The 266,890-nt window shown below is 42.7% G+C and overlaps 3 protein-coding genes across 5 annotated transcripts; 1 reads left to right on the top strand and 2 right to left on the bottom strand.

The window, feature by feature from the left end:
* Window positions 1-48,147: 48,147 nt before the first annotated feature.
* Window positions 48,148-80,192, bottom strand: TFAP2E (transcription factor AP-2 epsilon). Its single transcript, XM_044287630.1, has 7 exons — window positions 79,988-80,192; window positions 78,103-78,546; window positions 75,721-75,772; window positions 58,588-58,810; window positions 57,755-57,873; window positions 56,329-56,470; window positions 48,148-49,168 (listed from the first exon to the last, which is right to left on the bottom strand). Exons 1-7 carry the CDS (start codon window positions 80,012-80,014, stop codon window positions 48,880-48,882), a joined length of 1,296 nt encoding a protein of 431 aa, XP_044143565.1. The 5' UTR covers window positions 80,015-80,192; the 3' UTR covers window positions 48,148-48,879.
* Window positions 80,193-112,233: 32,041 nt separating this feature from the next.
* NCDN (neurochondrin) lies at window positions 112,234-127,719 on the bottom strand. 2 transcript variants are annotated; one of them, XM_044285306.1, is made up of 7 exons: window positions 127,584-127,719; window positions 123,923-124,054; window positions 121,563-122,540; window positions 118,874-119,115; window positions 117,417-117,644; window positions 116,255-116,397; window positions 112,234-112,843 (listed from the first exon to the last, which is right to left on the bottom strand). In XM_044285306.1, the coding sequence occupies exons 2-7, from the start codon at window positions 124,040-124,042 to the stop codon at window positions 112,407-112,409; spliced, it is 2,148 nt and encodes a 715-aa protein (XP_044141241.1). In that variant the 5' UTR covers window positions 124,043-124,054; window positions 127,584-127,719; the 3' UTR covers window positions 112,234-112,406. The 2 variants fall into 2 exon arrangements, with proteins under 2 accessions (XP_044141241.1, XP_044141242.1); XM_044285307.1 differs by having other exon boundaries at window positions 118,874-119,112.
* A 46-nt stretch (window positions 127,720-127,765) lies between these two features.
* Window positions 127,766-221,846, top strand: KIAA0319L (KIAA0319 like). 2 transcript variants are annotated; one of them, XM_044287628.1, is made up of 22 exons: window positions 127,766-127,883; window positions 128,429-128,562; window positions 146,748-146,908; window positions 150,838-151,346; window positions 155,617-155,833; window positions 163,867-163,968; window positions 168,913-169,010; window positions 170,966-171,053; window positions 171,145-171,237; window positions 173,444-173,576; window positions 176,421-176,649; window positions 181,113-181,236; window positions 181,327-181,459; window positions 191,631-191,779; window positions 192,025-192,176; window positions 193,337-193,475; window positions 199,846-200,005; window positions 202,475-202,617; window positions 209,883-210,005; window positions 216,070-216,160; window positions 219,447-219,541; window positions 221,053-221,846. In XM_044287628.1, the coding sequence occupies exons 3-22, from the start codon at window positions 146,767-146,769 to the stop codon at window positions 221,238-221,240; spliced, it is 3,108 nt and encodes a 1,035-aa protein (XP_044143563.1). In that variant the 5' UTR covers window positions 127,766-127,883; window positions 128,429-128,562; window positions 146,748-146,766; the 3' UTR covers window positions 221,241-221,846. The 2 variants fall into 2 exon arrangements, with proteins under 2 accessions (XP_044143563.1, XP_044143562.1); XM_044287627.1 differs by having other exon boundaries at window positions 146,742-146,908.
* Window positions 221,847-266,890: the final 45,044 nt, after the last annotated feature.

Below are 266,890 nucleotides of genomic sequence, written 5' to 3'. Positions count from 1 at the left end.
CTGGTTTCTGCCATGGCTTTGCAGTTTGCAATCAGGGATCTGCCTGTGGCTTGAGCTATTAGTAGGGTTAATTCAGCAGACACCAGCTATGGTTCCCAGTGGTGTGTGCGCCTTACTGACGTTAGGGTGGCTTTCCATTGAGAACAATGAAAGCAGTTTCCATACAGATTTTGCTACAAAATCTAATGTGAGAATAACCCCCACTTGTGTGTTTAGCACCCATTTTGAATGATTAAGTATTGTAGTGTTCTCTGTAGTACTTTGTGCTGTGAGTGGAGAAGAGAAGGAAGGACAAACATCACACTGGGTAGAACCTATCCAATCAAGATTTTTTTTCATGACATATTGTACTTCATGTTGGTGGTAAATTTGGGCTCACATGTTTTACCTAGATTTATAAAATAATCCAGAATTTTCAGAAAACTTGGAAAAATTTGCAATTTTCTAAATTGAAATTTCTCTGTTTTTAAAGGGAACCTGTCACCGGGATTTTGTGCATAGAGCTGAGGACATGGGTTGCTAGATGGCCGCTAGCACATCTGCAATATCCAGTCCCCATAGCTCTGTGTGCTTTATTGTGTCAAAAACCCCATTTGATACATATGCAAATTAACCTGAGATGAGTCCTGTCCCTGACTCATCTCACGTACAGGACTCATCTCAGGTTAATTTGCATATGTATTAAATAGTTTTTTTGACACAATAAAAGCACACAGAGCTATAGGGACTGGGTATTGTGGATGTGCTAGCGGCCATCTAGCAACCCATGTCCTCAGCTCTATACCCAAAATCCCGGTGACAGGTTCCCTTTAAGATACCATACAAAATAGTTATTAATTAACATTCACCATATGTCTACTTTATGTTGGCATCACTTTGTGAATGTAATTTACATTTTCTTTTTTAAGACCTTAAAAGGCTTAGAAATTTTAGCAGCAATTTTTTAAGTTAAGAATTTCCAAAACAAACTTTTATAAGGACTAATTCAGTTTGAAGTGACTGAGGGGCTTACGTAATGGAAACCACCCATAAATGACCCGATTTTATAAACTGCACCTCTCAAATTTTTCAAAACAAATTTTAGAAACTTTTTAACACTTTATGAATTAAAGCAGAATGGAGGTGAAGTTTAAAAAATTTATTTTTTTGGTGTGCAGATTTTCCTATAATTTTTCCTATAACAGTAGGGGTTAACAGCAAAACAAACCTCAGTATTTGTTACTGATTCTGCAGTTTCAGAAACTCCCCATATGTGGTCCTAAACTGCTGTATGGGTACTCAGCAGAGCTCATAAGGGAAGGAGCGCCATATGGTTTTTTGAGGTTCGATTTTTGCTAGCATAGGTTTTTAGGTATCATGTCACATTTGCAAAGTCCCTGAGGTACCTCTACAGTTGAAACACCCTAAGGCCTCTTTCACACGGGCGTCCCAGGTTTGCTCCGGATGCGTCGTGGGTGCAATGCGTTTTGCACGCGCGTGATATAAAAAAACTGAATGTGGTACCCGAACCTGGACTTCTTCACTGAAGGTTAGGTTGGGTTAGGAGTTCTGTAGATTTAATTATTTTCCCTTTATAACATGGTTATAAGGGAAAATAATAGCATTCTTAATACAGAAGGGGTTTAAAAAATAAATAAATTCACTTGCCTCATCCACTTGTTTGCGCAGTAGGCATAGTCTTCTTACTTCTTTCAGGACCTGCAAAAGGACTTTTGACGTAATCGCGCTCACCACGTGCTGAGCGTGGTGAAGTCAGCGCAGGTCCTGCTGAATGAAGATAGAAGATCCTGGGGTTGTAAGACGCAACTTCTGGTACTTGGAACGCACGAGCAGGGCTAACCCTAAGGCCATTATTCTAGTGTTCGTCTGGTATTCACCTTATAACCCCTGAATAGGGATCTGGACTTCGCTGTAGGGATGCAACCAGATCACTACATCCTGGGGTAGTTGGCAGCTGACCCACTGAAGTCAGGGACTCCGGTGCAGGCATCAAGAGCTCAGGATACAGAAAACGCACCAAAGTCACAGGAGTCTGAACAGTCCCTAAGGCTTAAATGCAGGTTACTAAATCCGGCCTGCACACATGTAGCTACCAGCAGGTAGTGAAGACACAGGGAGGCAATCCACAAGTGAATGCAACACACTGGGAGGCAGTAAGACTCATTGTGCACAACCTTTTTTGGCATATATTAATACATTTATATACCTGCATGACATAACAGAAATCAGGACGTGCATATAAATGATCAAAACAAATACTACAGTTCTGAGATATATGGCACACTGGCTGTAGACCTGTGATGGGCAGTAATTAAGGAAGAATGCAACTGGCTTACAGTAATTGCAAGTTATTTACATACCATCAAAAAAGTCATCAACTGCACCTTCATAATTTTATACTCTTAGAGACATATATACTCTGCCATATGAAGTACATGGTTAATGCGGTTGAACAAAAAGGTATGTCTATCAAGTTCAACCAAGGGATATGAGGGGGTGCGAATCCCAAAAGGAATTGAGACTCAGATTTCTACACGTTTTCAGAAGCATTAATGTTTTTTACTTTTAAGAATTTGTCTAAACCCTTTGTGAAACTGTCTACTGTAATCACGTCCTGAGGAAGTCTATTCCACAGCGTCACAGTTCTTACAGTAAAGGTTTGACTCTTCCGGAGACTGAACTTTTTCCTCTCCAATTAGATGCAGTGCCCCCTTGTCTTTTGAGCGCTTTTTTTTTTTTTTTTTTTTTTTTTTTTTTTTTGGTATGGCCCTTTATATATTTGTATAGGTAAATCATGTTGTCGTTTTCCCCCCCCCCCCCCTCCCAGACATCTCTTCTCAAGACCAAATAAATTAAATTATTTTATTTTTCTTTATAACTAAGAACCTCCATTCCCCTTATCAATTTAGTCGCTTTCCTCTGTACTTTTTCTAGCTGCAGAGCATCCTTTCTATGGACTGGTGCCCAGATCTTAACTGCATATTCCAGATGAGGTCGCACCAACACTTTGTAAAGTGGTAATATTACATCCCTGCCCTGCGAGTTCAAGCCTCGTTTAATGCATGGCAATATCCTGGTGGCCTTAGAAGCAGCTGATTGACATTGTATGCTGTAATTTAATCTACCATCCACAAGCACACCCAAATCATTCTCTATGTGACTCTCCCAGTGCTACATCACCTAGGACTTATGCACAGAGATTATTACTACCAAGATGCATAACTTTTTACATTTGTCCACATTGAACCTCATTTGCTAAGTTAATGCCCAATCACTCAGAGTATTCAAGTCAGCTTGTAGTTTATGGACATCTTCCACAGACTGTACAGATCTACATAGCTTAGTGTCATCTGCAAAAATAGATATGGTGCTATTAATACCGTCCTCAATATCATTAATAAATAAATTAAATATTAAAGGGCCCAGTTATAAGTGGTGTACCTTGGGGTACACCACTTATAACCTGGGACCAATCTGAATAGGAATCATTGACCACAACTTTCTGGACACAGTCCTTCAGCCAGTTTTCAATCTAATTGCAAACTGTACTTTCCAAGCATATAGGTCTAAAATTACCTGTGGAGGACCTTGATCCTTTTTTGAATATGAGCACCACGTTTGCCTTGCGCCAATCACTTGGCACTGTACCAGTACCTAGAGAATCTTCAAAAATTATAAACAGTGGCACAGCAATGACTGAACTGAGCTCTTTAACCACCTCCCGACCGCTGTACGCATATATGCGTCCGGGAGGTGGTTGCTTTATTCCTCCTGGACGCATATACGCGTCTTCTCGCGAGACGCGAGATTTCCTGTGAACGCGCGCGCGCTCACAGGAACAGAAGGTAAGCGAGTGGATCTCCAGCCTGCCAGCGGCGATCGCTCGCTGGCAGGCTGGAGATCCGAATTTTTTAACCCCTAACGGGTATATTAGACGCTGTTTTCATAACAGCGTCTAATATACCTCCTACCTGGTCCTCTGGTGGTCCCTTTTGTTAGGATCGACCACCAGAGGACTCAGGTAGGTCAGTACAGTCCCACCAAACACCACACTACACTACACTTATTAACCCCTTATAAACCCCTGATCACCCCATATAAACTCCCTGATCACCCCCCTGTCATTGATCACCGCCCTGTCATTGATCACCCCCCTGTCAGGCTCCGTTCAGACGTCCGCATGATTTTTACGGATCCGATCCATGTATCCATGGATCCGTAAAAATCATGCGGACGTCTGAATGAAGCCTTACAGGGGGGTGATCAATGACAGGCGGGTGATCACCCATATACACTCCCTGATCACCCCCTGTCATTGATCACCGCCCTGTCAGGCTCCATTCAGACGTCCGCATGATTTTTACGGATCCGATCCATGTATCCATGGATCCGTAAAAATCATGCGGACGTCTGAATGGAGCCTTACAGGGGGGTGATCAATGACAGGCGGGTGATCACCCATATACACTCCCTGATCACCCCCTGTCATTGATCACCGCCCTGTCAGGCTCCATTCAGACGTCCGCATGATTTTTACGGATCCGATCCATGGATCCGTAAAAATCATGCGGACGTCTGAATGGAGCCTTACAGGGGGGTGATCAATGACAGGCGGGTGATCACCCATATACACTCCCTGATCACCCCCTGTCATTGATCACCCCCCTGTCATTGATCACCCCCCTGTCAGGCTCCATTCAGACGTCCGCATGATTTTTACGGATCCGATCCATGTATCCATGGATCCGTAAAAATCATGCGGACGTCTGAATGGAGACTTACAGGGGGGGTGATCAGTGACAGGGGGGTGATTACCCTGATCACCCCCTGTCATTGATAACCCCCCTGTAAGGCTCCATTCAGACGTCCGCATGCGTTTTGTGGATCCGATCCATGGATCCGTAAAAAATCATGCGGATGTCTGAATGGAGCCTTACAGGGGGGGTGATCAGTGACAGGGGGGTGATCACCCTGATTACCCTGATCACCCCCTGTCATTGATAACCCCCCTGTAAGGCTCCATTCAGACGTCCGCATGCGTTCTGTGGATCCGATCCATGTATCCATGGATCCGTAAAAATCATGCGGACGTCTGAATGGAGCCTTACAGGGGGGGTGATCACCCTGATTACCCTGATCACCCCCTGTCATTGATAACCCCCCTGTAAGGCTCCATTCAGACGTCCGCATGCGTTCTGTGGATCTGATCCATGTATCCATGTATCCGTAAAAATCATGCGGACGTCTGAATGGAGCCTTACAGGGGAGGTGATCAATGACAGGGGGGTGATCAGGGAGTCTATATGGGTGATCACCCCCCTGTCATTGATCACCCCCTGTCATTGATCACCCCCCTGTCATTGATCACTCCCCCCCTGGTAAGGCTCCATTCAGCCATTTTTTTTGGCACAAGTTAGTGGACATTTTTTGTTTGTTTTTGTTTTTTCTTACAAAGTCTCATATTCCACTAACTTGTGTCAAAAAATAAAATCTCACATGGACGCACCATACCCCTCACGGAATCCAAATGCGTAAACATTTTTAGACATTTATATTCCAGACTTCTCACTGCTTTAGGGCCCCTAAAAAGCCAGGGCAGTATAAATACCCCACATGTGACCCCATTTCGGAAAGAAGACACCCCAAGGTATTCCGTGAGGGGCATATTGAGTCCATGAAAGATTGAAATTTTTGTCCTAAGTTAGCGGAAAGTGAGACTTTGTGAGAAAAAAAAAACAAAAAAAAATCAATATCCGCTAACTTATGCAAAAAAAAAAAAAATTCTAGGAACTCGCCATGCCCCTCATTGAATACCTTGGGGTGTCTTCTTTCCAAAGTGGGGTCACATGTGGGGTATTTATACTGCCCTGGCTTTTTAGGGGCCCGAAAGTGTGAGAAGAAGTCTGGGATCCAAATGTCTAAAAATGCCCTCCTAAAAGGAATTTGGGCCCCTTTGCGCATCTAGGCTGCAAAAAAGTGTCACACATGTGGTATCGCCGTACTCAGGAGAAGTTGGGCAATGTGTTTTGGGGTGTCATTTTACATATACCCATGCTGGGTGAGAAAAATATCTTGGTCAAATGCCAACTTTGTATAAAAAAATGGGAAAAGTTGTCTTTTGCCAAGATATTTCTCTCACCCAGCATGGGTATATGTAAAATGACCCCCCAAAACACATTGCCCAACTTCTCCTGAGTACGGCGATACCAGATGTGTGACACTTTTTTGCATGCCAAGGTGGGCAAAGGGGCACATATTCCAAGTGCACCTTTCGGATTTCACCGGTCCATTTTTTACAGATTTTGATTGCAAAGTACTTCTTACACATTTGGGCCCCTAAATTGCCAGGGCAGTATAACTACGCCACAAGTGACCCCATTTTGGAAAGAAGACACCCCAAGGTATTCCGTGAGGGGCACTGGCGAGTTCCTAGAATTTTTTATTTTTTGTCGCAAGTTAGTGGAATATGAGACTTTGTAAGGAAAAAAGAGAAAAAAAAAAATCATCATTTTCCGCTAACTTGTGACAAAAAATAAAAAATTCTAGGAACTCGCAGTGCCCCTCACGGAATACCTTAGGGTGTCTTCTTTCCAAAATGGGGTCACTTGTGGCGTAGTTATACTGCCCTGGCAATTTAGGGGCCCAAATGTGTGAGAAGAACTTTGCAATCAAAATGTGTAAAAAATGCCCTGCAAAATCCGAAAGGTGCACTTTGGAATATGTGCCCCTTTGCCCACCTTGGCAGCAAAAAAGTGTGACACATCTGGTATCGCCGTACTCAGGAGAAGTTGGGGAATGTGTTTTGGGGTGTCATTTTACATATACCCATGCTGGGTGAGAAAAATATCTTGGTCAAATGCCAACTTTGTATAAAAAAATGGGAAAAGTTGTCTTTTGCCAAGATATTTCTCTCACCCTGCATGGGTATATGTAAAATGACACCCCAAAACACATTCCCCAACTTCTCCTGAGTACGGCGATACCACATGTGTGACACTTTTTTGCTGCCAAGGTGGGCAAAGGGGCGCATATTCCAAAGTGCACCTTTCGGATTTCACCGGTCATTTCTTACACATTTTGATTGCAAAGTTCTTCTCACACATTTGGGCCCCTAAATTGCCAGGGCAGTATAACTACCCCACAAGTGACCCCATTTTGGAAAGAAGACACCCCAAGGTATTCTGTGAGGGGCATGGTGAGTTCCTAGAATTTTTTATTTTTTGTCGCAAGTTAGTGGAATATGAGACTTTGTAAGAAAAAATAAAAAATAAAAAATCATCATCATTTTCCGCTAACTTGTGACAAAAAATAAAAAGTTCTATGAACTCACTATGCCCATCAGCGAATACCTTAGGGTGTCTACTTTCCGAAATGGGGTCATTTGTGGGGTTTTTCTACTGTTTGGGCATTGTAGAACCTCAGGAAACATGACAGGTGCTCAGAAAATCAGAGCCGTTTCAAAAAGCGGAAATTCACATTTTTGTACCATAGTTTGTAAATGCTATAACTTTTACCCAAACCATTTTTTTTTTGCCCAAACATTTTATTTTTATCAAAGACATGTAGAACTATAAATTTAGCGAAAAATTTATATATGGATGTCGTTTTTTTTGCAAAATTTCACAGCTGAAAGTGAAAAATGTCATTTTTTTGCAAAAAAATCGTTACATTTTGATTAATAACAAAAAAAGTAAAAATGTCAGCAGCAATAAAATACCACCAAATGAAAGCTCCATTAGTGAGAAGAAAAGGAGGTAAAATTCATTTGGGTGGTAAGTTGCATGACCGAGCGATAAACGGTGAAAGTAGTGTAGTGCCGAAGTGTAAAAAGTGGCCTGGTCATGAAGGGGGTTTCACCTAGCGGGGCTGAAGTGGTTAAGGACTCTTGGGTGTAATCCATCTGGACTCTGAGCCTTGTTTACATTTACCTTATTTAACTTCTCTTGGACCATATCTACAGTTAGTACATCCAGTGATATACTCAATTGGCTAACAGCCCCAGCACCACAGATATCAGCTCCTTTCTCTTCTTTTGTATATACAGAGCTAAAAAAAAACTATTTAGGAACGCTGCCTTTTCCTTATCTTCAGTGACTACCCACCTTTACCATTATTTAAGGGACCTACCTGCTTGCGGTTTTTTAGCATTTATATATTTAAAAAACTTTTTGGGATTTGTTTTGCTTTCTTTTGCTACCTGCTGTTTGTTTTGTATCTTTGTAAATTTTATCTCCTTTTTGCAGATTTTATTAAGCTCTTTAGAAACTTCAAACGCTACAGCTGACCCCTCAGACTTGTATTTTTTAAATGCCCTCTTTTTGTCTTTTATTGCCCTTTTTACAGTAGCTGTAAGCCATGGGGGTGGAGGGTAATTTTAGCCATTTATACTTGTTACCTAAAGGGAATTTTTTTTTAGTGTAATTACTCAATGTGGATTTCAAGCTCTCCCATTTATCCTCATTATTTTTTGACAGTAGCTGCTCCCAGTCTATGCCCTGAAATGCTGCCCTCAACCCAGGGAAATTTAGCCTTTTTGAAATTCAGTGTCTTTGCAGTGCCTGCCAGTTTGCTTTTTATAATTTAGGGGAAATATAATTTTATATTGTGGTCACTATTACCTAGTGTTTCTCAAACAGTAACATTACCAACAAGCTCTGCATCATTAGAAATTACCAGATCCAACAGAGCATTGCCCCTAGTGGGAGCTTCTACAAACTGGCCCATAAAGTGGTCCTGCAGCAAGTTGAGGAATTTTCTCCCCTTTGCGGTTGAGGCAGAACCATGACCCCAGTCAATGTCTGGGAAGTAAAAAATCCCCCATTATGACCACTGTACCAGCCTGTGCAGCCCGCTCTATTTGGTTATACAGTTGCGTTTCTATCTCCTCTGTGATGTTAGGGGGTCTATAGATTACACCAAGTATTATTTTTTCAGTGTTTATATCCCTTTAAACTTCCACCCATAAGGTTTCCACATCCTCACAATCCGCACCCACAATGGACTCTTTCACACTTGTCTTCAGATCACTCCTCATATACAGGCACACACCACAGGCTTTTCTATTGACCCTGTCTTTCCTAAATAGTGTAAAACCCACAATATTAACAGCCAAGTCATGCGAGGAGTCCAACCATGTCTTAGCCACACCAACTACATTTATGTATTCTTCTAGTACCATAGCCTTCAGCTCCCCCATTTTTCTAGCTAAACCTCTGGCATTTGTGAAAATACATTTTAAATGACTATTACCTGTTAAATGAATATTTGGGATTTTTTGGTTACCTTGGTTGATTTTTGTATGTAACAGGTTCTTGTTACTCAGCAGTTATATTTTTCATAAATGTATAGTTATGCCCAGTCTTCTCCCTACTTTCCTCGTTAACCCCAGCCCCCACTAAATCCGCACTGTCCCCTTCTATAACGCACTCTTTATCTACACTATCTTTCCCCTTAATAGTATGACCCCCCCCCCCCACCCCAAGATCCTAGTTTAAAAGCTCCTCCAGCCGTCTAACCGTTTTTCCCCAAGGGCAGTTGCACCCTCCCCATTAAGGTGCAGCCCATCCCTACCGACGAGAAGTCGGCCCAGTTCTCAATGAACCTAAACCCTTCCTTCCTGCATCAGATTCTGAACCACTTATTTAACTCCCTAAGCTCTCGTTGTCTCTCTGGTGACGCTCGTAGCACTTGTAGCATTTCTGAAAACACTACCTTGGAGTAAAGAATAAATCAAGGCAACTGGACGTACTGTAGATTTCTTGAAAACGTTTCACTCGTTCTTCCAACGAGCTTTCTCAATTCTGAGTGATTGTACAAAAAATTCTGGGAATAAATATGTAACTGAATCCACATCTGGTAATTAGACCCAGCATTGGGTCAAAGGTGTTGATGCCATTATCCTAATTGGAGTCAGTAGGTGATAAAGACTTCCCATAAAAAGGTGTCAAGACAGCATTATACGTGGCAGACAATAGATGTCTAACCCCCCCCCCCCCCCCCACCTCTATTCAAGCTTGGCTTCTCCATTTTTACGTAGATGGCCTCCTTCACGCCTCGTTTGTACCAATCGGCCTCCTTATCCAAAACACGTACTTGACTGTCTTCAAAGGTGTGACCTGTTCCTTTTAGATGTAAGTACACGGCTGAATCTTGACCAGAGGTTTTCGCTCTTCTATGCTGGGCCATACGCTGATGTAGTTGTTGTTTTGTTTCGCCGATATACAGTTTTGAGCATTCCTCATTGCACTGGACTGCGTACACAATGTTGTCCATCTTGTGTTTAGGCGTTGGGTCTTTGGGGTGAACCAGTTGTTGCCTCAGTGTGTTGCTGGGTTTAAAGCAAACAGGAATGTGATGTTTATTAAAAATCCTTTTGAGTTTCTCAGACACCCCAGCTATATATGGGATAACCATATTCTTGCGTCTGTCATGCTTCTCGCCCTTACTGGTAGTCTTGGTGGTCTTTCTTCTCCTTCCTTCTGTTTTGACAAAGGCCCAAACTGGATACCCACAAGTTTTAAGTGCCCCTCTGAGGTGTTTGAGTTCCTTCGCCTTGGCCTCTGTGCTAGTGGGGATTTTCTCTGCCCGGTGGTGTAGAGTCTGGATGACTCCCAGTTTGTGGTCTAGAGGATGGTGGGAATCAAACAACAGGTACTGGTCTGTGTGTGTTGGTTTTCGATAGACCTCTATTCCCAGCTTCCTTCTCTCTTCCACTGTTATAAGGCCATCTACGTAAAAATGGAGAAGCCAAGCTTGAATAGAGGTGGGGGGGGTTAGACATCTATTGTCTGCCACGTATAATGCTGTCTTGACACCTTTTTCTGGGAAGTCTTTATCACCTACTGACTCCAATTAGGATAATGGAATCAACACCTTTGACCCAATGCTGGGTCTAATTACCAGATGTGGATTCAGTTACATATTTATTCCCAGAATTTTTTGTACAATCACTCAGAATTGAGAAAGCTCGTTGGAAGAACGAGTGAAACGTTTTCAAGAAATCTACAGTACGTCCAGTTGCCTTGATTTATTCTTTACAGATATATACCATGACCTGGATAAATGAGAACCTTCACAGACACTACCTTGGAGGTCCTGGACTTGAGCTTCTAGTTCCCTAAAATCGTTTTTAAGGACCTTCCATCTCCCACTGACTTTGTCATTGGTGCCAATGTGTACCATGACCGCCAGATCTTCCCCCAGCCCCACCCAGCAATCTTTAAATCCGATCCACAATATGCCGAACCCGAGCACCCAGCAGACAACACACTGTTCGGCATTCACGGTCTTGGTGACAGATGACCCTGTCTGTCCGCCGAATAATAGAGTCCCCTACCTCCCAGAATCTGCCTGACCTTTGCTGCACTCCTTTTCCCATCCTTCCTGCAGGGGGTATCCTCCTGGTTGCTAGGAGAAACGCCCTGCTCCAGTGTTGCTGGCCCTGGGCTTTCATCCCTAACCCTGGGTTCACACCTAAGCGTTCCTCAAACGCGCGTTTTTTGTAATAGTAAACGCGCGTTTGACGCGCGTTTGTGTCATTGACTGCAGTGTCCTATGGCCACAAACGCGCGTCAAAACGCCCCAAAGAAGCTCAAGTACTTGTTTGAGCGTCGGGCGTTTTACAGCGCGTTCGTACGCGCTGTAAAACGCCCAGGTGTGAACCCTTCCCATAGGGAAGCATTGGTTTTCATGTCTTAAGCGTTTTACAGCGCGTTTGAACGCGCTGTAAAACGCTCAGGTGTGAACCCAGGGTAATAGCAGCCAAACAGGCATATTTACTAGGGCGTTCCAGCTCAGGACTAGCCTCCCAGGCACTTTTCCCTCTACCCCTTCTTCCTATAATTACCCAACTGCTGACCTGATAGTCCTGATCTTTCCTTTCTCCTCCCACCTCCATTTCACCAACCCCAGTCAGGGCCTGCACAGTGAGGTCTAAGCCTCTCTCCAGTTTTGCAATGCCCCTAAGTATTTCAAACTGCTTATTTAGATCCAAGATCTGGGCTTCCAAATATGCAACATGATTGCATCTATTGCAAATGTATTAACTCTCTAAAGGCTCTTCAAGGCACGCATACATTGCACAGGACACACACTTAGTGGCATTGTCCATGGAGCACATGTTTAAATGGGGAGGAACAGTATAGTAGGAAAACAGTACCATCATGCAAAATTTCTAGATTTCTGTCTTTTAACCCCTCAAATGCTGTGGTCAATAGCAATTGCAGTATCTGTGAAGTTAGGCAGAGGGAGGGGTCTCCCTCAGCCTTTCGATTGAAGCCCCGCAGTGAAATCACATGGCTCAGATTGATTACCATGACAGCTTGGGGCCTGTCATGGTAAACTGCCTGTAAAGCCATGTATGAGGCATAGCTCAGCAGGCAGAATCCCATAGACCATAATAGATAACTATTATGGTCTATGGGACAAGTGATCAGAAGATTGCAGGTTCTAGGCACCTAAGGGGGCTAAAAGTAATGTAAATGGTAAAAAAACAAAACATAAACATTAAAAATCACCCCCTGGACTATTAAAATGAATTAAAAAATTTCCTGTTCGGTGTACGCTGTAACAAAGTAACAAAAAAAAAAACTTGCTAAAAAATTTTTGGGGTCACCTAGTCACTCCCAAAAAATGTAATACCAGTAATCAAAAGTGGTACCAACTACAGTTTATCTCGCAAAAAACAAGCATGCAGCTCGGTAGATGGAAATATAAAATGTTTTGGCTGTCAAAGGTTTCTATTTTTAAAAAGTGGTAAAAAAAAGCTATACAAATTTGTTATCGCCGTAATTATACTGACCAGCAGAATAACGACGTCATGTAATTTTTAGCACACAGTAAAGGCCGTAATATAATAACCCAAAAACCTTGGCGAAATTGTGAGATTTTTCAATTTCACCCCACAAAGATATTTTTTTTCCTGTTTTCCAATACAGGACATGGTAAATTAGATGATGCCATAAAAAAAATACAACTTATGTTGCAAAAAAAAATATGTTGCAGAATACAGTGCTTTGGGGGGGGGGGGGGGGGGGGGTATGCATACAACCTATCCAGTATTCTCTCTCAGCAATGGTTTCTCGATGAAGCTTAGTTAATGTGGGCTATTGCAAGTTCTCATGGAAGAGAAATTGTTGAGAATTCATCGTATATCTGCATTTCCTCTCCAATGGCTTTCGTTGCTAGGAGAAACGCCCTGCTCCAGTGTTGCTGGCCCTGGGCTTTCATCCCTAACCCTGGGTTCACACCTAAGCGTTCCTCAAACGCGCGTTTTACGCGCGCGTTTTTATGCGCGTTTTTTGTAATAGTAAACGCGCGTTTGTGTCATTGACTGCAGTGTCCTATGGCCACAAACGCGCGTCAAAATGTGTTGTATATACACAACATGTCTCTAAATTTGATGACTATGAAATGGATGTTGATAGAGCCGATTAATATTTAACAGGAATTTCTACAATTTAAAAAAGAACGCTGGGGGTGTTGTAGTGTTTCTACATCAAGAAACCGAAGGACACATCTTGTGCTGTTTTAGTCAGTACATGTCTCTGATGTGAAGCCCTTCATATGGGGCAGATTAACACACACATCTGATCTTATGCACCTTCTGTAGAAATGTTATTCATTCCTTACGTTCCACAAGGTTTTAGCTTTGCTACGTAGCGGGAGCTTGACCTTCCTCCCTAATGGTTTGTCAGATTTCCATGCTGTAAGAGCTGTATGTTGGGTGTGCAGCTCAGTCACCTGAGATCAAGGTCTTCTGTAACAGAAATCTGATGTTTGAGATGGCCTGTTAGTCCTAGTAGTTGTCAGATTGATTCATTCACTCTCATCCACAGCAGGTGATTAATAAACATAAAACAATTACCCATTTCCCACCCCCATCCTCACGCCCTGGCAGTAGTAGAGGGTGGAGGGTGATGGTGCGAGGCAGCATATGTTGTGCCTGGGGCATGCTTAGAATCTTAAATGTCCCTTCCCCCCTAGCAAAGGGAAACTGGGGTCACACTCTTGCAACCTGTCTGGTGGGCACCAAAATAAAATGCACTGCTTCAGCACAGTGAAAATTGTATACATATTCAAAGTATCTCCTAACTACGTGATAAAGCACAGCCATCGTGTGAAATAATTTAAAAGTGTTTTTACAATTTATTGTAGGTGAAATGTCATGTAGATTGCAGAAATTGTGATTTTTATTTTCTTTAAAGTCAGGATTTAGCCTATACAGAGCCATATTATGGCTTGTTGCATACTCTGCATATAACTGATTTCTTGATCATATGTACACAAATGGATCTTGCATTGTACCATGTGCTAGTGGCATGCTTGTTGGGAAATATGGAGCATGGCATTAAACAGTTGCCAGAAACCAGGCAGGCCATCAATATCAGATCAGAGGGGCCGGCACACCAATACCCCGCCAATCTGCTGTTTCCAAGTCGATCTGGTACAGAACTCCGTCCGCTGTGTTGGCCATCAATATAAAAATCCTGGAAGACCCTCTAAATCAGGCGTGCTCAACCTGCGGCCCTCCAGCTGTTGCAAAACGACAACTCCCAGCATCCCCAGACAGTCTACAGCTATCAGCCTGCAGCAGGGCATTGTGGGAGTTGTAGTTTTACAACAGCTGGAGGGCCACAGGTTCAGCATGCCTGCTCTAAATGAAACAACAATATTTTGTTTAACACATACTCCATGATTCTTCCCTAATGTGTCAGGCACACAATATATTAGATTTTTTTTCCTTCTTTTTACAATGAAAGTCAATAAGCAACATACAGTATGCCCCTGGGTTCCTATACAGTGGCCAATATTGGAGGTAAACTCCAAATACACTCACCTAAAGAATTATTAGGAACACCATACTAATACGGTGTTGGACCCCCTTTTGCCTTCAGAACTGCCCTAATTCTACTCGGCATTGATTCAACAAGGTGCTGATAGCATTCTTTAGAAATGTTGGCCCATATTGATAGGATAGCATCTTGCAGTTGATGGAGATTTGAGGGATGCACATCCATGGCACGAAGCTCCCGTTCCACCACATCCCAAAGATGCTCTATTAGGTTGAGATCTGGTGACTGTGGGGGCCATTTTAGTACAGTGAACTCATTGTCATGTTCAAGAAACCAATTTGAAATAATTCAAGCTTTGTGACATGGTGCATTGTCCTGCTGGAAGTAGCCATCAGAGGATGGGTACATAGTGGTCATGAAGGGATGGACATGGTCAGAAACAATGCTCAGGTAGCCCGTGGCATTTAAACGATGGCCAATTGGCACTAAGGGGCCTAAAGTGTGCCCAGAAAACATCCCCCACACCATTACACCACCACCACCACCAGCCTGCACAGTGGTAACAAGGCATGATGGATACATGTTCTCATTTTGTTTACGCCAAATTCGGACTCTACCATTTAAATGTCTCAACAGAAATCGAGACTCATCAGACCAGGCAACATTTTTCCAGTCTTCAATAGTCCAATTTTGGTGAGCTCGTGCAAATTGTAGCCTCTTTTTCCTATTTGTAGTGGAGATGAGTGGTACCCGGTGGGGTCTTCTGCTGTTGTAGCTCACCTTTCTTTCTCATTCTGACATTCAGTTTGGAGTTCAGGAGATTGTCTTGACCAGGACAACAACCCTACATGCATTGAAGCAACTGCCATGTGATTGGTTGACTAGATAATCACATTAATGAGAAATAGAACAAGTGTTCCTAATAATTCTTTAGGTGAGTGTATGTCTAATGGAAGGAAAAGTTAGAACTTAACAGAAATGTATAACACGAGAATAAAAACTGCAAACGGAATTATTTGGCTGGGGGTAAAAGTTGCATGCAAGTTTTTTCCAACTGAGAACAAGACATGCTGCTCATGATTTTTGGAATGCTGTACTATTTGAGGGCAGACCCTAATGACAACACTGGGTTACTTTCTTAAATCATAAAAACTAAACCAAAAAAGTATCCAGTATCCAAATGCATGAAACAGATACCAGTTAACACTGCATAACACCTATTCATAGTATATAGGTCAAATACCAAACAATATGTACACCAAAGTAATCAGTCCGTTCTATCATCTTTATTAGTACATATTCATAGAAAAGACTATCACAGTAAAAGCATTCAAGGGTCACAAACATTTCACAAAGCGTTTGATATCTCAAAAGTTGTTGGATCCAAAACTACATGGCTTCACTGAGGGCAGATCATGTCACACTAATCGTATTGATTTTTTTTATTAGGTACCTTGACTTCAGCAAGGTACCAGAGGGTTGTTGTGTGCATTCTGAAGAGAGACAAGTTAAATATGTCTGTAGTTTCCAGTTTCTTCTCTGCTACCCCGCTTTTGGGTAGGTACAACATTGGCCATTCTCCAATCTTCAGGAGCATCCCCTGTCAGGAGTGACTGGTTACACAAATCAGTATTAAAGGTATTCAGCATATATAACAAATATATCAAAACAAAAATTAAAAGCCCAAGTGGAAATTACAATGTGTAAATACCAACCCATCGATGTGAGTTTTGTGGTCAGCATCCCAAGATGTCGGGATAGTGAGGTGGTGGTCTGGTGCAGTGTCACAGCACATTTCTTTGGGTTGGTATTTATTTACACATTGTATTTCTTACTTTCACTTTTTATTTTTGTCTTGATATCTTTATTGTATATGCTTGGTACCTTTAATACGTACTGTACATGCCTATGTTTGAGGCAATATTGCCACTTCTTTGCACATGTCTATATATTTCTTTATTCAAGCCTTTATTCGCCATTTGACCACCACTTCAAATGTGATCTTTGTAAATAGTTTTTAATGCTTTTCTGTGATGGTCTTTTGCATGGATTTATATTTACTGTGGGGCTTTGCTCTGGTAGACAGGCTTCCGGATGCAGTATAGAGGAAAAGACAACGTCTGTAAAGGGAGTCTGTCACCTAATCTGAGCCTTTTAGATTGCCCAGATCAGGTTATAGACTCCTGTGCCCCCATTACAATGGTACCTTCCAAAAAAGACTTAAAACGTATGCTAATGAGGTTCGGCAAGTGCCCAGGCCCCTCGGCAATGTGCCCAGAAAACCACACCTATTTCACCCCTCTGGCCCGTCCCCCTTTCCTATTATTACCTCCTTCTCTCCCTCACAAATCTCGCGCCTGCTAGAGGAAAGACGCTGCGCCGACCCACCCATTCTTTGGCTTCACTGCAGTCCTCTGCAGCGGCTGGTTACTTCCGCACGCTGGATTTCGAGCTATGGACCAGCACATGCGCAGTTCAACTCCCTGTTCCTCTGCCCATAATGGGCACAGCAGTGCGCAGATGCAGGACAAGTGTGGAGCGGAGCAGGAGCGAGATTTGTGAGGGAGAGGAGGAGGTAATAATAGGAAAGGAGGGCGGGCCAGAGGGCCAAATGAGGTGTGGTTTTCTGGGCACTTGCCGAACCTCATTAGCATAAGTCTTACAAGTCTTTTTTGGACGATTTCGGCAAGGGGCAGCACAAATAAAGGTACCATTGTAATGTGGGCAAAGGAGTCTATAACCTGATCTGAGCGGTCTAAAAGCCACAGATTAGGTGACAGATTCCCTTTAACTTAAACAGTTCAGTGTTTTATTCACACATAAGGAAAGTGACAACAAAAATTCAGTTTCTAAGAAAACGGTCTCCTTGAGTCTGGTGTTTGTTCACACTAGGCCGCAACACATAAGTCCTTGAGTGAAACAAAAGTCCACGTGCTTTTATCCAAACACGATAGCAGGCCTTAACAGAGACGGGCAAAGCTCCACTGTGAGATGGAGGATAATCCACCACCAGCTGAGACTGCTGGCTAGGTTTTATATACCTAACCAAAACCTGGCCTGGAACGTGGGGAACAGCCACCCACCCTGCACTTTGGCTGCTCCCAGTAAGAGCTGACCCGGATCGGCTTTACAGCCACACTAAATAACTAATAGTGTCAGTCAGCACTAGCTGCCGCTGACACTTAAAATTACCGGCTCTTACCTCACCGAGGCCAGGAACCTCAGTGACACATATCTTCCGTCAATGATGGCCCCTTGCGCTTTCCTACATTACTAATAAAGATCGGAGAATTTACTCTGATTACTTTGGTGTATATAATTTGGTATTTGAACACTATACCGTGAATAGGTGGTACACACTTGATTTGACCCAGTCCTTTTACTAAACTCTGTATTAAGCAGCTCCAGTGCAAGCCGAGCACTAGAGTTTGCTCAATACACCGAATGAGCTCTGGGCTCTCCTACCCCAATGCCACTGATTGACAGGTTTCATCATGTACTGTGTATAGGAAGATAACTACAAACTGGGCCCTGGCTGGGAACATAAAGAACAAAGACCATGTACATTTAAAACTGGCAGAGGACTTTTATCAACTAATTCATAACATGTAGGTTGGGTTTGTGCTTTATTACACCACACAATTCACTGTAAAACAGTGTTTATTGGTAACAGTGTATTTTTTACATCTCATGTCTCAGTTTGTGTATATATATTTTACACTTAATAGCTTTTATACTGTTAACTTGACAGTGTATTGTGTGGACAATCAGACGTCCATTTGTTTATAAACACGGTGTCTACTGGGGATGGAGGAGAGACTATAAGGAGCTCTAGTGCTAAATTGCTGATATTTGGTGTTTATATTGCACTTGATCTTATGATAATTGCTACACACGTGTTGTATAACTGGCCACAGACTTTAGACCATGTAGGTTAGCTTCAGTCACACTGTCTATGCCAGCCAGTATTCACAGCTCTTCTATTCAGTCTTCTCTACGCACATTGCTTGCAGTGATACAATGTGGCAGTAATTTTGTAACAAACACGGAACTGTCTCCTTATACTTATCCCCCCCCGCCCAGGTCTTATACACTGGGGATGGAGGAGAAAATATACGGAGCCCCTAGTGCTAAATTGCTGGTATTTAGCGTCTATATATATTGCGCTTGATCTAATAATAATTGCTACACACGTGCTGTATAACTGGCCAAAGACTTTAGACAATGTAGCTGAGCTTCAGCCACACCCTCTATGCCAGTATACACAACGCTTCTATTCAGTCTTCTTTGCTCACATTGCTTTTATTGATACAATGCGGCCGTGATTTAGCAACAAACACATAGCTATCCCCTTCCACTCACCCCGTCTCCCCCAGGTCTTATGCACACCGTCCCTCAATCTTTCCCTAACATGTATGATAAATTCTGCTGCTCAGCCCTGTCTAAAAACACACACCAAACACTACTCCTCCCGACATGTTTCGCCGCAGATGCGACTTTGTCAGGGGAGTACGGGGTAATAGTATTTGCCCGCTGCTGAAATACATACTTCACTCCCTCCCCGAATGTCTACACCAATGTGTACTCCTTACTCATAATCGGCAGTGAGAACCTAGCCTATTGAGGGACCGGCGCATGCGTCACCAGGTGCTGCCGTTCCCACCCTCCATCAATTCCGCCTGTTAATGCGCGCGGGTGTCCCGTCGAAAACACGGAAAAATCCATTCTCCAATCAGGAGTGATAGAAACTGCACGTCATACTTTATTAACTCTTTATTGGCTTTATAACACAGATTTCAAACTCCATAGTCTGCCACAAAAAGATGTTAGAATTGGGGCCATATATAACATAACATGATTATTGCAATCGTGATCACCAAAACTATAAATAACAATACATGATTTATCTGGTTATTATAAGTGTTGTCTACTGCTAATTAAATAGATACATTTATTATAATAATATAAAGGTACACTATTATGAACATATCTCTAGAAGGATGAGAATTTATATAATATTTAAATTATAGGTATCTAATACATGATTATTGTAAATTTTTATAACTACTTAATTTAAATATAATTTAAAATAAAAATATAAAAATATGTGATGATATGAAAAAATATAAAAAATTAATTCATAGTGAACAACATTGTATCTTATATTATAAACTTATATTTTATCATAATTTTTATTTTATCCCAATCATTACTACCAAAATAAGTGCCATATATTATAAATAACTATTTCCAATATCATGTTCTATATTAATTACTAACCCATACAATCATGATTATAGAAGCCATTCATCAATTTGTATAACTCACTGCCCAAAATATATACTGTATACTCGGTCCATATACTGTAGAAAAACAAGGGATCCTACAACGTTAACCATAAATACATTTAAGGTGGAGGATCAAGGGGTCTTCCAGGGAATTATGACAAAACAAAAATTCTGGCGTATCTAATAGTCTCTATTTTACACAATAAATCATACAGTATATCCTAAATACATATTTTTATATATTAATGGCAGTGGATTAGATGAAGGCAGTGTATAAAAAGCCTTCATTTAGGCCATTGGGACTCAATGATTGTAACCTGTGGATCCATCTCACCTCCTCCTGTAACAGTTTCTGATCCAGATTTCCACTTATTGGGCCTAGCTTAATTTTCACAAGACCTCCGAATTTTAAGATTCCCGGATCCTTATTGTGGACATATGAGATATGTCTATATAAGGAAGTGTCCTTTTTTGTGTTTATGGCACTAATATGTCCCGAGATCCTTCTTCTTTAAGTTTTCCCCACATACAGTTTAGGGCAGGTACAGGATGCGACATAAATAATGCCACTGCTGCGACTGTTAAAAAAATCTCTGATAGTGTATTCATGTCCATTCACTGGATTACTGAATTTTTTTATTCTGGGTAGAATCTTGCAAAAAGTACCCCACAGTAATTCCCACATGGGAAGGAACCCATCATTTTTTATTTTATCCATACTCCATTGCCCAATTGTACTTTTGGGAGGAAGCTGTGGACCAATTGATCTCTAAGGTTTGGTCCTTGTCTGTACGCAATACTTGGAAAAGATGGGAGAACGCCATGTAAATCAGGATCGCTCGTCAATATTCTCCAGTGTCTCCTGAGAATAAAGATGTAGTTTTATATGAGTAATTTTGTTAGGACCCCTAAAGGGATTTTTTTGGTCATCTGACCGTAGTATAAATTGTGTATAGGGAGACTGCTGTCTCAGAATCTAGGGTACAGGAAGAGCTGGAAGTCCATGAATATGAAGACTATGCTCTGTACTGAGTGGACTCCAGTGCTTGACTCATGAGAGAGCTGCTCAATGCTGATTTTAGCAAAACACCTAGGTCAATTCCGGCAAGTGAACCAACAATTTAAACCGGGTCTCATGGCAGTAAAAAAAAATTGGGAGTTCTTGGGGTTCAATATTGACAGCCTATTTTCAGGATAAGTCATCAATATCCAATCAGTGGGGGTCCAATTCCTGTCACCCCCACTAATTGGCGCTGAGGCCTCTTCCTTAGTCATATGGCCTATTTGCTGCTAAGTCACATTCAAATGAATAAAATTGAGTTTCAATACCAAGCATAGCCACACTACAATGTACAGTGCCAGGGGCATTGCCAGGTCAAAACATTCGGGGCTTCAGCCGGACCGACCAGATGTGATGCTGCTGTGATGACATTACTGGGGGCAATGGGGAACATTACTGTGGGCACTATAGGGAAATTATTGGGGGCAGTGGGGAACATTACTGTGGGCACTATCGGGAAATTACTGGGGGCAGTGGGGAACATTACTGTGGGCACTATAGGGAAATTACTGGGGACAGTGGGGGGATATTGCTGGGGGGGCCCTGTGGGGACATATTACTACCAGAGACACAATAGAGGCATTAATATTACTGAGGCGCAATAGGAGGTATGATTACTCAGGGCTCTTTGGGAGCATTATTATTACTGGAGCACCACAGGGGTTATTTTTATTATTATTACTGGGGAATATAGTGGGCACTATAGGGGACTTTTTACTGGCGGAATTATGGGGGCATTACTATTACAATGTCAGGGGCTCAGGTGCATTATTAATACCGGTAGCCCAACTGGTGCATTGCTATTGCTGGGACAACTATAAGGAGACATTTTTTTTAACAAAGATATTTATTGGTATTGTATCATGTTCTCGAGAAAACAATACAGTATCATACAGAATTCAAAAACGGTCACATTACCATAAGTTGACACATCTTATACACGAAAGATAGTAGTAACATGTCATACATAGTAGCTGACACTTCTTCGCCAAGATCTGCTAATACAATACAATACCATTTTTGTACCACTTTCTAAGGTTCTTCCATGCTATAATGGAGTCTCGTAGGATTAGCGAGCATCTAGCCAGGCGGGGTAATTGAGATAGTTTGGTATGCACTAGAGCAGGGGTGCACAACCTTTTTTGGTCTGGGGGCCGCATTGTCACATCGCTCTATTTCAAGGGGCCGCAAATAAAAAAATCGTTGATCGGCGCTCATCTGCCTATTACACAAGCAAAGTGACTGGGGAGGAGTGATCGCTGCCACAGTCATTCTGCCTTCATTTAGATTATACAGGGAGATGTGCAGCAGATAATTGTACATCTTTCATAAAATATGCAAATCAGCCGACAAATGAGCGATTCCTTGTTTATCGACTGATCAGCTGCACGATTATACCGGCCAGATATAAGATATGAGCGCTCCTATGAACACTTGTTCCCAGTAATTGTCCCAAATATCGTGCTGCAGCATAATCCCTGAAACCGAAGAGTTATACTTACCTGCTCCCCCTCTCTCTGGTTCTTCGAACTGCCTCCGCTGTTTACACCTGGCAGTGCATGGACATGGTCATACACCACTCCAGCCAATGACTGGCTTACGCAGTGATGTGGCCACAAGCAGCGTGTCACTGCTGAAACCAGTCATTGACTAGAGCCGTGCAAGTGACCATGGCCATGCACTGACAGGTGTAAACAGAGCAGGAACCGGAAGATGGAGGCAGCGGGGGCAGTGCAGAGGACCAGAGCGGAGTGGAGTAGGTAAGTATGAATTTTCTATTTCAGAGGCCATGCTCTAGGCCTCATTTTTACCAGAAAAGTGGCGACATTTCCTATTTATAAATCAGCGGTTTCCTTTACTGCAGAGGACGGAGCTCACTGGTTATCACCATCTCCTGCCAATCCAGTTATAGGTGCCCTGCAGTAACCAGTAAGCACATTACCTTGCTAGTGGGGAAGGCGCCTATTGGTTAACGCTTGAATGACCAGGCCCGAAAAGGCCTTAATGACCAGACACTTTTTTGTGATTTAGCGCGCATGGTGGTTCAAACTGTTGTAACTATCTTATTTGTTGGACTACCAAGATAATTTTTGCAACAATTTTTATTTGGGGGAAACTGTACAAAACGTTTTTAAAAAGTATATATTTTTTCAAACTATAGCTCCTTATTCTTTAACCACCTCCGGACCGCCTAACGCACATGTGCGTTCCGGAGGTGGCAGGGCTGCGCACAGTCACGCATATACGCGTCATCTCGCGAGACGCGAGATGACGCGAGTATGCGCCCGCGCGTGCGCAGTTCGCGCCGGCATTTCTTTCAGGACCATTTCGTCAGCAACCTGCCAGCCAATGATCGTGGCTGGCAGGTTGCTGATTTTTAAAAAATCCAATCAAAGTGCCAGATAGCAGATCATATTAGTAAATATGATCTGTTATATGGCTGCCTGCTCCTCTGCTGGTTCTTTTCGTCGGTTGGATCCAGCAGAGGAGCAGGCTTCACAGTGAGTACACCAACACTACACTATAGCCCCTGATCACCCCCCTGAACCCCAATTAACCCTTTGATCACCTCTTTGATCACCCCCTGTCAATCACAAGTGAAAAGAAAAAAGTGATCAGTGCAAACTGTTACTTTTTTTTTTCACTGTTATTGACCGTTAGGTTTTAGGTATAGTTTAGGTCCCTTGGTTAGGTAGTTAGCGATCAGTTAGCGCCCAGCCCACCGCACCGCAGTCCGTTATTCGCTGATTAGCGTATCGCTAATCAGCATTTGTACTTTTATAGTATCTGAAAGTGATCAAAACTGATCACGGTCAGATCTATAATAGTACTAGTGTCACTTTAGCTCGCCCTCCACCCAAAACGCAGTGTTTGCCCGATCAGGCCTGATCGGTCGCCCACACGTGCGTTCGCCCACACCCGCCCCACCGCAGTGACAAAAAAAAAATTTTTTTTTGATCACTGCACATTCACTTTACACGCACTGCGGCGATAAAAAAATCAGTTTTGATATTTTTTATCAACCGCAGCGGCCTCCGGTACTTCGCTAGCCTCCCCTTTGTAAGACAGGCTTGCTTTTTTTTCTTGGGTAGTCTCAGGGAATACCCCTAAATTTAGTTGCCCACATGTCAAACAGGGGGTATTCTTCTGAAGAGGCCTACAGGCTTCTGACCCAGTCGGATGAGGAGTGGGAACCCTCATCTGATGAATCCAGCGGGTCAGAATACGAACCTGTAGAAAGCAGTGGCTCTCTGACCCAAAGTTCGGACGAGGAGGCTGAGGTCCCTGATAGCACCAGGCGTACCCGGCCCCGTGTCGCTAGACCGCAGGTTGCGCAGGATCCGCTTCAAGAGCAGCAGAGTGGGGCTGGTGCTGTCGGATTACGTGGTGAGGCATACACCAGCAGCCCAGCCCTCCCTGGACCTAGTACCAGCACTGCCGTACAACCTGGTGAAGTAGCGAGCACCAGAAGGGCAGTTGAAGCTGGTACGGTGGCACGTGCAGTAGTGACCCCGTCGCAGCCACCGCAAAGACGTGCCCGTAGAGCCCCTAGAATCCCAGAGGTGCTGGCAAACCCTGATTGGCAGTCCCCAACTTCAGCCGCACCTGTAGTTTTCCCTTTCACTGCCCAGTCTGGAGTTCGGGTTGAGACGGCTCAGATCGGTTCGGCCCTGGGATTTTTTGAGCTGTTCTTGACTGCGGAGCTTTTAGACATAGTTGTGGCCGAAACAAACAGGTATGCCACACAATTTATCACCGCTAACCCGGGAAGCTTTTATGCCCAGCCTTTCCGGTGGAAACCAGTCCAAGTTTCCGAACTTAAAACTTTTCTGGGCCTCCTCCTCAACATGGGCCTGACAAAAAAACATGAATTGCGGTCATATTGGTCCACGAACCCGATTCATCACATGCCCATGTTCTCTGCTGCCATGAGGCCATCCTGCGGTTCCTGCACTTTAGTGACAACACCGCCTCCCGTCCCAGGGGCCACCCTGCTTTTGACCGGCTCCACAAAATTCGGCCCCTCATAGACCATTTCAACCAGAAATTTGCAGATATTTATACCCCAGAGCAAAACATCTGCATAGACGAGTCCCTGATACATTTTACCGGGCGCCTTGGCTTCAAGCAATACATCCCAAGCAAGCGCGCCCGGTATGGGGTCAAATTGTATAAGCTCTGTGAAAGGGCCACAGGCTATACCCACAAATTTCGGGTCTATGAGGGAAAAGATCAGACCCTGGAGCCGGTCGGTTGCCCTGACTACCTGGGGAGCAGTGGGAAGACAGTTTGGGACTTGGTGTCACCCTTATTCGGCAAGGGGTACCATCTTTATGTGGACAATTTTTACACAAGTGTGGCCCTCTTTAGGCATTTGTTTCTAGAACGGATTGGCGCCTGTGGTACCGCGCGAACTAGTCGCGCGGGCTTCCCCCAACGGCTCGTTACCACCCGTCTTGCAAGGGGGCAGAGGGCCGCACTGTGTAACGAAGAACTGCTCGCGGTGAAATGGAGAGACAAGCGTGATGTTTACATGCTCTCCTCCATTCACGCAGACACGACAATACAAATTGAGCGAGCAACCCGTGTCATTGAAAAGCCCCTCTCAGTCCACGACTATAACCTCCACATGGGAGGGGTCGACTTCAATGACCAGATGTTGTCTCCGTATTTAGTTTCCCGACGCACCAGACGCTGGTATAAGAAGGTGTCTGTATATTTAATTCAATTGGCTCTGTACAATAGTTTTGTTCTCTACAGTAAGGCTGGGAGAACTGGATCCTTCCTCAAATTTCAGGAAGAGATCATTGAGAACCTCCTGTATCCAGGAGGTTCCGTGGCCCCAACCACCAGTGTAGTTAGCCGTCTACACGAGCGACATTTCCCCAATGTCGTTCCTGGTACCTCAACCCAACCGTCACCCCGAAAAAGATGTCGTGTCTGTAGCAGGAGTGGAATAAGGCGTGACACCCGCTATTTCTGTCCTGACTGTCCGGACCACCCTGCCCAGGTAAGCAAACAGGTTAATGTTTAGTTCCAAAAGTTAAAGTTACATGTTCTGTTCCAAAGTTAATAAAATTATTGCGTTGTGGCCTGTTTTTTTCTTTTTTTTTTTTTTTGTCTTTTTACCTTCCAGGTGGACCAACCGATCTACTAGCTGCAGCACCGATGTGCATTCTGACAGAAGCATTGCGCTGCTGTCAGATTACACGCAAGTCGGTGTATGCGGCGCTGCAAGACGGGATTTTCTCCTCTGCAGTGACAGATACGTTTGCCGAGGCATACGAGCTGAGGAGGAGGCGGCGTTCCTATGCTTTGGCAAGCACTTTGTATGTATATATATATATATAAAAAAAAAAATCCCGGCAATGATTTATTCATCCACATCGATTGATGCGAATGGAGAAATCTGGTTTGCCAGGGCATACGAGCTAAGTGGGTATGGATGTAGGGCGGAGCTCCTATGTCCTGGCAGACGCCTTTCCCCTCCATTTTTTTTTTTTTGGCAGAGATTTTTTCATCCACATTGATCGATGCGAATGAAGAAATCTGTGCCGTTCATTTTTTTCTTTCAGCCCAGAGGCTGAACGGAAAAAAAAATCTCATTACCTGTATGCTCAATATAAGGAGAATAGCAGAAACTCCTAATGCTGGCCATACATGTAATGATTGCGGAGACCCTCAAATGCCAGGGCAGTACAAACACCCCACAACTGACCCCATTTTGGAAAGAAGACACCCCAAGGTATTTGCTGAGGGGCATATTGAGTCCATGAAAGATTGAAATTTTTGTCCTAAGTTAGCGGAAAGTGAGACTTTGTGAGAAAAAACAAAAAAAAATCAATTTCCGCTAACTTATGCGAAAAAAAAAAAATTTCTTTGAACTTGCCAGGCCCCTCATTGGATACCTTGGGGTGTCTTCTTTCCAAAGTGGGGTCACATGTGGGGTATTTATACTGCCCTGGCTTTTTAGGGGCCCTAAAGCGTGAGAAGAAGTCTGGGATCCAAATGTCTAAAAATGCCCTCCTAAAAGGAATTTGGGCCCCTTTGCGCATCTAGGCTGCAAAAAAGTGTGACACATCTGGTATCGCCGTACTCAGAAGAAGTTGGGGAATGTGTTTTGGGGTGTCATTTTACATATACCCATGCTGGGTGAGATAAATATCTTGGTCAAATGCCAACTTTGTATAAAAAAATGGGAAAAGTTGTCTTTTGCCAACATATTTCTCTCACCCAGCATGGGTATATGTAAAATGACACCCCAAAACACATTCCCCAACTTCTCCTGAGTACGGCGATACCAGATGTGTCACACTTTTTTGATGCCAAGGTGGGCAAAGGGGCGCATATTCCAAAGTGCACCTTTTGGATTTCACCGGTCATTTTTTACAGATTTTGATTGCAAAGTACTTCTCACACATATGGGCCCCTAAATTGCCAGGGCAGTATAACTACGCCACAAGTGACCCCATTTTGGAAAGAAGACACCCCAAGGTATTCCGTGAGGGGCATGGCGAGTTCCTAGAATTTTTTATTTTTTGTCGCAAGTTAGTGGAATATGAGACTTTGTAAGGAAAAAAAGAGAAAAAAAAAAAATCATCATTTTCTGCTAACTTGTGACAAAAAATAAAAAATTCTAGGAACTCGCAGTGCCCCTCACGGAATACCTTAGGGTGTCTTCTTTCCAAAATGGGGTCACTTGTGGCGTAGTTATACTGCCCTGGAAATTTAGGGGCCCAAATGTGTGAGAAGTACCTTGCAATCAAAATGTGTAAAAAATGCCCTGCAAAATCCGAAAGGTGCACTTTGGAATATGTGCCCCTTTGCCCACCTTGGCAGCAAAAAAGTGTGACACATCTGGTATCGCCGTACTCAGGAGAAGTTGGGGAATGTGTTTTGGGGTGTCATTTTACATATACCCATGCTGGGTGAGAGAAATATCTTGGCAAACGACAACTTTTCCCATTTTTTTATACAAAGTTGGCATTTGACCAAGATATTTTTCTCACCCAGCATGGGTATATGTAAAATGACACCCCAAAACACATTCCCCAACTTCTCCTGAGTACGGCGATACCAGATGTGTGACACTTTTTTGATGCCAAGGTGGGCAAAGGGGCGCATGTGCCAAAGTGCACCTTTCGGATTTCACCGGTCATTTTTTACAGATTTTGATTGCAAAGTACTTCTCACACATATGGCCCCCTAAATTGCCAGGGCAGTATAACTACGCCACAAGTGACCCCATTTTGGGAAGAAGACACCCCAAGGTATTCCGTGAGGGGCATGGCGAGTTCCTAGAATTTTTTATTTTTTGTCGCAAGTTAGTGGAATATGAGACTTTGTAAGGAAAAAAGAGAAAAAAAAAAAATCATCATTTTCTGCTAACTTGTGACAAAAAATAAAAAATTCTAGGAACTCGCAGTGCCCCTCACGGAATACCTTAGGGTGTCTTCTTTCCAAAATGGGGTCACTTGTGGCGTAGTTATACTGCCCTGGCAATTTAGGGGCCCAAATGTGTGAGAAGTACCTTGCAATCAAAATGTGTAAAAAATGCCCTGCAAAATCCGAAAGGTGCACTTTGGAATATGTGCCCCTTTGCCCACCTTGGCAGCAAAAAAGTGTCACACATCTGGTATTGTCGTACTCAGGAGAAGTTGGGGAATGTGTTTTGGGGTGTCATTTTACATATACCCATGCTGGGTGAGAAAAATATCTTGGTCAAATGCCAACTTTGTATAAAAAAATGGGAAAAGTTGTCGTTTGCCAAGATATTTCTCTCACCCAGCATGGGTATATGTAAAATGACACCCCAAAACACATTCCCCAACTTCTCCTGAGTACGGCTATACCACATGTGTGACACTTTTTTGCTGCCAAGGTGGGCAAAGGGGCGCATATTCCAAAGTGCACCTTTCGGATTTCACCGGTCATTTTTTACAGATTTTGATTGCAAAGTTCTTCTCACACATTTGGGCCCCTAAATTGCCAGGGCAGTATAACTACGCCACAAGTGACCCCATTTTGGAAAGAAGACACCCCAAGGTATTCTGTGAGGGGCATGGTGAGTTCCTAGAATTTTTTATTTTTTGTCGCAAGTTAGTGGAATATGAGACTTTGTAAGAAAAAATAAAAAATAAAAAATCATCATAATTTTCCGCTAACTTGTGACAAAAAATAAAAAGTTCTATGAACTCACTATGCCCATCAGCGAATACCTTAGGGTGTCTACTTTCCGAAATGGGGTCATTTGTGGGGTAGTTATACTGTTTGGGCATTGTAGAACCTCAGGAAACATGACAGGTGCTCAGAAAATCAGAGCCGTTTCAAAAAGCGGAAATTCACATTTTTGTACCATAGTTTGTAAATGCTATAACTTTTACCCAAACCATTTTTTTTTTGCCCAAACATTTTTTTTTTATCAAAGACATGTAGAACTATAAATTTAGCGAAAAATTTATATATGGATGTCGTTTTTTTTGCAAAATTTCACAGCTGAAAGTGAAAAATGTCATTTTTTTGCAAAAAAATCGTTACATTTTGATTAATAACAAAAAAAGTAAAAATGTCAGCAGCAATAAAATACCACCAAATGAAAGCTCCATTAGTGAGAAGAAAAGGAGGTAAAATTCATTTGGGTGGTAAGTTGCATGACCGAGCGATAAACGGTGAAAGGAGTGTAGTGCCGAAGTGTAAAAAGTGGCCTGGTCATGAAGGGGGTTTCACCTAGCGGGGCTGAAGTGGTTAAATATGCAAACTGACACCAAAATAAATTATTATAATTAGATCTCTATTTGTGTATTTTGCTATATAATATTAAAAGTTTCACGTGAATGGGGCGGTAATGGTGACGGTTTTGATTGGTGTGGGTTTCTTTTCTTTTATGTATGAACTTTTTTTTAACTTAATATATTTCTGATACATAATATGTCCCCCAAGAGGTCATAAAAAGACCTTGGGGGACACTGTCACTTTTTAAAATTTTGCACTTTTTCATAAAAAGACTGTGGTGGGACAGTGAACACTCTCTTTTATTAAGCACTTTTAACTTTTTATTTTATTTTATCTTATTTTTTTATTTATTTAGTTTTCAAATTTTTTAACATTTTTTTTAAAATATATTTTTACCACATAATTTGTCCCCAAGAGGTCACTGAAAGACCTTTGGGAGACAATAAGTGACTTTTTTTTTTGTACTATTTCCACTGTAACTGGATCATCCAAAGGAGCCCCAGTTAAAGGCAAACCAGCCTGCTGCGGAGGCTTTGTACCAGGGCAGCGCTCCTCTGCCCCCGAGACACCTAGAGATCATGTGATAGCCGGGTCCACACTGCAGAGCGCTCATTGAGGAGAAGGCAGAAGCGCTAATAAAGCTCTTCTGTCTTCTCCTCGGCTTCCCCGCTCTCACTAATAGCTGGGGACCCTTTCTGATCCTGCTACAGTGCAGGAGCAAAACCTGTGATACATCTGCTGTGCAGCACTCTGTGCAATAACACAGCTAATTGCAGGATCAGCTGTGTTTCTGCCCAGCAGGGCGGGGGCCGCAAACCATGGCTCTGGGGGCCGCATGCGGCCCGCGGGCCGCAGGTTGTGCACCCCTGCACTAGAGCCTTTAAATCCCAGGGTGCCACTAGCTGCTTCTCCAATTTCAGATTTGAATAGTGAGAAGTCTCATTAAACCAATCTAGCAGGTGCCTACTCAAACAAGCCAAATTGTAACCTCGGACGTCAGGCATATTCAGCCCTCCATTCTCCCTACGCAGTTTCAATTTCTTAAGTGAGACCCTTGATTTCTTACCATTCCAAATGAATTTAGTAAAGCATCTCTCCAAGTTCCTCACATCTACATGTCTTAGGTATGGTCTGGTGTGGATACATCAGTTTAGACATTGCTAACATTTTAATTAAATGGCACCTACCCATTAACGACAGTGGTAATGCCTGCCATCTGGCTAGATCATCTTTAATTTTACTGAGTAAAGGTGGATAGTTTAACTGATAAACAGAATTCGGAGTCCGTCCAATCCTTATACCTAGGTATTTAATTTGCAACTTTATTAAGGACCCTATAACACCCCTATTACCTGCCACCTTGAGCCCAGTCCTCTGACCTATCAGCAGAAGTTCACACTTTGACATGTTCACTTTGTAGCCGGAGTACTTCCCAAATCTCTCCAGTGCCCTAAAAATGCTATCTAACTGCTCCTGTGGTTTTGACATAAATAAGATAATATCGTCAGCGAATAATGCCACCTTCACTTGCATCCTTCCAATCTTAATCCCCTCAAATAAGTTAGACCTGCATAGTTCCCTGGCCAGTGGTTCTAGTGCTAAATTAAATAATAATGGGGATAGGGGGCATCCCTGTCGAGTCCCTTTTTGTAGGTCAAATGGCTTGGATAAATATCCCTGTGTAAAGACCCTCGCCTGTGGCCGATATATTTGTGATAAGACTCCCCTAAAGGCACCTGTGATCTCCATTTTATCCAGGACCGCCTCCAGCCATGCCCACCGAACATTGTCAAACGCTTTCTCAGCATCTAGCGTGAGCATGGCTGGTGACTCTCCCCTCTCCGGGTCATGTTGCACCCTATCCAAAACAGCAAGTACTGTTCTAATATTTGTCACCGCGGCACGACCCTGGACGAAACCCGGCAGCGAGGCAGCGAAACCCGGGTCGGGCAGGAACGAGACGTTTTAAAGTGAAATTACTATATGCCTTTGTTGAACAACTCTTTTGTGAGTAGATTAAAACCTTTTTAAACCACCTGATAAAGGGTACTTCACTATTTTTGCCTGTCCTTTTGAACCTCATAGAGGCTACTGTGTTTGGAAGATCGGACCCTGCTGGGGTGATAAAGAAAAGGCTTGTGGAGCCCAATACCATCCATCAGTGACCGGGGAATCTAGTCTAGAGCAGCGCGGCTCCAAACCTTCTTATTATTTGCATTGAGTGTGAATACCTACCACACTACTCCGGAGCCTGCAGCAGCGCAAGTATCTGCCCTTATTGGGACACAGGACTGACTTTTGCTGTATTGCTTTCCTGTCCTATCAATGATGGCATCATTTTAGCCAACCGATCTGCAATGATTTTGGATAGAATCTTAGCATCCACATTAATCAGGGAGATGGGTCTGTATGAACCCGGCAGCAATGGATCTTTCTCAGGTTTGGGTAACAGTTTAATATAGGAGAGGTTAGTTCCGTCCAGGGTCGGTCCGCCCCTAAACATGCCATTATACACCTCCACTAACACCGGCAGGATCTGTGTACATAAGGCCTTATAATACTCTCCTGTATAACCGTCCAGTCCCGGAGCTTTGGAGTTACCCAGCCCCTTTATCACTCCCTGCAACTCTGTCTCCGTGACATCTGCGTTCAAAATATGCCGCTGTTCCTCAGTCATCCTAGGCAGGCCAATTTTGTCAAGAAGGGTGTCACTTAAATCAGCATTCTCCCCTGTCTTTATATAGATTTTCATAGTATTCTCCCAAAATGGAATTATCCGTGCCGGGTCATGCGTAGTTATCCCTGCTGAACTTTTTAAGCTATTAATATACTGTGGTTGTCTCATTCCCTTAGCTAAATTAGCTAGAAGCCTCCCTGACTTGTTGCCATACTTAAATAGTCTAGCTTCAAACTCAGAACTACGTAGTAATTCTTTCTCTTTAGTACATTGTTCAAAACCCTGACGTTCTTCTAACCATTTTTTCCTATTAACCTCCGTAGGATCCTGTAGAAAATCGATATAAGTCGACCTAACTTTCTGGCTCGCCTGATCTAACTGAGACTGGGCCTTCTTTCTAAGACCTGACAAATACCCCATGATTCTGCCTCTCAGCACTGCTTTGGAAGCGTTCCAGAAAAGGTTTGGCTGTTCCAGATGATTCACATTATCTGATTTATATTCCTCCCACCAGATAATTAACTTTTCCAAGAACTCTTCCCTGGAGCAGAGCTGTGATGGGAATCGCCATATGAAATCTGGCCCCCTAGGAAAGTCATCACTAACCTCTAGTGTTACCGGCGCGTGATCTGAGATCACTAGGTCCCCTATATCTGATAATTTTACCCTATGCACTAAATTGTGGGTCACTAGTAGATAATCTATTCGAGACCAGGAGTTTTATGAGTGAGAATAAAAAGTATAGCTATTGTCGTCAGTCCCCCGCCCACCAATAACTGCTGCAATGCCTTGTCTTGGGAATCCCCCCCCCCCCCACCTTTCCGTCCACTCTCTTCCGATCAACCACCCCATGTAGAACCGCATTAAAATCACCTCCTACGATCTTATTTATGCATGAATCCCCTAGCAGCCTCAATTCCAGATCTTTTAGGAAGGAAGAATTACCTGTATTAGGACAATATACACTCACCTAAAGAATTATTAGGAACACCATACTAATACGGTGTTGGACCCCCTTTTGCCTTCAGAACTGCCTTAATTCTACGTGGCATTGATTCAACAAGGTGCTGATAGCATTCTTTAGAAATGTTGGCCCATATTGATAGGATAGCATCTTGCAGTTGATGGAGATTTGGGGGATGCACATCCAGGGCATGAAGCTCCCGTTGCACCACATCCCAAAGATGCTCTATTGGGTTGAGATCTGGTGACTGTGGGGGCCATTTTAGTACAGTGAACTCATTGTCATGTTCAAGAAACCAATTTGAAATGATTCGAGCTTTGTGACATGGTGCATTATCCTGCTGGAAGTAGCCATCAGAGGATGGGTACATGGTGGTCATGAAGGGATGGACATGGTCAGAAACAATGCTCAGGTAGCCCGTGGCATTTAAACGATGGCCAATTGGCACTAAGGGGCCTGAAGTGTGCCCAGAAAACATCCCCCACACCATTACACCACCACCACCAGCCTGCACAGTGGTAACAAGGCATGATGGATACATGTTCTCATTCTGTTTACGCCAAATTTGGACTCTACCATTTGAATGTCTCAACAGAAATCGAGACTCATCAGACCAGGCAACATTTTTCCGGTCTTCAACAGTCCAATTTTGGTGAGCTCGTGCAAATTGTAGCCTCTTTTTCCTATTTGTAGTGGAGATGAGTGGTACCCGGTGGGGTCTTCTGCTGTTGTAGCCCACCTTTCTTTCCCATTCTGACATTCAGTTTGGAGTTCAGGAGATTGTCTTGACCAGGACCACAACCCTACATGCATTGAAGCAACTGCCATGTGATTGGTTGACTAGATAATCGCATTAATGAGAAATAGAACAGGTGTTCCTAATAATTCTTTAGGTGAGTGTACATTGTATATGCTATATTGCGTATTCTGCACCTGAAGTAAAGTATGCACCCATCTTCCCTGAGAATCACTGGTCTGTAATAAAACCTGGCAGTTCAATTGCTTATTGATCAGTGTTAGCACTCCCGCCTTTCGGTTGAGTGACGGGGACCCAAAAACTCTGCCCACCCACAACTTTTTCATTCTATCAAAATCCTGCTCCTCAAGATGAGTCTCTTGCAAAAGGACCACATCTGGCTTGAGTTTTTTAAGGTGCCGTAGAACCATCCACCTGTGGTGTGGGAGGCTGTTACAACCTACAGAGTCAGGGGTCCACGTCACTCACCGAAAACGCCCAGAGAGATCCCTTACAGATAAACAAACAAATAAACAATCGTTAGATCACCAACAGTTTTTGCGTGCTTCTGTAACGCCCCTTCCTATACACTTCTTCACACTCCTCCAATCACGCCCTCCTTAACTACTATAGTAACTTCCCTTTTTTTCTGGGTTGCAGCTTCCTCCCACCATGTTAACTAGATTCCTACTAATCTCACCAGAGGACTCTCCCCTAAAAATGCTCACACTGTGCCTGTGGATATCTACAATGCCACCAGTACTATCTATCTCAAGTACAACCTTACACTGGTATTACAATGACATTAAGTCATAACAGAACTTGGTGGACCTAACCTAAGCCCCCCCCCCCTACATAGATGCAATACCAAATCAGACATCACCAACGTAACCTAGTAGATGAACCAGTCCCACAGGAACCTTGTAATATCTTATACATCCCCCGATATCGAGGCGAGGGAGCCACGTCATCTCCTAGGGTAGGAGTCCGCTCTCCCGCCCGAAAATCTTCGCCCCCTTGCTCCGGGCTCCGCATACTCCCTTTTTCTCCCTCTTCTCCGCTCCAGGTCACTTGGAGATTCCGCACCATATGGGCCTCTCCCTCTTCTCTGGTCTTCTCCCACTGGCTCCCCTGGGTTCTGTATGGAATTAATCCACTCTTCCGCTGCTGTCGGATCATGATAGATCGTGCTGGATCCATTAGAGTGTAGCACCCTCAGCTTTGCGGGATATTGTAGTTGAAACCTGCAGCCCTTTTGATGCAGTAAAGTGCAGACGCGGCTAAACTCACTCCTCTTCCTGGCCACAGCCGCAGAATAGTCCCTAAAAAGTAACACAGAGTGTCCCAGCAGCTTTAATGGGCCTTTCTTAGCCCTGTACGCTCTTAGTATGGCTTCTTTGTTGCAATAGTCCAAGAATTTCATAATAATCTGGCGCGGCCTGGGGCCCAGGTCTCTGGACGACCCTGTCTGCTCACGCTGCTCCTCCATTACCGGGCCTATTCTGTGCGCCCTTTCCACCTTACAGCGCCCTTCTAATCCCAGTGCCTTCGGCAAATCTTTTTCACAGATGTCTATCAGGGCCTGCGGCTTAAACTTCTCGGGTAGCCCCAACAATCGCAAGTTACTTCTCCTGGATCGATATACCAGGTCCTCTACCCGATCATATAAAATCGCATTCTGTTTGGAGAGCTCACTCATTTTATGACTACATGAAGCCATTTCGTTTTCAGCTCTCAATACCCTCTGCTCCAGCTCCTCCAGCCTCAAGTCATGCTGGGATACTGCTCATGCAGCTGCTGTAGCGAGGCAGACAGGGTCGTGGTGAGCATGTCCCTGATGTCTGGGGCTAAATGTCGAGCCACCCAGTGGTGTATCTTGGTTTTGTGCTGCCCTAGGCGAGACTAAACTCGGGCACCCCCCTAATATAAATTTGACCCACCCCTTCCTGTCAAGGCCAAACCCCTTTCTCTCTAAACCCCACCCCTTCCTATGTGCCATCCACAGATCCCCCCTAAAGAGTGCCATCCACGGATCCCCCTCCCCTAAACGGTGCCATCCACGGATCCCCCTCCCCTAAACGGTGCCATCCACGGATCCCCCTCCCCTAAACGGTGCCATCCACAGATCCCCCTCCTCTAAACGGTGCCATCCACGGATCCCCTAAACGGTGCCATCCACAGATCCCCCTCCCCTAAACGGTGCCATCCACGGATCCCCCTCCCCTAAACAGTGCCATCCACGGATCCCCCTCCCCTAAACAGTGCCATCCACGGATCCCCCTCCCCTAAATAGTGCCATCCACAGATCCCCCTCCCCTAATCGGTGCCATCCACAGATCCCCCTTCCCTAAATGGTGCCATCCACAGATCCCCCTCCCCTAAATGGTGCCATCCACAGATCCCCCCCCCCTCCCCTGAACGGTGCCATCCACAGATCCCCCCCCTCCCCTGAACGGTGCCATCCACAGATCCCCCCCCTCCTCCCCTAAACGGTGCCATCCACAGATCCCCCCTCCTCCCCTAAACTGTGCCATCCACAGATCCCCCCCTCCTCCCCTAAACGGTGCCATCCACAGATCCCCCCCTCCTCCCCTAAACGGTGCCATCCACAGATCCCCCCTCCTCCCCTAAACTGTGCCATCCACGGATCCCCCTCCCCTAAACAGTGCCATCCACGGATCCCCCTCCCCTAAATAGTGCCATCCACAGATCCCCCTCCCCTAATCGGTGCCATCCACAGATCCCCCTTCCCTAAATGGTGCCATCCACAGATCCCCCCCCCTCCCCTGAACGGTGCCATCCACAGATCCCCCCCCTCCCCTGAACGGTGCCATCCACAGATCCCCCCCCTCCCCTGAACGGTGCCATCCACAGATCCCCCCCCCTCCTCCCCTAAACGGTGCCATCCACAGATCCCCCCCTCCTCCCCTAAACTGTGCCATCCACAGATCCCCCCCTCCTCCCCTAAACGGTGCCATCCACAGATCCCCCCCTCCTCCCCTAAACGGTGCCATCCACAGATCCCCCCTCCTCCCCTAAACTGTGCCATCCACAGATCCCCCCCTCCTCCCCTAAACAGTACCATCCACAGATCCCCCCCCTCCTCCCCTAAACAGTACCATCCACAGATTCCCCCCCCCTCCCCTAAACAGTGCCATCCACAGATTCCCCCCTCCCCTAAACAGTGCCATCCACAGATTCCCCCCCTCCCCTAAACAGTGCCATCCACAGATTCCCCCCCTCCCCTAAACGGTGCCATCCACAGATTCCCCCCCTCCCCTAAACTGTGCCATCCACAGATTCCCCCCCTCCCCTAAACGGTGCCATCCACAGATTCCTCCTCCCCCTGACGCTCACAGGAAAACATTTAAAAACAAATCAGTAGCCTAAACTTTATTCATTAGTGATGTCTTTACTGTATACCTTACTCTGTCTTTCAGCTTCGGTAACAGCAGGCAGTGCGGGCGGGCGGCGCTCACTCACTGACGTCACACGCCTGCTCCTCCCACTAGGCGGCGCAGGCGCGTGACGTCAGTGAGTGAGCGCCGCCCGCCCGCACTGCCTGCTGTTACCGGAGCTGAAAGACAGAGTAAGGTATACAGTAAGACATCACTAATGAATAAAGTTTAGGTTACTGATTCGTTTTTAAATGTTTTCCTGTGAGCGGCGGGCCCTGTATATTCTAACCCCCAGGCAAGCGTCCCTGTCACCATGGGAACGCCTGGGGGTTAGAATATACCATCGGATTTGTGTTTTCACGCTCTCACTGAGAGCGTGAAAACTCAGATCCGATGGTATATTCTAACCCCCAGGCAAGCGTCCCTGTCACCATGGGAACGCCTGGGGGTTAGAATATACCATCGGATCTTCTGAATATACCGGAGGCAGATGAGACTGATGGGACAAGGGGCAAACAAGGCATTTTGCCGCCCCATTGGCAAGTGCCGCCCTAGGCAAATGCCTTGTTTGCCTCGTGATAGATACGCCCCTGGAGCCACCTCTATAGCCAGCCGCTTATAATTAATGTCCATTGAGGGGTTCAGCTGGTCAGTATGCCCCTCTGTCTTACCGCCTTCCAGCAGTACTTGCATCAGCGTAGAGGGGGAAGAAGGGCGCGAATCCGCCACCTTGCCGAGCGTGCTGTCTATGTCTCTGCCCGTCCTCTGGAGATCCTCCTTTTGCCGCTCCTCAATAGGTAACGGTCCATACACTTATGGACTCTGGGTGTTCAGGGAACAGGACACACCTGTCGCTGTCCCCTATCGCCGATATAACACAAGCGGGATATAGTATTCGGTGAGAGGTCACCGGAGCTCCTTCACGCTGCCTCCTGCATCCCAGCACCGGAACCGGAAGTCTCCGAGACATTTTAACTACTAGGATAGTGTAGGGGGCACTATAGGGATGTATTAGACAGTAACCACTGGCAGTTCTATAGGGGGCATTATAACTACTGGGGACATTATATAGGTGGATAAATCATACTTGTACTACAGAGGTCCTTATTAATACTATATAGAGCATTATTACTGCTGGGTGCACTATGGTGACCATTATTATTGGGCACAATTTGGATGGCACTATCACTAACAGGGGCACTCTTGGGGAGCAGTATAATTATTGGGGGGATTTTAGGGGGCACTATTACTAATAAGAGCACTCTGTGAGAGAATTATTGCTATTGGTAGGACTTTATCTTATGACTTTACTTATATTTCAATCGGGAGGCTAATCTGTATAGCAAAATAATTTCTGTGGTATAGCATTTGGGGAGCAAAGTGGGTACAGTATTGGGGGCATCATCTGTAAATATTGTTGGAGTAGCAGGGTAGAAGGATGATGATAATAGAAAAGTGAGGAACCGAAGATGTCTGTCTGGTAAACTCTGCAGATACAAGACGCTGCTGAATGTAGTAGTTTTGGGCAAAAGGGAGAAGATGAGGAAAGAAAAATGCTACATCAGAGGAGACGTCACCTATGAGACACTGGATGTAATAGGTATGTGGTGCTGTAATCTCCTGTATGTTTGATAGCGTCCATGCAGCAAGTTAAATAAATGTTTAGTGCTAGGGTAGTGATGGCGAACCTATGGCACAAGTGCCAGAGGCGGCACTCAGAGCCCTCTCTGTGGGCACCCGTACCCATGAAAAAAATCTATGGTGTACCAATATGTCTTACAGTTTTCCTGGCATTTATCAGCGCAGGGCGCACTGTATGTAGGCAGGCTATTATAGCTAAATGATAAAATACATGGAAGATACTATGTTGGTATTCAGGTTAATTTGCAGTGTTGGCATTTTGCGATAAATAAGTGGGTTGTAGGGTTGCAGTTTGGGCACTCGGTCTCTAAAAGGTTTGCCATTACTGTGCTAGGGTGTGTGTGGGGGAGGCAGGGCAGATAGTTCGAGAATATGGCACATGTGAATTGGGCTTGGGCCCTGGATCTTTTGAGACCCTAGCAACAGCCCTGTACAGTGCTGTGATTTGTATGCTGTGAGGAGGCCTCAGAACTCACTGGAGCCTCTTCAAAAAGGTGATTGGCAGGGGTACAGGGAGTCAGACCCCCACAGATTAGATATCCTGAAGATACACCATCAATATTTAACTCCAGGAAAAACCCTTTAAGTTGCTGTATAGCCGAAGCCTTAGGCTGTTTGACACGGTTATAATATGACAACACTTTAGCTTCTCTATTACAGACATAACAGATACAAGCGACCTTCTGGATTTAGGAAGACAATTCACAGTAACTGGGAAAAGAATAGAGTGTTCATATACTGCCCTCCTTTTGATCTTTTTAGCTGCAGATCCGACGATTCCCAGGCTCCTCTTCTGCCATCCAAGATGGCCGCACCACTTCTCACACTATTCCAGGCATACTGTGCATTTGGTGGCCACACCACTTTTCAGACTAGCTAATGCATACTGTGAATTTGGTAGCCCAAGACACATCCTACTGCCCTTGGTTTGGCCAGAGAATTAATGGATGTGCAACTAAAACGGTGAAAAGGAGATTAGCAGTTAATGTGATTTTAGATTATTTTTTAACCGGAGGATCACTTTAAGTGATCAAATCACTGACCTCTTAATAAAGAAGATCCTGTGTTGATTAAAGCCACACATAGGCCACTTTCACACAGAAGTATTCTAGTTGGTATTCGTAAGGCAAAGTTACAGTTAGGCATGAGAAAATCGACCTTAAAGGGGTTGTCTCACTTTAGCAAAAAGCTTTTATTATGCAGAGAAAGTTAATACAAGGCGCTTACTAATGTATTGTTATTACCCATATTGCCTCCTTTGCTCGCTGGATTCTTTTTTCCATAACATTATACACTGCTTTGTTGCCATGGTTACGACCACCCTGCAGGCCAGCAGCTGTAGTCATGCTTGTACACTACAGGAAAAAATACCAGCCTGTGCCAGAAAGGCCACCACTTTTTCCTATAGTGTGTAAGCACGACCACCACTGATGGATTGCAGGGTGGTCGTACCCATGGAAATAAGCAGTGTATAATGTGAGGAAAAAATGAATCGAGCCTGCAAAGAAAGCAATATTGGTAATAACAATACATTGGTAAGTTGCTTGTATTAACTTTCTCTACATAATAATCTAATAACCTATTTGCTGAGATGAGACAACCCCATTAAGATCATAGATCCGAAGTTTATTAGTTCAAATACTTTGCTTTTAATGCTGTTTCTGTACAGCATTAAAATGTATTGGCTTCATGGAGCCAAACTTCATCTCACCCGAAGTCACGTGACACTTTGGTGAATTACTAGTGTATTCCTATCTGCGTATTTAGAAACAATTTAAAATAGCAGTCCAAAGTGGGCTTTGATACTGGATGAAACGAAGTTTCGCTCCACAGAGCCAATACATTTTAATGATGTACGGAAACAGCATTAAAATTGAAGTATTTGAATGAATCGACTTCGGATCTATGATCCGAAGGTTGATTTGCTCAAGCCTAGTTACAGTAATAGACAAATGTGTGCCTCCTCTACGTCTCGGACCCCCTCCTGATCATCACTTACAAATACCAATGAAGAATACTGACAAATACTGATTGTGTTAAAGTACGAATACCCTTTAGGTACATGGACAATGTTATGTGATGGCTATATACTGTATGTACGTGGGTTCTTCTTTTTGCTTTTTTTTTTTTTGGTCATAGTTTTGCTGTAATTGTGGATGCAGTTCTAAATAGAAACAATTCTAGGAAAAAATTTCTATTCAAAACAGCGATGATGTTAAACAAAACTCAGGCAATACATGTGGTTTTGTGCAGTACTGGCGCTGCCTTCTTGCATTTCCGGCATAATAACATAAGTGGTTTGTTCATTCGTGTCAGTGTGAGGCCTCCAATATTCTTATGATGATGGTGTATTTTTATATCTTGCTCCTCATGCCATGCACAGTGACTGTTGTGTTGCACTCCGTCTCAGTAAACAATACTAGTGGGCTAAGAGGTATGATGCCACACTGTCTCTAACAAAGCATGGCCAAGCTTAGGTTCATTTTTGCTGCTGTCTATAGTCTGCGGCTGGTTAGACTGAATTCACACTTCTATTTTATGGCTCTTTACAACTTCTACTACTATCAAGGCATATGGCACCTACAGTAGTGTGTGGGGGCGACACTGTTCCTCTAATTTCATACAGTGGCTCTTTCTGTCCAATTCCGTATATTGCATAATTGTCATACAAAGGAACCATGCATTGGCAGGGACTACTGATGTATACAGGTACTGTGTGAATAGCTCTGCCATGTGCATTATGTCTTGGATTAATTTCTTTATAGCTGATTTTTTAAGAGTGACTGGTGGAGGATCCCAGATATTGGAGGCAACAGGATAATAGTCTATTTGCACAGAAATACTGCTTAAGGCTCTTGTATGTTTTTTTTTTCCTCACACCTCATTCCTGAATTCACAACTACACTGCTAAGTACTAAGTAAAATACTCATTGCTGCTGCTTCTTAGTGTATGCCAGAGGAACATGATTTCTTCTTTTGTATGAGCTATGCTTCCATCCACTAGCTCAGGGAAAGCTGAGAATTAAAGCGGAAACACGCAGAACATGGTGGAAAATGTAAGTTTACAAGTCATGTAATACACAGAAATAGTGTTATTCCAAATGTTCACATCCAACAGCTTATATGCGGATTGCACACAGACCCATTCATTTGTATGGGTCCACACAAAAAAAAAAAAAAAAAAAAAAAAAAGATCAACAGCACGTGTACACATCCATATGTCCATTTTGCAAATGAATTTGGTCCGAATTACAGACAAGAATAGCCATTTCTATTAATGGGAGAGAGAAAAATGCAGAAATCACACTGAAGGTATCCGTATTTTGTAGATGGGTGGCTTACAGACTGAAATACGGATACAGTTGTGTGCATAAGGCCTTAAAATAATCTGACCCTCATGACAGCCTTTACTCCCCTTTCCCACTAAAGCCAGTTGGGCAATATATGGTCATACAAAAAAGAAGGACTATAAGGTTGGCCCATCCAGTGTTTTTTTTTTTTGTTTTTTTTTTAGATAAAAGGTAAAACTGTAACCATGCTCTGAAATACAGCTGAATCTCTAAATTCTGATTAAACTATATTGAATAATCAACACTGAATGATAATTTTATTAGGCAGGGCTATGTAGTTGGTAGAAATGTACCAAGTCCAACTCCAGCTTTTTTAAAATGATGTTATTAATATTGTTTCATAAATTTATTTATATTAAGTTAATATTTTATGTTCGGTCGATCTAAGGACCTTATTTGTCAAACACAATTATAAGCAGGGTGTTCTAGTGGTGAACGAAAATCAATGTTCATCTCTCCTGTGTTTTCTCCTTTCCCTATACTATAAACAGTGGTAAGCAGGGTGTTCCAGTGGTGATAGAAAATCGGTTCTCATCTCTCCTGTGTTCTTCCCTGTCCTTATACTATAAACAGTGATAAGCAGGGTGTTCTAGTGGTGATAGATCAGTTCTTACCTCTCCTGTATTCTCTCTTGCTATAAAGAGTGATCAGCAGAGTATGCTAGTGGTGGTAGAAAATCAGTTCTCATCTCTCCTGTGTGCTCTCTTGTCCTTATACTATAAACAGTGATAAGCAGACAGTTCTAGTCGTGATACGAGAGGTGAGAACTGATTTTTTATCACCACTAGAACTGTCTGCTTATCACTGTTTATAGTATAGAGACTGGAGAGAACACAGGAGAGGGGAGAACTGATTTTCTATCACCACTAGAACAACCTGCTTATCACTGTTTATAGTATAAAGACTGGAGAGAACATAGGAGAGGTGAGAACTGATTTTCTATGTTCTCTCCAGTATTTATACTATAAACAGTGATAAGCAGGTTGTTCTAGTGGTGATAGAAAATCAGTTCTCCCCTCTCCTGTGTTCTCTCCAGTCCTCATACTTTTAACAGAGATAAGCAGAGGGTTCTAGTGGTGGTAGAAAATCAGTTCTTTCCGCTCCTATGTTCTCTCCTGTCTCTTATATCATAAACAGTGATAAGCAGTGTGTTCTAGTGGTGATAGAAAATCAGTTCTTGCCTCTCCAATGTTCTCTCCTGTCCCTTATACTAGATATATTAAGCCCAGAGTCACCAGAGGGCATGCGTACAGCCACCTTAGAACTGCTAAACAGAGCAAAAAGATAGAATTAAAGGGGTTGTTTAGGAATAAGTAACTTTTCACAGGAGCCCACAGCCTGCCTTTGTTATCTAAAGAATCATACTTCCCGCTACTCTGGTCCTGCATGCAGGCTGCCGTTCCTCTTGTCTGCAGCTTGTTTAATTTGTCCCCTGCATGGGCATAACCATCTGATCCACTGCAGCCAGTAACTGGCTTCAGCAGTGATGTGTCTTTTGTGGACAAGTCACCTGAAACCAGTCATTGGCTGTAGTGAAGCAGATAATCATGCCCATACCGGAGAGGAAGTAAACTAGCCACAGACCAGAAAATAAATACACAGGAGCCAGTGCGCAGGACCAGAGCTACAGGGAGCAGGTAAATATGAATCTTTCCATAGCAGAGGCAGGGTGCACGCACCCTGTCAAAGGTTACTTTTTCCCGTCCAACCCTTTCACGGCAAACACTGAATATAACAGCTACACTTTTGAAATGTTTCTTTTAATCCCATTTAGACTTGCACATTATTCTCTGCATTGCCAGGACATACATATCTAGCTTCTCTGACTTTTTCTGAGGACAAATTCATAGATTTCTTACTATAATTACGTGTATAACAGTGTTTTCCAGTTATTAAATGCATAGTGCATTGCATATTTACTTACAGGGATTTAGAACATTTCAGGAATTTCAGAAATTGTATTGTAATAAATATGGTTTAACCTCTATCCAAGTAGCCTTATTACTTACATGGTGGTAATAAAAAGCCCCATTTTACTACAGTTAATTTGTTATGACTAAATTGCACTCCATTTATGAAGGAGTCAGAGCTTTGGCTTACCGACTACACAGCCCTGCTATTAGGGTTGGTTCTTGCATTTCGGCTCTGGGGTGACAGTGTGGTGAGTTGCAAAATCACACGTTGTTTAGGTCCCATGTATTGTATTTTTGATCTGCATCCAATCCCCATTTTTTGCAGATCAGATGCGGACCCGTTCATTTCCATGGGGTTGCAAAAGATGCGGACCATATACATTTGTCCATTCCGCTATCCCACAAGACAGAGAGAATATGTCCTATTCTTGTCTGTTTTGTGGACAAGGATAAGACATTTCTACAGGGGTAAAAAAAAAAAAATGGCAGCATGCACATGGCTGGGAACCATGTTTTGAAGATCTGCGGTTTGTGGACCACATAACAAATATGGTCATGTGCATGAGGACTTACCGCGAATTGCCAGGGATCTGTGGTAAGTACAGGTGACGTACATGTGCTTCATCTGCAGATCTAATACAGTTCCAGACAAACCATGTGTGATCATGCTGCAGCTGTTGGCCACAAGGCACACAACCGCCCCACGGCAACATCCCAAGTCCTCAGTCTTCTGATTTAATTTGCTTTCAGTTACATATTTCAAAACTTGTGCTTAGAAATCCTTACTACTGCAAAGTCATAAGAACCATTTATAAACTGGGTTTATTTAAACAGACAGAAATTGGTCATGTATTATTTTATTTTATTTTTTCGTGTTTTTTTTATTAATCATTTCTGGGGTTTTCTCTCATTTGTGTATTATTTTATTTTAACAACAACAGACACATCTGTGATATAAGAAACCTTCAAGGATGCATGGACACCCCAGACACAAGAATAGGGAAATATCCCAAATTATAATACCCAAAAACTCACTCAGATTATAAATAGCTTGCACAGAACATCGTTACAATGTTCCCATTTAATTACACATAAATAAATATTTACAACGTCTCTGTTTAATCAGGGCAGAAAGCGACATATTCTCATCGGTGGTTCTCCCAATCTTGACCACGCTTGTGAGGAGGACTGATGTCTGCTGTCCATGCGATGTGCAGAGCACAGTAGTGAAGAATACAGCATCTTGGAGAACGGCCCAACAGATTGGTAATCCCAGCCCTTGGGGTATAAAGTTACCAGGTATCATGTATGTTCAATAGCCAGTCTCCCAGATCAGCAGGTCAACTCTGGTAGTCATATATAAATAAGAAAACCCACAGATGGCTGCTCCATGGACAGAAACAATCTTCCGGCAGTGACATATTTTGAAATGGCATACTCTATGTATTGCAAGCAGAAAGCATTCTTTTGACTAGAGATTTTAAGAGCAGTTAATAAATTGTGGCTTTACACATGCATTTCCTTTCTTGGTATTACCACTTGTGTTCATTCAGTAATCATATATTAAACTGATTAAATAAACCTATGTGGATTTCCTGGATTTCAGCCGCAGCACACATGACCCTTAGGCCTCCTGCACACAAACGTGTGCTGCCCGTTGCCGTATTGCGGACCGCATTTGCGGATCTGCAGTACACTTCAATGGGTCCGTAGGTGTGGAACGGAACCCTACGGAAGCACTACAGAGTGCTTCCGTGGGGTTTCGCCCTGTACTTCCGTTCCGCAAAAAGATGTCCTATCTTTGGGCGGAACGGGCGGATCGCGGACCCATTAAAGTGAATGGGTCCGCAATCTTCTGCAGCTGCCCCATGGTTGGTGTTCGTGCATTGCGGGACGCAGCACGGCCAGGGGGCGCACACATTCGTGTGCAGGAGGCCTTAAAGGGAAGTAATATTCAAGTAATAATTTAGTAAGGTGAACGATTGCATAAAGCTGAGCCCTTTAAAAAAAAAATATCTAGAATCAACACATTTTATGTTACATGCGTTGCTTGGCTGTTTTATAATTTTTTCTTTATAGTGCTTATTTAGTTACTTGTATACCGGATCTATAAACCTTTGTCTCAGAGCACATACTAACTATCACTTATAAAGAGAATGAGTAATATTCAGCAAAGTATCCTGTCTCATAAAATACATTAACATGATTCATTAGAGAGTTTTTCACAAGCATTTTTGTTGCACAATTTAGTAGGCAGGAGCCCCAAATATAGTAAGGCCAGTACTTAAAGGGGTTGTGCAGCTAATACATATTAAGCTATTCTCAAATTAGGTCATCAATATCTGATCAGTTGGGATCCGACTCCTGGCACCACCACCGAGTAGCTGTTTGAGGAGAAGTTGGAGTCCTAGGAACGCTACTTCCTCCTCAAGATTACACTGCGTGTCCTCTCGAAAGTCTTGGTGGCACAGTGTAATTATAAGTGCGTTGCCTGCTTGAAGCAACGGCGCAGTGTACTCATGAAGAGGAGACAGTGCTCGTATGAGCGCCACCTTCTCTTCAAACAGCTGATCATCAGGGGGGCCGGAGGATTGCTCATCAATATGTACTGGCTGCATGACCCCCCTTAACAACAGGGACTGCAGCTTACCTATGACACCATTGGATCTCCGTGCTCTTGTGGATATCTGGTAGTGTCACTATGAAATGAATGGGAAGGATGGGCTATAATATATATGTGAACTACCATCACATCCCATGTTAGCTAACAAGGAGAGGAAGATGGCTGTAAGCCTCTATTACTCTACTTAGCACTATTGTGATGCCTGCTGCTTACTCAAAATGAGCAGAATGTAAAAATGTAATTTGAGAAGGACTAAATATCTCTATTTTCATCAATGCTCTCACATATATTATGTGTGCTCAGCAAAAGAAGAACAATAGAGCACATTTACCAATGCAAATGAGCCAGACTTCTGTCTCTAACTGTGCCCTGAGGGTGTTAAACACTTTCTACTGTGCTCAACAAGGGGTTGGGGCTTAGAAGAAAGTTGGAGTAGGTTAGCGGGAAGGGGGAGTGACTTATGATTCAACAATAGGCACTATTGCCGCAAATTAAGCCAACTTACAGGTGGTATAAAGACTAGGCCAGGGGGTCATCAACCTCCAACACTCCAGCTGATGTGCAACTACAACTTCATCATTCTCCCCTTCACTTCTGTTGGAGTTGTGAGGACAGCCAGACAAGTGTGCATGGTGGGAGTCGTAGTTTCACCACAGGTAGACGACTGCAGGAGGTTGCTGATTCCTGGACTAGACTATCTAAGGCCCTTTCACACGAGCGAGTATTCCGAGCGGGTGCAATGCGTGATGCATTCATTTCAATGGGGCTGTGCACATGTGTGTTGGTTTTCACGCATCACTTGTGCGTTGCGTGAAAATGTTCTATATTCTGCGATTTTCACGTACCGCTGGCCGCATAGAAGTAAATGGAGCTGCGTTAAAAAATCTCATCCGCAAGCAAGTGCGAATGCGATGCGTTTCACGGATGGTTGTTAACAGTTGTTTGTATATATTCCGTTTTTTTTATCACGCGCGTGCAAAACGCATCGAAACGCATTGCTCCTGCACGATAAAAATTGAACGCGATCGCAGGCAAAACTGAATGACTTTGCCTGTGAAATCACTCATTTTTCACTGAACGCATTTGCAACGCATCCGGACCTAATCTGGACACGCTCGTCTGCAAGGGGTCTAAAGGTGTGCCAGATTTACTATCCAGAATCAGCCACTGTGCTCAGTCTGGTGCATCTTTACACTGTCAATCAAAACAAAGCAGTTCAATTGGTGGAATGGCATTGTGCTAGATCTCATGTTATATGCCAATGTCCCGATTGAATAAACCAAGAGCTTATGTGTCTATATAAACTGTATACTGTGGATATGGGTATATACCTATAGAGGTGGCCTGCAATTCTGTAGAAAACACATTGTTCATTATATGACTGATATGTTGCCTGTATCTTCTTGTCACATTGTAGAAAAGTTACAGAAGTCCTTCATAGTCATTATAACAGTCTGTGTGTGCATGGTATGTTACTGACAGGCGCAAGTATAAAATATATCTTCATATCTGCAATAAGTACCAGGATGCTGAGATGTCTTCCTATCATTTTTCCATCTCTTTTTTCAATGTGGATCCTCCTTATAAGGTGTAGCTTTAACTCCAGGACATGAAATCATTCTGTGTTTCCACCACTGCTATTTAATCTTGGTTTCCAAGAGATCAACCTCACTTTCAGGCCCTCTTCATTATTATCACACTGGGCTATTTCCTATGTTTAAGTTCCTTATCTGTAGGTTTGGAGTCTCCTACAGAGTGTCCATTCCCTGTGCTGCTCATGAAGATCTTATCCATGCCTTTTAGAGACTCAAGTAGGTAGTTCTGGAAGGCAGTGAGTGCTGCACATATGGCTGGTACTCCAAACCCATGAGTGATTAAGCTGAAGTGAGTCAAGCAGCTCTGTACTCCAGGCTCCAGGATGAGAGATGGACGGCTGTTTCCCAATGGAGAACGATCTTGGGCCATTAAGTCAGAAAACTCTTTGCATATCTGTCTAAAATATTACAAAAATAGCATGGTATTAGCCAACATAAGTACATACACGACAGCATATGGGGCATTAGCAATTTTATATGGGGTCATTGTGGTAATGGATCTGATAACATCTGAGAAATAATAAAACTCTCTAAAGGTTAATTACTATGCTTTTCATCAGAAAAAGATCAGCTCTCATTTAAAAAAGAAACGAAAGCTGAGCTCCTAGTGCTACCAGATGTAACGTAGCTATCCAATAAGTCAGTGTTTAACCTTTTAAACAGGCTTTCAGGCATAACTTATATAATAGCTAAGCCAGTACCTCATCTACAGACAGCTGTTTCAGGGTGATTGCCCCTCATCGGTGCATAAGAAGAAATGGTACCAGGAATCAAGCTTTGCATCTTAAAGTCACCCAAATCATGAAGAATACCTTTGTTTGGAAAGTTTTTGTCTACAAACTCCCTTTCAGCTACAGTGTTCTTGGGAAGTGATAACTTAGTCGTGCATCGTGAAAATTAGATACGACTAAGTATTCAAACCACTAATCTCCTCATAAATCACAGGTGATGCTTGTGTGCAACATTTGGTGCATATTTTTGTGACATTTGGTGAGTCTCGCTACTTCTAGAAGTAGAGTGAACCAAAGGCCCTGCATCCTAATTACACTCATTACTGTCCAGCTCCAGTATCCCTATCATCAGTGGAGAAAGCTAAAGGACCTGTGATGATGTCATCACAGGTCCTATACATCTAGTAAAGGAACTTAACAAAGAATGGTGTAGTTCCCAGGTTAGATAGGACCATCTGCCAGGACCTGTGATGACATCTTCAGCATCACAGGTCCTGTACATCTATTAAAAGAACTGCACAGAGTATCATCACAAGTCCTTCAACCCCCAACAGCATGGAGAAGAACTGCAGGATGAGTTCTCCACTGAGACTAGACTGGAGTGGTAAGAGGAGTTACTCCTCCTTTCTCTTCATTTGCACCCATTTCCTGTTTTTACTCATATCTCACTTCTATATAGTACTGCAGACAGTAACAACCACTATTACCTCATGTACCTCCTACATTAACCATAATATATAACTGACCACATATATCTGTACGCAATGCACTATTATACCTTGTACTTCTTACATCAGTGCACTACTCTATATTATATATATATATATATATATATATACACACACTGCATCTATTATACAGTATAATAGATGCAGTAGACACTGGTATGTAGTGTACCCAGCAGTGTACTGATATGTGAGGTACAAGGCATAATAGATGCAGTTTGTACAGATATGTGAGGTAAAAGGTACAATAGATGCAGTATATACAGATATATAGTATATACATCAGTGTACTGATATGTGAGGTAAAAGGTACAATAGATGCAGTATGTTAAGATATATAGTATATACAGCAGTGTACTGATATATGAGGTACGAGGTATAATAGATGCCGTGGTTACAGATATACAGTATGTTATATACAGCAGTGTGAGATACAAGGTACAATAGATGCAGTATGTTAAGATATATAGTATATACAGCAGTGTACTGATATATGAGGTACGAGGTATAATAGATGCCGTGGTTACAGATATACAGTATGTTATATACTGCAGTGTGAGGTACAAGGTATAATAGATGTAGTGTGTTAAGATACACTATTATACACTATTGTACTTCTCACATCAGTGCACTGCTCTATATTTGAGATATATATATATATATATATATATATAGTGGGGATTCGCTCTGGTAGACAGGGTGTGCGGACGCAGTACAGAGGCAAATTACCAGTTCTTAAATCAAACTTCGGTGTTTATTCACACAAGGCAAAAAGAAAACGTCCCTTTGCAGTCTTGGTGTTAGTTTACACACAATGGAAAGTACACATAGCAAAAATCACCTTGTTGGCAGTTCTACCTGCAGCAGTCCATAACAGGCTTTAAGGGGGCCTGTTTCCCCTAAACAAGTGTCTCAGCCCTCCAGCACGGCACAAGCCTTAGATCCCAGCACACATCTTGCTGCTGAGCCCAGCTGTCTTTTAAGGACAGCTAGGTGCTGCCAAAACCCGGACCGCCACTTAAAATCCAGTCCGGTGTTTGACCCCACTTGGCTGCAAATCAGCCCAGCAGCACACGCTGGGAGGAAAATACCCGTTTTCCCAGACCATACCCTTCACTGTGTCACATACACCCCCCCTCCTCTCCTTTGTTCAATGCTGAGGGGGTGAACACTCGCCAAACAATGTACTCGCGACAGGGCATCCGCGTTTCCCTGTAACAGGCCCGCCCTGTGTTCCACTGTAAATTTAAAGTTTCTGCAGGGAAAGGAACCATCGTGTGACCTGGGCATTTCTGTCTTTGGCCTGGCTCATCCATTTGAGAGGGGAGTGGTCAGTCACCTAGCAGAATTTTCTCCCCAACAGATAATAGCGGAGAGACTCGAGTGCCCACTTGATAGCCAGGCACTCTCTCTCCACTATACTGTACCTGGTCTCGGCTGGGGTGAGCTTATGGGTGAGGAATACAATAGGATGCTCCTTCCCATTGACTTCGGAGGCATCCGTCTGCACTATAAATTCTCGCTTGAAGTCTGGCGTCACCAAAACCAGGGACCCACACAGGGCCGACTTCAAACCGGAGAACGCCTCTTCCGCCTGATCATCACGGACTTATGTCCCTTCAAGAGCCCTGTCAATGGCTCGGCTATGGTAGCAAAGTGGGGGACAAACCTCATGTAATAGCCCACCATCCCCAGGAACGACTTTATTTGACTAGAGGTGACAGGTCGGTGCCAATTCCGTATCGCCTCTATTTTGTTTACTTGGGGTTTGATGACTCTGTGCCCAATGACATACCCTAGGTATTTAGTCTCCTCTAACCCTATCGCACATTTCTTTGGGTTAGCTGTTAGTCCAGCCTTCCAAAGGGAGTCCACTACGGCCTGTACTTTGGGCAGGTGAATTTCCCAGTCGGTACTGTGAATAACAATATCATCCAGGTAGTCGCTGGCGTACCGCTGGTGTGGACGAAGCACAATGTCCATTAGACGTTGAAAAGTGGTGGGGTGCCATGCAGACCAAAGGGTAACACCTTATACTGATACAGCCCCTCAGGCGTGATGAAGGCAGTTTTCTGTTTGGCAGCCTCCATTAAGCCAGTACCATTTTGTGAGGTCCAAAACAGACAAATTCAGTGCTTGTCCTATCTTCTCGATTAGCTCATCCACCCGGGGCATGGGATATGCATCGAATTTAGATATCTCGTTCAGCTTACGAAAATTGTTACAAAACCGTAACGTCCCGTCTGGCTTGGGTATTAAGACTATAGGACTGGCCCACTCACTTTTAGACTCCTTGATGACGTCTAGCTGCAGCATTAGCTGCACTTCCTCCGAGATGGCTTGTCGCCAAGCCTTAGGTACACGGTATGGCTTTAACCGGGCTTTTGCCTGAGGCTCAGTGACAATGTCATGCTGGATTGCGGATGTGCGTCCAGGGAGATCCGAGAACACATCCGTGTCCCGACTAACGAACTCCCTGGCCTCCTGAGTCTGTTTAGAGGAGAGGCTGTCAGCAATTTTTATTGTGGCAACCGCTTCCCTTGCATCAGACAGAGGGCCCAGAACCTCTTCCCCTAGAAAACCCGGCCGCGGGCTGTCTTCAGTACAGGTCTCCCTATCTTTCCAAGGTTTTAGTAAATTAACATGGTAAACCTGCTCTGGCTTCTGCCGCCCTGGCTGGTGTACCTTGTAATTTTCCTCTCCAACTTTCTCAAGTACCTCGTAGGGCCCCTGCCACCTAGCCATGAACTTATTGTCAATGGTCGGTACCAGAACCAAAACCCAATCACCAGAGATCCGGACCAGGGCCTGCCAATTATTGATCCGACTTTGTGCTTGCTGAGCTGCCTCCATATGCTCCCTAACAAGAGGTAACACTGTCTCTATCCTTTCTTGTAGCTGGGTAACATACTCAAGGACACTTTTGTGCAGAGTAGGTTGCTCTTCCCACGCCTCTTTGGCTACGTCCAACAAACCACGAGGAGGTCTGCCATATAGCAGTTCGAAGGGCGAGAACCCAGTAGAGGCTTGGGGTACCTCTCGCACAGCGAACATGAGATAGGGCAGAAGAAGGCACCAGTCCTTCCCATCTTTAGACACCACCCTTTTTAACATGTTTTTTAATGTTTTGTTAAACCTCTCTACCGGACCATCCATTTGCGGATGATAAATGGACGTCCATAGCTGTTTTATGTGCAGTAACTTAGAGTTCCCTCATAGCCTTGGACATAAAAGTGGTCCCCTGGTCGGTCAAAACCTCTTTAGGTAGTCCTACTCGGGAAAACATCTCCATTAACTCCTTAGCTAGGAGATTGGCTGATGTATATCGCAGTGGCACCGCCTCTGGGTACTGAGTGCCGTAGTCTAGGATGACCAAGATATGTTGGTGCCCTCTAGCGGACTTCGGTACTGGGCCTATGAGATCCATAGCGATTCTCTCAAACAGTACCTCGATGATCAAGAGAGGTACTAAGGGACTGCAGAAAAGGTGCTGGGGGCTAGTTGTCTGGCAGGTCGGGCAAGACTTACAAAATTCTTCCACCTCTCTAAACACACTGGGCCAGTAAAACCGCTGTAGTATACGGTCCTGTGTTTTCTGCATTCCCGGATAACCCCCGAGAACGTGTTGGTGGGCTAGATCTAACACAAGTTTGCGATAAGCCTTGGGCACCACCAACTGTTCTCACCCCGTAGTTGGTTTACCCGATACAACATATTCTGTTGAACCACAAAACAGGGAAACACCATCTCGGCCTCAAGTTGTTATGGTTCACCATCAACTATTAATACATTTTCACAGGCTCCGGATAGGGTTGGGTCCCGGTGTTGTGCGGTACCAAAATTATCCCCGGAGACATTGAGGTCTGCCAATTCAGGACCCGGCGGCAAGTCCTCCACCTCCCACCATTACACTCAGCGGGGTTGTCTCCCCCTCTTCCACCGAAGTGGCGGTCACCCCTACTGCTGGCCCTTCGACCTTCCGACCTTCCACCTAAACGAGGCCACTCTGCTGGACTTACCCCTGACTCATGGGTATCAGTAACTCTCACAGCAGGCCACAGGGCCAGGAAGCCTGGGAAGTCTCTCCCTATTATGAGGTCACAGTGTAGATTTGTGGAGACGGCCTCCTCGTGGGTCCGCCTACCGGCCACCGTGGTTAGAGACACCAGCGCGGTGGGGTAGTCTTTTAAGTCTCTGTGGATGCACATCACCCGACTTTCCGGCCAATATATTCAGTGGACCACACCAGGGTAGCCCTTACTAGGGTCACTATAGTGCCTGAGTCCAGCACAGCCTCCGCTAGAGTGTCTCCCACTTCCACCTGGCACAAGTGATCTAGAGATTCTGAAGTACCTGTTGCACACAGCTTTCTGGCATATAGCGACTGACGGTAGCCATAGTTCGTGTCCATGGGCTCAACCCGAGGGGGACAGTCAGCCCTTACATGGCCAGGCTTCTGACACAGCCAGCAGACTATTGGAGCCAGGTCCACAGCGGGTACATCCTGGGCGGGTTTTATCATCTCAAACCTCTGGGCCTGGGGTGGAGATTTCCAGGGTTTGACTGCCCCCCTCCCAGAAGAACCCCCCTTTAGATTCCTGGTAGCCTCATAGCATTCCAACAGGTCCACCATCTCAAGGGCATTGCCAGGAGACACCTGGCCGATCCAGTGCTGGAGAGGGGGTGGCAAAGCCCTCCAGAACATATCACCTAACAGACGATCCAGCATAGCAGTGGGGCTCAGCATGTCAGGCTGTAGACACTTTTGCAAGAGGTGAAGCAAGTTATAATACTGGGGTCTCACGGGCTCAGCCGGGTTGAACCCCCACTGATGCACCCGCGGGGCCCGGACCAACACATTCACCCCCAGTCTTGCCAGAATCTCACCCTTGACTTTCTGGTAGTCGGCCGCTTGATTGTCCGGCAAGTCGAAATACACCTGCTGGGAATCTGATGCCAGAAACAGAGCGACGACCTCAGCCCACTGATCTCGGGGTAGATTCTCCCTTGTGGCCACCTTGTACATCGCCAGGTAGGTTTCGATGTCATCTGAGGCTGTCATCTTGGGGACCACTTTCCGGACATCATGGACACTCTGGGACACTCCTGCCGTCTGTAAAGCCATCACGTGTTGTAACAGCAGCTGGCTTAATCCAGGACATCCAGCCATACCCGAAAACAAAAATATTTCGCCGTTTACACCAGCCTCTCTGCGCCTGCACGCATCCTCCACCAATTGTGGGGATTCGCTCTGATAGACAGGGTATGTGAACACAGTACAGAGGCAAATTACCAGTTCATAAATCAAATTTCCGTGTTCACACATAAGGCAAAAACAAAACGTCACTTTGCAGTCTTGGTGTTAGTTCACACACAATGGAAAGTCCACATAGCAAAAATCACCTTGTTGGTAGTTATACCTCCAGCAGTCCATAGCAGGCTTTTAGGGGGCCTGTTTCCCCTACACACAAGTCTCAGCGCTCCAGCACGGCACAAGCCTCAGATCCCAGCACACACCCCTTGCTGCTGAGCCCAAAACCCAGACCGGCACTTAAAATCCAGTCCGGTGAGGTAAAAGGTACAATAGATGCAGTGTATACAGAGATATAGTATATACATCAGTGTACTGATATGTGAGGTAAAAGGTACAATAGATGCAGTGTGTTAAGATATATAGTATATACAGCCGTGTACTTATATGTGCGGTACGAATTATACCTCATACCTCACATCTTAGTACACTGCCATATATAGTGGCCAGGAACGGCTACTTTAAGGGGCTATGAATAGGGTATGGGGACCCAATTTAGATTCTTGCTATGGGGCCCAGGGATTTCTATGTACGCCCCTGGGTCAGGATTTCTGATTAGATCACTTTTATGTATGATTCATGATGTGCGACTTTTTAAAAAGTTGCATCTCCACGCCAGGCAACCCCTGGTATACTTTTACAGACATAGATGTACACCACATTGCACTTCCGCCAAATATATTATTACTGTGCACTATTTAATAAATTTGGCGCAACCTCACACGGCAAAGACAGACTTAAAACTGACACCAAAACCACAGCAAATGGTCAATTTGCCCCGTCATACTTACTTGGTAGCAAGAAGCATGTTTTTCCGCGTGTGAAGCTCAGAAGGATCAGAGTGTTGTCGACACAGGTACTCTGCTGCAGCTTTTGCTGGGAACTCTGTCTCACAAACATAGCCAAAATCTCGGGCAAGATGGACAGCCTCACCTGCAGATGAGAAGGGTCCAATCAGTACCAAAATGCCATTGTTACAATGACAGTACTATCTTTTTCTATGTAATCACATTCGTTTCCAATTTTCTAGATTACCTTTATACTCAATCCCAAAGCAACTAGTAATTGATATGAATCTTGTCTGTGTAATAGCATATTCTAAGACACCACGGGTCATTTGGATTAAGAGTAAGCCAGTATTGGAACAATTCTGGGGACCATAGACTGTAAAACTCTATTCTTCAACTTCACCCAGACCTTAGTTAATTCATTATAGTTATCATAATGGGAACTTTCCAAGAAAGAATCTGCTTGCCCTTGCCTGGTGACCCTTACGTAACTTCATCATCAATGGTGAGGACACATAGATAGACAGAGGTTAAACCAATCCTTGCTCTCATCAAAGTACTAGAATATTCAGCTTTACCCTGTGTTTATCTCCCTTTATTCTGCACAAACCAAAAACAACACATGATTAAAAGTATTTCCGCATATTAGCCAAAGGCACAGCGATTTGCATAAACACCGAATGAAGGAGGACATATTCTGCCTACTGCTGTTGATTAGGAGACTTGTGTCATAAACTGAGCAGCTTTCATATTCCGCCCAGGGTGCCACAGTGATAGATTAACACTACACTGTCTATCTCCATCCATTGCTTCCTCTGTATCTTTTCACAAAGTTCGAACATGGTTTCATAGAGAAGGGAGTGATCAACACTGAATAAACTATTTCTTCGCAATGAACTACCTGGGAAATAACAAATCCGGTTCTCATACTCTCAGTTGAAGCTGTGACGCTTTGCTAAGAAACTTTAAAAAAGATGGTTAAGGATGGGTATTTCACCCCACTCTGATACCAGTCTAATATTACTATGCGACTGACTCATCACATGATAAATAATTCTGATCACAAGTTTGCCCCAAGACAATATTTTACAACAAATATTTATCTTCTTTTTATTCCCTGTAGTTTTTTTCAGATAATTTTTATTTCAATACAAATAGAACAAGAAAAAATGATTACAAAATGTATGTTATCCTACAAACCCCTGAACCCTAAACCATACCAACTACTCCAATGAGTACTGTCCACCAAATGCTACTGAGTGCCACTAACAAAGTGGTAACTGCTTTCTGCATAGGAAATTTGTCCAGTTTTCTACAGTTTTATAGATTTTTTTTGTATTTAAGCCATCAAGTCCATACTGGTCATTCCACTCTTCTAGTTTCTATGGCTGTAAGAAGTCTTAGGTACTTGACTCCATGTATGTCTTACCCTCGACCAGAGATGTTAGTAGAGTCACATTGGCAGCTTTACGTCTTCCTGCAGGCAGATTTAAACCAATTTTTTCCAACCTCTCACGTAGACAACGACCACCATTCTTTGATTTCGCCCTAAAAAGAAAAGATGGACAAACTTAAATATCAGGGGGTAAATATTTTCAATCTACAGTGAACTCATAACGTTATTAAAGGATTTGCTTAGAATCATCAAAAAGGGATCTGCTTTCTTCCAGAATACATGTACAGCTACATCTGCTCATGGGCTGTGTCTGGTATAGCAGCTCATCTCTAGTCAAGTAAATGGGGCTGAACTGCAATTCCATTAACAACTCATGAACAGACACAGCAATTTTCTGAAATAACCCCTTTAATTAAAACTACAGTAGGTCTGTCCATAGAACTTGAGAAAACCTAAACTTTGTCTCTTTTGTAGATGTACAATATAAGACAATGGTAAGCCAATATACAATATATAGCTAAATGAGTGGAAAACATATACAGCCATGCATAACCATTTAGCCATTAGACTTCTCTATGATCTTTTTTTGTGCTTTACACAAGGTTGGAAACACCAGAAAGCTGTGCTACTTTAGAAAACATCCACAAAACTATTCATCATATTGAAAAAAAATTGTAGGAACATTACTACTTTGTAAGCATCACAAATCCATCAATGATATGATATTTGAAATTCCATGCCTCATTAGTACAAGTAATGACATTGGTTACATTGTCCTGCCAAATAATATATGGTATATTAAATGAATCCATCCCATTGTGAAACATGTGACCAAAGGGTATACAGTATGAATAATTCCCACTGACCTTCTTAGTACTCCTCCAAGTAGAGATGCATTAAGACACTCAGGAGGTGACAGGCGTCTCTGGACCTCCCCTACTGTCACCTTGTATTTGGAGGTGGAACTAAGTAGAGACAGTCGGCCAGGGACAGAACAGAAAACCTCGTTTGGATTTGATACTCCTCCTATGAGGCCTTCTTTATTCACAGAGAGAGAGGACATCATGCTGCTGCTGTTCTTCATTGGAACTGTGGCGGAACAAACAAGATAGTGAGTGGGTCAGTATCTTCTTCAACAGGTCAGATGTCAAACACATTAGACCACACTGTACTGTATTAAGAGACTTTACCTGAGTAACTGTTAAACACTATAGATAGATATGCATATTTGATTACAGGGTAATGTATCCTACAACTGAGTTTACCAATATTTCATATAGATCTAAATCTCTATGACCAAGGGTGAACATACTAACATACAGAGCATATATATGGATGCTACTGGGCCTGTAGATAGAAGAGGCCAAGCCAATGTCCAATGTACTCTTCTATATGTTAGGGAGAACATGTGCAGGACTCCACTCCCTAGGGGAACTACATTGTTAGGGTGGGAAATTGGCCTAAAGTAAATAGGGAGGGGGGGGGGGGGGGACACCAGGCTCTTTGCTATGAGGCCTCCAAAATATGAAAGGAACAAATAGAAGTGTAAATTCAATGGTGCTGACTCGAAACAATAACACCAAAATCATATGAAACCATTGCCGGTATGATAAATTGGATCATCTTGGTAAATTAGTAGGTTACAGCCAAAATGCCTATTTCTCATGGCTTGAAGAGTCTTGATTTATATTTTGATCAGTTGCTGATCTTATGATCCACCAGGAGTTCTGTGAGGGTGCTAGTACACAGTTGTGATACAGTTGAAAACTGTGTGCAGTTACTGTGTCACCAAACAAGCATTCATAATTCCGTTTATAGAATTTAGCCAGTGTCACGCCTAAATAAACACTGATGTTCTGCATAGGAGAAATGATCTAAATGATTTAGGTAATTGCAGCTGGCTACAATCAAAAACTGTGCTGTGATCGCATGTTTGTTAGTGCAGTAACTGCAGCCCAACTGCCCTGTGTGCCAGCATCCTAAAGCCTCATTCACACGTCAGTGCTTTGGTCAGTGATTTCCATCAGTGATTGTGAGCCAAAACCAGGACTGGAGCCTCCACAGACATAGGCACCCTTCACACGGGCGTCGCAGGTGAGGGCCGGATGCGTTCAGGGTGCATTGCGGCAAACCCGCGCGAGTAAGCACGCAATTGCAGTCAGTTTTGTCTGCTATTGCGTTCCAATGTTCAGTTTTTTCCATGCAAGTGCAATGCGTTTTTCACTGAAGTTTTGGGTTTGGTGATTTTACTATTTTCCATTATACCCGCACGGCATCCGCTCGTGTGAAAGAACCCTAAGTCTCTCTAAGTCAGGGATCAGCAATCTTCGGCACGCCAGCTGTTGTGAAACTACAATTCCCAGCATGCTCCTTCCAGTTCTGTGGTAGTTTAGAGAACAGCCAAGCGAGTGTGCCTGATGAGAGATATAGTTTCACAACACCTGGAGGGTGCTGAGCCCTGCTCTAAATACATAGGGTGCTGTCACACCTACATTTTTTCCTGCCTTTCTTTGCCTTAGAGTCATGTGTCGTACAAGTGGTTTTATATGGCATTTTGTCGCATAACTTTTATTGCGTTTTTTCAGCTGTCATAGAGATGTCTATGGGAAAACATCTGAAAAAACTGTCACATTCAGATCATGCTGCAATGTAAAAAAAAAACATAAAGGGCAGAAGTGTAACAAGGACCTATGGGGCCCCTATAACAAAAATTGGAATGGGGCCCCATTGGACCATGACCTTTTTCACCTTCATACATTACACACAGTAATATAAGTCAGTGATGTCACAGCACAGAAATAATGCAAAACGAGATGGGCGGCATAGCAGATGCCTGTACCCTGCTAGTTACATCCATGGCTAAGGGAGCACTGTGGCTAAACCACAGCATTTTAGAAATGCCTGTATGTAACATCTGGCCACTGCATTTTTATTCTACTAAAAAATGGCGTTTTTGAAAAAAGACACAGTGTGAAAGCACCCTTCCAACAGTACCCAGCACCAGACCCTCTGCTGTTACCAACATCAGGCTTTTCTTCCTGCCTGTTCTGCAATTAAAGTATTCCCTGCTTGCCATCCTTGTACATCTGTTCACTCCCCACTGCATATGTTTTCTACATGTTTGCAATCCCTTCCCTTATTGCTCATCAATCTGGGGACATTTTAAAATAATGGTCCATACACAGAAATGTTTTTACCTATGGCTTTATATTGCCAGTTGCTTAAAGGGGTTGTCCAGGTTCAGAGCTGAACCCGGACATACCCTTATTTTCACCCCGGCAGCCCCCCTGAGCCTAGCATCGGAGCATCTCATGCTCCGATGCGCTCCTGTGCCCTGCGCTAGATCGCGCAGGGCACGGGCTCTTGTGTTTTCAATAACACACTGCCGGGCGGTAACTTCCGCCCAGCAGTGTGTTCGGTGACGTCACCGGCTCTGAGGGGCGGGCTTTAGCTCTGCCCTAGCCGTTTTACTGGCTAGGGCAGAGCCAAATCCCGCCCATCAGTGCCGGTGACGTCACCGGGGTTCCTGTCAGCCCCATAGAGAGCCCGGTACGTCACCGGAACTCAGAAAAATGCCTTTGCCCTGTGAAATTTAGCGCAGGGCAAAGGAGAGCATCGGAGCATGAACTGCTCCGATGCTCATGTCAGGGGGGCTGCCGGGGTGAAAATGGAGGGATGTCCAGGTTCAGCTCTGAACCCGGACAACCCCTTTAATATATGGGACACAGCAAAGTAAAATAAAATGAAGAGACATCCTGACATCCTATTCATAAGGTTATCCTTTCTTGTTAAATTTCCTTGTAGCTGACAACCAATATGGCTGCTAATAAAGCTTTCCCAGGCTCCTGAATGGTAAAAGAAATCTAGCTATCACTTTACAAAAACTTGGCGACAACCCCTAAACTATTTGTCAACTTATATGCATGGAAACAATATAAGGCTACATGCACATGAACGTATTTTGTTTCCGTGTCCATTCCGTTTTTTTTTTTGTGGATAGGATGCGGACCCATTAATTTTCAATAAGTCAGCAAAAAATGCGGACAGCACACCGTGTGCTGTCCACATCAGTATGTCCGTTCCGTAGCCCCGCAAAAAAAATAGAACATGTCCTATTCTTGTCCGTTTTAGGCAAACAAAACCGATGGCATACTGTATGCCATCCATTTTTAGTTTTTATTTGCGGATCCGCAATTTGCGGAACGCAAAACACATACGATCGTGTGCATGTAGCCTAAATATGATACTTGCATAGATTTCCGCCAGGTTCTCAGGTTTCTTCCCACACTCCAAAAAACACATGGATGTGGGTTCATTCATGACTCCTATGGAAATGAGGTCCAGGATGTGTTTGAGATAGCAGAGTTGGATTCTGAGCCCCTTTCAGCTGGCTATACACATAACATTGCTTGATTTTGGAGAGTCTAGCATACATCATCTATCATCTATGGGGTCCTCTGGACCTCTAAATGGAAGATCTCAGGGTAGAGCAGCAGGTTCAGACTGATCCACAAGGGAACTGGTGAATTTCCCGGTGGTCCCCTTGTCACCCACCCCCTGCACAAGTGGCATATGGCACAGTAGACTGACTGCCATACATATAGATAAGCAGCATACAGCATCTCAACCAGCCTATGTTCATGTTAAAAAGATTTTTTAGCAAACTACCCAGTTTATTATTATAGATGCATCAGGTGGCTGAGAGGACTTGTAGGTACAGAGGCAGGCCAGCCAGTATCTGCCTTCTGTAAGTCGCTGCAGGGACCCCTATAATCAGTAATCTTGTAGAGTCTAGCTGCTGCCTGCTGCTGTATGAGCAGATAATATCTACACCCCAGTCCGACACTGGAATGAAGGATTGAACAGTTGGATGTCAACATGCCCGATACTTTTGTTATCTGCGGCAGCTAGAGATGAGCGCATTTCATGTTATTAAATTCATTCACACTTCGTTTGGTGGTAAAAGCAGAATTGCGTTATGGATCCTGTCACTATGGACCATAACGCAATTATATGATGGAATGCATAACGGACTGCCTTTAGAGGCATTCCGTTATTTATGCCGTCATAATAGAAGTCTACGGGCTACAAAACGTATCCGTCACGTTTCCGTTATGCAGGGAAGTCTTCTCCTGCATAACGGAAACGGGACGGATCCGTTATGCAGGCAATAGACTTCTATTATGACGGAATGAATATTATGCATTCCGTCATAGAATTGTGTTATGGTCCGTGGTAACGGAATCCATAACGCAATTCTGCTTTTACCACCAAACGAAGCATGAAATTTGAAATTCGCTCATCTCTAGCGGCAGCTTACTCCCCTCTCCCCACTCAGAACACAGTAATGCTCAGCCAAGCTGAATGTACTTGTGAAGATAGCTGACCGCTGAACAAGCATTCATGTATGGCCCACTAAAGGGGCGGTGACCAATGTGAATGGCGATCTCTGTACAGCAATGTGGAATATGTGAGCGCTATACGACCACGGGGACATGAATAAGGGCTGAATAAAATACATATAAAGATAAAAGAAGACTCTGGATAACATATACTAGAAGACATATTCCATGCAGCTGGCACACATGCTCAGGTACTCCGAGGTAATATCAAGTTTCACTTATGTGATAAAATATGAATTCTATAGGGGTTGAGTCATCGTCCCTGGTGACGGACACTGGATCAGATTATTGGAGCCATGCTTAGGTTTACCAGCAAAAAAATTGATGCCCCTTCCTTTAAGCAATCCCCTTGCTGCCGGACAGTCCACCAACCACAAGTGATCATGTGTGAGCATGTGGATTCATCACCAATAACTAAGATCTACAGTATCATACATGAATACATTGTATGGGACATGAGCCAGCATTAATAATTAGAAATCTACTTCTAAACCCTTAGTGTGCAGTGATGGTCAGTTCGCAGTGTTCGCCAGCGAACACATGCGGGCTGCCATCTTTAGTAAGGTAGACTCACCCGTCTGGCGATGCACAGGTAAGCCCTTTCCTGTGCCGGGAGCCGGTCTGAAATCAAATGTGGTCACCGGGAGCAGGCAGTTCCGAGAACAGCCGCTGGGGGCCTTCATCGGGCTGTTCTCGGAACTGCCTGCTCCCAGTGACCGCATTTGATTTCAGACCGGCTCCCGGCACAGGCACAGGTAAGGGCTTACCTGTGCCTCGCCGGACAGGTGAGTCTACCTTACTAAAGATGGCAGCCCGCATGTGTTCGCTGGCCATCACTGACAATACAGTGAAAAAGGCAGCTACGGTTTTACATGTGGTTTTTGCTGGGGATTTCCCCCTCTCCATTAGGCCTCATTCAGACGGCCGTAGTGTTTTGTGAAAAACACGGATACCGGCCATATGCGTTTCGCAATTTGCGGACCGCACATGGCCGCAACCAAAATAGAAAATGCCTATTCTTGTCCGCGATTGTCAACAGAAATTGACATGCTGTGGATGTACATTGCGGTGCAGTCACTCTACAAAGCGCGTGCTTGAGATTTATGAAATTCTTATCCATTGTGCGGCTGCTGCGGATCTGTCCCATTTAAATCTGTAGCATTTACACTACACGGGAACGAATAAGGTTTGTGCTTAACCAGCTGACATTAATATTAGCTCCGGGGAAGAGAAAGAAGCTTCTTCTTGCATCAGAAACGGCAGGCATGAGAAGTCTGTAGTATATGGGTATATTGACTTGTGGCAGATTTGCTGCAGAAATTTTTGCCACGGTCCCCATCTAAATCCACATGTTGCCACGAAATAGAACTGATTTTCTGTTACAGAAATAACTGCAACAAATCTGCCACATGTGAACATGTCCTAAATTGGTTTACAAGTACAAGGCTGCTCACTACTCAGTAGATTACAGGATTACGTGTGCTGGCCATGCCCATTGGGAACACGTAATGGGTCCACAATATGGAAGATATGGAGCAGAGGCACAGTCCGGAAGGCCACGGGAGCACGACAGAGCACTTCAGTGGCATTTCGGTCTGTGCCTCTGCACCACAAAAAATAGAACATGCACCTAAAAGACATGGGTTTAATTGCCACAAGGAATTGCAGAATATAAGTATATTATGAATTCTGGCCTGCCATATTAGAAATATTTTCATGCAGGACACAATGGGGGTCACTTACTAAGACCGGCTTTTTACGTTGGTCTTAGATTCCCTCCTACGCTGCATTAAAATTCACCTAATATATGAGGAGGCGTGCGCCTCCACTGCAATAGTTTTTCAACCCATTAAAGTGAAAGCAGACGGAACGATGCCCATGTATTGCAGATCCGCAAATGCGGTCCGCAATACAGCAACGGGCAGCACACGTTCGCGTGCATGAGCCCTAAGGCTTATTTCACACAAGCAATATAGAATGAGTCAGAGTCTGTTCAGGCAAAAACTCATTTGCACAAAAGTTTAACCAGTTTTGTCTGCGATTGCGATCAGAATTTCAGGTTTTTGCACTTGCGTGAAGAAAAACTGAAGTATAACTATCTAAATCTCCTAGCAACCATCAGCTAAAAACGCATTGCTTCTCGATGTTGTCCCATTAATTTTTATGGAACCAGAGCAGAGCAAAAAAAGCACAATATAAAATATGCTGTGATTTTTCATGAACGCAGAGATAATCGGTGATAAACAATGTTCGCATACTCAGACCCACTGAAATGAATGGGTCAGCATTCGGTCCGGATGCTTTCCGCTCACTACACACATCGCATCCAGACAGAAAACTGGCTCCTACAATAAATGATCTCACGCAGACAGGTGAGCAGGGATGATGCAAGAACAATATGACTATGGGTAAGCCGGCAACGTAATTGTGTCTGACAATTATAGGGGCCGTCAGCTATTCACTATGGGCTCCCAAGCAGCAGCTAACGCAAATTAAAGGAACACACTTCCCTGAAATGAAGGAGGAGACAGTTTACAGATGCAATGGCTATGTGGAGCCTGCCATTGATAAATCTAGGCTGTTTCCATTCATAGGAATTTATTGGAGGTCATTGCTCCAGGACTCAACTACACTTGCTATTACTGTAGATTAATGGAAGCTAATTACGGCATAATTGATTGTTTTACGTCCTTCTGTATAAACATTATATAGTTTGAAGGGGGTAACACAATGTGATTTGATGTAAGAAAATGATGTGCCCATGGATATACTGGATGTACATAACTAACCAGTTTGGGCATACGTGGACTAAATGAATAATCGCTATTTATCACAAAGTAGGAACATGTCGATGTGTATTAGAGGCCGTTACACAGCATTTTTTACAGCATTTTTACAGCACCGGGATCCAAGCGGCAGCAGTTTTTCTTCTGCCTCCCATTTTTTACAATAGGAGGCAGCGCTGAAGATTGCTGATTGGCGCTTTTAAACAGCGGCCGCCTCCAAGAGCTTTAGGACTCATTCACGCAACCATATGTATTTTGCGGTCCGCAAAACACAGATCCGGAAAAAAAAATTGATGACTTCCCTGTGACATCAATATTTTTTTGGGTCGATCCATTGAAACGATGCCTGTCCTTATCCACAAAACGGACAAGAATAGGACATGTTCTATTTTTGTGCAGAACGGACTTGCAGACATATGGATACGGAATGCACACAGAGTCATTTCAGTTTTTTTGCAGCCCCATTGAAATGAATGGTTCCGCATACAGGCCACCTGCGGAATTTCAGTGAGGCTGTCCGTTACAAAATTTGGAGGTAAATAACACCATGTGAACGGCCCCTTAAAGTAGTTTCCAGGATTAGAAAAATGTGGCTGCTTTCTTCCAGAAACTACGCCGCACTTGTCCACAGGTTGTGCCTGTTATTGCAGCTCAGCCCCTTTCAGTTCAGTGGAGCTGCAATACCACATAAAACCTATTGACAGGTGTGGCGCTATTTCGGGAAGAAAGCTGCCATGTTTTTTTCTTTTAATCCAAGGCAACCGGTATAAATGAGTTTCGTTCTAACAGTCTAGAGACCCCCTATTTGGACAAGGCCTCCGTGACTCTGCGTTCCTAGTGATCTAACGCCATGCGGTGGCAACGTCCAGTTTTTGCAGGCCACAGTAACATTTCATCTATAGTGATCCTGCAGTAACACTATGGAGACAGGTGCTAAGGGGGACAATGGCAGGGGTATACCGTACACAGAACCAAAGCAAATCTGGGTTCCCCTCCAGTGTCATAGAAGTAACGATATACTATGTCATGATGCATTCATATATCATGTATACATATCCACCTAATAAAGAAGAAATGTATATACTATCAAATACATGTCTCATGTTCCTCTACCGTTAAAAGACAAAATGTAGGCTATTATATTCCTCAGTAGGAGGACTGAACTTACATTCATTGCTTTTGTAACCCTTGTGTATAATAAGCACAGATCCAGATTATGGAGAGCAGAGAGGGAGATTTATTAAAGTATTTTTTGCTAATTATGGCGCACACAATAATGCATAATAATTTGCACCATAATTTGAAACTTTTTGCTCTTCTTTTTGAAAAGTGGTGGGGCTTAGCAGTAAGGGCCCGCCTGGTGTAAACTACAGTTCAAGTCTAAACTTCTGGCACACAGACTTCCAGATGAGATGATGCACAACATTTACTAAGGAACCTGGGCCTAATAAAGTTAGGGAATCGTATTCCAGCAGACATTTTAAATATATGAAACACCAATCTTAGTAACTTCGCCACAAAAGGTCTGCTTTCCTCTAACCAATAGTGTATGTAGGGTTTTGTTACCATAGATACAGTATTGTCTGAAAAGTACTCACTACTGTAAGGGTGCATTCACATGGGGCAGATTTTTTGCAGAAAATTCTGCAACTGAAAATCATTTCTGCTCATGTGAATGGGGCTGTTTTGGAGGGAAGTACATGGACCTCTGCAAGCACCGCTTCAGTTGCAGAAATTTTCTGCAACATAATCTGCCATTTGTGAAGGCCCCCTCAGGGTCCTTTCACACAGGCCAGTGATCAAGAACGAATGTTTGCAGGAATACTCATTCAGCCGATCATCAACACATGTAAACACCTCACCGATCAGCTGACAAACAAACCTGATCAGATCTTTTATGCAAACATAAAAATGTTCGCTGGACGCAGACGGATGTGCTGCTGCTATAGTGTAAGTTGTATAGGGAATGAATGATCGTAGTAACGATGGTTCACCCCCAAATTGGCCCTTGAAAAGGCTCTTTAAACAAGCACCGTTTGGTCGATCGGAGCTCATTATGAATCCACATCAGGCCACGTAATTGTTGTATGTAGGTCAGTAGAATGAATTTGATAAATTTAACCCTGGAAATGATAGTGTTAACAATCTAATCTGTTTGTTATAGATTTGCAGTAAACAGCCAATTACCCAGAAGCACTGCCTGGCAGATTTCCATAGGTTTAGCAGCTTAACTCTTTCATTCCTACAGCATACATTGCAGGTGAGCAGTAGGTTGGATTTTTCAATATGCTATAGGCGGATGCAGGAGAACGCCGTTCGTCTATATGGGATTAAGGCCTCTTTCACACTACAGTATGTTGAATTCAGTGTTTTGCGTTCCGTTTTTCACGGATCCGTTGTTCCGTTTTTTGCTTCCGTTGTGGTTCCGTTTCCGTTCCGTTGTTCCGTTCCGTTTTTCCGTATGGCAAATACAGTATACAGTAATTTCATATAAAAAATTGGGCTGGGCATAACATTTTCAATAGATGGTTCCGCAAAAAACGGAACGGAAACGGAAGACATACGGATGCATTTCCGTATGTGTTCCGTTTTTTTTGCGGACCCATTGACTTGAATGGAGCCACGGACTGTGATTTGCGGCCAAATATAGGACATGTTCTATCTTTTCAACGGAACGGAAAAACGGAAATACGGAAACGGAATGCATACGGAACACATTCCGTTTTTTTGCGGAACCATTGAAATGAATGGTTCCGTATACGGACAGTATACGGAACGCAAAAAACGGACCGTATACGGAACGCAAAAAACTGTAGTGTGAAAGAGGCCTAATTCATTATGTTTCCTTAGGTAAAGGTGTAACCATAGTAAAGAAGGGAGTCAAGGGCAATACCCGTTCTGCACCACCAGGCATGTGACAAAAGGGATGAAACGATGGATAGATTATAGTGCTGTACACACAATTTATTGCACCAGATTTATAACAAAAAACTGCTGCAAAAGAAAACCGTCTTAGATGCCCATAGCAACCAATCAGCTTCCCCCTTTCATTTTTCAGATCCACTTTGTGAAAATTAAAGGATCTATCTGATTGGTTGCTATGTTGCTATAAGATAAATCTCCCCCAAAGTGTTTTTATAATGTTTTATTTCCTGCCCGAGATATTAGAAGTTTATAGACATTGTGGGTTGAAACGCTCTTAACCACATTTTGCTTTTAATTATTTATTTTTTTATTCTTGTGTTAGGTATAAAACCATACATGAGTAATTTGGAAATGTAACTTGGTTACATTACAAATAAGCTGTCACCTATTCCCTCCTCCTGCCCATTGGCTGTGCAATCTGTCTAGCCCTATCCATAATAAGGTGTCATCTACTAAAATGAATAGCGCTGGGTGTACGTTCAGTCATTTCAGTCCCAGTATAGCAGATTTCACATGCTGGAGGCTTTGCACAGGCAGATACATTACATCAGGTGCTATGTGCGCTGCTTTAATTGATAGATCTTAGTCCCAAGAGTTTGTGTAATGTGAGAAATACCTCCCCTTCTCTCTGCTCCGCTATCTCCATTGCTACATCTGTCATGGGAGGGTCTCTGACTAACAAGAAGCACATTCATGTATTACTTGTTATCCTGAGATATAAAATAGGATAATCGGCTAAACTGATGGGAGTATGTCTTTTTTCCGCCTAGGTTACTATGTTAGGGCCTGTTCACATCTCGTTTCACATGTCGAACGGATATGTTTAGACATAATGGAAAAAAAACAACACAAATCTATGCAAACTTTGTGGTTATCGATCTCTTTTTTTATGCATAAGGTCGTTTCCTTTTTTTCTTTTAACAAACAATGTATACGTTTTTGTGAAATCTTTATTTTTTTAAATAAAGTTTTGGAATGTATCAAAGGAAGTAGGAAGTGTCTGGATGCGCTTAACGGATGATAAACGTATTGTCTTACATTTTCATCCGTCTCCCGTTTACATGTTTTCTATACATTTTTTTGTAGGACTCAATTATAGTCTAGCCATACATTTCTATCCGTTTTTGTCTGTTTACAAACGTATCCGCTTTCCATACAGCAAAAAAGAGATGTGAACAGCCTGGATGAACGTATGTCTTTTTTCAGATTATGTAAGGGGCTGTTCACATCTCGTTTTTGCTATACATCAAGCAGATATGCTTGTAAACAGAAATAAATTATAGAAACGTATGGCTTGACATACTCGCACTTGCCAGGGCATACTTTTGAATCCGTTTGTCATTGTTTATGTTTCTATACTTTATTTTTATTTTTTGGACTGAATAATATAGCATACCACGCTTTTATGTCCATCAAAAAAAAAAGTATGGTACATATCAATTTTTTTCAGATGATGTCTTTAAATCTTCAATAAAGAAAGGTTTCACAAAAATGTATAGTTTTTTGCTAAAAAAAAAACCCTGAAACAAGCATATTGAAACGTATGCACATTCGTCAAGTGTATACGTTAAAAAAAAAAAAAAGATAGATAAGCTCAAAACTGCATACATTTGTATACTTTTTTTTTTACTGTATGTCTAAAACTTCTGCCTGACAAACAGGAAAAATTAGATATGAACAGGTTAGGGCCTGTTCGCATCTCGATTCTGCTGTATGTCAGTAGATAAGTAGACATACAGTAACATAACAAACTCCTTTGAAGTGTATCAAAGAAAATATGAAGTATCTAGATAAAACTGGATACGTTTATCAGTGTTGTCTTATGTTTCCATCCCCCGTTCACTGCAATGTAAAAAATAGTATACATTTCTATATGTTTTTTTGTTTTGTTTTTGCAGGACAGAAAAAAAAAAAAAGGTACAGAAACAAACTATGAAAAATAAGAGTCAAAAGTATGCACTTTTGAACAACTTTTTCCCAACACTAGTCTATGGGTACGTCAAGCCATATGTTTTTATACTTTTTGTTTGGTTTACGTACAGCAATAACTAAACGTGAACAGCCGCTTACTATGTTACCTGTATCTCCAGTGAGCAGAAGAAAGCTTAACTGTCACACAACATAGTCAAAGCACTTGGCCTATCTTTTTGAAACCAATGGAACAGCCAACCAGTACCCTGTTCTGTACTCTGAAATGGCTGTCTACCGAGGGGTTGTTCTTCCTTTTGCAAGAGTGACCTATTTTGGTTTGGTTTGGCTGACATGGCCTACTTTGCATACTTCTTTCCATGAAGTGCTCCTCCCCTGTGAGCTGTATCTAAGCTTTCTCATGCAGCCAAACTGTACCCTACTCTTTATTGATGAGGGGCAATAACCCCCAAAACAGCTGTCTACAGATGGATTACTCTTCCTTTTGGAGGAGTCTCTGGTTGGCTGACATTAGCTCATTTGCATAATATATTGTTAATACTGTATATGTCTGTCAGGGAAGAGGTTAATGTGAATAGACATGTTTGCTGGCAGATCTAGTTATTGTGCCAAATGAGTTTGTGTGTTGTATGTGTGGAACAGATTGCACAACTCATACATTTTTGGATTAGTTGTCCACTCTATACTTCATTGACCTCAATGTAAAAAGAAACAGACAAGCATATGCCTCTGTCTATGCTTTTCATTAGTGTAGTGTTACAATTAAGTCAAGAGAGTACGGTAGAATAAACTGTGCATTCCCTTCTGGCCTAAAAAAGGTACAGACCCTAAAGATGCTAGTATGAATATGCCCTTAGTTTATTGAGAATTGTATGTGCTCACATTTTGTATGCTTTCAGCAGAAGTTCAGTCCCTGATAGAAGGTCTAGCAGAGTCCAGCTACAGGTAAAGATAATGTGCACATACAAGTCTAGACAAATGGTATCATGCACCAAGTTCTTGCAAAACTATGTGTACCTCCCTTTAAATTTTAAAAAGTCAAGTGTTACCTTTTATAGATTAACACTTGTCATCTGGTGGTATTGGTCATGGTCTACTAACAATTTATAGTTTTATGTGATTTATTATACTTGTTTATATAGCATCAACATATTCCAAAGCTTTTTCAAGCATTATCATCATCACTCATTGTCCCCAATGGAGCTCCCAATCTAAGCTCCCTATCAGTATGTCTTTGGAGTGTGAAATGAAACTGTAGTACCCAGAGGAAACCCACACAAACATGGGAAGAACATATAAACTCCGTGTTGCATGATGTTTTTGCATTTTGAGGTTTTCACACCTCCCAACTTTTTGAATGTTCAAAGAAAGACACTTATGGTTCATTGTGTGAAAGATCCATTTTTCCTGCATATTTATACCCAAGTTATATACCCAATGAATCATTATAGAAGCTCACAAAAAGATCCTTCTCAGCTAAATAAACCCCATTAGATCCCAAGGAATGAATATTCAGTTTACTTCTTCTATTGCTTAGCCACACCCAAGAGCATGGGCCAATAGCTAGTGCATGGTCATTACAATGACAGTACTTGTGTACCACGGTATTATGCATGCACAGAACAATACTCTTCTCATTCCATATGCTTTCAAATGCTTATATTAATAATATATTAATACAATCAGCTCCCAGTGTTAGATAGCAAAGAGCGTCATAACCTTTCACATTCTTAGTACATGCACGTGCAATCCCATGATTATTGCGTATGCATGTGTAACCAAAAGCGCATCTAAAACAATTGCATAATACATGCCTACAGACACATGAGCTTTGTGAGCTCATAATTCAGACTTTATCTTTATCAAAGTGCCCTGATGTCTGCCCAGCACAAAAAAAATCCTTCTCTGCTCCTGATAATTACTTCCAGATCCATAAACCAATTAAACACTTCATAAAGGAAGCTTGAAGTCTCCCAAATATATAGACAGCTTGCAAAATGTTGTCTATCTGGCTTCATTTATATACCATTTAAAATGCATTGGCCTAGTTATATTAGTGTTCATTTGCCATATACACTGGCTCCTGAATTTCGGTTTTAACTTTTTATTTTTACATTTGAGTCCCTACTTTTTATCTTTATGTACCTACATCTATCTATCTTGGATATTATAATGTTATGTATACCGTATATATACATGCACATACCGCCTCTGGCCAGAAACCAACTATAGCACACATACTTCACTGTCTTACATTTTACTACCTATAATAACAAAACTAAAAAAACACCACAGCAAATATACCATGACAACTGTAGGGCAACTAGGCCAATGTTGGCAGATGTTAGTCAATGAACCTGTAAATATATGTGGTTCATACTCTGAGCCAAAAATGATTCTAAAATAGTTTTTGGCCTTCACCACTAACAGCTTCCCTACTAACTAGACTCCTGGCATAGTCCACAGATGAAATACAGTTGTAGGCCACTTGCTGCCTGTCCTAGACCTGTATTCCTTGATGGCAAACTATCTTAGAAAGCGGGCATGTGCCCATTATCTATATGGATAAGAGTTACAGGTAGTGGCCTTACAAGTGAGTGGCTGGGATTTTCTGCTTTGGCAAAATAAGGGTTAAAGAGCCAAAAGGAACAGCCATTTTCCTAGGCTCTCCTAATCAGCTCTCTGGAAGTCCTTAGTTGTGACATTGTTAGTGGTTTATGAGGCAGTAAATGCAGGGGAACAGAAAGGAGTATTTGGGGATATGAGACTGGTCTCCCGTAATTAGTTTTAATAAGAAAATCCCGGACTCTGTGAGAGGCCGGAGGTTTGATCATAAGGCTGGGCAGGAAATTGAAGCAGACAGTACAGATTGGAAAAGTATTCCCCAAAATCCTGAGCCTGTAAACACACAGCAGGGGAATGAGGCAGGGGTTAGGCTGCTCTCTGCATACAAGGCAAGCCTCCCTATCTCAGGGTCCAGAACCATTCACATACACTTAGCTCCAAGACAAAATGGGCAGAATGGAAAGGATGGATTCTGGGTCATCTTCTAGTTTGGGAGAAATGAACACATTTACATTTCTGGATTCTCCTACACTGTACCTAATGGTACCCAGAGTCACTGATCAATGTGAATTCACCCAAAAAACACTAATATATCACAAATAAGAAGCACTGCTAAAAAGTTACTTTATTGTACCATATGTATCAGAAAAATTATAAATGTACTCAGTCAAATTCACAGATGATGTAGGATAAGGTTTATGCTTATAAAATATATCGTAAAAAAAAATATATATTATATATATATATCTATATAAATAAATATAATTAATGTATTGATCAAGTCTCATGGACAACAGATGCTTCACATATTAAAAGTAATATGGAAATTATATTTGGATGGTGACATTTTCTGAAAATTAGAGTTATCCTTATGATGGCTTTAGACATGAAATGTAAAGGTAATATTCCCAGTTACTATTTTGCCCACAGAAGATCATAATAATATGATCATAATATGAGCCTGATAGGTTCATTACAGATCATTACAGAACAAGGACATAAAGACTCACTACCAAATATTTGGCACTTTGATAGTTACTCCTCATACCTCATCATATCTAAACTGAGCCCCAAAAGATAAAAAATTACTTGAATTCAGATTTTCATATAATAGGACTATAGCTGTTCTGTAACCCACTGAAGAGATCAGAAGACCTTTGTAAGAACTGTTGATCTGAAGCCATTTCAAGCCTATTTAGTGATATGGCCAGAGAAAGGATGTGGGGCTAATACCATTTCTCAACATTCATGGGTCAGAAGATCCAGTGTATATAATAAACCTGTCTATTCAGCTATATACAGGTGAAACTCGATAAATTTGAATATTGTGCAAAGTTCATTTATTTCAGTAATGAAACTAACACATGAGATAGACTCATTACATGCAAAGCGAGATACTTCAATTTCAAGCCTTTATTTGTTATAATTTGGATGATTATGGCTTATAGCTTATGAAACCCCAAAGTCACAATTTTGAGGTACCCTTTGCTCAGGTATGGATTAATTAGTGGACTAGAGTGTGACACTTTGGGTCTAGAATATTGAACCTTTTCACAAAATTCTAATTTTATGCTGCATTAATACAATTCCTTTTTAAGTTTCATTACTGAAATAAATGGACTTTTGCGCGATATTCTAATTTTTCGAGTTTCACCTGGATGTAACTGACTGATGACAAAGACATAAGGAAGCACATAATAAATGGTTTCCTACAGTTCAGGGTCAGTAGAAAGTCATGATGTGAAATCAGTAATGGATAGAAATATAAGAAAATGAAGGAATCTGTCAGATTTTAATCCTAACATGGTAGTGAATGGCAATTATTGACATTAGCAGGTATGATTGTATGATGGCAGCAGTAAGTCTAGGTGCAACAGTTCCATCTCATGCTCAGCAGTCTATGAAATCAATACATAGAAACCACAAGGCAATCCTCAAACACATTCATTGAATGTCAAACTGCATACGGAAATGCAATTGCCATTGTAAGGATGATAACATTTACATTTTACAAATAATATAAATGAACATAAAATATAATACAACCTAAATGATTTTATATAGATAGATAGATATACACACACATACACATACATGCTTTGCTACTGCTACCAATACTAATACTACTTCTACTAATCATTATTTCTCATTTGGAACCTACTTTTGTAAAAGAAGATTACTGTTCCTTATTAAAAAATAATAGCTATAATATAAGAGGTGTCTATAGTATAGTAACAATAGCAGTTATTAGAATTCAGCAGGAAGACACATCCTTTCCACATTTACAACTGTGCAAAAAATAAAAATAAATCTTTGATAAAATGATCTATTAGTAAATACAAGTGATGCTCCTCTCAGGGGTAATCTCTAGGGGTACAAGCACAACTCTTACCTTTTTTGATGACAGACTGGTCCAGCAGACTGACTCCTGACTCATCCACCACCTGGTCAATAAGGAGACAGTATGCATTCTTTACATGGAGATATAATACAACCCTACTTACTGATACATAGAGGGGAGGTAAGTGGCACTGGTTGTGTTACATAGGTATGCACGTGTACATGTAGATTCTGAATCTAACCAAACATAAAGCAAGGGGACCCGATGTATGATGGAAAATGTGATACCTTATTCAATGGCTGTTCTGGTTAGAAGCTGGAAACCACATAAGAAGCAGAGCTGAATCTGTGTCATATGATGGGAGTTGTAGTGACCCATTGTATGGTCAGTGTGGAGGCATTATACAGTACAGGCTGCTATCATGCGATTAGACGATACAGGCAACTCTTATTTCTGGTGAATTTCCTGGTAAAAGTAACTTTTTATCGATTATTTATTACTACTAGGAATGAATGGGAAGTCCCCACATTCAACAGTATTAATATCCATAGTGTTTGACATCTAATATCTATTATCTATCTATCCGTCTGTTTATATATCTAATATATTTCTATCCATCTCATACCTAATATCAATATCCCATATCTATGTTCACTGTAGACATTCAATCCAATGTATTATTATTTTGACTTTTAGATACAGTCGTATTGTTCATAGTTATTATTAGAATAATAATAATAATAATCACATTTTCTGTCCACATGGAAAGGTATAAAAAAAATGTATGTAATGAAATTGCAAACATTGAAATTTGCGAAAATTGCTGAATAGAGACCGCAAAATGTCATGCACACTAGCTGAAATGCCGCATATAAACCGCATATAAATCACTGAGTTAAACAAGCCAACAATAGTACGTTTACTGGCCGGATTTATTCTCAATACATCATCTTATACATTTTATATTGTGTGTGACATTTTCAAAATAATAATATACTGCGCAAAAATTTGGCTACAAAAGTGTTTTTCTTGTGTAATCACCCAGCAAAAAGAAATGAGAGGACAGATGATAGTTATTAGATAGATAGATAGATAGATAGATAGATAGATAGATAGATAGATAGATAGATACTGTAGATAGAAAATACATAGATAAATAATAGATAGATAATAGACAGATAGATCTATATATAGGTAGAAAGATAAAATAGATAAAAATAGATAGATTGGTAGATAGATAGATAAATAAATAATAGATAGATATAGATTTGATAGATAGATAGATAGATAATATTAGAAATAGCTCAATGAGGTGAAATGTAATTAAAAGTAGCAGTAAATAATAACGGGAAGCTATAAGCACAAACACAAATGGAGCGAAGTGATTGACAAAACTTAGCCGGGTAAATGTCGCAGCCGGTACGAATAGTCGCTACTTTTTTATTTAGCACTGTGTGTGTTTCCGAATTCCCCTACACGACACTAATGTGTAAATTATTAGATTTGTTTCATTTCCTTGTTTTAAAAAAAGGAAAGTCTGTTTATTTCGTTGTGCTCTGCCCCGGGGCTTATCATGAAAGGAAATTGAAGAAAATGTGATCAAAGGGTTAAATCATTTTCTGCAAATTCCCTAAGCAATTAGATAATTACAAAGAGAGTGATGGTTACAACAATAGGCAACACTACTGCACACAGCACTACATACACAACATGCACTAAACACAAAACTACACACAATACTGCACTACATACAATACTATACACAATACTGCACTACATACACAACACATAGTAAACACAAGATTATACACAAACTACATACAATACTAGCACTATATACACACGCAATATACAACACGTAAAACTACAAAAACACAATACTACATATAGAAAATACTGCACACAATACTACAGACAGCACTACATACACAATGCTGCACACAATACTACACAAAACTACATATAGAAAATACTGCACACAATACTACAGACAGCACTACATACACAATGCTGCACACAATACTACACAAAACTACATATAGAAAATACTGCACACAATACTACAGACAGCACTACATACAATACTACATCAAAACTACAAACACACACAATACTACAGACAGCACTACATACACAATGCTGCACACAATACTGCACAAAACTACGTATAGAGCACACTGCACACAATACTACAGACAGCACTGCTACACTATCCTACATTGCACTGTAGAGCAGACATGTATATATCAGACATATTAGATAGCACAGTGCCACAGAACACATTGTGACGGAAGTGCCCCTACATAATAATAGGAAATCTAGTTGGAGTTTAGGATCCGGGGATGAGAGGGTTATTACATACATATGTGACAGTTACATTAGTAGATGTGTCCCAGATCTGACGTGTAGGACACATGGTATCACTGCCCTTACCTGCATGTCTTCTATGTTGTGGTGTGACAGCGCGTGTATGGACAGGGCACTCTCTGCCAGGCTGTGCCCACCATCTCCCAGCCCGGGCAGCAGACGATGAACCCCCCCATAGTCCCTTCGAGGGTCCAGGCTGAGCCCCCTGTGTGCCTGGGAAAGCAGACCTGCGTCTTCCTGGCGACTTCTCTGCGTGTGCCATGCCGACTGCTGGTGCTGATGGATGGGGTTTATGCCAGTGTAGGGGTCTCCCAGGTGGGGGTATCCAGACTCCTGGCTCTGGGAGTAAGACAAGGTAGGTTGTGGGTATGGGGGAGGAAAGTAGGGGGGCTGGAAATCAGATGCTGGAGTGTGGCAGAGCGGGGGAGCCGAGGAGTAAGCCCCCTGGTTCAGAGAGGACAGCTGGGACAGGCGACCACCGCTGGCTCCATTCAGGGCATCAGAGCGATCCTGGAACACAGGATTACATTATTAGCCTCCTGTGTGAGAAGAGCTAGCACTCTAATCACAGCACACATCGTAATCATTCAGTGTATCAGCTGGTAACTATTCCATATCATCCCAGACATGTCTACTAGGAGCAGAACTCATCACTGAGGAGATGTTCTCTGGTCATTTCTCAGGTCCAGCCATGAAGTGACCTGACTGATCAGAGACTGGTGAGCAGAAGAACCCAGCAGAAATGGGAGAGGAGCCCCGGTCCATTTATCTGATAATCTACTGCCCCTCCACCCCAGGACCCCATCCACACAGTGACCAGACCTACTGATCTGCAGGTACCCAGGAGGCCACCATTAAGGACTTCTCTGTCAATTTCTCTGCTCACCATTCCTATAGGCACCCCAGTAATGTAAATATCTATCTAATATCTATTTATTATCTATCTAATATCTATTTATTATCTATCGACCTTATCTATCTATCTAATTATCTATTATCTATTTATTATCTATCGACCTATCTATCTATCTATCTATCTATCCATCTAATATCTATCTATTATCTATCGACATATCTATTATCTATCTTGTATCTATCTATTATCTATCTATTATCTATCTATCTATCTATCTATCTATCTATCTATCGAAAGCAAAGATCAGGGCAGAATACCTTGTTTCTCCGTTCAGACAGGAGTGTCAGCAATACAAACTTAACCGCAGTAATAAACATAAAATAAGAAAAACCGCAGCTCATCCAAATGGTGAAACATGTGTGGTCCTTGATTCACCCATGCAACGTTTCAGTCAGCTTGCTGGGATCGTTCTCAAGTTTGGGGACTGAAATGTTGCATGGGTGAATCAAGGACCACACATGTTTCACCATTTGGATGAGCTGCGGTTTTTCTTATTTTATATCTACCTAGCTATTATCTATCTAATATCGATCTCATATCTATCTCATATTTAACTATTTAATCTATCTCATATCTATGTGTCTATCTCATATCTTTCTGTCTATCTCATATCTTTCTGTCTATCTCATATCTTTCTATCTCATATCTATGTGTCTATCTCATATCTATGTGTCTATCTCATATCTATGTGTCTATCTCATATCTATGTGTCTATCTCATATCTTTCTATCTATCTCATATCTTTCTGTTTATCTCATATCTGTCTATCTCAAATCTATGTATCTATCTCATATCTGTCTATCTCATATCTATGTGTCTATCTCATATCTATGTGTCTATCTCATATCTTTCTGTCTATCTCATATCTTTCTGTCTATCATACGGAATCATGCTTGTGTTTATTGTCCTCATCCTCTCAATTCTCTAAAGTAAAATTAGAACTTCACAAAACACCAATTAGAAGCCGGTGCCATCTGGTGAGGTTGGCACTTCGGAAGTATAAAGTGATATATATAATAGGGGACTACTACTCACCATGGCAGAGTACGCGTGGACCAACATGAGGGCGGCGGAGGTGTTGGCAGAGTCCGGCAGAGATGTCTGGAGCTGAGCAGGCGGCAGGTCCTCAGGATGCTGTATCCATAGGGGGAGTCCGATACGGAGCGGAGCCTCAAGTTCCTCAGCTCGCCGGTGCTCCCACTCCTCTGAGCCCCAGGCATCTCCATACACTCCAGATATAGAGGCGGGAGCGCGCGGGGGCGGGAGCGCGCCTTAAAGAGACAGCTGACTGGCAATGTGGGCTAAGAAAATACATCTTTATTCACTGGTAAGTGGCTCTGTGGAGAAGACAAGTGGCCCATTAACCCGGTGATCTATTGTACACAGAACTAGTGCTGGGAGATCTAATTACTATTATCATTTACCACTTTCTTACTATTTACCATTAGGTTATTACTATGCTATGTATTTGTATGACTGTCATGCTATTTTAATTAGTACTACTATCTATCTACAGTATCTGTCTACTATCTATATATCTAATCTACAGTATCTATCTATCTACAGTATCTGTCTACTATCTATATATCTAATCTACAGTATCTATCTATCTATCTATCCCATATCTATCTTCTATCTATCTACAGTATCTATCTATCTATCTATCTATCCCATATCTATCTGTATATCATCTATCTATCTATCTATCCATCTCTATATCTATCTACTTGGCAAAAATGATCACATACTGTAAATTGATTATGCAGCATGATGGACGATCAAGTAAACTAGTGATACATAACCTGGGGTGGAACACACACCATGCAAGATGAGATACCACCACGATGAGAGGCACTAGACATACAACACAGATACAGACAACATATGACCATGTCCATATAAGATCTAAGCGGGCACAGAACATACAACACAAACCTAGGCTATAATAAAACCATACAAAACATACCATCGTAGCAATGTGATCTGGCATTGAACACATCTATTCACAAATGGTTATGAAGAAGCTAAATAAGTCATACCATGATGTGGATACCTGGCCCTAGCATAGAATGTACCTATAGGTAAAATGACTATGGCAAGGTGGACATGTGGACGTAAGATCTGAAACAGACTGAATTTCCAGAATTAAAGGGAGTCTGTTAAACCAAACACAACGCCTTTCACTTAGTGATCTTCATTTTGGAGAAAAACTAATTATAATCCATTTGTAAATGAGCAGTTAAGTGCACTGTGGGAGGGTCCAAGACATTCTGTGTAGCCTTCCTCCTCCTTCCTCCTCTGCCAGCCCCTTCCTCTCTTTCTTGATTCACAGGTCCACATTCCTACATAGTAATCACTCCTGGCGCTGTCAATCAAGAAGGAGAAGGAGGGGCTGGTGGAGGAAGCAGGAGAAGCAAAAGGTGCACAGAGTGGCTTGGGCCCGCCCTCGGTGCACTTAACTGCTCATTTGTATATAAATTAAAAGTACTTTTTCTCTAGAATGAAATAATGATTCACTAATGCTACTTTCACACTAGTGTTAGAGATCCCCGGCAGGCTGCCAGAGCTCTCTGGATCCGGCATAGGTGGATGTTACTGTGTGCCTTCTGGCCCCCATTGACTATAATGGGATCTGATGGAGATTCAGCCAGAGAGCTCTAACATGATGTGAAAGAGGCCTAAGTGAAAGGTGTCATTACCTTCCGCTGAGCTAGCCATTGTGCCTGGTTTGATAGCAAGTTTCCTGGTAACAGATTCCCTTTAAGGAACATTAATCTGTAGCAATAATTGTAACTATTCAAACATAGCAATAAAGTCTAACTCTAAATGAACAACAGTAAATGATATAGGTATTCTTTATTGATCGGAATTATGTAAAAATGATTAATTGGACTGTAACATGCAAATGATCCTCCTTTGACTTGTCCTACTGTCCTATATTACTACAATAGTGTTTATGGTTTAATCATTCGTTCCATGGTCACAACACTGTCAGTAGTCGGCTATTGCTAATCAATGTCACTCACATGTATATGTAGTGATCGAAGAGAGTAGTTGAAAAACAAAATATATATATAATTCCTAAACTACAAATGATAACTAGTGATCATATAGGTAACTTGCCCTTCACATGCCCGTAATTGACTCCCTAGCTGTGCTTCGGTTCTGTGTGCATTTGGATTGCTTCTATTATTGACCTCAGCTTGCCTTTGACCACTTCGGCTTGGCTATTTCACTACCCCCTGTCTTGTGATTTGTTACTATTCTATTGTCCACTCGGTTCCAACCTATTTCCATATGACTCAGTCTCTGTGGTGTTCTGTCTCTGTGTGTGTATTTCTTGCACTTTAGCAGAGCAGAGAACATCGACCAGTTGCGGACTTGCCGTCTAGGGCTTGCACTGCAAGTAGGCAGGTAAAGTGGATGGGGTTCCAGTTAGAGCTCACTTTCGTGTATGCCTGCCTACTGTGGTTACAATACTTCTATAGACCATACAGTTTCAGGTGCCACTTATGACTGCACCCTTAACTGCACACATTCCACTCTTCTTCTGATAGTTTTTTTACAATGTTTAGATCAGAAATTATTGCATTAACCTTCCAGGTGCAATAAAGACAAGAACTAGCCACTGGCTGAATTTTGAGTGTTTGACCTACAGTTAGTTTTTGGGTAGAGCCATCTTAGGGCCCATTTATATGGACAGATAATCTGCTCAGAACCAGTACTGATGATATATTGACAATAACTGTTATTGTTAATCTGTGCTTGCTTCCTTTCAATGACATGGTGTAGTTATTGTCTGTATGGTCAGACGCACTATCATTTGTAAAAAGATTTACATCCCCAGTTTACAGGAGAGAACGTCTCAATAAACAATGATTTTTATTAGTAGATAACAAATGAGCATTCGCTATATCAGGAGACATGTCTACACCAGGCAATGTTCAGGGATGAATGACCGTTTGCCAGTTATCACTCTCTGTAAATGGGCGTTTGAGTCTCTGCAGGTTTTTATCTTTCTGCTAGGCTAGAATCACAAAGTTTTTACATTGCTCATATTCATGTTTACATGATATATGCTTACATTTATTGTGATTACCTACCTGTATGATGACATTTTGTGCGGTCCCGTTTTATGTTCGGGCTATTCTTAATGTGAAGTGCTTATTTTGGCTCTTGCTAATAAAAGTATTTGAACAACAAAGTTTTTACATTATGCATATATTATGGTTGATATTAATCTAATGTGCATGACAAGCTGTATATCAGAGGTATATCAAAACATGGTTTCTACATAAATACACGTGTGAGCCATGGCCTAAAAAGTATAAATAAAAACCAAACAACAAAACACTGCCATATACTTATTTTTTCAAAGAAGCTCTGTTATTTTGCCGTTGCTGTCCAGTCCTAAACTGTGCCTCCTGTTTAATCCTGCGATGTAATATCATTTCTATAGATGACATGTTGTTATACAATGCATTGGCGAAGTCTTCAGACCCTTTCACTTTTTTAAAAATTTTGTTAGCCTTGTGCTAACATAAAAACTTTAAAATGTAAATGTTGCCTTATTTAATCTGCACTCAATGCCCCATAAGAGAAAGCGAAAACAGAATTTTAAAAAGTTTAGCAAGTTTCTTAAAAAAAGAAAGAAAAATCAAAAATTTCTCATGGACATAAGTATTCAGACCCTTTGAAATTTAGCTCGGGTGCCTCCAATTTCTATCAATAACCTTCAAGATGTTTCTACACCTTGAATGGAGTCCACCTGTGGTAAATTGAGTTGATTTGGAAAGACAACTCTTGCCTATATAAGGTCTCAAAAACCAAGCTTAGAGGAGAAAAGAACTACCTGTAGAGATATCAGACTCAGAATTGTGTGGCGGCACAGATCTGGAGAAGGGTACAAAAAATGTCTGCTGCACTGAAAGTCCTCAAGTTCACCGTGGCCTCCACAATTTTTAAACTAAGTAATTAGTGGATAAGGGCCTTGGTAAGAGAGATGACCAGGAATCTAATGGTCACTTTGGCTAATCTCCAAAGATTTCAAAAAAGCACCTAAAGGACTCTCTGGACCTCAAACTGGGTCAAAGGTTCACCTTCCAATAAGACATTGACCCTAAGCACACAGGCAAGCCAACACAGGAATGGCTTAGCAACAACTCTGTGAATGTCCTTAAGAGGCCCAACCAGAACCCTGACTTGAACCCAATCAAACATCTCTGGAAAGACTTGAAAATGGCTGTCCACCATGGGTGTAGCTATAGGGGTCGCAGCAGTCTCAATTGAGACTGGGTCCCTAAGGGGGGCCACAGAACCCTCACTTGTCAGTGGTTCACCAACAATTATATATTGCCATCCTCAGGGTGGCGATACAGTTAGGTGCAACTCTGAAGCCTATCAGAGCCCAGCATGGGCAGCGCGATGATGGTAATCATCATTGCACCACCTGAGCCAGGCAGAGTACAGCTCCGGAAAAAGGCCAGAAGAGGCCTGCACTGCATCACTGACAGCCACATGGAGATATGGATTTGAGTTTATTTTTATTTTATTTCGCACTGTGCTATTGGGCCACCGTGGGGGGGAGCACTATGGGGTCATCTACTGGGGGCACTATGGGGACATTGGCTCTACTGAGGGCACTAAGAGAGAGCATTTGTTGTACTGGCATGCAGAAGGGGGCATTTGTTGTACTGGCACGCATTTTAAGTGGGCATTTTTTTGCACTGGCACGCATTTTAAGTGGGCATTTTTTGCACTGGCACACATTATAAAGGGGTATTTTTTGTGTTTGTGCACATTTATAAGGGAGTATTTTTTGTACTAGTGCACACTATAAATGGGTATTTTTTGTACTGGTGCACATTATAAGGGGGCATTTTTTTTACTGACGCACAATATAACGGGGTATTTTTTGTACTGCCACACATAAGGAGTACTTTTTATACTGGCACACATTTTAAGCGGGCATTTTTTGCACTGGCACACATTATAAAGGGGTATTTTTTGTGTTTGTGCACATTATAAGGGACTATTTTTTGTACTAGTGCAAATATAAAGGGTCATTTTTTGCACTGGCACACATTATAAAGGGGTATTTTTGTGTTTGTGCACGTTATAAGGGGGTATTTTTTGTGCTGACGCACAATATAAGAGGTCTTTTTGCACTGGTACACATACGTTTTTTGTATTGGAACATATTATAAGGGGATATGTTTGTACTGGAACACTTTATAAGGAGAATCATTACTACTGGGGGACTATGGGGAACATGATTACTTGTATGGGAACTATGGGGGCATTATTACTTCTGGGGCACTATGGGGGACGTAACTATTATTGGGGGCACTTTTTACACTAAGTCAACTGTTGGTGGGACTTTGGGGAGCACCATTACTGAAGTGCACAACCTGGCACAGTATCAGCTTAGCACAATTATTTTTGGGGCACATTATGTTTACACTCTTAGTATCAGGGGCACTATCTGCATGGTACTAGTACTTTCAGGGGGACTATTTCTGCAGTATAGTGTTGGGGAGCACAGTGGCCCACTTTTGAGGTGGCAGGATGGGATGTTAAGAAGGTGGGGAGGATGATGGGGAAGTAGGAAACTAAGATGTCTTTTTGTCAAACTCCACAGAGACGAGATGGCTAAAAGAAATCATCATGGCGGTCTGGTCCAAATGGAGAAGATGAGGAAAGAGAATATCTACATCAGAGGACACATCACTGGATGTAATAGGTATGTTGCGCTGTATTAACCTGTATGTTTTGTAGCTCTGTATGTAATGTGTTCTAAGTATGTCTTTAACAGTAGGGCTGGAGGGAAGGGGTTAGGTTGAGTATTTGGCAGGGGAAGTGCCGTTTCAATTTTTGCCTCAGGCAGCAGAAAGGCTAGGTGCACCCTGCCTCTTGCCATGAAATACTGAGGGAAGGGGGGCCCAAGCTGAACTGCACCAGGGCCCATGAGCTACACCCCTGCTGTCCACCGATGGTCCCAATCCAACTTGACAGAGCTTGAGAGGATATAAGAAAATACCCAAATCCAGGTGTGCAAACGTTGTGGCATCATACCCACGAATACTGAAGGCTGTAATCACCAAAGTTGCTTCAACTAAGTACTGAGTAAGGGTCTAAATACCTATGTCAATGCAAGATTTTTATTTTCCATTTCAATAAATTAGCAAAGATTTTTAACATTCTGTTTTCACTTTGTCATTATGGGGTATTGAGTGCAGATTGATGGTGGAAAACTAGATTTTTTTTCATTTTTAGCACAAGGCCGCAACATAACAAAATGTGAAAAAAGTGAAGGGCTCTGTAGACTTTCAAAATGCATTGTAAGGCAGGTATAAAGCAGGTCCAAACAGCTGCTTCAGCAAGGGAAGCAGGACATTTTTTTTTAAACAGATAAATATATGGGGTTATTTTTTAAATTATTTTAGATACTTTTGCAGCCTTTTATTTCCTTCAAGACAGAAAACTTCTTTTACAGTTTACACTAAGCAATATTATTTAACTGCATCTTTCAATATTAGCTATAAGATGAATATTCAAGACTTCACAGCTATCATACTTTTACTAAGGACAATTTGCTTTTTAATTGTGACCAGTAGAGTGACCAGTTTGACATATTAGAAATTATCTTGTAATCGTGTATTCATTCTTTGTCCATTTATTGCTATTTCTTCATTTGCTGTACTTGCAGGAAGCATTTTAGTTTGATATACACAGTATGTGCATGGTCAGTACAGAGCAGAGAAGAATCCTTTACACTCATCTTCTATATTTTACTGTAATTGTTAGTGCCCCAGGCAGTACTTGCAGTTATACAAAAGGACAGTGTGGATTCTTCTATCCATTTATTGTGAATAGATTCACACCCCTCCCATTCTTAATCCTTTGAAGTCCCTTGTTGTGAATCCCGTGCATTTACCACTCAGTGATTGCCAGAGGGCTGACTTTATACTTGGTCACAAGTATTGTATAAAGGGAGGTGGCTTCTATTTAACCCACACTAGAAATTACTATGTACTGATTTATGGTCTTTAGTTTTATGCTGGTTTTATGGATAGATAGAGAACATGATAGACCTAATCAATTACCCATAGCACAAAAGCATGGGCGTAGCTAGAAGTGACTAGAAATTTTTGTACGGGCCCCCTCAACCCCCGCCGCACTTTGCAACTCCATCCTCCCATGCAAACCCCACTCAATTTGGCTAGTCAAGATTGCAGACGGGGCCAGGCCCAGGGGGGCAAAGACAGGGGCCCGGGGGTGCAGAGAAGAGCCAGGGGCACAAACAAGGGCCAGGTGGGGCACATACAAGGGCCAGGGAGGGCATATGCAAGGGCCATGGAGGTGCAGACAGGGTCTAGGGGGACACAGGCCAGGACCAGGGGGGTGCAGATAAGTGGCAGCGACACAAACAATGGCAAGGTGCACACAGACAAGGGAACAGGGGGGGGGGGGCACAGACAATGGCCAGGGGGGGGGGCACAGACAAGGGCCAGAGAGGTGCAGACAGGGGCCGGGAGGGCACAAACAAGGGCCAGGGAGGTGCAGACAGGGGCCAGGAGGGGACAGGCCAGGGTCAGGGGGGCACAGACAGGGGCCAGGGGGTGCAGATAAGGGCCAGAGGGGGCACAGACAAGAACCAGGGAGATGCAGACAGGGGGCAGGGGGGTGCAGATAAGGGCCAATGGGTCACAGGCTGGGGCCAGGAGGGGCACAGGCCAGGGCCAGGTAGGGTGCAGATAAGGGCCAGGGAGGTGCAGATAAGGGCCGGGGGGGGGGGCACAAACAAAGGCCAGGGAGGTGCAGACAGGGGCCAGGAGGGGACAGGCCAGGGTCAGGGGGCACAGGCCAGGGGGTGCAGATAAGGGCCAGAGGGGGCACAGACAGACAAGAACCAGGGAGATGCAGACAGGGGCCAGGGGAGTGCAGATAAGGGCCAATGGGGCCAGGGGGGGGCACAGGCCAGGGGCCAGGAAGATGCAGACAGGGGGGTGCAGATAAGGGCCATAGGGGGCACAGACAGACAAGAACCAGGGAGATGCAGACAGGGGCCAGGGGGGTGCAGATAGGGGCCAGGGGGGGCACAGGCCAGGGCCAGGGAGGTGGAGACAGGGCCAGGGGGGCACAGACAGTGCTTGTTCTTGTGTTGAAAACAGTAGCCTAGTGGACAGGATACTCTTTCTCCTACTGTCTTTTTAGATGCAGCCTGCAGCACGGACCGTGGCTGGTCCATACTGCAGTCGGAAAGCAAAGCACCCACAGGAGGTGCCACACTACATTTCTTCAGCAAAAATGCTGTTTTTATTGCATTATGTTATTAAAAAACATTGCGTCCAGATGTTACATGTTAGTCATAGCAAAATATTCAACTCCCTAGAAACATAAGCCTTGATTTTTTGAGACCGGTGTGTGCTACACCAGACTTGATGGGCCTGTGCTGCTAGAGCTGGCATTTAATTTCTGATAAGGCACAAGTCTCAACATAAGGGCTCATGCACGCGGCCGTTGCCCTGTCGTGGCCGGAGTGCTTTCGTGGTGTTCCTGGCTATGTGGATCGGATGCGGATCGCGGAGTGAATGAGTCCGCAATCCGCATGCGGCTGCTCCACGGTCGGTGCCCGTGCATAGCGGACTGCAATTTGCAGTCTGCAGCACAGGCACAAAGCCCTTACGTTTGTGGGCATGAGCCCTAAATTAAATGCCACCCCTAGCAGTCCGTGTGCCAAACTGAAATCTACAACATCTCGGAGCTGCTATAGATTTAGTCATTATTTTTGCCCATTTCAGGCAGAAATAATGATAAAAATGTTGGGGCCCCGCCAACGCACGACCATCGTCACTCACCATTCTTGGAAACCTGGTAAGAGCGGAGCAAAAATGGCAGTTGCAACTAAAAAGGTTGTGATGGCATTTAAAAAATGCTAGGACTTTTTAACGTCAGAAAACTGGCATGGGGGAATGATAGTGTTTTTTTGTGTGGCGTTTAACAATAATTACCTGATGATTTTTTAGCATTTTTTCTAATTGGAACATGCTCTGGGTGTGGGTTATTTTTCAGATATTTTCCCATAGACTTCTAAGAAAAAGTAAAAAGAAAAAAAAACTGTAGACAACATATTAGTGACAACCTTCCCCCCCTTCCTACAAAAAGCTAGTAGAAAATGCATGAATTACATGTGCGTTTTACAAGAAAAAAAACCTGACAGCTCCCTAATTAGGCCTCATTCCCATGAATCACTGGCATGTGCAATCAATGATTTTAATGTGTTTATTCCCACACATCCTTGTTTTTCCACTGACCCAAAAACAAGAGAGCCATGCACTACTTTGGTCCGTGATGTGGACCAAGCACGCCGTCTATGACTCTATGAAATTCACTGACAGAACACGTGTTTTCACTGTCCATTGGTAGGAGATGCTCTGAAAATGCCTTTTTTAACTTAGCAGTGCACATGGAGAATGGACGCCATGTAAACAGAAAAAATGGCCACAAAGGACACTTCACAGACATTTTCACAGATGAAACACTGAAATGTCATCACTGACATGGACGTGTCAATGAAGCCTAAGAGTGGTTTCCGGCACAGTGTTTAAAAAAAAAAAAAAAAAAGCCACCGTTTTGTGACAACTTTTGATGCTGTTTTTGGAACAAATTCCAGAAGTAGATTTAAGAGGAATGGGAAATATAAAGATAAGACACACTGCATCAAAAACTGCTTTCCTGAAAAAATAAAAAATAAAAAATAACTAACTATGTGAAAGCACCCTAATACAATTATTTATAAAAACAATTGTATTGCAAATGAGTGGAAACTCATTGTGGCACTGGTAGCTGGATTCACATCACTGTTTATTTTTCCATTCTTCTGATCCGTCAGAAAAAAAAAAAATGGATCATGTATTTTAATCATTCATTGTTCTCATTTATGCTAATTTGGCATCTGTTTTAGCAATTTCTTTCTGAAGTCTGTTATTTTAGATGGAAAATAGGGTCCTGCAAGCACGAAAAGTAAATGAACCCGGCCAAAGTCATAACTGCACTCTAGACTTGTTAGGAAAAATTGGGGGAAGGGAAGTGGCAACTGGTATTTCTGAGTCAAGAAAATTTAAGGTGTCAAAGTGTGCTCAATATTCTTAAAGGCTATGTAGACCTTTGGGGGCAATCTTTTTTTATTTTTTTATTAGTGCATTGCACTCATTATTAGCTAAAAATAACTTTTTTCAATTGGTCTTTATAAAAAAAATATGGAGTCCTTTTCTCTGTACAGAGCTGAGAAGCTCTATTATCAGGATCTAAATTTTCACTCTGCTCTGTCAGTTAGGGAGCTGACATGCTCCTTATCTCTGTTCTTAGACCTTGTAAACACTCATCAAAGCTCAATCCTTATCTTACTGATAAGAATGTGGCTTAAATAAGTGTTTATGACCTCTTAGTAATTTAGAGATAATGGTTATTATATGACGGGCACAAAGTGAAAGTACAATGCACAAAGCTAGTAAAACAGTTAACCATATGTGACAGAACGGCTCAATATGTTTAATAAAAAAACAATAAAAAAAAAGATTTTTAGCCCCAAATGAGCAAATTTCAGTCATAAAAAATTGTCCCCAAAGGTGTACATAGCCTTTAAGTTTTATATCTTTTATAGACTAGTATTCCTGTAATTATGGATATCATTTGTATATTAAAAATCCCTATTGCAGAACACGGCAAAATGTTCAAATAGAGAGAAAATATTTGATACAACATTATAGTAAAAAATGTTTTACATCTATAAAAATTAAATACTAGACAGGATACTTACAGGAAAAGAAACATTTTGTACAGCAATAAACCAGCAAAAACCACTGTATCTTGGTAATTTTATGGTGTGAAATGCAGGAAAAGGTCATGTAACATCAGAGAAATTGGGCCGATGAAATACACAAGGGAATAAGAGAAGTGTTAAAAAAAAACATTTTCAGTGAAAGTGTAAAAATGGAAGGAATAATTGGAGCTTGAATGTATTTTAAATGTCATTACCGGCCTGGATTACAATGTAATATACTGTATAAAAAAGAGATCTCTGTGCTCAGAGGTCCTAGGCAGGCTTTTGGCTTCTGAACCCATCCTCTAATCTCCTGTCTTGGTGCTACCTTTCCATTCACCAGTATATTAACAATCTTTCATGTTCAATTCACACTAGCACTAAATCCTATAGGGAAAGGAGGGGAGGGGCTGGAGAACATTTTCAGTTTTTTTATTTTTATTTAGAAATATATGCTTTCCATTTCCTTTTTTGGTCTGATGTTTTCTTACAGTTATAAAGCTAATTTCAGGGAAAAGCCTGACTTTTTTATGTCAGTAGGCATTCTCGATTGACGTGTTTGTAAATTGCATACCTTTAAAAGATCCCTGTATAATGTTGGTTCTGCAGTCTGTTTTCTGACTTATCAATAATATGGCAGTACATGGACAGCAGACCACCCATTCCACAACCGTTACTCAACTTCTCTTTGCATTGTTCTCCTTCTTCATGGCTGCTGTTACACCTAGCTGGCATTTCCGTAAGGGCTCATGCACACAACCAAGACACAAGTATAACGTGGCTCACCCGTGTCTGTTAGTGTGGTCAAGGTGCTCTGTTTTAAGGATGTTTCACCTGATCATCCAATATAATAATTGCGTAATAGAAATAAAAATAAAACAGGCACTCAACAACTGGTACGTCTATAGTAGAATATTTATATAATAAAATTTGCAATAAAATATCACATAAAAATTATAAAACATATAAAATAATCTTATATGCACAGAGCTTAATCTAGCTTATCTATATTTATCAAGTACTGTTAGGATTCAGAAAATTCAGAAAATTGCTTACATCAATATATGCATTGTGATGTAGATATTCGGTGAAATGTGAACTATAAGGAAAAAAAGTTTGTAGGAAAAAATATTTTAAGATAGTTTAAGAAAAATTGATGTGAGGATATAATAAAAATAAATGGTGATGAACTGTGTCCATATAAAATTGTTGTAGCAACTTGTTTTCAGTCCAGTATTTGGTAACAATGCTGTAGCAAAGTCCGCACTCCAAGTACAAGGATATAAATAATATTCGGGTTATTTGTATGGGGCGTCCCCCTCACTGTGAACCCTCTTACCTTGACTTCACAGTGAGGGGGACGCCCCATACAAATAACCCGAATATTATTTATATCCTTGTACTTGGAGTGCGGACTTTGCTTGCTGTTACATTTGTATCTTCACCCTGCTACAGCATTGTTACCAAATACTGGACTGAAAACAAGTTGCTACAACAATTTTATATGGACACAGTTCATCACCATTTATTTTTATTATATCCTCACATCAATTTTTCTTAAACTATCTTAAAATATTTTTTCCTACAAACTTTTTTTCCTTATAGTTCACATTTCACCGAATATCTACATCACAATGCATATATTGATGTAAGCAATTTTCTGAATTTTCTGAATCCTTCATGCACACAACCGTTTGTTCGGCCCACATCTGATCCACATTTTTTGCAGATAGGATACTGACCTATTAATTTCAATGAGGCCACAAAAGATGTGGATAGCACACCCATGTGCTGTCCACATTCGTATGTCCATTCTGCAACCCCAATGGACATGACTTATACTTGACATTTCTACAGGAGTTTGAAAGAAAAGTGGCTTGCACACAGCCAAGATCCGTGATTTGTGAACAGCAAAACAGGTACAGTCCTTAAAGATGTTCAGCAGCAGAACAATACACATTCCACCACCTAGAACCTCTTTTCCATGAAGAAAGTAGAGCCTGAGTCAAGCATGAAGAGGTCCTACAGAAGCTGTAGCATGTACTTCAGGCTCCCTTAGAGCTTCATAACGCACACTCCAGCTACTGCATAGCCTTAGGAGCTACTAATAATCTATCATTTGCAGTAGGGGGTATCTTATGCCTTATATAAATGAAAAACTAACAAGATTAGAACAAGTATATTTGTTAGTTGCTTGCACAAGCTGTGTACATTCAAATATAAAAGTGTAGGGTTGCTAATACATCACTTTAATACTCTAACCTAGAGGTCTCTAGACTGTTATACCTTGAAACCATTTTAAGTGCTGAGTAATGGTCAGAAGTCACATTCCACGGGGTGAAGAGTTGTAGAGAACAAAGCAATATTGGGAAAAAATGAAATTGTAATTATTTGTGGATTAATATGAAGCACTGCTACAAGCCCAGGGAGCTTCAGGCTTTCAGTCATTATCTCTTCAATCACCGATTGTCTTAAGTGAAGAAAGTAATACAGGCAACACTGCATTCTTGAAACGGCGTATACCAAAGAAAATCTGCATTATACCATTCAATTTGTCCTTGTTTGGGAATAAGGATAGCTCTGAAGTGATGTCATATTGTAGTTAGGGCAAATGGACATAACTCCAGGCTCCTACAGCAATCCATACAAGGAGTTGCAAGCCACTGGTTGGGGTCCACTGCTTTATACAATCCATTATAATTAGTCCTGTTTATTCATCTGTAGACCACATAATAAGCATTTGGGTTGCATGTTTATTGGACACTTTGCACTGATGTCAAGGGCCCATGAGCACAATGGGACAGACTCCCTCCCCAGAGCCAAAGGATCTTAAGGCCTTATTAGACCAAATGATATTCTGGCCAGTTATCAGGAACAAGCATTCCCCCGATAACTGACCAATATAATTGTGCAGCCGATCAGCCAATGCATGATCAAAGGCTCATTTGTCGTCTGATTAACATATTTCGTTAGAATAATGAAATCTTCCTATAATCAGGGATGTACTCCCAATAATTAATAGAAGTGAATGAGGGAGGAACTATTCCAGTAGCAATTATTCCACCCCCATTCACTTTGCATCGGTCTGTGTAATAGGCCAGTGCAATGAGCGCCAATGGATGTGTTTATTAGCGATGAATGAGCAAATGCTCATTTGTCGGCTGATGCACGATTATAGAACTGAAAAAAGGAGGAACGATTGTGGTAGTAATTATTCCTCCCATGTACACTTTGCATTGGCCTGTGTAATAGGACGAGGCAAACAAGCGCCGATGGACGTGTTTATCATCCATTGGTGCTTGTCCTGTCTGAATATCAGGCAGCATAAGGCCTCATGCACATGAACGTATTTTCTTTCCGTGTCCGTTCCGTTTTTTTTTTGCAGACCGTATATGGATTCATTAATTTCAATGGGCCCGCAAAAAAAAAACTGGTTACTCCGCGTGCATTCCATTTCCGTATTTCCTTTCCGCTAAATAATTGAACATGTCCTATTATTGGCTGCATTACGGACAAGGATAGGACTGTTCTATGAAGGGCCAGCTGTTCTGTTCCGCAAAATACGGAATGCACACAGATGTCATCCGTATTTTTTTTGCGGATCAGTTTTTTGTGGGCCGCATAATACATATGGTCGTGTGCATGAGCCCTAATATAGATTTTAGTTCCCTGGGATGGATCATGTGGTGTTTGACAAGTATCATGCTTAAGTAGCTCTAAATACCATTGTTCTGTCAATTTTGCTTGCCCTAAATCAATAAGATGTTAGAAAGTTTACAAAAATTTGTACTACAGTTACTATTAATAGAAAATGAAAACCCGTTTAGGATGTAGACCTAAAAATACATAAAAAAAAACTAAAATATGGTAACTGTAAAAAATAAATGTAAAAATAATAAAAATATTGTGCAGTATAAAATTGTATAAATTTAAGTGATGTATATGTAAAGCATTTAATACAAATTACAAAATGAGAATTCTCCATTCCAGAGTATACCTCTAGATGGACCTTGGCAGGTCTCTCTGTTTTATTCATTCTGGTAAATCTCAAATTGCCATTACTTTTGGTCTAGCCATCTCTCAACATTTTAGCTTAATTATATGTTAAACTATTAGTACATCTGACTTTATTCCTGTTTATTTAAAAAGATCGGGTACCAGTGGTCTGTGAAGTGAAGGGAGATGGAGTAGACATGCCAGATGATAAGGATGTCCCACTGTTACAACCTAAACACGGGGCACTTTAACTCAAGAAAGAAAAAGACAAATAAAAGAGAATGAAAATGCATGTGGTATTTGAAGCCATAATAGGTGTGGTTGAAACATGGCTGAATGAGACATGGGACTGTGCAATTAATATTTAGGCTACAGTCACATAACATACTGAAAAACGTCCATGTGCTGGCCATTTTTTATTGGCTGTCACATGACCATTTTAATAAAAGTGGTGGTCTATGGTGTTTTTTTTTTTTTATGGCTTGTGAATTAGAGCTGTCAAACACATGTCCTATTTTTTTCTGTTTTCACAGATTAACAGCCCCCATAAATTTGAAGAAAAGTATCAGTGAAAAAACGGCTGTTTGCCGTTTTCTTCACTGTCATCAGGATGTAGTCTTATGGTAATAACCTATGTAGAAGAGATAAGGAGGGTAAAAGAGGTTTGTATATGATCTCAAAGTGAGCATGAAGAAAGATATCGATCCTTTATACGCTATTCGTTAATTACCTTACAGGGATTGCCAGGTGACAAAAATACGTTTATTGGTGTCAAAATACGAAAAAAGCAACTTATTCAAATACTGTTATTTTCAAAACTGAATTGCACATATAGCAAACCTACCCCTTTTTCTGAGACATTTTGAGGTTTTCTTAAAAGCTGTGATGTGCCTTGGGTAGGAGGGAGCTTCACCCTCTCTCTGTGTGTTGACATGTGACCGTTGACTTGATAAAGTTTATTAGTTAATCCAGCCCTCCTCTTTCTCTCTGTTTTGATTATTGTGGGTTCCAACAATTTGTGAAAAGTTTAAATCTCCAGACAAATGCAGAACAAGTCTGCTATGAAATGCACCAATTTTTTGTGCCAAAAATTTTCATATCACTTTCATAACCTCTATTGCCTTACACTTCCTAAAATACTCCAAAACACCTGCAAAACTATTTATCTTCTTCTCCATCTTACCCACCCTTCTGACCTCCTGTTAAGATCTTTTATTTAACATAAAAGCCTTCCACTCCAAACACACACAACCACCTCATCCGCACTTACTGCCACCTACTAATACTCTTCTTCTTCCTTATTGCTGGCGATATATATATATATGTATCTGCAAATCCTGGACATCCTTAGCAGATCCCTACAATCATATCTACCTCCCATTGTCTGTCTCCTTCTACAAATTTCTGCAACCTGTCTAATCCTAAAAATGCTTTTGCCTGGCCCCTGCTTCTCCTGCCTCTCCTACCTCTCCTACAGGAGCATTATGGAATGCTTGCTCTGCCTGCAACAAACTTTCCTACATTCATGACCTTTTCGTGGTGGAGGAGTTGGTCTTCTCCTATTTGATACCTGCTTCTTCAACCCAACTCCACTGCCACCGTCCATTATGCTTCTTTTATTGACGTACATGCTATCCACATCTACTCTCCCTCCAACCTCCAAGTGGCTGCCATCTACATCCCTCCAGACTGAGCCACCATCTTCTTTGACCACTTCAACACCTGGCTCATTTACTTTCTTTCTTTACATCCCCACTATCATCATGGCCACCTTTGGCCTGTTACGGTGGTCCTCTACTGTCAGTTACAAAGATGGTCACACTAAAAAAAATAACACCACAATAACTACAGCTCTCGACTCAGTTGACCCCCCCTCATACATAACAAAACCCAAAAAATTAATAGGCAACCCTGGCACACAAGTCAGACTAAAGAACTGAGACAAGTCTCCAGGGTTGCAGAGCGGCGATGAAAGAAAACCCAATCTAAAGGAACTGCTCCTCAATTTCAAATCCACACTTGGGTCTGCAAAACAGGCCTACTTCACATCTCTCATATCTTCCCTGTCTCACAACCCTAAACAACTATTTAATACTTTTACTACCATTACAGAGGAAAAACTTTCCTTCCTACTCCAAAGATCACATCTAACCACCTTTGTGCTTGACCTGATCCCATCCCACCTCATCCCCAACCTCACCACAGTGTTCATCCCTGCCCTAACCCATCTCTTCAACCTCTCTCTAACCACTGGTGTCTTCCCCTCCTGTTTTAAACAATCTGCCATCACATCCATCCTCAAAAAGCCTTGACCCATCTTGTCTTGTTGTCTCAACATATCAGTATTCCCATATGCCTCAAAGCTACTTGAACAACATGTCCACCTTGAACTGTCCTCCCACCTCTCTTCCTGAATATCTTTGACAGGCTAAGGTTCAGGCATCAGGGATAGACCCATATGTTCAACCTATGCAGCTGCACAGGGGCCCAGAAGGTAGAGGGCCCACTATCACCTTAAAAGCTACTTTCAACTGCACAGTATATTGTGTACAATACAAAGGTTAACGAATACCCCATTTTGATGTGATAAATAACTCTGAGGTTCTTACCAAACTACTCTATTTAATATTTATCTCTATGCCAGTGGGCATCTAAATTCAGGAGAGTAAGCATCCAATGAGAAGAAGGGCAAACTCATCTATATATACCACCTAATTGAAAGCAGCCTGTAGGATAGGGGAGATATTAGGAGTGCATTCAGACTTGAAAGTGGTAGATTTTATGTAACAGTAGACTATATGTAACATACTGAACTAGTACATTTCTATCTCAGGTATCGCAGTTTGGGAGCAAGGGGCCAATATACTGGTCTTGGAAGGGAATCATTGTCTGCCTTTGTCCGTCCATGTTGAGCATGTTGGATTTTAACTGCCGGATCATTCCATTCTCAAAGTAAAACACTGCTGGAGATGTCTGGCAGCATCTTTCTCCCCTTCCCTGTCCAAACCGAACTTGTGTATGGACGGGTCAGGAGATATAGCTGTCAACTAATGTGTATACAGGAGTTTTTCACCCAGCTTTCCCAGAAGTTTTCTTTGAATAGAACTTCTAACTACTTGTCAGAACTCAAGGACTTTCTAGAGAGAGTTCAGTATGACAAGCAATGGAGGAAAAGAATGAAACCGTTTATAACCTAGAACATGACTATACAAGACCATGGAAAGATGCCCTGGATATCGTACCTGAGGGGGAATAAACCAGCACTGATACCCATTGTTTTGAGAACATTACCTTTCCAAATGGTTGATGAGAGACAACATTGTTTTCAGGTGAGGTATTTTATGAAGATGATGTGAAACAACGGGCTGCACAGACGCAGTGAAATCTGCTCTCACAATATGTATAATTGAATGTCAGGGCCCCTCATCTGAACGGTAAGGGGATAATACACGTCACTCATTCAGGCTGAGGACAGCTTGTACTGATAAGAGAATAACCCAGTTGTCATCCTCGTCATCCTCTGTCATTAGATGTCATATAGGAGCTGAAGAAAGAGGGTGCTTCCCTAAAAAAAAAAAAATCGTAAAAGCACATTGTATGTTAAAAAAAAAAAAAAAAAAAACACACCAGTAAGTATAAATCATTGAGGTATGTCCTGATAAGCTGATACACTTTTCATTTATTCATTCATTCATTATATCTGTTTCTGGGAAAGCTGAAAGAAAACAGTATATAGCTGCGATTGCAGCTCCGATAGAGGTCAGAAGGGAACCTTCGTCATAAGACATGTAGTGGAAAATGTCACAATACATATGGAAAAACCTCAGGATGACTCCCTATAAAAATTGGAATGTGCGGAAGTATAGTGTGTTCCTAAGGCAGAGTTCACACGAACGCGTGTGATCCGTGGCCGTATTGCGGGCCGCAATACACGGCTACAGTTTCGTGTGCATTCCGCATCACGGATGCGGACCCATCCACTTTAATGGGTCTGCAAATCCGGAATTGCGGAACGGCCGCAAGGAACGGGACACCTCGGAAGCACTACGGAGTGCTTCCGAGGGGTTGCGTCCCGTACTTCCGTTCTGCAAAAATATAGAACAGGTCCTATCTTTTTTTGGAACAGGTGGATCGCGGACCCATTTAAGTGAATGGGTCCACGATCCGATGCGGCTGACCCACGGCCGGCGATCGGGCATTGCGGCCCGCATGGGCAATGGGTCACACACGTTTGTGTGAACTCGGCCTAAGGCTGGCTAATACACCCTAACTAGGCAGAATTTCTTTGCAAGAGCCTATAAGGGCCTGTGGCTGTATTGGATGCCATTCAGATTTATCAGAATAAGATAAAATAAAGTTGAGGGAGTTTTTGAATCCACGAGCCATCACCCCTAAGGCCCTGTACTAGGCATAACACAGTATATCAGGTTTTTTAAATGTTCCCTTAAGGAGGCAGCCCAATTAGCTATTTTGAGGGTTTTGTCTTATTTTTGGATGATATCACTTCTATAAATAAGGGTTGGGGCTACATACAGGCAGAAGTAAAAGAGTGTCTTACCACACGCATATACGGTACATGTGACTGTCATACTGTTTTTATGATGGATGCAGCTGGATGGGATTTTTCTACAAAGTGGCAGAACAGGCACTTTCATGCGACTGACAAAAGATTCACTTTCCATGGGAAAAAGTCACGCCGCTAAAATCATGTGCAGGTCATAAGAGAGATTATTGTCATAGTAGTTGCAACAAGGTCACGCGTCAGGGACGAAGCCCCACTTACGCTCAACTAGTCTTAACATTGTCTTCATAGAAATGAATGGAGCATACACTGTACTATTATACTATAATGGAGCTTTTTTGACTTGTCAGTAGAGAATACTGGCTGCTGCCTTCACAGAGCGGAGAAATACTATTGTTCTCTGGGAACAGCTCAGCTTACATATTGACTACATCTTTGTCACACTGTTATCAATGAACATCAGCCGTCCCACAGAAATGAGTACAAGTTGCTTCTTCTGGTATCTTACATCCAATCCGATAGAAAACTAAATGTGGCATGCTTCATTGGATTCCCAATGTAGGTTGGTATTCTCTCCCCATAGCATTGCTCCTAGGGGAGAATATGCCCATACATACAGTACAGCCTCCAATGAAGCCTGTAAGGCAGTGAGCACAGGACATTTGGTTCTGTACCATGTCATCATACAGGCCCTGTGCACACGGATCTATGCTTGCTATAGGTATAACTTTTTATATAATAAAACTATGGGACCAAAATGATTTAATACAATCAGTCAAAACTATTTCAGTCCTCAGGGAAATGTTATACAAACATTTATATTGATTATTTCTTGTAATTGGGCAAGCATGACGTGGATTTGCCACAACCATGAATGATCTACAGTATAGATACATAGTTGGGGATGCTTTCTTAATTTAGGGTTGCACACAGTAAAAAAGTATGCATATATATATATATATATTATTTAATAAGAATCTTTTCATATATTAACCTCACAGTTTATTATTGGTTACTACTTTTTTCTTTTAAATCTGAGATAAACATCAGTTTGTATAAGGCCACCTTATGTTTGTATAAGTTCACCTTTGTATGATTTTGTATAAGGCCACCTTAGGGAAATTTTTGTAAAAGTGCAGTAAACAGCACTACCAGCGACCTGGTCAAACGATGATATAATGTCATCTTCTCCGATGTCCTGATATTGTAAGTTCTGCCTTCTTATTTCAGTACTGTCTCTTCACTGACTGTACAGTGGTCCCATCTGGAACAGGACCGCAGATGGAGAGGCATCAATCAATGCACCTTCACTAAATAACACTGTACATACCAGGAGCGGATTGGCCATATACCCTACAGGAAAATTTCCCAGGGGGCCACCCCGGCCCTCTTTACAACCGCTTGCTGTGTACATAGGGATCTGGCACTCATCAAGTACTTATGTCCCTGGCCAGAATCCACAGGTGCCCTTTTGAATTCAATAGTATCCCTGTCCTCAGGACAGACATACAGTTGACTACTGCGATGCAGGCAGCATTATTTTATACTGCTCTCTGTGTGATATTTGGTTCTGCACTAAGGTACTGCTATCCGCTTCCTACTGCTGTTGTCAAGCCTTCTGTCAATTTGGATTTGAAAGTACCGCATGCGTATTGCTTTGCTGTACGCATGCGTTATTCAGTGGAGGCTGCTGATGGACGGGTCTGGTCACATGCTCCCCCATCCGCTGCAATGTTCTGGACGGGAGCCTCGTACAGTCAGTGCAGAGACTGCACTGAAACAAGGGAGCAGACACTATATTATATTGTCATGTAAGTCACGTGTAGAGCGGTTTGCAGAACATTTGCAAACATTTCCATAAGGTGGCAACCCCCTTTAATTCCTAGCTCTAGTGCGTGCAAGACAGAGAAATAAGATTGTGAGCCTCGCTGGGGACAGGGACTGATGTACATAAGTGATTAAAATCTCTGATTGCACTATACAAGCAACATAAATTCCCATCTATCAGATGTGTAACTATAAGTTTGCAGTTGCACTGGGTCATGGAGCCTGAAAGGTCCCGAAAAGGTCCCTCTGCCCAACAAGGAGATCAATGCTATAAATGATGTGTGATCCTAAAACCGCCTTTGTTCTTAGGTTCTTTCCATTACCTCTCCACTGGGTGATAGAAGAAGCAGCTAACCTCACATGTTCACCACATACAATCCTAACTCGAACTCTAATGATTAGTAAGGCGCCTGTTAAGGATCAGCAGTTTTGTGGCTGTGGCACTGCCTGCACCAGTCCATCGTCCACAGTGAAGGCGCACTTGGCTTTCAGGACTAATTCACTGTGATGTGTGATAGGCATTAACAAACACAGCCCACATTACATTTAATTTCATCCCCGCAATTCCCCCTGCAGCTAGATTGGGCTTCATTTTCATTTTGCTACAAATTCCCACAACTCTGCTCCCTTTGATTTCCAGGTTTAATTAACAATGCTCATTAAAATTAATTTTATTCCTGTCTTTTAATATCGCTCTAGCACCTGTCTATTGAAGGAGGCTCGCTCTATGGCGAGGATGGCTTCCCAGTCTTGTTAGGTTATTAAGCATTGCTGTCAGTACACGTTGGTGGACGCTTTGCAGCAGGAACTTACATTTGGTTAGAATCTGTTTCATTTGAAGAGAGGAACATTGGATTGGACATGCTAAAACGGATAGTTATTTTCCACTTAAAGCTTGAAACCATAACACAGCGGCTACAGAAACTGTTTATCTATGAGCGCCTGTGTGTTTCCCGGCTGTGCCAAATCTGCCGTAATATTTGTAGAAATTCCAATTTAATACAAATTCCCACAATCTCAGGGTATTACATTTGGTTATTATGAGCAGCCTTTTCCTTTTGTCTTCTGTCTTGGTTAGCCTGCAATGCCCCTGCCCCTAGGGCTCACATCCTGTACCTATCTGTAATGAATGAAAACAGACAAAGAGGACATTTATGAACAGCACAGATAACTATGTAATATTGGCACATTGCTAACCAATAAGGAGAGATCAAATATTTGCTTTCATTGTCATAGAAAATGGGGCATACAGAAAATGCATCTTATGCTTGTGTGCCTAAAAGAAGTATAAGAGCAATGTATTGAGTGGTGTCATGTTAAGTATAGTAATAAAAGAAAGTCAGCGCATACGTTTCCTATAAGCATATCTCTATGTCTAAGGAAATAGGATAATTGTAGCCAAGCAGACACCAATATCACATCAACCCAAAAACTATATGGTCTTTCCAAACATCCAGGATTGGTATTAGTGGAGTAAACTAGATCAATATAGCTATACTTAATGAAAAATTCATCCATGTCTTCCTTCTTCAGCCTCAGGCCAGGTTCACACATTGAAGAACCCAGGCATGTGAACCAGTTGAGGAAAAAATAAATAAAAAATCATATATTATAAAAAGAAAGTTTAAATAAATGGTTGTAGACCCGATTGTATACCACCTATACTATACAATGAGCCAAAATTGACTTAGAAACAGCATGCTGAAAAATCACCTAAAGAAGCACTTCAAAAAAATATCATGGCCTCTGTTTTGCCAAAATACCCCCAAAACTGAGCACTGGGCTACACTGTATACAATATAGTGATATAGAGATAGGCAAGGGTATTGATGAGTAACTGAGTAAGATTTGCCATTTAGGTGATTGGGAAAGCTCTGTGACTAATTGCTTCAGGAGTATAATATAAAAGTAAGACACAAGAGTTCTAACAGCTTAAAAAAAAGAGGACATCTCATGGTGTAGAGGTAGCAGGTGCATCAGGGCCCTGTTGCAAGATTTGCAGATTCTTTTTCTAGCATCCTTTTAAGTGTTTTCAATTATATATCATTAAAAAGTATTTTTTTCCACAAACAAATTGGCCTGTAAATATGTCCTCCGTAAGCTACCAGAGAAATACCTTAACCAAAGTGAGCTGTATTACAATACTCAGAACTATGATTTCATCCCGTAAATCTTGAGATAGGTTAGATTACCATTTCTTTGCACATTCCTGAGCAAACCATAATGCAAGGGCTCCCCCTTGTGGCAAATTTGGGGCAGGACAGGATTCCAGTTACTAGCTGTAGTGTCAATGTTCATCAGTTGGAATCGTACACATAGCTGTCTTGGCTGTCCAGCTTCCATGAAATCTGTGAGCATGCATATTACCACTACACTACACTTTTTCTTACATAACACGAATTATGAAATGCAGATGCATACAACCACAGGCACCCAACAACTAGGTATTCCCTGTGCTCCTATACAACGATGTAGAATTTTGTTCCTATGGAACTGGGGAGAACTTGTGAATTACCAGTATTTGCAAGCCCAAAACAGCGGTGCTGGCTGTGTGTGTAGTGGTTGGGGTCAGAGAGAACTCCAAACCTGGCTTTTAACCCCTCAGGGTTTCATGGCATCCGGGGGCCGAATGAAGGCCCGAAGAGCTAACATCCCAGTAGGATAAAAGAAAAAGCACACTATACTGCTGTACAGAAGTGTAATCCAGTGTATAAGCAATCAAGTAATCACATTCTCTAGTGGGACAGAAAAGAAGTGAAAAAAAGTTTGCTAAAGTAAAGTCTGCACAAAGTGGTACAAACAAATAACCGCTCACCCAACAAAAATAAGCCCTCATACAGCTGCATCAATGGAGAAATAAAATTATACTTTTCAAAATATGGTGACACCATTTTTTTTTTTTTTTTAACAACTTCATTACCGGTGTGTTTATCCCCTTCCTTACCAGGCCAGTTTTTCAGTTGTAGCAATGGATCTATCTAACTGCAAATAACTGAGTCAGCCTACATGTATTTCATATTATTTTTCTTGGGACACCTTAGACCTTTCTTTTGTGCAATTAGATGATGGATATAATATAAAAAAAATAAAAATTAAGGAAAAACTGAAAATTATTTAAAAAAAAGATGATTACACTCACAGGTAATCGGATTTTCCTGACCCCACGACAGCACCTTAGAGAGATGGCTCCGCTCCCAGGACAGGAAACCTGCAGCATAAAAAGGTGGAGCCACTCTCCCACCTCAGTGAGTTTCCAGAGCATGAGAGGGACTCCCCCTTACGTTAGTTTAAATTTTATACATATATACACTTTTTTTTTTGCGACACCCGTGAACACACAGCCCTACACCAAAGGGAGGGAATAAAGAGGTGCTGTCGTGAGGTCAGGAAAATCCGATTACTGGTAAGTAATCATCATTTTTCCCCTCCCCACGACAGCACCTTAGAGAGAGATTTCAGAGATCATCCTCAGGGTGGGTCACAGTGCCCAAGACCTTTGTGCCAAAGAGTAGGTCAGAAATAGAATCGAGCTGAAGCCTATAGTGCTTAAAGAAAGTGGACGGAGAAGACCAGGTAGCTGCCTGACAAATCTGTTCTATGGATACACTGGCCCTCTCTGCCCAGGAAGTGGACACCGCCCTCGTGGAGTGAGCTCTCACAGAAACAGGAGGAGAAACACCAGATACTGAATATGCCAAGGATATGGCTTCTCTAATCCAGCGGGCAATAGATGCCTTAGAGGCCGAATTACCTTTCCTCACCCTATCGAATAGTACAAATAAGGCAGAAGATTTTCTCCAATCTTTAGCTACTTCCAGATACTGCAAAATACACCTCTTGACATCAAGGGAATGCAGCTCCCTTTCTCTGTCATTCTTCGGTTCTGAAAAGAAAGCTGGAAGAACTACCTTCTAAACCCTATTTGACCTAGAAGGGACTTGGTCTCAGCACTACCCTATACTCTCGGACAGTCATAAAAGGGGGGTTAATGGAGAGGGCTTGAATCTCACCAACCCTCCTGGCTGACGTTAAAGCTACTAACAAAACCAGCTTAAGGGTAAGCAATTTAGCTGAGCAAGAATCTAGTGGCTCAAAAGGATGCTTGGTTAAGGCATTCAATACTAGGTTAAGATCCCAGGGAGGAAATCTGGTGCCCTTCACCGGCATCACCCTGTCAACTGCCTTAACCCCTTAAGGACTCGGCCCTATTTCACCTTCTGGACTTTTTTTTTTTTGCAAATCTGACCAGTGTCACTTTAAGTGCTGATACCTTTAAAACGCTTTGCCTTATCCAGGCCATTCTGAGATTGTTTTTTCGTCACATATTGTACTTCATGACACTGGTAAAATAAAGTTAAAAAAAGAAAATTTTTATTTATAAAAAATACCAAATTTACCCAAAACTTGTAAAAAATTGAAAATGTCAAAGTTTCGATTTCTCTACTTCTATAATACATAGTAATACCTCCAAAAATAGTTCTTACTTTACATTCCCCATATGTCTACTTCATGTTTAGATAATTTTGGAAATTATATTTTATTTTTTGGGGATGTTACAAGGCTTAGAAGTTTAGAAGCAAATCTTGAAATTTTTCAGAAATGTTCAAAAACCCAATTTTTAGGGACCAGTTCAGGTCTGAAGTCACTTTGCGAGGCTTACATAATAGAAACCACCCAAAAATGACCCCATTCTATAAACTACACCCCTCAAGGTATTCAAAACGGATTTTTACAAACTTTGTTTACCCTTTAGGTGTTCCACAAGAATTAATGGAAAATAGAGATACAATTTAAAAATTTTCCTTTCCAGTTACAAAGCAAGGGTTAACAGCCAAACAAAACTCAATATTTATGGCCCTGATTCTGTAGTTTACAGAAACACCCCATATGTGGTCGTAAACAGATGTACGGGCACACGGCAGGGCGCAGAAGGAAAGGAATGCAATACTGGCAGTCAGGATCTCTACTTGTAGTTGCCAAGAGTGCCTCTGAGCCCACTGGACCGCTGGTATACAGGACGTCAGAACTCCCAACAGGGACATAGCTTTCCTTATGGACAAGGCCTCTCCTGACTGAACCCTCTGAACTGCCTCTTGAACCCCGGCAACTTTCTCCACTGTGAGGAAAGTTTTCTCCTGTCTGGAATCTAGTACCAGACCCAAGAAAACCTGACTTGTCGATGGCTGCATCCTGGACTTCTGGAAGTTCAATAACCATCCTAGGGACTGCAGGACATCCATCACCCGATTCAGTGCCCTGACACATGTCTCCCGAGACTGGGCCACCACCAGAAAATCGTCCAGGTAAGGCATGAACGTGATATTCTCCTTTCTGATGAAAGAAGCCATCTCCGCCACCACCTTGGTAAAGATCCGAGGCGCCATAGAGAGGCCCAAGGGTAGTGCCTGGAACTGAAGGTGAAGAACACCGAAATTGGATCTTACAGCCACCCTGAGGAATCTCTGGTGGTCTGGATGTATTGGGATATGATGGTAGGCATCCTTTAGATCCAGAACCGCCATATGGCATCCTGGAGATAAAAGATAGATCGCTGACCTGATAGTCTCCATCTTGAATTTCCTGGCCTTCAGAAATTTGTTCAGGTTCTTTAAATTTATAATCGTCCGGTATGACCCATCTGGTTTTTTCACTAGGAACAGAGTAGAATAGAATCCTCTCCCTTCCTCTAACTCTGGTACAGGAATCAACACATTTTTGTTAATTTTTTTATTTCTTGCATTCGTGCGAGAGAAGATCTCGAGATCCCAAATCTTTCTGTGGGATATTTCATGAATTCCAACTTTAGCCCTTCCTGCAGAAGTCCCACCAGCCATTTTCCTGCAATCTTTTCCCAAGCAGGTAGGAAGAATTTTAATCTCCCCCCTACTGGGATCATGGCGTCATTGTTTTCCCTGTTTCTCCGCACGAGCGGAGGCTGATCTGAAGAAAAAAACCTTATTCCCAGATCTAAGCCTTGCTCCCTGCCTTTCATCTGCTTTTTATTCTGTAATCTGGACGGGTTCCAAAAGGGACGTTTATACTGCTTAAACTGGGTAAAGGACTCCTGAGGAATTTTTTTCTTTCTGTCTGCAGCCTTTTCAAGCAAAGAGTCTAGTTCTGACCCGAAAAGAAATTGGCCGTCACAGGAAATGCCACATAGCCTCAGTTTCAAAGGCATATCTCCTCCTTTCCAATTTTTAAGCCACAAGGCCCGGAGTGCAGAATTAGAAAGGCATGCGGCTCTGGCCTCCAGTCTCACCGCATCCACTGAGGCATCCGCAATAAAATCTGCAGCCTTTTGGAAAGTAGGTATGGATGCTAACAACTGCTCCCTAGGACATCTGTCCCTGATCTGCCCCTCCAGTCTATCTAGCCACAGAGACATTGATCTGGCAGCTACTGTGGCGGTTATACAAGGCCTGAACGCAGCCGCAGAAGACTCCCAAGTACTTTTAAGTGAAGAATCTATTCTTTTGTCTAAAGGGTCTCTTAAGAAACCCATATCCTCAAAAGGCAAGGAGGATCTCTTAGAATTTTTGGAAATAGCTACATCTAGTCTTGGGGCTTTATCCCAGGAGGTAGATGCTTCCTCCTCAAAGGGGTATTTCCGTTTAAAGGTCTTTGAAATAAATGGCTTCTTATCCGGCTTTTTCCATTCCTTCTCTACTACCGCTAAAATAGACTTTGAACTGGGAAACATCTACGCTTCCTTTCCCACAGACCCTCAAATACGGAATCCTCCACTGATCTATCCTCCCTGGTGTCCTCTAACTCCAGGGTAGATCAAATAATTTTAGTAATTTGTCCGTATCTTCAGCCGGGAATAGGTATTTTCTTTCTCTCGCTTCATCCTCTGAAGAGGAGGAATCATCAGAGTCCCCATCCACAGAATGAGACTCGCTGTCTTCAGACTCCTGCCTCACCGCTCTTCTTCTCTTTCTACCAGCTTTCAGGGACACTTTAACCTCGGACATAAGAGACTTTAAATCCCTCAGAATACCCGGAGTCCCTTCCACCACAGTATTTTCAATGCACTGCTGACAGAGCTTCTTAGCATACGAAGATGTCAGCTAACACTTGCAGATAGGGCATTCCTTATTCTTTTTCTTGGCCACCACTTTTTTAGGCACAGTCTACGGAAAGGAAACATACCCATATCTAAGGAAACAGCCTTAACCCTTTAAAGGACCAAACATTAGAACTCACAATACCGGTAGCAGGATCTCAATGTCTGCGCCTTCAGACCTCCTTTCCTCTTCCATTATAGTAGGCAACCCTGCATACAATCGACATTGCAAACAATTACCATGTGCCACCAGAGTGAACCTCTCACCTGAGAGATCCACCGTATCCTGTAGACCCACCACGCCACGGACACCACTGAGACAGAACTTCTGCTGTCTATCATCGGACTTCACTCCGACCCCTCCCGATCGCTGCCATACCTTGCTTCACTTTTAAAGACGCCGTTCCTTGATGACATCATCATTGTGTGCCCGCGTCCGGTGGCATCTGGCTGGTCTGCGCTCTGCTGGGGCCCTCTGGCCACACTCGCTATGGTGGTTCGGTCCTCCTCACCTGAGGGACCGACACCTTCTGCCTGCTACGGACTCCTGACCGCCGCCGCTCTCTTCTAGTTCCAGCCCCAAACCTATGGCAGAGGAATCTTATGGCAGGTAAGAATACTGTTGCCCCTGACCCTCCAGTAACTACCGGGGCTTCCAGGTCAGGACAAACCCAAAGTGCAGGCTTCCCGCACCAGGACAGGAATCCTCACTGAGGTGGGAGAGTGGCTCCACCTTTTTATGCTGCAGGTTTCCTGTCCTGGGGCGGAGCCATCTCTCTAAGGTGCTGTCGTGGAGAGGGGGAAAAAATATATTTTTCCTTTCTTATCAATTTTTTTTTCTGACTATTACAAAAGGTTTCAAGACAAAACATTTCTAAAACCACTATTGTACCATTGTACTCTAAAAATAAGTGCTATTTATGTAATTTATCTACTGGAGCGCATTTTGGCAGCCTATTTTTCTATTGCTGGTTCTATAGCACCGTACTGCCAGAAAACTTTTGTACGGTGCCAAAATGCTACAAGCCCCTTCAAAATGACTTTTTTAATGTTATTCGCTTAAGGTATTTTTTTTTTACCTTTTTACATGCGTTTGTATATTTTACACTGAAGAAAAAACCCTTTAAAACAAATACCTAGATTTTTTTAAAATAAACAAATGTGTGTATGTTTGTATATTTTAGGGTACATGCACACGTTCAGGATTCATGTGCGGAGAATCCACACTGAAATCCGCAGAGAAATCAATCGGTGCGGATTTGCATGTGGATTTTACTAAGTGAATGAAGAAAATCTAGTCAGGAAAAATAAAATAAATTGACATGCAGGTCAAAATCCGCACTGAAAAAAATCTGCATTGTGTGCATTGAGAATTTCAAAATTCTCATAGAATACAATGTACATGACCTACGGTGAGGATTTTCCGCACGCAATCCTGATCGTGTGCATTTAGCCTATCACATACAAATTCCACTATACTATTGCTAAAACGAATATATTTTTAATGAACGAAAAAGGGGCGGGATGTTTGTATGGGTGTGTACGTAGTCTAATTACTATTGCTAATACTAGTAACTATTGCTATACATTTTAAATGTTTTTATTTTTTATTATTTTTTGGTGAATTGACCCCTTTCTATCACAGTCAAGGCAGGAAGAAGTTAATTCCAAGCCTGCAGGCTGACATTTCATTTTAAAGCCAGCAGGTGGCGATCTTACATAAGAAAAAGCGCTCCCTGTTGGCTTTTAACTTCTTTAATGTAATACACGCTTGTAGCAGAGTGCTACAAGCGTGTATTACTGTCTGACCGCTCCAGCTGTCCACGGCACATCCCCCTGTGACGGTCAAAGCGATTTGCGGCAGCATGGTCCGCTGGCAGATCGCGTTGTAACCCAATGTTTTTATACGTCGGGTTACAGATAAGAGCCTACCGCCACGATGTATAAAGTCGTTAAGCAGTAGGAAAGTGGTTAAATAGTAAAACATAACAATAATGCCTTATTCACACGTCAGTGATTTTCATTAGGGATTGTGAGATGAAACTCACAAACAGAGGAGCCTACTCAGAAACTGTTGGCTAAGCCCCTTTCAGAAAAGTGCAGAGGGTGGCTAAAAAGAGGCAATTTAAAAAGCCACAAACACACAGCTTGTGACTTTTTAAAAGCTTCTTTTCTGGCGAGATTATATAGCTCCACCATAATGTATAAAAATCCCAATGTATCTGATGTTGCGATCTAGACGCTGACCAAACGATCCAGGTTATGGAGTCAATAAACAGCCTAAATCGGCTCAGAAAGGTAATTAGATGAGCAAATACTCATATGCTTACTCCTATTCCCTCCCATACAGGTGAAACTCAAAAAATTTGAATATCGTGCAAAAGTCCATTTATTTCAGTAATGCTAATTAAAAGGAATTGCATTACTGCAGCTTAAAATTAGAATTTTGTGAAAAGGTTCACTATTCTAGGCTCAAAGTGTCACACTCTAGTCAGCTAATTATTCCATACCCCCTGAGCAAAGGGTACCTGAGATTGTGACTTTGGGGCTTCATAAGCTGTAAGCCATAATCATCCAAATTATAACAAAGGCTTGAAATATCTCTCTTTGCATGTAATGAGTCTATCGCATATGTTAGTCTCACCTTTTAAGATGCATTACTGAAATAAATGAACTTTGCACCATATTCTAATTTTTCGAGTTTCACCTGTATGTATCCTTGCCAACTGAACTGTTTTACTGCCATCCTTGGGAGGAAATGGATAGAGATGGCGCTGTTCCTGGAATAAAGCATATCCTTTTTATTCTGGATAACACCTTTAAAGCATTCTAGGCACACTAGTAAAAGTGATGTAAAGGTGGCCATACATATCATACAGCAGGAGATTGCTGGCTGAAGAAATCAATGGTCTGGTGAAAAATCCTCAGCCACAAATACACAGCCATACACATTTTATTGCATATTGGCTGTCGATCAAACCAGTCATACATCTTCAGTGGCATCAGGGGTGGGACAGATGACCCTTTGGGAATGTTCTTTCAAAGAAAGATTTTATGTTTTTGAAACAAATTATTGGCTGAAATTATCCCCTTTAACTTTGCATCAGACTGTGAAGTGCCAACTGACTTAGATGAAAGATGCCCAATTATCTGCGGCACATCCTTGTGTTATCAGGGACAGAGAAATAAAGAAAAGAACAAAGAGGGGTGGCGCTATACATACACATTTTAATGAATAACTCAGCAGCTACACTCAATTTTATTACAAGTAATCACAAAAGTACTCAGATCTAGGTGTTGGTTTGAAAAAATGCTGAATACTTTAGTGGGACAACCCCTTTAACTGATGTCACTATGATGAAAAGCTGCCTATGCAAGCTTCAATGTGACCATACTGGGCCGTCTACGACCAGATACCAAGTGCTTCTGATGAATTTGTGTTCATGCTATACCATCACAGTCCATGTCATGGTACAAAGTCAAGTCATGGTCAAGTAGAAGATATATGCTGAACCAGTGTGTATCACAAGATATATACACATTTAAAAAAATTCCAGGACCCAAGTACCAGACGAACTACGGAGTGTCCATAGTTTAGGGGAGGTCAAACATTTCAAGGTTCCAATGACCCGAGTAGTGCTGGCTCTGAATTACACAATGTGTATACTCAATAACCATACCGAAAAACGTATGTATATTCCAGTTCACACACATATTATATGATTTTTGACTAGTCGTCTTTCCTAAGCTGAAAGTTTCAAACTTAAAGGGAACTTGTCACCGGGATTTTGTGTATAGAGCTGAGGACATGGGTTGCTAGATGGCCGCTAGCACATCCGCAATATCCAGTCCCTATAGCTTTGTGTGCTTTTATTGTGTTAAAAAAAAACGATTTGATACATATGCAAATTAACCTGAGATGAGTCCTATCCCTGAGATGAATCAGGGACAGGACTCATCTCAGGTTAATTTGCATATGTATCAAATCGTTTGTTTTTTTTACACAATAAAAGCGCACAGAGCTATGGGGACTGGGTATTGCGGATGTGCTAGCGGCCATCTAGCAACCCATGTCCTCAGCTCTATACCCAAAATCCCCCCTTTAATATAATGAAAAGTAATTGACCTATGCATTATTTACTGGAATGAAAATCTAAGTGCTTTTCAAATGTCTTTCTGAAAATCTTACATTTGAGAACCAAGAATGAAAAGTGACTGTTCAGCTCATTTCAGACAAGCACTGTTCCAGGGCGGCCATGCCATATATATTAGCCTTCTCTACACCACCATGATGGTTGATAAGCTCCCGGCAGGGGCCGCTGATCTGAGCAAGCTGTGTGAGAAGGCCCTGTAGTACAGTGACTAGCTCTAGGTTTACTGATCCTGGTGAGACCTTATCTAATAAGCACAGTATGTCTTGTATCCAGCCAGATGTAAGCACTAGAGAAGACAACCAGGGCAGCAGAGGAAGGCAGGCAGAGAATGCTTGTACCCCCAGGAACCACAATTCAGAAATGTCTGCCCAAGCCTCAGCATAGCCATCATTGAGGGCAATTTGAGGTTTTCCTTCATCGCGTTCACTGGACACAACATGGCAACGGCTCAAGAACTTAATAACCGCCAAAAAGAAATCTTGGGAGAAACTTTCTTGAAGAACTGAAACAAAAAATAGATTAAATTAGATGCCAGCATTGACAAATACAAGTCATCTACGTAAAAGCTGAGACATTTTATACATAGAATTACTTGAATGAATCCCAAAACACAGTTTGCAACATAGTCAAGACAGCATGTAGATAAAGTTAATACAAGGCACTTACTAATGTATTGTGATTATGCATATTGCTTCCTTTGCTGGTTGAATCTCGTTTCCATGGTTACGACCACTTTTCCTATAGGAAAAGGAGCTGGCCTCTCTGGTGGCCAGGGCCATGGGAGCTCACATAGGCACGCATGCACAGCAGCGGGACGGCAACCCCTGGACGCAAGCGGTGTATAATGCAATGGAAAAATGAATCCAGCAAAAGGAGGCGATATGGACAATACATTAGTAAGTGCCTTATATTAACTCGGTCTGCTTGATAAATGCCATTTGCTGAAGTGAGACAACCCCTTTAATCCCTTAAGGACCCAGCCATTTTTCACCTTAAGGACCAGGCCATTTTTTGCAAATCTGACACGTGTCACTTTATGTGGTAATAAGGCCTCTTGCACACTTTAATGGGTCCGCGATCCGGCCTTTCCGAAAAAGATAGGACATGTTCTATTTTTTTTTCTCGGAACGGAAGTACGGGACCAAACACCACAGAAGCACACCGTAGTGCTTCCGTAGGGTTCCGTCCCACATCTCCAGATTTGCGGACCCATTGAAGTTAATGTGTCCACATCCGTGATGCGGAATGCACACGGAATGGTGCCTGTGTATTGCAGATCCGCAAATGCGGTCCACAATACGGCAACGGGCAGCACAAGCCTAACTTTGGAACGCTTTTACTTTTCCAAGCCATTCTGAGACTGTTTTCTCATGACACATTGTACTTCATGACCGTCATAAATTTGAGTCAATATAGCTCATTTTTATTTATGAAAAAATCCCAAATTTACCCAAAATTTTGAAAAATTAGCAATTTTCAAAATTTCTATTTCTCTGCCTTTAAAACAGAAAGTGATACCTCAAAATATTAATAATTAACATTCCCCATATGTATACTTTATATTGGCATCATTTTGTAAATGTAATTATATTTTTTGGGGACGTTAGAAGGCTTACAAGTTTAGAAGGAATTCTAAAAAAACCACTTTTTAAAGGGATTCTGTCACCAAGTTTTGGGCTACAGAGCTGCGGACATGCACGGCTAGATCGCCGCTAGCATGTCCGCAATATACCTGTCCTATAGGGCTGTGTGCTTTTATTTTCTTTAAAAAAGGATTTTAGATATATGAAAATTAGTCTTGTAGGTGTCCAAGGGACTATACGAACCTTCCTGGTGCCCAGCCACGCCCGCCTGTGAAGGAGCCCAGCACCGCCTATGTCCTCCGAATCTCCTCCTTTCAGCAAAGATAGATTGTCGTAATTTTGCGATGCGCGAGCTCGCGCATGCTCAGTTCTTTCCCTGAGGCTGATGCCACCAGGGAAGGAATACTATACCGGCACTGCGCATGCGCAGTTTACAGAAACACCCCACATGTGGTCATAAACTGATGTAAGGCCACACTGCAAGGCGCAGAAGGAAAGGAACGCCATATAGTTTTTGGCAGGCAGATTTTGCTGGACTGGTTTTTAGATGCCATGTCCCATTTGAAGCCCCCCTGATGCACCCCCTACAGTAGAAACTCCCAAAAGTTACTCCATTTTGGAAACTAGGGGATAAGGTGACCGTTTTACTGGTACTATTTTGGGGTACATAAGATTTTTAATTGCTCTATATTAAGTTTTTTGCGAGGCAAGGTAACCCAAAAATGGCTGTTTTGGCACAGTTTTTATTTTTTACAACTTTCATCTGACAGGGCAGATCATGCGCTATTTTTATAGAGCAGGTTGTTACAGGCGCAATTATATCAAATATGTCTACTTTCTTAGATTGCTTGTTTCAGTTTTACATAATAAAGCATTTTTGAAAAAAATTAATGTTTTTGTGTCTCCATTTTCTGAACGCCATTTTTTTTTATATTTCTGCCAATCGTCTTGTGCAGGGGCTAATTATTTGCAGGAACAGTTGACGTTTTTATTGGTACCATTTTGGGGAATTTTTGATTATTCATTATTACACATTATGAGGCAAGGTGACCCCAAAAATTGGTTGTTTTGGCACAGTTTTTATTTATTTATTTTTACATCGTTCACCTGAGGTTCTAATTTTTTTGCAGGATGAGGTGACGGTTTGATTGGTGCCATTTTGGGGGGCATACGCCTTTTTGATCGCTTGGTGTTGCACGTTTTGAGATGTAAGGTGACAAAAATTGCTACATTTTTTTTACAGTTTTTACTTTTTCCGGACGGGGTGGATCATGTGATATACTTATAGAGCCGGTCATTACGGACGCGGTGATACCTAATATGTGTGTATTTTCTTTTTTTTCTTCTAGAAAATCAGAGGAAGGGGGCGTTTTTTGCTTTTCTTTTTTACTTGAAACACTTTTTTTTTTATTAAAAACTCTTTTTTTTTAAACTTTATTTTTGTCCCACTCTGGGACTTTACTTTTGGGTGTCTGATCCCCTCTGCAATGCATTACAATGCACTAACGGGTTGCCTAGGAGACCCAGCCTGAGGCTAGATCTCCTGGGCACCCGTAGAAGGTAGGTCCTGATGCCGTGCAGGGCATTGGACAGCCTCTGCACGGCATCGGGCTGCCTTCTCACCCATTAGTCCCCGCCACAGCAGCGCAGGGACCCGATGGGCTCCCTCACCCGCCGCAAATCCCTTCTACGTCGCGGTCAGCGCTGATCGCTGCATAGAAGGGGTGAATCCGCCCGCATCGGCTTGTACAGCGATGCTGGCGGATACAGCAGGGGCCCGGCTATCAGGGACTGCCAGACCCCTGCAGTGATCGGGCACGCACCACTCCGGTGCCCGCTCGATCACCATGATGTAATAGTACGTCAAAATGAGGGAACGCAACTTCCACCATGACGTACTATTACGTCAAATGTCAGGAAGGGGTTAAGGATGCATGTTTGACAACAGGCTTGTTGACTCTTTCCCCAAAAAAATCTCAGGACAAAAGCTACCCTCTGGTGTCTGTGTATAAGGCACTATAGGGTTGGTGACCTTGAAATTACGGTATTATTCTAACAAAAATGTGTGTTGTAAACCACAAATAAGAGAAGAAAATAAAAAAAAATCTCAAGTATATGCAGAAGCATTGGGTTTTATGTTTTATATTCCCTGTACTCTTTGCAGCATGTTAATCACAATCACTGGAAGCCCTAGCACATCAAAACAAAAGGTGTAGCAAACAATCGGGCAAGATAATGAAAATGAAAACTATTTCTATTCTATGGTGGCATTACCTGGTGAGAATTCAGCACATATATAGGCATTTTTCTTTTCAACATATCTTTTTTACCTTGAGACGAAGCAAGTAACCGGCTCATCATCAGACCCAGAGTGGAAATGTTCGCCACCAGAATCAGTTGGCCTTCCTTTGTTAGTTGCTCAGGAAGAGACCGCATAAATAGTTTCAGAAGGGTCACAAAGCAGCTTTCCTGACTGGTAGTAATGAAAACAAATTTCGGAATGAGAAGTATTGCATAAAAGTCAAATGACTCAAATGGAGTGCATGCATTACAGGCACGAGCAGTTGAGAAGCAGGTTTTGATACTTGAAAAAAATAAAAAGGACAAATATGAAGCCTTTGCTATGATCCACAGCTGGCTTTGGCTGGAAAAATGGATTTACATATGCCGTTTGTTTTAGCTAAAGCCAAGATAAGAAACAATTTATACTTCTTTCCTTTGCATTCATAGTATTTAGCCGACAACATTTCTTGTGTGAGGATAGCCTTGAACTGTCAGGACTGAAGACTAATTGTAATTAATCAGCATTCCGGTTATAGAGTGCTATCCCCTATCCACAGAACAATGATACAAAGATAATGATCAGATTGGTGCAGGGTCCTACCGCTGGGACCCCCATCAATCATAAAAATATAGTTTCCCTGTACAGCCCACCTAGAAATGGACAGAAAGTCTGGTCAGAAAAGCGAGCTCCAGAGGTAGCCGAGTGCTGTACCCATCTATCTATAATGCTCCCATAGGAAATTAAAGGAGTGGCAGTGCGTTTTGCCGAGCGGCTGCTTCACACATTTCAGGGTGGGTTTCACGGGGTACAGGGCCCCTGTTTGTGGGGTTCCCAGCGTTAGGACCGATCAGACCTTTATCCCCTATCCTTTCTATAACCAGAATACTTCTTTAAAGGGCTTATCCGAGGCTGGAAGTTACTCCCCTACTGCCTCTCACACTGATTCTACTTACCTGGCTACCTGCGCCGATCCTGGTCCCCGCGCAGCCTCCCTAGCATCGCAGGTGACGCTAGGAAGGCTGGTCCGCATCCCCACCTGCCATTGGCTGCGAACCGGGGAACGCACGGGGAGAAGCAGCGGCGGCCGTGCAGGGAACAGGAGCGGTGAGGTGAGCCAGGTAAGTAGAATCAGTGTGAGGAGCTCGAGCATATGGGGAAGCATTTCCAGCCTCGGATTACCCCTTTAAATTCTTAGATCCCATACCTACCAAGCAAGAGCTGGCTCTGTCACCACTAGATTAAGGAAGACCCCACAGCAGCTCTGTAGGCTCAGTTGGACCTCATATTTTCCTTCTGCAGTTATCCCTTCCTCAGACGAGAACATCTCCCACTTCAGATGGTAGTATTCACAGAGCAGGGCAGGAACTCCTTCAGATATTAGGATTTTCCGTGGAGCATCTTCAGCACTTAAATGGCACAGAGCAGGAAGCAGGAACCTGGAGGAAGAATATAATGGATAGACTTCAGCAGCTAAAAGTAGATGATTTATATATACTGTATACATTTAAATAAAATAAAATAAATATATATCTGCTGCAGACTTCAAATATTCCTGTATACACATTGGGATACTTAAAGTGAAAGCGTCATAAAAAATATAAAAAATTATTACCTATTGTTTAAATCGTGTTTTTATGTTAAACTTATTTTTAGGCTATTTCACACCGGCCACTAAGCCTAATAATCGGAGACACTTCTTCTTCTGTACAGAACAGATCACTTCACCATCCACACTAGGCATCTAGTCCCTTTCATGCCTAGAAGACTCCCCCATAGAAGTCAATGCCGTCCCTCCTGACCATTGTGTCTATGGCCTATGTGGCTGCTGGAAAGCAATTCTCTAAATGCTTTCTAAATCCTGAAGAACACCTCAGACAAGATAGCTGCCCCATAATCATATTCAGGAAATAGAATTTAAAAAAAATCTACTTAAAAAGAAGAGCAGATTAAAAAAAGCATATGTGTTACCATCTGGTTTTAAGTGTCAGGAAAAGCTTTCAGTAACGCATTCCCTTTAAGCAGGAAAACATCCACTTACCATTGGCTTGTGGCTGTTGAGCTATCCAAACACGTACAAAGCAGTCAGCTGAACAGTTCTTTGTCGTACAGATCTTTTAACAGACCTCTTCCAATGTGTAGAGGGTGAATACAGATGGCTATCCCTCTAAGGACCAGCCTAGTTTCCATCAACAGTCAGGAGGGAGCTGTGTACCTTAAATTGTCAGGCTTACAGTAATGTCTAGAAACATTACAGGGGAGATTTATCATCTCCCTGCGCCAGAAAAGTGGTGGAAAAAAGTCGTCAACACGTGTGTTTGTCTCCTTTTAAATGCGACTTTAAAAAACATTTTTGCAAAGGACAGCAGCAACGGTGGAAAGGCTGATAAATCTATCCCTATGATCTTACAGATTAGGAGGAAAGGCTGAAAAATGGACAAAGATACTCAGAGACTCCTTCACACTTTCCAGTGGTTCAGAAGGTGTTAAAATGTCTATTGGTGGTGAGCCTGAAGCTCAACAGTGAGGTCCCATTAAAGAAGAGGAAGCACATACAGGTCCTGCTCCCTCTCCATGTGTAGCATAAGCTACGTAAGAACAGTGGTGATGAGGTCCCTGGCAGCCCATAAAGTATAAAGCCTATGACATCGGCGACATCTCTCACTACCTTATAGCATCTCCAGGCCACACCGCTCCCCAGCTGCTGCTCAGTAATGCCATCTGAGATACTTCCTTGAGTTGGTTCCTGCAGGTAACTCCTCGCTGAAACCATGTTCTCATGTAATGGACAAGGAAAGGCAACAGCTGGATGACCTCCGGCCTAAAACAGGATGTTTCTTCTGCAAGCCAGGCTCCAAGCAACCGGACTGAAGCCAGGACAAAAGGATCCTCCATTTTCTCCCAACCCTTCTAAAACATGAGACAAGTGACAGTTATAGGAATTTCTTCAATTCTTAACAATACAAGTTTGAGTCTAAAAATAAAGATTTGCATTTCTGGCATTATCTTATCATATTTTTCTACATAGGAACATGACCCGTTATCATGATGCAAGGGGAGCAGGTAACTGCACCAGCCTGTGATTGCCTCAGTGCGGCGGGAAGAGCCGGCATGGGAGTGACAGATACTGAACCCAACGGCGACTAGACTAGGAAAGTATGATCTCCACCGTGGGTTGGCCACTCTGGGAAGTATGTCTTACTCTTGGATATTCTAAATGTGATAAAATAATACAAGTTCCAATATTGCCATTTCAAGCGCTGCTCCTCTGGTTTTCACCTCTAGCTTGGCCACATATTGTGGAGTCCAGTGACTGACTGCAGTGGTCACATGCTGTATATGGCTATGTTACCACTGCAGCCTGTAAACAAAAAGCAGCAGAACTGGAAACTGCAGAAGACTAATCATCTACCTTTACATGAGTCACGAATGAGTCATTTCTTGATGTAGTAAACGTTTCAACAATGTCCCTTAGATGTACCAATTATCGTCATTTCAATCTCATTTTCCATCGTTTGTAAAGCAGACAGTTGCATTTACACAAAGCGATAACTTCAGTGGCGTGCTTAAACACGGCGTAATCGCCTGTAATCATGCGTGCAGTGAACGATTCCGGTTTAAATGTATGAAATCGTTAACGTCCAACAATGATTTTTGTGCCCACACAAACGATCAAACCAATGAGAAATCTACCGATTGTCGGTTGTCGCTCAGTGCGTTTTACGCTGCTCGATAATCTTGCAGTTACGCTCAATTTAACGATAATCGCTTTGTGTAAAGGTACCTTAAGTGGTGAGCATCCGATCCTTTATTATTTTATCACACTTAGGGAATCCTAAGTGTTATAGTCCTTTTAAATGTGAGATTGCTACTATACGTTGCCTTTAACTCTGGTAAATTAGGCTAGCAAGCAGAAGACTAGAGGACAATTAATATGGAGTAGGAGGAGTATTAAGAGGGAAGATAAAAGGCGTGTTCAGACATTGCAGATTTCCTCTGCTGCCACCAGCAATTACTATTGTTTCGTCTTTCTTCATGGACTGTACAAGATATATTATGTGATGGTTGCTCATATAGCTCACTGCAAGAAAATGGTTTGCCTCATGCATTTATTGCAATAGCCACATGTAACACATGCATCGTAACATACTTGCAGCCATATCACTTGCCACTATGGCTAAAAATGTGACATGCACAATCCCTGTACTCAGTTTATTAGGGTCCAACTCAAGTTTTGTCTGACAAACATACAGACCAAAAATTCGCCAAAAACAGACAAGTAAAGGTGATTTACTGAGCAGTAAAAGACCAATGGTTGGTAGTCACTTAAAACGGAGTACGTCATTATAGTTACGTCACCATTTTGTATCATTACTGGATTTGCAGATTTCATTCAGTGGCTTGAGCCCTGTAGAATCTCCTTCTTAAACATTACTGATGGAACTGGCATATCACCAAGTTCTGTCATAGACAAAGGCTCAACAGTCCTCACCTTATTGCAGTTAGTAAGAAGCCTTTTTTTTTTTTTTTTTTTTTTTAAAGGCAAGTGCCAGATAGCCATATTAGATCCAGGCAAAATGCTTTGTGTGTTGGCCCAATGTTCTATACCATGGGTCATCTGACCCAAACTCACAGCATCATGTTGATTTAAGATGCTATCAGCTCCCGTCTGACTGCTGGTCAGCTGAACTATGAGTACACTACAAGTAGACTACAGTAGCCCCTCAGTCTGTGATGAGCCATGGTTGATCCAGGAGATACGGCTGACACACGGACGAATTTTCCTGGAACGCATGCAACCATCTAACACATGTCCAGGCGTCTGACACTCTGCAAGTATTGTGCATGGGTCCCATTATTTAGGACAAGACCCATGAATGATACTTTCTGGAAACTCTCATCTCTTCATGCCTGCTGTCAGAACCTGGACAACCATTTTTAAGGGGTTGTCCAATCAGATGAACTAATCTCCTATTCACAGGATAGCTTATAAGTATCTGATCGGTGGGACCTGAATGTTGTGACCCCCACTGTTTAGGAGAACAGGGCCCAAAGCCCTGGAGTGAATGGAGCACCAGTCACAATGCAGGTCTGCTCACTCGCTACAGGACTGCTAGAGTTTAGCAAGCGTTGTACCATACAAGCTGCTGGGACGTTACCCATAATATATATGGATTCTGTGCGGCCATACTTCTGTCATCAAAAGTGATGGAACTCCTGACAGAAGGCCCCAAAGCAGATGTGAACAGAGCTTTAGCAACAAAATTAATTTCCATGTGCAAGCTTATTTGGATTTTGCTAGTATATGTACACAACCAATTCCACACTATATCTACCATGTAGACAACAGCACATACCTGATGCAAATAGTATATAACTGCGGCACAAGCCTCCTGCATCACTTGGAGAAGCTGCAACTTCTGCTCTTCTCTAAGCACTGGGTGTCCCTCCTCTTTTGTGCATTCTTGAATACCCATCTCAACCAAGAAATAACAGGCTGTAGCGGTAGCTTGTCTTGAATCCAGTGGCATAGGGTCTTCTAGTGCCATCCTCACCTCCACACATGCCAAGTTCACCAAAAGCGACAAGAATTTTCCTTTTTCTCCTCTGCCATCAACCATGATCCAAGATGATCCATAGACATTTGAAAGGCATGCCGCAAGCTTAAATGCAGTGTCTCTCTGGGCAATGCTCAGCTTACTGCTGAAGATTTGAAGTAAACCTCTTGACAGATGTCTTAGGCAGTTTGCTCCCCAAGATGTCTCAGTCAAAATCGGTGAAGGAGGCAGGAACACAGGAAGGATTTCTGCTAAGTGGAATTTATGGCTGTCACCTTCATTATCAAAGTTTTCACTAAGATTAACCAGCAAACACTGAAGTTCATTGCGGCTTTTCTTCCAACACATATCTGGCAGTGAGGTGAGTAATGATGTAAGTATTTGGAGGGCATTTGTCCATCCATGATTCTGCTTCACATAAGCTTCACACAGAGAAGATACAGTGCCACCAGACACCAACTGCTTTGCCCCCTCAGGAGAGGCGAGGATTCCTACAAGACACTGGTAGGCATCCTCTACGGTAGAGTCTTCCTGACACTGGATATTCAGAGTTTCATTCAGAATTGGAATTTTATTGATAACCTGAGGATGTGATGCAAGAGCTGGGTCTGTGCAGAAACAGGCCAAAAGAGTCAACCCAAGGCTTCGAAACAGGTAGTCGGGGCATCCGTCGGGTGTAGTCTTTGAAAAGAGAAGGCGATTTGGGAAAGAGAAACCAATGGCATCAAATATCCTGTGACGTGTCTCATCATTCAGAGCTCGTGCACACTTTGTTACCTGAGGAAACACAATGAGAACAATAATTTTGCCACTGGAAAAAAATAGGAGAGGTAAGTAATGTAGGTCACGTTCAGACGTAGAGGATTGTTACTGTAAGAAAGTACTGTGCAAGACATAGGACTGGGGGTTTAAAACTTCATTCACGTGAGGTGTTTTTTTTCCAAAAGCATGCAGGGTTTTTTCTAATCCACAGCATGCACAGACTTCACACCGCACAGATTACAACTGTGGCAAGATCCAAATTTTATTTTGAAATTAGTTTTCGGTTCGGGTTGTGGTATAATGTGAACTGCGTTATGGATTCCGTTACAACAGACCAAAACACAATTCCATGACGGAATGCCGTCATAATAGAAGTCTATGGCCTGCATAACGGATCCGTCCGGTTTCTGTTATGCTAGAGTCCTCTCCTGCATAACGGAAACCGGACAGATCCGTTATGAAGGCCATAGACTTCTATTATGACAGAATGAATAACGGAATGCCTCTAAAGGCATGCCATTATGGAATTGCGTTATGGTCCGTGATAACGGAATCCATAACGCAGTTCACATTATACCACAACCCGAACCGAAAACGAATTTTAAAATATGAAATTTGCTCATCCCTAGTTGTAACTAATACCTTAAAGGGGTAGTCCTGTTATAACAAGTTATCTCCTATGCACAGGATAGGGGATAACTACCAGATTGAAATTGATGGAGCAGCTGATCGGAAAAGTGAGCTGCCGCTCCCAGAGAAATAAATGTAGCGGTGGTGTGCATTTCCGATGAGCCGCTCCATCCATTTCAGGGGCTTTCCAGGGTACAGTTCTCCTGTTCTTGTGATTGGTGTGGGTCCCAGGGGTAGGACTCCACCAATATAATAGTTATGCCCTATTCTGAAGATAGGAGATAACTTGTTATACCCGAAATACCCCTTTTGCATTTACAATTATGCTAAAAACTGGCTTGCCAAAAGACTATACTAATAAGGCTGTGTGGTCTGTAAAACGCTGTCCGTGTGAAGGCCACATTTCCCGGTCCAAGTGCAGCTCATGTGAGCCAAACTTACGGTACTGAATCATATTGATCTATGATGCTGTGAGTTCCAGCCCGACTGCAGGTCTACTGTCCCATACTAAAATGATGCTGCGAGTCCAGTACAGTTTCCATTGCTTTTGATGGGTTACTCTGCTATCCTGTCCCATAAAAAATGGAAGCCTACTGGTTCGGTTTAGACCCATTACAAACTTTAGTGCTAATGAGAACTGAGCCTGGCAACATGGTTTACTGAACATCTGGTGACTGAAAACATTTCGGTGGAGGATGTGGAATTTCTGGTGACTGGCCCTACAGAAGAAAGAGCATGGACAGCAGTATTGTGGTAATGTTTCTTACCAGAAGCAAAGCAGCAAACTGCTCACTGTCATTCTTTGCTGCTCTTAGAACTTCCAAGCAGCGTTCCAGGGCAGAATTCTGGGTGCTGTCACCTGTGGGTGCCTCTGCCCCTGTGGACATTATTTCAAGTACCTGGAAGAGAAGAAACACCAACATTAGCAGAAGAGAAAACACACGTGATTGGGACTGCAGCTCAGAATGCAAAAACAGAATTAGACAGGTATTTAACCCTTTCACCTTCAAAAACATATCTTATGATTTTAAATGTGACTAGAAGGTGAGAGCTAGAGCTTAAATACTGACCTATTAAAGCCCATAACCCTAGCTTTCAATTGAGTACCAGTGGCAGTGGGAGCCTGCACTATGCCTATGTGACTTGTGTAAGCAGGTTCTAAATTGACTCCATGTTATTTGGAATTTTAAGCCATAAACTTGCTTTTTTATGATTTATTTTTATTTATTTTTTTACGTTACACTTTGACGCAAAATTGCATGAAGACGCCGACAAATGTAGAGTGCCATGTGTCTACTTTTAGAAACTTGATGAATATGGGAGTATGCCTTTTTTATATATATCTATATAATTGAGGTTTTATTTCTGTCTTTCAAAATATAGCACTTTATGAGCACCATATTTCTCAATGTATTTACAGTCAATTGGAATAAATACATATATAGTCCCCTATAGGGATCTATGACTTCCAATTCATCTCACCCATTATAAATCTGGCTGCTGCAGTCACCACTAGGGGGAGCTCAGACCATAGGAATTTTTACTGTTACCACTGACTACAAAGGAAGCTGTAGTAATCTCTTTGCACTGAGCTCCTCTTAGTCTCAGCTGCATGTAATATAAGAAGGAGTTCATCACAGGGTCCCAGCTTCTCCTGAGTCTGGTAGCAGTTGCGTTGTCTGCCTCCATTGAAGGCACACAACTGCTAATGTGACACCTTGGAGAACCTGCGCAGTTATTGCAGCCCTTTTTGCGGTACTACAACGTTTGCATGTAAATTGTATTGTTTTGAATGTCGTCCTCTACTAGTTGGATTAGGACAAGTCCTACTTGTTATGGTGCATTCACATGAACGTGTGACGGCTGCATCCATTTTGCGGACTGCAAACCACAGATCTGCAAAACATGGGCACCGACTGTGTGCACCCTGCATAGCGACTTCAATGGGTCTGCGATCTTCAAGATGGAGCCAAGGATAGGACATGTCTTGTCTTTGGCCGATTGGAGGCATCGACCTGGAAGCACTTCCTTGTGTTTCTGTGTACTTCCAGGTCAGTGCCTCCGCGCAGTAAAAGATAGGACATGTCTTATATTTGGCCGATTGAAGGCATCGATCCGGAAGCACTTCCTTGTGTTTCTGTGTACTACCAGGTCAGTGTCTCCGTGCCGTAAAAGATAGGACACGTCTTATCTTTGGCCGATTGGAGGCATCGATCCGGAAGCACTTCCTTGTGTTTCCGTGTACTTGAAGTCAATGGGTCTGCATCGCTATGCAGGGTGCACAGTTGGTGCCCAGATCTAGTCTGCAAAACAGGCACAGCTGTCACATGTCACAATGCACCCTAACAAGCAGGCCTTGTCCCAAGTAGGACTTGTGTAAATGCACCCTTAGTGGTGGCGAACCTATGGCACGTATGCCAGAGGCAGCACTCGGAGCCCTCTCTGGGCACCCACACCCTGGAAAAAGTCTGATGACGTGAGGTTTTCTTTTTTACTTAACACAAGTGGTGGAGGCGGCAGGAGTTAAAGGCTGTACTAATGAGAGCCCCACAATGGAAGCACTCATTAGTAACAGTCCGTACAGAAACCCGGCAATTATTATTGTGGGTAGAAAAAAGTTAGGGTACTTTCACACTAGCGTTAGTCTCTTCTGGCATAGAGTTCCGTCCTAGGGGCTCAATACCGGAAAAGAATTAATCAGGCATATCCCCATGCATTCTGAATGGAGAGCAATCCGTTCAGGATGCATCAGGATGTCTTCAGTTCAGTCATTTTGACTGTTCAGGACGGAGATAATACCTCGGGCATGCTAAAGTTTTAGGCCTCTTTCACACTTGCGTTGTCCGGATCTGTTGTGTACTCCATTTGCCGGAATTACACGCCGGATCCGGAAAAACGCAAGTGAACTGAAAGCATTTTCAGACTATGAACTGAAAGACTATGAACTGAAAGCATTTCAGTGTTACTATGGCAGCCAGGACGCTATTAAAGTCCTGGTTGCCATAGTAGTAGTGGGGAGCAGTATACTTACCGTCCGTGCGGCTCCCAGGGCGCTCCAGAATGACATCAGAGCGCCCCATGCGCATGGATGACGTGTCATGTGACCACGTCATCCATGCGCGTGGGGCGCCCTGACGTCACTCTGCAGCGCCCCCGGGAGCCGCACGGACGGTAAGTATACTGCTCCCCCGCTCCCCGCTACACTTTACAATGGCTGCCAGGACTTTAGCGTCCTGGCAGCCATGGTAACCACTCTGAAAAAGCTAAACGTCGGATCCGGTAATGCGCCTATCTTCAGAACTGCCTGCCAGATTCCTCTGCCACAAGTGTGAAAGTACCCTTACCGCCACTCGCAGGGGCACTAAATTACCTGATTGGTCAGTGAGATACAGGCCAGATATCTAACTCTTTACCTATTGAAAAGGTTTTGCTGATTCCCTTCTTTGCTATACACATTAAGTTAAGGGTTTCTACCACTTAGGTGTCACATATTTGGCTGTCAGACACTAGCGATCCGCTAGTGTCTGCTCTGGCCAACCATCCTAATATAATTGCTTTTGGGCCGGTGGTTTGGCTAAAAAAACTACTTTTATTAATATGCTAATGAGCCTCTAGGTGCTATGGGGGCGTCATTAGCACCTAGAGGCTCCGTCTACCTTTAGAAACTGCCGCCGCCGAGCGCGTCCCTCCAGCCCGCCCATCTCCTCCTGAATGCGATCCTCGTATGTATTCTGCGCATGCGCAGTGAATGTCTGACCGCTTCCTTGCTCAGACATCTCCACTGCGCCTGCGCGATGACGCCATAGTGCTCCGAGGAACAGGCGCAGTGGAGATGTCTGAGCAGGGAAGCTGTCAGACATTTACTGCGCATGCGCAGAATACATACGAGGATCGCATTCAGGAGGAGATGGGCGGGCTGGAGGGACGCGCTGGGGGCGGCAGTTTCTAAAGGTAGACGGAGCCTCTAGGTGCTAATGACGCCCCCATAGCACCTAGAGGCTCATTAGCATATTAATAAAAGTAGTTTTTTTAGCCAAACCACCGCCCCAAAAGCAATTATATTAGGATGGTTGGCCAGAGCAGACACTAGCGGATCGCTAGTGTCTGACAGCTAAATATGTGACGCCTAAGTGGTAGAAACCCTTTAGGTCTTTCTGGATAAGTTTTATGCTTCAGACCCTCCACCATTTTTGCAGACGGTCTTTGGACCTCAAATGTTCTCATTAACACCGTGTATGAAAATGGGTTTCCTGAAGTGGACACCCCCTTTAATTTTTTTTTATACATGGGTGACAACCAAAAGAGTCAGCCATTCCAGCTCTCTAGAGAGCCTTGAAGTCACTGCAGCCTGGCTGCAGAAATGGGGGTGTAGGATATGTACCACACTGCTCTGAAAGCTGAGCCGTGCACCCCCCAGCCCCCACTTACTGAAGAGTCCTGTTATCACAGCACCGCCACCTTGCGCTCCCGTCACGTGTCTACACGACTTCCGCTTTCCAGCGCCACCAATAGCAGCCCACGTCCCGGCTACCATGGTAACTCACGCCATGCTGGGGACGGCGAGAGGAAGCCTGGCAGCTGCACAAGCAACTACTTCCGGGAGGGGGAGGGAGCTAGCTGAGGACAGGGGGAGGGGCTTCGGGTATAGCTAGGCACAGCAGCGACAGGTACAGCACGGCAGCTCTGCCTGCCCCTGCATATGGCTGACACGCACGGGGCGCTGTGCGGGTACGTATGGCATGGGGATGACACTGGGATATGAAGGTGGAGTGCAGCCTGGCAGTGGGCATCTGCAGGCAGGTGATGCCCTCCGTGCCCGGGCACTCTGGATAGGTATAGGATAGACCCAGCTAGATGTATCTGTTACTGGCAGGCTGAAGGGCTCATGATCAATGTGTTATACTGAGGGCTGGCACACAGTCTGTGCCCACTCTGCCATCCCTAGGCTCCACACGTACTCCTAGTCCTGCAGGGCAGGACTCACATATGTGATGTGTCCTAATGATGAGTTACATGTCCAGCACATTAACCCCTAATTGACCACTGTCAGCCACTGCCTTCTCCAGTCGGATTCTAATTTCCAGTATGACTTCCAGAACCCTACGGACAACGATTGTTCTTAATTTGGTGCCAACCCTGTCCCACGGTAACGGTCCCAGTTTTCAGCACCGCCCTTACTATCAGAACACCAGCGATGTGTCTACCTACATGTACTGTTATGGCCGCACATGTGAAGCACCAGAGGTGACGGGGTCTTTGTTTTTCTTCCACAGCTCAAGGAATATTTTGTCTGAGGAAGATGAAGTAAAGTAGAACTGATGCAGAAGTCCGGCTGGAACGTCCTGTCCTACTGCTGACGAGTGGCGCAGCTCCATGGATAGGATGTGGATCTGCTGACATGATTCAGGTGAGAACGTGAGACTTCTTTCCCTTGGAAAGTGGGTGCGTGTTAGTCTGTATCAGAGCGGCGAATCCTAATGACCCAAACTAACAGCGCCAGAGGTGCCCACATTTCTGCTGTCTGAATGGGCGCTTAGGCTCTTTATGATTGTGGTAGATTGAAGTTCAGTATCTCAAAAGATGATATCACTTTTAAGCCTCATTCACACGAGCGCGTTTTCCATCTGGATGCAATGCATGTAGCGAGCGCATAGCATCCGGACTGAATCCTGACCCATTCATATCAATGGATGTAGGCGCGTGGACGTTGTTTATCACGGATCATCCCTGTGTAGTGTTGTGCGCACTTGTGTTTTAAGTTCGGTGTCTAGGGTTCAGGTTATCGGAGTATCCCGTTATGGATTCCGCTACCACGGACCATAACGGAATTTAGAATCCATAACGCGATTCTTCGATAACCCGAACTTTAGACACTGAACTTAAAACACAAGTTCGCTCAACACTATCCCTATTTCACTCATGGCTGCTAGGAGATGTTGAGTATTACGCCTCGTTCACATTTCTGTTTTTCACTGACGTTTGCTTTGCATTTTCCACGGACGGCACACATACCCATTGATTTCAATGTGTCTGTTCACATATCAGTATTTTTTTTACTGACCGTGGGTCAAGCACTACTTTAGCCCATGATGCGGACCAAACGCGCCCATTGTAGATGGCATCCGTGTTTGGTTAATTTTCCACTGACCACTTATAGACAATGCTCTGGAAATTAACTTTCAGCTGAGCAGAGTCTGTGGAATACAGATGACGCACAGAGAGCAAAAAACGGACACCTGGACCAAACACGGACACCTTCATGGATGAAACATGTACTGATTTTTTTTTTTTTTTTTTTTTTTTTTTTTTTTATGGACGAGACCTTAGGCTACTTTCACACGGTCGTTAACTAAAGAAACACACTCATTTTTCCATGGACGTTTTTCCAGCCATTTGTGCACCTGTTTTCTGTACGTCTGTCTGTATTTAATGGCGTTTTGCATCCATTAAAAGCGGATGATTTTCATTGGGTTTTTAAGTTAAAATCCCAGTCCCTGCAGTGTCCTTAGTGTGTGTATATATATAGTATGAGCCCCATAATGCCCCCAGTAGTTATAATGACCCTCAAATTGTGCCACAGTATAAATATTAGCCCCTATTTGTGCCCTCATAGATATATAGTGACCCCCCCAGTTGTGCTGCCATATATGATGCCCCCACTTCACTGGATGCAGCAGGACTGGACGTTCCCAGCGTTGTGACGTCACGTGTGATGTGAAAACGGCCAGAAATAGGACCCTCTATTCAGTGGCCGTTAAAAGAACGACCTTAATTGGCTCTGATAACGGCCGCCATATAGGTGTTTTTCATTGTCGTGTACATGTGGCCTTATACTTCAGTGTTTCTTCACATGCGTGAAAAACACATCCACAATTGATTGCGTCCATGTGGAAACACTGAGCCCAATTGCAGACAAAACTGATAAAACTTTTGTGTAAAACTTCAGTTTTCCCTTGAACGGACCCTGACCCGTGTTGAGCGAACTTGTGTTTTAAGTTCGGCGTCTAAAGTTTAGGTTATCGGAGAATCGCGTTCTGGATTCTAAATTCCGTTATGGTCCGTGGTAGCGGAATCCATAACGCGATTCTTCGATAACCCGAACTTTAGACGCCGAATTTAAAACACAAGTTCGCTCAACACTAACCCTGACACATTCCGTATCACTCATGTGAAATAACTCTTATACATCCTACAGTTTTCTGATCTCAAAAAATCGGACATTGTGTTGGACATTGGATTTTTGCAACCATCATAAACCCTGCTCGTAGAGAGCCGTAGACTATAAACAATGCATTTTTTTCCTGTGCAGGAGTGGCCCAACTTTGTCCCATGTCGCCATGCTGTACCACTTAAAGCCAGTTGGACACATTGTGCTAATGAATGAATAGCTTTATTTCTGCACTTTTCGTTGTGATTTTTTCTTTATTGTGTTTTCTTCACACAGTGGGGGAGGTTTATCAATGTAGCAAAGAAATCCCAGCGGGCGCTGATTCTTTAATTCATGTATCCTTTATTTCATCATGGTAACAATGGACGCGTTTCGGCCCGTCCAGCTGATAAAGGCTGGACGGGCCGAAACGTGTCCATTGTTACCAAGATTAAATAAAGGATACACGAATTGAAGAATCAGCGCCCACTGGTATTTCTTTGCTACATTGAGGATCCCTTCCCGTGTGGGCGTCTTGTGAGGTTGAAAGTGCTGACCGTTCCTTACCACGGGGACATTCATCAAGACTGGCATTCCCATACGCCTGTCTTAATCCCCCTGCGCGGGAGTTACTTTCACACTCGCGTTTGATGCGGATCCGTCCAGATAATACAACCGTCTGCATCCGTTCAGAATTGATCCATTTGTATTATCTTTAACATAGCCAAGACTGATCCGTCTAGAATACCCTTGGAAGTCAATGGAGGACGGATCCGTTTTCTATTGTGCCAGATTGTATCATAGAAAACGGATCCGTCCCCATTGACTTACATTGTGTGTCAGGGCGGATCCGTTTGGCTCCGTTTCGTCAGACGGAGACCAAAACACTGCAAGCAGCATGGAGCCAAAACGGAGCCAAACTGATGCATTCTGAGCGGATCCTTTTCCTTTCAGAATGCATTAGGGCAAAACTGATCAGTTTTGGACCGCTTGTGAGAGCCCTGAACGGATCTCACAAATGGAAAGCCAAAACGCCAGTGTGAAAGTAGCCTAGATGCACCTAATTTATTAAGAGGCCAGTGCCTCCTAATAAATTAGGCGCATCTCTGCCTATCTGTGCGCCAGAAACTTACCCAGCTGGTGTACACTTGAGCTATAACTTATACCAGTGTCTGGCGCAAGATATAGTAAATTCAGACGGCAGCAGGAAGCCCCGTCCCGCCTGATGAGCCCTACACCTTTTACTGCAACTTCAGAAAAGTGTTGAGAAGCTGAAAAAGTTGCAAAATTATGGCGTGCACTATCATTTGCCAAGGAAGAGCATCAAGGTGGCTGCCTGGGTGAAGAAGGGGATATGTCCGGGTTCAGCTCTGAACCACAGGTGAATGTATGAACAGGGTCAAATACATGACGCCAATACTTACTGCAAAGCAGTGAAGAAGCTCTTAGCGCATATTATTGATCAAAAATATGTCGGGCCCACCTACCAGACGACAAGGTAGCTTCTTATCAGGTGGGACCTACTCTAACAGGTGTTTTTAATCAGAGTGAAAATGGAGCTGGACCCTCCATGTTAAAGTAGGTCCCACCTGATAAGAAGCTACCTTGTCGTCTGGTAGGTGGGCCCGACATATTTTTGATCAATAATATGCGCTAAGAGCTTCTTCACTGCTTTGCAGTAAGTATTGGCGTCATGTATTTGACCCTGTTCACACATTCACCTGTTCACTCAGTCTTAGTGGGGTGCTGCTACTTTATTTGTTTGCTGTATGTGTGTGTTTATATATGTGTGTGTGTATAATATATATATACACACACACACCTCCAGTTGAACAGCTGTATTATTGTTCTCAGCAGGAAGTCTCCAAGTTTTGCATAAACTAACAGCTTCGTGTCTTTCTGTTTAATGCTCCTCAGTCACAATGCAGTCTGTTGGTAAGAAGTATCAGAACGGTAAAAGTAAGGCCTCATGCACACGACCGTTGTTTGGTTCCGCATCCGAACCGCCGTTTTTGCGGCTCGGATGCGGACCCATTCACTTCAATGGGGCCGCAAAAGATGCGGACAGCACTCCGTGTGCTGTCCGCATCCGTTGCTCCGTTCTTTGGCCCCGCAAAAAAAAATAGAACATGTCCTATTCTTGTCCGTTTTGCGGACAAGAATAGGCATTTCTACAATGGGCCGCCCGTTCCGCAAATTCGCACCGCAAAAAAACGGAACGGTCGTGTGCATGAGACCTAAAAGGCAAGTTTCTGTATGTTTGTCCATCAGGTTTCACATACACGTTCCTTGTCATGCATGTTGGCGTATGGTACAGCTACCCTGGCAGGAAGTCCCTTTAGAAGATTTATTATAAGCTTGAAGCAAATCCTGGGCCCATATCAAGTTTATTTGCACTTGGAGAAGTCCTTGGATAAAAACTAATGGTAGATGTAGGATTTCCTGGTACATTTAAAGGGAGCCTGTCGCCTACTCTGAGTGTTTGAGACCGTTCATATAACGTTATAGCACAGTTGCCCAACAAATAGTACCTTTTTACCTTTCCAGATAAACGTTCCTCCGGATCAGTTTTTCAGTACAACCTTCCGTTTTTTTACTAAAGTGATTCCGAATCCGGTTTCCATCCATTTTCCTGTCAACGGACCAGCAAAATTGGATGACATTCGGATGGTTTCGTGCATGTCATCTGCATTTATGCGGATCCATTGACTTGAATGGACAACGGACCTGAAAAACAGACAGAAAGTAGGACAAGCTTAGTTTTTTTTTTCAGGATCCGCATACTCGAAAATAGGAAAACAGAACGGATTCCGTGATTCGGACAGCACTATGATTGGTGTCCGCATTTTTGCAGAGGCAATTGAAATTAATGGATCCGAAAAAACTTTCCGATTGGAAACGGAGTGTTATAACGGACATGTGAATGGACCCTTATTGTGTCTGTCCCACACCCAGAAGCTGAAAAAACACTATAAAGATATGCAGATTAGTGCCCAGGAGCATGCGCCCACGCATAAGAACTGTTGAGATTGGTGCCTCTGCCCATAGTGGCAGAGCGGTGACCGGTGCTTGCGAGAGATCTATAAGCCAGAGGAGGAGGATGAATTAGGAGAGGAGGGCCCTCCAGGGGACTGCAAGGGGAGCAGTTATGCCAGCACATCAGAGAGGGTCCTGGGCACTTGCGGCCATAACGCTGCTCCTGGGCATTTGTGGTACCCAATCCGCATATCTTTTTAAAGTGTTTTTTTTCGGCTTCTGGACGTGCGACAGACACAATTGAAGGTACTATTTCTATGTTGGACAACTGTGCTATAACGTAATATGAGCGGTCTGAAATGCTCAAAGTAGGTGGCAGACTCCCTTTAAAGAACATCTGACGCAAATACGCCTGCTCACAGAAACAAAGGAGACGCTAAATAACATTTGGTAAAGATACTTGTGTAGAACAATGGAATACACTCTCATGGCACCTGAAAGCTCCTGCTGTGTATACCACATTTCTTCTGTAAAAAAAAAATATATTTTCACTGACACAATCTGGCACAATAGAAGACAGATCCGTCCCCCATTGACTTTCAATGGTGTTCAAGACTGATCCGTCTTGGCTATGTTAAAGATAATACAAACGGATCCGTTCTGAATGGACGCAGATCCGCACCATGATGAGGGATCTGCACCAAACGGCAGTGTGAAAGTAGCCTAAGAGCAAAAAAAGTTTAAATTGTCGGAATAAAGGGCTGCTTGAAAAAAACATGAAACTCATGGGGCCAGATTTACGAAGACTGATTTAGGCACATTTTAACACCAGAATTGTGGTGCAAAATGCTGCATCTTAGGCTCTGCCCTTTCCTCCTTGGGTGCCACGTGTTCTGTCCAATTTTCTGCTCTCTTATGATGGAGCATAAAACCAGAATTCTTCCTGCGGATGTGAGCCTAGCCTAGAACGACGTGCACTTATTTTATCATTAGATCACATAGGGAGCTTTCTACTTGCTGTTATGTTTTGTTTTAGCTAAAGGCAGTTTTTGACTTGGGTAGGAAATTGCTTAAGGCTCCTTTTGTATTATGAGTCACGTAGGACAGAAAACCTACCTCAGTGTGTAAACAAGCAGATGGAAAATAATAGTTCCACGCCGTAAAACTTAACCCTTGTTTCTACTGTATGATCTGGTAGACAAGTGTAGTAGGGATGTGCTAAATACACCCCATGTGTGTCCTGTAGACCAAAGGAGTCAGCCATGTTAGACTACTACTCTAGGAGCCAGAAGTTTTCTTTTTCCATTGTGTCCAACGTATTCTGAGATCCTGCACGTGGAGATGTTGACTTCACGTCCCGCAAGTAACGTTCCTGAGTATCTCATGTACAGTATGTTGTTACTGAGATAATGACCACTGTATTTCGTTTTGTGCATTTAGGTATGAAAATGACAAAGCCTTGGTTTTACTGAATACATCGAATTTCCAAGTTAATTTGAATAAAGCCGTAACATTGGAACAAGTGATTATCTTTTAGCTGTAAAACCCAGAAAGTAGGTAGTTCTACTGAAACAGGATGAGGATAGCAGAGCATCAGGTTTCAGCCCTTAGGAGAACCCTAAGCCTTCCTTCCCTGCCAGGCAGATGAAAAGATTAGCTTAGTGGATTGCTTTCACATCTAATATTAAGAGCTGCAGAGCTCATTTAAAGGGCATTGTGCATTTATAGCTATCTTTACCCATTTTATAGTTTTCTTTCATTGTGGGAAAAAAAAACTCCTACCAGCAAAAGCAGAGTCAAGACTTGTCTGATACTTAGTTTTTCTATAGACGTTATGAGATGTGGCCCTGACAGCCAGGGGGCTTGAGACAACTCCCAGCTCAGACTCCTGTGACAAGGAAGGATTGCATAAGTACAGGGAGATTTTGCAATGTGTTGGAAGTCTCTGTGTGATACTTGTTGTGCACAATCGTTTTAAAGTATTGAGCAATATTCAAACATATTTAATCACTGATATGAAGATATTGCTTTACAGAGCACCAGCACCCTGTAATCTGTATGGGCATCATTGAACGACAGCGGGGAATAGGTGCCTATACCTGTGCGGAATAAGGGAGGCAAGCACTTGCCTAGGGCTCTAGTCACACGTGCAGGCTTTTACGTGGATTGCACACAGAAATCTGGATAGGTACCACAAGCATTCTGCATCCCATGCATGTGAGTGAGGTTTACACAAGTCTGCCTCTTATTCTTGTGGCTGCCACACAAAAAAGGTGCAGCCACGTGGCACTGCTATACTACAGTTGGGACGCAGCGGAGTACCGCACGACCTTACACGCAGCAGCAGCATAATCTGAACTAATTGCATAGCAAGGTATTTTAGCGGTTCTTTCCCCTTTAATTCTTTGTAATGTAGTTGGTTAGTGGTATCTGGTACCTGAGCACTAATTAGAACAAAAGTTTTGCGCCGCCATTAACAGTGAACAGCAAATCAGCAATTGTGGTTGGGATGCAGCATGTGGCTGTGCCAGAAAGACGACAGATAGCCACACTGGATGGGGTTAATCCTCGTGCCGATCTGTGGCACATCAAACTGTAAATCGGCACCAGAAATCTGGGTGCCACGGCAGGAATCTGAGGCTGACCCTCCTATTACTGCCATGGATTTACAGCTACAACTGCTTTGGTTCTGCATTCAATGTACCTCATTCGTGTGTGGCTGACCCTCCGTGGTTTCCATGTGGAAAGGGCACTAGGAGTGAAATGTCCCACACCCATTACGGATTCAGATGTAGATTTCACATGGGTTTTGTGCGAAATTATGGCCATGTGAGCGTACAGTCTACTTGAAATGTTGTGTGTTGTTCCCTGCGGTCTGTAAACTGGACATGGCAAGGTTTCTGCACGCCAACTGCGTGTGCTCTTTACCGTAATTGTTCCATCACTTGGCAAATATTTATTTCACAGCGGCACCAAAACGGTCTGAAGTGATGTGCTGAAGAGTGGGCTTACCTTGGACAGCTCCTGTCATCACCAGGGATATGTAACCGTGCCGCCCCTGTGCACCTGCTCTACTCATTGTTATTTCATGGCTAAGCCTGGAAAATCTTTTCAGAAATAGGACTTTTTTTTATTTAAATGCAGATTCAACACTTGAAAGTTTTTTGTGTTTTTTGTCGGGAAAATACACTGTTTGGGAGAGTCGAATGGAGCTACTGCTGTGTCCTGGAGATGTGGATATCAGTTCACCACTGATTTCCAGAATGAAAGGGTTCTTTATACTGCTTTGGCACTGCTCCGATATTTCAGTTATCGAATATCGCACACAGATTACTAGTAATAAATAAAAAATTCTAGGTTTTAGTTTGGTAATGCAACTAAAAACAACTGCTGGACCTTAGCTTTGGGGTGCAGAAACCTCTTCTGTGGCTCCTAGTGTGATTGTCTGGCCTCTAAATTCATTCAAATTCATTCATCTGAAATGTGTTTTATTATTTTGTTCCTTTTTGCTTGAATTTGTTTCATTTCATTGTTTAATTTGTTTTTGTTTAACTACCACCGGTGACTTTTGCATGATACACCCATTGTTTGCCTGACAAATGGTGTCACGCGCTTAGTTAAATGTATTACGTGTCTCCATTTAAAAAAAATGTCTCTTTTGGTTTTAAAACCGCCTGCAAGAAATGTAGGTATGGCTGACAGTGGAAACCAGGCTCTGTTCCCATTGGTGCTGTGCTCTGTTCCTTTGGGAGTCTGCTTTTTTCAGCTACAGAATTAGTATAGTCCGCATCGCTATTCTTGCCATCACAAACTCCAGAACCATCCACGGTAGGTTGAAATACTCTGTTAGAAGCCAATAAGATACATTGGTGTGCCTTCACATGCGGCAGATTTTCTTGTAGAAAATGTTCTACTACAGAAAATTCACCTGAACGAGGCTCGCAGAAATCCATGAGCTTCATGCCAGGACGAGCCCATTCCAATGAATAGAACTGATTGTCAGTCGCAGAAAATCTACTTGTGAAAGCCCCCTTAGGATTTATTTAGAACCCATTTTCCCAAACCAAGACTTTTAAGGCTAAAGGTAGCATAAACTGAAAGCCTATTTCAGCAGAGCAGACCGTTTAATATCTATGGGGACGCCTGATGGTGGTAAGAAGGATCAGACATCTTTGAGTGTACCCTGTTCTTTATTCTCATGGGTGATAAACTACCGCCGAAGGTGTCTGGCCCTCTCCCTATTGAGAAAACATGCATTCTTGGACGGTGGGTGGCCTGTCCTGACAAAATTGTAGGGTTTGACAGACCTTAATCTAATGTGTATGGCCAGCTTTAGTGTGCTGCGCTGTGGTCGAGTACTGCAAGGCCCTATGAGCCGCAGCGGACTGTAAGTAAACTAATCAGGACTGCGCTGTTTAGTCGCTCTGCCTTGTTGATTGTCACGTGGCACTTGCAGTACTGTGCGGCCATTAACAATACAGACTGAGCTGTTCTAATTACTTTAATTAGAGCCCACTTTGGCTCATATGTCCGTGCGGTAATGGCCTGCAGCGCAGCTATTGCACAGCCGTGTCGCGTCTGCGCTGCGTTGTTGTCTCCTAAGATAGCTGACAGTCAAACAATGAACTAGCTAATCGCTGCGACACCAAACTTTCCTCTAACATGCGCAAAAGCAGATAGGCCTGGGACGCAGGTAAGACTGTGACTAAGGCTCATATGACCTCAGTGCCTAACTTTTAGCGATGTAGGTTTATCATCTGGTAAATATCGTAGAAAACAGTGGCTATACCCACAGATCGGTATTTGATATGAGGCGCTCACCTCTAAAAGGCCTCACCTCAGACCTAGGTAAACAGAGTATGTAGATAGAATTAAGAGGGGCACTCTCTACAAAGGGGATCACACATGAACCGTAAAATTGATACTTAATTTTGATATTTAATATCTTCCCTGCAAATAACAACAACAATAATGGGCAATCCCTAAAATGTTAAAATATTTGCACACACAATAAAACCACATCAATCAATTTCAGAATATATTCCTAAAATCAACTATTCTGTGAAAGGAAAAAATAGTAAATTGTCCACCATGTATGTATATATATCTCCTTCTCAGGGATGGTTTGTCCTTGGTTACAGATACAGCACTATATCTTCAAAGATGGTGTTCGACATCTTAATTCCATTAAAGTGCACTAGTGCCGTTCATTATTTGAAATATATAGTCTAAGCAGCCCAGTATATCGTTATCCGATTTATATTTCAATGCTGTAGGTCAATTCAGCCTCAATTTTCCCTGGGTCCGTTGCTCTGTTGCGCTATGTGTGCGCTAGTTTTATCCAGAGCTAGATATAAGTTTTGCTTACCGGATTCTCAGGTGTACCCCTCGCCCGCCTCCTGGTAATCGGCGTCTCTTACCGGTCTCCCGCTCCACGGCGTCCTCCGCTGCCCTGCTTCTCACTCTTCACGCAGTGTCCCACGTGGTGACGAAGCTGGCGTCGGCACGGCGTGTCACGTGACAGAGCTCTCCCTGCTGGTCAGCTGGTTTTGCTTGCCGGAGGTTTTAATCGGGCTTGGGTTATTTCCTAGACAGGCCTGTGGTATTTTAGATGGAAGGTTCTTTGTATATACATCGATTCTTTGCGCTCACTTCCTGGATTCACTAAGCCTACAATATTCAGGGCAGTGTAGAGACCAGCTACATACGTGCTCTGCTCAGAAGTCCTAGGTTTATCATCTGCTTTAGGCCGCACGCAGACAGAGGTTGTTTGGGTCCACATCCGAGCTGCCGTTTTGGTGGCTCGGATGTTGACCCATTCACTTCACTGCAAAAAAAATATATAACCTGACCTATTCTTGTCCGCAAAACGGACAGGAATAGGCAGTTATATCAATGGCCGCCCGTTCTGCAAATTGCAGAAGGCACACGGACGGCTTCCGTTTTTTGCAGATCCGCGGTTTGTGGACCGCAAAAACCGGCACGGTCGTGTGCATGTAGCCTTACAATGATTTATTTTTTATTTTTTTTATTTTATTTATTTGCAGTTTGTAAATCTTGCAAGCGATCCTTTATAAACCTTTGGATATATCGCTTTCTCGTTGTGTAATAGTCTAATCTGTTAACCGCATTCTTTTTTGTCTGTTTAGCTTTGTTTTGTGTTGCGAAAGTTTCTATTGCGTTTGCACAGTACACCAGGATAAAACCAGGAGTGGGGAGCGTTGGCAGGCTGCCTGGCACAGATCTTCTCCTTGGACAGATCATCTCTTGTCCTGTGGGTGCTATGTATAGGTACTGCTGTACCAGCAGGCACAGTGCGCAGGCCAGTGCAGCTTGTGTGCCGCTTTGTTCTGTTTCACATGAGTGGGTTTATTTCATTGCTTTTCTATAGACAACCATTATTTAAGATGCGATCTGGAACATTTTTAGATTAAGGGGTTTCTGTCATGAGAAATAAGGTTATGTAGCTGACTGATATTAGCGATGTGCTAATGTCAGCAGTACATAACAGTGTGCTTTATAACTCCCTGCCTGCCGATAATGGCACAAAGTGCACGGTACAACTATTTTACCTATTTTGAAAGAATAGCATATTAAAATAATACTGCCATATCCACTACCTAAACCAGACCTGTCCACTCCAGCTACATTTAGGGTGCTTCCACACCTGCCTTTTTTTTTTTTTTTCACTTCTGTTTTTACAGGCATTTTTTGCACTTAGGTTTTTGGTGTGTATTTTGCTCTAAAAACACCAGCTCCAGATGTTAGCTGATGGTCTATGGGAAATATGAAACACTGGACATGCAAGCATTTTTTTTTGTATGTATCCGTGTCTAATCAGCATTTTTGGCGGATCGCGCATGGCCCCTATATAGGTGCGCAAAAAAAAAAAAACATCCATGTGCTGTCTGTATCCGTTTGTCCATTCTGCAAATTATAGAACATGTACTATTCTGAAGTCAATAGGTCTGCAAAAAATGCGGATGGCACACAGATGGTATCTGTATTTTGCAGGCCTGCCGTTTACGGATCGCAAAATGGATACGGTAATGTGCATGAGGCCTTAGGTGGTGTTTTCTTGTATTACTTCTTTTCAAAAACACAACATGCTATAGCTCATGGTGATTTTTCAGCCACTTTCACATCTCCTTATAGGGGACAAATGGCATGAAGAAAATGCTAGTGTTCAAACACATTGGGAGTCGTTTATCTATGACTGGTGCGTCAACGCTGGTCTTTGATATCCTAGACAGTGTGTTAATTTATGATGAGGCGCAATGAGGCCTCATGCACACAACTGTATTTTTGGTCCGTGTTTGATCGGCATTTTTTTGCGGATTGCACACAAACCCATTCACTTCTGGGTCCGCAAGAAAACCAGACAGCAAGTGGATATCATGATGTCGAACCCATTGACTTGAACGGGTCTATGATCTGCGAGATACGGCAAAAATAGGACATGTCCTAATTTTTGTGCTGTGGAGGCACTGACCCAAATGCCCACAGAAGGGCTTTCGAGTGTTTTTGTGATGCGGATGGTCGTGTGAATGGGCTCTATCTGGGGAATGAACAGAACACGTACCTGGTGCCCTCATTTTCCTCTTTTCAGATGCAGATCGTCCGATTCTGTCATCCATGATGGCTCTACCACTTCTAAGAATACCTGATGCATCAGTAGTCCAAGACGCTTCTTGCTTGTCCAGCCCTGCTCTTGGATTGGTCAGCACTGCTCCATTGAGCAATTCCAGCCAATCCAAGGGCAGCAGGAAGTGTCCTAGACTACCAAATCCAAAGTATGCACCAAAGTAGCAGTGAGACCATCTGGGAAGGAATTGGCAGATCTGAAAGATCACCAGGTAAGTGTATTATTTGTTCCCCAGTTACTGTGATTATTATTATTTATTTTTTTGTCTTGAACTGGAGGGTCACTTTAAGAGCCTCACTTGTAAAAGATTATATATACAGTAATTATTGAAGACAGCTATGAATTCCAGAAAAGCTCCTTTCACAAAGTAAAGGTCTTCTTCTTCCTCCTGCAGACTGAATGCCATTTACGTTTAAAAGGTGAAGAAATGCAGAAGGGAAGATGCCTATGTGAATGAGCCTGAAAGGTTGAATTCCACGGGAGCATATTACCAGATATCTGTCCAACTAGGGCACTGTGACACTGTCTACACAGTCGCTGTATTATTGATATTCTTGGCTCTTTGTGCTCTCATGTCACGTTGCACTTACTCATTTTTATGGAATAAAGTCCATGGTTTAAGCATTATCTCTTAAAGGCGCTATACATGGTGGTAAGAAATAGGAGTTGTACGGGGACAAAGAAAAGCACATTCTGCTTCAGCTGCACGGTTTACATGAGATATTCTCTCCTGGGAGTCTTTTTATTACATGCAGCTGTTCCCTTCCAGTAGCACCCCGGGGAGTAGAAGATCCGTCACCAGGTTTATGCTGGCCTATCTGAGAGCAGCAGAACATGGTGACAAACACTTGTAATCACAGTTTAACAGGTGCAGAACAAGCCAAGCTCTTCATTAGCCAGGCCTCCTCTTCTGGAGTCCTCTCCCTGCCCACCCAATGCTGATGGACAGCTTACTCCCTATGCACAGTAATGGCGAGAAAGCTTTCAACCAGCGGCTGCACCCGCTATAGGCCTCATGCACACGGACTTTTTTTTTTTTGCGGTCTGCAAAAATGGTTTCCGTTGTTCCGTGTCCGTTTTTTCTTCCGTGGGTCTTCCTTGATTTTTGAAGGATCCACGGACATGAAAAATGAACAAAAAAATCCAAGTCAAGTTTGCCTTTGAAATGATAAGAAAAAACGGACACGGATCACAGTCGCGGATGACAATCTTGTGTGCAGCCGTGATTTTTCACGGACCCATTGACTTGAATGGGTCCGTGAACCGTTGTCCGTGAAAAAAATAGGACAGGTCCTATTTTTTATTTTTTTTATCACGGTCTGGAAACGCTGATCACGGACACGGATGCCAAACGGAGCATTTTCCTTTTTTTTTTTTTTTTTTTTTTTTTTTTTTTTTTAACGAAAACGGAACAACGGACACGGATGCACTCAACAGCCGTGTGCATGAGGCCATACTGTGAGTTTATGGAAACAACTGCATATGGATAAGTAAGTGACACACTGTTATAATCAGGGTCTCGGTCACTACTGAATAGTGCCAAATAGGATAGCATACCCTTATGGCAGATTCTCTTTATAGGAGTTGGCTCATGAACCTATCCTGTGGATACTTGATAAACCTTATTCGTGGGCAAACTATTAATTAAACCAAACCCCGCAAGATTTTCGTGGTTAATTTCCTACAATCATGATGCTAGTGTGTCTAAAAATCCTTCTAGAAACCACACAGTTTTTATACATTGGACCCCATTCACGGACCACCTGATTTCAAGTGGTCGACACCCAATGTTAAAGGGGTTATAAGAGCTGACCCTGGACATATTCCCTTCTTCCTCCACTCAGCCCCTCTGACATTTCATGCTCCGATTCTCTCCCTTGCCCTGCGCTGTATCGCGCAGAGCAAGGGCTTTTTTGTTTACATTTTTACACTGCTAGACAAAGGCTTCTGCCTAGCAGTGTTTCCAGTGATGTCACCGGCACTAATGGGCAGGCTTTAGTGCTGTCCTAGCCGCTTTACAGGCCAGGGCAGCACTAAAGACCACCCGTTGGTGTCGGTGACGTCACCGGGCTCATTGCTGGGCAAAAGCCTCCGCCTAGCAGAGTCCTGGTACGTGACCGGATTGGCAGAAAAAGCCCTTGCCTTGCGCAATTCAGCCCAGGGCAAGGGACATGCTCTGATGCTCATGTCAGAGGGGCTGAGTGGGGGAAGAAGGGGATATGTCCGGGTTCAACTCTGACCCCGGACAACCCCTTTTAAAACAGTGGAAATTAGTATAAAAAAAAGTTTTCTAAGGGTGCATGGTTGTGTTATGGATTTATTATATTGATTTATGATACGGCACTCAAATAGAACCATGGGCTCATACTCTACCCCGTCTTATGGAGGCATATGCAATTTGTTCTCTCAGATTCGTATGGGATCTAGAAGGAAAAAATGGTGCAGTATGCCATCATATGCTGTAGTGTGCCAAGTATTCTCAATGCTTCTAGGGTAGAATATGGGACCATGCAGAGCCCACAGAATACTTATGGTCCTGTAATGATGGAGCACTTTACTGCGGGCATGAGGCCAAACATGGATATCTCTTACATTTAAATGGAATAGAATATGTCATCAGAAAAAGACCTATTGTTTAACTCATGTTTTTATGTTAAAGGGGTTGGCTCATCATAGACAATGGGGGCATATCCTAGTGATATGCCCCCATTGTCTTATAGGTGCGGGTCCCACCGCTGATACCCGCACCTTTATCGAGAACGGAGCCCCACAATGTGGTGGCTGGAGGACTCCCGTCCGGCCACCACATAGCCGGCTCCCATTAGAAGTGAATGGGAGCGTACCGCGCATGCGCTGCCCCCGCTCCTATTCATTTCTATGGGCCGACATAAATGGCCGAGCCAGCACTCGGCTATTTTCACCGTCTCCAGAGAAAATTAATAGTGTGTGGCTGGGCATTCGCAGTGCGCCCTCCTGCGCTTACGGGTCTCCATTCTCGATATAGGTGCTGGTCCCAGCGGTGGCACCCGCACCTATAAGACAATTGGTGCATATCCTAGCGATATGCCCCCATTGTCAATGATGAGACAACCCCTTTTAAACATACTGGTATTTTTAAAGGATTTTTGGTGGTTATTTTTAATTTCCCATATCACTATCTCTGTATAAAAAAAAATCCTGCAGTTTTTACAGTGGCCACGAAGTCAAATAATAGGTGCTACTTCCTGGTCAGCAGTCATCTCATTATCATCACAGGCAGAATTATGGTGACAGAATATCACCTATATATAGATAACACAGGATGCACCATTCAGAATAGCTGATGTCAAAGCTTATCTGCTCCCTCCTGACCTCTGCACAGCTCACAGGTCATGCCTAGAAAACTCTCCCATAGAATTCAGTGAGTCCCCTCCAGTCTATTATGTCCCTGGCCCATGGTGGCTGCTGCAAAGCTAGGGCTTGGCGATTTTGCCCCTAAAAAATCTGAATTATTTTCAGTTTAATTTCAAATCGGCATTTTATCTTTTTTTTTTTATCTTTTCTTTTATTTTATTATTATTATTAATATTTTTTCTGGCGGTAAATTTATTTAGCTTGTTTTTAACAGGATGAATTATATTTTTAGTGACACCATTTTGGAGCACATAGCGTTACTATGAACATAGTGATCTGTTCAATTCTTGGTGCGTGTAAAGGGCCCCTAGACGGGCCTTACCTGGCTATTTGTCATTCTTATCCTGCCTGTTATGACCTCAGTGTACAGATAAGACAGGATCCTCTATTCACAATAGGTGATTGTCAAATCTGATCTACTCTTTCCTTGTACAATGACCTCTGCACAGGTCACAGAACATGCCCCAAAAAACTCTCCCATGAAAGTAAATAGGGTGCCCTCCTGACATTGTGTCTATGGTCCATGTGGCTGCTGAAATGCTTTCTAAATGCTGCTAAGAACAGCCCAGGCAAGATGGCCGCCCTCATAATTATGTTAAAGAAATTGTAAAAAAAAAATTGTAATCAGAGAAAAAAGGATATGTGTCATTATCTGGTTTTAACTGGCTTAAAAAAATAATTTGGTCACACATTTCCTTATGTTTAAAGCTGGATTTACACTTCTAGATAATCGGGCAGATTTTCGGGAACTCCTCTTGTTTCTGACAATTCGCCCATGTAAAGGTGCCTCAGATCACCCAGATGAACGCGCGTTTCTGAAATGATCATTAGTGCAGGCCCATAAAGGATCATTTCTGGTCTGGTGTTGTCGAAATAGCGATCTGCTGCCTAAAAACCTTGCAACTGTATGAGGATGAGAGATGGCAATAGCGACCCCTCATCCTCATACTGTGGAGGGGATCATCCCAACCGAATGAGCAGCCTACTATCGAGAAGGATAGCTTCAGCTCTGTGCGTGTAAATGTACCTCATATGTCACATGGGCGGCTGTTCTGGGGAATCGCTTTGGAGCAACCCTTTAAAGCATTATTCAATTTTTAAATCTAACCAGGTGCTTGTTTCAAAATTCTGCTGGTTACCCATGGAAACAGACGGATGTCTGCCTCCCTCCTGTTGTCAAGTTGGGCTGCTAACCGTCTAGAACTAAATTTGTGCGTATTTTATAGTCTCTGTAAACCCAACGTTTTTTTCCAGTGCTTACAGGAAACTTTTTGACAACCACAAAAAAGTCTAGGTAAACATATTGTGGGAGATTTATCAAACTGGTGTAAAGTAAAGTTGCCCATAGCAACCAATCAAATTTCACCTTTCATTTTTCACAGCTCCTTTGGAAAATGAAAGGTGACACCTGATTGGTTGCTATGGGCAGCTAAGCCAGTTCTACTTTACACCAGTTTGATAAATGACCCTACCTTCTTACACGTTACAATGCATGGTCCTCTAAAAACAGAATGTAATGTAGCTTTTAAAGTACTGCCGTGTTGTAGATAATGGGAGTCATTTACAAAGCGAAAAAAGTCACAAGACTCCGTTTTGCAACTCTTTTAACACCCGAGTGACAATATTTTGTCACACGGGCATTTTTACACTGTTCTTGCCATTTGGGAATGGAGCCACCATTCAGTTCCAGCATATTTCTTTACATTTACGCCAGTTTTAGGCATAAAAGTAGTCAGGGGAGGAGTGATTTATAACAATAGGCACACTCAACAGGTGGATGAACCTAATTTATGACGAGGTGCACGCCTCGTCATAAATTAGGCACATCTTTTGCCAACGAAAAGAGGAAACAAAGATCGGCGTGAATAGCCAGTTATTGAAAATGACTCCCTAAGGACTCATGCACACGGATCCTCAATATGTGCTCACAGGATCACGGATGGGGACCCATTCCACAGTGCTTCTGTTTGTCTCTGTGAATCCGCACCGCAAAAAAAAAAATGTAATATGTTTAGGGATGAGCGAACTTGTGTTTTCAAGTTTGGTGTACAAGGTTCGGGTTATCTAAGAATTCCGTTATGGATTCCGCTACCATGGACCATAAGTTAAACCGGACCTTGTACGTTGAACTTGAAAAGTTCACTCATCCCTAAATATGTTCTATTTTTTTGCGGTGCAGACGGATCCGTCTGCGGAATCGGCACGGATGTTGGCAGTGCGTTGGGGTCCACAAATTACGGTCCTCAAGGCCATGTGCATGAGGTGTAATGCTGTACAAGGCAGGATGCATTCTGTAGAAGTTTTATTACAGAATATTCAATTGTAAGCTATATTTATCTGCTTTTATCCTATTAGTAAGTCCATTTGAAGAGTAATTCCTATGAGCAGTCTCTTTATTAATTTTTTTTTTTTTTTTTTTTCTCAGACTCAGAAATTCCGTGGAAGACACCATGGAGAGTGACCTGGAAAATATGCTGTCAACTGACTCTGCAGGAATACCACAGCACCCTCGAGGGAGACCGGCGACCTGCAGAACACAGCTACACCTGTTCTACTGCGTAGCATGCCTGAGCATTCTCTTCTCCATCACAGGTGATTCTTGCTAGGTCTATAGTTTTCTGTATGGAGATAACCGGGTACGGCCACACGGTCAGGTTTTGATGTAGTTTTTCAAGCCCAAATCTGAAGTGTCTCATAAAAGGAGAGACTGTATACAGGCCAGATATGACTTCTACTCTGTTTTGATACTACACCTGATCTTGGTTTCAAAAACTGCATATAAAACATGAATATGTGGCACCACCCACACAGGAATCCTGAACTAGTTATTATAGATGTGCAGAGGTCAAAAATGGTATAGAGGATGGGTCATCTTTATGATATTTTTGCTTGTCTACCCGGTCATAGCCAGCAGCAGAGGGTGGGGGATACTTACTGCTCTGGTTATTGAGCATCTCAGATAGTCAGAGATTTCTCTACAGCTTCATACACATGACACGGATGCTGTGCAGCACCATAGTACAAAGCCATATGGCACTTTGTGTGCCGCACTATGGTGCTCAGTCCATATAGCATTCAGATCTCTGATCAGTCCCCAAGGAAAATCACAATGCTTATTAATTTATCAAGCAGGTTTCCTACTTTAAGCATAATGTGCCAGTTAAAGGGTTAATGTTTCCTAGCAAGCAGCATCCTAAATTCCCGACTTGCACACACTCCCTGTCACCTCACATAAGCATCCTTGGCCTATGAAGTGGAATCAGGTCAGAGCCATCCCGTGGGTGGGGGGGAGGGGCAGAATCTCCTGGTATCTCGTATCCAAGCTTGCATGTTGTGCCGTGTCAGAGAGATGGTGCCAAGTGATGTCAACGTGACTGACTGCTGGGTATTAGTTAGCATAGGCTAAACTGGAGCTGTAAGGTAAAGTCTAAAGATGGGCACCAAACCAGCTCTGCCAATCTGAATTTAGCTAGGACCCCTCACTCCAGCAGCCCTGGTGGGAGGTGTAACTTCTTGTATGGGAGGATTAGCTCACGACTAGCATTTGCAAAAAATAAAGAATCAAGTCAAAAGGCAAAGAATCTGATTCACACCCACTTACCTGCCGTGACTATACATTTTGTTTGACATTGACCATACGTACATTTTGTGTATACTTTGCTCATTTATGATTAACAGCCCCTCCCGGGAGCGCTAGCATTTCCCCAACAGTTGCTAGTATGAGGGAAGGTATAAATCGACCATATGCACTACATTCAAGGCGGTTATTTGTGAGCAGCTCCATAGTCGACCAGTGTGTGTAAGGAGTGTCTATCAGATTGACTTTCACATTCAGATTAACTCTTGATGGCTCTAATATGCGATAAGATCTGCCATTATAGCGTATTTGGTTCTGTTCTTCCTGCATTTGAAAATATTTAGTAAGCTTGTTGACACCTTAAGGGTCCATTCACACGTCCGTATGTGTTTTGCGGATCCGCAAAACACGGACACTGGCAATGTGCGTTCCCCTTTTTGCGGCCGGCACTCTCATAGAAAATGCCTGTTGCGGACAAGACTAGGACATGTTCTATTGTTTTGCGGAACGGAAGTGCGGATCCACAAATGCGGATGCGGACAGCACATTCCGGCCCCATTGAAAATGAACGGGTACGTACCTGTTCCGCAAAATTGCAGAATAGACGCGGACCCATTTTGCAGACGTGTGAATGGACACTAAAACAGCCATGGATCTGCAAGCTACATCATGTAATTGTCATACACCTGGCTATACCTGGCAGTTTCAGCAGGATCGCCCGACCATCTAATGTGTCTGTGGAGGATCGTTTTGTTCTTGGAGCCTTTCTCCTGTTCACGACACATGCATGCTTGACCGAGCTGAGCATGCATGTGTATAGGGGAGATAGCTGGCAGCTGAAAAAGTGTTTGCACGACAGCTATCTAATGTGTTTTGTAAGGGCAGGGCAAGATTCTGCAGTTGTCTCCCTTCAGTACGTGCAGTGTAGTTGTATGCTATAAAAGTATCCTGGGAGAAGCTGGGGTATCCACATGGCTTTATTTACAGCTCATGTTGCCCTAGGCACTTAGGCCAAATACACCTTCTTTAGTACTATCCTTTTTCTTTTTAAAGGGGTTCTCCCGGCCTGTACCTAAAATGGGTCTTTCAGTTGACCTGTGGAGAGAATACAATTTTATCCACACTGACCTTTCCCATGTTAATCCAGGATTGCTTATCTATACCTTGAGCAGCTATTGTTCAGGCTGGCGCTGGTGCGTTTAATAACATTTTTATGAAGCTATTCTTCTATATATACTAGGCACTGCAAATATTGCCCGAGTTATAATATATATCCACTATTCAACATATTGCAGAGGCGTAATTAGGGGCCAGCCAGGGCATGTGCCCCCGGTACTGAGTGGCGGGAGGTGCCAACAAGCCACTCTATCTTGGCCAGGGCTAGATCAGCTAATTGAACCTTTGCCCCAGGTAAAAGAAAGCCTAGCCATGGCATCCTGTGTTCCAGGTCACACCTGGCGGCTTCAAGCATATATATCAGAAGCTACATGCTGGGATTGCAGTGGGATTTATTTTTTGCAACCTTTTGTCAAAGTCGTATTTATGAAACGTTAAACCAACTCGTGGTGGGAACATGTGATGGGTAAGTATTAAAACAGGACGCATTTATTTTTCTAATATAAATGAGCTAAACAACAGGGTTCTGTCAGTAAATTGTCAACAAAAACAAAACAATAATGAAAACGTCCAATTTACCAGTGGAAATGTCACAAATATGTTTCAAAAAGATTCAAGTGTAGTCTGGCAGGGGGTGGCTAAAATGGCGCATTTTGGTTTAAAAAAAGTCACATTGTAGTGCCATTGGTGTTAAAATGTCGCAAATTGAGAGAAATAAGCAGATAATCAGGTTTATATTTTAAAAAGTCACATTTTAAAAGTGGCGTGTCCCTTTTGATTTGTAATGTCGGTATTTTTTTTGACTACACCTCAGACAACAGGCAGACAAATGCACTGGTATATATCACTGGTTATGCTGACACTATTTACTATAGTATACTAAGAAAAAGCCCATAGAAACAAACTACGCCCGTTCTACGACATGGCTTGTGCAGATTTCTAGAAAATCACCCACATTTTCTACATATATCCAGCTGATGTATGATTGCCAGTCGTAGAGAAGCATATCATGTCCTAGTTGTTATTGCTTAGCTACCTAAAACCGCTTTCACATAGTCAGTGTTTAGTCTGTGTTTGATCAGTGATTTCCAGCAATTACACAGAGATAAGGTATAAGGGAAAGATCTGCTCCTGTTCTGTGTTTTTGACATCTGTTTTTTGGATTTACATGGGGAGGAAGGAAGTTTTCCTTTCCGAAATTCGGCTGCTCCAGATGTAGCACTCCCCATATAGCTGCAAAATTAGAAGCTGAGCCCCACCCCACAGATCTCTGCTTGCAGTTATAGTACAGCGGCTGAGCTCTGTAATGTGATGTGCATCTGTGTGTCTCTTACTTGTCCAGAACAGATTTTTATGTACTGGGAGTAAAGAGTGAAGGTTCCCAATAGTTGACTTCTAGCAGAGATCTTGAAAACTATGAGGAATTAATACAGAATATTGGAAAAATGTACAAGAAGGGTCAACAAAAACCCTGTCCCCTTTTTTGCATTGGCCAGAGTCTATTTTATGCCACTTTCGCACCAAACTATGTACAGTATACTGGTCTTTTCTGGAGAAAGAAGGTCCAGAAAACAGCCCTGTGTACACATAGGCCTCCACTATCTCAATTCTTTGACTTGAATACGGCATGCAGGCCACACACAATATGACTGGCAGGGAAGGCCTCATTCATTGCTGTGGTAAAATGAAAGCTGAGCTCTGATTGGTTGCTCAGGTTTGATGACCACACAGGGACTACCCACCCTGTAAATCAAATACAATATATCTGACCCATATAGTTACTCAAATGGCTGTTAATTTGGTGTTAATTCTCTTTTTGTTTCCACAGATGCCATCCAAAGCAGCTCTGTATGTCAGAAAGGTAGCATTGTGTTTGGGTTTGGGCTGAGGACTAAGAATGATACCCGCTACTTGACAGTCACTGCCGACCCCCAGTCTGTTTACTCCTGCCACGATTTGTGCTGTCGGAGCCCCTCCTGCAGTGTATTCTGGGTGTTGGAGGGCACGTGTATCCTTGCTGACTGTAGGACTCCACAAACTTGTGTATTTACTAAGAGGCGCTCTAGAGACTCTCTGTTGGTCCATTTATTTAGAGACAGCACATCATGGACTTCGCTGTATCGGCACATTTCAGATACTTTATCATGGAAAGAGGGACGTGTTGAAGGATATCACAGGGAACGGCGGAATACGGGGGCACCTGCTAGGCATAAAAGACAAGTAGCTGATGGAAAAGGTGAAAAACGTCCAGAAAAAGTGCCGTCAGGACAAGAACCACTATCGAGCAAGAACCACCAAGATGACTCGAAAAGCTTAGGAGCAAACCAAATAACGGGGGTAAGTGCACCATGGGTCACGTTTCTAGTCTATGTCTAATCTATATATTAGCGTTACATCTTTATTTTACCTTTATGCTGAAGGTGACAACCTACTTGTTACCACACTGGCAGCAGTTTAAGGGCTTCATGTTCAATGTCGTGTTCCCTTTAATTACAGAGAAAAAATGAAGGTGTGACTTTCAAGGCTCAATGAACCAGTAAACAGTATATATATATATATATATATATATATATATATATATATATATATATATATATATATATATATAATTAATAATGCTGGTATTTATTTCAGAGGAATTTGATTAACTAATATAAATGAAATAATCGAAAATAAAACAAAGGAGGTCCAGTCCATTTATGAGTTTCTTTTAGACATTTTTACTTTTATTTGCTAGTAATACGACTATGACCCTGGTGCCTAACCCTCCAAATTGTAAAATTACATTTATTATATAGTTTCCATATACATTCTGGGTAATTTCTGCAGCAGTGGTACCCCAGTGTGAGGACCTTTTATCCATGCCAGTGGTTGCACACAGCAGAAACATCATGATTGAGGTCACACTTATATATGTACCGTTTTTAGAAGAAAAACCACAATAACTTTCCTTATGTGCTCTGCACTGTAATCCAGAGATGACACTTTTCTTGTCTACATTGAGATGAAGGTCCCAGAATTTTATTAGCTACGTTATCACGTGTCATTTTGTGAGCAGGATGTGGCTGTGAGCCAATATAAATATCGTTGGGCCTCAGAATGTGTCCATCCTGCTAGTGTTTCTTGCACAATTCCCTTCTAAACCAGTTATTGGGAGATCTGCAGATGACGCACTGTTATGGGGGGGGAGATCTGCAGATGACGCACTGTTATGGGGGGGGGAGATCTGCAGATGACGCACTGTTATGGGGGGGGGGGACCTGCAGATGACGCACTGTTATGGGGGGGGGGGGGACCTGCAGATGACGCACTGTTATGGGGGGGGGGACCTGCAGATGACGCACTGTTATGGGGGGGGACCTGCAGATGACGCACTGTTATGGGGGGGGGGGGGAATCTGCAGATGACGCACTGTTATGGGGGGGGGGGGGGATCTGCAGATGACGCGCTGTTATGGGGGGGGGGGGGGACCTGCAGATGACGCACTGTTTTGTGGGGATGTATGGATTACACAGATTTATGCTATGTGACCATAGTTCCCCTCATCCGTAAGAATGTATCCAGGACCTGCTGAACATGTATACATTCTTAAGGATAAGGGAAGTTATTGTCACGTTTAATATAAACACTTACCAATAAACACCGGTACAGTCCCTCAACAGTGGTTATATTAAGTTGGACTGTAAACCACCCCCCCTTCTCATATTGCAATACATGGGTGCATTCCTGTGGATAAGGGGGAGTTATAGGCAGATTTAATATAAACACTTAGGTCAGTAATGTACAGTCCCCCTGGACACTGTTTATATTAAACGTGACTATAACCCCCCCCCCCCTAATCTCTAAGACTGCATCCATGAACTGCAGTACATGGGTGCATTCCTATGGACGAAGAGGGTCATAGTCATATTTAATACATATTTATTGTCTAGGTTGGCCCCTGAGCTCCCCTTCATATTCTGGCTGTCACTCACCCAGGAAGTTAAGGTGGAGACGGTCCAGGGGTAGCACAGCATTTAGGGGCGATGGCCCAGTTACACTCCATCCCTTATTCCTTCCTAGCAGCAGTGATGCGTGTAGCCAGGCGGAAGCTGATTCGTGGAGGTGACGGAGCTGCGTTTCCCGCCGGCACTCACCACCAGTCATAGTGACATGCAGGGTGGCAGTGCAGAAGAGAAGCAGAATGGTCCTCCTCTGGACCCCGGCTGCAGATCAACGACTCGAGGGCTGGTGGCATTCAGAATCACTGAATGTTTCCATGACCGTCAAACTACCAAGCCGCTGCCGACCCCATGCTACGGAGTGCTTCACTTCTCCTGCCCACCCCATACTTCTTCCTTCCGGGTGGCCAGATCACTATAGCTCCTGCAATGTGCCGGCCGCCATGATTTTGGCACATTAACTACAAGACGCACTTTGAAGGGGGGGTGGGAGTGCGTCTTATAAAGTGAAAAATGTGGTATGTGCCCCAGCATACACTATTAGGTAAATGGGTTGTCTGCTATTTTAGGGTATATTCACATGGGGGGAATTTGCTGAAGATTTTCTACCTGAAAGTGGATGACATTTTTAAAGAATCTCATCTACATGCTGTGGAACTAAATGAAACTGACCTGCGGTTTGGATTTTAAATCCACAGCATGTTAATTCTTTCTGTGGATTTCACCCTTTGCAATGCAGGCACGTTCTGCTGTGGATGTAATCTAGGTTTTGCAGCGGGCGTACCTTTTAGGCTCTGGACATTTGGCCACCATTCATGCAGATTGTATACATGGCATACTTGCCACTGTGCTTGCCCACAGCAGGTTTATGCTTAATGTGTGCACTAATGGGGACCTATTACAGTGGGGCTGTCATTTGCATCGATGACTCTAAAATGTATGCACACCAGCTCTTGTGCCTAAAGGGATTCGGTCAGCCAGATTTTAGCAACAGAGCTTTTCATATCATTATATCAGTCTTCTTGATCTAGATAAAAATATACTAGTCTTACCCCCTCATGTCTTTTCATTTTTGAAAAAAAATAGCATTTATTCAAATGCTAATTACCTTTATAAGGAGCCCAAGGGGCTGTCCCTCCGGCTGTTGGAGCCCACCCGACCCCTTATCTTGGAGCCCAGCGCCGCCCCGCTGTTAGTTATTCACTCCTCTCCTCTGCTTTCCCCCCCCCCCCCCCCCAGTGCACCGTAATCTCGCACATGCGACCTTGATGCACACATCTGGGCCCGCGCGGTGTCCTGGCAGCAGCCTCATCCAGGGGAATCGCACTTGCGGCAGCTTTCTGCGCACTTCGCCATTTCTTTCTTCCTATCAGCGTGCAGCGTTAGGTCATAGTGCGCGCACTACGTCCTGACGCTGTATGGGGTCAGGGCAGTGCAGAGCGGGCCCCATCAAAGACGACCAGGGAGGGCGAGTATCGTAAGAGCTTGCTGCGCTTCATCCCCGCTCCCAGCACCCGATGCATACTAGTGTGCGCTTCTATAATGGAAGCGCTCACTGGTATTCGCTTTATATGCATTATCGGTATATCGGCATGGTTAGATGCCGATACCAATAATGTACAAAATCCTGAATATCGGACGATCATATCGGTACTTCCGATAATCTGTCGATTCCCTACCCTGTAAAGTCTGACACTGGCAGCTATAATTGGATAGTGTAAAACTGTGCCTTCACTGCAAACTGCTAGTAATTCATTCAGAACTTCTAGCAGGAATAATAAAGGAATGGCACAACGTAGAGCCATAAGAATAGATGTTCCAGAATTATTACATGGGGAATGCAAGTAGTTACTAAAATAGACATATCAGGAGCGATGACAGGTCCTCAAAAAACGCTAATGTGACAGTAGCCTAATCTGGAACTTTATTTACATGACGCTCAGTTTGGATGCATTACAGAATGAAGCATCTTAAAGGGATTGTATCATCAGAAAATGACCTATTGTTTAAATACCATTTATGTTTAATATATTTTTAAGAACTTTTTTGTTTTTAATTTTCCATGTCAATATCTACAGTATATTTAAACAAAACCCATAAATTCCTGCAGTTTTCCCTAAGAATAATAATAGGCACCACATCTTAGTCTGTACAGAAACCTTTACTGCAGTCACCTGCTTATCTATACACAGAGGTGATCTCATTACTGGCAGGATTAGGGTCCATTCACACGTCCGCAAATGCGGACATCACATTCCGGCCCTTTTGAAAATGAATGGGTCCGCACCTGTTCCGCAAATTTGCAGAACGGATGCGGACCCATTTTGCGGATGTGTGAATGAACCCTTACAATGACCAATAAGACAGGATCCACCATTCACAATAGGTGATTCAAAGCTTATCTACTCTTTACCTAGCATATTGTAGTTACACCTCTGGAACTAGACCTGTTTAGATCCAGGTCACTTTTGCTGTATTCATTTTTTTTCGCAGGAGGTTAATAGTTACAGGGGTGGCTTCAGACCCACTTAGCTGGTCACTGGCTGCAGTGAATAATGCTTATTTTTAACTCCTTCTGCCTTTTTTTTTTTTTTTTAAATATCCCCTTGGAAAACTCTTATGTTATTTCCATTATTTGTTCAAAACTTTTCTCTTCTTTCTTGCAGCCAAATCCTCCATCTTTGATGCCCACTGTTCTACCATCTGAAAGCTCAGTCACTGGAAAACCATTAGACAGCATTAATGCCACAGAATTGCTGCCATTTGATGGCTCACCAGCCGCGAGCAGAGAAAATCCAAGTATGTTCACACTGGCACCAGCCTTAGTGCCAGGCAACACAAGCACACATCCGACCCCTGTGCCCGCTAGCTCCGGAGCACCAGGTAAGCAAATTCTCTTGACAACTCTATAATATAGACCAGGGATGCCCAACCTGCCGTACTCCAGCTGTTGCGAAACTACAACTCCCAGCATGCCTGGACAACCTGCAGCTATTACAGCATGCTGGGAGTTGTAGTTTTGTAACAGCTGGAGAGCCGCAGGTTGGGCATACCTTATATAAACCGCTGATGATCTCAGTTCAAATCTATACATACGATTTGAAGGGCTTCTGTTTACTTTAAACTTTCGATTTTTTTTACCCAAAAATCGAAAACGTGCTCAATATACCTGAAGGACAGCCATTACACTTCTGATAGTATGATATAATCCCATGCTGGGTCCGCTTCATGATTATGCTGGACCACAGTATTATACAATATATACTTGTGCTTATACCTTACTTACTCTTTGGGTCTGGATTCTGGACAAATGATATACTGAGGACATGTTATTATAATATACGTAATTATTATAGCATATATGGTAATACTTACAGGCCCACTTGCCTCATAATAACTGATCATCTTCAAATGATCAATCGCCTGTTCTGACATGTTTGTTTTAGTAATTATTTGAATACCCAATGTAACAACAATTCTGGAGCATGTTTTCTTGGCACTCTTCATTATGCTATTCCCCTGTAATTCCTCCTAAAAGTTAATAAATTGACAGCTGAGTGGTAGCATTCCTCTTAGTGGCGCATACCCAGCACAATGACACCGTCTATACAATACTCCCAGTGTCAGACCGTGTAAGGACACATCCGTGTATGTTTTGCAGATCCACAAAACACGGACACCGGCAATGTGCGTTCTGCAGTTTGTGGACCGCACATCACCGCCACTAATAGAATATGCCTATTCTTGTCTGCAATTGCGGACAATAATAGGGCATGTTCTATTTTTTTCGGGAACGGAAATGCGGACCCAGAAGTGCGGGTCCGCATTTCCGGATCGGGGCCGCACATCATGCGGTGCCATAGGAATGAATGGGTCCGCAATGCCGTTCCGCAAAATGTGGAACGGAATTGCGGATGTGTGAATGGAGCCTAACAATAAGAATGTCAATGCCCAGGTGTTAATTTACCAGTTCCTATTTCTGGGAGGAATAACCGAGGAACAGCATGCCCCTTAGTTGTTGATTTCTGGGGAATGTAAGCATTTACTAGAACAGACATGTCAGAACATGTGACAAGTTCTTCTAAAACCTTCATTACCTTTTATTTGTTTGAGCACAGTTTTACACGCTGACAGCTGGGGAATGGGGACAGTAGGAAAATGACAGTTTGGCCAGCTAGGTATTATACAATGTCTATGCATTGAGTCTTGTGTTATCGGTGTCATTAATAATAACTAGGTCATTGCATACGTTGGCACATGACCTGCCTCAGAAAAAGCAAAATCAGCGTTTCAGAAAATCATGGATTTTGATGTTTAAGTCCACTGGGGCCTAGATACTGAGCATTGTGTCTAGGGGTGTTCCTTTACAGTGGGCTTTGTTGCAGAGGGGGCACCATTAGCTTGTTTGTTCCAGTCATCCTAGGGAATGACTTCTTTCCCATATCCGGGCCAGGAGGCATCCCTGCAGCCAGTAATTACCATTCAGGATCCACTTGTATTGTCTTATCTCCCTGGTGTACTGCAATTCATTGTCTTCTGCTTGAAAGACTTTCTTTTGTTCCTTGCCCAATATTGAAACACAGTATTCCCTTGCCCTTCGCTGCATCCTTTGCCAAACTACAAATTAAAAAAAAAAATACTAAAAAGTAGGCATTTTATCATTTTATAATTTATTTTTACACACATTCCTTTATATTTCCTTCCTTCCATACCCTATTTATTGTCCCTTGAGATTTCTTAATTAATTTGAGGTGTTCCAAATACATTTTTACTGATGACAGGAATTTTTTTTTTTTTTTTTTTTTGGTCTAGTGTTACTCAGCTTTATATATTGTACACTTAGCTTTATATTGTATGTATGCATGTCCGCTAAAGTAATCCGCACCGTCACATTTACAATAAGGAAATTTGGCACACAGGTACATCAGGTGTCTAGGAAGGTTTTAGACCAGGTCTCGGCTCTCTAGGACGTACCGTTCCTGAGATATTCCCAGAAAATGCATTAGCCAATAGAAGCCTGGTCACATAGCTCTTAATAGAAGCTTGAAGGCCATTAGCCTCCACACACAGTTTTACCCCAGGTTTCCATAACAACCCAGCCATTTTTCTTCACTGCTGTAGTTCAGCTTTAAAGTAAATCGGTCACCAGGATAATCGCTATTGAAGTAAAGCCATGGCCTAATAGCTGTGGATGACACTGTTAAGGGAGCGGAGTGCTGTGGGAGGTCACAGTTCAGTGGGCAGGTAGGGTGGCCATTCAGGCCACCCTGAAAAGACACACTTAAAACCCCACCCCCAGTTCCCACTAAGCTACGCCTCCGATCTGGTTAGGCCCTGCCCCTCACCCGACAGGGATTGAAGAAATTAAGTTAAAGATCAACTTCTGTCAGCTGCAGAGGTCGGAGGGACGGTGACTTTCTTCCTGCAGCAAACATTCAGACAGCACAGTGCTGCTGGCTTAGAGTGAGCTGTTCAAAAGGACACACCCCTGATCCAGTTAGTCCACTCCCACTCCTCAGCCGACAGGGATTGAACAAATGAAGTTAAAAATCAACTTCTGTCAGCTGCAGGGGTTGGAGTGAGGGTGACTTTCTCCCTGCAGCTCGTGCTCAGACAACATAGTGCTGCTGTCTGAGAGTGAGCTGTTCAAAAGGACATCCTTGTGTCCGTCCAGGCCGTGCGCCAGATGGTGGACAGGGAGTTCGAAAGCCGGACTGTCTGGCATAAAACTGGACCTCTGGCCACCCTAGGGGCAGGCTGCTGTGGAGATCACAGTTAAGGGGATGGTCCGCTATGGAGGTCAGTGTTAGGGGCAGATTGCTGTAAAGGCCACTGTTAAAGGGGCGGGCCCCTGTGGAGGGAATTGTCAATGGGGTGGTGTGCTGTGAATCTCGCTGTTAAAGGGGCAGGCTGCTGTGAAGGTCAAAGTGAAGGGGGTGGGCTGCTGTGGAGGTCCCATTGTAAGGAGATGGGGCACTGTGGGGAGGGGTCAGTGTTAAGGGATGGTGGGCTGTCGGGGTCACTGTTAAGGGGGCAGGGTACTGTAGATGTCACTGTTATGGGGGGGGGGGGGGGATACGGTCGGTATCTTTTAACGACACACACAAACATTACATTAAATAGATGAAATATACCCGAGCCGGGTCCTTCAGCTAGTAATATACAGTACAGACCAAAAGTTTGGACACACTTTCTCATTCAAAGAGTTTTCTTTATTTTCATGACTATGAAAATTGTAGATTCACACTGAAGGCATCAAAACTATGAATTAACACATGTGGAATTTTATATACATAATAAAAAAAAGTGTGAAACAACTGAAAATATGTCATATTCTAGGTTCTTCAAAGTAGTCACCTTTTGCTTTGAAGACCCCCTAGTCAGACCCACCGATGTTATTCATCCCTTAGCTCAGTCCCCCGATGTTATTCATCCCTTAGCTCAGTCTCCCGATGTTATTCATCCCTTAGCTCAGTCTCCCAATGTTATTCATCCCTTAGCTCAGTCCCCCAATGTTAATCGAACCTCAGATCAGACCCCCTGTGTTAATTAGACCTCAGCTCAGACCCCCAATCGGTCCTCCGATCAGACCCTTAAAGGGTTTCTACCACTTGCTGTGGACACATTTCGTTTTCAGACACTAGCGATCCGCTAGTGTCTGATGTACCATACAAGCCAAGTATTATATTCCTCCGTCCCGCCGTTTTCTTTAAAAAAGCACTTTTATGTTTATGCAAATGAGCCTCTAGGTGCTATGCGGGCGTCTTTTCAGCACCTAGAGGCTCCGTCTACCTAAGTGCTGAAAAGCCGAATGCAGAGACGACTGGCGCAGGCGTGAGATTTCGGCCGCCAGAAGCAGGGGGAGGATTGATTTCACTAGGAGATGGGCGTGCTGGAGCGAGGAGCTGGGCGGCAGTTTATGAAGGTAGACGGAGCCTCTAGGTGCTGAAAAGACGCCCGCATAGCACCTAGAGGCTCATTTGCATAAATATAAAAGTGCTTTTTTTTTACAGAAAACGGAGGAATATAATACTTGGCTTGTATGGTACATCAGACACTAGCGGATCGCTAGTGTCTGAAAACGAAATGTGTCCACAGCAAGTGGTAGAAACCCTTTAATGTTAATCAGACCTCAGATTAGACAAAGAAAAGATCAACTCGCCTCACCTGCTCTCGACTGTGCTGCCGCTCCGGAGATTCTCTGCTCTTCCTTCCACACTGTGCTGTGACCCTACATTGCACAATGTGAGGTCGCAGAGCGTGCCTATAATCTCACACTGTCTGTAGGACACAGCACAGCGTGCAGCGCTGGCAGAAGACCAGGGAACGGTGAGTACTGCTAGCACAAGGAGCACTATATTCACCACTCCCCAGTCCTACTGTAGAAATCTTAGCTTCCATAATGGATGCGCTTATTAGTATTCACCCTAAAAGGTGCACTACCATTTTCTCCTCACTTTTGGGGGAAAAGAAGTGCGTCTTAGGCCTCATGCACACGACTGTTGTTTGGGTCCGCATCCGAGCCGCTGTTCTGGCGGCTCGGATGCGGACCCATTCACTTCAATGGGGCCGCAAAAGATGTGGACAGCACTCCGTGTGCTATCCGCATCCGTGGCTCCGTTCCGCAGCCCCACTAAAAAAATATAACGTTCTATTCTTGTCCGCGCTTTGCGGACAAGAATAGGCATTTATATTGCCGGCTTCCGTTCCACAAATTGCAGAAGGCAACATGGGCGGCTTCCGTTTTTTGGTGATCCGCGGTTTGCGGACCGCAAAAAAACGGCACGGCCGTGTGTATGAGGCCTTATAGGGTGAAAAATATGATATAGTAGGGCAAATCAATTTGTCTCATCACCCCACAGGTAAAGAAACTCCCCCTGCCACAAGATTGACAGGGCTGAACATTATATCAGACCTTGACAATTTTCTGCTTGCCCTGCTGCTCCAATTAGCAGAGCAAAGGCACAGGCTTTGCTTCGACTTGCGCAATATGGCTCGTGAAATGGCGAATCCTATAGTGCTGTGAAGAAGTATCACCTGCGGTTCTTCAGCGTTTTCACAAAAACTGGATTAAACGTTTAACCATTTCCATACAGCGGAATGGTGGACACATCGAACATGTCATGTAAAGCCCTTTAGGAAACGCTAACCTTGCTTAACTCATAAACAGTTACTGACTCTTCCAGTGTGTTTCTCAGTAAATTCTACCAAATAAAGATATATCACATGACCCCCTTCCCACTGGAAAAACTGAGCTGAATTCAATATGGTGGATTTCAAAATGGCCGCCGAAAATGTTTCTTCCACCAAATAGCTGCTTCCCTCCCAATTAATACTTTTACGCATTGAATTTTCTCCAAATTACAGTAGTTAACATATTTTGTACTTTAGAAAAGTTCAGACGGCTCACGGTAATCAGGGTCGGGTGCTCTGGTCTGATTTGAATCACCCTATTCAAAAGCAGATGTGTAAAAAGAAAATACGACCGGCACTCTACCAATGGGAGTAATGTGGGACAACTAAAATGAGGTTAACACTATTTAATGTCATTTATAACATACAATAATAAAATTGCAATACATAGATAAAAAGATGCATATAAAATAAATATAGCAATAAGAATCTACTGGATGGGATTATAAGTCCAAGTATATACTATTGGCGTCCTCCTGAGGTAACTTCCAGTATAATACGGCTATTATTCAATTATGGAGTGAATGAAAAAAGCGCATGATTTATATCGCATAGATAGTAGTAAAACGCATGAGAATATATTGCTGCATATAGGGTATAAATAGTCTCTCTGTAGTGTTTCCGACCAATGATTCAGTGTATTGGGTGTTTTACTCACTGTTTCGAGCTGGCCCTTGTTTCTGTGGCATCCCACAAGTAAGTGCTCTGTGCTCCAAATCGTTTGTCGGTTACGAAAAAAAATTAGAAGTTTTTTCGGATACGAAAGTTTCTTTTGATTTTTCGATGGTTTAAATTTCGCAATGAAGTTAATCCGGGCGTTGTTTCAGTCCGCAGCTGTTGTGCTGTATACTCCAAATATCGTGGAGATAATCTCTACAGAAGACATTGAATGTAGAAGTCCTTATTCAAATTTCCATATAGATCGCATGGCCATGCTCCAAAGACTTTGTGAGCGAATATTTCTCGACTTTCCCAGACGCGTTTCAAAGTAATCGCTACTTCTTCCTCAGTGGGTGTACTTTGTGTGTGCTCGTGTGTAGATCTGGATTCTAATTGCTGTGGCCACTTTCCCTCCCTTGCACTGGCATGAAAAATCTCCCCAATGTCTGGAGCAGCTGTCCATAGCAGCCAGTCAGGCTTATACTATATATAAAAGCTGGAACCTCCTTGGTTGCTATGGGCAACACCTCCATTTTGTCTGCAGTGGACAACATGTATACTATTTTCAAGAGATTTTTGTGCGGAGGAAATGGTAATGTTGCTTGCAGTAAAAGTTAAAATGGTGTTGTCTGACTGGAATAAGATTGCCATTTATCACTAGTTAAATCCTGTCAGGGTAAAGAGCTTTCAGAAAGGTTATGAAATTTTAATCATGCTTCTCTGTGTTGCTTCATTTGATCTTTGGCGAGAGGGTGTTCATGTGCTTAGTTAAATGTCAGCGGCCTCTCCTCCCCTGTGGAGCAGTAATCCCACTATCCCTCACTGCTTCTGCTGTATACCTTTTAACTCTCCATTCCTATATAGGGCATGGTGGTGTCCGGATGGAGGTCGTTACATGTCAACGCTAGGGGCAATTTGTTACCATTTTACTCCTTTTGGGAAAACAATTTTATCAATTGACCTGTATTACAAAATTTCCCAAGGTTTATGTTTCTTCACATTCAGAGCTCTTCTTTTTAAAGGGGTTTTCCAGCAATGCGGTAGAATTTGTTTTAAAAATTTGCAGAATGGGTTAAATTTTCAGCATTACTCACCTCAATGATCCACTGCCGAAATTTGAAATTTGGGAGACATACTCATAATGATTAGTTTAGGAGATACTCGTCTTCGATGAAGTCACCGTTCGCTCGATAACTTCTTTGCTGTGGCACAAAATGACAAAATGGTTGTTTGTAGGCAGCAGATCATCCTGTGTGAACATAAATCTGTTCCCATCAATCATTCTCTATGCCACTGTGACGGCTAACCTCATGCACTCCAGCTGTGGTAAAACTACAACTCCCAAGATGTACACTTGCTTGACTGTTCTCAGAACTTCATAGAAATGAATGGAGCATGTTGGGAGTCGTAGTTTCCCCACAGCTGGAGTGCCTGAGGTTAGCCATATCTGCTCGAGCAGTCGCAGTAGCGATCACTTCTTCCTATTGCTGATGAGAAGGCAATTATCAAACAGTTTGGTTTGTTCCCAATGATTGACTATGGATCGAGAAGTGTCAATGGGCTTTAAAGGGGTATTCAAGGATTTTAATATTGATGTCTGCCAATATCAGATTATCGGGGATCCGATACCCCGCCCTCAGCTGTTTGAAAATATCTCTGAAAGTCGGTACTGGAACTACACAGCTTTGTCCATTGTGTAGTGAATGGAGCTGGTTACTGCACTGCAGCACCCATTCATTTCAAGGGGAGCCACAGCTGATCGGTGGGGTGCAGGGTGTCAGACCCCCATTAATCAGATATGGTGTGGGCAGTTTTAAGACAAGACTTCACCAGTGTGATTTCAACACATGTTTCTGTGATAACCAACGGCTCCTGTGTATGGAGGAAGGGGTGTGATAATATAGCAATATAACTTATCCAACAGGACCAGAATCCTTCAATATGGGTCTCCTCTACCTACCTCTCCTCACTATTCTGCATCATAGATTGTCCATAGTTCACCATTATATGTATGTAGATACAAGTTACAATGTATTTTTGTATTTTTTATTTTTTTCCTCTAGTCACCAATAAACTTGTGGTATCTGCTGGAGATAGCGTTGAGGTTACCTTACCGAAAAATGCTGTTCAGCTGAATGCTTTTGTCCTCCCTGAACCTCCTGCAGGTAATGCCGTCTGTTCATATGCTTGGCCTATGTACCAATGTGATGTCTTTTCATGTTTGCTAAATTACCAGTAAATAGTTTCACTTTTCCTTCTTCCACTGTCTGGTCAATGTGTGAATGTTGAATCAGATTATCAATCATTAAAATCCTGGATAACTGAATTTAGTACTTTCTGACATAACATAAAGTCATGGGAAAATGAGCTGGTTTCAATTATGGCTTCTGTATTTTCATGGTCCATGGCAGCATGGATCCAAAATGTTTTTTTTTTCCTATTGATTTGACCAATGGATCCATCAGGTGTTTTGGCGCTTGAAAGGTCTTGTAATTTTCAAGTATTGCCACTTCCGTAGACTCCTTCAGGAGTAAGGGCTCTTGCACATGAACGTGTGTTCGCTGGGCCCGTGCTGCAGACAGCAAATTGTGGTTCACAATGCATGGCACCAACCGTATGGTCCGCACCGCAAAAAAAAATAGTAAGAACCCGCTGTTTGTGGGCCGCAATACGGGCACCGTATGACTCCCTGTTGTGCCAGGTCTTTTTTTATTCCTGCTTGAAGTTGAATTAATTACTAGTGGTTTGCATTGAAGGTCCATTTGGGTGTTACTAGTTGAGGGTATGTCTCTGCACTAACCAGTCAGTACTGCCAGTGTTAGACTGTGCAGAGAAACACTCCAAACTGGTAACATCCAGCTGGACCTTCACTGCAAACTGCTAGTAATTCATTCAGAACTTCTAGCAGGAATAATAAAGGAATGGCACAACACAAAATCATAAGGATAGATGCTCCAGAATTGCTATATGGGGAATGCAAGCAGTTGCTAAAACTGTCCTCTTTAAGCACATGTTTGGGGATTGTGTGGTATTACCTACTTTTTGGGATGAGGTACATTCACTTTTGACTGAAGTGTTGCGATGTCCCCGGCTTCTTGTTTACAACACATAAAAGAGGTTCCCTCATTGGACTGTGCAGGTTTGCCATGTTTTAATCTCTGCTACTGCATATCGGGGTTGTCTACAACTGTGCTATGGAGGCTTCTTTAGCTTCATGTTATGGGACGTATAATGTAGAGCTGAAACGATTACTCGATTAAATCGAGTAATTTGACACAAAAAATCCTCGATGCAAATTTTTTGCATCGAAGATTCGTTTGTGTCATGTGACCACGGAGCGGGAGTGAAGCGCTTGCTATTACTCCCGCTCCGCGGTCTCCCGCCACACTTGGAATACTCACCTTTCCAGCAGGGGGCCTCCAGACATTTCACAGCACGTCCATGGTCCAGCGCTGCATTGACCTCCTGACGTACGCACGCCTGATGCCCCTGCAGGAAAGGTAAGTTGGTGAAACCAAGGGGGTGGGGGCGCAACTAAGGCCGGGCACCCAGAGTGCACAGTGTCATAGCAATCAATAACTCTGTGCAATCCGGGTGTCAGGAGGAGCAGGGCAGCAGGGACTATGGCACAATGGGGGGAGAGCTTATGGCTCTGGGGTGGGGGAAAGCTGGTGGCACTGGGGGGAACTGATGCACTTGCGCTGATCACACAGTGGGGAATGAAGGGTGTTGGACCAATGGCAGGGGGTCTGATGAGGAAAACAGTCTATTAATTTATTTTTTCTTATTAGAGTACTCGATTAATCGTAAAAAATTGTTGCTAGAATACTCGATTGCTAAAATAATTGTTTACTGCAGCCCTAGTACGATGTGTATTTGAAGAGATTAAGGATTACATATTAGGTACAGCATAATGTAGTGGTTTTTTTTTTTTGTTTTTTTTTGGGGGGGGGGATGTTAGTCTTTGGTGTTTTTTTTGTTTTTATATTTTTGTATTTTTTTTTTTTTTTTTTTTTTTTTTTTCTTGCCGGTCAGTTCTAGTTTCTGCTGTTCATGTTCGTTGTGTTTGTTCGTTCCTTTTTTATTTTTATTTTACACATGCGCAGTGTAGGTTAGGTCCTAATACTGATAGCAATATGGGAACACTACACTTGCTATTAAGATCCAGATGTGTTCTTTGGATTGGCAATATGTACATCTCAGTAACTTGATTTTACCTATTCCTCATGGCCCTTACTATGATTTATTGTGGCCATATCTCCATTTATTACTGTACTTACACTTTTAATATGTGCCTTATGTTGAGTTGTCACACTGTTATACTATTTTGTACTTTGCCCTGCACTCTATACTATACTTTGTTATATATTTTAATAAAAACTATGTTTCTAAAAACAGAACAGGCAGAATTGTATTTTTTTTACACAGTCACACTAAATTTTTTAAGTTATAAAGTTCACCTGATATATCAATAAATGATGCCATTACAAAACACAACTTGCCTCACATAGTAAGCCCTCATACGTCTGTCGACAGAACAAATTAAAAAAGTTATGGCTTTTAAAATGCGGAAATCAAAAATAAAACAAATACCGTAACACAGTACCAAAATAGGCTGTGACGTTAAGAGTTTAAGGGGGAATGTCGCCGTTGGGCAATTATAGACCATACCCCCATAGCGTTCTTACTTTATACTGTTAGTGCTGTGAAAATGTAACCCATAATTGCTGATATTAAACACCGTGGCTAGGGGGTAGGGGGAATGCAGTTTGCGTTATAAGAACAAGCTGTGTGCCTGCGGATGATTGTAAGTAAAACCTTATAACATTGTATACTAAGTGCTCATTCACGTGTCTGTTTTTGAAGTCTGCAAAGTGCCAATCCGCAAAACCTGAATACCGGCCGTATGCCTTTCGCAGTTTGCAGAATCGAACATCCTTCAACATGATAGAAATGTCTATTCTTGTCCGCAAATACGGACAAGAATAGGACATGTTCTATCTTTTTTGCTGGGCCACGAAACGGAAATACGGATGCGATAGCACGCGTTGTACTGTCCGCATCTTTTGCAGCCCCATTGAAATGAATGGGTCCGCATCCAATCCAAAAATTAGCGGAACGGATGCGGACCGAAAAATACGGTCATGTGAATGGGCCCTAAAGCAAAGTTCTGTCCAAATCTCTCCCTCCCCATCTGCGATCACCTTTAAAGGGATTCTGTCACCAGATTAAACCCTATTAAGCTAGCTGAAATTAGCACACGACGCAGACGAGGTGAGGAAGCTGGCAGCCTGCGAGCGCCTTTCCCTCACTGCGCCGAAAGCTGAACGGTGCGAGATTTCACCAGAGCACAGGACTGGCAGACAGATGCGAGCGCTGCCTGGCCCTGTCCATCAGGACTTGGAGGGAGGTGACAAAGGTGGGAGACTGAGCCCCCCCCCCCCCCCCCCCCCGCCCTGCTCCTAGAGGCTAATTATCATATTATAAAAGTTTGATTTCTGGTGTTACGGGGGCATAGATAAAATTAGGAATAGGCTAGTTAGGTTTAGCTGACATTAGCACATTGCTAATGTCAGCTAGCTTAATAGGGTTAAATCTGGTGACAGAAACCTTTTAAGTTATTGCTTTATTGTCTTACCAAATAGCCGGCTGACCTCCAGTTATAGAAACCTGCAGTATCTGTGACAGGTGGAATAATTAATGACGGAAGTGAATACAATTACTGGACTGTTATCCCTGACTGTCCCTTGTTTTATCCTAAGCCAGGAATTGAGTCATTGTTCTGGTGTCCCATCTAGGATTGTATTTTCTGCTGAACTGCCCATAGCACTCTATTCTTCTTATTCTGTGGAGTGTGGTAAACTTTAACAAGTATGCAGACTGTACTGACAGAGACCCTTGCAGGGACTGCTCTTGCCTTCTGCTGAAAATATGATGGATTGCATTGTCCATTCATGTCCATGGAGACAGAGGACCTGTAACGACCAGCCATATTGTCAGCACTATAGGCCTGTCAGCTGCTCGGCAGTGTAAACAATAGGAGCAACACGGCAGTGACCAGTAACAAATACGCTCTATTACTTCCAATCATTTAGCTAAGGTTTCATACACATTGGAACAATTAACTGAAAGAATTATACGGGGGTTAACGCCTATCAGTTTGTAAATCTGTTAACTATAGTTTTGGATGGCGCTCAAAAACTAAAAAACTAAAAAACTTTATTGAAATTACAGCGCTAAGCCGGGAGCTCTGTGGTTATGCTGCATGCACGACATCAGAGGCGTGCAGCTATAGGGAACTATTGTTCAACTGATTTAGCTTAGCGCTGCTCCCGATGAAAAGCTGGCGATGTCCAGCATAGAAACGCGTCGAGCCAGATGCTAGATAGTGAATTAAGCTCATAGGGTGATTCCTGGGGGATAGGAGAGTATCCACTATAGGACGGCACTAGGGTGTATGCAGCCTACCAAGAGCCAGGTGATTCAAGTGCGTTAAAGGTGGGGCTCAGGTGGTCAGTAGATTATAGTGCAGTATCGATCTGAAATATTTCAATACATAGAAGCCTATTAACGGGTATATCCCGTGGCATATGGGGATTGGCATATGTAGATAGTGTGGCTTTGTTACCCCATACACCTTGAGCAGTTTGAATTAAAGAGGCAGCCATTTTATCTTTATGTCATTTCAATAAAGTTTTTTGTTTTTGAGCGGCATCCAAAACTATAGTTAACAGATTTCCATACACATTGGTCTAAAGTTGATTACAATTGGCAATTTACCAAATTGGTTGTTCATTGCATGAAATTTAACAACGAATGATTATTTTAGACAAACTGTGACATCGTCATCTGAGAAGAAATCTGCATCCAATAGCTGCTTATCGACCAATCCTTTTTCAGAGAGATTGTTCATCATTAGTCAATGGAGCATGTGTGGCCTGTCGGAACGACAGTATGGACTAAAATGTGTACTGCATTACGATCGTTCATTTGTCAGCCTTTTAACCGGAAACCTTAAATTTGATACTAGACAAATATAGTATTTTTCTCGCTCCACAGGAAGTATGGATGTTGTATATCTGATCCATGTATATTCTCTTCACCTATAGGAAAAGTATACACATACGACTGGAGGTTGATCACTCATCCTACAGATTATAGTGGAGAGATGGAGGGTAAACATTCTCAGTCTCTCAAGTTATCAAAGGTAAGTTCCAACTAATAGCAGATCATTGGAAAATGAGTAATTAATAAGCGATTTTATGCACGCCTGCTCGAACTTATACACATTGACATACTTTGAAATTGTTCTTAATGCTGTGCTATAAGCCAATACATGGATACGTTTGACATACACACACAGAGTGTTTTCAGGCATATACACAGTGTAAGGCTACAGGCCCCCACGGCTCTGGCTCCTGATCCTCCCCTGACAGTTTATAATGGGGAAGAGAAGGATCTGGTAAATTGAATATTTAGGCCCAGTCCTTTTTGTTTTCCCAGGAGATAAGTCAGTACTAAAAGTGTGTGGCAGCTGATCTTGTCTTTCCCCACTGACAACATCTACACGCTTGGTCGAAACAAAAATGTGTATGGGGAAGCCAGGAGTGATAGCTGTTGGCTGTTCAGGAGACAGCTCTTGATCAGGAGACAGCTCTTGAATATATGTGGCCAGCTTAAATGTGATGTGACCATAGCCTTATCAAAAATATGCCTTTTTGTCACCGTAAGGAAAAGGTAAGAGTTATCATGAATCCTTTGAACTATAAAGCTTATATTATACCTGCAGATAATTGTTGAGATCATCGCTAACAAGCGTTCGTATGAAGTATGAACGCTCGTTAGCAATGATCTGGCAGTGTAATACTGCCTCCACAAGCTCGTTCATCGGGTAATTGAAATCTTTTAGCAGGTTTCAAAATCTTCATTTATCGGCGGCAGATCGTGCCGTGTAATCACCATCTGCTGCCAGCAAAAAATGATTCGGCATAAGAGATCGCTTGTCCCCATACTGAGGAAGAGATCGCTGCATTTAATAGCAGTGGTCTTCTCAACAAACGAGCAAGTGATTGGCGAGAAGGAACGTTTCGCTCCCGACAATAGCCTGCATAACCTGCAGGTGTAATATAAGCTTTAAAAGTTGAGAAGACTAAGAAAGAAGCTCCTAGGCTGCGAGACTGGTACAGAGAAGCCAGTCGAATGCAAAGCTTCAAAAGGACTAGATGGTCCAAAGAGAATCATTATGATAAATATGCTCGTATTTGGGACAAATGGATTGTCTTTTTGAAATCGGATAAAATGTCCCAGTTTTTGGAAGGCTAATTTCTCATCTGCGTTTTTGCTGAATACGTCATGGATCAGCAAAAAAGCTTCCGTCATAATACAACCGGCTGCATACGTTATGAACGGATCGGGTTGTATTATCTCTAAAATGGCCACGACGGATCCGTCATTAAAACCATTGTAAGTCAATAGGGGAAGGATCAGTTTTGTTTTTTTATGTCCTAGAAAACGGATCCGGCACCATTGACTTACTTTGTGTGTCATGATGGATCTGTCTTGCTCCACATCTCATGCCGAACAGAAAAATGCTGGAAAAAAAAAAAATGGGGATGCAACCAAACGGGACTGAACGCATTCTGGTGCACTCTGTTTTGTCCAGTTCAGTTTTGTCCCCATTGACAATGAATGGGGACAAAACTGAAGCATTTTCTTCTGCTATTGAGATCCTATGACGGAAAGCGGAGGGGTGAAAGTAGCCTAAGATTATCCTTAAAACTCATTGAAGAGTGCACAATACTCAGATGTCACACTAACTCCCTCTTGCGTTCCTTTTTTTTGTGTTTTTTGTAAACGGATTCAACTGCCAATCTAAGTGATGTTTAGCTATGTATGTCTGATTTATTAAAACTATTCTACAATAGAAGAATGTATAAGCGGTTGAGAAGATTCTGCCCCATAGTTTCTGCACAAATACAAATGAAGAGGGCACGCTGTACTATTTATTCCTGTATTTGTAACGGAGTCTACGACAGGTTCCTATCAGAGCTTCTGAAGCCGATGTTCACATACCCCCATAGTCTTGTATGTTGTAGTGCATAGAATGACTGTAAAAGTCTTCTCACATCCTTCATTCTCAAATTATTGTTCCCCTTCTACCAGCTCACAGCAGGTCTGTACGACTTCAAAGTCATTGTGGATGGGGAGAACGCACACGGAGAAGGGTTTGTTAATGTCACAGTTAAACCAGGTCAGACATCCTTTTAAAATGTACATATGCAAAAGATGGAAATAAGTTGGTGGCCATTTTAACTAAATATATGTACTTCTCATTCTCACAGAACCACGAGTGAACCAACCTCCAGTAGCTATTGTGTCCCCTCGTTATCAGGAAATCTCATTGCCTACTACCTCCACTGTGATTGACGGCAGTCGTAAGTATATTTTATCGGCCTGTCTCTGTCTATAACTAGTGTGGATTCATTTGTGGTCTAAACAGTGATTGGATTCTATGAGCAAATTCCACATGCTGTGGTCAGCGGTATACCTACCTCAGAGGCAGACCATGTAACCGCTATAAGGGTCCATTCACACGTCCGTGGTGTGTTGCGGACCCGCAAATTGCAGATCCGCAACACACCCGGCTGGCACCCCCTATAGAAATGCCTATTCTTATCTGCAGCTGCGGACAAGAATAGGACATGTTCTATCTTTTGCGGAGCTGCGGACTGGAAGTTCGGGGCCGTGCTCTGCAAATGCGGAAGCAGAGAGCACATAGTGTGCTCTCCGCTTCACGTCCGGACCCATAGAGAATGAATAGGTCCGCACCCATTCCGCAAAATTGCAGAATAGGTGCGGACCCATTTGCGGACGTTTGAATGGGGCATAAGGCTTATGTGTGGGAAGGGGAACGAGACTGAACTGCTTCCTGATGTAAAAACTGATCAAAATCCGCCTCCCATTCTTGTCCATATAAGTTCTCGCTGATGATGATTTGGTCGCAGATGATTTGTGTGGATTTCCAGACCACATAGAAAATGCCATTACCCGCGGTGGCTGTCCGCATGTGGATTAGCCCCATTGAATGGGGCAAACACCATAGGCACAGTGCAAACCTGCATCAGAAGCCCATGGGTCAGCAACAGGTTTCTGCCACACTTTCCGCAGTGGATTTTTACTGTGGAAAAATGCGCCATGTCAACATATCCTTACAGTATTTGCCTGCAGCTGTAACGGTCTGTTGCCTACTGCACAAAATGTGAGGCTCCTACTCAGTTCAGTACTAGTTGTGGAACTTCATATACAGTTAGTGCCTCCCAGTGGTGGCTGCATGCACCCAAAAGGTTGTCATTCACTGGGGTTAGCTGCTTTTTATTTTTTTAATTTTTTTATTGATGTCTTTATGACAGCCGATTAATATTAGATTAGTGGGGATCTGACAGCACCTCTGCTAATAAACAGTTTGAAGGGGCCACATCCTCTTCACTGTTGTCTTGTCACCAGGCACAGTTCCATTCTTTTAGTACCACAGCTTCATCCCATTCAAATGGAACTGAGCTACAATGCCAGGCACAGCCACTACTTAAAGTATGGAGCTGTGTCTGATAAACAGTTAAGTGGGTGCATCGGCCTTATCAAACTGCTGATAAGGCGGGGTTGGCACAAGTTGGACCCCTACCAGTCTAATATTAATGGCCTATCCTTAGCATTAGCTATCTGTTTTAAAGAACTGGATAACCCCTTTAAAGAGGCTCTGTCACCAGGATCAACCCTATTAAACCAGGTATATAGCCTAGTAGGGTTGATGTAGCTGAGTAAAATGATACCTGTATTTTTAATTTTTTTTGTAAGTGCCAGTGTTGGGGAGAAATTTAAATTTATATGTAAATGAGCCATTGGAGCACCAAGTGGTAGGCTTACGGGTTGAGCACCACTCCACTGACGACGCTGGTGCTCAATACAGACCCCTCCATTGCTTCAAACGCGCCCTCCTCCCCTTTGACTGACAGCCCTAGACGCTCGCGCATGCGCACTTGTTCATTAACACGGCGCATGTGCATCAGTCTTCTGCTGCTTGCCGAGCAGCGATGATGATCCGTGCCACCCGGAAGTGGAGGCACCGTCAGTTTCATCTGCAGTTCCCTCCACTTCCGGGTGTAGTGACGTCAAAGGTGCGTGCGCACTTATCATCTTCCCTGCTCGGCAAGCAGCACAAGACATGCCATGTTAGTGAATGAGTGCTCAGGTGTGAGAACTCCGCACTAGACGTGAAGTCTAGCGTTGTCAATCTGAGGGATGGGCCTGTGTTTGAAACAATGGAGGCGTCTGTATTGAGCATCAGGGGCTTCGCTGGAGCTGTGCTCAAACTGCATAACCCTGCCTCTTGGTGCTCCAATGGCTCCTTTGCATAAAAATAAAAGTGTAAAATTCTCCCCAACATTGGTACCTACAAAGAAATATAGGTATTATTTTATTCTGCAACATTAACCCTACCAGGCTTATGTACCTGGTTTAATAGGGTTCATCCTGGTGACAGTGCTCTGTCAAAAAAATTAAGTTCCACCCCCTATAAGGATATATTATAGGTACACACTGAAACATCTAGCATATATTTAATTATGAATTCTGTTTTGATTGCAGAGAGCACTGATGATGAGAAAATAGTTATCTACCACTGGGAAGAGCTGAAAGGACCGCTAAGAGAGGAGAAAATCACAGCAGACACTGCCATCTTAAAACTAACAAATCTTGTACCTGGAAATTATACGTTCAGGTAAGACGTTTTGTAGAATTAGAGTTAAAGAGGTTAAGAAAGAAATGCCTGATCGTGATCAGGGGTGGTCCAGGTTTTGAGACACACATACACACACACACCAATCTCTGAAACAAAAATCACAGAAGCACTTTCTCTTCTCACTAGCTGAAAACCGACTTAGGCCTCTTTCACACTACCGTTTTTTTTTTTTCCGTTTTGCGGTCCGTTTTTTGCGTTCCGTATACGGAACCATTCATTTCAATGGTTCCGCAACAAAAAAACGGAATGTGTTCCGTATGCATTCCGTTTCCGTATTTCCGTTTTTCCGTTCCGTTGAAAGATAGAACATGTCCTATATTTGGCCGCAAATCACGGTCCGTGGCTCAATTCAAGTCAATGGGTCCGCAAAAAAAACGGAACACATACGGAAATGCATCCGTATGTCTTTCGTATCCGTTCCGTTTTTTGCGGAACCATCTATTGAAAATGTTATGCCCAGCCCAATTTTTTCAATGTAATTACTGTATATGCCATACGGAAAAACGGAACAACGGAAACGGAACCACAACGGAAGCAAAAAAACGGAACAACGGATCTGTGAAAAACGGACCGCAAAACACTGAAATGGACATACTGTAGTGTGAAAGAGGCCTTATAGACTACTTAATAGTTATTCTCCCTTCTTGTCGGTGCAGGTCTCAGCACCCGAACCCCACTGATCACTCTTACATGTCAAAAGATTTCTGAAACAACTGTTTAAAGGTATTCTGTCAGCAGTTTTTAACAATGCAGAAGTGTTGACATGACTAGGTGGGAGCTGGTGAGAACAGCACAAAAGTACTTTTTGTGGAGCTTTTCTCATCGGTAGTAGTGTGACTATAAAGTTTTATTCTGCTAGATTCTGTCCTGCAAGTGCCCAGGGTGGGGTTTCACTATGAAGATTGGATGCTGTCACTCAGAACAGAGGAGAGCTGAAATTCTTCAGACCCTTTTACTTTATTCACATTTTGTTGTAGCCTTGTGCTAAAATAGAAATACATTCAAGTTTTCCCCCATTATCCTGGACTAAATACCACAGTGTTCGAAATCTTAGCTAAATTATTGAAGAGGAAAAACTAAAATCTTGCATAGACATAAGTATTCAGACCTTTTACTTAGTTGAAGCACTGTTGGCAACAATTACAGTCTCTAGTCTTCTTGGGTATGTTGCCACAAAGTTTGCATACCTGGAGTTGGAGATTTTCTGTCATTCTTCTCTCCAGATCCTCTCAAGATCTGTCAGTTTGGTTGCGGTCCATTGGTTAACAGCCATTTTCAGGTCTCTCCAGAGGTTTTCAATTGGGTTCAAATCAGCGCTCTGGTTGGGCCACCCAAGGACATTCACAGAGTTGTCCCTAAGCCACTCGTGTTTTGCCTTGGCTGTGTGTTTAGAGTCATGTTGGAAGGTAAACCTTTGGCCCAGTCTGAGGTCCAGAGCACTCTGGATCAGGCATTCATTAAGAATATCTCAGTACTTTGCTTTTTTTTTTATCTTTCCCTCTACACTGACCAGTCTTTCTGACACAGCCATTGAAAAATACCCCCACAGCATGATGCTGCCACATTTCACGGTAGGGGTGGTATTGGGCAGGTGATGAGCATTGCCTGGTTTCCAAAAAGTTCAATCTTGGTTTCATCAGACCAGATAATCTTGTTTCTCACAATTTGAGAGTCTTTTTGCTCCTTTCTGGCCACTCTGCCATAAAGCTCAGATTGGTAGAGTGCGACAGTGATTGTTGACAATCTGAACATTTCTCCCATCTGCACACAGGATCTTTCAAGATCAGCAAGAGTGACCATTGGTTCTTGGTCGCTTCTTTTACCATGGCCCTTCTTCCCCGACTACTTAGTTTGGTAGGGTGACCATTCCAGAAAGAGTCTTGGTTGTTCCACACTTCTTCCATTTTATAATTCTAGAGGTCATTGTGTTCTTGCAGCAGACATATTTTTGTACCCTTCTCTAGATCTGTGCCTCCACACAATTTTGTCTTTGTTTTTTCAAAATTATGTCCAGTAAACTCCAAACAAGGTGTAGAAACATCTCAAAGATGATCACGAGAAATGAGAGGCCCCCAGACCTAAACTTCAAGCCTGGTAGCAAAGGGTGTAAATACTTGTGTCCATGTGAAGTTTTACCTTTTCAATAAATTTGCAAAAATTTCTAAAATTTTATTTTATGAGTCCAGATTGATGTGGGAAAACTTGATTTTTTTATTTATTTTATTTTAGCAGAAGGACGCAACATAACAAAATCTAAAAAAGTGAAAGGGTCTGAAGACTTTCCAAGAACATTATATGTCCAGTAGTTTGAACATGTGTAGGCCATGATTATGGAGCATAAGTTAAGCTTATATTAGAGCGGCAGATCAGACAGGCGATTATTAGAAGGGAAGCGTTCCTTCCCGGCAATCACCTGCTCACTATGAGAGAAGACCACTGCTATTACATGCAGTGATCTCCTCCACAGAATGGGGAGGAGCGATCGCTAATGCCACTGCTCTTCCCCATACTGAATCATTGTTTGCCTGCGGCAGATCATGATTAGACACCACAGTCTGCCATCGGCAAACAATGATTTTTCAACCTGAAAGATTCCAATTACCCTATGAAAGAGTTAAGAGTGTTTGCTTGTTCATTGGGTAATCGGCGGCAGTATTACACTGCTAGATTGAACATATTTTGGGGATTATCTGCCAGTGTAATATGAGCTATAGGCAGTATGATCAACAGAAACACAGTAGATTGATTAAATATCATTATGTTTGGTAATGTCTCTCATACTTACTCCTCATCCATTTGACCTTTCTTTATTGTAATCTGCAGGTTGACTGTCGAAGACTCTGATGGTGCAAAAAATTCTACAACTGCCAACTTGACAGTAAACAAAGCTGTTGATTATCCCCCTGTGGCAAATGCAGGAGCTAATCAAGTTATTACACTGCCCAAAAACTCCATTGTCCTGTATGGGAACCTGAGTACAGATGATCATGGTATTGTCAGCTATGAGTGGTCATTAAGTCCCAACAGCAAAGGAAAAGTTATGGAGATGCAGGTGAGATAAAACTGATATGAAGTATGTTTACTTATCTGTCATATGATGAAAATCCTGCACCCATTAGTGAGAAACATTTATAGTCAGTGATCATCCTCATAAACAGAGTTAGGGCTACTTTCACACCTGCGTTGTTGTTTTCTCCGCCAGATCTCAATACCGGAAAAAAAATGTTTCCTTTTAGACTTCATGCATTCTGAATGGAAAGAGATCAGTTCAAGATGCATCAGGATGTCTTACATTCCATCAGCATTCCGTTTTGTGACCAGACACAAAACCGCCACAAGCAGCGGTTTTGCGTATGGTCATAAAAATGGGGGGAAAAAAAGGATCCAGCACTGAAAACAATGTAAGTCAGTGGTGACGGATCCGTTTTTTAGGAGCCTAAAAAGAACAGATCCGTCGCCCATTGACTTTCAATGTCTTTAGTGATGGAGCTGGTTTTTTTTCCATTTTGATTTCACACAACCGCATCCTATTGGAACGGATGCATTATGATGTGCAAAATGAAAACAGATCTGTTTAATTCCGGTATTGGGATCCTCTGCCGCATCTCAATACCGGAATTAACAAGGCAAGTGTGAAAGTAGCCTTAGAAAAAAGCTAGCATTGTTCAGAAGACATTTTCTGCTTTTAATACTAAGGAGAGGTAATAGTGACAGATCCAAGACACAATAAAGATTTTAAAGTAGTTTAAGAAATTAAAGTAGCTGCAGGAAATGGTATAAAAAAATAAATAAATAAGGGAGTCATTTATTAACCTGAAATACGCCTAGATGAGACGGCAGGCCGGTCTCATTCATCATTTTCTACGCCTGGTTTTGGTGTAGAAAATGGTCTAAATGTAAGACGGCTAGGAAGCTGGCTTACGTTTAGACTGGCGCTGGATATGCTGAAGTTATGTGGTGGCCGGCGCCTCTACTTAACTTCAGCGATCCACCACCAGAGCAGGGGCTTTATTAAAACCAGAGTCTAAAATGCTGGGCTTAATAAATTACCCCCTAATTACTTACCTGTTAAATCTTACCTGTCATACTCACCTCACTGATCCACTGCTGCTCCTATTCTAATTTTTATAATTTTTTTACTTCCCCTATAAGGGTACTTTCACACTAGCGTTTTTCTTTACCGGCGCTGAGTTCCGTCCTAGGGGCTCAAATCCGGAAAATAACTGATCGGGCATATCCCCATGCATTCTGAATGGAGAGTAAGGGCTCTTTCACACTTGCGTTCTTTTCTTCCGGAATAGAGTTCCGTCGTCGGGGCTCTATGCCGGAAGAATCCTGATCAGTTTTAGGCTACTTTCACACTAGCGTTCGTCGGTCCGCTCGTGAGCTCCGTTTGAAGGGGCTCACGAGCGGACCCGAACGCAGCCGTCCAGCCCTGATGCAGTCTGAATGGAGCGGATCCGCTCAGACTGCATCAGTCTGGCGGCGTTCAGCCTCCGCTCCGCTCGCCTCCGCACGGACAGGCGGACAGCTGAACGCTGCTTGCAGCGTTCGGGTGTCCGCCTGGCCGTGCGGAGGCGTGCGGATCCGTCCAGACTTACAATGTAAGTCAATGGGGACGGATCCGTTTGAAGATGCCACAATATGGCTCAATCTTCAGGCGGATCCGTCCCCCATTGACTTTACATTGAAAGTCTGGACGGATCCGTACGAGGCTATTTTCACACTTAGCTGTTATATGCTAAAATAATGCAGACGGATCCGTTCTGAACGGAGCCTCCGTCTGCATTATTATGATCGGATCCGTTCAGAACGGATCCGATCGAACGCTAGTGTGAAAGTAGCCTTATCCTAATGCATTCTGAATGGAGTGAAATCCGTTCAGGGTGCATCAGGATGTCTTCAGTTCAGGACCGGAACGTTTTTTTTGGCCGGAGAAAATACAGCATCATTCTGCGCTTTTTGCTCCGGCCAAAAATCCTGAAGACTTGCCGCAAGGCCGGATCTGGAATGAATGCCCATTGAAAGGCATTGATCCGGATCCGGCCTTAAGCTAAACGTCGTTTCGGCGCATTGCAGGATCCGGCGTTTAGCTTTTTCTCAATGGTTACCATGGCTGCCGGGACGCTAAAGTCCCGGCAGCCATGGTAAAGTGTAGCGGGAAGCAGCATACTTACCATCCGTGCGGCTCCCGGGGCGCTCCAGAGTGACGTCAGGGTGCCCCAAGCGCATGGATCACGTGATCGCATGGCACGTCATCCATGCGCATGGGGCGCTCTGACGTCACTCTGGAGCGCCCCGGGAGCAGCGCGGACTGTAAGTATACCGCTCCCCGCTACTACTATGGCAACCAGGACTTTAATAGCGTCCTGGGTGCCATAGTAACACTGAAAGCATTTTGAAGACTGATCAGTCTTCCAATGCTTTCAGTACACTTGCGTTTTTCCGGATCCGGCATGTAATTCCGGCAAGTGGAGTACACGCCGGATCCGGACAACGCAAGTGTGAAAGAGGCCTAATCCGTTAAGGATACATCAGGATGTCTTCATTTCAGTCTTTTTGACTGATCAGGCTTTTCAGAAAACCGTAGCATGCAGTATTTTTACCTCCGGCCAAAAATCCTGAACACTTTGACTGAACGGCCGGATCAGGCCTTTTTCCCATTGACTTGCATTAACGCCGGATCCGGCGCCGTGTGTTCAGTCAAACAGGATCCGGCTTTTGCATGTTAAACCCGAAAAATGTGAAAAAAAAGTTAGTCCATAAATGGCGGATCAGTTTTTTCCAATGCATTTTTACATTGTGATCAAAATCCTGATCAGGATTCAAATGTAATCCGTTTTCACACGTTCTTCCGGATCCGGCGAGCAGTTCCGGTGTCGGAATTGAACGCCGGATTTAAACAACGCTAGTGTGAAAGTAGCCTAAGTCTTTGCTTCCTGCTCCCTCTCGACACAGAAATGTGAACACTCAGCCAATCAGTGGCTGAAGTGGGTCTCTGTTGCAACTAGGGATTGGCTAAGCAGTTCCATTTCCTGTGTCGAAAGAGACCAGGAAGTAGAGGCCGGTAGGGGACCTGGAAGTATTGTAACAGGAGTTGTGAGGTGAGTTATGGCTTTCATTTTTTTTTAAGCCATTCTAACCATTTTTATTTTTTTTAAAGTTACCAGCTGGACAATCCCTTTGAATTCCCCACAGCTCCAGCTTCGGATGTCCCCTCCGGTCTTAATTTTCCTAGCGCAATGATGTGCCTTACATCCATGTGACCAATGCACTAATAAAACAAAATCAATGCTGAAGCAGCGAGGGATAAACAAAAAAGTGTTTTTTTTGTTTGTTTTTTTTTTGTTTTGTTTTTTAATCTTCCGGTGCCAAGTTATCCCCTGTCCACAGGATGTTCCAGTGGTCAGATTCACACCGATCAGTTGGTTATCTTCTATCCTGTGGATGGGGATTATTTGAACACTTGGCACAACCCCTTTAATCTTTTGGACAACCCCTTTTAATGGCATTTGACATTGATTACTTTTTCTCTTTGATTAGGTGAATTGCTGCAATTGGCACAGAGTTCATCAGTTTTCTTTGTAAAACATGCTTATTGCAGTCAGTATAAATATCTGAATCTCGGAAAACCCCTCTAAATTAAATACATTTTCCGAGATTCTGATATTTATGACCTATCCTCATCTGCCATTGGGTGTATGCAGCTCAGTCCCATTCACTTTAATGGTTCTAGGCCACGTGACAGGTGAACGTGACATCTGTGGCCTAGGAAGAGGCCTCTTAAATAAATTGATCAGCTAGGGTCTCGTGTGTTGGACCTCTGCTGATCTGAAATTGATTACCTATCCTGAGGATAAGTAATCAATGTCACAATCTCTGAAAACCCCTTTTAAAGGCACCCTGTCACCATAAAAAAAAATGCAATCTGCAGACGGCATGTTATAGAGCAGGAGGAGCTGAGCAGACTGATATATAGATTTATTGGAAAAGATTCAGCAGAAGTAGTAATTTTTCATCTAAGCCCTCTGCTCTTTCTGAGGTTAGTAGTCATGTCAGCAGGTCCTAATTTATAGTTATTCAAAGGTATATCTGCACACATACCCATACAGTGAGCGTTGTCCGTCTCTAATTGGGACCGCCTACTGGACTCCTATACCCAGAATGACCCAGCGGGTTTAACTGAATAAAATACTGGTTTAACTGAACCTTTTCACACACAGCTGAATATTGTTCAGCTCGCCCTGCGCTATAACAATCTGCCTGCCTACATTTTCAACATTTCTAATTTCTAGCCTTAACTGCTAAAAATGACAATTAAGAGAGCCACACACACACATGCGGCCAGCTGCCACTGGACAGGAACCCTGTATTATCAATGTCCCACCTTTTGGGACTCCTGCATATAAAATGCCTGTAACGGGGTTACTACTTTGGGACTAGGGGTCTGTATTTTCACTATCTCTGTAAAACAAAGAGAATGAATACAGTTGAAGACATGTTTCCATCATGCAGGGTGTCCGAACATCGACTCTCCAGTTGTCTGTACTGCAAGAAGGTGACTACACATTTCAGCTCACTGTGACGGACTCTGCAGGACAGCAGTCTACAAGTGAGGTGACCGTAATTGTTCAGCCTGGTAAGACCCATGTGAGGAAGGGTTAATAGAAGTAATTATTATATTAGTTGTCTTTAAATTTGTAAACCATGCCATGTCTTAATGTTACAGAAAACAACAAGGCTCCTCAAGCTGATGCTGGCCCAGACAAAGAGCTCACCCAACCTGTAGACAGTACAACTCTGGATGGCAGCCGAAGTACAGATGACCAGAAGATTGTTTCCTATCTTTGGGTGAAAACTCAGTGCGTATCTGCGTTCACTGCAGTGAATTCTAGAATGGGCAACATAGGCAGTCTTACTATTGGAGAATTTTGATAAATGGGGCCCATAGTTATAGGTAACTCGGATAAGCACAGTCAGAAATAATAAACATGGCACTAGTTAAAGGGGGTCTCTGGGATTTACATATTGATGACCTATCCTCACGATATGTTATTAATATGAGTTTTGCAGGGGCCTAACTCCTGGCACCCTCGCCAATGAGCTGTTTAAGGAAGCTGCGGCGCTCACTAGTCTCCTCGCAGCTTACCAAGCACAGCACCTTATATTGAATAGTGGCTGTGCTTGGTATCGCAGCTCAGCCCCATTTACTTGCCTTGTGACCAATGAATGTGACGTCACATGGCTTATGAAGAGGTCTATGCGCTCACAGAGCACCGCAGGCCATTCATACAGCTGATCTCTGAGGCTCTCAGGACCCCGCCGATCTGATCTTGATGACCTATCCTGAGGATAGGCCATCAATATGTAAATCCAAGAAGCCCCTTTTAAAGGATATGGACACCTGTTGTAAAAAAAAAAAAGAAAAGTACACTAATTTATTTTGTAGAGAAAATTATTTCTCCAATAGGTTCTATTTATCTATCTTTTTTTCATTTTTGTTCTACAGCCTGCGGTGCTTTCTCAGTGAGTTTACAGAGAATCCGTCATCTGATGGATTTTCTGTAACTCCTCTTGTGCACACAGGAGCGCGCACTGTCTCCCTCTCTCTTTCCCCCCCTCCCCCTCCAGTCAGGAGTGCTGTATCAGAAGCTGCCAGCTCTGGCACACATGAAACCCCCCCCCCCCCCCCCACAGACACCTCTTTCACCAGGAGCAGCTCCAGACTACATTGTGGTTACAGGACCTGTAGTGATGTCACAGTCATGTGATCAGCCATGTGTGTGTGTGTGTGAGGAGTTAGGGGAACACAGGCTAGATGTAGGACTGTGCTGGTGGAGAATGCAGAGGTACTTTATGTATAGAAGGTGTGTATAAAGCAGGGCTATGTCAGTGTAACCAGTCTATTAGACAGTTTTCTGTGTGTAATGTGCACACAGTAGTTCTATCTGTGTAATGGACATGTAGCAGAGCTGTGTGTGCAATGTGTACAGCAGCGTCAGGTGGGCGCCGTGTACGGCAGCAGTGGTCTTATGTTTAGTGTATGATGTTTTATTTCTGCAAGGGAGACTAACAATGGTTTCCCTGCAGAAATATCAACCTCATAACGTTATGTGGGCCTATGCATTATATACAGGTCCTTCTCAAAAAATTAGCATATTGTGATAAAGTTCATTATTTTCTGTAATGTACTAATAAACATTAGACTTTCATGTATTTTAGATTCATTACACACCAACTGAAGTAGTTCAAGCCTTTTATTGTTTTAATATTGATGATTTTGGCATACAGCTCATGAAAACCCAAAATTCCTATCTCAAAAAATTAGCATATCATGAAAAGGTTCTCTAAACGAGCTATTAACCTAATCATCTGTATTAACTAATTAACTCTAACTCTAAACACCTGCAAAAGATTCATGAGGCTTTTAAAAACTCCCAGCCTGGTTCATTACTCAAAACCGCAATCATGGGTAAGACTGCCGACCTGACTGCTGTCCAGAAGGCCATCATTGACACCCTCAAGCAAGAGGGTAAGACACAGAAAGAAATTTCTGAACGAATAGGCTGTTCCCAGAGTGCTGTATCAAGGCACCTCAGTGGGAAGTCTGTGGGAAGGAAAAAGTGTGGCAGAAAAAGCTGCACAACGAGAAGAGGTGACCGGACCCTGAGGAAGATTGTGGAGAAGGATCGATTCCAGACCTTGGGGGACCTGCGGAAGCAGTGGACTGAGTCTGGAGTAGAAACATCCAGAGCCACCGTGTACAGGCGTGTGCAGGAAATGGGCTACAGGTGCCGCATTCCCCAGGTCAAGCCACTTTTGAACCAGAAACAGCGGCAGAAGCGCCTGACCTGGGCTACAGAGAAGCAGCACTGGACTGTTGCATGTCATTCGGAAATCAAGGTGCCAGAGTCTGGAGGAAGACTGGGGAGAGGGAAATGCCAAAATGCCTGAAGTCCAGTGTCAAGTACCCACAGTCAGTGATGGTCTGGGGTGCCATGTCAGCTGCTGGTGTTGGTCCACTGTGTTTTATCAAGGGCAGGGTCAATGCAGCTAGCTATCAGGAGATTTTGGAGCACTTCATGCTTCCATCTGCTGAAAAGCTTTATGGAGATGAAGATTTCATTTTTCAGCACGACCTGGCACCTGCTCACAGTGCCAAAACCACTGGTAAATGGTTTACTGACCATGGTATTACTGTGCTCAATTGGCCTGCCAACTCTCCTGACCTGAACCCCATAGAGAATCTGTGGGATATTGGGAAGAGAAAGTTGAGAGACGCAAGACCCAACACTCTGGATGAGCTTAAGGCCGCTATCGAAGCATCCTGGGCCTCCATAACACCTCAGCAGTGCCACAGGCTGATTGCCTCCATGCCACGCCGCATTGAAGCAGTCATTTCTGCAAAAGGATTCCCGACCAAGTATTGAGTGCATAACTGAACATAATTATTTGAAGGTTGACTTTTTTTGTATTAAAAACACTTTTCTTTTATTGATCGGATGAAATATGCTAATTTTTAGAGATAGGAAATTTGGGTTTTCATGAGCTGTATGCCAAAATCATCAAAATTAAAACAATAAAAGTCTTGAACTACTTCAGTTGGTGTGTAATGAATCTAAAATATATGAAAGTCGAATGTTTATCAGTACATTACAGAAAATAATTAACTTTATCACAATATGCTAATTTTTTGAGAAGGACCTGTATATGAATTACCACCTCGTACTCCTCCTCGGCTAAAAATACTCCTCAAAATTGTTAAGAGGAGTATTTTTACTTTTCTGGAAAAAATGTAGTGTGACCTTTGCTGTCAGCTGTAAAATACAGCTGACAGTCTGCTTTAGACTGCAGACATAACACCTTCCATGCCATGGCCCTTAGGGACCGCTGTACAGAAGGGGCTAACCATTGGGCCTCTGCTCTGCTGTGTAGGATGGCCGTTCTCACCTCCATACAAGCCGTCAACCCCCTCCCTTTCAGGATTGCAACAAGCCCCCCTTCCCCCTCCCCCCGGCAGTTTAAACCCTATCACGTCGCTGCTGCAGCCCGATGCTTGAAGGGTAAACTGAGGGAGGGAGCACCCATCCCCATCGAGCCGCTGCTCTGCTGTAGCAGCGTCCCGATGGTTACCATGGCAACCGGGCACCTTCACAGGCATCCAGATTGCCATGGTATAGCTTACTGTGAATGACAATACGCTGCAGTACACAGTACAGTGTATTGCAGTATATTGTAGAGGCATCAGACGCACTGGATCTTCAAGAACCAAGTGGGTCTGAGTCAAAAACGTGTTTAAAAGTAAAAAAAAAAAAATCTAACGTCTTCCTAAATCCATACATATAATTGGTTAAAAATTATAAACACTAAACATGTTTGGTATCGCCACGTCAGTAAAGACATGATCTATTAAAGGATCACGTACTTTTACCACATGGTAAACGCCATAAAAAAAAAAGATGGAATTGCAATTTTGCCCACCGCACTTCCCACAAAATGGTATAAAACGTGATCAAAAGAGTCATATGTACCCCAAAATAGTACCAAACAAAACCCCTACCTAAGACAATCGCCTAAAAAATAAAAAATATATGGCTTTGAGAAAATGGAGACACTAAAACCTTATTTTTTTTTATTTTTTTTTGTTTAAAAAATGTTTTTATTGTCTAAAACCAAAAAATATGATTATATATATATATATATATATATATATATATATATATATATATATATATATATATATATATATATATATATATATAATATAATCTCTATCATATTAGGTATCGCAGCATCAGTAACAACCTGCTTTATAAAAATATCACATGAGCTAACCCGTCTGGTGAACGCCGTTAAAAAAAAAAAAAAAAAAAAAAAAAAATCGTGCCAAGAAGTTATTTTTCATCGCCTTACAACACAAAAAGTGTAATACCAAGCGATCAAAAAGTCATATGTGCCCTAAAATCGTATCAATCAAACTGTCATCTGATCCCGCAAAAAAATTTGCTTCTACCTAAGACAATCGCCCAAAAAATGAAAACAATATGGCTTTCAGGAAATGGAAACACAAAAACATAATTTTTTTGTTTTTCCAAAAATGTTTTATTGTGTAAATCCCCCCAAAAAATAGACATATTAGGTGTCGCCGCAACGTTAAGACCTGCTATATAAAAATATCACATTATCTACTCTGTAAAAAAACTAACAATAAAAACTGCCAGAACAGCCATTTTTTGGTATAGTTGCCTCATAAAAAGGGTAATATTGAAGTGGCAGCACTTCAGGCCAAATATAAATATGGAGGTGCAGGCCAATGGATCCGGCAACAAATCCAGGACAATATAAGAATTAAAAAATATGGCAGCAGTCTCACAAAAAATGAGTGAAAAGAAAAATACTTTATTCACCCCTGTGGTCGCAACTAGGGAGGAGCGAACTTGTGTTTCAAGTTTGGCGAAAAAGGTTCGGGTTATGTAAGAATTCCGTTATGGATTCTGCTACCATGGACCATAACTAAGAGTCCATTCACACATCCACATAATGGGTCCACATCTGTTACGCAATTTTGCGGAAGGGGTGCGGACCCATTCATTTTCAATGGGGCCACAAAAGATGCGGACAGCACCACCATGTGCTGTCCGCATCCGCACTTCCGTTCCATGGCCCCGCTAAAAAAAATAGAGCATGTCCTATTCTTGTCCGCAGCCACGGACAAGAACAGGCATTTCTATCGTAGTACCGGCCATGTGCGGTCCACAAAATTCGGAATGCACATGGCCGGTGTCCTTGTTTTGCAGATACACAATTTGCAGACCGCAAAACGGTTGCAGACGTGTGAATGGACCCTATGGTCCGTGGTAGTGGAATCCATAACGGAATTCTTAGATAACCTGAACCTTGTACGCTGAACTTGAAACACTAGTCGCAACGTTTTAGCTCATTCCACAAATTATGTGAAAAAAAATTATAAATAAAAATTGTGAAAAAAATTATAAAGAATAATTTGAAAACGAAATAAAAATAAAATACAAATAAGATAAAATTAATTAAATATGTGTAATTTTTTTTTTTGAATATTATAAAAAAAAAATCCATAAAAAAAAGGAAAGTGCAGTGTTCAGTCTTTTTATGACCATTTGGGGAACATATTATGTGGCAAAAATATATTTAAAAAAATAAATAAAAAGGAATAAAAAAAAATACAAATAAATAAAATACAAATTAAAGAAAAAGGGAAAAAGTGCTAAATAATAGTGTTCAGTGTCCCCCAACAGACTTTTTATGACCTCTAGGGGGACATATTATGTGGCAAAAATATATAAAAAAAAAAAAAAAGTAATAAACCAAATATATAAAAAAATATTATTAAAATACAAATAAAAGTAAAAAAGAAAAGGTGCAAATAAAAAAAAAAAAAGGGTCAGTGTCCCCCAAAGGTCTTTTTATGACCCATATCATGTAGCAGAAATATATTAAAAATTAAGTTAAAAAAAAAAAGATTAAAAAAAGAGAATAAAATTCATAAAAGAAAAAACACCCACACCAACCAAAACAATCACCATTACGGCCCCATTCACATGAAACTATACATATTATATAACAAAACTGGCCTACACGAAATAGGGAACTAATTATAATAATTTATTTTGGAGTCAGTTTGCATATTTAAAGAATAAGGAGCTCTAGTTTGAAAAGAAATACTTAAAAAAATGTTTTGTACAGTTTCCCCCAAATAAAACTACTAAAAAATAAATTATAAAGCCCTATGTGTCACGTAAAAAATTGTTGCAAAAATTATTTTGGTAGTTCAACAGATAAAATAGTTACAGCCGTTTGAACCACTTGTGCTAAATGACAAAGTGTCAGGTCATTAAAGGGTTAACCAATTAGCTCCTTCCCCCACTAGTAAGTTAAAGCGCTTACTGGTTATTGCAGGGCCCCTATAACTGGGGGCAGGAGGCGGTAATAACCAGTGAGTGCCGTCATCTGCAGTGAAGGAAAGTGTTTACTGGTTATTGCAGGGCCCCTATGACTGGGGGCAGGAGGTGGTAATAACCAGTGAGTGCCGTCCTCTGCAGTGAAGGAAAGCGCTTACTGGTTATTGCAGGGCCCCTATAACTGGGGGCAGGAGGCGGTAATAACCAGTGAGCGTCATCCTCTGCAGTGAAGGAAAGCGCTTACTGGTTATTGCAGGGCTCCTATAACTGGGGGCAGGAGGCGGTAATAACCAGTGAGCGCCATCCTCTGCAGTGAAGGAAAGCGCTTACTGGTTATTGCAGGGCCCCTATAACTGGGGGCAGGAGGCGGTAATAACCAGTGAGCGCCATCCTCTGCAGTGAATGAAAGCGCTGATTTATGAATAGGATGGAAGGCAGGATGGAAGGAAATGTCGCCACTTTTCCAGTTTCTGCAGCATGGCCCCTGAAACAAAAGGTTCATACTTGCCTGCTCCACGCCACTCTGGTCCTCTGAACTGCCACCATCTTCTGGTCCCCGCACTGTTTACACCTATCAGTGCATGGCCATAGTCACATGCACCTCTCCAGCCAATGACTGGCTTTAGCAGTGACATGCTGCTTGTGGCCACATCACCACTGAAGCCAGTCATTGCCTGGTGAGGTGCATGTGACCATGGCCATGCACTGACAGGTGTAAACAGCGTAAGGACCGTAAAATGGGGGCAGCGCAGAGGACCAGAGCGGCGGGGAGCAGGTAAGTATAAGGCTGGGTTCACACTTGAGCGTTGCGCAAACGCGCGTTTACGCACGTTTTGACGCGCATTTTTATGCGCGTTTTTGTAATAGTAAACGCGCGTTTGACGCGCGTTTGTGTGATTCACTACAGTGTCCTATGGCCACAAACGCCCCAAAAGTCGCTCATGTACTTTTGGAGCGTCGGGCGTTTTACAGCGCGATCGTACGCGCTGTAAAACGCCCAAGTGTGAACCATTCCCATAGGGAATCATTGGTTTCTCCTTGTTGAGCGTTTTACAGCGCGTAGGAACGCGCTGTAAAACGCTCAGGTGTGAACCCAGCCTTACTGATCGGTTTCAGGGGCCATTCTGCAGGACGATATTCTGGACAATTACTGGGAAACGGTGTTCATAGGAGTGCTCATATCTTATAACTGGTCGGTATAATCGGTATAATCGTTTATCATTCGATAAACAAGGAATCGTTCGTTCGTCGGCTGATTTGCATATTTTATCGGGATGAAAGATTTACAGTTATCGGCAGCACATCTCTCTGTGTAATCAGGGATTGGCTACCAATAATCAATATAACTAAATAAAGGCAGAATGACTGTGCTAGTGATCATTCCTCCCCAATCACTTTGCATTGGCTTGTGTAATACACTGATGCAAATGAGCGCCAATCGACATGTTTATTATTTGCGGCCCCTTGAAATAGAGCGATGTGACAATGCGGCCAAAAAAGGTTGTGCACCCCTGGTAATACAGCAACAGGCGGCACTCACCAATGTAGAAAATGTGTTCCTTTATTGTCTCCAAAAACACCATATACATACATGAGGCAGGGGGCGGAACAACTTCTATGCAGTCAAACAAAGCAGCGACAGACGTTTTGCGCACTCGCGCTTCCTCAGGCCACTGACATCATCGCGCTACTTGCGTGCTCCGTTTAAATGTTGCTCAACAGGGTTGTCGTAGTGACAGCTGACGCTACCCCGTCCCAACATATTTTGTAAAAGTTCATCAAAGCAAACAAATTAAAAACAAAAAAACACAATATATAGACAGATCATCTTATTCATAGAAAAACACTAAGATCATTCTTATCATTAATGCATACCGGGTCCATTGATCTGGAGCGAATAATCCACCTTGCTTCCTTTTATAGCTGTAGGCGATGTTTATCTCCCCCTTGTGGGGAGTTCGGGACATGCCGATCCCTGAGAAACTTAGAAAGCTTGGATTTCCTCCATGTGCTTCCCTCATATGGTCTATCAACCTGGGGCATCCTTTTCCTGATCTAATCGAATTCACATGTTCCTTGAATCTCTCATACATGCATCTGATTGTTTTACCTATATAGATATTTTTAATTTGTTTGCTTTAACGAGCTTTTACAAAATATGTTGGGACGGGGTAGCGTCAGCTGTCACTATGACAACCCTGTTGAGCAACATTTAAATGAAGCACGCAAGTAGTGTGATGTCAGTGGCCTGAGGAAGTGCACGTGCGCGAAACGGCCGTCGATGCTTTGTTTGACTGCATGGAAGTTGTTCCGCCCTGCCTCATGTATATGGTGTTTTTGGAGACAATAAAGGAACACATTTTCTACATTGGTGAGTGCTGCCTGTTGCTGTATACTAACTCAGAGAATTTTATATATATATTTCATACACAATGCTATGTACACATAGAAGTACAAAGTGGGGGAGATTTATCAAAACTGGTGTAAAGTAGAACTAGCTTAGTTGCCCATAGCAACCAATAAGATTCCACCTATTATTTTTTTTCACAGCTTCATTGGAAAATAAAAGGAGGAATCTGGTTGCTGTACTAATCTGTGTGGGAAAAGTGACCGCTCACTGTGCGGACTGCACACAATACTGTGTTCAGAAGAGAGTGTATGTAGTGAGAGCTGTCAGTAATGAGATCTATATAACGCCATGGTTCTGACTGTAGATCGCTGCACTAACGTTATCGGCAGAAATATCTATTGTGTCTACAAATAATGGCCAATCTACAGAATGGAAAGTGAGACATAGATCTGCTGATTACAGGCTGTAGCATACTGTAAGACTCACCATGTTGTGGATTGGAATGAAATATTACAAGTTCCAGCAGCCTATATGTAAGTGGCTGCTAGCTGTGCTGTGTAACAGGATATGGGGGCGGGGCAGCAGACTTGTGCTGGCGCATGTGAAATCAACAGGAACACCCACAGATTCTCACAGGAGATGATGGCACAGAGCAAAACTCATAGAAGAGCATCTGAAGCAAAACTGATACCAGTAAAGTGCAATTTTATTATGTGCTGCATTACAGTAAGATATGGGGTTATTCATTTTTAGTGCACAAGGGTGTCCATAGCCTTTAAAGCGTTATTTCATTTTTTTTTTGTTTTATAGTAATTTATTTATAGAATAGGAAATAATACAGCTTTACAATTATTTCAGACTTTGTTTACTGAGACCCTGCTTTCTTCTGGCCTTCTTCCTGTTGTGGAGGCATTTGGCCCCTGGTGGTGTCTCCACCATGCAAGCTGGGTCTTGCGTGCATCCATCTGGTCCCCCGTGGTAGCTGCAAGTACTTATGCCCCCCACTGGCTACCCTGAGCCTCCATAAAGAGAAATACTGTATGAGTAATGCAAATCCTATCACTGCAAGACTGAGCCCTCCAGCCTTGCTCCTATAAGTTACATACAGATAAGACACTTGGACAGATTTACTAATGCTAAGTGTAAACTAGACAGTCTAAATGTACCAGATGTTTTTACAGTTTCTGATGCTGGATGATAAATGTGATACACATTTGGACTGTCTAGAGTCTAGACAAACTTTCAACACCTATTAGTTGGCTTACTTACGTTACAGCAGAATTGTGCACCACAATTTTGGCGCATACAAGTTTGGAAGAGGGCCTAATGGTGTCCAAAACACCTAATAAATGTGGTGCAAAGCATGTTGGCCAGTTTTTTTGGAACAAATTGCGACAGAATTCTAGCACATTTTGAGCTCTCTAAATAAATTATAGCAGTGTATCAGACATATTACACACCTAAAAAGTTCACAATGGTGAATAATGAGAAGGGCCTTATATACACCCCTTGTCTGAGGCAGGGACCAGTGATGCATGTATTAGCTGGGTGTATCGCCTAATGCCATGACTCCCATTGTGCCATGGAAGCATGGTGGTTGTAGCGAACATCAGCTAGGGAGTCATATATGGCTGCAAACAACTGATATGGATGGTGTATTACTAACAGAATGGTTCCTGCTACATCTCTGACCTTTTGGCTGCTATATCTTTGTTTTATTAATAAGTACGCTTCTTTTCAATTCAGGGGGCTGGAAGGTGTGAAAATCGAAAATTCCAACAGCAGCATTGCCACAGTTACTGGCCTGCAGGTTGGAAAGTATGAGTTTACACTGACTGTTACAGATGAGCGAGGCTTACAAGACAAGGCCATCGTCAGTGTGATTGTGAAGGAAGGTGAGTACTTGGTATGGGGGCTTTTCTACTGGGATTGTACTGCACTTGTTCTGCGTTTATACATCATCACTCATATCCAGGGAGTGTGTCTAGCATTGCGGCTTAGCACATTCAATTGAAGACACATCCTATGTTTAACAGTGGTTTTATTTCTAGTAAAAAAAAAAAAAAAAAAAAGCCGACCAAGTATTAGCAGGGCACATATATGTTTTTCATATTACTATTGTTATAATTATCCCTTACAGAAATTAATAAACCGCCAGTGGCAAAGATTGCAGGAAATGTTGTCATTACATTGCCAACCAACACAGCAGAACTGGATGGTTCGAAATCCACGGATGATAAGGGCATTGTCAGCTACCAATGGCAGCGAGATGAAAGCAGCCCAGCAGCTGGGGTGAGCCGAATTATAATGAATTATTGGTATATTGACATGCAGTGTAAATGGAAGACTGTTTCAGCTAGTTTTAAGGTGCTCATATACTTTCAATAACTGTCAGATAAAATAATGTTTAATTCGTCCAATCATTCTCTCCTCCGACATCATCTCTTGGTGGACAGGTGGGAGCTCCTCATATACATATATATATATATATATATATATATATATATATATATATATATATATATATATATATATATATATATATATATATATATATATATATATATATAGTCTCCTGGTTCTGCTGAAAAAAACACGAATATGTATGGAAGTAATTTGTACAAATTGATTCGTTCATCCAAAAGAGTTCTTGAGCAGTGAGGGGCTGTCCCTGCTGCTAAGGAGACTACCCCTGCTTCTTGGTTGACATCTCACCCGGCCCTGACTATCTTGCTTGTGCTGCTACTCGGAGAAGAAGTACGAGATAGTCATGGTCGGGGGAGATGTCCAGCTCTGTCAGTCAAGCAGCAGGGGGGAGTCTCTTGAGCACTGCTCAAAACTGTTTTTGATGAATGAATCGATTCGTACAAATTATGGAAGTCTTTATACTAGGACTACATGGTGACTTTGGCTGTGCGATATGTGTAGCTCCATATTGCACAAAGAACAGAAAGGTGCAGTTTGCTTATATAAAACAGCAAAGAACAATTAGGAAATATATTGATAACCTGTGAAAATAGAAAAAAAAAAGTCAGTTTAGTACTTGCATCAGTTCTTATCTGTCATTAGGCCGGTGGCCTTGAAAAAGAGACATTTGTTCCTTTTGTATGTACAGATTCAATTGAAATATAAACCTGCACATAGTAGTAAATGGATGTGAAAAGATTGCTAGATTTTCTAAATGTCAAACTCCATATTATTAAGGAGTATGTACCGTGCGTTGCCTTGTCATCTAGCGCTTTCCAGCGGGTATATGAAAGTAAAATATTTGCATTGCTACCGGCTCTTGGTTTCACACAGTATATTCAGCAGCTTGTAAATCACTCATCGAAGTGTTTGATCGCCACTGTTCTTCCAAACATCTCAAGTGAGGCATTAGATTGCGAGGCGACAGTGTGGAAAAGGCGGTGATGTGGCAGTCATTAAGGTTCACAGAAGTTTTTTCCTTGCAGGAAGTGCTGAGTGACTCTGATCATCATGCAGTCCTGTTCCTCTCTAACCTTGTTGAAGGAACCTACACCTTTCACCTGAAGGTGACTGATGGCAAAGGAGAGAGTGATAATGACAGAGCTACCGTAGAGGTGAAGCCAGGTGAGTGATGTCCTCAAGCTATGGCATTAATACATCTGTCGAAAAACCTAGGCCATGCCCCTCCAGTAAACCATTACCATTTTTTTCAAACTTTTGCAGAGCAGCGTGTAAGAAGTATAATGTTCAATCTCTTTATTAAGGACAAGACAAAGTAGTAAATGTAAAGGCATACAACCACAAGACATAGCAATATACAATTTCTGGAATTGGCAGTACAAGGATACTGAAGATGGTTGTGAGCATAACAAATATAAGGCGGTCCATCAGTAAAGTGACACAATTCGCATATAGACGTACGCCTACTCTAGAAGAGAGCAAGAACACAAGGGAACGTATTACACATACAAGACCGAAACAAAGGGGAAGAGAAGGGGAGATGCCTAAACCCATAAGAACGAGTAGTATTATACATTGATAGAAACGTTGCCCAACCATGTATGATAAGACTGGGAACCTTTGTAAGCAGTATAATGCTTTCACATTTTGCAAACATTTACACATTTTCTGACATCTTGGGGTTCAGTTTACATCAAAACTAGTGTATGCTAATTAATAAATGTGGGCCACAATGTAAATGTATTTGAAGTTCTTTTTACATCAGGTTTTGTTGCTCGTTGATATCCAGAATAGCATGGCATAAGAACCCTGACAAACCTAAGTTGGTTTGAGCTTTCGGGATATGTTACAAAAAGCGTTCTTTGTGCTTTCTGTAAAAATGGCAACTTGATATAATTTGTTATGCTATACCACTTGCAAAAACAACACAATTTTTTCAACAAAATAATTAGTTTTTGTCTTGCCGCATTCCAAAATCCATAACTTTTTATGTTTTTGACAGCGCAACTGTGTGAGGGACGATTTGTAGTTTTCATTGGTGCCATATTTTTTATTACATTTTTGGTAGATGAGATGAAAAAAACAGCTATTCTGATATTACTTTTATTTTTTTTTTTTTTTATTTTTTACGGTGTAAAACCGTGTGAATCATAAATAACATATTAAGGGGAAGTTATTATATTATGAGGTGGCTCACCTGCTAAACGGTTAGGAGTGGGTGCTCTAACTAATTGATTAACCCAATCAAGTATAAATATAAAATTGTATGTACATAGTTAGGCACACCTCCATCTAGACACCAACTGGATTAAAGCTAATTATTAAAACAACATACAATTCCCAATAAAAAGTAAAATAAAAATGTAAAATTATATCCAACACAAATGTTCCCCAATATAATACAGTGTTTACAATGATATGGTCGTATTGATTATCACCAGCACAAATAATACACTTTCTACACTACTAGCAGTGTATATGGTTAAACTATATATCTAACATTGCAGATATCAATCCGGCATCTCCTAATGCGGAGTGTTGGTGAAGTCGGCCACGCCGGGATTGCGCAGAACACGTGGGACGCCAACTTCACCAATTAGGAGATGCTGGATTGATCCCGCTTCACTATATCATAGAAATACGAGCGCAACAAGTCTCACGAAAGAAGAAAGCAGGTGGTGAGTGTCCCTATAAACTATAATACACGTGGGACACCACGGCAAGTGCGGGACTCTGCTCCAGTGCAACTAACAGTGAGTAACCGGCATGTTAAAGGCTCGAATATATGTGCAAGAAATACTTTGTAACAAGCACCATAGTCTGGACTGCCTTTCTTATACAGAGGACCATTACCAACTCACTGCACAGTGTAAACTAACCTTTACCATCAATAAGCAGTCTTTACTAACCAGCAGGAATATTATATTATAACTTAACAACATCTATTTCAGCACGGACTTCTGCCGTCACAAGTGATATATATAATCATCTCATCGGACATATAAAATATTTTCGATACTAACCGCATGTACTTCCATTTTTCTGGATCGTGCAGATTTGTGCGTTGCTGGGTGTCAGTGGAGGGTCGATCTGCTTTGCTGGATGCCAGCGGGGGGTTAATCTGCAATGTCAGATATATAATTTCAACCATATGCACTGCTAGTAGTGTAGAAAGTTTATTATTTGTGGTGGTGATAATCAATACGACCATATCATTGTTGTAACAGTAAACACTGGCCAGCAGGGTTGTATTGTATTATATATTGGGGACCATTTGTGTTGGATATCATTTTACATTTTTATTTACTTTTATTGTGAATTGTATGTTGTTTTAATAAATTAGCTTTAATCCAGTTGGTGTCCAGATGAAGGTGTGCCTAACTATGTACAACATATTTTTTTATATTCAGGGGAAGATTTATCAAAAATGGTGTAAATGTTGTTGTCCGTTGCAACCAATCAAATTCCACCTTTTAGTTCTTTAGAGCTCCTTTGGAAAATGAAGTTTGGAATCTGCTTGGTTGCTATGGGCAACTAAACCAGTTTACCTTTACACCAGTTTAATAACTCTCCACCTAACTTTATAGTACAGGTTATACGTTGCGTCATATATAGGGTTGCCACCTTTCCCAACAAAAAATACTAGCCAAGTTTACATGGGAAACAGGGTTTGGGGGGCATGGCCTAACACAGGGTGTTGACACCAAATGGTTTGTAAATACTTAGAGGTTTTTTGTGCCATTCCTGATTGTAAAAACAATTCCTTTCATTTTTTAAATAAAATGCAGCCAAACATGATACAAAGGCCTCAGGTGTTACTGAATGAACTCTTATGGAGAAGCAAATAGCCCTAAAGCCAGGAAAAATACCCCACACCTATATCAGTGCCTCCCCCCTGTGCCATGCATCCCTATGCAGGAGCCCAGCTTACCCTGGTTTGCCATAATGGTTTGTTTGTAAACCAGAAAACGATAATTTATGGCGACAGTCAGCAAAAATGTCTTCAGTCAGAAATCATTTTCTTAGATATTTAAGAAGAAATAAATATATTAGATATTCCTCTTCAGTGATAATTATTTTAGTATTGCTGCAGCATATAACGGGTATCGCTAGAGAAGCGGTTTACATGTTTTATGCTGAAGATCGGGGATGGGCAGGATGAAGACAGTGTAAAATGTGAAATTTATTGATGTGTGGGGAGGGGTGCAAGTATTTAGTGTGACTTATTTGACGCCGTTACTTGGGTTCCAGTAATCGTGATGTCAAAGTGCATCTTCATTCCAGAGTTTAAATTGATATACAGGTGAAACTCGAAAAATTTAGAATATCGTGCAAAGTTCATTTATTTCAGTAATGCAACTTAAAAGGTGAAACTAACACTAGAGATAGACTCATTACATGCAAAGCGAGATATTTTGAGTCTTTATTTGGTATAATTTGGATGATTATGGCTTATAGTTTATGAAACCCCAAAGTCACAATCTCAGGTACCCTTTGCTCAGGGGGTATGGATTAATTAGCTTACTAGAGTGTGACACTTTGAGCCTAGAATATTGAACCTTTTCGCAAAAGTCTAATTTTAAGTTGCATTAATGGAACTCCTTTTAAGTTGTATTACTGAAATAAATTGACTTTTGCACGATATTCACATTTTTCAAGTTTCACCTGTAAAGAGAATCGGCACCCTTGAGGTACTTGTTTAATTAGCTGTAATTGCTTGTATGACCACTGAAATTGCAATTTTGGAGCATCTGTTTTCATAGTTCACTATTGTGCCATTCCCCTATTAAAATGAATAAATTGACAACTGGGTGTTACCACGCTGCTTGACAAACAGGCATGCCCCTGCACAGTCTGGCACCCTCAGTACTTGACTGCCCAGTGCCAGAGTGTGTAGGGACACACCACAACTGGTAGCCCCCAGTTGTCAGTTTATTTGTAAATTTCTAGGAGGAATAACAGAGGAATGGTACAAGACAGAGTTGTAGGAAGAGATGCTCCAAAATTGCTATATCATGAGGAGTATAATTATTTACTAAAGCTCATGTGTAAGAAGAGCTACTGGTCCTCTTTAAAAGGTTTCTAGTTCACATCTGTCTAAAGTCGATCTATACATACAGTTTGGTTGCATTGCCCTTCAGTAACAGTCCAGTACTTTGGATGTGAAATTAGAAAAATACACTTCCTGTAGGGGTTAAATTGTAAAATGTAGAGCTTAGTTTAAAAAAATAAATCTCAAATCACTTTTAGAAAAATAAATATGCTTAGGAAATTGGTAGATATGAAGATAGATAAGACATGGCTACAGAAAAGCTCCTCTTTAAAGGGGTTATCCCACAAAACTCTTTTTAAGGCCTCATGCACACGACAGTATTTTTTTTACGGTCCGCAAAACGGGGTTCCGTTGGTCCGTGATCCGTGACCGTTTTTTCGTCCGTGGGTCTTCCTTGATTTTTGGAGGATCCACGGCCATAAAAAATGAAAAAAAAATCTAAGTCAAGTTTGCCATTGAAATGATAGGAAAAAACGGACACGGATCACGGACCCGGATGACAATCTTGTGAGCATCCGTGATTTTTCACGGACCCATTGACTTGAATGGATCCGTGAACCGTTGGCCGTGTAAAAAATAGGACAGGTCATATTTTTTTCACGGACTGGAAACACGGATCACGGACGCGGATGCCAAACGGTGCATTTTCCGATTTTTGCACGGACCCATTGAAAGTCAATGGGTCCGCGGAAAAAAACTGAACAACGGCCGCGGATGCACACAACGGTCGTGTGCATGAGGCCTAAAGCTCATGTTAAAACCTTTCTCCCCTGCATAGGAAATAGTCCTTCACATATAACTCCACGGATGCATGTGGTATGTAATGCCCCCACAATTTCCTTCTCCACTGTCTAGATAGAGATATAGCAAGTTTATTTCTTTCTATTGTTGTAGAAATATTAATAGTTGTAATCTACTCTCCAATATCTTTGTGTAAAGAAATAGATAAATCGCCATTCCCTTAGCCGCAGTCAGAGCCCGACCCAGGTGTTACCATCTTGCTTGAATTCTTGCTGAGCACTCCTCCTCCTCCCTGCCCAATCTGTCTCTTTTATTTACTCACAAAAGGTGTAAAAGGGGCTGGCCCAAGACAAGGATACAGGAAGTGATGACATAGGAAGACAAGACACCATAATACCCTAGCCAACAAACACATGGTATAATCTACCATTACCACTGGAGCTAATTTTATCCAGCCTTGCTCAATGATCAATGCCAGATAAAATTACTATGATCCACATTTATGTTTATTTACAGGGCAACGTCATTATCTCCAGCGGCTGATCAGGCGCACTAGAGACAACCAACGCAAGTTCCTTTCATATATTGTTCTCTTAACAAATGCATCCACGCCAAGCCAATAAATCTGCGTCTTGCGCGGGGGCCCTAGCCGGCGCCCATACATCAGCCAACAAAACACTGCTCTGCTGAACACATCAGTCTCCCACAGCCCAGTGCTTAGCACATGGACCATTCGCCGACGGAGACCTCTGCGCCCAGCAGCTGTGACAGGACATACACGGGAAGATATCCACTCCAATGGTTTACCCTGACACTGAGAGACATGATGACAATGCACAATATATTAAATACACATCATAATAAAATTTCCACAACACTATGGATTTAGAAGTAGGGACAATCACTATGCCAACACTTAGGTGAAGGGAGCAGAGAATCTACTGAACATGTTAGTCAACCATTGAATGCAGAAGAAAGTGGACCAGAAGGAGAGACAGCAGAGTTGCCACCAGAGAGGAAAATGTGCATAAAAAAAAGAAATATAGCTCCTAAATGGAGTGAGGAGTCTTATAGGCCAGGCAATGCTCCTCAAGAATTCTGGGAAGAGGGAATGCAAATGAGCTCTTGGCAAGCTCTGCTTCTGATGCCACCCGATGTTAGGTAGCTATCCTATAAGTCAAGGTTCGACCATTTAAACAAGCCTTGAGACATGACTTGGATATTAATAAAGCCTAAATATTTTTTTTTTCATGTATATTACAATATTATTTGAAATGGCCTATTCTTTGAATAGAAATACTTTTCGTCAGATAACCCCTTTTAAACTAAGCCTTCCCATTCACTTCAATGGGATGGCTCCTTCCTATTCAAGTGAATGGGAAAGACCTGTCCCATTGAAGTGAATAGGACAGCTGAGATGAATTACACCTGCTCACCACTGCAGTTGCGATGGCAAGCAGATATACAAATGGCTAATCGGTGGGGGTGCTGAGAGTCAGCCCCCGCCCGATCTGATATTGATGAACTATCCTGAAGATGGGTCATCAATATTAAAAAAAATCGGACAACCCCGAGAGAGTTGGAAATGGGAGGCAGGTAAGTACAGTGTTTTATCACTCAAAGCGTGATGGTAACTTTTAATGGCCGTTTACAAAATAGGTTTATTCCAATTATGATACCTTTTATGATTTGTAGCAGTTTGTCCTGTAGTTGTAATTTATCTTTGCTTCTGTTCTTCAGACCCCATGAAGAATAATCTGGTGGAGATGATTCTGGATGTGAGTGTCAGCCAGCTGACTGAAAGACAGAAGGGGATGTTTATGCGTCAGATCGGGGTTCTTTTAGGGGTTTTAGATTCTGACATCACTGTGCAGAAGATCCAGCAGTATACAGAAAAAAGGTATATACTGCTTCTTTCAGATTTTATTCAGGTGTTTTTGAAAAAGCATTGTCATAGCAAATCATGCCTGTAGGTGAAACTAACTATACGATGATTAGATGGACACTTCAGTCAGAAAGGGATTTTCAACTCAATATTCATAGAAAACAATTGTTTAAAGAGGACCTTTCACCACTCCTGACATTCCTGGTTTAATAGCTTAATGCATTCTCCATGTAATAACAATTCTGGAGCCTCTATTCTTATGACTCTGTTGTGCCATTCCTTTATTATTCCTACTAGATGCTATGAATGAATAGCTAGCAGTCTGCAGTAAGGGTACAGAGGGGAGGTAACCAGTTGGGGGGGGGTGTACCTGCACAGTCTGACAATGGCAGCACTGATTGGATAGAGTCAGTCTGTGCAGGTACACCCCCCAATTGGTGTCCTCCCCTCTGTACCCTTACTGAAGGCTAATAGCAATTCATTCATAACTTCTAGTAAAAAGAATGAAGGAATGGTACAACCTAAAGTCATAGGAATAGATGCTACAGAATCGTTATTACATGGGGAATGCATGAAGCTATTAAACCAGGTGTGTCAGTAGAAGTGACAGGTCATCTTTAAATAATTTTTGGCTGTTTTTCATTTCGTTGGTACTAAAACTCCTATATAGATAGGTAAACCATTTTCGTTTACTGGTGTTTTGAAGGAACGATTTTATCTCTTAGTAAAATAGTAGATTAGTAGAATTAAGATAACAATATGAGAGCTCTATTGTTCTCTTGATAGGCTTAGATAAAGATGTCCACAGAACAGTATTGCAGTTATGAGTGTAACGTGATGCTCTAATTGAGACACTCATCCCCCTTCCCTTTCTGGCCACAGTGAATGATCTGTCTGAGAAAGTTAAGCGATGCTGTTTGTTGAAACAAAGGAAGGAAGTTCAGAGCCAGGGCAGGAAGTAGACTACATGGAATGACTTCAAAAAATTATATTCAGAACACTATCTACCAGTTGAAAAAAAACATTGAATATTCACCTATAGGTTGTTCAAGTGGTTTTCTGGGAGTTCAATATTGATAACCTACTTCAGGATAAGTAATGAATATCCGATGAGTGGGGATCCGACTCCTGGCACCCCCGTCGTTCAGCTGTGTGAAGAGGCCAATGTGCATGGCCTATTTGCGGCTAGGTCCCATTCATGTGACCTGGGCTGCATAATATACAGCGCTGTGCTCGGTAAGCTGTGAAGAGGCTGGAGAACCGCGGCCTTTTCAAACTGCAGATCGACAAGGGGTGCTGTGTGGGACTCCCAATCTGATGTTGATGATGTCTCCTGAGGATAGGTCACCAATATTGAACTCCTGATAAACCTCTTTAATATGTGGGGGGAAAATAAATAAATAAATGTATGTCCCTTTAAACTTCTTGGAATATAACACAATGGGACAGATGTAGCAATAGAACTGATTATGCCAGAAGTCTGCTATATATAGTAGTTGTAATGAATAAAAACATATTTAAGGAGGCCAACATTTCTTTTTATCAGGACTCTTGAGAAATGTTCATTAGTGGTAAGAAAAAGGTTTATGATCACAAGTCCAGAGGAGTCAGATTTCCTAGCGTTATAGGGTTGACTAATGATGGATACAATCTGGTGTTCCATTTTGGGGAATTTGGTGAGAATTTCACATGTAAATGCTTTTGCTGTCAGCAATTGCGCTTGGATTGTGTCAATTGACAAATTAACATCCATAATGACTCACAGGCAAATAAAGCGTTGTAGATTCCGACACCACTGTGATTCTGACCTTAGTCAGTGGGGAGCTTAGTGATATATGGGTGGTGTGAGCTCATAGGTGCAGCAAACTGGCACTGTGAGCGGATGACCATTCACCATGGCAGTTCCATTGAAAACTGTCCCACTGCAATAAGGGTCCATTCACATGTCCATAGTGTATTGCAGATCCGCAATACACCCAGCCGGCACCCCCATAGAACTGCCTATTCTTGTCCGTAATTGCGAACAAGAATAGGACATGTTCTATTTTTTTTCGGGAACGGAATTGCGGACTCGGAAGTGCGGATCCGCAATTCCAGATCCGGGCTGCACGTCGTGCAGCCCCATAGAAATGAATAGGTCCGCAATTCCGTTCCGCAGAAACGCGGAACAGAATTGCGGACGTGTGAAACCCTAATTCTGTGTATCTATAAAGCCTTTCTGTGCAACACTCAGGAATACCTCAAGCGTTACATGTACCTACAGTATTGATATTTTCATGTGACTACATATTCCTGTTTAGGTGTGAAAACAGCTTACGTTTACGCTGTCCAACTTTTAGTCAGGATTAGTTCTATTTAATTGTTCTGGTTATTTAGCATCCCCTACATTTTACTAAATACATCTCATCCTGTCTATTGCTTTTAATTTGACATTTAGATTTTTTTTCCATCTGACTTTACTCTTTGTGTTCTCTTCATTTTTAGCACTAAAGTAGTTTTCTATGTCAAGAACCAGCCTCCTCATTTGGTAATGAAGGGTTACCAGGTTGCCTGTACACTTCGCAATGAACTACGCAAACAGCAAAATGATTTCCTTATCTTTAAAGCTCTTGAAATTGATACATTCAGTAAGTGAGAACATAACTCTTATTTTAAATATTAGGTGTATTTTATTCTTTTTTACCAAAAGAAGATAATGTAGTACATTTACCGAAGTTGTATGCCAGTTTCCTGGCATACAAAATTAACAATTGTTTCTGATATTTGTGCAAGGGGCAGGGCCACACTGGCACGGCACATTTACAATAATTTACACCAGAAAACTAGCGTAAATTGTATCTAAAATCTGTGCCAGCTCATAGTTGGCATAGATTTCTGTTTGTGATTCATAGACAGCACAATATTGAGGCATGTGCTATGAAACGCCAGTCTTTAGTAAATGTGCTGCAGTGGGTGCATATGGAGATTATTTGCCTAAATGTATGCTACAAGGCATACACTGGTAGAAATATTGAAATAAGGCTACTTTCACACTCTCGTTTGGTGCGGATCCTTCATGGATCTGCAAAAAAGCTTCCGTTCAGATAATACAACCGCATGCATCCGCTCAGAACGGATCCGTTTGTATTATCTGTAACATAGCCAAAACGGATCCATCTTGAACACCATTGAAAGTCAATGGGGACGGATCCGTTTTGTATTGTGCCAGATTGTTTCATAGAAAACGGATCCGTCCCCATTGACTTACATTGTGTGTCAGGATACGTTTGCATCGTCAGGCGGACACCAAACCGCTGCAAGCAGAGTTTTGGTGTCCGTTTCAAGGGCGGAACGGAGGCAAACTGAGGCATTCTGAACGGATCCTTTTCCGTTCAGAACGCATTAAGGCAAAACTGATCAGTTTTGGACCGCTTGTGAGAGCCCTGAACGGATCTCACAAACTGAAACCAAAACGCCAGTGTGAAAGTAGCCTAAATCAAATGCAATAAAGGTTTCTATGCCAGGTCCGAGACATTCAGCAAGTGGTTAGGAAAGCCATGATGATAATTCTTGTGCACTGGATGGAATTGTACCCTGCCGGCTTCCTCTATCCATAACACTTTGTGTATTAACTTCTGCTTTGCACGAATTTAGACTTTAGGCAGCAGATTTCATTGTTGGAGATATGTAGAGAATGCAATATGTTACTAAAGAAAACTCACAATATTGTCATAAAACATACATAACTAAAAAATGTTATAAAACAAACGATTTATTACCTCATCCTGATAGATTCCTTTATAAATTGATGGATTTGTGTTGGGGTCCATTCACACATCAGTATTTTTCTGTTCCAGATTGTCGTTCCATTTTTTTTTGGCGGATCAGTGTTTGCACTAAAACCTTCAGTTTTTACCAATTGTACATCCGCATCCGTTCTGTTTTTCCGAAAAAAAAAACAGAAGGGAGAATATATGTTGTTGGGGTACAAAAAAAAAAATATTTGTTCCCTGTTTCCTGGAAACAAATCTGCAATTGGGGATGACCTATTGATGCATTCCACATGTCATCCACATTTTGTGGACCCATTGACTACAATGGGACCACAGACCGCATTTTGTGAACAATAGTAGGACAAGTTCTATTTTCCGTAATGGAACAACGGATGCGAACATTTAAATTAATGGGTCCGCATTCTGTTCCGCAAATTTGCAGAACGGATGCGGATTACAAAATACTGACGTGTGAATGGACCCTTAATGTGACCATATCCACAATGCAACGATCACCTCCACAGTATGAGGAGGAGAGGTGGCTGCTGCTATTGCTCGTCCCCATACAAAATCATTGTTCCTGAGCAGCAGAGTGGGGAGATGGGGCAGCCCTTCCAAAGTCTCATTTTAATATTTTCTGTCTGATTCGCCATTATAACAGAAGAATATTAATAATGGGAGAAATATAACTAATGATAATAGTATTCAGCATAATAACTAAGATATTCTCCTTTAACCTCCTAGCTTGTCGAACAATCTGTGTCTGTACCCCAGCTACAGTACGTCTAGTCTCTGTGTTACCACAAATAAAATATTACTCTTTCCTGTAAGATATATATAGGACACCTTTACTTAAATAATAAAATACAAGTATAATTACAATTAGTTCTAAACACATAGTTACCATTAGTTACTGATACTATCACACACGATGTATCTGGCTTATAGTTTGACAATATTTACAAAGTATTATACTTGGCCTTCGGATGCAAGGTTGTCCTCTCTTCTCAATCTAGGACCTCGCCAGTGGCGTAGCGTGGGTTGCCAGCACCCGGGGCGAGCCATGTATTGCGCCCCCCCCCATCCCAACCTGTGGACACGCCCCATTTACAGATAATGTAGTAGTCCTATATAACACCACAGATAACATGGTGGTAACTCTCTAAGTACAGATGATGTAGTAGATGGGTATAAGGCCCCAGAATTCAGAACACACACAGTGTGACCTGAAGTCTGGGGTCAGGATGCGGCAGGGTGGGCCACATTCTTAATCCACCCCCCAACCCTACCGTGAAACAAATGTGTTTGGACATTACATACATCATTAAAAAATATACAGGAGAATACAGCACCACATACCTCATCCATCCAGTGACATCTCCTGTGATGTAGACTTTCCTCAGCGTATTCATTAGGAGATAAGACCACCATGACACCTTCTTTCAGCCGCGTCTCATCTCTGCAGTTTTATTATTATTAGTTATTATATTAAATGGCCCCCTCTGTATAATATATAATGGCCCCTCTGTAATATTAGGATATATAATGGGTCATTATATATCCTAATAATACGGAGGGGGACATTATATATTATAATAATACAGGGGGGTCATTATATATAGTAGTTATACAGAGGGTCCGTTATATATCCTAATATTAGAGGGGTCATATATATTTATATTTATACAGAGGGGGCCATTATATGTTATAGTTATACAGAGGGGCCATTATATGTTATAGTTATACAGAGGGGCCATTCAGGGCCGGATTAACGTAGGGGCTGATGGAGCTGCAGCTCCAGGCCCCTATCATAAAATAGGCCCACCCGCCATCCAAAAGGCCGTCGGGAGCAGCCGGCGCTAAAAGTCCTCTGTTAGTTTGTACACAGCGCAGAGTGCAGGAGGGATAACCGCGGGCGCACTGAGTTCATATCCGGTGGGCCGCGGCATTACAGGAACAGAGCCAGCTGCTCTGACGTCCTGCCACCGGATATACGTCACAGGATATCCGGCGGCAGGACGTCAGAGCAGCTGGTGCGGTTCCTGTAATGCCGGCCTGCCAGATATGAACTGAGTGCGCCCGCGGTTATCCCTCCTGCACCACAGCAGTTTCGACCAGGCTAGCACATGGACGGTGACGGCCCACAGCGCTCGGCCACACGGAGACAGGCAGCAGCAGGAGCTTCTGGAGGCTGCAGGTATCAGACAAACTCATCTAGTTGGAAGGGAGGGCAATCATAGTGCTGTTATGATTTATGGACACAGCTCTCAGCATGCTTAGCCAGCCTTCTATCTGGCTTTGCATCTTGAGAGTCACAGTCCACAGGCTGTTTCTGAGCCAGATAGAAGGCTGGCTAAGCATGCTGAGAGCTGTGTCCATAAATCATAACAGCACTATGAAAATTACTGACTGACTAAGCATGCTGAGAGCTCAGTCTAAATAACATAACACATAAAGAAATTACTGTTTCTAGCTGCTAGTCCACAGCAGCTAGAAACAGTAATTTCTTTAAAGGGATTCTGTCACCAGGTTTCACCCCTGTCAGCTAAAAATATGCTGATGTTCACAGCGTCTTCACGATTCCTAATGTGGGCTTATAAAGGTCATCTGTGGGCTTATTTAGCTAAAAAAAAACAGCTTTTACTAACCTGTCAGTCAAACAAATAAGGTGCCCAAGGGGATGTTAATGGATGCAAAGTGCCGTCTGCACCCGCCGCCGTTCGTGCCCAGCGCCGCCTTTCCGTACTTCTGTGCTGCCTCTCGCCCTCCCTCCCTCCCCCCCGCCTTCTGCTGTAAGATTTTGCGCACAGGGCTCTGCCTGATGCGCCGTGCGGACTTCTCCATTTGGCTTCTTACAGTGAAGTGCTCATGCACGGGCACTTCGCTCAACCCCTGTATGCGCGAGATCTTACAGCAGGAGGAGGGGGAGAGAGGGAGGGAGAGAGGGAGGGCGAGAGGCGGCACAGAGGATTAGGAGGCGGCGCAGAAGTACGGAAAGGCGGCGCTGGGCACGAACGGCGGCGGGTGCAGACGGCACCTTGCATCCATTAACATCCCCTTGGGCACCTTATTTGTTTGACTGACAGGTTAGTAAAAGCAGTTTTTTTAGCTAAATAAGCCCACAGATGACCTTTATAAGTCCACATTAGGAATCGTGAAGACGCTGTGAACATCAGCATATTTTTAGCTGACAGGGGTGAAACCTGGTGACAGAATCCCTTTAATGTGTTATGTTATTTAGACCCAGCTCTCAGCCTTCTGTCTGACTGGCTAAGCATGCTGAGTGCTGTGTCCATAAATCAGAACACAGCTCTATGAAAATTACTGTTTCTTGCTGCTGTTGTCCACAGTCCACAGCAGCTAGAAAACAGTAATCTTCATAGTCATGTTAAATGATCACTATAGTGTCAGGAAAACAAACCGGTTTTCCTGACACTATAGTGCCCTGAGGGGGCCCCCACCCTCAGGGTCCCCCTCCCGTGGTCCCCCTCCATGTTGCTAAGATAGACGCCAAATGAAGGGGTAGTTGCAGGAACAAAATATTTTAATGGTATCGATAAAATTATATATGTAATTAAGACACTGAGTGCAGTTCCAATAAAAAAGGCCCAGCAAAATCCTCAGCACCAGGCCCATGATGCTTTTAATCCGGCCCTGGGGCCATTATATGTTATAGTTATACAGAGGGGCCATTATATGTTATAGTTATACAGAGGGGCCATTATGTGTTATAGTTATACAGAGGGGCCATTATGTGTTATAGTTATACAGAGGGGCCATTATGTGTTATAGTTATACAGAGGGGCCATTATGTGTTATAGTTATACAGAGGGGCCATTATGTGTTATAGTTATACAGAGGGGCCATTATGTGTTATAGTTATACAGAGGGGCCATTATGTGTTATAGTTATACAGAGGGGCCATTATGTGTTATAGTTATACAGAGGGGCCATTATGTGTTATAGTTATACAGAGGGGCCATTATGTGTTATAGTTATACAGAGGGGCCATTATGTGTTATAGTTATACAGAGGGGCCATTATGTGTTATAGTTATACAGAGGGGCCATTATATGTTATAGTTATACAGAGGGGCCATTATATGTTATAGTTATACAGAGGGGCCATTATATGTTATAGTTATACAGAGGGGCCATTATATGTTATAGTTATACAGAGGGGCCATTATATGTTATAGTTATACAGAGGGGCCATTATATGTTATAGTTATACAGAGGGGCCATTATATGTTATAGTTATACAGAGGGGCCATTATATGTTATAGTTATACAGAGGGGCCATTATATGTTATAGTTATACAGAGGGGCCATTATATGTTATAGTTATACAGAGGGGCCATTATATGTTATAGTTATACAGAGGGGCCATTATATGTTATAGTTATACAGAGGGGCCATTATATGTTATAGTTATACAGAGGGGCCATTATATGTTATAGTTATACAGAGGGGCCATTATATGTTATAGTTATACAGAGGGGCCATTATATGTTATAGTTATACAGAGGGGCCATTATATGTTATAGTTATACAGAGGGGCCATTATATGTTATAGTTATACAGAGGGGCCATTATATGTTATAGTTATACAGAGGGGCCATTATATGTTATAGTTATACAGAGGGGCCATTATATGTTATAGTTATACAGAGGGGCCATTATATGTTATAGTTATACAGAGGGGCCATTATATGTTATAGTTATACAGAGGGGCCATTATATGTTATAGTTATACAGAGGGGCCATTATATGTTATAGTTATACAGAGGGGCCATTATATGTTATAGTTATACAGAGGGGCCATTATACATTATAATTACAAAGAGAGGCTATTAATAATGGGCCCTCTGTATAATTATTATATATTATGGCCCCACTGTATAACTATAAATTATAGTTATACAGTGGGGCCATAATATATAATAATTATACAGGGGGGGCCATTATATATTAGAATTATACAGAGGGCCTATTATTAATGGCCCCTATGTATAATATATATAATGGCCCCTATGTATAATATATATAATGGCCCCTATGTATAATATATGATGGCCCCCTTGTATAATTATAATATATAATGGCCCATTCTTTCTAAATATACTGGCCTCCTTTGTATCTCTCTCTTCTGCCCACCTCCATAGTGCCCCCAGTATGGGCCCCAGTGCTTACATAAAATATATATATATATATATATATATATATATATATATATATATATATATATATATATATATATATATATATATATATATATATATATATATATACATATACATATACATATACATATACATATACATATACATATATACACACACACACACACACACACACACTCGCCTCTCTTCATCACCTCTTGTAGTCTTTGCTTGGGAGTTCCGGCGCAGGCAGTCGGGAACACATCACCGTGCCCTCCTGCGCCGCGTCATCTCGCGAGACCCGGCGCAGGAGGTCACTGTGATATAATCGCAATCTCCTGCACCGCTCTACTGCTTCTTAAAGCTTCAGGCCAGGCGGAATCCATCACCCTCATTATACTGCCTTCTGCCTGGCACCCCCTACAATTTGGCGCCTGGGGCAAGGGACCCCCTGGACCTGTTTTGGCCGACAGCACAACCACCATCTTGACTGGAAATGATTACTCGTATCATGCATTCTGAATAGAGAGCAATCCGTTCAGGATGCATCAGGATGTCTTCAGTTCAGTCTTTTTGACTGATCAGGCAAAAGAGAAAATCGTAGCATGCTACGGTTTTATCTCCGGTGAAAAACTTGCCTGAATGCCGGATCCGGCATTTTTTTCCATAGGCATGCGCAGACCTTTTAAAAATGAGAAAAAAAATAAAATACCGGATCCGTTTTGCCTGATGACACCGGAAAAAACGGATCCGGTATTGCAATGCATTTTTCAGACTGATCAGGATCCTGATCAGTCTGAAAAATGCCTGATCATTTGCATACAGTTTGCCTGATCGGGCAGGCAGTTCATGCAACGGAACTGCCTGCCGGAATCAAACAACGCAAGTGTGAAAGCAGCCTAAAATGGGTGTTTTCTAGTTTTGGTTGTATACCTATGTTACTATAGTGCTTTACACATATACTTTGTTTTCTCTTCAGCATGTCAGTTAAATTGTTCTATGCATGGTCACTGTAATTCCGTCACCAAGCGTTGTGTCTGTGACCCCTTCTGGATGGAGAACTTTATACGTCGTCAGTTTGGTGATGGTGAGAGCAACTGTGGTAAGTCTCTGCTTTACAGGTCCACTTATACATGTGTAAACAGTGATGTCAATTTTGTAAACATTCAAAACATTTGCATTGGCTAATGCACCTCTCCTCATTTTCTTGCACTCTTATTTTCTGTGTCCTCTCCATAGTCCGAGGAGATCACTAACTTTATACAGTTCTTCACCTAATGGGCACTATCTGCTATCCTAGTAGTTATACCCACATATAAATCACAAAGAAAAGTGTGTGGTGATATGATCAACAAAACAAACTATGGCTGTTAAGTTGGCCATACATATAAGATGACCGTCAGCTGAAGCGTCTGTTTTCCGTGGGACCAGCTAACCGTCTAATGTAGTGATGGCTAAACTTTTAGAGACCGAGTGCCCAAACTGCAACCCTACAACCCACTTATTTATCGCAAAGTGGCAACACTGCAAACCTGAATACTACAGTCCAATATAGTATATCTTCCATGTGCTTTATCATTTAGCTATAATAGCCTGCCTACATTCAGTGCGCTGCCTGCACAGTTCATAGTGCGCCCTGCGCTCATGAATGGCAGGAAAAGTCTAAGGTATATTGGTACGCCTTAGACATCTTTTTCACTGTGTCGGTACCCACAGAGAGGGCTCTAAGTGCCCTCTCGGGCACCCGTGCCATAGGTTCTCCACCACTGATCTAATGTGTATGATGGTGTCCCACACTGATGCTTTGTTCTCGCTGGAGATAAGCCACTGCCAGAGGTGTCTGTCACCGACTTATTCTCCTCTTTCTAAGGGCTCATTCAGATGACCGTATGTGTTTTGTGGTCCACAAATTGCGGCTCCAAAAAACATGGATGCCTATGCTTGTCCACAATTGCAGACAAGAATAGGAAAAGCTATATCTTTTTTGCAGAGCCGCATAACGGAAGTATGGATGCGGACCACCTCTGGTAAATTAGCTGTATTAGTGGCTAGTTAGCAGATATTCCTGACTGTTATTTGTAAGGACTTGCTTTATCTGTCTTAGTTATCTGCTTATTTTTAATAAATCTTAATTTTCTCTTATCTTGGATGACATTTTGGGGCTCTGGAACAGATTACTCAACTTACAATGGTTTCAACAAACAATGGTCGGTCTGGAACCAATTAATATAGTAACTTGAGGGACCACTTTGTACTTGCCATTGCATTGTTAAATTAAATTAAATTTTATGTCTTAAAGGGGTTGTTGCACTTAATAAAATATAATTTATTATGTAGAACAGGGGTGCACAACCTGCGCCCATGGACGTGTGACTTGATACCATTCTGTTCGGCCCCCGACCATCTGGTAATAGACATATATGTCTATGTATTGTGGCTGCTCACATGTATTTTTCATGTATTCTCCAATTAGATGGGAGTCCTGGAACTGGAACTAGACGTTAATGTTATATATTATATGTACAATCTGCCATAAATACAGTATTTCAGTTTTTAATACCCCTTTAAATTTTATTTTCGGCCCTTGTCATTGGTTCAGTCTGGCAGTGTGGCCCCCAACCAGAAAACATTGTGCACCCCTGATGTAGAAGTTAATACAATCCACTTACTTATGTATTGTTCTTATCCATATTGCCTCCTTTGCTGTCTGAATTCATTTTTTCATCACATAATACACTTCTCATTTCCATGGTTATGATTAGGGATGAGTGAATCGACTTCGGATGAAACATCCAAAGTCAATTCACACAATACTTTGTTTGAATACTGTACGGAGCGCTCGCTGGTATTAGAATGTATTAACTCAGAGGAGCCAAAGTTATTAACATAATAACTTCAGAAACTAATTTCTATTGTAAAAAATAAAAAACATTTTGCGAACTCTGGTTGGGTTCCAAGTGAGACTTTGCGAAGTAATAACTTCGGCTCATATGAGCCAATATATTCTAATACTGTACGGAGCGCTCGCTCCATACAGTATTCAAAGTATTATGCAAATCAACTTTGGATGTTTCATCCGAAGTCAATTCGCTCATCCCTAGTTAAGACCACCCTGCAATCCAGCAGTGGTAGTCGTGCTTGCACACTATAGGAAAAAGCCCTAGCCTATGTGTACTCCTATGGTCCCAGCTACCAGAAAGGCCAGCTCTTCCTGTTTAAATAGTGCATCCGTGGAGCAATTGCGTCTAGCTCTAATCATTTCGCCTAAAGGGATATTATTGATCACATGCGGCGGATGACGAGATGTAGCGAACAGAGTAGTGTTGCCTGAGGTCTGCTTGCGAAAGGTGGTAGTGGCAACATGATGCTGTTCAGCATCGCCCCTCAGAGTGAGATCCAAAAAAGTAATGGTACATTTATCATAATGCAAAGTGAATTGCAACTGGCATGGATTATCATTAAGATATGCATCATATCCCAGTATGGCCGTCACATGGGCCCGACCAAATAAACAGGTTGTCGATATAACTGCCTACATTAGTAAGTGCCTTGTATTAACTTTACCTACATCATAAACACCATTTCTGAAGTAAGGTTGTTGGAAATTAAATATTAAGTTCATCCTAAAGTGTAATGTTTGGGACTTTTGAGGACAAACTGTCATGTGGATGTACGTGAGATATAACACTAATTTATGACTATGACTTGTAAATGGCATGTATTATAGTAGCTTTCCCCTCGGGCTATAACTTTAATTTTTAATGCTCCTTGACCTATCGAGACGATCTGTTATCATGTCTCCCATAGACCACGTGGAAATAAACAGGCAGTTCTGGTCTCCTATCTCTCTATAGCAGGGTTTCTCAACTCTGGTCCTCGGGACCCACCTACCAGTCATGTTTTCAGGATTTCCTTAGTATTGAGCAGGTGACCTAATTAGTGTTCATGCATCAGGACTTACCACAGGTATTCATTCTGTGGGATATTCTCAAATCCAGTGGGTTCTGAGGACCGTAGTTGAGAAACGCTGCTTTATAGCATACTCTCAGAAGCAGCATCATGAAAGACATTATACAGAAGAATACAGAAAGGGGCAATGTTGGGTGTTCTTCGGACACAGAAAAGCTGCAGGCTCTTAGCAGACCCAGAGCTGCTTTGTCAGTGACTGATTTCACTATAGGGGCTGTTTTTTCCCTGTCACTGAGGCTCCTATGGATGTCCTAGTTACAGTGGAAAAGTGCAAACTAAGAAAAAAGTAAAGTCCTGATCAAAAGTTTAAGACCACTTGAAAAATTGCAAAAAATCATATTTAGCATGGCTGGATCTTAACAAGGTTCCAAGTAGAGATTCAACATGCAACAAGAAGAAATGGGAGTGAGACAAAAAAAATTTGAGCATTCAATTTAATGAAAACAACGAATAAACTGAAACAGGCTGTTTTTCAGCTGATCAAAAGTTTAGGGCCACACCTCCCCCAAAAAAACTCAAGTTAATGGGTCTGTGAAAAAACACGGATGCACACAAGATTGACATCCGCTTCTGTGATCCGTGGCCGTAGGCTACTTTCACACAGACGGATCCGCAGATCCGTCTGCATAAAAGCTTTTTCAGAGCTGAGTTTTCACTTCGTAAAAACTCAGATCCGACAGTATATTCTAACACAGAGGCGTTCCCATAGTGACGGGGACGCTTCAAGTTAGAATATACTACGAACTGTGTACATGACTGCTGCCTGGCAGCACCCGATCTCTTACAGGGGGCTGTGATCCGCACAATTAACCCCTCAGGTGCCGCCTCCCCTGTATTACATTCATTGGTGGCCAGTGTGGCCTCCCCTCTTCCCCCCCCCCCCCTCCTAATTAAAATCCCCCCCCCCCCCCCCTAATTAAAATCCCCCCCCTTGGTTAGTTTAATAGCACAGACCTTTCACTTACCAGTAGGAGGAGCGCCCGGCTGGCCAGACAGCGAAGGTAAGTATAATGATTCTAAAATTGCTAAGTAACCATGGAAGCCAGGACTGCAGTAGCGTCCTGGTTGCCACGGTTACCAATCGGAGCCCCAGCGAATAAAACTGGGACTCCGAACAGAACTATCCGCTGCCACCAATGATGGGGGGAATTTTAATTAGGAGGGGGAGGGGAGGCTGCACTGGCCACCAATGAATATAATATAGGGGAGGGAGGGAGGGGGGCCGCACTGGCCACCAATGAATGTAATAAAGGGGAGGGAGGGGAGGCCGCACTGGCCACCAATTAATGTAATACAGGGGAGAGAGGGAGGGGGGCCGCACTGGCCACCAATGAATGTAATACAGAGGAGGGAGGGGGGTCTGCCCCCTCCTGCCTGGCAGCACCTGATCTCTTACAGGGGGCTATGATACGCACAGTTAACCCCTCAGGTGCGGCACCTTAGGGGTTATTATTGCGGATCACAGCCCCCTGTAAGAGATCGGGTGCTGCCAGGCAGCAGGGGGCAGTCATGTACACAGTTCGTAGTATATTCTAACTTGAAGCGTCCCCATCACTATGGGAACGCCTCTGTGTTAGAATATACTGTCAGATATGAGTTTTCACGATTGAACTCAAATCCGATGGTATATTTTAACATAGAGGCGTTCCCATGGTGATGGGGACGCGTCAAGTTAAAATATACCATCGGATTGGAGAAAACTCTGATCCGATGGTATAATAGGGACTCCTGACTTTACATTGAAAGTCAATGGGAGACGGATCCGTTTGCACTTTGCACCATATTGTGTCAACGTCAAACGGATCCGTCCCCATTGACTTGCATTGTAAGTCAGGACGGATCCGTTTGGCTCCGCACGGCCAGGCGGACACCCAAACGACTTTTTTTCCTTTATGTCCGTGGATCCTCTAAAATCCAAGGAAGATCCACGGAAGAAAAAACGGACACTGAACTACGGAACCCGTTTTTGCGGACTGCAAAAAAAAACGGTCGTGTGCATGAGGCCTAACGTTGGAAACCATTAGGACCATCAAGGTTACATTTTTTTCTCATCAGAGAATAACATTTTCTTCCACCTTTGAATGTCCCATGTTTGGTGCTCTCTTGCAAAGTCCAAACGAGCAGTTCTGTGTCGTTCAAGGAGACGAGGTCTTTGAAGATGTTTTTGAAGCCCTTCAGACTTAGATGCCGTCTGATGGTTATGGGGCTGCAGTCAGCACCAGTAAGGGCCTTAATTTGGATCGAGGATCGTCCAGTGTCTTGACGGACAGCCAATTGGATCCTCCGGCTCAGTGCTGATGGCATTTTTTGGGTCTTCCACTTGACTTTTTTGTTTCATAACCCTCAGGATCATTTAAGAAATTCCAAATGACTGTCTTACTGCGTCCCACCTCAGCAGCGATGGCGCGCTGTGAGAGACCCTGCTTATGCAGTTCAACAACCCGACCACGTTAAAAAAGGGAGAGTTTTTTTTGCCTTTGCCATCACAATGTGTGACTACCTGACAGAAAATGACAATGAATCCACATCTTTGCACAGATTTGGCCTTTTAAAGGCATGTGGTCCTAAAATTTGGATCAGCTGAAAAACTGCCTATTTCAGTTTAATTTTTATTTTCAATCAATTGAATGCTCAAAAAATGTTTTGTCTCACTCCCATTTCTTCTTGTTGCATGTTGAAGCTCTACTTGGAACCTTGTTAAGATCCAACAATGTAAAATATGATTTTTTGCCATTTTTCAAGTGGTCTTAAACTTTTGATCAGGACTGTATTATATCTATATATTATCTATATTAATCTATTTTAAAACGTATGAAATAAGCGAATATAAAAATACTGTAATTAAAAGATGGCCACTCCAACCAAAAGCATTGCCATAGCTGCTCCGCAAGACTATACTGTATATATTATGTACCAACCAACCAATACAAAACTAGAAACACATATTAATAATTTATTTTGCTGTCAGTTTCCAAATTTAAAGAATAAAGAGCTATAGTTTGCTATTTTCCCCAAATAAATTAATAAAAAAATAAAACAGCCCTACATGTCATGTAAAAACGTTGCAAAAAATATTCTGGTAGGCCAGTAAGTAAAAAGGTTTGGGCGGTTAACCAACCACATAAAATTAACTAAAAAAAAAAAAAATCATTAAGGGCAATATACAGTTTACAATGAGTGTTTCTATCCCCTTGCAGAATGGAGCGTGCTGTATGTGATTATCACAAGCTTCCTGTGTGTGGTGGCTCAGGGACTACTAGTCTGGTGCATTATCTGTTGTTGTAGAAGGTAAGTGATGGCTCCATTTGCTCATTATAATTAAACCATGTTTCTGTGTATGATGAGAAAAGATGTTACTATGATGTATAATTTATAAAAATGTAATCTCTGTTCTGTCTGTGGGTTGTCTATCTCAGCAAATGACAGTTATATGTGTTTATAGGGAGTGTAGTAAATCACTGAGTGAGACGGCCCTTATAATGATAACACAGTTCCTGTTCTGTTCTGTGGACAATTTTTTCGTTTATTTAGGATGTGAAGGTCCTTGTTTACTGCACTTCTTTGCTGCCTGTTCTGTGGAAAATAGGAAGTTCCTGAGGAACAAAACATCATGTCTAATTCTCTTGTGGTCTTGTGTCTGACTTGTATAATTTCCCATAAATGCCACCTGTGCTCTCTTGTACATTTTGTCATATTAAGGGTACCTGGGGCAAGTATGCACTGGTAAAACTGTGACCAAGGATTAAAGGGGTTCTGCAGTTTGTTTTAACTGATGATCTATCCTCTGGATAGATCATCAGCATCTGACCGGCGGGGGTCAGACACCCAGGATCCCCGCCGTTCAGCTGTTTGAGAAGGCAGCGGCGCTCCAGTAGCGCCGCGGCCTTCTCACTGTTTACCGCAGGCCCAATGACGTCATGACTAGTATTAACTGGCCTGGGCTGATGATCTATCCAGCGGATAGATCATCAGTTAAAACAAACTGTAGAACCCCTTTAAACTAAAGACTCCAAGGCTCATGGTGACTAAAATTAGGCGCCTAGATTGTAGTCCATTGTGTACCACATTGTGTGGTAAATTCAGTTGATTGGGCGTGATTTGGAAAGACACACCCTGGCTATATAAGGTCTCAAAGCTGACAATGCACATCAGTGCAAAAATCAAGTCATGAGGAGGAAAGAACTGCCTGTAGAGCTGAGACAGGATTGTGTGGAGGCCCAGATCTTGAAAAGGGTACAAAAAATGTCTGCCGCACTGAAAACTCCCAAGAGCACAGTGGCCTTCATAATTCTTAAATGGAAGAAGCTTGGGAGACTGGTCAAGACTGAGGGAAAGCTGAATAGAGCAAAGAACTGATATTTTCTTAATGCCTGATTCAGAGTGCTCTGGACCTCAAACTGGGCAGGTTTACCTTCCAATAAGACAAAGACGTTAAGCCCACAGCCAAGAAAACGTAGAAGTGGCTTAGGGACAACTGGCCCAGCCACAGCCCTGACCCCAATTGAACATCTCTGAGACCTGAAAATGGTTGTCCACTGACTGACCCCATCCAACCTGACAGCTTGAGAGGATCTACAGCGAAGACACAGAAATAAATGCACTATAACAATAGATGCAAACATAACATATGGACTAAGCCCTCACTCTAATGATAAAATCTGAGACTCTAAGCCAATATATTTTGATCAAAACACATCTATGCCCACCTACCCAGTGCCACGGTGGTCTCACGTCAGGCAGGTCCTACACTATAACTACCTATGCAGTTGTGCATCTGTGTTCAGGAGAGCAGACCCTGCACATAGAAACATAGAATGTGTCGGCAGATAAGAACCATTTGGCCCATCTAGTCTGCCCAATATATCTGAATCCTATGAATTGTCCCTGGCCCTATCTTATATGAAGGATAGCCTTATGCCTATCCCATGCATGCTTAAACTCCTTATAGTGTGTTGCTCCTAGTTACCTCTCTGTGCATCAGTAACCAATGAGAGGAGGAGCACACACACCTATGTGTACCACCTTAATCAAGGTCACCTCTTAGATAGGTGGGGCAAAAGTGCACAGGAAGGCTACTCTCAGGGTAGAAGCGCATTCACATCTGAAGGTGCCGCTCCATGTGTGAATGCGCTAGTTTCTGTGAAGTTACCCACATCCGCATATTTTACTATCATATCGTGGATGTTTTGTATCTTTTTTTCCGTGATTTCTTTGGGATCTACAGCGAAGAATGGCAGATAATTCCCAAAGCCAGGTGTACAAACCTTGATCATCATACCCAAGAAGACTGGAGGCTGTAATTACTGCCAAAGATGCTTCCACTAAGTAATGAGCAAAGAGCCTGAATACTTATGTCAATGCAATATATTCGTTTTTCCTTTTCAATAAAATAGCAACGATTTTGAACATTCTGTTTTAAGGCTACTTTCACACTTGCGGCAGTGTGATCCGGCGGGCAGTTCCGTCGTCGGAACTGGCCGCCGGATCCGCCGATCTGCTGCTGCCTGAAAGCATTTGTGAGACAGATCCGGATGCGGATCCGTCTCACAAATGCATTGCAAGGACGGATCCGTCTCTCCGCTTGTCATGCGGACCGACGGATCCGTCTTGTACATTTTTCTCATTTTTACCGATCTGCGCATGCGCATGCCGGAACGACGGATCCGGCATTCCGGTATTCTGAATGCCGGATCCGGCGCTAATACATTCCTATGGGAAAAAATGCCGGATCCGGCGTTCAGGCATGTCTTCAGTTTTTTTGGCCGGAGAGAAAACCGTAGCATGCTGCGGTTTTCTCTTTTGCCTGATCAGTCAAAACGACTGAACTGAAGACATCCTGATGCAAACTGAACGGATTACTCTCCATTCAGAATGCATGGGGATATGCCTGATCAGTTCTTTTCCGGTATAGAGCCCCTGTGACGGAACTCTATGCCGGAAAAGAAAAACGCTAGTGTGAAAGTACCCTTACTTTGTCATTATGTGATACAGTATTCAGCTCAGAATGATTGGGGGAAAACTGGATTGTGTTTTATTTTAGCACAAGGCCGCAACATAACAAAATGTGAAAAAAGTTAGTCTGAAGACTTTCTAAAAGCATTGTATAAGAAATTTTTTACCAATATCGTGCATGCTGTGCCTACTCCAGCACTACTACACTTGCTATAATATACCCAGTATATGTATCTATATACTATACTTATCTGCTATAGAATCTTTTCCAAATACATTTAGAAATAACGCGGCTAAAATGTAAAAATGAACTAATTTAGTCTACCAATTATCTCTCGTCCAGAAGGAAGAAAACTGCCTATCTAATGTCAGCAATAGTGGGGACCTGTAGTCAATGGTCATCCCATTTAAGAGCCTCGAAACAACATGACGAGGAATATCAGTCAAACCAGAGACGCCAATCTGTAAACAGCACTATAAAGTTCTCCTTCTGGAGAGAAGTTAATTTGCATACTTTTCCCCAGGAAGCATCTTAAAGACTTCCTACACCTGATGGATCTCTGCAAGGAGAACTAGCACCCTCCAAGAACTTAAATTTAGTCCGTCTATTTCTTGTTTGCAGGAAAAAGGGAAAACCAAAACGGAAGAGTAGATATAAAATGCTGGAGGCTACAGATGACCAAGAAAGTATAGCACTGAAATCAAGTAGCAAAACTGGTAAGTATGCATTTGGAAGATAATAGAAGTTTTACATGGAGCTTTACCTTTCGGAGCCACTCTTACAGCAATTAAAGGGGTTGTCCCAGTTATTATTTCCGTTGCCAATGGTTTTAACAACTATAGTGTCATCTTCACAGAAAAGCCCTTTTAAGAACTATAAAATCCCTTTAAAGTGTAACTGCTTTTATTTTATTTTATTTTTCTTCTTGTAATGTGTAGGTACATTGATGGGGAACATTTTTCTAGTACACTTTATTTAGAGAACTTGTACAGTACAGACCAAAAGTTTGGACACACCTTCTCATTTAAAGAGTTTTCTTTATTTTCATGACTATGAAAATTGTAGATTCACACTGAAGGCATCAAAACTATAAATTAACACATGTGAAATTATATACATAACAAAAAAGTGTGAAACAACTAAAAATGTCATATTCTAGGTTCTTCAAAGTAGCACCTTTTGCTTTGATTACTGCTTTGCACACTCTTGGCATTCTCTTGATGAGCTTCAAGAGGTAGTCACCTGAAATGGTTTTCACTTCACAAGTGTGCCCTGTCAGGTTTAATAAGTGGGATTTCTTGCCTTATAAGGCTAGGTATACACGACGACATTTGTCGCGCGACATTTTGTTGCACTAATGTCGCGCGACAATTTTTATAATGGCAGTCTATGGTGTCGCACTGCAACATGCGACATGCTGCGACCGCGACGCGACAGTCGCAGAAAATCCATTTGAGATGGATTTTTCTGCGACTGTCGAGTCGCAGTCGCAGCATGTCGCATGTTGCAGTGCGACACCATAGACTGCCATTATAAAAATTGTCGCGCGACATTAGTGCAACAAAATGTCGCGCGACAACTGTTGCGCCCTATCTGTCGTCGCACGACAAATGTTGTCGTGTAGACCTAGCCTAAATGGGGTTGGGACCATCAGTTGCATTGTGTAGAGGTCAGGTGGATACACAGCTGATAGTCCTACTAAATAGACTGTTAGAATTTGTATTATGTACTGTACATTTATATGAGAAAACCTGGCCCTAAATGTCCCTTAGCAGCACTCTTTAAATGAGCGTTGCTAAGGCATTACAGTGCAGGGCAGCGCTGACCGTGACTATGGCTAGGGTTAATTATTTTCCCTCTCTCTGCTGGCTCCTATATATTTCTGGAAATTAGCATATGTACTATGTATATTGCTCTGCCCTCCTGTCTCCTGCTATTTTGATTCCTGGTCTATTGAATAACTAACCGGCCACCAGGAGATGCAGGAGATATGAAACAATCAGTGCTGGCTATTGAGAAGTAGGAGAGTCCCTATGTACTGTAAATCAGCTTCTCCCTGTCTCTCCTGCTTCTCAGTAGGCAATAGTTTTTGATCATTTGTTGATGTTCCAATTCCATTGGTCCACTGATTTTGCTTCCTTGCCAAGAGTATTTCAAGACTCTTGTTCTACTTTTTCAAAGTAATAGATTTTGCAATATGACTGAAATGTTTTCTCTTCTCTATTAGGTGTAAAATTGAAATCTCCAGTTCAGAACACAAGTTTGATGCATTCAGAATCAGAGCTGGACAGCGATGACAATACTTACACCTGGTCCGATCGCGAGAAAGGCAAACTCCTCAGGCCTCAGAATGGTTCTTTGCGAAATGGACAAGCCTCTCACAAAAACAAAAACCAAAGAGAGGAGCTGTTATAGCGTAGGCTTTTTAGACGCAGGAATTCATTTCATTTTATGCAGGATAGTGCAAGTTGTCCCACTGTCCTCTTCTCCACTGCTGGTTTACTCTGTGGACAAAGCTGCTACCCTGAACTGCTTTTAAAGAAACAGATATTTTAGTAGAAATATCATCTCCTTTGCTCTTCTTGGAGCACTGAGACTGGACATACTTGAAGTGGAATTTTTCATTGGGGAATACTACTGGATTTATGCTAATAGACTTTTTAATTAAGTAATTTAATTTTTTTTTTCTGCACAGTTTTTGGGTTACCAACCCTCAAGAGTGAGCCACCTAATGTAGTATAAATGCACTACTGCGCCACGTTCTCACTGGCAATGAAGGATAAAATGTGAATCGCACTGGGCCTATTCTACAGCCCGACCTCTCTTCTTTTTCTTACAGGCTAAAACAACAAAACATCTTGCTTATTCATTTTGTAACGCATACTTTTCTAGAAAAGTTATTTTGGCTTCTGTGTTTTCACTGATGAGAACCAGGGAATCTGAAGGAAATGTCAAAATGACTTGGGTTATTGGGAAAAAAATAGCCTATGACACTGGCGTTCAATAAAGTCAAACTCTTAAGTGACATTTCTTATTTCTGCTCTAAAAAAAAATCTAAAAAGCAAATCTGTTAGAAATGCTGTAGATAGTCGTTAGTTAATACATTCATTGTACATAAAATGTAGTGAAGAACAACCCGCATTAAATGTGTTAAAGGCCACAGACACCTTTTGAGGGCAATTTTTTTTCATTGCACTTTACTCAGTATGGGCTGAAATCTTTTTTTCAATTGATCTTTATTTAAAAAAAATTAAATGTTTTTCCACAATAGCTTTCAGTTTCAGTGCATTTGTAGACTATTGCATTCTGCTTTAGGCTGGGTTTACATCTGCATTGTGAACTCCGGAAGTCAACAGACTGATGGAGTTCAGTCTCCGGCATAGCCAGATACCACAGTGTACCGCCAGATCCCCATTCACTGCAATGGGATCCGGTGGTAATCCAGCCGCTTTCCGGCATATATGCCGACTCTCAGCAGGACAAACATTTTTACATTTAGCATTGTTGTCCAGCTGAAAGCCAGCATGTACGCCAGATAGTGACCAGATTACTGTGCCAGAGTTCATAACACAGATGTGAACCCAGCCTTACTGTGAATCAGGGGGCTGCTTTGACGGCTCAAATTTTTAATAAAGAACAATTGAAAAAAATATTTTAGCCCAAAATAAGTAAAATGCTATGATAAAAAAAAATGCCCCAAATGAGACCATAGCCTTCAAGTCAGAGAGAATTTCTCACCCAACCAAAAATAATATTTCAGTGTATGATACATATTTATATGTCTTATATTCACAGAAATGGGTATACTCACATGTGACTAAAAAACACCAAAACAGAGTATAAGGCTGGGTTCACACGAGCGTGTCCGGATGCGTCCCGGTGTATTGCGGCAAACCCGCGCGAGTAGGTACGCAATTGCAGTCAGTTTTGACTGCGATTGCGTTGCGATGTTCAGTTTTTATCGCGCGGGTGCAATGTGTTTTGCACGCGCGTGATAAAAAACAGACTGTGGTACCCAGACCCGAACTTCTTCACAGAAGTTCAGGTTTGGGTTCGGTGTTGTGTAGATGTTATTATTTTCCCTTATAACATGGTTATAAGGGAAAATAATAGCATTCTGAATACAGAATGCTTAGTAGGTGATCAATTGAGGGTTAAAAAAAAAAAAAAAAATTAACTCTTACCTTCTCTTGATTGCGTAGTTCCCGGTCTCTTCTTTACTTCTTTAATAATGAGCTGTTTATAAGGGAAAATAATACAGTGAATAGACTGTCACCTAGCAACCATGCGTGAAATATCGCACCGCATCCGCACTTGCTTGCGGATGCTTGTGATTTTCACGCAGCCCCATTCACTTCTATGGGGCCTGCGTTGCGTGATAAACGCACAATATAGAGCATGCTGTGATTTTCACGCAACGCATAAGTGATGCGTGAAAATCACAGCTCATGTGCACAGCCCCATAGAAATTAATGGGTCCAGATTCAGTGCGGGTGCAATGCGTTCACCTCCCGCATTGCACCTGCGCGGAAATCTCGCCCATGTGAACTCAGCCTAAGTGGTATACGTTCCTGATAATTAATCTCAAAAGCCTGACTAGAACGTTAAAATAAAACAAAAAATGTTTATTGGGTATACAAGTATAAAATATATAGGATGTGAACCCAGTTAATTCTGACACAACAGGCACTCAAACGGCATATACAGCTCAGATGGTAGAGCCCTAGACTAAAGCTACTACCGATGAGAGCTGTAGTGATCGCTGCGTGTCGGTTATAGATGTACACGACACACCGCTTTGTGCAATATGCCTAGGATTAGTGACTATCCCTGATACCAGCTTGTGGACTTAGGACCTGCAATGCCTGTCCCTGACTTCACTGTGATAGATCTGTCATAGTCGGCCATCAGGGATAGTCACTAATCCTAGGCATATTGCACAAAGCGGTGTGTCGTGTACATCTATAACTGACACGCAGCGATCACTACAGCTCTCATCGGTAGTAGCTTTAGTCTAGGGCTCTACCATCTGAGCTGTATATGCCGTTTGAGTGCCTGTTGTGTCAGAATTAACTGGGTTCACACCCTATATATTTTATACTTGTATACCCAATAAACATGTGTTTTATTTTAACGTTCTAGTCAGGCTTTTGAGATATACTCACATGTGGCAGATTTAAGACTGTTCCATTCATCTGAATGTGGCTTGCAGAAATCTATGTATACTGCAGAAACAGCCCCATTCAAATGAATGGAACTGATTTTCAGATGTGTTTATGCATATGCCCAGTTGCCATATGCCAATGGTGCTACAGTGCAGTAGAGACCCTTGCAGACGCTTGCACAGACAGGCCTGCAGACTCTTTTTAGCTAGTAGCAAATACTGCTCTTGTTCACTATTCCAGAAAACTCTTCTGTCCTAAGCCATAGCTGAATCTTGCGCTGGGCCTTCACATTGCTGTTAAATCGGTTTTCACACCTAAACTTGGTTCATTGTATTGCACCACATGATGCCTTTGCTTCCAATATATTTAAAAGTGTTATCCCATGAATAATGTAAAAAAAAAAAAAATCTTCAGAATCTAGTACATGACCTCTTCTAAACAAAGCTAGAACCAGCCCTGTACCTCACATGGAGCCAGAGATCTCCCCACTCATTGCTCCAATTAGATATATTTCAAGCTGCCAGCTTAGGGGGCATGTCCTTTCTCAGAGGGTTTCCCGCCGGCTGCAGCTGGTGGCAATTGAAGGTTGGGACTGAGCATGTGCTTCCGTCTCAGTGAGCAGGACAGAGAAATTAGAAAAAGAGAAAACAGTAGGTGGCGCTATACAGATGGATTTCATTGAATAACTCAATAGCAACTAGAAAAGCTACAATTTCTGGGGAAATTGTGTGAAGTGTTCTTGCCTCCACCAGTAGTTTACAACTGGAGTGGGCGGAGTAACTGGGTGGAGTGTAGACTCCGCCAACTTTTTATAAATTTTGTCCTTTGTCTCACACTGACCCACCCTGCCGAGTTTGGGTGCTGTGGCTTGAATACTGTGAGAATGACAGCTGTTTAAAGGTTTCTTATTGAAGTCAATAAGGAAAATCTGGTTGTTTGTGGCTCCACCCACTTTTTAGCGTCCCCAAAATGAGATATACATTGTCACAGTCCTCCAGTGACCAACTGTGCCAAGTTTCAGAACCCTGCCATTAACAGTCTAAGAGCAGCCGCAGTTTGAACTTTTCCCATTTAAACAAATGGCTGAAATTTGATTGGCCGTTGTAGACCCGCCCACTTTTTTTTTTTTTTTTACCCCAGTCACCCAATGACCTACGGTGCCAAGTTTTGGTATTCTGGCTTAAATATTGTGAGAATGACAGCAATTTAAAGGTTTCTCATTGAAGTCAATAGGAAAAATCAGATTTGTCGTTATTGACTCCGCCCACTTTTTCCATTTTTGAAGCCGAAGTAATCTATGACCTGATTTCTGAGATTTGAAGCCCCTGACATCAATAATGGCAGCATTTTTCAATTTTCTGCATTTTTCAATTTTCCCATTGAAATCAATCAAAGAAATCTGATTGGTTGTTTTTGGCCCCGCCCACTTTTCTGAATTTTAATCCTAATCCTAAATTGTCCAACTGTACCAAGTTTGGGGATCCTGCCATTAACAGTCTAAGAGCAGCGGCAGTTTTAAATTTTCCCATTAAAACATATAGATGAAATTTGATTGGCCGTTGTAGACTCCGCCCACTTTAAAACATTTGAATTCTAGTCACCTATTAACCGAATATATTAAGTTTAACAACCCTGCCATTAACCATGTTGAAATGGCAGCAATTTAAAATGTTCTCATTGAAGTCAATAGGGAAAATCTGATTGGTGGTTTGTAGCTCCGCCCACTTTTTAATGTCCCCCAAAATGTGACAGAAATTTTCAGGTTGACCCAATGACTAAGTGACCCAAGTTTGGTGAGTTTCACTCCGAAGCTGTATGAGTGACAAACGTTTGCATTTTTCCAATAAAACTCTATGGGAGAAAAAAATTGGTTTTCGGGGGCCCGCCCCAGGGGCCCAGAGGGTGGGATTGGTTAGCAAAGCACAAGCAAGATACTCGGGTATGTGCCGACCAAGAGTGCAAAGTTCGGTATTTATACTCCTAAATCTGTGGGAGGAGTAGCGATTTGAATGTCTCATTGTAGTCAATGGGGAGAATTTGATTGGTTCTGTGTGGCCCCGCCCACATTTTCGAGTCTCCGAAAAACGTGGATTGGGGGCCTTGTTCCAGGGGCCCGGAGGCTGGGATCGGGTAACAAAGCACAAGCAAGGTACTCGGGTGGGTGCCGACCAAGTCTGCAAAGTTTGGAATTTGTGCTCCTAAAAATGTGGGAGAAGTAGCAATTTGAAGGTCTCATTACAGTCAATGGAGAGATTTTGATTGGTTCTGTGTGGCCCCGCCCACTTTTTGGGGTCCCCGAAATGTGCCCAAAATTTTGGGGGTGACTCCATGACTAAGTGACCCAAGTTTGGTGACTTTAGCGTCAAAGCCTGGTGAGTGGGAGCGATTTGAAAATGTACCCTGTCAAAGTCTATGGGGAAAAAAGGGGGCTTCCGGGGCCCGCCACGGGGGCCCCGGGGGTGGGATCGCTCCACAAAGTAATATCAATCCGATCGGGAACAATCTGCACGTTTTGGTAAATTTTTGTCTATGTAGTGTAAAAACTGTGGGAGGAGTTAGGGTGGCAAATTTGGCTATAATAATAAGAATATATATGTGAGATAACAGTAAGTGATCTTGCTATGCAAGGACACTTAATAATCGATTTTGAATTACTTGCAATTATAAAAGTATTCAGATCCAGGGGCTGGTTTGAAAACAGTAGAATATTTTTCGTGGGACAACTCCTTTAAATCTTGCATGTATTAATAAAAGCTTTAAAATCGATTGCACTTTTATGATAGATCTAAAGAAAGGTAATGGCCTGCTAGTTTAAGCATTTGAAATATCCTTATGTTCAGCTCGTATGAAATGATGCGTCAACCTCAAGGAAAATCTATGATACAGACACAACACACAGTGCTTCTGACTAAACGTCTCTTTCCATTAAAAAAACACGATGGTGAACCTAGCAGCCTTAGGTGTGAATGACAGAGAGTGCTTTTATCCTTGGCCTTATCATATTGTAAAGTGTCCTTCCTGGTATCCTCTACTTCCGGATCTGACATTGTACGTGGAGAGAGACAACTGTGCGTCACCCATATTTATTAGGTATAGTACAGTTACCTTGGGGCCCGAGACAGGGTTTAATAGGATGATGCTGAATAGACAATACACTTCAATGCCATTGTATAAACGATTGCATGTCTAAGGGTAGTTTCACACTTGCATTGTGAACTGTCTGCCGGATCCGGAAATCCGTGTGCAAACAGATATTATTTGTAGACTAATCCGGATGCGGATCCGTCTAACAAATGCATTGAAATACTGGATCCGTCTCTCCGGTGTTATCCGGAGAAACGGATCCGGTATTTATTTTTTTGCATCTTTAAAGGTCTGCGCATGCGCAGACCGGAAAACCGGATCCATTTTGCCAGAACACTTGGTGCTGCATTAATGCATTTCAATTCTGGCAAGTGTTCCGGAATTTTGGATGGAGAAAATACAACAGTATGCTGTTGTATTCTCTCCAGCCAAATACCGTAAGGATACATGCACACGTTCAGGATTCATGTGCGGAGAATCCGTACTGAAATCCACAGGTGTTCTTAGGCAAATCCGTGCGGTCTTTCCACATTTGGTGCAGATTTGCATGCAGATTTTTAGTCTTTCCCACACAAAGGTCTATATACAGGAAACGCCCCGCTTTTAACATAATTTCCTGTGACATAAACTTGTCCCACCCTTCTTCTCCATACTCTATTTTGAGTAGCATCAAAAAGCACACTGCCAGAGTGAAAAATGGATACAAATGCTAATGTTCGCCCTCTGCGCCTGCGCAAACCATATATCGCTATTGTGAGACGACGATGCCTGAGGTTAGTAAAAGTATTATTAACTCCTTAACGACCCAGGACGAGAATGCTCGTCCTAAATGGCTGGTACTTTGCGCCCCCCCCCCCCCCCCCTCGTCCTGCGGTCTTTCCTTCCCCGCCCCATGTGCGCTGCTGCATCCACCAGCATCGGTGATAATGCCGGTGGATTAACACCAGCGCTGACCGTGGCATATGGGAGGTTTGCGCTCCCTCTCCTTAGCCATTGGGTACCACATTGCAGTTGTGGGAACCCGATGGTTGCCATGGCAGCCCCGATGCCTTGCACAGGCATCAGGGCCTGCTAAGCTACGGAAGCCCAGGAGATCCTGTGTAAGACGCTGACAGTTCCATTCAGTACAATACAGAATGTATTGTACTGAATTGAAACAGGGATCAAACCCTGAAAAGGTTAAGTCCCACAGAGGGACAAACGTAAAAATGGGGGGGGGGTTTAAATAAAAAAAAAAGTTAAAGTTTCAAGTAAAAAAAAACAAAAAACGTCCTTTTCCCAACAAAGTAAAAAGAAATGTAGACATATTAAGTATCGCCGCATCCGTATCGACCGGCTTTTTGTCACCTTACATCACTAAAAGTGTAATAGCTAGCAATCAAAAAGTCATATGGACCCCAAAATAGTGCCAAACTGTCATCTCATCCAGCAAAAATTATATCCTACCTTAAGACAATCGCCAAAGAAATGAAAAAACTATGGCTCAGACTATGGAGACCCAAAAACATGATTTTATTTTATTTATGTTTCAAAAATGCTTTTATTCTGTTAAATGTAAAAAACTAAATCTAAAAAAGTAGACAGCTCAGATGAACAGCGTAAAAAAATAAAAATAAACACTGTGTCAAAAAGCAATTTTTTCGGTCACCTTACATTACAAAAATAGTACCAATCAAACCGTCATCTCATCCCGCAAATGAGACCCTACATAATTCCAAAATGCTGTTAGTGTAAAACATAAATAAAAAAAGTATACATATTGGGTATTGCCACGTCCGTAAGAAGCTGCTATATAAAAATATGCATACCCACCCTAAAATAGAACCAATAAAACCCCCAAAAAATTTACCCTACATAACAGTCGCCCAAAAAAATAAAATAAAATATGGCTTTCAGGACTTGGAGACACACAAAAAAAATTTTTTTTTCAAACATGCTTTATTATGTAAAACTGAAACAAACGACCAAAAAAAGTCATATTTGGTATTGTCGCATCCGTAAGAACCTGTTCTATAAAAATATCACATGATTTAACCTGTCAGATGAACATTGTAAATAACAAAAAATAAAAACTGTGCCACCAAAACAGCTATTTTTTGTTACCTTGCCTCACAAAAAGTGTAATTTAGAGCAACCAAAAATCATATGTACCCTAAAATATTACCAAAACTGACACCTTATCCCGTATTTTACAAAATGGGGTCATTTATTTGGAGTTTCTACTCTAGGGGTGCTTCAGGGGGTCTTCAAATGTGACATGGCAGCTTAAAATTATACCAGTGAAATCTGCCTTCCAAAAACCATATGCGTTCCTTTCCTTTTGCGCCCTGCCGTGTGCCAATACAGCAGTTTACGACCACATATGGGGTGTTTCTGTAAAATACAGAATCAGGGCAATAAATATTGAGTTTTGCTTGACTGTTAACCCTTGCTTTGTTAGTGGAAAAAATTGATTAAAATGAAAAATCTGCCAAAAAAGTGAAATTCTGAAATTTCATTTCCATTAATTCTTGAGGAATACCTAAAGGATTAACAAATTTTTTAAAAATCAGTTTTGAATACCTTGAGGGGTGTAGTTCAGACCTGAACTGGTCCTTAAAGGAAAACCCACTTTTTAAATCTTGTGTAACACCTAAAGGGTTAATAAAGTTTGTAAAATCAGTTTTGAGGGGTGTAGTTTCTAAAATGGGGTCACTTTTTTGGAGTTTCTACTTTAGGGGTGCATTAGGGGGTCTTCAAATGTGACATGGCAGCTTAAAATTATCTCAGTGAAATCTGCTTTCCAAAAACCATATGGCTTTCCTTTCCTTCTGCGCCCTGCCGTGTGCCCGTACAGCAGTTTATGGCCACATATGGGGTGTTTCTGTAAACTACAGAATCAGGGCAATAAATATTGAGTTTTGTTTGGCTGTTAACCCTTGCTTTGTTAGTGGGGAAAAAATTATTAAAATGGAAAATCTGCCAAAACAGGTTAAATAAATTATGAAATTTCACCTCCATTTTCCATTAATTCTTAAGGAATACCTAAGGGATTAACAACATTTTTTTTAAATCAGTTTTGAATACCTTGAGGGGTGTAGTTCGGACCTGAACTAGTCCTTAACTGCCTCCGGACCGCCTAACGCAGGATTGCCTTCTGGCGGTGGTCGATCGGTTCCTCCTGGACGCATCTATGCGTCATCTCGCGAGCCGCGAGATTTCCTGTGAACGCGCACATTCACAGGATCGGGAGGTAAACCAGCGGCTGTAGAGGCGATTTTTTTTTTTTTTAACCCTTGAAAGGTGTATCAGACGCTGTTTTGTTAACAGCGTCTGATATACCTGCTACCTGGTCCTCTGGTGGTCCCTTTTGCTTGGATCGACCACCAGAGGACACAGGCAGCTCTGTAAGTAGCACCAAACACCACTACACTACACCCCCACCCCCTGTCACTTATTAACCCCCTGATCACCCCCCTGTCATTGATCACCCCCCCTGTAAGGCTCCATTCAGACGTCCGTATGTGTTTTGCGGATCCGCAAAACACATACGGACGTCTGAATGGAGCCTTACAGGGGGGGGGGGGGTGATCACCCCATATAGACTTCCTGATCACCCCCCTTTCATTGATCACACCCCTGTAAGGCTCCATTCAGAGGTCCGTATGTGTTTTGCGGATCCGCAAAACACGAACACCGGCAATGTGCTGTCCGCATTTTGCGGATCCGCACATTGCCAGAACTATATAGAAAATGCCTTTTCTTGTCCGCAATTGCGGACAAGAATAGGACATGTTCTATAGAATTTGCGAAAGAGTATTTAAACTAGGAAGAGGGGGGCAAAAGAGTGAAAATAAGAGTCCAATTGCCCCCCAAAACAATGCCAGAACAGGTCAGAAGCACAGAGGGTAAGAAATGATAAGCTCCGAGTCCTCTCTACAAATGCTCGCAGTTTAGGTAAAAAAAATCAATGAACTTGGGTCAATAATGGCATCTGAGAATGTAGATTTAGTGGCTGTTACGGAGACATGGTTTAATGAAAGAAATGACTGGGACATAACCATACCAGGGTACTCTTTATACAGAAGAGACAGAGAAGGCAAGAAAGGAGGAGGAGTGGCCCTGTATGTGAAAGATAGCATTAAATCTAACCTAATACAAGTTGGTGAGGCCAACATAGAGTCAGTTTGGGTTACGTTGCAGTTTGCTAATCATGCAGTAACTCGTGTAGGTGTGATATATAGACCACCTGATCAAGTTAAAGAACTAGATGATCTACTAGTTGAAGAAATAGCTAAAATGACAATGAAAGGAGAAGTTATCATTATGGGAGATTTCAATCTTCCAGATATAAACTGGAAAACCAAAATAGCAAGTTCTACCAGGAGTACAGATATTCTAAATTCCCTACTGGGGTTATCCCTACAACAAATGGTTGAGGAGCCAACCCGGAGGGAGGCCATTTTGGATTTGATATTCACAAATGGGGATTCGGTATATGATGTCATTGTAGGCGAAACCTTGGGATCTAGTGATCACCAGTCAGTGTGGTTTAATATAAGAACTGTGAAAGAGTCCCACCACACAAAAACAAAAGTTTTAGATTTTAGAAAAAAAGACTTTTCAAAAATGAAATTAGTCATAAATGAGTCCTTATCAGACTGGAACGGATTACATGGAGTCCAGGAGAAATGGGACTACTTAAAAGGTGCATTATTGAAGGCAACAGAAAATTGCATTAGACTTGTCAGTAAAAGCAAAAAAAGGAAGAGACCACTGTGGTACTCAGCAGAAGTGGCCCAAATCATTAAAAATAAAAAGCTAGCATTTTGTAATTATAAAAAAACCCAGAGCAATGAAGATAAGGAAATCTACAAGATTAGGCAGAAAGAGGCCAAGCAAGTTATAAGAACTTCTAAAGCTCAGGCAGAAGAAAAACTAGCTCAGTCTATGAAAAAAGGGGATAAGACATTCTTCAGATATATAAATGAAAAAAGGAAATTAAAACAAGGAATAACTAAATTAAAAATAAAGGACGGAAGGTATGTACAAGAGAATAAAGGGCTAGCCGACTGCCTTAATGAATACTTCTGTTCAGTTTTTACAAAAGAAAAAGGAGAAGGACCTCCACTAGAAAGGATGACTATTAAATCGTTTGATGCATGTGTCTTTACAGAGGAAGATGTTCTAAGTTTGCTGTCTAAAGTGAAGACAAATAAGTCACAGGGGCCTGATGAGATACACTCAAAATTATTAAAAGAGCTTAGTGGTGAGCTGGCAAAACCGTTAACAGATTTATTTAACCAATCATTAGTAACAGGAGTCGTCCCGGAAGATTGGAAATTGGCAAATGTCGTGCCCATTCACAAGAAAGGTAGTAGGGAGGAATCGAGCAACTATAGACCAGTGAGTCTGACATCAATAGTAGGCAAATTAATGGAAACCCTATTAAAGGATAGGATTGTGGAACATCTAAAATCCCATTGATTGCAAGATGAAAAACAGCATGGGTTTACTTCAGGGAGATCATGTCAAACAAATCTTATAGATTTTTTTGACTGGGTGACTAAAATAATAGACGGTGGAGGTGCAGTAGACATCGCATATCTAGATTTTAGTAAGGCTTTTGACACTGTCCCACATAGAAGACTTATCAATAAACTGCAGTCATTGAGCATGGACTCCCATATTGTTGAGTGGATTAGGCAGTGGCTGAGTGACAGACAACAGAGGGTTGTAGTCAATGGAGAACATTCAAAACAAGGTCATATTACCAGTGGGATTCCACAGGGATCTGTACTGGGACCAATTTTGTTTAATATCTTCATAAGTGATATTGCAAAAGGCCTCGATGGTAAGGTTTGTCTTTTTGCTGATGACACAAAGATATGTAACAGGGTTGATGTTCCTGGAGGGAAACGCCAAATGAAAAAGGATTTAGGAAAACTAGAAGAATGGTCAGAACTCTGGCAACTGAAATTTAATGTGGATAAGTGCAAGATAATGCACCTGGGGCGTAAAAACCCAAGGGCAGAATATAGAATATTTGACACAGTCCTGACCTCAGTATCTGAGGAAAGGGATTTAGGAGTAATTATTTCAGAAGACTTAAAGGTGGGAAGACAATGTAATAAAGCAGCACGAAATGCAAGCAGAATGCTTGGATGTATAGGGAGAGGTATAAGCAGTAGAACGAGTGAAGTGCTTATGCCGCTGTACAGAACACTGGTGAGACCTCACTTGGAGTATTGTGCGCAGTACTGGAGGCCATATCTCCAGAAGGATATAGATACTCTAGAGAGAGTTCAGAGAAGAGCTACTAAACTAGTACATGGATTGCAGGATAAAACTTACCAGGAAAGGTTAAAAGACCTTAATATGTATAGCTTGGAAGAAAGAAGAGACCGAGAGGATATGATAGAAACTTTTAAATACATAAAGGGAATCAACTCGGTAAAGGAGGAGAGCATATTTAAAAGAAGAAAAACTACTACAAGAGGACACAGTTTTAAATTAGAGGGGCAAAGGTTTAAAAGTAATATAAGGAAGTATTACTTTACTGAGAGAGTAGTGGATGCATGGAATAGCCTTCCTGCAAAAGTGGTAGCTGCAAATACAGTGAAGGAGTTTAAGCATGCATGGGATAGGCATAAGGCTATCCTTCATATAAGATAGGGCCAGGGACTATTCATAGGATTCAGATATATTGGGCAGACTAGATGGGCCAAATGGTTCTTATCTGCCGACACATTCTATGTATCTATAGGCTCTACAAAAAACGCTGTGTTCGCCCGATCAGGCCTGATCTTGTGCGCACACTTGCGTTCAGTCCGCCCCACCACAGTGACAGAAATGTTTTTTTTTTCTGATCACTGCAAAAACACCGTAAAATCGCTGCGGTGCTATGAAAAGATCACTTTTGAGGGGCATGGCGAGTTCATAGAAGATTTTTTTTTTGCGGAAATAGTTTTTTTTTTTTTTTTGTTTATTCTTTTTTCTTACAAAGTCTCATATGCCACTAACTTGTGACAAAAAATTAAATCTCACATGAACTCACCATACCCCTCACGGAATACCTTGGGGTGTCTTCTTTCCAAAATGGGGTCACTTGTGGGGTAGTTATACTGCCCTGGCATTTTAGGGGACCTAAAGCGTGAGAAGTAGTTTGGAATCCAAATGTGTAAAAAATGCCCTGTGAAATCGTAAAGATACTCTTAAGAATTTGGGCCCTTTGCGCACCTAGGCTGCAAAAAAGTGTCACACATGTGGTATCGCCGTACTCAGGAGAATTGTAAAAAGTGGTCTGGTCATTAAGGGGGTTTAAGCTAGGGGGGCTGAAGTGGTTAAAAAGTGGGTTTTAGAAATTTTCTGAAAAATTTCAAGATTTGCTTCTAAGCCTGCTAACGTCCCCAAAAAATAAAATGTCATTCAAAAAATGATCCAAACGTGAAGTAGACATATGGGGAATGTAAAGTAATAACTATTTTTGGAGTTATTACTATCTATTAGAAAAGTCGAGAAATTGAAATTTTGAAATTTGCTAATTTTTCTAAATCTGCTTTCCAAAAACCATATGGCTTTCCTTTCCCTCTGCACCCTGCCGTGTGCCCGTACAGCAGTTTATGACCACATATGGGGTGTTTCTGTAAACTACAGAATCAGGGCAATAAATATTGAGTTTTGTTTGGCTGTTAACCCTTGCTTTGTTAGTGGGAAAAAAATTATTAAAATGGAAAATCTGCCAAAAAAATTAAATAAATTATGAAATTTCACCTCCATTTTCCTTTAATTCTTGAGGAATACCTAAGCTTTACTTAACTAATTTAAAATGGAATATTCTGTGTCTGTGGTTATTTTCAAATGCAAAAGCAACTGGTAATCTAGGTAGCAAGGTTCATCATACTCCCTGAGAGCCTCTCTCAAGGCAGCATGTGCATTTGCTGCCTTGAGAGAGGCCCTCTGGTACTCTACTAGGAAGGCTATAATATTGTTTACATCAATGATTTTTGAACAATTAAATTGAAGACACATTTTTGGACTTTTCAAAAAAACTTTACTTGTCAAAAATTTCCGATACAAAAGCAGTCAAAGTATTGCTGCAATGAAGTGCTTTCACAATAAAATAACATTTGCAAAGGCAGGTGCACTCTGCGGTCTTACTAAACCCTCATACTGATGTTAAAACATATCCTACTGTAGAGGACATGGCTGAGCACGAGCACCGCACCAAGGTTTCTCAAGTAGCTCGGGACCTAACACTCGCCTACCTGTGCCATATGGGCAATACCAGGAGCCAGTGGCCAAATTACAGGAGCGTAAGAACCGACTCATAGCCAACTCACCAGTTACCTCCAGCATGTAGCCATGCTTGCAATGGGAGGAGGGAGGAGTCTGCGAGTCCCACTCAAGATTGGCAGATAAGGCCTGGGCCTCGCAGGTGCACCTAAATATAGCCTGTGGATGGAAAACAGGCACATTTAAATTGGAGTTTATATACCTCCAAACATCTCTATATACGAACCAACTGAAAAAACATTGTGGTGTTAAACAGGAAGGAAGTGCTCAAACCCATATGCAGTTGTGCATGTGTATAAAGGGGAGCAAATCCTGCACTTGTGGCCCATTGCTAATGGCGATCCCCAGCAAAAATGCATACAGTGGAGGATGCCCGCAGTGGACCACAAGTACCACAATGGACATCCTACACAAGATAGCAATTATATGGATGTGATAACCAATATAACAATATAATAACATTTGCAAAGGCAGGTGCACTCTGCGGTCTTACTAAACCCTCATACTGATGTTAAAACATATCCTACTGTAGAGGACATGGCTGAGCCCGAGCACCGCACCAAGGTTTCTCAAGTAGCTCAGGACCTAACACTCACCTACCTGTGCCATATGGGCAATACCAGAAGCCAGTGGGCGAATTGCTTTCACAATAACATGTGAAAAAATAAATCTTGTCTAGAAACACAGTACAAATTTTATATATATATTTTCTGAAACCTTATAAAAAATGTAAAGTTAGAAAACAAATTTACAGCGTTAAAGTTTCAATACAAATATTGAGTAGAGCTTCTATTGCCTCTGCGGTTTTCCCGATGGGGAGCCACCTGAGTGGTTGATGTATTGCTTTCCTGAGATTGTGAAGCAGCCTGTGTTGAAGATTGAGATGTGGACGGACCGACCTGGTCTTAACAAATTTCAAGTAGACAGTTAGAAGAATCTTGGGTGACCACATCCGCAGATGTCCCTTTACATTCCTCCAATGACGTTTGCCTAGCAAGCGGAATGTTTCCTTCAGACCTATATTATAAGATTCAAACATTAGGATTCCTCCAGGGGCACATTTTTAGCCAGTGCAAACATGTTAAAAAACCAGATCGCTCTAAGTTCACGACTAGTAAGCAGAAACTGCAATTCGTCATAGTATAGGCACTTCTTATTGCTAGGTGATGAACCACTCTGCTCATGCTTGTTAAGAAATTTCCTAAAACGGTCTTACAGTTCGCCAACGATTTTTCACATTCTTAACTGGAGTGCAGAGAATTTTTTTTTTTTAATTACACTTTTAAAATAGAATAACATTTTAAGTGGAAAATAGAATAGTACTTACCGATGACTTCTTGTTCATTGATTGTTGCGGAATTCCACTGAGAGTACAGATTTCTGCAAACATGAGTCCAAGCATCTTTGGTTTGGTGCCTATTACCATAACCTCCTTCAGCAGTATCCCATAAAACAGGTTGAGACTCCACCTGTACATGATAAAATAATAATGAAATTAAAATAAATAAATACTAAACATCATAACAGGCAAAGAGCATGCAAACATCCGTGCACACAAACATACCACAACATGCAAAGTACAGACAAACATGCCAACATACCTATACCCTAATATGTAAGCCATCATACATACATGCACAAAAACATGCAAAGAGCATGCAAACATCCGTGCATGCAAACACACCACAACATGCAAAGTACAGACAAACATGCCAACATACCTATACCCTAATATGTAAGCCATCATACATACATGCACAAAAACATGCAAAGAGCATGCAAACATCCATGCATGCAAACACACCACAACATGCAAAGTACAGACAAACATGCCAACATACCTATACCCTAATATGTAAGCCATCATACATGCATGCACAAAAACATGCAAGGAGCATGCAAACATCCGTGCACACAAACATACCACAACATGCAAAGTACAGACAAACATGCCAATATACCTATACCCTAACATGTAAGCCGTCATACATGCATGCACAAAAACATGCAAAGAGCATGCAAACATCCGTGCACACAAACATGCACACACTCATATTACACTGACCTGTGCAATTAGCCTGGAAACATTGAGGCTCATGCGTTGGTAGCAATGCGGCATCTCCATTCTGCATATACAATTTTCACAGCCACTGCATTGTGTGCGTGCATCATGCGTGCATCATGCGTGCATCATGCGTATTTTACTATCCTCATTGAAGTGAATGGAGAAAATCTGCATAAATTCCAGTCAGGAAAAATAAAATAAATGGACATGCTGCGGATTTGAAAATCCGCACCGCAGGTCAAAATCAGCATATAATGTGCATTGAGAAATTCTAATTCTCATAGAATACAATGTACATGACCTACGGTGCGGATTTTTCGCACACAATCCTGATCCTGTGCATTTAGCCTTAGGCCTCTTTCACACGGGCGTCGCGTGTGAGGGCTGGATAGGAAAATCGTCACGAAAAAAATTGTGCGAGTTTAGTATGCGATTGCGCTGCGTTCTGTAGTTTTTTTCCACGCGAGTGCAATGCATTTTGCACGCGCGTGAGAAAAAACTGAATGTGGTACCCAGACTTCTTCACTGAAGTTCGGGTTTGGGTTAGGTATTCTGTAGATTTTAATATTTTTCCCTATAACATTGGATGGAGGGGTTAAAAAAATAAAATAAAAATTTAACTCCCCTCATCCACTTGTTTGCGCAGCCCGGCTTGTCTTTTTTCTTCTTCCTTGAGGACCTGGGAGAAAAAGGACCTTTGGTGATGTCACTGCGCTCATCACATGGTCCATCACCATGGTAATGGACCATGTGATGAGCGCAGTGATGTCACCAAAGGTCCGTTTCTCCCAGGTCCTCAAAGAAGAAGAAAGAAGACAAGACGGGCTGTGTGAACAAGTGAATGAGGTGAGTTTAATTTTTATTTTTTTAACCCCTCCATCCCTAATTTACTTAGCATTCTGTATTAAGAATCCTATTATTTTCCCTTATAACCATGTTATAAGGGAAAATAATAAAGATCAGGTCCCCATCCCGATCGTCACCTAGCAACCATGCGTGAAAATCGCACCGCATCCGTACTTGATTGCGGATGCTTGCGATTTTCACGCAGCCCCATTCACTTATATGGGCCCTGCATTGCATGAAAAACGCACAATATAGTGCTTGCTGCGATTTTCACGCAACGCACAAGTGATGCGTGAAAATCACTGCTCATGTGCACAGCCCCATTAAAGTGAATGGGTCTGGATTCAGTGCGGGAAGAGTGACTGAACTGAGGACATTCTGATGCATACTAAACGGATTGCTCTCCATTCAGAATGCATTAGGATAAAACTGATCAGTTTTTTTGCGGTATTGAGCCCCTAGGACGGAACTCAATACCGGAAAAGAATAATAGTAGTGTGAAAGTCCCCTAAGTTCCAAGCCATCTTTAATATTGATTGGACCCTAGGCAAGAGGGAGAACACGAGTGCCGCTGCCGCATTCATGGGTCCATACTTTATTAACTAAGTAGCAGGACATGTAGGGCATACATGGGGGATAGCCCTGCACTTACTATTATTTCTGGGCGCCGCTTCGTTGCGCCGCTGTGGCCCCCATTACATTCTCCTGCGCTGTATGCTAAGTAACAGCATCGGGACACCAGAGAGGAGACATCATCTTTTCTCTGTGGGCTGTGACGTTCTGCGCTGCGATTGGACAGCGCTACAGCCAGGGAGAAGGAACACCCAGGGAGAAAAGCTGATGTCTCCTCCCTGGTGTTCCAATGCTGTTACTTAGCATACAGCGCGGGAGAATATACCTTAGTTAATAAAGGTCCTCCAGTGGCCAGCAGGGCTCAAGAGGCAGCTGCATTGGGCCCCCCAGGAGCAACTGGGCCCGGAGCAGCTGCCCCTTTTGCCCCGCGTTAAAGACGGCCCTGCCCCTAGGGCAAAGTTTCTCAACCTTTTCACCTGAAGTACCCCTTTAGTGACAAGAGGTTCTAACCTAGTATTCCTAAGAAAGTAGTCAGTGATGAATGTTAACAAAATAAGGCTACTCTCACACCGCTGTTGGAGGCTCTATTTTAAGCTTCCATCAGCAGTTCATTCAGATTTGATGGAAAGAGTAGTGCTGCATGTAGAGGTAATCTTTCTGTTGAAATGACACCACATTTGGACCCATGATGGATGGCTTTTCATATTACAAATACATTCAGCACTACCAAACTACAGGAGGATACAGCACCACATATATATTACATACAGTGGCATCTCCTCTCATTGTAGACATTCTCTTTCCTCATTTTCTACACTTGCCCCAGACCACCATTACTTCCTCCAGACATGTCTGTTTAGAGTTTGCCACACAGACATCTTAGGTTCCTTACTTTTTCATCATCTTTCCATCCTTCCATCCTTCTCAACACCATTTCCCATCCTTAGGCCCTGAGAGTGTTATTCCACTGCAGCCCTCAAAACTGTGTCCACTGTGCTCCCCAATGTGCCAAATACTATACTGCAGGTAATCCTCCTGAAAATACTAGTACCACACAGATAGTGCCCACTTCAATAATTATTGCCACACATTGCCCTCAAAACTGTTACCAGCAAATAGTGCCCCCTGAAAATAATTTTGCCAAGCTGATTTTGTGCCACCAATAGTAATATTGCTCCCCCAGAGTGCCCTCCATTAGCATTAGTAGCACAGAGTGCCCTATAATAATGCCCTCCATAATGCCCATAGTAGTACTAATTTTCCCTATAGTCCTCAGTAGTAATAATGCCCCCCTGTTGTGTAGTTCTCCAAAGTGGTAGTCTCAGGCGGTCACAATTACATTGTTGTGCTACCTGTGCCTATGTCTTCTACATTCAGTTGAATGTGGAGCCGGCCCCACATTAGTGTCATAGCAACCAGCAATTAAATATTGTCTTGCCTACCCCCAACCCTGCGGTGCCCTAGAAAGACATAGATAAAAAAGTTTGTCTATGCAATTTCTTTTAACACAAAATATAAAAAAAATAGACATAATTTGTATAGCTGCATCCAGAAATGTCATATTACAATATCATGTTATCTGTAAACAAAAGACACAATGCCAAAACTGCAGTTTTTTTGTCATCTTGCCAGTCAAAAAGTCATGAAGCCCAAAAGAGTATCAATAAAAAAAAACTGAAGCTCACCCTACAAAAAAATGAGTTCTCAGATTTTGCTGGACTGGTTTTTAAATGCCATGTCCCATTTGAAGCCCCCCGGATGCACCCTTACAGTAGAAACTCCCAAAAAGTGACCCCATTTTGGAAACTAGGGGATAAGGTGCCAGTTTTATTGGTACTAGTTTTGGGTACATATGATTTTTAATTGCTCTTTATTATGTTTTTTTGTGAGGTAATATGTCTACTTTCTTTGTTTGTTTGTTTCAGTTTTACATAATAAAGCATTTTTGAAAACAAAATTATGTTTTTGTGTCTCATTTTCTGAACGCTATTTTGTTTTATTTTTCTGCCGATCATCTTGTGCAGGGGCTCGTTTTTTGCATCAAGAGTTGACGTTTTTATTGGTACCATCTTTGGGTACTTATGATCTTTTGATCATTCATTATTACACTTTATGAGGCAAGGTGACAAAAAAATTGGTTGTTTTGGAACAGTTTTTATTTATTTATTTTTACAGTGTTCACCTGAGGGGTTAGGTTATGTAACATTTTTTTAGAGCAGATCGTTAGGGACGTGGCGATACCTAATATATATACTTTTTCTTATTTATTTAAGGTTTTACACAATAATAGCATTTTTGAAACAAAAAAATGATGTTTTAGTGTCTCCATAGTCTGAGAGCCATAGCTTTTTTGTTTTTTGACCGATATCATTTTTTGCGGGATGAGGTGACGGTTTGATTGGTACTATTTTGGGGGGGCATACACCTTTTTGATCTTTTGGTGTTGCACTTTTTGTGATCTAAGGCACTGTTTTTATTTTTATTTTTTATGGTGCTCAGCTGAGGGGTTAGGTCATGTGATATTCTTATAGAGCAGGTTGTTACGGATTCGGTGATACCTAATATGTATACTTTTTTTTTTTTTTTTTTTTTTACTTTAACACAATAATAGCATATTTGAAACAAAAAAATGATGTTTTAGTGTCTCCATGTTCTAAGAGCTATAGTTTTTTAATTTTTTAAGCGATTTTCTTATGTAGGGGCTCATTTTTTGTGGGATAGTTTTATTTGTACCGTTTTGTGGGACATAAGCCTTTTTGATCGCTTGGTGTTGCACTTTTTGTGATGTAAGGTGACATTACATTTTTTACTTAATTTTTATTTTTTTGGTGTTTATCTTACGGGTTGGATCATGTAGTATATTTATAGAGCCGGTTGTTACGGATGTGGTGATACTCAATATGTGTAGTTTATTTTTATTTATTTTTTTATCTCTTATAAATAAGCGGATATAGGAAAAGGTAATTTATTTTATATTTAATTTACATTTTTATTTTTTTATTTTCACACTTTTTTTTATCAAGTCCCTCTTGGATCTTGAAGATCCAGTGGGGCTGATGGCTTCACTATACTTTGCAATGCTCTTGCATTGCAAAGTATAGTACTATGAGGTTTTCTGATAGATGGCAACACCGGACGCCTTTGCAAAGTGTCCAGTTGCCACGGCAGCCCGATGGTTGAGAGAGGGAGTCCCCTCCTTCTTTTAACCCCATGGATGCCGATACCGCGGCGTCTAAGGAGTTATAGCAGAGTGTAAGCATACAGCTGACACTTTCTGTTAATGGCTGCAGGGTTTCCTGAGCCGCCGCCATCACATTCAGCAGGACCGCAACAGGAGGGGGGGCAGGGGGCTCAGATGGGGGCAGTGTTGTTAATGCCAGAGTGCAGATCAGAGCCTGAAACCAGCATTTTTACACTGCTGCGCTCCAATTGGTAAGTTTGCATAGACTAACCAATTGGAGCGATCACCGACAAGGGACCACTCTGATTGGTCCCTTGCTGGCATTACTGGACTCTGCACTGTCCCTGACATTGGCAGTGCAGGGGCAGAAGCTTTAAACCACAGGCTTTGCAGCGCTTGGATTAAAGAGCTGCCATGACATCTATACATGTGCTAGCTGCATGGGGAATGTGTCATTAGCACCTATATAGCCTTATGGCAGTCGGGAAGGGGTTAATATTGGTACACAAAGCCAATTTTCAATTTTTTTTTAAAGACTTTTAAAATTAGTGAAACATAAAAAATAACAACTTAAAATACAGGATTCTTGCCCAGTCCTATTCCAAAAGTTTACCATTTTGTGTACATTTTCCCATTAACTCCCCTTTCCCCTTATCAAGCCATATACAATAAAAAAAATGTTTAAATAAAATTAAAAAGACATATTAGGTAGTGTCACGTCCATAATGACCAGCTGTATAAAAATACAATATGATCTACCCCGTCAGGTGAACGCTATAAAAAATATATATATTAAAAACGGTCCCATTTTTTGTCATCTTGAGAGTGATGAAAAAGCCCTATGTACCCCAAGATGATACCAATAAAAATGTCAAATCGGGGGCGTGGTCTGCAGAGATGGTGGCGTGATCCCTGAGCTCCGCTGCTCCAGCTCTTAATTTAGGCCAAATTCGCTGATACCTGCACGTCACATGGGGAAAAAGCTGCCCCCAAAGAAGCCTGCTACCCACCCATCCTCCGGAGAGAACCAAACTTTGGACGCCTACCTCACACGCGGCTCCCGGCCTCCCAGTGCAGCCTCCTTCAGTCTTCCTCCACAGGGGCCATTGCAGTGGCGGCGGCCCCTGATTTCTCCAGCTTGGCAGGTGAGCGCAGCAGTGAGACCTCTGGGGATCCCTTTCTCTCCCCCCTACCGAAAGAATTTGTGCCCTTTCAGCCCACCACTACCCCTGGCCTGGGCTTGGAACCTCCTGGGCATTCACAGAGCTCCCAGCCTGACACCTCCATTATGCCGCCCAAAGCAGCCCCCAAACAGGCCAGACCCTGATGTTGAAGTGGACACTGTCTCTGCCCATATGCACCCCCCTAGGGATATAAATGTTTGGGAACGTCGTCCAGCTTCATGAGGGAGAAGATGGCCTCCCAACCTACAATATCACTGCAGCAGACCTTACAGCAATTGCCCACAAAAGTAGATTTTAAAGCAATGGTGACTGAGGTACGGAATGCATGTAAAGCAGAAATTTCTTCTCTACGTTTGGACTTACAGCAAATGTTCGCCCGCGTGGATCAAATTGAGACGGAACATGATGACACCAGACGGTATGTGTCTCAGCTACAGTCTATTATAGCCACTCAGTCCCAAGCTATTAAAGATAATTCTAAACATCTGGAGGACCTTGATAACACGGGGCGCCAAAACAATATACAGATAAGGGGTCTGCCGGAGTCAGATTCTGACGAGGACCTAGACACCATATTGAACGAACTGTTTAATTTAATTCTGGACCCCCAAACACCGCTGGTCATTAAACTCGACTGGGCTCATAGGGCACTTTGGCCAAAAAGCACTACTTCACAACCACAAGATGTGATTTGCTGCCTACATGACTTCCGCTTGAAGGAATCTATCATGGCTAAAGCTCGTGCTCTACGTACAGTATCTTTTAAAGGCTCCAGTGTTCATCTATACCAGGACTTATCTTGGCTGACTTTATAGAAAAGAGGAGCCCTTCAACCTCTTTTAGCCTGTCTGAAAGATCTTAAAATCCCATACCGCTGGGGCTTCCCCTTTGCTTTAATCGCCACAAGGAACGGCAAGTCTTCAGTTCTACGTACCCACGCGGACCTGCCTCGTTTCTGCTCCTCTCTGGACCTCAACACTCCGTCCCTTGATGACTGGGAGGCCCCTGACCCTCCCCCAGCTCCTGCTCCATTGTGGCACACAGTCCAGCGGAAAATAAATCGATCCCCTCCTCAGGCTGGAGCAACTGGATCTCCCCCCCCCCATGACGCGCCCCCTTGAGTGCTTTCTTGAGGGATTGACCCCCTCCGAGGACTTCTGTTGATTTTCATGTTACTGAGCAGCAGCTCTTATGTTTAGTGCAATTGTTTTTATTGCATTGGTTCTTGATTTGTCTTCTTTCAGGCGATCCCTGAGTTATTTTTCTTGCCTTGCCTGTCATGGCGTCCAGTCAGGTCCCTACCGACGGGACTCTATTCTTTACCCTCTCTCTTTCCCTCACTCTGGATTTTGAGGAGGGACAGATGTGGGTTTTTTTCTTAACTTTTGCTCACGTTATATTGAGTCTTGACTGGGTGATCACACCCATTGTTCAGAATTCTATTCCATGCTTTTTGCTGTATATGTTGTCTTTTGTCTCCCCCTTTTTCCCTTTGTGTATCTCCTCTAGGTTCCTTAGTGCTACAACATCAAGACGAGTTTTAGTATCTAGGGAGGTGGGCCTCCTGAAAGATCTCTCTCTGGTCATTGGCAAGTATTATTATTCCACATTCACACATGATTAAGTGTATTTCTCTGAACGTTAAAGGTCTTAATTCAAATGCAAAGAGGAGATTGACTCTCACTGAATGTAAATCTCAAAAAGCAGATGTAGTTTTTCTACAAGAAACCCATTTTGATAGGGAAGGTTCCTTTAAGTTTGCAGCCCGAACCTATCCACGAGTGTACTCAGCCAGTGCAGGCAAAAAGACTGCTGGGGTTGCTATTCTTCTATCTGCTACCTGCCCTATCCAAGTTGAATCTTGCCGGGTTGATGAACACAGTAGATATATAATACTCCAGACCTCCCTCTGCGGTTCCCCACTTATTTTATGTAATGTTTATGCCCCAAATTCGGGTCAGATCCCCTTCTTGAAAAAGGGTTTTCTGGAGCTAGACAAATATCTACCAGCGGCACTTGTTGTCAGTGGTGATTTTATGTGTAATCTTATTTTATTCATTTTTTGATTTTCATAAGCAAATGACTCAGTACATCACAGACATTGATATAAGTAATATGGACATAGTCCAACACAGGGACACGCAGGACCCTCGAAAAACGGCTGAAATATCACAAACATATTAACCTTTAGTGGGACTCGAACATCCCAGACAAGCAGGGAACCCTAATCAAGGAGGGCTATCACTATGGAGGCGAATAAGCTTTATTATGAACCCTCGAATGCCCAAGTGAGCAATCTAAGTGAGTAATCTTAAACGGAGGACCCTACAGCACAATAAACATAAAAGACACAAAAGTGAAGAGGAATAGGAAGAGGGGAGGGATACCAAGGAGAGGGTATACCTGACAAGAACCCTACTGAGGAAAAATTCAGGAACACACCAGATCTCCAAATTTCTGAGAGTCTAGAAAGAGAGTTAGAGAGTTGTATCTGTTCTGGTAAATCCCGCCTCTTTCCTGACTGTCAGCTATCAACTCTTCCATCCTAAGAATATGTTTCAATTCCTTGGCCCACTCAGACAATGTAGGGGGGGCAGTGGTTTTCCAGTGCCTTGGAATCACCATGCGCGCCGCTGCTAAGAAGAGACGTAGTGCCCCTTTCTTAACTTGTGAGATAGAGCCCGGAATGAGAGACAGCAGTGTAACCTGAGGAGTATTAGATATTGACTGGTTCGAATAGCTGGTATAGATATCCAAAACCTTCTCCCAGAACGGCTTTATCAGCTGGCAGTCCCACCAGATATGCAACATAGAACCTTGCTCTCGTTCACACCGCCAGCAATGATCGGGAACCGACGGGAACATCTGGTGTAGAGTAGTAGGGCAATAGTACCACCTAGAGACAATTTTATAATTCTTTTCTTTAATTTGAGATGCCATGGACATCCCATGGGAGAGTGTAGAAATCTTCTCCACTTCATCCGCTGAGAAGGTAACTTGCAGGTCTCTTTCCCATTTTGCGAAGAAGGGGGCTCTGTCTCCATTCTGGGATTGTAGCAAAACCTGATACATGGATGATATTGTATCGCGACCGTCAGTGGAGGCCAGGTAAAGTTTGTCAAAGTCTGTCAACTGACCTATCGCTCCACCAGGGAACGTGTGACCCATGAAAGACCTGACTTGAGCGTACCCCAACCATGAAACTTGTGAGAAAGCTACATTCTGTCTGAGGCTCTCATAGGAGGAAAAAGGCCCAAGGTGACTAAGTCCCTAACCCTCAGGATTCTATCCCCTACGATTTTAATGAGAAAAGCGGAGGGTCGAAGGCCCGGTATAAATGCAGGATTGCCATGCAATGGGGTCATGGGACCTGGCCTAGCTGACACCTGTGACATGGAGATCCACTTATCCCAGATAGATAGGGCATGCCTTACCAGGTATGACCATTCTTCAGAAGCCGGCCGTTTATCCAATTCAAGCCAGGGCAGCGCTTGAAGAGGGAGGGGAGACAAAGACTGCTCCAAGCTTATCCACAACTTCTGAGCACCCTTATGAAGCCAGTCCCTAATTCTGGTTAGCACCGAAGCGCTATGATAGATTAACATGTCTGGGAGGCCAAAACCGCCCAAGGATTTCTGTTTAGTCAGGACTTGTCTCCGTAGTCTAGGTTTACTAGCTTGCCATATGAACTTATTCAGACCTTTCTGAAGCTCTTGGAAGTACGACCGTGGCACATATATCGGGACAGTTTGAAAGAGGTAAAGAAACCTCGGCAGGATGTCCATCTTGAAGGCGGACATGCGGCCAAACCAAGACAGCTTTTTGAGGGAGTATTTCTGCATGTCCTCCAGCGTTCTCCTCTGCAGAGGTAAGTAATTGAGTGGAAAAAGCAAGTGTAGCTACGTAGGAATTTGGACGCCCAAATACACCAAACTTTGCTCTTTCCATTTAAAAGAAAAGTTATTTCTGAGGGAATTTACATCTACATCAGTCAAAGAGATGTTTAGTAGCTCCGTCTTTGAGAGATTCACCTTAAAATTACTTAAGTGTCCAAATCTGTCAAACTCTCGGAGTAAATATGGAATTGAGATATGGGGTGACGACACATATAGGAGCAAGTCGTCAGCGTACAACGCCAGTTTCTGCTGTTTATTCCTGACGGAGACACCTGGGATGTCGGGATTGAGGCGGATAGCCTGAGCAAGATGTTCCATTTGTAGTACATATAGGAGAGGAGACAACGGGCAACCCTGACGGGTTCCATTATGGATCTCGAAAGGTGGTGCTAGGACCCCATTAACCCTAACTCTGGCGGAAGGGTTAGTATATAAGGCTGATACATATTCTATAAATCTGTGTCCCAATCCAAGATGTTGCAAGGAAGCTAACATAAATCGCCAGTGAACCCTGTCAAACGCCTTCTCGGCATCTACAGACATCAGGCCAACTGGGATCTGACTTTCTTGCACATGGTGGATCAATGTGATAGTGTGTATGGTATTGTCTCTGGCTTCTCTGCCAGGGACAAAACCCACTTGGTCTAGGCTAATACATTGCGGTAAAATCAGCCGCAACCTATTCGCCAGGATCTTTGAATAGATTTTAATGTCACAGTTTATTAAAGATATCGGCCTGTAATTACCACAAACCGTGCTATCCTTATTAGGCTTGGGAATGACCACGATATGAGCCTCTAGGGATTGTTTAGGGAAGGGACAAGCAGGAGAGATGCAATTGAACGCTTTTGTCATCAAGGGACTAAGTAGATCAAGGAATCTTTTATAGAAAACGCCAGTAAATCCGTCCGGCCCTGGGCTCTTATGGCCTTTAAGAGATTTAATCCCCAATTCTACCTCAGTCTCAGAGAGGGGTAGATCTAGATCAGCTTGCTGTTCTGGCGTAATCGCGGGCAGGGCCGTCTCAGTTAGATAGGAGGAGATGCGACCATCCAGATCAGAGGGCCGCATGTCCGCGAATTGGCCTTTGATATTATACAAAGATGCATAATATTCTCTGAAAGCTTCAGCAATATGGAGAGGATGGTGCAAGGTCTTACCCTGTGAGTCCTTAATCTCCGGGATTTAGGATTGCATCGATTTAGGATGGAGAAGTTTGGCTAGGGCCGACCCACATTTATTGGCGTTTTTGAACAAAAAGCCCTGGTATCGTTCCCTAGCGTGTGCATGTTTCCTGCCAATCTCCTCCCTTAATTTATCTCTCACCGAGGACAACTCCGACAGCAGATCTGGGGTACGAGATCCCTTATGAAGGGATTCCAGGCGGAGTAACTCGTCCGATAAGCTCTTAATACGTGCCTCCCTCTCTTTTTTCAGTCTCGATCCGTGTTGAATAAAAACCCCTCTTAGGACACACTTAAGTGCTTCCCACTGCAGAGGAGGAGCTGTGGAGTCAGTGGTGTGAGTGACCATGAAATCTGAAATGGATTTCTCTATGGCTTGTCTACAAACCATATCTTTCAATAGATGTGCATTGAGCCGCCAAGTCCACTCTTTAGCCACTAAGTCAGGTAAAGCCAGAGTAAGAAAAACTGGGGCGTGATCCGACCATAATATCGAACCAACATCCACCTTAGGCTGATAGGACAAAGCATGATGGGAAATAACGAACAGGTCGATTCTGCTATAGGAGTCATGGGCTGGGGAGTAGTATGTGTAGTCTCGGCTCGTTGGATTTAACACCCTCCAGACATCCACCAGCCTATTGGACCGTAAAACAGAGCGGACCCTAGTGAGGGTCGAGTTAGGAACCAGCGATCTCCCAAGGGAGGTATCTAGCGACGGATTAAGAGGCAAATTAAAGTCCCCTCCCAGCAGTACAATACCATCCATGAAAGATTCTATTGTTGACATAATAGCAGCAAATGCCTTACCTTGACCCGAATTCGGAAGATATATATTACCTACGGTGTACACTCTCCCATGTATGGCCAGTTTGACAAAGACGTACCGTCCTTTGCTGCAAGATCTAGAATCCAAAACAGAGCAAGGTAAATTTTTATTCAACGCTATCGAAACACCTTTCGCTTTAGCATCTGGATTAGTACTATGGATCCATGTGGTGTACGTCTTGGATCTGAAATTTGGTACATGGTGCGTTTTAAAATGTGTTTCCTGGAGAAGTAGGATCTGAGGCTTTTCTTTTTGTAACCCAGCTAGGATCATTGCCCTTTTATCGGGGATATTAAAACCCCTTACATTCAGGGAGACCAATTTGATCTCAACCCTCTGATTGATCGGAGGCGCCATGACCACATTACAGAGAGACCCTGACAGGATAGGTGACAGGAACGGGGGTGGGGAAAACACACAACGATAAGACCATACAACAGAAAATCACACAAGGACACAACGACACACAAAATAAAATAGGGGAAGGGGAAAGGTAATCAGACAAGACAAGACCACAAAAAGAAAAAAGGGAAAAAGACTACAAACACAATCCCAAACAGGGAAGACACCCTAAGGTATCAAGAAAACCTCGGAGTTGAGGTGAATAACAAAAAACGTTAAATAGGGAACTGTCTTCCAACAGCAGGTGTAGAGACCTGCCTGAGAGTATACTTGACCAGAATTATACCTCTGCGCACCTCTAAGAGATGGCGGGCAAAGAAGGGGGGGGGGGCAACTCTGTAAAAATGCACCCAGCCCCGACAAACACACAGGAGACCCAGTAACCAGAGATCAAACTGTGGGAAAGGGATGCCTAGTGAAATGAGTTACTCCTTCTTGGGAAAGGGGAACCACGTCACTAGATCATGTAGAAAAATCAGGCTCATGAGAGCTGGACTTCAGCCAGCAGAGGCCTTATGGGGAAACTGTGTAAAGGGGTACATCCTACTCCTCAAATCACAACTAAGAGAAACGATCAGAAAGGCTGTCTTCTATCATCCACCCCTCTGTTACGTCCTGGAGAGGTAGCCTTCCAAACAGAGAATCTAAACGGGATCGGGGGAGTGATAATCCAGTCGGGGAGTTCAATATCAGGGAGGCCCAGCGCTGCTAGGAAGTCAGCTAACTCAGACGGGTCACGCAGTTCATAGCGCTTGTTCCCCCTTCTGACCACCAACTGGAACGGATAACCCCACATATAGGGGATGTCTCTTTCACGGAGGCATTCTAGCAAAGGGCAAAGAGCTCTTCTCTGTTGTAATGTGGAGCGAGCCAGGTCCTGCAAAAGTGAGATATGAGCTCCCCGGAACTCGATCGTTGCGGTGTTGCGCGCCTTTTGCATGATCTCTTCTTTGATGGAGTAGTAGTGCAGGCGACATATCACATCTCTGGGTCTAGCAGGATCCGGATTTGGGGGGCCGAGTGTCCTGTGTGCCCTGTCAATTTCTAGGTCATCGGAGACCGGCCTGTTCAGGATCATCTTGAAAAGTTATTGTAGGGTGTGAATAAGATCAGCAGAAGGGATAGCTTCAGGTAGGCCCCGCAGCCTGATATTATTGCGCCTACTACGATTTTCCACATCTTCATGTAGCCGATAGAGCTGACTAATATGCTGATCGCTTTGCACCCCTTTATCTTCCAACATGTCCAGGCGTGAGGACAATTCAGCCTGATGGGAGGATACATCGTCCACCCTCTCCTCCACCATTTGTAGATTGGTGGACAGGGTATGAAGTTCCTGCTTATAGGAGGTTTCAAGGCGCACAATAAACTGTTCCATCTCTTGCCTGGTCGGCAGTTGTCGGACATGGGCTCTCCAGTCCCAAGGCGGCTCCTCTGTGTCCGCCGGAGGGATAGCCTGGGATAAAGCCAGTTTCTGCGGGGTCTGTGCGGCCTGAACCGGCGACGTGAAGTCTCGTGGGGCCTGGCAAGATGGTGCCGACCTAGTGTCTCCGCCAGACATAGCGTGGGCCGGAGGTGAGTCCCTCTTCTGATTTACAGCAGGCGATTGGGGCTGGTTCATGCTGCGGTGAGCTACCCCTGACTTCTCTGCTTGCTTCGGAGTATGTAAGGGCTTGTATGGAGGTGCAGCGACGTTCAGTTCACCCGCAGCTTGTGGGAGAACCGTGGCGCCCGAGTCGCGGCCCGTTACCTTCTGGCCTTCCAGAGCAAAAAACTGCTGGATGTCCTTGTGCCTCACGTCCGTGGGGGTATTAACGGAACTGGCAGAGGATCCCCTTCTCGTCCGAACCATCAGAGCCTGGAAATGCAGGTGCTGGTGAGCTAGAAATGCTTGCTAAAGCCCTCTCAGGACAGGAGCTCTCAGCGATGCGTGTTCACTCCGCCATAGTCAGGACACGCCCCCTGCCGTCAGTGGTGATTTTAATACAGTGTTCTCGGAACACTGGGGCAGACTGACCCCCGGGAACATACCGCCATCTGGAGCCCAGCGGAGGTTGTCACGCCTCTTCAGACGGCTTATTAGACAATGTGCACTGTACGACTTGTGAAGAGTTAATTACCCTTCGTCTAGAACATATTCATTTTATTCCCACCCACATCACACTCATACCCGTATAGATTACTTCTTTGGGAATACGCCCGCCCTCAGAATGTTGACAGATGTTGAGATGGGCAATATCACGTGGTCAGACCACGCGCCAATCTCTGTTACATTTAACCCAGGGGGCAACCGTTCTTGGGTGTGTCACTGGCGGCTTAATGAATCTCTGCTAACTAAGCTGCCGACTAGACAGGAGTTGGCCGATTCCTTAAAGGAGTATTTCTTTCTCAACAAACCCTCAGATCCATCTGTAGCCGTACTATGGGAGGCGCATAAAGCCGTTTTCAGAGGCACGTGTATTGGCGTGAGCACTAGATTGAAGAGATACTATAACTTGCATTTTAATAACACCCTTGCCCAGTTAAAACAGTTAGAAACCCGTTTAGGGTCCCATCGCTCCTGTCACTTATTAGGGCGTATAGTGCTACTTTGCGCTCTGTTGTGTGAAAGGGCATTAGAAAAAAACGGTAAACTCTTATTGTATTCGCGACAACGGTTTTATATGTGGGGGAATAAAACCCACACCATTTTGGCCCGCCAACTGCGGGAATTGACCGCGACTACCACCCCAATGGCCTTGAGAACGAGTAGCGAAGATTTGGTATACGACCCCAAAGCGATACTGGATCAATTTCAGAAATACTATGCTTCTTTATACTCTCTTCCACAACAGACGCCCTCCGACCCGGTGGACTGCCAAAAACTCTTTGATTTGTTTTTTGGCTCAGGGCAGCCTACCTAAGCTGCCACCGGAGGCAGGGTATGCGCTTAACGCTCAGATCACGACCGAAGAAATACAGGGGGTAATCTCCCAATTACCTAATGGTAAGTCACCTGGGCCGGATGGGTTACCCTACTCTTATTACAAGACATTCTCATGTCTCCTAGTACCCCATTTATGTTCCCTTTTTAACTCATTCTTGCAAGGCGCGGCTGTCCCAGAGACTATGCTTCATTCCCATATTACTCTCATTCCAAAACCGGGAAAAGACCCCTTAGATTGCACTAATTACCGCCCTATTGCTCTTCTAAATTCTGATCTAAAAATATTCACCATACTGTTAGCAGACAGGTTGTCATATTGGCTCCCGCAACTAGTACACTCTGACCAGGTCGGCTTTGTGAGGGGTCGTCAGGGTGGGGATAACACGAGGAGGCTTATCCACCAGCGGGCATTACTATTGAGCCTGGACGCTGAAAAAGCATTTGATCGCTTAAGTTGTCCCTTCATGTTTTCCACCCTGCAGGCTTTTGGATTCTCCGGTCCCTTCCTCTCGGCCCTCCGGTCACTATATAGTCGCCCTACGGCGACAATTAAATTACCATATGCTAACTCAGCCCCTTTCTTGATTAAAAACGGCACCAGACAGGGGTGTCCGCTTTCCCCTCTCTTGTTTGTGCTTTGCATTGAACCTTTGGCTGCAGCCATTAGGTCCCACCCAGACATCCATGGGATCACGGTCAATCGAGTTGCGTATAAAATATTGTTATTTTATTCTAATTTACGTATAGAATGCCAGCTGGCGTCTCCATGGAACTTGATGGCCCTCTTGCACACGAAGATATCAAATCTCCCGCAGATAGCAAGGTGTTCGCTGATACTCCGAGACACAATCATTGCATGGGAAAATGTGAGAAAGCTTTTCGGCCTCCCTTACCAGTTTTCAAAACACCTACCATTAAAGGGTAATCCTAACTTCCCTCCTGGACACAGTCAAAAATCGTTTCAATCTTGGGCGACCAGTGGAGTGACTAGGATAGGGGATTTAACCCTTTCATGACCAAGGGTCATTGATGCCCCAGTGTCCAGGTCAAAATTTACAAATCTGACATGCGTCACTTTATGTGGTAATAGCTTTGGAACACTTTTACTTATCCATGCCATTCTGAGATTGTTTTCTCGTGACACATTGTACTTCATGATAGTCATATATTTGAGTCAATATATTTCACCTTTATTTATGAAAAATTCCCAAATTTACCAAACATTTAGAAAAATTCACAATTTTCCAAATTTCTATTTCTCTGCTTCTAAAACAGAAAGTCATACCTAATAAAATATTTATTACTTAACATTCCCCATATGTCTACTTTATGTTGGCATCATTTTGGAAATGTCATTTTATTTTTTTCGGACGTTAGAAGGCTTAGAAGTTTAGAAGCAATTCTTACAATTTTTAAGAACATTTCCAAAACCCACTTTTTAAGGACCAGTTCAGGTCTGAAGTCACTTTGTGGGGCTTACATAGTGGAAACCCCCATAAATGACCCCATTGTAGAAACTACACCCCTCAAGTTACTCAAAACTGATTTTACAAACTTTGTTAACCCTTTAGGCATTCCACAAGAATTAAAGGAAAATGGAGATGAAATTTCTAAATTTCACATTTTTGGCAGATTTTCCATTTTATAAAGAAAAAAAATCTTTAACACATTGAGGGTTAACAGCCAAACAAAACTCAATATTTATTAGGCTACTTTCACACTTGCGTTCGTCGGTCCGCTCGTGAGCTCTGTTTGAAGGAGCTCACGAGCGGACCCGAACGCCTCCGTCCAGCCCTGATGCAGTCTGAATGGAGCGGATCCGCTCAGACTGCATCAGTCTGGCGGCGTTCAGCCTCCGCTCCGCTCGCCTCCGCACGGCCAGGCGGACAGCTGAACGCTGCTTGCAGCGTTCAGCTGTCCGCCTGGCCGTGCGGAGGCGAGCGGATCCGTTCAGACTTACAATGTAAGTCAATGGGAACGGATCCGCTTGAAGATGACACCATATGGCTCAATCTTCAAGCGGATCCGTCCCCCATTGACTTTACATTGAAAGTCTGAACGGATCCGCTCAGGCTACTTTCAGACTTAGAAATTTTTCTAAGTTATTAATGCAGACGGATCCGTACTGAACGGAGCCTCCGTCTGCATTAATATGATCGGATCCGTTCAGAACGGATCCGATCAAGCGCAAGTGTGAAAGTAGCCTTACCCTGTTTCCGCGGTTTACATAAATCCCCACATGTGGTCGTAATCTGCTGTACGGGCACAAGGCAGGGCGCAGAAGGAAAGGAATGCCATACGGTTTTTGGAAGGCAGATTGTGCTGGATTGGTTTTCTGAATGCCATATGTTTTTTTATTTTTCTGCCGATCGTCTTGTGCAGGGGCTCGTTTTTTGCAGAAAGTGTTGAGGTTTTTATTGGTCCCATTTTTGGGTACATAGGATTTTTTGATCATTTATTATTACACTTTATGTGGCAAGGTGACCCAAAAATTGGCTGTTTTGGAACAGTTTTCATTTATTTATTTTTACAGCGTTCATTTGAGGAGTTAGGTCATGTGAGTTTTATAGAGAAGATCGTTACGGACGTGGCAATACCTAATATGTATACTTTTTCTTATTTATTTAAGTTTTACACAATAATAGCATTTCTGAAACCAAAAAAATTATGCTTTAGTGTCTCTATAGTCTGAGAGCCATAGCTTTTTTATTTTTTGGGCGATTGTCTTAAATAGGGTATCATTTTTTGCAGGACGAGGTGACGGTTTGATTGGTACTATTTTGGGGGTCATACGCCTTTTTGATCGCTTGCTGTTGCACTTTTTGTGATGTAAGGTGACAAAAATTGCTTTTTTTTACACTGTTTTTATTTTATTTTTGTTATGGTGTTTATCGGACGGGGTCTATCATGTGATATCTCTATAGAGACGGTCGTTACGGTGATACCTAATATGTTTTGTTTTTTTTACATTTTTATTTATTTATTTTTACTTTTATTTTTGTTTCACATTTTTTTTATCAAGTCCCTCTTGGATCATGAAGATCCAGTGGGGCTGATGGCTGTACTATACTTTGCAATGCTCTTGCATTGCAAAGTGTAATACATTCAGATGCCCTGTAGGTGACAACAGCGGACGCTTTTGCAAAGCATCCGGTTGCCAGGGCAACCATCGGGGCTGCCATCGCAGCGCAGCAGCCCCGATGGTGGAGAGAGGGAGCCCCCTCCCTCTATTAACCCCATGGATGCCGCTGCCGCGGCATCTATGGGGTTACAGCTGACACTCTGATGATGACGACGGCTCAGGAATGGAGCCGCCGCCATCAAACACAGCAGGGGCAGACCGAGCGGGGGGCAGCGCTGGAAGGGGGGGGGGATGGAAATTGTCATGGCCAGCAGGAGGGGGCACTGGAGGACACAAGATGGGGCACAGATGGAGGGGGCACTGTGGACACAAGATGCCGCACAGATGGAGGGGGCACAGATGGGGGGCTGCACAGATCGGGGGGGGGGGGGCACGAGGACACTGTGATTTCAGGCTCTGATCTGCAGAGCGCAGATCAGAGCCTGAAACCGCCATTTTTTCACTGCCGCGATCCGATTGGTTAGTCTGTACAGACTAACCAATCTGATTGATTGCCGGCAAGGGGCCACTCTGATTGGTCCCTTGCCGGCATTACTGCACTGTATGCTGTCCGTGACAGCATACAGGGCAGGGGCAGAAGCTTTAATCCAAGCGCTTTGCAGCGCTTGGATTAAAGAGCTGCCAGAACGTATATATACGTGGTAGCTGCACGGGGTATGTGCAGCTATCACGTATATATACAGATTCGGGAAGGGGTTAATACATGAAAGAGAAACTAGATGGGCATCGCCGGGTGAATTGGAGGAGAAATGGAATCTACAGGTAGGTACCAGTTATGTTCTCTATTTACAGGTGCAAAGCTATGTTAAGGGCTTAATAAGGGACTTATCTACTGAATGGCAGCGGAACAAGTTTGATTCATTTCTGGGACATAAGAATAAGATGTCTATCTCAGGGATATATCACATACTTAGAGCTACCTGGGAGGATTCCTTTGCTGCGACTTTGTACAGAAAATGGGAAACTCAACTGGGTGTGACGGAGATCGAGACAGTTGCTCAATCAGGTATTCAGGCAGTGTATAAAGCTGTCCCTAATGAGCAGATGACGGAAACACAGTTCAAGATTCTTCATAGGGCAATATATGGGTTTGACTTACCATTTTCGTCAGCTAGACCTGATAGAATTACCGCTTGCCCTAAATGTGGCACTCCAGGGACGGATTTATACCACGGTCTCTGGGCATGTCCCAGATTGCGCAGATTCTGGTCTCAAGTATTTTCAATCCTGAAACGGCTCGGTAATCACTGGTCGGAACTATCGCCATTATTAGTAATATTTCAAGCAGAAGCAAAAGAGACAACGGAAAGTGAGGGGGGTAGAGAGGAGAAGGGTTTGTCTATACTTGAACATGAGATAATGCTGGAAGTAGTTCACAAATGTTGTTGGGTCGAATCAAACATTTATTTAAAATAGAATGGCGTGATGCTACCACCAGAAAAGAAATACTGGGGAAAAAACTATACAAAACATGGAGGGTATTCATTTTACATTATGTTCCTAAGGCCTCATGCACACGACCGTTGTGTGCATCAGTGGCCGTTGTGCCGTTTTCTGGGGTTTTTTCGCTGACCCATTGACTCTCAATGGGCCCGTGGAAAAATCAGAAAATGCACCGTTTTGCAGCCGAGACCGTGATCCGTGTATCCTGTCCGTCAAAAAAATACGACCTGTCCTATTTTTTTGACGGACAACGGTTCACGGACCCATTCAAGTCAATGGGTCCGTGAAAGAACACGGATGCACACAAGGTTGGCATCCATGTCCGTGATCCGTGGCCGTAGCTTACTTTCATACAGACGGATCCGAATATCCGTCTGCATAAAAGCTTTTTCAGAGCTGAGTTTTCACTTCGTGAAAACTCAGATCCGACAGTATATTCTAACACCGAGGCGTTCCCATTGTGATGGGGACGCTTCTAGTTAGAATATACAACAAACTGTGTACATGACATCCCCCTGCTCCCTGGCAGCACCCAATCTCTTACAGGGGGCTGTGATCCGTACAATTAACCCCTCAGGGGTTATCATAGCCCCCTGTAAGAGATCAGGGGCTTCCAGGCAGCAGGGGGTAGAACCCCCCCCCCCCTCCCCAGTTTGAATATCATTGGTGGCCAGTGTGCGGCCTCCCCCGGCCCCCCTCCCTCCCTCTATTGCATTATTAACATTGGTGGCAGTGTGCGGCCTCCCCCGGCCCCCCTCCCTCCCTCTATTGCATTATTAACATTGGTGGCAGTGTGTGGCGCCCCCCTCCCTCCCTCTATTGCATTATTAACATTGGTGGCAGTGTGCGGCATACCCTCTCCCCCCCCCTTCCTCCCCCCTGATCATTGGTGGCAGCAGAGTTCCGATCGGAGTCCCAGTTTAATCGCGATCAATAACCATGGCAACCAGGACGCCACTGCAGTCCTGGTTGCCATGGTTAATTAGCAATAGTAGAAGCATCATACTTACCTTCTGGAGGCAGTCATGTACACAGTTTGTAGTATATTCTAACTAGAAGCGTCCCCATCACCATGGGAACGCCTCTGTGTTAGAATATACTGTCGGATATGAGTTTTCACGATGTAACTCATATCCGACAGTATATTCTAATATAGAGGCGTCCCCATGGGGACGCTTCAAGTTAAAATATACCATCGGATTGGAGAAAACTCAGATCCGATGGTATAAAAGGGACTCCAGACTTTACATTGAAAGTCAATGGGGACGGATCCGTTTGCAATTGCACCATATTGTGTCAACGTCAAACGGATCCGTCCCCATTGACTTGCATTGTAATTCAGGACGGATCCGTTTGGCTCCGCATGGCCAGGCAGACACCAAAACGACTTTTTTTTTCATGTCCGTGGATCCTCCAAAAATCAAGGAAGACCCACGGACGAAAAAACGGTCACGGATCACGGACCTACGGACCCCGTTTTTGCGGAACGTAAAAAAAACCGGTCGTGTGCATGAGGCCTAAATCTGAATATTCCACACTGATGGATCCCTTTAAACTCACAGCATGGTACCTACAAGAAGATTTGAAGGGCCAATTGGGGGACCTTAAAGTCTGAATATGAGGTCTTACAAGGGAATAAGAGTTGAAGGGGTTAAGCCCGGAGAAAGAGATAGTCTAGATCAGTGATGGTGAACCTTTTACAGACCGAGTGCCAAAACTGCAACCCTAAACCCATTATTTATTGCAAAGTGCCCACACGGCATTTTAACTGAAATGCCGCAGTCCAATATAGTATATCTTCCATGTACTTTATCATTTAGCTAGAATAGCCTGCCTACATTCAGTGTTCTGCCTGTGCTGTTTATAGCGTGCCCTGCGCTGATGAATGGCAGGAAAATTCTAAGGCATATTGGTACACCATAGACTTTTTCCAGGGGGCGAGTGCCACAGATAGGTCTCGGAGTGCCGCCTCTGGCACCCGTGCCATAGGTTCGCCACCACTGGTCTAGATATTGAGAGTGGCCGAGACGTTCAGGGAGGACAAAAGAGGGAGGGGTGTGGGGGGTGGGGGTATGGAAGGGAAAGGGGATAGGTAGGATGGGGAATAAAATTATAATTTGATGTTTGGCTATGACAAGAATGAATCCAATGCAAATTGTGAAATGAACAAGAATTTTTCTGATTGAGTAATGCAGATTTAGGGCTCATGCACACGACAGTATTTTGCGTTCAGTATACTGGACGTTTTTTGAGCTCAGTATACGGAACATATACTGAACCATTCATTTCAATGGTTCCGCAAAAAAAACGGAATGTACTCCGTATGCATTCCGTTTCCGTTTTTCCGTTTTTCCGTTCCGTTTTAACATAGAACATGTCCTATTATTGCCCGCAAATCACGGTCCGTGGCTCCATTCAAGTCAATGGATCCGCAAAAAAACGGAACACATACGGAAATGCATCCGTATGTCTTCCGTTTCCGTTCCGTTTTTTCCTGAACCATCTATTGAAAATGTTATGCCCAGCCCAATTTTATCTATGTAATTACTGTATACTGTATATGCCATACGGAAAAACGGAACGGAAAAACGGAACAGAAACGGAAACACAACGGAAACAAAAAACGGAACAACGGATCCATGAAAAACGGACAGCAAAACACTGAAAAAGCCATACTGTCGTGTGCAATAGGCCTTATTGATACTTTGTCTTTTGTCATGCCAATAAAAAATTTGGTTAAAAAAAAGTATATATATATCGTTATTTGCAGATAATGTTCTTCTTACTCTATCTGACCTACATATTACTTTACCTAATTTATTTGGTTTGCTGGCAGTATATAGCCAGCTCTCTGGATATAAGGTTAACTCCACGAAAACAGAAGACCTTCCTTTGAATCTACCCGCGGAAGTCTTAACCCCGTTTCGGTGTAACTACCGTTTTAGATGGCAAGATACTACCTTGTGCTATTTGGGAGTAAACTTGACGGCATCGTACTCGTCTATATATTCCCATAACTTTCCCGCCTTACTTCAGGATCTTAAGCGTCAGATGACTAAATGGATGTCTCTTCCCATAACTATGTTTGGCCACATAGCGGAAGTTAAAATGTCCATTTTGCCGAAATTACTCTATTTATTTGAGACTCTCCCGTACATGTACCAAGAACGGAACTGAGGGCATTGCAGGCCGGTATATTTAAATTTATATGGAATGGGAAGAGACATAGGATAGCTAGTAGCACCCTCATGGCACTGAAGACTCAGGGGAAGGGGGGGGCTGGCAGTCCCAGATTTTGCCAAATATTATTGGGCCACCCACCTTAGACGGCTTCCGGCCTGGTCTAGACTCCATGCTTATTCCAGGTGGATGGAAATTGAAAAATTATGGATCGCCCCAATACATCCTAACTCTCTGTTGTGGTCCCCAATCCCCCAATCTCAACTACCAGAATTATTAGGGCCAATGCTACACACATACAAAATATGGAAATATTGTAAACATCGTTTCTCTCTAGTTTCTGAGAGGTCCTCCATGACGTCCTTCTTATTTACCCCCCTCTTTAGTGCTGGGTCACAAGTTTCTTTTTTTAAACCTGGGTTTTCTAAGAAACTGTTTAGATTTGCAGATTTGGTCGATTACAGAACGTTACAATTACTTCCATTCAATGAATGTAGGAGCTCTAGGTCGCTTCCAGGAGATACCATTACCTACAAATTCAACATCTGTTTACCACTCTGTTTCACTCGAATCAAGTATCTACCCCCACGTCCTTTGAGAAGGTGTGCAAACTTTCGGAATCGACCAGAGGTCTTATATCTGAAATATATGTACTCCTCTCGTCCCCAGCCTCTCCTACATCCATCCGGCACCCATATATGTCTAAATGGGAATCGCTCCTACACCGCCCTATTCCCCTGGAAGAGTGGAAAATGATTTGGCGGAGGGCTGCGATGATGTCAACTTGTGTTACTCACAGGGAGAACACTTACAAAATAATGATGTTCTGGTACCACACTCCACGATTATTACATAAGTTTAATCCTAATATTTCGGATCAATGTTGGAGATGTGGCACAGAGGAAGGTTCACATATCCATATTTTTTGGGACTGCCGGATTATTACTCCTTTCTGGTCCATGGTGCAGGAAGTTCTCTACAGTCTGTTTGAGGTTAGGTTACCCTTGGACCCCTTCACATATCTGCTAAATATCCTACATATACCTTTAAAGAAACACTCATTGAAGTTAATTCTATATGTTCTGACTGCGGCCAGGCGTTTACTGGCTAGATTTGGGAAACGGACAGACTGCCCGTCACGGGCTGAACTCATCACTAGCATACTGTAAGTCAGACGCCTCGAACATTTGTCGGCAGCTTTGCTTGCCTCGGTGGATAAATTCGACCGAGTTTGGAAGCAATGGGACCTGGTGTTCAATGCTCCAGAATGACTAGGCCTTTACCTTTTCCCCCCCATCCTAACCCTACTGTGTCGTGTCTTCTTACTCCCCTTTGTGTGTCTAATCTCTCTTTTCCAGTAATTCTTTCACGCCTTCATACAGGTTATAGGATAATAGACACTTTGTCATTATAGTAATCTGTTGACTCCTACCATTGTACTACTTTTCTATGATTATTGTATCTGTATTTTTTGGTACATGCTTTGAACCTGTTTGTTTGCATAACTGTGTAATACAGGTTCTGTTTTCATACATGTTTATTCTTGAAAAAAATAAAATAAATAGACAATAAAAAAAAAAATGTCAAATCATCTTTCAAACAATTAGCCCTCACACAAGACGATCGGCAGAAAAATATGGCTCTCAGAAAATGGTGAGACTAAAACAGGATTTTTATTTCAAAAATATTTTGTGTAAGTGTGGTAAAACATTAAAAAATATATATAAAATTGGTATCTCTGTAACTGTACTGACCAGCAGAATAAAGATAACATGTCATTTTTCCCGCACGGTGCCTGCCGCAATAACAAAACCCCCAAATCAATGGCAGAGTTGCTGCCTCTTCTTTATCCTGCTTCTCAAAAAGCTAAATTAAAAAAATGATCAAAAAGTCGTATGTACCCCAAAATAAAATCAATGATGATGGCAATGATGATAGTTTCTAAAATGGGGTAATTTATTGGTGGTTTCTACTATGTATGCCTCACAAGGTGACTTTATAACTGAATTGGGCCTTAAAAAGGTGGGTTTTGGAAATTTACGTAAAAGTTTTAAAAACTGCTCCTAAAATTCTAACCCTTGTAACGTCCTAAAAAAGAAAATGACAAAATTATACCAACATAAAGCACACATATGGTGAATGTAAATTAACTATTTATGATGTATCACTATGCGTCTTAAAAGCAGAGAAATTCTAATTTAGAAAATAGCGACTTTTTCAAAATTTTCCGTAAATTTTTTATTTTCTTTAAAATAAATAAAGGTAAAATATATCGACCAACATTTACCCCTAACATCAAGTATGATTTGTCACAAGAAAACAATCTCAGAATGGATCGGAGAAGTAAAAAACATTCCAAAGTTATTGCCACATGAAATGACACGTCAGATTTGCAAAATTTGACCGTGTCTAGAAGGTGAAAAATGACCGTGCCCTGAAGGGGTTCAACTCTCAGTGTATACACGAACACAGCACCCATGTTGGTTGGAAAATAAATGGAAGCAGAGGAAGTCTGTGCACAGCTAAACGTGGCCCTCACTGGATGATACGTGTTTGGCCAGCAGAGGGCACTATCAGCTGAGATATAGTACGTTATATCAGAAAGCAGGTTGTTGCTCTTCAGGGGGCAGGGAGAGCTGGATGAGAACACCACCCGACTGCAGCACATAGTAACACACTATGACATATCTTGCATCCCCTGCGTAGCCCATTGTAAAGAAGCTTCTCCGCCAGCGCCGCCATTCAAGCAAGTTATCCTGCAGGCAACGTTCATTGCTGTTAGCGAAATGGGCTGGACAAGTGGCGGCCCCAGCAGGACAGAGTGAGGTACTACATTACATCGCATTGCTTTACGGTTTATGCCGTTCACAAGCGCAGATGTTTGTGAAACGAGTGCGCATGCCCTGAGGAGATGTGAGGGGTCTGTATTTTAGCATGGTTCACGGATAAAATGCTGACGTCCACATGGAACTTTCCTGACAAGCTCTGTGGGCAGTAATCCTACGTGTGACATATCTGTATACAGATGTATGTATTATTTCCAGCTTTAAAATCATTCATTTTTAATACAGATATTTTCAACTGCAGGAAAGATGGTGAAAGTGAAAAACATTGGGGCACATTTACAAAAGACTGGCATTTCAGTCTTAGCAAAAGTTGGAGTTAAGCGACAAATGTAATAACAGGCGCTTGCCCTACCAACTTGTGATGAAACGCCAAGGAGGAATAACATCAGCAGCACGCTACTTGGCGATATTGTTTACACTAAATCACACCCACCTGTGCCCTGTTCAGTGCTTCTGCCCCCACATTGTAATAGTGCCCCACACATATCAAGAATGCCCCCCTAGTGGCCATAGGACAGTGCCCTTCAGTCCCCTGAAAATATGAAGCCCCCTTAAGTGCCCCACCTCTTAAGTGCTGCTCATGTGTGTTACCATTCACTGTGATGCCCACTTATTTAAAATACCTATCCCACATTCCTGAAACAAATGGTGCAGAGCACATCTGCTCCGGTCTCTAGTCCGCGCTGCCTACGGCTTGGCACAGCGGGCATGATGATGTCACTGTATGGCGCCTGCCTGCATCAAACCATCGGCCTCAGGGAAATGGTAAAGCAGGAAGCTGAAAGCCCCCTTCACCGTTTCAGTTTTTATTTACCTCAATCAAGCCTTTAACCTTTTGCCTACCTCCACACTTTATATGTCCTGATGGTAGGCTCTTAACTGTAACCCGATGTATAAAAGCTGTGACCAAACTGTCATTAGATAGCTGCGGTTACAGTATACACTACTCACAAAAAGTTAGGGATATTTGGCTTTTCTGTGAATTTTATGAAAAACTTAAAAAGTTCACGCTACAGTGATATTATATCATGAAAATAGGGCATTGAAGTAGAAGCATGCAATGGTGATTTACTCATCTCAAGCAACTTATTGAAACAAAAGCCAACACCAGTGGAGGGTATACCCCCACAAAAATGTGTGTCTCAATAACTTGTCATGTGGCCGTGAGCATCAATTACAGCTTGACGGCGTCTCATGCTGTTCACAAGTCAACATATTGTCTGCTGAGGCATGGCATCCCACTCTTCTTGAAGGGCGGCCCTCAGGTCATTGAGGTTATGGGGTACAGAGTTACGAGCCTCTACATGGTGACTCAGCTGATCCCATTGGTTTTCAGTGGGATTCAGGTCTGGAGAAAGTGCAGGCCACTCCATTTGAGGTACCTCAGTCTCCAGCAGCTGTTCCCATATGATGCAACCTCATGAAGATGAAATTAGGCCTGTGTTGTTCATGCAGAGGGACAATGGCTGGATTAATGATGTTATTCAAGTAATATGGGCTTGTCACAAAGTGTGGGGCAGTTCTGTATTGACTAGACACACCTGCCCACACTGTAACACCACCACTATCAAAGGCTCGTCTGGTGACAACAGTGGCTGAAGCATAGCGCTCTCCTTGACGTCTCCAAGATCTTTGGTGGCCATCATTTCTGCTCAGCTGGAATCGACTTTCATCAGTGAACAGAAGTGAGGCCCACTGGTCCCTTGTCCAGCGTAGATGCTCCCTGGCCCATACAAGACTATGACGCCTGTGGTCAGGAACCCTTGCAAGTCGTCTAGCACCCAGATAACGCTGATGTAAACAGTTTTGAATTGTCTGATGTGAAACTTGGGTGCCTCTCACCTCCCTTAAATATGCCTGGGGTTGTGTGCCATTCATCATCTGGTTCTGCAGGGCATTGTTCACAATGAAAGTGGACGTCCTTTGGCCATCAGTGTGGGATGTGGCCAAAGGACGTCCACTTCTATGCCTTTCTGTGACTCTTCCAGTCTCTCTGTATCTCTGTTGCAACCTGCTGATGACACTCTGTGACACTCTAAGCTCAGTGGCAACTTCTGTCTGAGAACATCCTGCTTGAAGCCTCGCAATTGCGAGGTACTGTTGATCAATTGTTTGGTGTCGTTTTGGTCTCATGATGTCAAGATGTGAACAGCATGATGAGGAGGACTGTTTAAATGCCAATTCTAACTGAACAAGGAAATTTATTGGAAGATTCATGGATCAAACACCTGTTGTGAATTTCGCTGTTAAGCTCCTTGTTAGAGAACAGCAATTTGTGCAAAAAGTACTGAAACATTGAAGAGTTGGACATGTGCATTCAAAAGTTCAGAGAAGGTCACATTAAGCTCACTTGTAAAGGTTAGAGTGCATTTTAGGTTCACCCACAAGGTTTGGGTTATCTAAAAATTCTGTTATGGATTCCATTACCACGGACCATAGGTTATGGCCCTTGGTAGCAGAATCCATAACGGAATTCTTAGATAACCCGAACCTTTTATGCCAAACTTGAAAACACAAGTTCACTAAACACTACCCACAAGCCAAATATCCCTAACTTTTTGTGAGTAGTGGGTATATGCCCGAGCCCAGCAGAAGTGGTCTATCTGAATGACATTGTTGTAGCACCCCGCAGTTTAAGGGCTCTGTGTCCGGTCCGTTTTTTTTTTTTGCAAAATTATTCACTTCAATGGGGCTGGAAAAAAACTTAAATGACTCCATGTACATTCCATGTCCTTATGTCCACATAGCCGTTCTGCAAAAAAATAAAACATTTCCTATTATTGTCCGCATTACAGACAAGGATAGGGGGTCGGCCCTTCCTGTCTGCAAAATGCAGAATGCACATGGGCGGTATCCGTGTTTTGTGGACTGCAGAACCCCCACCGCTTGTGTGCATGAGCCCTAAATTGTAAATGCCGGCAGGGTAGCCCTCTTCTTGATGTGAGAACACCCCCTGCTGGCTGCAAAATTAACTGTGAGCCTGCAGGCTGTGAATTAAAGTGTAACTGCCAAGTTTTCATCAAAAGATCAGTTTTAGCATATGTTACTGCTGCCGCTGCATTATGCATGAAGCAATCTATAGTTTCTTCACATACCACTGTTATGAGTTTTTCCCTTAGTTACGACTGTTTTAACCCCTACAATATGAGGACCTTCTCAAGATGGCTCCTCTGCCAGTTCTCTGAGGCCAAAACTGCCTTCCCTTACTTCACATACACACTTGCTGTAGCCAGCAGCTCACTGCTAGCCAATCAAATTGGATTACTGAGGGACACGCCTCCTCATTTTGAAGCCTAATGCAGGCCTGCAGTGTAAAGGACTGCCCCTCAGTCTTCCTAGCCGGAGACAGATGAGCCATAGCAGACCAACTAGCCCCCCCCCCCCCCCCACACACACAACACACACACACGCACAAAACAAAAAATTGAATAAGGGCCTATGCATGTGGAGGTATGCATCTTTTAAGTCCAGAGACGTCATAAACTGATTCCTTCTGAGAACCACAGTAATGGACCTTATTGTTTCCATTTTGAAATGGATCTTTTCCATGCAGCGGTTCACATAGTGAAGATCTATTATTAAACGGCTTTTTCCATCGGGTTTGGGAACACAAAGAACTCTGGAGTAGACGCCTGAATACTTTTGATGATCCGGAACTGGTTCTAGAGCTCCTTTTTCCATGAAATCTTCTAGAAGCTGGAAGATCTTTAGGTCTGTTGAGAAGAAACCTGTCTTTTGGGAGATGGTTGAATTCTAGTGCGTAACCTTTCCGAATAACATTCAGTGCCCAGCAATCTGAAGTAATCTGCCACCAACTGGAGTAGAAGAGTGCCAGGCGTCCTCCC

The sequence above is a fragment of the Bufo gargarizans genome, chromosome 3 (genome assembly GCF_014858855.1).
Source record: "Bufo gargarizans isolate SCDJY-AF-19 chromosome 3, ASM1485885v1, whole genome shotgun sequence".
Classification (NCBI taxonomy): Eukaryota; Metazoa; Chordata; class Amphibia; order Anura; family Bufonidae; genus Bufo; species Bufo gargarizans.
Note: the sequence above shows the minus strand (reverse complement) of the source record. Positions and strands in the feature narration are given on the sequence as shown.

Excerpts from the sequence above, each read along its gene's own strand:
- TFAP2E (XM_044287630.1), bottom strand. The coding sequence starts at position 80,014 with ATGTTGGTCCACGCGTACTCTGCCATG. Across the intron at positions 57,874-58,587 it reads CTTGGAGGAGTACTAAGAAG|GGCGAAATCAAAGAATGGTG; the intron begins GTCAGTGGGAAT and ends TTTTCTTTTTAG. Across the intron at positions 56,471-57,754 it reads ACTAACATCTCTGGTCGAGG|GTGAGGCTGTCCATCTTGCC; the intron begins GTAAGACATACA and ends TCTCATCTGCAG.
- KIAA0319L (XM_044287628.1), top strand. The coding sequence starts at position 146,767 with ATGGAGAGTGACCTGGAAAATATGCTGTCAACTGACTCTGCAGGAATA. Across the intron at positions 169,011-170,965 it reads AGTCTCTCAAGTTATCAAAG|CTCACAGCAGGTCTGTACGA; the intron begins GTAAGTTCCAAC and ends CCCTTCTACCAG. Across the intron at positions 202,618-209,882 it reads TCTTGAAATTGATACATTCA|CATGTCAGTTAAATTGTTCT; the intron begins GTAAGTGAGAAC and ends TTTTCTCTTCAG.
- NCDN (XM_044285306.1), bottom strand. The coding sequence starts at position 124,042 with ATGTCCACAGGGGCAGAGGCACCCACAGGTGACAGCACCCAGAATTCT. Across the intron at positions 122,541-123,922 it reads AGTTTGCTGCTTTGCTTCTG|GTAACAAAGTGTGCACGAGC; the intron begins GTAAGAAACATT and ends GTGTTTCCTCAG. Across the intron at positions 119,116-121,562 it reads TTATATACTATTTGCATCAG|AAGGGTTGGGAGAAAATGGA; the intron begins GTATGTGCTGTT and ends CTCATGTTTTAG.